Source organism: Labeo rohita, chromosome 13 (assembly GCF_022985175.1).
Source record: "Labeo rohita strain BAU-BD-2019 chromosome 13, IGBB_LRoh.1.0, whole genome shotgun sequence".
Lineage (NCBI taxonomy): Eukaryota > Metazoa > Chordata > Actinopteri > Cypriniformes > Cyprinidae > Labeo > Labeo rohita.
Window position 1 is genome coordinate 9,253,062 of NC_066881.1, and position 288,358 is coordinate 9,541,419.

Consider the following 288,358-nt stretch of genomic DNA (forward strand, 5'->3'; position numbering starts at 1 on the left):
GGTGTAAATGGTGGCTTCCCGTAGTTGTTCTAGAGCCGGGGGTACTAAAGGCAAGGGGTAGCGGAACTTTACCATGACGTTGTTGAGCCCACGGTAGTCTATGCAGGGTCTTAAACCACCATCCTTCTTGCTCATGAAGAATCCTGCTGCAGCAGGGGATGTGGAAGGACGAATGAAACCAGAGTCTAAAGCTTCTTCAGTGTATTCCTCCATAGCCTGATCCTCCATCCTGGACAATGGATAAACTCTACTTTTAGGAGGCATGGCGTTGGGAAGCAAATCAATAGCGCAGTCCCAAGGACGATGTGGAGGGAGTTGCGTGGCCTTGGTTTTGCTGAAAACTTCAGATAAATCTTGATAATGACTGGGGATGGTTATTTTTATCTGTGTTTCTGGGCTCTCAATGCTTGTGGTGAGACGGGGTTGTGGCTGGATGGAAAAACAGTTCCTCATACAGAATTGTGACCAGTGAGTTAATTCCTCTTGAAACCAGGAAATGGCAGGATTGTGGATGGAGAGCCAGGGAAATCCTAGGATGACTTCATATTTGGGTGAATCAACCACATACAAGGTGATATTTTCCTGGTGAAGCAGACCAATTTGAAGTTTCAAAGTTTTTGTCTGGCAGTGGATACCATGATCGATGAGAGTGTCGTTGATAGCTTTAATCTGGATGGGTGGAATGCATGCTTGGGTTGGGATGTTATACTTCTTGACGATGTCCTTATTGATGAGATTCAGTGCGGCTCCAGAGTCAATCATCGCTGTCAGATCAAGAGACAGAGTATCAGTTCTTATGGTGACAGGCAATGTAAGTGACTTGTTTTGAAGAACAGAGAAATTTTGGATATTTACCCCTGAGGAAGACTTGAACTTGAGTGGACATCCAACACTCTGATGGCCTGGTTCACCGCATTAAAAACACAGATGATTTTGTCGACGTCTTGTTCGTTCTTCCTCAGTCAGACGTGAAGTATTAAGTTGCATAGGTTCAACAGATGATTGTTCAATTGCTGGACCGCAGATCGGGGAATTGCGATGACTACTCTTGTTAGTACGTTGCCTGGGTGTCTGCCTCATGAGATTGTCGTAAAAGACTGTTGTAAAAGATGGGTTTAAGAGCAACATCATTCCACCCACTCTGGGCTGCCAGAGTACGAAACTCAATAGCATAATCGGCTGCAGTGCGGTTACCTTGCGTAGCATGAATGATTTGGGTCGAAATATCCCTGCCCCCTGCGGGATATTCGAAGACCTTGTGAATTTGTTGCAAAAAATAATCGACAGATTTCTTGAACTGTGGATCGGTATCCCACACTGCTGAAGCCCAATCGAGAGCTCTTCCCGTAAGCAAAAGTCATGAGGAATGCACATCTCTTTTCTTCGGATTCAAATCGATCCTTTTGATGATCAAAATACAGCTTCACTTGACGAACAAACCCTTTGCATTGCTCAGCAGTTCCGTCAAACTTATTAGGAAGAGCGAAGCTTACCGTTGATGGCATGGGAGGTGGAAGAGATCGCACGTTGTGCGTCAGGTGTTCGTTGACTGATTGTAGCTTTGTGAGCTGTTCTTGATAATTCTTCAATAATTCGCTTTGGTAAGCGAATGATGCTTGTGAGTTGGAAACCTCCGCTGGATTCAAGGTAGGCGAAGTATTCTGTAACGTAGACGCTGAGGCGGCGTTAGAATCCATATGCGGAAGTTTATTACAAACAGCAGCAAACATACACATGTAAACAGGCAGAGGATCAATAACCATAAAGCAGTCCAATCGTTCAACAGTCCAAGGGGTAATCCATAAGGCGAAAGTGAGAAACCAGGCAATGAAGTCAAACCTTGAAATCAGTCCACACAAGCAAACAATCCAGAAAGGGTAATCCGTGAAATCAGTGGCCAGAGAACAAGGCAGAATCATACACGTGCAAACAATCAGAGAAATCATGCTGGCTTGGCATTACAATTGCAGTAGGTTCCAAACCTGTATTACTTTTAATCCCAAACACAGTTAACTAATTTATGTGAATGTGTTCATGATAAAACATTTTGCAACATTTTTTTTTTGTTGTTGTTGTTAAAGCTGCAATTACAGTGAACAAACCCACTCTTCCTGCATCTGGTCCAAGCAAAACACAAACCTTCTTTTGCAGCCTACCTGCATGCTCCAACTATGTACCTTTAAATCATTGTATATTCATTTACAAGAAAATTGTGTTTATTTGTTTTACAATCATTGGTTTTGTTTGTGAAATGGATATTTGCTCAAACATTGGTCTTTGCTAAGCTATAGATAATTATTTTACATTTAAAAAATAAAGTGTTACTTCTGTTCTCAATTTGTTTCGGTTTTTTTTAATTAAAAAACACAACAAAAAGTACAGATAAGAGTACCGTTAAAGTACCGAATCGATAAGTAGTATTGATAGAAGTAGTAATACTATTAAAACCTTAACGATACCCATCCCTAGCTGGGACCAGCCAGTCAATGAGATAATTGAGAATGCAAATGCCCACTTCCCTGAGAGGGGCAAGGGCAGCCTTCGCGACCTTCATGAAGACGTGGGGTGACAGGGATAGGCCGCAGGGGAGAACTTTGTACTGATGAGCCCAACCTCGAAGACAGAGTCTTGGAAGGATTGAGACATGACAGTACGTGTCCTTCAGGTCTAATGCCATAAACCAATCTTGAACTCTGACACATGAGAAAATGTATTTTAAGGGTTAATATTTTGAATGGGAGCTTGTGAAGGGTCCGATTCAAAATCCTCAGATCAGAGAACCTCAGAGTCCACCACCCTTCCTGGGTACAATGAAGTAGGGGCTGACAAACCCCTTCTTCATCTCGGCTGAGGGGGACAGGCTCTATCGCACCCTTTCCCAGGAGGGTTGCGATTGAAGGACCACAGCATTCTTGCCCTGAGCTGACTTTGTAAGAGAATGCCAACTTGGCGGACGCCTCACAACTTGAGTCACGTAGCTGAGTTGGGTAGTCCTGAGAAGCCAACAGGAGGGATTGGGCCCCCAATCATCTGGGGACTCTGCTAGCAGTCTCAGAGGAACTACACCTGACATCCCTGGAGTGGGGATGTTGTGGCTGAATAGAGCGAAAGGCGCTGTGCCTGGAGATGAAAGCCCCAAGGAACACGGGGTGCCTTTGCCAATATGTAGAGACACCAGGTGAGTGCCCAACACATCCTGGTCTGCAGTCTCAGCATCTGGTCATCTCATGGAGGGCTATAGTGCTGTAAGATAACCAAGAGGAGGAATGCTTTTACTGACCATGTAGTGGCTATCTGCCGGATGACAGACGGCCGGAAAGGGGCTGGATCTCTCATCCCCGGGTCAAGAGTGGATCTGGGTAGGTCAGTTAGCCTGCCTCCTCTGGGTTGCTCATCTGAGGAATACTATCAAGGGTTCTAGGTAACCTACTGACGAGCTGACGTTGCCCCCTTCCTGCAAGAACTTTGACCGTTGGGCATGTCTGGCCAGAGGCCCAGCTATTGCGGGCCTCAGCAGTTCTACAGGGGACCATCCGTGGCGATGAGCAGGCGGGGGTTGTCGGGGTATAGGGCCTCTGCCTGCTCTTTTTTTTATATATATTCCCGTGAAGAACTGGCATGCAAATTCCATCATGGTGTTGCCGAATGAACCGACCTGGGAAATGGGGGTTCGAGAAGGGGACTTCTTAACTTCCCGCATTTCTGCAAGGTTAAGCCACAGGTGGCGCTCCTGGGCCAACAAAGTGGACATCGCTCTTCCCAAAGACTGCGCCTACAGGCCCTGGACAGGAGCCTTGAGGGGATCCTGTCAAGCGGTGGCGTTTTGCGGGGAGTGCACCGCAATCACCCTCTCTGCCTGGCTCACGCCCTCCTAGTGATGCTGCCGCTGACAATTCTGCCTGTTTAGGAGCTCCGAATAAGAAATCAGCTGTGCTGAGACTAAGAAACTCATCCGTAAACTCGACCAAGGGATGTGAGGAGTGAGAGGTTTGCGGGGCTCCTTTAGGGAAATTACTCTTTTAGGAGATAGATTTGCTCTTCAAGGTCACCGTTGAAGCACCCAGGGGAACTCTCACAACACTTATCTGTGTTTGAGAAGGGAGAGACCGCTACTTGTGCCATAGATCCAACGACGAAGAGGTGAATGGTGCTGCTTCTCACAGACAGATGCTGCATTTGGCTCTGAAGAATAGAACAAGTTAGCAGATGCCATGCTGGCCTATTAATTCCTGGACGCCCGGGGCATGGCCAGCTATGCAAATTCTGCACATTTAATTTCACTGGCCTTTTTTCAAAGTTGTGAGATGTGTTTGGGCTCCCAAGTGTTGTACATTTGACACAATGTCAGAGTGAATGACAGAGAGGGAACCATGTCCTTGTTACCATAAATATAGTCTATAAAATAAATAAATACTAATAAATGAAAGAATTTAACACATGCAGAAATAATGAAAACAATATGTACAATAACTATATGTACAATGTGTATATAACTCTATGAAAGAGCTGCTAGGGAGCCTCAGCAAACTTAGTGGTTCCAATAGATCTTAAAATGATTTAGATTTTGTTAATCTTATAAAAACATTGATTAAAATGCTAAAAAAAAAAACAAAAAATTTAAATAAATAAATAAAAACAAAAATAATACATTAATAAAGATTTACAACATTAAATTGGAATCATATTTTGAGTTTATTTATTTTTATTACAACGAAAGTTCCAGGAGTACATATCAACTTAGATAGGATGAGCATTTGAGATTAAAAAGTACTTCAATTGTATTTTTTAAATGAAAATAACTGATCGTTTCGCTAGATAAGACCCTTTTTCCTCGGCTGGGATTGTTTACAACCGCATTTGGGATCATTGGAAGCTGCATTTAATCTGCATTTTGGAAGTTCAAACTCGTCCATTATATGGAGAAAAATCCTGAAATGTTTCCTTCAAAAAAACACAATTTTTTTTTTACGACTGAAGAAAGAAAGACATGAACATCTTGGATGACAAGGGGTTGAGTACATTATCTGTAAGTCTTTGTTCTGGAAGTGGACTTCTCCTTTAATTAAACCTTTAAAATTAAAAGAAATGAATCATTTAAAAAAAAAATACTTTAAGTAAATATATTAGGTGAAAGAGGTTAAGATCACATAAAATGTTATAATGTGTTATAAATTAATATGTGTATTTTAATGTGTTTGAAAGACAAAAGCTTTCCAAAGACATAGTAATACATGCTTAACCCACTGAGGTGGTAATTCAAATAAAAATGTATGTGTTCAATAGTTGATGTGTATGTAAGCTGTAGGCTATGTTAGAAAGGAACATTTAACATGAAAATTAGGAAGGAATTAGGAAGAATCAATATATTATGAAGAATTTATTGCTATTGTGTAAATAATATGTTATCATATAATCAACACAAAATAACTGCAGCCCGACTGTAAGTAAAATGTAATTTAATCAAATTACAAGTACTTCATTTTTAAGAATCTGATTATGTAATCCAGATTACATGTAATCAGTTACTACCCAGCTGTGCATATGAGTAACAATTTACAATAAGGTTTAATTTGTTAACAGTAGTTAACTACATTAGAAAACATGAACTAACAATGGCAAACATTTCTTCCAATTTCTAACGCATTTATTAATCTTAGTCAATGCTGATTCCACCATATACCAACAGGCTACATAATTAAAATTAAAAGTGTATATGTTAGGCTAATGTTATTTAATGGGCCTGAGCTAACATGGACTAACAATGAACACATGTATTTTTATTAACTAATGTTAACAAAAATGATTCATGCATTAAATAGTTAACAAACAATGGAACTTCATTGTTAGTGTTTCAAACATGCCATTCAAGGGTTTTTTTTTATCTTTTGTGAATTTAAATTGCATGTGGTGACATAAAACAACATTAATTCTAATTCTACCTCAACATAGAAATTTAAATTTGATTGGGTAATAATTATTTGAGTCACAGTGAAATAAATGTTATAGCTTTAACTCCTTGTATTACATTTATTCAAAATTCTCTTTTAGAGGACACTGCATTTTGTTTGATGCAAAAAGCCTCAACTAGGCTAACTTACATAACATTTAACTCTCCATTACGCAGTATGAGTTGCATTAGAAGAACGTAAACCGAAATAAATAGTGATTATGTGGTACAGTGATGATTGACGTTTAACGGAGCAAATCAGCGTTATGAAATTGAACACAGGAAGTAATTGTAGCCAATGAATGGCTGCGGTGGGCGGGGCGATGTGGATTCCACGCCAGGTACACGCCCAGCGTCAGAGCTAACAACTCATTCTGCCATTGTGTGGTGGACCAAAGAAGGTTCTGGAAAGGTAAGACGTGACCTAAACCAATATTACAACACTACCTGGTGGTAAATTAACACGTTTAAGACATTTCTGTAGCGTCCGAGTCTACCAAATGCCCAAAAAGGCGTTTGAAAAACCGTTTGTTTTCTTATCATGAAGAAGTGGAGCGCTGCTTAGCTTAATAAGTATCATAGCAAGTGTGCTGCCAAGTTACATTTGACAAATCTAGCTCTCTTTTTCTAATCCAGCTTCTCTCCGGAGATCGGATGTCCCTCGACTGATCGGCTGCATCGCTCAGCACTTCCCAGGTCTAATCTGTCTTTACCGTTGTGTCGTGTTACATTCTTTGGATCACGACCCAACATCTCCAGGCTCTCCACTGTCAACCCTTCACTGCGTCGGTGGACGACTAGCGTTGTGTTTATGTCTTTATTTTACGGAAACGGTGAGTATCCAAACGGTCATTTGTATAAACCGATTTGTCAATATCTGTTATACGCATGTAAATATGTTTTGGGGATCTAAAATTCGGAAAGGAGTGTTTTGGATGCTTTTATAGCTAGCTAATGGGTGTGAACTAGCTTGACGGAGGGGAACAAAATGGCGTCACGGTGCTTTTGCGCACTCTGCTGCGCGCTAACCGTGACGCACTCTGCACCACCACGACGATCACACAACTTTACGAATGTGAGGTTTGTTAAAACAAATATACGTATAGTTGTGCTGTGTTTTAATCGTTTAAGGTAATATATTGGTTGTCGTCGGTATTCGACGTGTTTATTTATATGTAAAAATAGCGGAGTGGGTTGAGCTCGAACGGGGAAACATGTGTAACGTATATCGACCTTGGGTGCAATATGGGTGACTTGATACACGCTGTAACTTACATAGATATCATTTCGAATAACAACACTTTTACAACACGGTGACGTATTCCTGAACATTTCCAGTTCCCCTAACGGCTTCTGTAAACAACTCGATCGGCGCACTTTCGGTTTGTCCACTCGATGGACACGCGCTTAATATAACGTGAACTTAATCTTAAATTTGTTTGGGATTGGAAATCCTATTTTGTCACGTAACTCACGGCTCTTAAATATATTACACACCACGTGTTCATTTGGCTTGAGTCATACTTGAACCTGCTGACGCAGTCCGTGACGTGCGTAACTGGGGTCTTGACCAAGGCAACAAGTAATTTTTATTTTAAATTCACGACGAGACGTTTGTTTGTCTCTAGTAACAGATGGAGAGAGAGAGAGAATGTTAAAAATAATTTGTAGTGTTTGTCTGAACTTAAATATTTAGAGGGTTTGCAATTACGTCATGATTTGGTCAATAACCCGGATGCGCAGCCAAACTGGTCATACTTGGATGTAAACAACAGCATTGATTGCACGGTTAATGTACTACTAATACATTGTTTGCCAATTTAATGATGTCTAAACCATGGAGAACACATGTGGAAGCTGCTAAATCATGTAGAGGAGGACTTGGCGAGCAGGAAAGCGTGCAATATTTTGAGAAACTAAAATTAATAGGTGGTAAAGATGCATACGAGCCTAATATTTCACCTACCTGATCATAAGTAAGAGCAAATATGAATGTTGTTAAGATTCTTGCTATGGAAATCCTGGTTCAGTTTGGCCAACCACAAACGCCTTTTATTTCTCAGACAGTTTTTTGTACTCTTCTCCTGGTTTTTTTATAACTTTTGGGAGTCTGTAGTACTCCAAATGTTTTTCCCGGTTTGACCAATTAGTACAGCACAAAACATGACAATAATTGAACATTTTCAGCAGCAATAATCAGCAAAATATGCAAGTTATGTTTGGTTCAGTGGCAGTGTTTATGTTCAGTGTGGCTGATTGATAACGTGTTGTGAAAACACTCGATTGTAGCTCATACAACCATCATAGACATTAAGAGGAACAAGTCCACCCAGCAGTCAGATACAGCTAATTTTGCCCTTAAATTTAATATTCTTTATGCAATTCTTCATTATGCACTGAAATGGCCCATTAAATCAAATAACTTTTATCTTCTTAATGTGTTTTGTCAAATTTTGCTGTTTGAAATCAATAATATAGGCTATAATTTATTTAATGTGATGGGATGCATATACAAATTGGCCAGTTAGTTTGTCACCAAGTGGAACACCACTAAATTATCAAAAGTAAGTGGATTGGAGGAATCTGTTGAATAATAGTGTTTTTCGCTTTGTTTTCAGAGCTGTTGCGCAGCTGTTGGAACGCGAGCGGGGGAAACCTAGTCCACGAGCGAGGAGTTTGCAGCCACTGTGGCAAGATCTTTTTCATGTCAGAGACCGAGCACTCTTGCAGTTGTTTATGTCATCCCCTCTTCTCCAGACAGAAGATACCCAAAAAATCCCATTCAAGATCTTTTTATCTTGCTGATAGTGCCTCAGATCACTCAAAATGTCTGTCAACGTCAACCGCAATGTGTCGGACCAGTTCTACCGCTACAAGATGCCCCGTTTGATTGCCAAGGTACCTAAGAGAATTAATTGGTCCTAAATGCTGAAATGTATATACATTATGAGTGTTTATTTCTGTATACAGTAAAAATATTCTCATATTGCTGATGAAGACAATTACACTGTCAATTACAGGTGGAAGGCAAAGGGAATGGAATCAAGACGGTCATTGTCAACATGGTTGATGTTGCAAAGGCACTGAATAGGCCTCCAACCTGTAAGTTTGTGTTTATAATTGGTTGTATCATAGCTGTTATTTTTTCTGTAGTGTTTTGTTGTGAAACAATGATGTATATATTCTTCCTTTTGCTGTTTCCACAGATCCAACTAAGTATTTTGGCTGTGAGTTGGGGGCGCAGACTCAGTTTGATGCCAAGAATGACCGCTACATCGTAAACGGATCCCATGAAGCCAACAAACTGCAGGACATGCTGGATGGATTTATCCGCAAGTTTGTGCTGTGTTCCGAGTGTGACAATCCTGAGACTGACCTGGTAAGTTGACTATCCGGGTCAACTTGCTGAATAAAGATTGTATTTATTCAGTGTTTTGCTGCCGGTCAGATAATGTTTACAGAACATTTTGAGCCGTATGTAAACTTGTTTTTGTGGTGCAAGTACAAGGTCAGTTGCCATGTGATGTTTAGTACACTTGATTTTGTCCTTTGTCTTTCATAATGCCTACCGAAGTGAAGAAAAAATGGCAATTGTTGTGAAAGCATTGATCTACTTCAGTGTTAATGTATTAGTACTTATGTACTTTTTATTTTCAGTATTCATTTTAACTGAACCTTTAGTGACTGTGTGCTCTCTCTCTTTTCTTTTTTAATATTTTCTTTTCTCTTTATTATTATTTTAGTTTTGTTGTACTTAAACAAATTTATTTTTATTTTAGTTAGTGCCAAAGCAACACTTCTAATTTATTACAAGTTGTTCCCTCTAATATTTATTTATTTACCAATACCGGTTCTAGTGGTCACAATTCAGAGCACAAAGTCTGTTAATGTCTGTTAAATATAGGAGTGATAAAATTAATCCATTGATCCTATACATTTAGCTTAATTAGTACTAATTATAGTTTAATTTACACATTTACGGGTGCGAAAGCTATTTATATGTATTTTTGTAAAGATGCTTTGAAAAAAAAAAAAGTGCTTCTGATTCATTTAATTATTCAAGTGAACACTTGGGCCATTTTGATTTTGCAGTTCCTTTTAAAAGAAGGTTAGTCATAGTTCCACATTTTTAGCTGAACATTAAAACGCAGTTCGATCCTCAGTGGTTTGGGTCCACAGCAATTCAGAAGTCATTTCATTTTCATGTTCCTCATATTATCTGTTGTTCAGTTAGTTTCTTTGTCTTTCAGCATGTTAACCCAAAGAAGCAGACCATCGGAAGCTCTTGCAAGGCTTGTGGTAATCGGGGAATGCTGGACACTCGCCACAAACTGTGCACATTCATCCTCAAAAACCCTCCTGGTGAGTTGTGTGTTGTAGCTGTTCACATTCATCTACTACTGTTATTCGCTACATTTAGCGCCAGATTTGTGCTTCATGTTTCAAATGGATTTAATCCTGCCTGCTATTTACATTTCGGATGTTAGTATTGCATACAAGCTTTATAAACCTTATTAATTGCAAACCTGTTTGAAATGCAGAGGCCGATAGTAGTTGTGTGAAAGAGAAGAAAGAGAAAGAGAAGAAGAACAGAAAGAAGGATAAGGAGAATGGCTCGGGAAGTGGTGAGGCTGGGAACCATAACGACATAGATGCACCAGATGCTGTGGTAAGAGATATTTGGGAATAACTATACGTATACATTTTGAATGTAATTTTTAACTAGTACATTTAAAGTGTATGTTGATGTGTAGGATGGTGAGGAAGACGATGATGACTGGGCAGAGGAAACCACAGAGGAGGCCCAGCGTCGGCGTATGGAGGAAATCAGTGACCATGCTAAGAACCTGACCCTGAGCGAGGACCTGGAGAAAACCCTGGAGGAGAGGGTCAACATGTTCTACAACTTTGTCAAAGTAAAAATTTAGTTTATTCCTGTGATGCAAAGCTGAATTTTCAGCGTCATTACTCCAGTGCACATGATCCTTAAAGAAATCATTCTAATATGCTGATTTGCTGTTTTAGAAATATTTATAAATGTTGAAAACAGCTGAGAATCCCATGTGGTTGTTTTCTGTACTTTGATGAATAGAAAGCTTCAAAAGAACAGGATTTATGTCAAGTAGAAATCTTTTGTAAAATTGTCTTTGCTGTCACCTTTGATCAATTTTAATGACGTGCTGTATAAATAATTTTATGAATAATATATATTTTCCTCTTCAGCAAAAGAAAGAGAGTGGAGCTATAGACTCTGCTGATAAGGAGATTCTGGCTGAAGCAGAAAGGCTGGACGTGAGAGCCATGGGGCCACTTATCTTGAGCGAGCTGCTTTTTGACGAGAACATCAGAGACCAGATCAAGAAATACAAACGTCACTTCCTGCGGGTACGTGGTTGAAACACCAGTTTTAATTTGAAATGTGATAGACCGGTTCTCACAGGATCTGCATGTACAAAACAATGTGAGACATTTTGCTGATTTCCACACAATTGGAACACCCCCGTCACTTGTGTTAATTTATTAAATATATTAGCTAATTTGATTGTGCCTTGAACCAAGTATAGCACTCTCAGCTACACTTAATACATGTAACACCCAAAATTTAGCGGATTTTGCCCGATCTGTATTGAGAATACAAATAAAAGTTGCCATCTGGGCCTAGTGATAGGTGAGTATTTATAGCAGGACACAGAGACCCGCTGACAAGCTATGATGCTAGTGTAAAGCCATGCTAAATATAGTCTTGACTATAAATGAGCAGCTTTGATATCTACCACTTTTTCACTGCTTATATAAATAAAGACATTTAAAAGATAAAGTGCTTTTGATTATTAAATGTACATAGTTTTAAATGCTGAAAATGCCAAATCCTCCTTTTCCTGCAGTTCTGCCACAACGATAAGAAAGCTCAGAAGTATCTTCTGGGAGGCTTTGAGTGTCTGGTGAAGCTTCATCAAGGTCAGCTGCTGCCACGTGTGGCCATCATTCTCAAAGACCTCTATGATGCTGACCTACTGGAGGAGGATGTCATCCTCACATGGGCAGAGAAGGTACAACCTACTCATCAGTTGGACTAATGGAGCATTTTATAACATCAGGGTCATGAACTGTGAACTGTAAATCTTAATATTCCTTTTTTTTGTTTTAAGGTATCCAAGAAATATGTTTCCAAGGAGCTGGCCAAAGAGATCCATGCCAAGGCTGCTCCCTTTGTCAAATGGCTGAAGGAGGCAGAGGAGGAGAGTGAGGGGAGTGAAGCCGAGGAGGAGGAAGATGATGAAAATGTTGAGGTAATTTCTTACACCTTTTTTGTACAGTTGGAAACTCTCGGATTAGCTCAAATTATTCATGAGCAGAATGGACAAAAGTCCCTTTATCCAGCTATAGCTGCATGATTTTATCTTAGAAAGGATTAGCAGTTTCTCAGGCCTCAGCCTTTTCTCCACAGTGTACTTTTTTGTAGCTATTGTATCAACATTTGAACCTGGGGAGAAAATATAAACACACACACCCCTTTTTTAATACTGCACAGGCTCTTACACTACACACAGGGTAATGTAGTAGTTAATTAGAGAAACCGCTTTTTTAACTGTCAGCAGGAGCCCTGGGACTGTAATTGGTGTAATTACATTAGTCTTCTCTGGGCTAGAATTAGAGTGTTTTTAGAGAGACTGTTGTGCTGGCTTGTGATAATGTGATTCTTTCTCATTTGAACTGTTTAGGTTGTGTACTCTTCCTCTGCGCGAGAGCTGAAGGTGGAGACCGTTCAGCCTGAGAAAGCAGAAGAGGATGACGACCTTGATATCGATGCCATTTAAAGAAATGACATGTGAAACAGCAGCTGCCATCTTGGAACCTTGCTACTTCCTGTTCCTCTTGATGAAATGGATCACAGTGGCCTCCTGTTTAGCCCCAGTCTTTTGTCCTACTTTCTCCTTAGTTCTATTTGATTTACAAGAATGGTTTTAATATAGCTCTTTCATTGACTTGCTGCTGATGTATTAAGAACTTTTGAGCTTTATTGTCTGCATTGAGCAATTTTGTTGTATTGTGAGCTTGACTTTGATTTATGGGTTTGCTTATACTGCACATCTGATTCTTTTTTTCTTGAAATCATAAAATAAAGGTTTTTGCTGTACATTATATGGATGATTTTGTTTTCTTAACTAAATAAAGTTGTAACTTGTATTGTAATGGAATACATGAAATAAACAGGAATAACTGAACTATGATGGCATCACTTGATTTCATCACTACCTGTACTTCGTCAAGCTTTAAATAGCCACTAGATGGCACCCATACACCAGTACATCTAACTGATGATTCATTTGTTAACTCTTCACCCCCTCTCTCTTTGATGATTATGAATTTTGGCATTTAACAAGTCAAATGCACCCAGACTGTTTTGAGACAATGAACAATGAAGCCTACGATAAGGATGACTATAGACATTTTGATATTATATTGGAAAGGAATAGCTGTTTATGTCAAGTGGGAAACAATAAATATCTTGTGGGACTTCAGTATGGGACCTAAAAAAGTAATAGCAGTACTTCTCTGCAATACATGCAACATGCAAATTCAATTATATTTGTTAAACTGCAAGTACATGACTGGCACAATTTTATCTCACCTTGCACATATCCGTAAATAATATATTTATTAGTGATGTCAAACTGATTAATTGTGATTAATCGCATCCAAAATAAAAGTTTGTGCTTGCATAATATATATGTGTACTGTATATATTTATATGTATGTATAAATACACACACATGTACATATTTAAGTAATATTAACAATTAATTGCATCCAAAATAAAAGTGTGTTTACATATTAGATGTGTGTACTGTGTATGTTTGTTATGTATAAATACACATATACATGTATATATTAAAGAAAAATATTAGATTTATATATAAAATATTTATATTTATATATAATCTAAATTATATACAAGTATAAATATATGAAGAGTTCATTTGCAAAAACAGATAACTTTTCAAAAATCATGTTTTTTTATTGTGCATTTCAGTTAATCTTAATCATACTGCAGTTAGGTTATTTTTAAGTAAAAATAACTTAAAAACAGCAAACTAACACAATAAAACAATAAAAAACAAAAACACCTTTTTACAAAAAACACCTCTTCATATATACATATACATATTTTTTTACATGTATATATGCATATATATATACACACACAGTACACACACATATAGTAGCCTATGTAAACAAACTTTTATTTTGCGATTAATCGTGATTAATCGTTTGACAGGCTATTACATATATTTCGTAAATATATACATGCATGTGTGTGTACTTATATATACATATAAATATATTTCGGAGACGATTAATCAAGATTAATCGATTTGACAGCACTAATCTGTATATGTTATTTTTGTCTGTGTTTCAGGTATTTATGCATTGGTTTACTTGATTTTATACGTATTTTATGACCCACTATTGTAAACTAAACATTAAGGTGGAAGAACTAAACTTCAAAACACTTCACATAGTATTAATTTTATTCATGTTGATCAATTTAACTTTAATATTTTGTGTTCGTAATTTTTAAAGTCCCTGTCTAAATACATGCAAAATGCAGGGCATTTAACAAAAGAATCACTAATTACGACCCGCTCCATGTAGACCAAAACTGGAAACTGATTTATTTTTCTCTAATGTCACTGTATAATATTTTAAATTATATTTCTCAAAAGTGCACCTTTAAAAAAAGCACACTGACTAGTTAATTGAAAACGTCTTTGTTTGACATAACGCAATCCATATATGGTAAAATTGCACTTCAATTGAACAGGGTGTGTCACAGTTGTTATGGTATGACGAAGTTTTCCTCTTTTTTCCATATGAACACCTACAGATCCCTGAAGGATGCGACACTCTCCAATGAGCACAGGGATCCGTCTGTTTCCTCACTTCCTCTGTCTCTCTCAGGGCTCGGCTCGAAACTCCTGCGCTGTTGGGCAGCCATCTTGGATCTCGCTTTGAACGAGAGGCAACGGACGCGGCTGTTCGGGTGGAATGGAACCGTCAACAAGCACGTCGTCCCCGCGGCTCCGACGCCTGTGATCACCCGCTCTACCCCGCCGCTGCAGTTACCACTGAATGTACCGGACAGTCCGTCTGAAGGATCGTTCGATGAGCAGATTGTATTTGGGGGAGATCGCAGCGGAGGCCCCGTGAAGTGCAATTTTCTTTATTCTTACTTGAACCGGACATCCGAAATATGAAGCAGACAGCGACGCCAGGGCTAAAAGTATTATGTTTTTAACAGCGCACAAGTTAGCCGGTCTCATTCGCTATTTTGGGATCTGTTAGATGGCTTGCGATCGGTGATTAAACGCAGTAACGTCAGCGAGCGTCCGGAATATTTCTCCCAAACTTTTAACAAGTTTGTTACCAGCTTTAGAAGCAAATCAATGCTATTGACCAAGCGTGTAATCTATCAAATAGATATTTCCCCCTTCGTTGCACCGCAGAACCTGCTGCTTAAATCGTAATTCCGGAAAAGCAGCTTTCCATCAACACTATGTCAACAACAAGAGCCCCCCTGCCCACCGTCAACGAGCGGAAGGCTGAAAATGTAAGTACCACATTTGTGCTCTAACATACGGTTAATAATCAGTGCTAACTGTTGTAGACTGACTCAATCCTGTGTTGATTTATCACTTAGGAGTGTGTTATTTTGATCTAGTCGCGTCGCAGTTTATGGCCGTGTCTCAAAACCTAGAGAGCTGCCTACCTAGACAACGATTATGCTGCCGTCTGAAATCATTCAAGCTGATTTTCCTCCGAATTAAGGGCAGTGTCGCATCCCATATCGTGTTTTATGTGCTGACCGTGTGCTTTAAGTGGATTAGCAGTATTGTGCCAGTCTTCGGACAGATGGGGCACCAGGCTGAAGTGACGCATGGGGTCCAGGGCATCGGTAATTTGGCTGCTTTTCTGCTTGTGAGTGCAACATATGCTTGATTAGTTAAAGTCCTGCACGCTGGTGAGTGACCGTGCGTGGGTTTGCATGTTTAATGCGCCGATAGGATGCAGATATTGCGCATTGGCGTCAGTCTGTCCTATAGGTTACTGCTCATACGTCAGCAGTGAGGGAAGGTGACATGAGCACGCGCGCTAATGCAGGTCCCCCTTTTAAAGGTGCCTGTAAATAATGTGGCGTTAGGTTACGCTCTTTGACACTTCATCTGTCTGTCTATCTATCATTATTCAAATGTATCTATCCTCTGTTGTTCTAACGTTCTATTAGTCTATCTGTCATTCCATTTGTCTGTCGTTCTGTCTTGCTATCATTATATCTGTCTGTTTCCTATCAGTCTGTCTGTTTTCTTATTTCTTTCTATCTTCTGTCTTTAGTTGTCAGTAGATTCTGTCTGACCTTCTGTTTCCTCCTGTCTTTCAATCGCTGTCACTGTATCTATCATTCGTTTTTCAGTTTGTCTATCAATCAGTTCAGTCAGTTTTTCTATCGTTGTAAGGTTCTATCAGTCTGTCATTACATCTATCTATCTATCTATCTATCTATCTATCTATCTATCTGTCTATCTGTCTGTTGTTCTCTGTCGTTCTATTTATTGTTTGTTTTGTTTATCGTTCTATATATTTATTGTTCTGTCTTTCTGTCGTTCTATCTATCGTTCTGTCATCCTGTCATTCTGTTGTTCATTCATCTGCCATTCTATTTTCCTCTCCTTCTGTCTATCTGTTCTATCATTCTGTCTGTCGTTCTAGCTATAGTTGTATCATTCTGTCGTTTGTTTTATTGTTCTGTCTTTAGTTCTTTCATTCGTTCCATCCATCTATCATTCTGTCTATCGTTCCATCTATCTATCTCTGTCATTTTATCGTTCTGTTGTTCATTCTATATCTATTTGTCTGTCTATCGATCGTTCTATCATTCTATTGTTCAGTCTATCTGTCATTTTATCATTTTTATGTCATTCTATCATTCTATCTGTCATTCTGTTGTTCTATCTATCTATTATCTATTATTTCGTTCTGTCATTCTAGCTATCGTTTTATTGTTCTATCGTTTGTTTGTTCTATCATTCTATCTTTGTCTATTGTTCTGTCTGTAATTTTTTTTCATTCTGTCATTCTATCGTTCTCTAACGTTCTATCATTCTTTCTATCTGTAGTTAATTCTATCATTCTGTTGTTCCATCTATCTAGCATTCTCTGTCGTTTTATCGTTCTGTTGTTCATTCTATTGTTCATTTGTTCTATTATTCTTTCGTTTTATGTCTATAGTTTTATCATTCTATCTCCTTCTATCATTCTGTTGTTCTGTCTCTCATTCTAAATATGTATAAATTGCTCTTTTTTTAAAAAAAGGAGAACATTGTGTGCTTACTGATATTCTGTATATATTAGGTTAAAGGGCTCTCTAGATGCTTCAGTGTGTGAAGGCTATTCTGTGTGGATTTTCTATTGACATCTATTAATATTTATAATGCCTTACAAGAATCTATATATTGTAATGCACAGTTGTTGCTCACTTTTGAAAAAGTCAAATGAGGTATCAATCACCCATCTACTCTGCCCTACCCATCCCAAAATCTCTCTGCCCCTCTCTCTCTCACACACACACACACACACACACACACACACATACACTGGGTGTCAAAAAGACTCCAGCAGTGATGCAGCTCGTCAGTATCGGTGTTGGTGGATGGGAGAGTATTGATGAGTTCTTCTAACAGAAAAGACAAGGCTGTTTGGTTCAATGCCATTCAGCTTGCCAACACAAAAATGAGAGGATCGCAATCTAATATGAAGCATCGTGCAACGATAAGCGTAAGTGACCTTTAATCAGGACTGCTCTGTGCGTTTTAATGCATTTTGTATGTTTTGTATCAAGCTTGAAGCTCTTGGTGGATTTATAAATCTATTAGGCAGAGCTTTGTGGATAACAGTCAAGTCGGGGCATCAGGGACAATATGCAGGGTTTAGTGGGAACATTGTATAGCGCAGTGTCAGCATAGCCTTACATACAGAGGTGTTAGTAGCACATGAAACTCACCGACGTACTAAACGTCATCCTGTTGCACTCATGACCTCTGAATGGAACAATTCAGTTAGTCTCAGTGTTATTTGTAGCCTGGGGTATGTTGCGCAAAGGTTCTCTCACAAGGTTACAAGAGACCTTGAAAAATGTTAGCATAATTAAATCACAATATATGTGTATATAGTATTATTTTTGATTTTCAGACTTGATTTGCTTAACGTTTGGCAATTGTTAAAGAAAGGGTGAATGCAAATGTGTATGACTCTTGATGCAATATAATTTGTGACAATGGCGCGATAATAAAGATACATTGTAGGGGTGTTGATGGATTTGACTGTGCTAATGGACCTCGCTGGCGCGGTATGGTAGAGTCAATATTAGTGATTTCTAGTGAACTTTCTAGTCTGGTCTTTACATGACTGGGCAGAAATTGGGTAAATTCCTGGAGGGCCAAATCTGGGATAAAATGAGCAAGGCTGAAATTATAAATTGGAAAGTTTTGGGAATTAAGTTTCCATGTGTAGGCAAGATAATGTCTGCTTATTCTAATATGCAGTAACATACGTTTTTGTTTTGTTTTCAATTTAACAGCACACAACGAATGGTCATGGCCGAGGAGAGGTGACCTCTCGATCTGTGAGGTCGAGTGGTCGAAACCGAAATTCTGGCTCGGGATTGGACGATGTGCACCCTCTTATTGGGAATTACCGACTTCTAAAAACCATTGGAAAGGGCAACTTCGCCAAGGTCAAACTGGCTCGCCATATCCTCACAGGAAGCGAGGTGAGGAGTCAGGCTTCATGAGTGTGTTTCCTGACACAGTGGGCTATGGGGGTTTTCCAGAGGCAGATGTATTAGCTTTTCTGCTTTCATGTTTCCTTTTGGAATTTTTTGAATTGCAAAACTTTGTAAAACAGTTGAGCAGTGTGATAAATTTATTTTGGAAAGATCTCATGATTACTTTTTTAAAAACCTGCATGTTGTTTATTTATTTATTTATTTTAAACATAGACAGTCATTCCAAAGTTTGGGGCCAGTAAGATGTTTTTTTTTTTTCTGTGCAAGGATACATTAAAATGATCAAGAGTGACTGTAAAAACACTTACAATGTTACAAAAGATTTATGTTTCAAATTAAAGTTCTTTTGATTTATGCATCAAAGAAACATGAAAAAAAAAATCACACTTTGAACTGATTTATTTATTTATTTTTTTTAACTGATCCGAAAATCAGCATATTAGAATGATTTCTAAAGGATCATGTGACACTGAAGACTGGAGTAATGATGCTGAAAATTCTGCTTTGCCTCACACGAATATTACATATTACAATTACATTTTAAAAGATTTTAAATTAAGAAACAGCTGTATTTTATTTATATATATATATATATATATATATATATATTTTATTTTATTTAGTTATTTATTTTTTTTATCAAATAAATTAAACTTACTAACCCCAAACTTTTGAACAGTAGTGTATATAATTGAATAATATTTTAGGGTGCTAGTTTTTGTCAATTTTTGTAAAATTCCACATTTTTTTGTCTTTCTCAGGTGGCAATAAAAATTATTGATAAAACCCAGTTAAATCCAACAAGTCTTCAAAAGGTGAGATTTACATTTAATACTAAAATGTGACCCTGGACCACAAAACCAATTTTAAGTAGTATGGGTGTATTTGTAGCAATAGCCTACAATACATTGTATGGGTCAAAATTATAGATTTATTTATTTTATTTTATTTTTTTTTTTGTTATGGCAAAAATCATTAGGATATTAAGTAAAGACCATGTTCCATGAAGACATTTTGTAAATTCCCTACCGTAAATGTATCAAAATTATTTTTTGATTAGTAATATGCATTACTAAGAACTTCATTTAGACATTTTTAGATTTCTCAATATTTTTTATTTTTTATTTTTTTGCACCCTCAGATTCCAGATTTTCAAATAGTTGCATCTCAGTCAAATATTGTCCTATCCTAACAAATGTTTAAATCTCAATTTCAATAAACTGACCATTTTGACTGGTTTTGTGGTCCAGGGTCACAAATGTCTATGTGTTATGCATTTGGAAAGTAAAACTGTGTCATGATTCAGGGGTTTTCTTTCTCAGTGCTGCTAGTGTCGTGTCATTTACCTACAGGAAGTTGACATTGTCGTTCTCTGTTAGTTCGTGACTTTGAGACATTGTTTTAGTCTGTGTGGTATTGCGTATTGGCTACTTGGTTAGTTTTGTGTTTGGCAGCGGTGCAGTTCCATACTGATTCATTGGTAATGTTGGCAGTCGGCTCTAATTTTTAAACTGAATGCTGACTGCAGTGCTGATCTTCTGTGCTATGCAGAGCATTTATCAAAAGCTTGTGTAGTAGAAATGGAACATCCTTTCAGCTGGCGTTCTCAGTCACCCATCATTATGAGAAGTCTATTCAAACAGAAGCTCCTCCAGCAGTAACCTTCACACTCTGAGCTCAAATACTGAAGTACACCAGCTGTGCTGCAATACTCTGCCCACCTACTGCAGGCAGCGCCGCCACTCAAGCCGCTCTCCGCTGAGAACAGCTTGCCACACCTGCGCATTTGCAACCTTGTGTTTGGAAGGGTTTATTTCTGAATGTGTTCAAAGCTGTAAGGGAATTTAGAGAGAGCAAATGCTGTAATTTGGTAATGCAGTTGATACGGCACAGACAACTTGCATTCTTGTGACATTTTGTTCACTTAAAGGGATAGTTCAAGCAAAAATTAAAATTCTGTCATTCTGTCACTCTCATGTTGTTCCAAACCCGCAAAACCTTTGTTCATCTTCAGAACACAAATTAAGATATTTTTGAAATCTGAGAGCATTCAAGGCCAAGAAAGCCAGTAAGGACATTCTTAAGACGTCACAACAAAAGTAGTTAAATCGAGCGGTTTAATAAGTCTTCTATGGTGAACAGATTTTATTTAGACTTTTATTCACATAAAAACATTAATCAACAGTTATAGTGCACATCATATGGTAAACAGTATCTCAGTTGTATTTGACTGATGTGAGAACTACCCTCATTGGTTCTCATGCGTGAGAAAGTTTCATTTTTAGTTGAACTATTCTTGTAATATATGCATTCTTCCACTTTTATGACCCAGAAACCATGTTAAACTATAAACCATTCTCTGTGATGCTGTTACCGACTCAGTATTGGTAAATCTATATTTCGACATTGTTGGATTGTTCTTGCCGATTGTACGCAACAGCAGTCATACAGTTGACCAGGGTAGTCTGATTCATAAACTAGTGATTCTTATAAGCGATGTCTTTTTTTAGCAAACCGAAAGGACTTGTGAATGAGTCTCATGAGATATGTTTGACTCAGTTTGAAGTGGCTTTCTACTCTCTCTAAAGCGTAAGTCATTGTCAAACTTTAAATGAGCATATTAAATTTGTTAAATAAAATCTTATTAGTCATTAAAGAACTGGAAATGCTGGAAATTCCCGTTTCTAATATTGCGATCACATTGGCGAAATTGTGAGGAAAGAAACGCAATTGTCTGTTGTCAGTAGTGAAGCGACGTATGAATCACAGCTCACGCACACGTCATTTTCAAACCAAGCAGCTTTCTGTTAGTCAGTACGGTGAATTAAATGTTCAGCTGAATCTAATGTGAAATCTTATAGCATCACATAAAATTTCCATTTGTGTGGATTCCTATTGAAATGACAAGATTTTGCCTGTGAAAATTTGCTGAGCAATGGTAAATATGACCGTACCTTAATTAGGGCCCTTTAAAATCCATTTGATTTTTTTTTTTTTTTTTTTTTTTTTTTTTTTTTTTTTTTTTTTTTTGGTCAGTTTAAATTTTTCTGGCTTCTATTTTAATGGTTAAAGTACATTTTATTAATAAAAAAAACATCTAATTTATTAAAATCATGAAACTTACACATTTTAACAGCAGTTTATTCAAGGTTTATCAAAAATAAATTATGGCCCTATGAAACAAGTTAAATATTTAGTTTTAACCATGTTCTGTTTTCTATTAGATTTCTGGGTTTCATTTTAATGGTTTCATTAAAATAATAATCAAAAGCATCTCTAAATAATTGATTTTATTAAAGTAAAATGAACTTTTTATTACACTCATTATATTCAGTAATATATTTCTGTCACAGTTTCTTTCAGTTGAGCTGAACTTTTATTTTGACAGGTTGCTGTAAAGACCTTTAAGTTTCTGTTCGTATCTGAAGTGACTCCTAGGGCAGTTCTAGAGATTGTGTTTATGTACTTGTATAAAGAGTTTAACCCTGTGTTCAGTTAACTCTTTTTAAAGAGAATTTTAATAGTTAAGCCAAATACAGTTTTAGAGTTTTTAGCGAAAATGAACTAAAAACCTGATATTAGTCTCTTTTTTTTTTTCTCACCATGAAAATAGCCACAGAAGCTGGCGTGGCATTAAAAACAAACAAACAAACAAACTCATATATTGAGCTTGATGCGTCATGCACGCTTCAGTATGTGTGTATTAAAGAAACAGCGTGTCTGCACCATTCATTCACACAGAGACACGCAGAACATGCAGGATTCATATTTAAATAGTATTTTTAAGGGTCATCGGATGCTAAGTTCACTTTTTCATGTTGTTTGAACATTAATGTGTGTTGGCAGTGTATGTACAAATCTACTCTATAGTGATAAAAATCCACGCAGTGGTTTTTAATTAATCTGTAAAAATAATATCCCCTTTTTCAAATCGAGCTGTTCTCAGATGCCTGTCGTTGTGGCGTCACACAGACAGAGGACACTCCCACAATAGTTGATTGACATGAGCGTCTTACCTCAGATCAGATGTAATAGTCCGACCTCTTTGCTTCGATGCTGGAGCAGGGATGTAAGTTAGACAAGAATATCTCCGATTGAGCGATTGAGGTGTTGTGTTGCTGGATGTAATAATGAATGTAGTGGTCGTCATTTACTCCTGACATCTGAGCCGCTGAAGATGCAGTGGATTACGTTTGTTTGTGAAGGGAAAGCGGCTCCCGATCTACATATATCCATCTATGTTCGCGCGAATCATTTGTGATCCAGCTTCACTTACAGTAGACGTGAGTAAAAGGTTTTTTTATGAATCTTTGCGATCACCTTTCCTAATAAAGTGCTAGTTAGCAAGTTTAGTGGCTAAACGCGGCTAAAGTAAACCGGCTCGTCACTCCACAGAGAGAAGAGAGGCGCGGGGTGAGCAGAGCTCATTTGCATTTAAAGCAGCCTCGACCAGAATGAGATGATTATTTGCAGAGCTGATTATGGCAAGGTGAAAAGGGTGTTGTTTTACACAACCATTGAGAATTTTTAACCAAAGTATATTATAGACTTTTCATTAAGACTGTAAAGAATTATATCAACTAGTGGAAAATGGGCATCCGATGACCCCTTTAATATTCATAGACACTAGTCCGTTTCGCATTAGTGTACTGAGTTGCTTTTGATTTATTAATTCAAAATTTGGCAAATTCCGTGACATTCCGCGTTATACAGTAAATTCCATTTTTATGACTGGTTTCCGCATTTTCCGCGTTGCGTAAATCATAGGGCCCTACTTAATGTTGCTGCTCTAGTAGAAACTCTGGGATAGTAGTATGAGTGTGATTACCCAGTCCGATAACAGAGAAATAAAAATCAAGTCAACATTCTGTCCCATCATTTGTTGCTTTTCACGGTTGTGGTTGTTTAGAACAAAAGCCCTTATTTCCACAAACCTTTATTGCTTGTCACTTTATGGCATTGTGCCTGGTTATGACAGTGTTATGCTGAACAGTTTGGATTCACAATTAGTCTTCACAACAGCCAAGATGTAGAGAGGAGGAGGAAGAGGATATGAGGGGGAAGGACAGATGGACATTTGGGTGGGCTGACAGTGAAGTGACAGACTGGAGGGACCTCAAAATGGTATGAGGTGGAAGATAAAGGCCAGAACCGGCAGAGACACAAACAGTCTGATGACAGCCCGTACGAGTGGAGTAGAAGGTGTACATATGAGTGATAAATGTGAAATGAAAGGCCGAGAAAGATGTGGGCATGAGATGATCAGAAGAATTCAAATGATAATGCTAATCAGTACTCGCTCTGAGATATACAAGCCGAGGACGCGTCTCTAATTTTAGCTTGAAGCTGCTCGCCGCAGCCACCATTAGTTTTTCCACAGCGCCATTGATTTGGATTCAGAGTATCTCCTCTCTCTGTGGCCTGCTGGTCGTCAGCCAACACACGGCTGTGACTCACGCACCGCGATAATGAGAGACCAGCCCAATCAGGCCCTTTTCTGGGTTTCTATGTTTTTGCTCTAATTATCAGCATCGCTTTCATTTTCTCTTTCTCATAGCCCTTTATGGTACATGTTATGTTCTAACGATGAAATGATTTTACATCTTTTTAAGGAAAATACACTGTTCAAAGGTTTTGGGAAAGTTGTTTATTTAATTTTTAAATTAGCTCATTGGCTGCTTCTACACAGTGTTTGAGATTGATGACTATTTACTAAAAATGTGACTCAAATAGTCCTGTTTATACAATAGCTTACATTAGTGAATTGAACCAAACAGGTCTTGGTTTTGCTGCCAGGTTGTTTTAAAGCTCTTCTGAAAATATGATGTGACTAATGAACTAGAGCTGAGGAAAATAACATCATGACGACGCTTATTCTTTTCCGTTCTCATGATAGCTGTAAATAACACCTGAAAAGATACAGATGGCAACTTCAAAATGCAGGAAAGTCACAGTTGGTGCAGTGTTATTTAGTATCAAGCCAGTGAAGTTCATTTCTTAATCAAAAGTGGCTTCAAAAACATAAATGATAAAAAAGCAATGCCAAATACAATGATATTACTATAAACACTCAGAATAAATAAATATTTAGTCATATAATTGAAGGAGCTTCATACATGGCCACATTTTGTAGTAGGTTGAAAATTTTGATTATTTCAGTAAAAAATAAACAGTATTATTACAAAATGTATACTGTTACAGTATTTATTAATATTTTGAATTGTTTCAGTTTGTATTTTACTTTTTTTAATATATATATTTTTTTCTGTAGGCTTTTGTCTTTTTTATTTTTATTTTTTATTTAGCATTTCATTTTATTAATTTTATAAACTTAAATTTTAAAATTTTATATATATTTTTTTTTTTAAGTCATTTCAGTAGCATGGGTATTTTGATTGTCATTTAAGTGCATGTTTTTCATCCTTTTTTTTAACCGTTTATTTCAGCTTTGTTTTAAATTATTAAATCAATTTTTACTAGTTTTAGTTAATAACAGCATTGTTTCTGAATAGCGTGAAGGTGGACAAAAATTATTAGCGTTGTCACTAATGATTATTTTAGTAATTGAGTAATTGGTCGATTATTCTGATGATTAATCAAGTAGTCAGATCATTTTAGAGTAATAAAAATAGACTTCAGCGAACCCAGGAGAGCAGAAGTTATTGCCGTTGTCACTAGCGATTATTGTGGTAATCGAGTTATAGGTTGATTTAATTCTGATGATTAATCAAGTAATCGGATAGTTTTCGTGGTAATAAAAATAGACCTCGGCGAACCAAGGTGAGCAGAAATTATTAGCGCTGTCACTAACAATTATTTTGGTAATCGAGTAATTGGCTGATTATTCTGGTGATTAATCATGTATTCATATAATTTTTGTGGTAATAAAAATAGACCAGCAAACCAAGGTGTGCAGAAATTATTAGCCTTGTCACTAATAATTATTTTGGCAATCGAGTTATTGGTCTATTTTATTTATTTTTTATTTTTTTCTGATGATTAACCAAATAATCAGATATTTATTGTGGTAATAAAAAATACACCTAAGTGAACAATAGACTTTAAAATGACTTAACATGCATATATGATATCAATGAGGGAAATAATAATTGGTTCAAATAAAATATCGAAAGCAACTAATCATATGGTTTTATTGAACAAAATTTAAAATACATAATGTAATAAAACAATATAATCATAACTTATGTACATTATCTGTTATATCAAATGACTGCAGTGGGCGCCAGTGGCCTGGTGATTGTTTTTACTCTTTACAGCGCAATTTAATCCTTGTTTAATATTGACTAAACAACATTTAATTCAAATGTCCACTTAATCTTTAGTATTTGGACACTTCTTCATGATGGAAATGGTCCACTTCCAATATTTTGCTGGTTAATCAACACAGGCGAAATGCAATTAAGGATTTTTTTTTTTAAATAGAGTACTCTAATATAACGGAGGAGTCGTGACAGCCTTAGAAATTATATCACCATCTTAAGTATGTGTGCCTTCTGTTTCAGTCTGTTTCTACATCTTCTCTTCTTTTGCTGTTGAAGCAGTGGAGCTTTCACTGATGTTTTTAGGAATTCCAGGTTATGTTACTCTAGCACGTGTCCACATGATTGTGCATGTGTGTTGTTGTGATTTGGAGGTTGTGTAATTACCCGTGGGCGTTTGAGCTCCACACTAGGTCTGGTCCCTCGACTGAAGTGAGATGTTCTGCTGTGGACTGGTGTTTTTTAGTCATCACAGAGGCGTTAAGATGGTGCACTGAAGGGAGAGAGAGAGTGTGAGAGCTGAGAGAGACGGAAGAAAATCTTTAGAAAAACAGACAATTATGTGAAAAATACAAATTGGAAGTTGATTTGCATTCATTTGAAACTGGAATAAAAACATGATGTGAAAGAAAGGTTATCATGTAAAATGAAGCATTTTTGGACTTATTTATGCGTGGCTTTTTAGATATTCTCCTTTTTTTATTTCCTGTGTAATGATTCTGGTAACACTTTACATAAGGTGTATTAGTTAACTACATTAGGTAACATGAACTAAGATTGAGCAATACTTCTACAGCATTTATTATTCTTGGTTAATGTTAATTTCAGCATTTACACATGCATTAGTAAAATCATAAGTTGTGTTTGTTAACCTTAGATAATGCACTGTGAACTAACATGAACAAACAATGAACGACTGTATTTTTATTAACCAACATTAACATGGATTAATAAATAGTGTAATGTATTGTTCATTATTCGTTCATGTTAGTTAATACGTTAACTAATGTTAACAAGTGACACCTTATTATAAAGTGTTGCCATAATTCCTTTATCTTAAATATTTTAAGAAAGCATTGTTTTTGTCTTGATCAACAGATCTGAATGGATTTTAATCAAGCTGTTGATTGATTCAGACATTTTGACAGCACCTCTGTCTAATGACAAACTACAGAGTGAGAACAGAATGGCATCGTGGAGTCATGTGTTATAAATCAATAGACGCAGAGTCTTATCTGGCCTTTCCCAGACCTCTCTGTGCTTCACCAAACTTTTAGGCTGATAGTACAGAGACAATTCATTATTGATTTGCATCTTGGAAAGTTTTCCCCTCCCGTCTTTCTCTCTCCCTTTTATATTTACTTCTCTTATCATGGGGAGTTTGCTGTATTCAGAGAGCTGTGATCATGGGACTTTTGAAATGTTAGTGTTGGGGCTGGATGATATATTGAATATTTATATTTTCAAAATAATTTTGCTGACAGTGTATTTGTAAGCAGTTTTAATGATTAGTTCACTTCCACAATAAAAATTTCCTGATAATTTATTCACCCCCCGTGTTATCCAAGATGTCCATATCTCTTTCTTTAGTCAAAAAGAAATTAAGGAAAACATTACAGTGTTCCTCTCCATATAGGGTGAAGGTCCAAACTGCAGTTTCATTGCAGCTTCAAAGGGCTTTACAAAATCTCAGCCAAGGAATAAGGGTTTTATCTAGCAAAACGATATTTTATTTTCTTAGAAAAATAAAAATGTATATACTTTTTAACCACAAATGTTCATCTTGCACTAGCCACGTCCGTGATTTCACGCATTACCTAATCATGTTGGAAAGGTCATGTGTGGTTAGTTCTTCGTCTGTGTACTTTGGTTAAAAAAGGTAGGGTAGGACGAAAAACTCCATCTCATTTTCTTTTCCAACTGCAAATTTGTCCAATGTCGTTGTTTTACCTTTTCCTGTAAAGCGTGTTTAACTTTCTTTGCACGTTCACTTAGTGAACACTGGGTCGGTACTTCCACCTACGTCACGAGTGACCTTTCCAATGTGTTTACATAATGTGTGAGGTCAAGCTAGTGCGAGATGAGCATTTGTAGTTAAAATGTGTTTTTATTATTTAATTTATTTATTTATTTTAAAGAAAAATGACAGATCGTGTCGCTAGATGAGATGCTTATTCCTCGACTGGGATCGTGTAGAGCCCTTTGAAACAGCATTGAAACTAGGGATGGGCATTTTGTTAAATTTCTCATTTCGATCATCGATAGGTTTCAACAACGATTAATTGAGTAATCGGGGTGGGGCGGGGCATGGTCATAATGGATATAATGAAAAAAAACTCTGAAGACTGTTAAGAAAATGAATGTTAAAAATAAAAATATGACATGAAAACATGAACACATGATTAGGTCACAGTTAGATTATAATTATGATGCAGCAGTGTTATTAATAAAGAAGCATCTAAAAAGTAATGGCTGCCTGAGGTGAAGAGTGACTTTATGCCAATAAACTGAAGCCCATTCTATGACTCATCCTATGATATTAATCAGACAACTTGGTAACATTACAACCTGTATCTGCACAGAAGAATGCAAATGCCAGTAAACTTTAAGTTACGTGCTAGAGAGAGAGTGAGCGAGAGAGCGAGTTCCTGCAGTGATGCGCTTTCATAACAGTGCGCTAAAACATGGGCAAGGACAGAGTTTACTATAGATTTCTATAAAGTTAACAATTATAAATGTTTATGGCAGATTTGTGCTATATTTTCATCTACATCAAGTGATTCTATAAATCGCCTGCATGTTTTCGGAACCATACAAACTGAATTATACCTATTGTTGAACAAATATGACGGGAAAAGCACTGCTGCGTTATTATAACATCAGTATTTAAAAAAAAAAAGAAGAAAGAAATGTCTAAAAGCAATATGACCGTCTCAGATAACTGTCAATATCTGACATTGCATTTGAGCATCCCAACGAATCCCAAGAGTGACAAAAACAGCTGAAATGGAAGTATGCATACTGTTGAACAAATATGGCTAAAAAGCACTGCTGCATTATTTTAACATCAGTATTTTTTTATTATTATTTTTTTAAATCTAAAAGTAATATGACCATCTCAAACTCAGTCAGTATTGGGCTTGTTAAATGTTAATATCCCATCTCATTCTAATGGATTAAGTAGATATGCTTGTTGCTAACCCAGACATCACTATGTGACTTCGAAGCCTTGCATCTCTCTCTTCTCACGTCGATGTTTTGGACTGCATGCTAAACAATTAGAGCTCAGGGTGCTGCACAAAGTGCTGCTACAACCAATTAGGGAAAAAAAAAATTCCACGATAATCATTTCCATGATCGATTATTGCTGTCACGGCAGAGTACTTGATCGCTGTTGCACGTCCCTAATTAAAACTTCAGACCTTTAACACGTTGATCCACATTGAAGTCCACTATATGGAGAAAAATCCTAGAATGTTTAATTTCTTTGCAACTGAAGAAAAAAAAATACATGAAAATGTAGGATGACATGGGGTAAATTATCAGGAAATTTTTATTCTTAAAGTGAACTAATCCTTTATAACCTTAATATTTTCTAAAGACTTTGTCTTATTTAAAATGTAGCCAAAATTGCAAAAATTGTGTTAGTTTTAGTCATTTAAGGTCAGTCAGTGGTTGGTAAAAATTTTTGTAGTACCATATTTTTGAAAGAATCGCATTTATTTAATCAGAAAAAAACAATAATATTATAAAGTATTAATACATTTTATATAGAACAATTGTAAATAATTGTAATATGTTTTGACATGCTAATTTGTCATTTAAATGTATTTATTTGAACATTTATTTGAAATAGAAATCTTTTGTAATATTATAAATATCTTTACTGTCACTTGTAGTCAGTTTAATGCATCCTTGCTGAATAGAAATATGATTTTGTGCCTGAGAAATAATAACAATAATTTTCTTAACTGACCTCGTCTAAGTCCTTGTACAAAAACATGAGCACATGTCTGCTTGGCCATATCTTGTCTGTAGACTTGAAATTGAATTGAAAATGTGTTACTGTATGACATCTGCTTATTTTTTTTTAGAAATTTATGGGTGAGTCCGGATTATTTTCCCTGATATTAAAGATGAACTTGTATTGAACCTGGAACATTTCTTTTACCTGTCACAAGTATTTTCACGGACTTCAGATTAAGGCAAGACACTACAGGCAAAATCATAGTTTTTGTCATGCACTGGTGAATTTGAGATTTTGGCATGTTTTGCCTTCTTTTTGACTAGTGAAAAGAGCGCAACCAGCATACACATTTATATGCATCTGTGGATTTCAATTGCAATACATGAAGGCTGTTTTCTCAAAATGAGTTTTTCCTCATGCACTGAGCCAGAATATATATTCATTATATTCACCAAACTTTTCAGTTTTATTCCAATTGTGAATTTTTTTTTGGTCTGTTCCTATATCATTTCCCTAATTTATATGCACTACCATTCAAAAGTTTGGGGTCAGTACATTTTTATTGTTTCTTTTTCTTTTTTCTTTTTTTTTTTTTTAAGACATTAATACTTTTATTCACCAAGGATGTATTAAGTTAATAATTAAAAGTTAATTAAAAGTTTATTAAAAGTTAATAATAAATAAATAATTTACATTGTTATAAAATATTTATATTTTAAATAAACACTGTACTTTTTAAACTTGTTATTCATGAAAGAATCCTGAAAAAAAAAAAAAAAAAAAATCACAGGTTCCAAAAAATATTTGGCAGCACAACTGTTGATATTATCCAACATTGATCATTCTAATAATAAATCCGCATATTAGAATGATTTCTGAAGGGTCATGTGACACTTAAGACTGGAGTAACAGCTGATTAAAAATTCAGCTTTTCATCACAGGAATAAATTCTATTTTAAGTATGTTAAAATAAAAAACATTATTTTATGTTGTAAAAACATTTTGCAATATTACTGTTTTTTTTCTATATTTTTAATCAAATAAATGCAGCCTTGATGAGCATAAGAGACTTCTTTAAAGACTATTACAAGTCTTACTGACCCCAAACTTTTGAACGGTAGTGTATATACTTCTTTCCTAAAAACACTTTTTATTCTGTCTGTTGACAGTATTTTCTGATTTATAGAGTGGTAAAAAGAGATATTCAAAATCCTATTTGCAAAATCCTCTCATTTGATTCAAACAACAATTCTGTACCTGCCTTTATCCAGTGTTCAGGTTTCTGTTCTGGAAATGTATGCATGTTTGTGCATATCTAATTAATAATGCCTCATTTGCGTATTTAAAATTGTAATATAAAGTAGTTGTCGTGTACAAAGATTATTCAGCTGGGGAAGTAAGGTGATATCTGAGTTTGTATCGAAATGTACATATTGTTCTTGCTTATATAGTTCTGCAGTGGCCTCAGTGTTTCATAGTTACTTGTTACAGAAAGCAGTTATGAGTGTGTATAACTCACAGAATGCAGTGTGGTGAGAATTGGATTGGGTTTATGATGTACTGAAAGTGTTTCCCTGCGGTCCAAAATCGCACCACCGCGTCTTTCGCACTGAAGCTACAGCTAAACTTGTGAGAGCGGGACGTGGAAAGCAGTATGTGCTAACAGCTCAGGAACACAGTCTGCCTACTATAGCGCTATTAAAGATGCATGACTCTTCCATTCCATTGAGATAGGAGGATTCAGCCCTTTTTTTTTTTTTTTTTTAGAGAGAGATCAATAATGAATAGCACTTAACGCTTGTTTCCACTGAAAAGAAAGCACTCTGTTCACTATGACAGTGACACAGTGCAGCTGGACTTAGCTTCCTGTTTCATGTTGATGCTGAAAGATAGTGAAAAGCTTTTGTTTAACAATTCATTGTGACATGTTGATTACATTAAATTATGATCTTCTCTTCAACAGCTTTCCAGAGAAGTCACAATCATGAAGAATTTAAACCACCCGAATATTGGTAAGCATGTTTATATGCAGACACACAAGTGTTAACTAAAATTACAACTAAATACATTTTTGTTAATTGAATTAAAACTAAAATAAAATAATAAAACTGTTAACTAAAACTATAACAAAAAAATAATAGATTGAAGCAAGTTGAAAAAGTTAAGTTGAAAAAGTGACTAAAAATGTTTATTGAATTAAAACTCAAATAAAATTAAAACTTGTTTAGTAAAACTATAACTAAAACAATTTTTGTAAATTGAACATTATATAAAGCCATACAAGTCATTATACCCAGGGTTCCCTTTAAAGCTGAAATAAAATGACTAAAACTGTTGTTAACTAAAACTATAACTAAAAACATTTTTTGCTAGTTGAATTAAAGCTGAAATAAAATAAATAAAACCTGGTAGTTGAAACTATAACTAAAACATTTTTATTAATTGAATTTAAACTGAAATAAAATAATAAAAAAAAACTGTTAACTGAAACTATAACAAAACATTTTTGTTAATTGGATTAAAATTGAAATAAAATGTCTCTGCATATTTTTAGTTGATAACTAAAACTAACTAAAAAAAGTTGAACTGAATTAAAACTAAATTGTAAAAAATAAACTGTTGTTAACTAAAACTATAACTAAAAACATTTTTGGTAATTGAATCAAAACTTAAATAAATAATAAAAAAAAATGTTGTAACTAAAAACATTTTTGTTAATAGAATTAAAAATGAAATGAAATAACGAAAACTGTTGTTAATTAAAACTATAACAGATTACATTTTTGTTAATTGGTTTAAAACTTAAAATAACAAACTGTTGTTAACTAAAAACATTTTTGTTTAATGAATTAAAACTGAAATAAAATAAAGCTTATTTACTAAAACTTTTTACGTTTTTTTTTTATTTCAGTTTTAATTCTGTTAACAATGTTTTTAGTTACAGTTTTAGTTAAGTTTTATTTAAACGTGTTAAGATATAATTAAAAACTTTTTTTATTAACAGAATTAAAACGGAAATAAAATAACTAAAACTGTATCTATAAACATTTTGGTTAATTGCATTAAAAATAAAATGAAATCAAATGAAGTATTAGTTGAAAAACGAATACTTAATATTTAAATTAATATTAATCTAAATTAAAATGAAAAATCATGCATTGGCCACTAACTGAAAAAAAAATGTTTAAGGTGAAGTACTAAAATTATTAATACTAAACTGAAACTAAATAAAAAAAAAAAAAAAAAAAAAAGAAATGAATAAAAATGTCAAACACAAAACACTAATGACTCAAATTTAAAGATGATAACTAAAAATATAAAAATAAAAACAAATTTAATGTATTATTAAAAACATAAAATATGTCAGTAATACCAAAATAACAAGGGCTCACTTGTTTCTGCTTCCCCCTTTTTGAATTGGTACAACAGCCCATAAGTAGTAGCTTGGATAATGTTCCTCTCGTGTAGTTTAATTGATTCTCTCACATTTGTTGTCAGTTCCTGTTTGCAAACAGCATAATGATTATCAGAGGCAGACTCGTCGTCATGTCTTCACACAGAGGGGCTTTATGTATCACCAGCCTATATTTAGACATGTCGGTGGTAGAGCATGAGAGAGCTGCTTGGCGTTTCACGACAGACAGACATTAAACAAAATGGGAAGACCTGGAACACACTTTTAAATGTACAGAGGAAAAAGATTTATAAATAAGAAATGACTTCCAAAAAGATGGAAAAATAAAACTCATGAGAGTGAGACAAGTGATAATCTTTTACAAAAAAATCATTGTGCTCTTATAAAACGGCGATGTAGCAGTTGATATCATCATGGTATTTTAAGGTATACCATGGTATTAAAGGATTGCCATATTCATATGCCTAGTTATTTAGATCAGTGTTTTAGTATAACTTAACTTTTTTACATTTCTTAAAGATCTCAAGATTTTCTCCTCTGATTTCTCACTTCTCTATAATTGCCTGTTTCTCTCTTTATAGTCAAACTGTTTGAGGTGATAGAGACAGAGAAGACACTGTTTCTTGTAATGGAGTATGCCAGTGGAGGTAAGTGTGAGCGATTGTGAGTTTCATTTTGTGTCCTTATCTTCCCTGAGTGTTTATCTTTGACCTCTGTGCTCTGTGTCTCATGCAGGTGAGGTGTTTGACTACCTAGTGGCTCATGGAAGGATGAAAGAGAAAGAGGCCAGAGCTAAATTTAGACAGGTGCAGTTCTCTTACTGTTGTCTTTCAGCATGTTCGGCACACACACACTGTGATTGGTTTTCTAGTCGGTGTGAGTTTACATGAGTTCATCTGCCTCAAGGCTGTTATGTCCAGCAATGACCCCAGTCTATTAAACCCACATGTCTTGACCGTTGTTACATTAAATCTGACAAGAGCCCTTTAACACAAGTAAGCTGTGTGAGGTTACTCAATGTCACTGCACTAATAATGACACTGACATTAAGTAGGAATGCAGTAAAAGTAATGTTGCCATATTATCTGCACTTAGAGCGCATTTGTTGCTCGTAGTGTTACGTCATACTTTAACTGGGGATAGAGCGGTTAGTCATTATCAGCAGGGTTGAGTCTGGGCAATCAATGCAAACTATTGAATTTTGGAAAAAAGCTATTAATGTGAGTCGACAACCCATGAGAAGCTTGGCCTGGACCAATGTCCTTTTCCTGAAATGTATTTAGTAATATATATGCGTCACTACATCTGATTGGATGTGAGCGTCAATACATTTTCCACATTGTTTTTTATTTTATTCTTTAATATTAGGTAATCAATAGCTGAAGTAGTTACAGTTTTGCCAGTACAAAAGGTACGTTTAGGTTAATGTGTAGGTGAAGTGTGTAATTTCTGTGCCCTTATTTTTTTGAATGTTAGCGCTGCAGCTAGTGGCCTAGAAAAACAAAAACAAAAAAGTTTGGGACTGGTTTGATTTTAATTTGAAATAAGTCTTTTGTGCTTACCAATGCTGCATTTATTTCAAAAAGGCAATAAAAACATTATTATTGTAAGATATTTGTACAATTTAAAATGTTTTCTATCGAAGCCCATGTCCACCAATGAATAAAAAATGTAATTGCAATGTTTTATCTTACATTTCTCAGAATTACATGATGCAAACTCACAATTCAGACTTTTTTTTTTCTCAGAATTGCATGATATAAATCTAACAGTTCTGAAAAATAAACTAAACATTGTGAGAACATATAGGTCTTTTTTCCCCCTCTAAATTAGACTTCGTAACTTTTAATCTCGCAATTCTGACTTTATAACTTGCAACTGCGAGTTTATATCACAGTTCTGAGAAAAAAAATCTGAATTGTAAGTAGGGCTGCACGATAAATCGCATGCTATTATCATGCACGTTTAGTCAGTAAAGCCGGTTCTTTTTTTTTTTTTTTTTTTTAATTCTAACTGTATACCTTGCAATTGTGAGTTTATATCACAGTTCTGAGGAAAGAAAGACAGAATTGTGAGATATAAACTCGTACTTGCAAGAAAAATATCAGAATTGCTAAAAAAAAAATCTGAATTGTGAGTTTTTATCTTGCAATTCTGACTTTATGACTTGCAATTATGAGTTTATGTCATGCAATTCTGAGAAAAAAAGTTGTTTCTTTTTTTATTATTCAGTAGTGGAAACAGGCTTTCATTTTTCTCTATGTAAATATTTTTATTCCTGTGATGCAAAACTGAATTTTCAGCATCATTACTCCAGTTTTCAGTGTCACATGATCCTTCAGAAATCATTCTAATATGTCATTCTAATATTTTAATTTTTTTTTTTACATTTTTTTTTTTTTATGTTTGTTGGATTAATAGAAAGTAAAGAAATGACATTTATTTGATATAGAATCTTTATAAATGTCTTTACTGTCACTTTTGATCAATTTATTGATCAATTTAATTTATTATTATTATCCTTGCTGAGTAAAAGTGTTACTTTATTTTACAGTCTTTACTGACCCCAAACTTTTGAACTGTACTTCATAATAAAATAAAATTTCTTATTATAAAAATTGTTCCATTATTCACTCACAGCCACTTTAGGTTGTCTCTGCATATTTAAAGAACAAAAATGGCATCACCTTAAATCCTCTTTTTGACATCTGTGGTTCCTTCTGCAAGACTGTCATCTCAGTGTTCTACCATGCTTATCAAAACAATATTTTAATAATGTTATTAGTTATTTAAATAACATTTAAAGGCAAAAAACTGGTTGAATAGATATATTCAATTATCTCAATCCTTTTGGACTTGTTTTTTTACAGATTGTGTCAGCTGTGCAGTATTGTCACCAAAAACACATAGTTCACCGAGACTTGAAGGTAAGAAGTTACGGTTTTGTTTTCTTTGTGCAAAAACTATGACAACAAGGATATGACATGTATGATTGTATTAAAGTGCACATGTATGGAAAATACTAGGGCTGCCCATAATAGTCGAGTAACTGTAAGTTGATGAGAAGATGCATAGTCGACCAAAATTTTATTAATCGCTTATTTGCATTAAAAAAAAACAAAAAAACAATCCACATGAAGTGGCAAAATCACGCAAAATCACAGATTGTTACTGGCCGGTCTATTTGGTAATACATCGGGCAGGACATTCAAACGCTGACCTATCATTCATCAACCTCAAATATGGGTTATCATCTGAAATATGTAAGTAGTAGCAACTTTACATGGCCGCTCAATCTATTGTTAACCTAGAAAAATGCCGCTATTCAAGTGTGGAAGCTGAGGTGTCGGTGCGGTCACTTGCTCTTAAAATCATTTTTGGTCAAGTCATTTTTGGTCATATAGATAAGAGCAATACATCTTTCGAATCTGTAAAGACTCTACGTTTATTTATGTGCACTCACAATAACAACAAAACATTGTGCTTTTGTAAAATAATGAAAGAAAACAGGATGCGCTTTCTGCAGTCTCGGTCTCTGTGAACTTAAGTGCGTCAAAAAAATTAACTGAAACTGTTACTTGAGTTACAGACATAAAAAATATGTCTATAGAGAGCGAAATGTCTACTTTCAAATTAACCATTTCAAATGGAAAAACAAATATTCTCAGATTATGTAATCCATATGAAACATGCATACAGGCACATCTACAACTGCGAAGATGACGATTCTGTGTCGCCGACTTCGTCTCTTAAGCCGAAAACGAAGAAGGCACTAGTTTACATTCATACGACACATTCATAATCATTACACCTGCCGGTGCACTGTGGCAAACTTTATGCGTACGCTTTAGCGCTTATTAGGCTATGTAGGCAATTAAAGTCTCATTATTATGATTTAAATGGTTTATTGATAAATGAGCGATTAGTCGACTAATTGCTTAAAATGAACAACCAGGAAAATCGTTAGTCGAGGGCAGCCGTAGAAATTACAAACAAGATGAAAAGATCATCAAAGTGATCTGTATGTTTCCCCAGGCTGAAAACCTGCTGCTAGATGCTGATATGAACATTAAGATAGCTGACTTTGGCTTCAGTAACGAGTTCATGGTGGGAAATAAGCTGGACACGTTTTGCGGCAGCCCCCCTTACGCTGCTCCCGAGCTCTTTCAGGGTAAGAAGTACGACGGGCCGGAGGTGGACGTGTGGAGTTTGGGTGTCATACTCTATACGCTGGTCAGCGGCTCCCTGCCCTTCGATGGACAGAATCTCAAGGTTTCACTTCACTTTATCAGTGTTAATATGTGTTTGTGTGTGTCACTGTATACTTACTGGTGTGTGTTTTCCACAGGAACTGCGTGAACGTGTGTTACGTGGTAAATATAGGATCCCTTTTTACATGTCAACTGATTGTGAGAATCTTCTCAAGAGATTCCTGGTCCTGAACCCAGCCAAGAGAGGAACGTTAGAGGTTAGTCTCTCTCTCTCTCTCTCTCTCTGTCATTCATCTATCTGTCTGTCTTCACCCCTTTTTGTCGTTTATTAGAGCATGTCAGGCATTTTTTCATAACACCTGTTTTGTACTAAAGACAGAGCTGAGTGATAAATGCACTATTTATATAATTATACAGACCTAAAATTAAAGGGATAGTTCACCCCGAAATTGAAATTCTATCATTAATTACTCACCCTCACGGAACACAAATTAAATTTTTTTATTTTTTTATTTTGCAATGTGTAAAATTAATACTTTTATTCGGTGTTGTTTTTTTTTGTTTTTTAATTGACGCTTTTATTCTATATGGATGCATTTAATTAAAAAGTGACCATAAACACAAATGATATTATAAATATCAGTAATGTGTAATTAAAATTTAGCTTTCCCTTCACAAGAATACATGTCATTTTTAAAAAGAATTAGTAATTTTTTTTCAAAGTATAACTGGATTTAATCCAATAATAATGCAGCCTTTTGTAGGCCTTAAAAAGGCTTAAAAAAAGGCGTTTTAAAAAAAAACTTAGCGTCCGCAAACTTTTAAATTGTTGTGTAAATGAAATATTATTATCGTAATTATATTCAGTTACTGATTTTTTTTTTTTTTCTAAATTTTTATTTTAAATTATCTAATTAGCTGCAATGTTTAGTTTTGTTTATATTTTTTATGTTTATTTTATTTTGTATTTTTTGCAATAATCCTCTTTTTTTTTTTTTTTAAACCTGTCAAAAGTTTGAGGGATTTTTTTTTTTTTTTTTTTTTTTTTTTTTTATACTTCAGTTATTTTTTTTTAAACATTTTTAACGCAATTTTTATTTTAAACATTTGTTTGTTGTAACATTATTGTAACATTAATTAGCTACAATATTGTTTTGTTTTATTTTTTTATCACAATGTGTTGTATCTGTGATTTTAAAAATTACTGAGAAAGCAAATATATACAGGCTGAAAAAATAGAAACTTTTCAAGCTATATCTCCCAACCCTAGAAGTGATGACTGTTGGCCATTGCGGTGAATCTCAGTCTAGAGATGATTCTTTCTTATCTTTCTTTGTCAGCAAATTATGAAGGAACGCTGGATCAATGCTGGCTTTGAGGATGATGAACTCAAACCCTTCCATGAGCCAGAGGCCGACATCTCTGACCAGAAAAGAATAGGTAAGAGAAAACCTCACTACAGTTCATTTGTCACCATATCAATATTCATTTTCATGCAGTGGAAGCATTTTGCATAGTCAACTTTAAAGCTGCCTTGTATTAGAGCAAACCGTGGGAGATTCATATTTATATCTGCACTCTTATCACAACACTAAGAGAAAGCGTCCAGAGACAATGAAATGAGGGCGTAGAGGGCACATTTGATAGTGTGCGGCGTTGCGTAATACCCAGCAGCTGGCTCCCTCATCTATCGACATCTCTGATGTCTACTCCTCCCTCTCCCGCTCCGTCTCAGCGAGGATCTCCCCGTGTAGCAATGTGATATGATCACATGACTCCCGGTACTTGAGCTTAGCTCGCAGGAGCACGAGGCAGTGCGGTGCACCCCTGCTTTGCACGCTTATCTGCAGTCGATCCGCAGCTCCGCACGTACGCCTGGCAGCATAACCACACGTACGCATGAGCGAACACCTGGTTACTTACTGAGGAAACTGCAGGAACAAGAACACTTGAATGTGGAAGTCAGAGTATGTGGTAACTGTGCTCGTCTAGCCTCCCGCCCCCACTTTGAGAGAAGCCTCACGTTGAGAGGAGCATGCTGGAGCCTGGCAGCCCACAGAGGCCCTTGTGTATAGAGAGGAGGTGAAACGGGGAGCTTTGACTCTTTGAAGGAAAGCACTTAAGTCAACCAACATACGGATTCCCATGAGCCCATTAAAAGTCAGATCTGAGAGAAAGGAGGAGGCTTAATTCAGGCTCATGAAATATATCTTTCCATCTTGTTTCACTCTGGAACATGCATTAATAGAGAGAGCTTTCCATCACAACAGCCGACTGCCTCTTCGTTCACTTTATCCACTGCTTCAACATGAAGATGCCTCTTAAATTCCTAAACATTCTGACAATTTTTTTGCTTATTTAGTTGTTTTGTTTAAGTTTTTCAACTTTTGAGTTTATAAAATACTGGCTCGTTACATTTTACATTTACGTTTATGCATTTGACAGATGCTTTTATTCAAAATGACTTACAGTGCATTGAAGGTGTGCATTTTATCAGTTTAAGCATTCCCTGGGAATCAAACCCATTACCTTTACGTTGCTAGCACTAACTTTTATTATCGAGTTTATAACTGCTTGGTAAACTTTTGTTTCTTGTTGATTATAAATAATATATTATTTTAAAATATATGGTTTTTTTTATTATTATTGTTGAGGTGCCTTAGTATTTAAGATTTGGCTTCCTTTTTGTTAAAATAAATAATTGGCAATTTAAGATTCACTTTAGTTAAAGGGTTACTCCACCCCAGAATGAAAATTTTGTCACTCATCACTTTACCCCCATGTCGTTTCAAACCCGTAAAAGCTTAATTCGTCTTTGGAACACAATTTAAGATATTTTGGATGAAAGCCGGGAGGCTTGTAGACTGTCCCATTTACTGCCAGGTAAATGTCAAGTACTTATATAAATAATTACTCAAGTAAGAGAAAACAATCCTAATCGTTACTAGAGTAGGAGTAAAAAAAAAAAAAAAATTATCCACTGAAAAATCTTCTCAAGTAGTGAGTTAATAGTTACTTTGGATATATATCCGCATCAGAAATTAACTGATTTCCACAGGGGCATTTCTTAATTTCTTACTTGTAATTACCCTAATTCATAAAACTCATTAAAGGTTAAAGCTGCAATCTTATGCAATGGCAGTTTGTTGTTTATGGAAATGAGAGATTCGCGAGAGCATATCAAAGACTATAAAAATACAAAGACGACTTACTCGTTTTTATTGGCGGTTCGCGTTCTTAATTAGAGCATTACCGGCATCTACTGTGGGCGATGAATCTGAGACTTGTGTATCCCTATTCCCAGACTTTTCAGGACTCAGGCTTTCAATGTTGCTGCGTGTTCAAATACAAAGATGGTTCACTCTTATACTTATGAATGGGAGAAACTGCAACGCGCAATATTGCGGAATAGTCCCGCCTTCTAAATGAAAGAGCCAATCACTGATTGGTAAAGTCATTGCATCACTGCAGCGGCCATTAGAAGCGCCGGTTTTCATAGAAATCTGAGGCTACAGCAGCCAGTGTACATGTGAATACGCATTGGCTGGTCTAGCCTAAAAAATAGTCTTTTTAAATACTATTTGAGCCTATGAAACAGCATTCATGAGGCAGTTAATTTCAGATTTTGTTTGTAAATTTTGTTGGTGAAATATGTAATGTAATCTGTTTTTGAGATTTCAGGGTTCCCCCATTCATATAGATAGGACTTGGTCTTGGATGAGCTGCTCAGAGGTGTCGCAGAGTGAACAGACACACAGTGTTCAACTAATAAAGATACTTATTGCAGGCCAGCAATAGAATTTGCAGATTTGGCTTCAATTGACTGTAGATCTTTATGTTCTCTGTGTTCTTAAATTACCCTGAACGAATTAGAAGAGACGATTCAGTACATGCAGGGAACTGTACGAATCATTCAAACACTGTTTTGCAGACTTGTCTGTTCAAGGCCTTGGGTTAGTTCCAGGTATTACCCATTTATTGTAATTATGGTAACACTTTATAAGGTTCATTAGTTAACATTAGTTAACTACATTTGTTATCATAAAATATGAATGAACAATACTTCTACAGCATTTATTAATTTTAATGTTAATTTCAGCATATATTAATGCATAATTAAAGTCAAAAGTTGTGCTTGTTAACATTAGTTAATGCACTTTGATTTAACATGAACTAACAATGAATGACAATTTTCATTAACTTTAACAAAGATTAAAAGAAGTCAGTAACAAAGAAAAACTAATTAATACATTAATGGAATCTTATTGTTAAATGTTTATCATGTACATGCAGTACAGGACTGTAAAGTGCTTCTGCATTAATTAATACATTAGGTATCATGATGACAAAGATTTGTATTAATTTTACAGAATTTATTAATTAAGATTGATGTTAATTAATGAATATGCTATAATTTTCTTGTTTCATTAACTAATGGACTTTTTTTTTTTAATTTAATGTTAGAAAATATTATTAGTTCAAAAGTCATATTGAAAGTTGTATATCAGTATATTTTAAAATGTAATTTATTTCTGTGATGCAAAGCTGAATATTCAGCATTATTACTCCAGACTTTTTTTTCATCATTACTCCAGATTTTTTTTTTTTTTTTTTTTTTTGTAATATGTTAATTTGAAGCTTAACAAACATTAACATGTTAAAACAAGATTTTTTTTTTTTTTTTTCTGTTGAAAATTGATACAATTGTTTTTAGGAGTAGTTAATGAATGTTTTGAGTTTATTTGAAATATAAATTTTTAGATGTCAGTAAAAATACATTTACTGTCACTTTTTTAAGAATTAATTTAAAGCTTCCTTGCTGAATAAAATAATTTCTTTCAAAAATAAAAACCAAAAAATCCAAATGTTTGAATGGTAGTGTATACTCTGTATACTCTGCATGTTATCCATTGAAGTAACTAATGTTAATGTCCAGAACCTTGTTGCAGAGTGTTACCTAATAAATGTATTTGAATTAAAAACAGAAGGAACAGCACATTCTCTTTTAAGTAACAGTGAATGGGTGGCTACAGGATGGATCGGTGTATTGTTAGCATGTGTAGGAGGAACGGATGACTCAGTATCATTCTTACAAATAAACTGGATTTATCTCTGGGTATCGACCTACCGGTTTATAGTGTCTGCTTAACAACTGAGGGGGTGATGTGTGATACGATTATGCTAACAAGTCGAATATTTAATTATACTCGATCTCTAAATGACTTTGATGCGATTAGACTTTTAGTGTTTGATTTGTTAGACAGCAGCCCTCACTGTAGGTATCATCCATGTTCTTAGTATAAATAGTGGGCTCACTTAAAGTATGAGCAATAATAATAGTGATAGTAGCAAAAAAAACTCTAAACTGGATGGAGACTCTAAAATTGATCTGAATTCTTTCTTTCTCCAGATGTGATAGTGGGAATGGGCTTCTCCAGAGAGAAGATCCACGAGTCTTTGTCCAAAATGAATTATGACGAGGTCACAGCCATATACCTACTGCTGGGAAGGAAGACCAATGAGGTGAGCTGTTAATGAAGAGTGGTTGCTTGCAATTGATATTATGGTCTATACTACAAATGTGACTCGCTGTTTTTGTGTTTGTAGGAGGTCAGTGAATCCAGCTCTAATAGTAATCTTTCCGTGGCAAAGACCAGACCCACCAGTGAGATGAACGGCCAGTCGCCATCTCACCTGAAGGTCCAGAGAAGCGTCTCCTCCAGCGAATCCAGAAAATCCAGACGCCATAGTGAACAAGGTGACTTTCTTTATTCATACAGAAACACAGTAGCTTATTGGAATCAAATGGTTCATATAAGTACAGACTATCAATGGAATAAAAATTCTACTTAAATGTACTGAATAAATCTACTTTATTCTAGGTGTCTGCAGGTCCTTAAGTCTTAGAAAGTCTTAAATTCAGATTCGATGGGTCTTAAATATTTTTGGTGACATTACCGCTAAACTATCTTCAGTCTGACGGACCTAATGACTGTTTACAATCATTGTTTTTGATATTATTATTATTATTATTATTATTATTATTTTTTTATTTTTTTTTTACTTGTCCAACCGGACACACTGAGGTAAAAATGAAAAATGTGTTTGTTTATAACGTGATACAGTTCAGTAACATACCAAGGGATCTATGTTGCTAAATATACTCACGATTGCAAATGTTCATTAAACAAGTTGTTAGTGAAGTAGTTAAGTTACTTACATTTTAGACACAGTATTTACTTTTTTGTTCTGTTTTGCCATCGATAATAGTTCCAAACAAGGATCACAACAGGAGTATATTCTCCAAGCTACACTAGACTGTGTTTTGCTACTAAATGATTCAGCATTTTGAATGAATCAATTGAAATAACTCAATAACTCACTCATTAAGTGACTTACCGCCACCTACTGGTAGTTTAGTATGTTTAAAAGTATGCATTTTCCCCCAACATTTCTTATTTGAATATTGATATATGTATGTAATATATACATTCATCTCTAATATTGCAGTTTTAATTTAGCAGTGTAAATTATTGACTGGTAACAGCCCTATAGAATTTATTGATATATTGTAATAATTTGACATGAATGGTGATGCATACATTTCAAAAGTAAATAAAAAAAATAGGCCTTTATAAAGGTAAATACAAATATGCAGATTTAAGTATGTAAAAGTTAATAGAACACTGAGATTATTGCTTCAAAATAAATTGTTTACACCACCAAAAATCTTGGTAATGTGGTACTTTTATGGGGATATTTTGTGTGGAATATTATCTGCTGATATGAAAAGTACACTATATATCATAGTAATAAATATAATATATGTATGTAATATAATGTGTATTTCCATTACAGGTTTACGTCTTAAATTTCATATAAGATGGTATTAAAAAGGTCTTAAAAAGGCTTAAATTTCACTTTTAAATTTCAAATCCTGTTATTACATGATATGCCTCATAACTAATTAAATTTATCATATGGGTATTTGCTGAGAAAATCTCCCAAATGTTTTTTTCACAGTTGGTGTGGTCGCTAACTCAGCGTTGAGTAACTCCAAGAAGACGGTTCCTGTCACAGCCGACGGTGACGTCAAACAGGAAGGTGGTGTCACAGCACGTAAGCCGCCCTCTCACAGTCCCCCCAGCCCACTCCTGGGTAATGCCAACAACCCTAACAAAACAGAAATACCTGACCGGAAGAGAGGAAACTCCATCACGCCTAATGTAAGTTCACCCTTGTGGTTTCTCACATTTTTCTACACTTTAAGCACTGACGTTTATATATGCGTGTGTGTGTGTGTGTGTGTGTGTGTCTATATGTCTATATATATATATATATATATATATATATATATATACATATAGACACGCACACACACACACACACACACGTTACTCCAGTCTTCAGTGTCACATGATCCTTCAGAAAACATTAAAATATGCTTATTTATTACTTAAATTATTAATGTTGGAAACAGTTGTGCTGCTTAATATTTTTTTGGAACCAATGATTCTTTTTTTTTTTTTTTTTTTTTTTTTTCCAAGATTCTTTGAATAAAAAGTTAAAAAAGAATAGCATTTATTAAAAGTAAAAATCTTTTCTAACAATGTCTAAACAAAAGTCTTTGCTAACACTTTTTATCAATTTTATGAACACATCCTTGGTGAATTAATTTCTTTAAAGAAAAAAGAAAGAAGAAAAATTATTATTATTATTATTATTATTATGATTTCTGAAGGATCATGTGACACTGAAGACTGGAGTAATGATACTGAAAATTTAGCTTTGATCATATGAATAAATTAAATTTTACAATATAATCAAATAGTAAACAGTTCTTTTAAATTGTAATAATATTTCACAGTATTACTATTTTTTACTGTATTTTTGATCAAATAAACGTAGCCTTGGTAAACATAAGAGACTTCTTTCAAAAACACCAAAAACTCCACTGACCTTTGAACGGTAGTTCCCATAATGATAGAGCTTCACCCCTGCGTTATTTTCTTGTCACACAGAATAATTCTGGATCAGGAGGCATGTCAAGGAGAAACACGTACGTGTGCACTGAGAGAAACAACACAGACCGCCTTTCTGTCATTCCTAATGGGAAAGAGAACAGGTACAGGTTGCCCTTCCTGTGTCTTGATTGATGTATTAAATATTTGCATTAGGCATTGATGAAGGTCATCTTGTTTTTGAAATGTTTGCTGTTCCTCAGTAAAGGTGTGGTTTTTATGGAAGCCCATTTCCACCACTAAATAAAAAATTTAAAAAAGGTTATTGTGACTTTTTATCTCACAATTCTGAGATAAAAAAAATTCAATTTTTCCTCAGAATTTCATGATAGTAACATGCAATTCTGACTTTTTTTTGAGAGATTAGCTCACAATTGTGAGTTATAAAGTCAGAATTGTGAGAGATAAACTCAAAATTACGAGAAATAAAGTCAGAATGGCAAGTTTGTCTTGCAATTTTGACTTTACAACTCGCTATTGAGTTTATCATGCAATTCTGACTTTATTTCTCAGAACTGCGAGTTTATATCACAGTTCTGAGAAGAAAGATCACAATTGCGAGATGTAAATTCACAATTGTGAGAAATAAAGTCAGAATTGCAAAATTTGTCTTGTTTTGACTTTATAACTCACAGTTTCAAGTTTATCACGCAGTTGAAAAAAAGTTTATATCAATTCTAAAAAAAAAAAGTTTCGAGATGTAAACTCACAATGGTGTGAAAAAAAAAAAAAAAAAAGTCAGAATTGCAAGTTTGTCTTGCAATTTTGACTTTATAGCTGTAAAAGTATTTCTCAGCAATATCACAATTCTGAGAAAAAGTGAAAAAAACTCGAATGGTGTGAAAAAGATCAGAATTGCAAGATGTAAAATCACAATTACGAGAAATAAAGTCAGAATTGCAAAATTTGTCTCGCAAGTTTAACTATATAACTCACAATGGCCAGTTTATGACACAGTTGAGAAAAAAGTCATAATTGTGAGATGTAAACTCGCGATTGTGAGAAAAAAAGGTCAGAATTGTGAGATAAAAAGTTGCAGTTACCTTTAATTATTTTTTTTATTCAGTGGTGGAAACAGGCTTCCATAGGTTTTTACTTGTATTTGCTTATTTTGTTGTCTTTTTTTTTTTTTTCATAGGATACTGGCCTTTTTTTAAAACTTTGTACCCTAATATTTAACATGCACCATGTTAAATTTGCCACTTCACAGCAACTTGCATTTTTTTTTTTTTTTTTTTTCTTTTGCTGTATCTTTTTTTTTTTTTTTTTTGTAAATCAGGCATTGTTTTGCAATACTGTTCAAAAGTTAGGGATCAGTAAGATTTCTTTATATTTATAATATTATATTAATAGTATTTATTATTATTTGAAGATTAATTTTATTCAGAAGGGAGACCTTAAAGGGATAGTTCACCCAAAAATCAGCCTCATGTTGTTCCAAACCCATAAGACCTTTGTTTATCTTCAGAACACAAATTAAGATATTTTTTTAGTAAAATCTCAGAGCTTTCTGACTTTCTGATAGACCGCAACACAATTGACACATTCAAGGCCCAGAAAGGTAGTAAGGATATCGTTAAAGTCCATGTGATATCAGTGGTTTACTTGTAATGTTATAAAGCTACGATAATGTTTTGTTTAGGTACAGGAACACTTATATAGTGAAACCAAGCCTGATTTTGCTGTCTCTGTCTGTAGTGTGACGTTGTCTCCTGGCTCACGGGACCCGGGTGCTTCCACTCACAGCATCAGCACTGCTGCCACTCCTGATAAAACGCGTTTCCCACGAGGCTCCGCGAGCCGCAGCACCTTCCACGGACAGCTGAGAGATCGTCGCACGGCCACCTACAACGGCCCGCCCGCCTCGCCTACGCAACCTCGCAGCCGCGGTAATGCCAACAACCTGCTCACCAAGCTGACCTCCAAACTCACGCGCAGGTAAACGCACATTCACATGCATAAACGCATACAATGACATATGATTTAGGCCTGACTCTTCCTTCCTTTTCCTGACCTTTCTTTTATTTATAATTTTTTTTTTTTTTTCCTAAGGGTTCATTAGAAATGGTTTATTTTGTCCATCTTTGTAATGCCTATCCTTTTTTTCATTCTTGTGTTGTAGAAATATGTCATTCAGGTTTTCCAAAAGGTAGGACATTGAGTTCCTGGGGTGTAAATCTGTCTTTAACGTAATGAGAGGAGTCCAGGGGCTGACGCACTAACCCATAGTGATTTGATTGCAGTGATTTGGAGTTTATTGCTCTCTCAGTGGTTGATTACAGCATGCTTTAAAACACTGCCTGCATTCTAGCGTGACCAGATCAAATCAATCTACCGCTCTTTAACTGATTGCTACTAATCAAAATGTTTGCATGACACAAGCTGATTGTGCAAAACAATATGTATGACTTAATCTGAACATTGTCAAAAACACTTCAGTTGAATCACTCAGCTGATTCCACAAGGGCTTCGGTACATTCACAGCTGTACGGTGTGTAGAGGGATTAGTTTGGCATTCATCTGCAATAGCTGTGTGATTCCTGGAGACAAAATTGCTAATTTACTACTTTTTCCCCCACAGAGATTTTTTTTTTCCTTTGTAAAACATTTACCATTCAAAAGTTTGGGATCAGTAAGATTTTTTTAAAATTATTATTTGAAGAAATTAATACATTTTATTCAGAAAGGAGACTTTAAATTGATCAAAATTGACTGTAAAAGTTTCAAATAAATGTTCATTTTTAACTTTAATCAAATAGTTAAATATATATATATATATATATATATATATATGTTTTCATTGTTACTCAAAGTGTGATTTTAAATAAAGTTCTTCAGCAGCAAATCATCATTTTACTGCATTTTTGATCAAATAAATGAATGAAGAAAAACATTTGAAAAATGAAAAAAAAAGTTGAAAATATTTAAAGATCAATATTGAAAAGTGACTTTAAATAAAGAAATTATGAAGATCTCTGAATATTGAAATAGCAATGGGTGTTTTAGTGGGTGTTTTAGTCATAATGGACCCACACTGCCATCTGGTGGTTAAAAAAAATATTAAAATGATTATTAATTTGGTACAGTTTTTAAAAAGAGCATGAATAGACTGAGACCCAGTCAAAAACAATGTGGACCAAAATTACTTATTTTTAAAGGTTGTAGCAACATATTTAAGTATTTACAAATATTTACTTAGTTTGAGACTAAAGGGAGGCTCAAGTAAGTCACTCAATGCATCATGGGAGCGAGTGTTTTTGTTTCTCTGATTTGGTTCATTCTGATTGGTAAATCTCTCTTCAGATTTATGGGTAGTAATGTTCTTTACTAGATTTATATACACACTAATGTTTAAAGGTTTGGAATAATTCAGATTTGTTAATGTTTTTGAAAAACAACTTTCACAAAGGCTGCATTTATTTGATGAAAATACAGTAAAAATGTTAATAATGCTATTACAATTTTAAATAACTGATGAACATATTTTAAAAAGTAATTCATTGCTGTGATGTAAAGCTGAATTTTCAGCATCATTACTCCAGTTTTCATTGTCACATGATCCTTTTGCTGCTCAAGAAACATTTCTTATTATCAATGCTGAAAACAGTAGTGCTGCTATACTGTATATAATACTTCAGGATTCTTTAAATAGAACGTTCTAAAGAATATCATTTATTTGAAATGGAACTCTTTTGTAACATTGAAGTCTTTACTGTTACTTTCATCAGTGACAGTAACGTAAGTTTTGAATTGCAGTGTAGTATAATATATATAAATATAGTTTGTGCACTCTGGAGGGCTCTGTCGCCGCTATCTTGAGTCTGTAAGAGCATATGGTCACGTCCTAAAGAAGGGTTTTTGGTGGGAGGAGTCTGTTGTGGCTCATAGGGCGGATTTAAAGTAAAGCGCAGTGTAAGCTGCAGCAGGCTCCATGTTGAACGACCTTCAGGAGTCACCTTCACGTCATCAGATTTGTGAACAGATCACACACTTTCTCTAATGAAGCTCTTAACAGTACGAAATGCTCTATTAATGTTGAAACTGTCTCAATCTATCCCTCTCTTCCCCTGTGTTTCCTTCTCTTCCTCCCTCCCTTCCTTCCTTCCCTCCCTTTATCTCTTTCTCTTTCTCTGTCTGCCTTCCTCCCTCAGGGTCACTCTTGACCCGAGCAAACGGCAGTCTGCCGTCAAATCAGGGCCGGCTGCCCCCTCTGTGCCCCCCACCCTCACAGTCCCCTCCAACCCTGCGGCAAAGACTCTTAGTAAGTCTGCGCTCCACTCGTTTACAGTCTTCCTCTTTCTTTATCATCCCCCTCTCCTCCAGCCTCTTCCCTTTCCACCACACTACAGGGTTCCCACAGCCATGGAAAACATGGAAATTGCAGGATGTTTTAAAATTGTTTTTCAAAGCTGGAAATGTAAATGTAATTTTAATTTAAAAATGTATGAGTGAATACATTTGCAGTAAGTTAGGTTTCACTTTATAAGATAACAAGAACTAACAATGAAAAATACTTAAACATTTAGTTGAACTTCACTTCAAAATTTCTTAAAACATTAAAATCAAAGTTGTATCTGTTATAGTATTGAATAGATTTAGTTATTATTTAGATAACCTGATGAACTACCAATGAACGGGTAACAAAGATTTAAAAATGCAGTAACAAATGTATTGCTTGTTGTTAATGTTAGTTAATGAATTACTTAATGTTAATTAATGTGACCTTACTGTTAAAGTGTAAAATATAATAATTATTTAAATAATTTAATTGTGTGAATATGAAAAGTATATAGTTAATATAATGTATATAAATTTATATAGTTATATATACACACACACACACACACACACACACACACACACACACACACGAGTTATTATATTAACTATACCTTGTACTTTTTTATTCAAAAATAAATGTGCATTTATTTTTTAAATTATCAAATAAATTAAAAAATTATATATTAAAAAATATATATATATTTAAAAAAACATATATGTAATTAACATGTATATGTATGTATATTCTGTAAATTTTATATAAAATTATATATAATTATGTGTTTGTGTGTGTGTGTGTGTGTGTGTGTGTGTGTGTATTGCAAAAAATATTAAACTGTTTTTTGCTTTGCCATTGTGGCATATGTAGATTGATGTGAGGAAAAAAAACATTAAAAAAAAAACAATAATTTAAAGCAGTTTAACATAAGTCACAGTAGCAACATAACGAAACGTAAAAAAATAAAATTAATAATAATAATAATAATAATGAAGGGGTATGAATACTTTAGCAAGTATATGTATATGAGTGTATTTTAGTTAACATTTAAACGCTAAAAAATAATTTTATGCCGTACTGAATTGATGTCAACAGATTTGGAACTGTTCTTGCCAATCAATCAGTCCAACTAATTCACAAGTGGTTCTAAATGATTCATTAGCGAATCATTTGAATCAGTCTTCATTAGTGAATTTGAACGATTCCTGTGAATTCATTGGTCAGTAAGAGTGGGAACCCTGTCTCCAAACATGTGGCTCTGTAATGGCTATTTGTTTTATCTGCGTCCACCAGTTTAATTTCTTTCTTTTTGTCGGCTTTGAACTGCTCTTTTCTTCCAGATTCAGCAGCTCTGGCTATAGGCAATTGTAGGAATTCGCAGATGAAGAGTGTCTAGAGTAAGGGCTCGTTTAAACGCACAAACAACAGCTCCAACTTCACATTGTGTTTAATGGAGAGCGAAAGGCTGTATGTGTGAGAGAGAGAACACGAACAACTGTTTTGTCTGTCGAATTTAGTCCGAAATGAAGTATTCATAAACGCACTACGACACGCACCCTCTCGCATGCGAAGAGCACAGTATGTACAGACACGTCCTCTATATCTGTATATGCGTCTGATGTCAGCATCCAGCGCTCAGAATAGGCCTTTACCCATGATGCACTCTTTCAGTCAACTTCTAGATATTGTATATTGTTCTTTGAAGGAAGCAGCATGGCAGTTCAAATGAGTGCATGGTGACCAACTACCGCACATATTCAGGTGTCTGAGTTGAGTCTCATAAGTTGTTTTTGTGTTCGTCTGATCCAACATACTGGTGACACCAAGTCTTTGTGGGGGTTAGCTTTTTGCTTTTTTTTTTTTTTTTTTTTCTTTCTTTCCCCGTTTTTGTCTCTTTTTTTTTTTTTTGCTCTCATCAAGTCTCTATCTCATTGTGTGTGTAGTGATTTGATCTAAAATGACTAAAAATGATTTCCTTTTCCCTTTCTGTCTCTCTCTATCCGTTCCTTTTTGCTCCGTTGTGATCTCTAACCTTTCAACAAATTAACAATAAAAGAGTCTCAACCGAGTTTGAGAGAAGCGGGAGATTTGAGGGCTCAAGGTGAGGTGTCAGTGACTGGGAACCCCTACTTCCTCTCCTGGTTGATTATTTTTGTGTGTTGTGGACATATATTTTCCGTCTCCCACTATATGTGAGATCAGAGTGTGTATTAGTGTAGTGTGTACAGCACAAGAGACATTAGTCTGCTTTATTCATGGTAAATGTTTGGGTGATGTGCTTTTGTTTTTGTTTTTTTTTTTTTTTTTTTTTTCTCTGTTTACATTAGGGCTGGGTGATCAATTATTAACAGTACGTTCATACTGATTTAGCTGGTTATTTGAAATTATGTAACACTGTAAAATGATTTTAATGCACTTTATTTGGCTAGAGAGCATCATTAGACTAGTTTTTCAGACTTGCATCAGAATTCTGAGGCATAAACTTGCAATTCCGAGACATAAACTTGCTGTTCTGAGACAAAAACACAAACTCGCAGTTCTGAGACAAACTCACAATTCCGAGACAAACTCACAAAATTCCGAGACATAAACTCGCAGTTCCGAGACATAAATATAAATTTGCAGTTCCAAGACATAAACAAACTCGGGGTTCCAAGATATAAACTCGCAGTTCCGAGACATAAATATAAATTTGCAGTTCCAAGACATAAACAAACTCGGGGTTCCAAGATATAAACTCGCAGTTCCGAGACATAAATATAAATTTGCAGTTCCAAGACATAAACAAACTCGGGGTTCCAAGATATAAACTCGCTGTTTCGAGACATAAACATAAACTCACAGTTCCGAGACACAAACTCACAATTCCGAGACATAAATATAAACTTGCAGTTCCAAGACATAAACAAACAAACTCACAGTTCTTAGACATAAACTCAGGGTTCCGATACATAAACTCTTAAATAAAAACTTGTGGTTTTGAGACATAAACTCGCTGTTCTTGAGACATAAACTCGCAGTTCTGAGACACAAACTCAGGGTTCCGATACATAAACATAAACTCGCAATTCCGAGACATAAATAAAAACTTGCGGTTTTGAGACATAAACTCGCTGTTCCAAGACATAAACTTGCTGTTCTTGAGACATAAACTTGCAGTTCCGAGACATAAACTCGTAATTACGAGACATAAATGTAAACTTGCGGTTCCAAGACATAAACATAAACTTGCAGTTCTGAGACATAAACTCGGGGTTCCGAGACATAAATATATACTTGCAGTTCCAAGACATAAACAAACAAACTCGCAGTTCTTAGACATAAACTCAGGGTTCCGATACATAAACTCGCAATTCTGAGACCTAAATAAAAACTTGTGGTTTTGAGACATAAACTCGCTGTTCTTGAGACATAAACTCGCAGTTCTGAGACACAAACTCAGGGTTCCGATACATAAACATAAACTCGCAATTCCGAGACATAAATAAAAACTTGCGGTTTTGAAACATAAACTCGCTGTTCCAAGACATAAACTTGCTGTTCTTGAGACATAAACTTGCAGTTCCGAGACATAAACTCGTAATTACGAGACATAAATGTAAACTTGCGGTTCCAAGACATAAACATAAACTTGCAGTTCTGAGACATAAACTCGGGGTTCCGAGACATAAATATATACTTGCAGTTCCAAGACATAAACAAACAAATTCACAGTTCCGAGACATACACTCGTTGTTCCAAAACATAAACGTACAATTCCGAGACATAAATATAAACTTGCAGTTCTGAGTCGTAAACTCGCAGTTCCAAGATATAAACTCACAATTCCGAGACATAAATATATACTTGCAGTTCCAAGACATGAACAAACTCGCAGTTCCGAGACACAAATAAATCGCAATTACATTTCTTTTTTTTTTTTTTTTTTGGTGGAAACGGGCTTCCATAAATAATTGCTTTTTCGAGTGTTAAGTAATATTTGGTAATAGTGTCTCTGAATAAAGTGGCAACGCAACTTTAAAATGTATAAAATATTGTAGCAAATATAATTGTTTATTATTATGTATAATATTTGATCGCATATAACTATAATTCTTTTAGGTGATCAACAGCTTAAATAAATTTTCACAAAAAAAATCAGCTTTACATTATATTTTAAATTATATTTTAATATGTATTAATATTTAACAATATATTAAATAATTTACTGTACATTGTAATAATTTTACTGTGCTTTTAATCAAATAAATGCGAACTTAGTGAGCATAAGAGACGACTTTAAAAAAAAAAGTCAAAATATTATCAAACCAGAACTTTTAGTGTATATTGAAAATATTAACAGGCCAATTTTTTTTTTTTTTTTTTTTTTTTAAACTATCACCGAGCCCCTATGTCATGTTATATGGCTTTAAGAAACAGCTGCTTGTGTGCATGCCCTAGTCTGCTATGCATTTGATTGCCATTAATTCCCATGTGTGATGATAACCCATGCATGCAGCTGCCGCACTGATTCTTCACTACCATTGTGATCAAGTCCTAGTGAATAAATAATAACCTCAATATTTGAAATGTTCTTCTCCATCCATTGGCCTAACCTTACCTCTCTCTCTTTCCATTCCTGTCCCGCTCGGTCTGGCAGTCGCCATGTATCTGGGGATCAGCAGAAAGATGAAGGGAAAGATGGAAAAGACGGGAAACCCCGCTCTCTCCGTTTCACCTGGAGTATGAACACCACCAGCACCATGGAGCCAGCCGACATCATAAATGAGATCCGCAAAGTTCTGGACGCCAACAGCTGCACTTACCAGCAGCGCGAATGCTTTCTGCTTCTCTGTGCCCACGGGGACAGCCGCACCGACAGCCTCGTCCAATGGGAGATGGAGGTGTGCAAACTGCCCCGGCTCTCACTTAATGGTGTCCGTTTTAAGAGGATATCTGGCAACTCCATCGCTTTTAAGAACATTGCTTCCAAAGTTGCAGGCGAACTCAAGCTATGAATATATCTTTAATCTAACCACATAGAGGAATTTATGAAATGGTTCAGTTCAGTATAGACAAACAAATTAAGCTGTACAATCGTAAAGTAGCAGTTTCCGAATGTTGTTTTTTTTTCTTTCCTTTTTTTTTTTTTTTTTTTTTTTTTTTTTTTTTTAAATAAACCACTTACTTACATGTATTTGAAAACTGTATATACTTTAACATTGCTTAAAGCAATAATTTCTTAACATCGGTCACACAATTATCGTATTATCTATCGTGCAAGTCGTTAAATGCTGTAAAAACAACAGGATTGAACCTTTCAGTGTTACGATTGTATGATGCTCTGAGAATGTTCGGAGAGGAACTCATTGCCATCGCCATCGCTTCAGACGGATGAGTTGAGGCTGATCATTCAGGAAATGGACGCTCGATGGAGATTTGTGGGGTTTTGTTTTGCTTTAGCTTTTTAACAGGCACTATTCTGTGGTGGTTTTAAGTATTGCGTGTTTTGGGCGGCTCTTGCGTAAAGGGTTTCGCCCGAATCTTGAGTTGCTTTTTAAAATTTCGCTCCGCTCCTCTATGTATCGAGGGTGCTCGTCTGTGAAAGCGGCTGCAGTAAACCTGATTTGAGCTCAGTTTCACTGTTTGAATGTTATTAAGAGCAACATTTAGATGTTTTATAATTTATTTCACGTTATTGCCCACTCAAATGTATTTTTGTGTAAATAATGTACTTTATGCGGCAAGTACACATTTTCATACCGTTTTGTTGGAGTTTTCTGAAACCAAGAGGGCATCTTGTAATCTCTTTCACTTATAAGACTCACCACAGATTCCATTAAACTATCTGTAACTCGTCACAGTGTTCATTGCAGAGATCTAATACAGCTATAAAAGGATCTCAGCATTTGTATTGCCTCTTTTTCTAACTTCGTATTGCATGAGCTGCAGTTTAACAGCTTGGACAACTTTATACAATCAAAGAAACTGGTAGGAGTTTCAAAGGTTTGATGTCGGTATGATTTGTTTAGTGTTTTTGAAAGAAGTCGCTTATGTTCATCAAGGCTTTTTGATTCAAAGAAAAATACAGTAAAAACAGTATATTAATATATTTAAATAATTAATTAATAAATATATTAATAATTAATTAAATAATTATTATTAATAATGTTGAAAACAGTTTGAATACTTTCTTACTTTTTTTTTAAGATTCTTTGATCAATTCAGAGGAACAGCATTTATAGAGTGTTTTCACTACACTTCATCAATCGGCCATATTGGCAGCACCGAATGAAAACAATTCCACTGAACCGAACGAAACTTAGGGCTGGGAGTCGATTCCAAAAAGAATCGATTCCGAGGTGTTGGGAATCAAAAGTCGATTCCAAAGTTTGGAATCGATCCCATCAAGGGGAATCGACTCTCCATTCATGGCCGTTTTCAGTTCAACAAAGCTTATCTATGGGCTCCTCTCAAACGAAAGGCTGCATATCTCAGCTGTTGTCATCAAACGTCACTGAACATTGATTCACGAAAATAAACTGAATGAAAAGAGTCAGTACTGAATAGCAGCCTTGAGAACCCCACTCCTGAACAAAATCTTAAAACCAGGGGAAAACTTACAAATATTCGCATTTTGCGCTGGTGGATCATAACCAGGTTTGTAAGTACTGCTTCAAAATGGCAAAAGAAGAAACAGGAGCAAGAAGCAAAAAAATAGAGAGCAGGCAATTTATAGAAAACTAAAGAAAACTCGAACAGGCTGTTCATCAGCACATCAAAAGTTTAAGACCATAGCCCAAAAAACCCCACAACAGAGCTAAAAGTATCAAAAAAGGACTTAGTAGTGAATAGCCCCACCATTCTTGTTGATTACTTAAAACATTCATTTTGCCATGCTTGATTCGACTGTTTCCAGGAGGCTGGTGGGAATGTGTGTCCATGTGGTGAAGATGGCCTCACGAAGGGCATCCACAGTCTGGAACTGATGTTTTTTTTTTTTGTAAATTTCCCTTGCTATCCATCCCCAAACATTCTCAATGCAATTTAGATCAGGGGAACACACAGAAAGGTCCAAAAGAGCAGCGTTATGCTCCTTCGTCAGGTGGGCGATGTGAACTGCAGCACTGTCCTGTTGAAAGACCCAGTCATTACCGCACAGATGAGGGCCCTCAGTCAAGAGGGATGCCCACTGCAACATGTCCACATAACCAGCGGCCAGAAACCTGAAGCTTCATTTTCCCATTGAAGGATAAAGCAGATCATGATAGAGACTCCTCCACTGTGCTGTGTAGAAAACATCTTTAGTGGGATCTCCATGTCATGCCAGTAATGTTAGAAGTCATCAGGACCGTCCAGCCTAAATATTTTCTCGTCAGAGAATAAAACTTTTTTCCATCTTTCAGTGTCCCATGTTTGGTGGTCCCTTGCAAATTCCAAATGGACAAGTTTGTTTCATGGGAGGAGATGTTGCCTTTGAAGACTTTTTTTTGTTCTTGAAGCCCTTCTCTTGCAGATGCTGCCTTATGGTTATTGGGCTGCAGTCAGCATCAGTAAGGGCCTTAATTTGGGTCAAGGATCAGTCTGTGTCTTCATGGACAGCCCGTCAGATCCTTTGGCTCTACCACTTGACTTTTTTGTCCCATAACTCCCAGGATCTTTTGAGAAATGTAAAAATGGCTGTCTTACTGCATCCAATCTTGGCAACAATGGCGCGTTGTGTGAGGCGTTGCGCATGCAGCTCAACAATTGTGCCACGTTCAAAGGCAGAAAGACTTTTTTCCTGTGCCGTCAGGAGGTCATGACAGTGTGACTGCCTGATGAACAATGACATGAAAGCCATATTTTGCGCAGATTTTAACTTTTTAAGGCTATGGTCTTAAACTTTTGATCAGCTGATGAACAGCCTGTTTTAAGTTTTCTTCAGTTTTCTATAAATTGCTTACTCTCTATTTTTTGGCGCCTGCTCCTGTTTTTTCTTTTGCCATTTTGAAGCAGTACTTACAACCTGGTTATGATCCACCAGTGCAGAATGTGAATATTTGTAATGTTTCCCCTGGTCTTAAGATTTAGTTCAGGAGTGTATGTTAAAATAAAGAGTACAACGTACCGAAATCTGTATCCCGCCTCATGTAATCGGTCAATCTGTGTTTTAACCGTGGAAAGATGTCAGCATAAAAGCTTGTAAACAGTATCACGTAAAAATAAAAACATTCGGTGACCACAAACTCCTTATTCAGCTAGAAAAATATATTTTAGAGAGGAGCATTTTGCTAAATATATGCAGCATATAACACGTTTATTATATTTTTTGTACAGTTTCTCAATGTTTAAGTTGTTTGAATAAATCCGTCAAGTTATTATATCAATATTATAGGAATGTAGAACCAAATGATTCTCATGTAGCCTATATTTTACAGCATTAGTTGAGAGAAGTTTTCCTTGAAAAATTTGCCATGTACTGTAACTGATATATATCCAAAATAATTGATATCAAATAACTGCCAGCTTTTGAGAATCTTCAGAATCTAACCAAAAAAAATTGTCAAAACCCAGCCCTAGCATTTATATGAAATAGATTTTTGTCATTACTGTCATTTTTGATCAATTTAATGGATCCTTGCTAAAAAAAAAATAAAAAAATAAAAAAAGTATTACATTTTTAATTATATTTCAAATAGATTTCAAATCATAGTTATATATTATTGTAGTTTGTGTGATTTCCATTAAATAATTTATAAAGATGATTGAATTGTTCTCAAAGCTGAATAACTGTAAAACTTAGATAAAACTCATGGAAATCATTTAGTGAAAAGGTGTGGGAATCACTGAAAGCAGTGAAGGAGGACAAAAAGCAAGTCAACACGAGTCAAATTTTATTCTCAGACATTCTCATCCATCTGTTGCTCTGTGACATCTGTGTGTGTAACAAAAACTCGCCAGAGCAGAGACAAAGGACCCTTAAATAAATCATATCTTCCAAGAACAAGTCAACAAACAGTCAGTCAATCAATGAACAAAGGTGGGGGGAAGTGGAGAGAGAAGAATGTTGGAAGTGAGATTTTGAAGTGAGTCTACTTTTGGGCAGGCATGAGGTCCTCAATGGCCTGGCCTTTCTCTAGCCGTTTCTCCATCTCTATCAGCAGTTTGACTCCATCCACCACCATCTGCACCAGCTCCACCTCAGAGAAGCCCAGGCGGTCAGCGTTGGAGATGTCAAAAACACCACCCACAGCCGCAGTGTCCACACCACCTAATGAACAAAGGTACCCCTTACTTATTACCATCAGTTGACGCTCCATTTCTGTTCAGGATACTCAGTGTCGTACTGTTTAGCGCAAGTCTGTTCGTCTCCTACCTGTTCCGCGTTTCTGCAGTCTCAGTCTCTTGAGGATCTCCTCAAACTGGCGGTACTTGCTAAGATTAGGCAGTTTGACGTGCACTCCTGCGCGCAGGCCTGTGCCGAGGTTAGATGGGCAGGTGAGGACGTAGCCAAGATGCTCGTTCCACATGAACGCGTGACCCTTGTTTTTGAACAACTCCTCAATCTGAAATGATTAACAACACTAATAAGTTGCAGCTCTGTTCAAACCCTCTGCGATCTAAAGTGTCTTGCATCCACCAGAAATAAGACCAAGCAAGTTTATGACAAAGAACAATAATGATGACATAGGAATGATATGTGTTATCGTTCCTGGTGTGAATGGGTCTTTAGGATCACAGTGATGTAATACCTTAGTGAGACCTGTGCAGAAACGGTTGAAGACCTCCTTCATGTTGCCACCTTTCTGCATGGAGATGACACGCAGATGGTCCTCCTCATTCACCCACACAAGGAATGTCTTGTTATCATTGTGCCTGGAGACGAGGAGAAAATGAGTGAGGGAATGTCTTCTAAGCCCAGCAAAGAAATGCAATAGCAGTAAATTATACACTAAACCAAACCATATATTAAGTACACAGTAATTAATATTACTCAGTTCTTAAATGTATAATTAGACTCTAAGGACACCTTAAATAAGCTGTAAAGCTAAAATAAATTCTAGGATCAAACATTTAGCTTTTGACAGGAAGTAGGTTCTTTCTCTATTAAAACCAATCTTTAAAAGTAGCAAAAGCAGTGCAGTAAGGACAATCCAGAATACTGACCAGATCCCCCTGGCGTCAGGCCAATCACGAGCCATCCCTGAGGCCAGCAGCAGGGGAGACACAGGCTTGTCAAACAGGAAATGGTCATCGATGAGCTGCTGCTGCTCGGCGTCTGTCATGTTTTTCAGGGCGTAGTATTTTCCTTTGAGATCCCCAGTCAGGGCTCCCAAAGCTAAAGACAGATCAAGCCAGTGTGAGTAAATCCTATATCCTTTTATTAAAAGGAATGTTTTCTTAAATATTAACAGAGTATAAATTAAAATGTCTAAGACAGGAATATTAATGTTGGTTCAGTCACGGCCGATGATATTCATCACCACAAGAGGGAGCCACATGACCAGGCCTACGTTTTAGGAACGTAAATACTGCATCCAAATTTGTCTACTTGCACTATGCCCTACAAAAAAAGCATACTTTTGAGTGTGTAGCATAAGATTAGGCATACTTAGGGACATACTACCACACCATAACAATGTCTTTAATGGATCATAACCAGTCAGACCATTAGTGGCGTCTTTCATGCTGAGAACTCTTCTCATGTTTTTGCATAATAATGCATTTAAATATAAATGGCTAAATGCATCTTTTTAAATATTCACAATGTTGCTGCAGATTAAACATTTTTCATTAGGTTAGATATTATTAATCACATCCTTTATCTAAACCTCTCTACTTAATCATCGGTCTCATACATTCGCCATAGTTTAACATGTTTTATTGTGCATATCCACCTTTTTCCTGAGTAACCAATGAGTGATGCCATGAAGGATTCTAACTTCCCTTTAGGTGCTTTTGTGTTCCGTTCTCCATAGAAATCCACGTTAAAATGGGTTAAAAAGAATGACTAAGGTTAAAAGTTTTTCAATACATCTAAATAGGAAGCATGCAACAATTTAACATTACATTATTGGCTCGGAAAACATGTTAATTTGACTAGAAACAACAGAGACCGGAAATGTAAAGCAGCACGTTCAGAAAAAGGTGAATAGCAGGGATATTTTAGCATTACTGAGATACTTAGAAGTTTTAATAATTTTTGCATTTGTTTGTATTTTTATATTTTCCATTTTTTGTGTTCTTGTCATTTTTAGAAGTTTTTTTAATAGCTGTATAGTTTTTATTACTTTTATTTTAGCTTGACTTATTTTAACACATCAAACTAAATTAAAATAAGAAATGTTGCCTTGGAAACTAGGTGAAATTAAAAATATTTACTTAATTTCAAATAACAAACATTTTTATGTTTTTTTTTTTTTTTTTTTAAAAAAGTCGCTTCTGCTCACCAAGCTTGCATTTAATTGGTCCAAAGTACAGCAAAAACAGTAACATTTTGAAATACTTTTACTATTTAAAATAACTGTTTTCTATTTGAATATATTGTAAAATGTAATGTAATTTCTTTCTGTGATTTAATAGTTGAATTTTTAGTATCATTACTCCAGTCACATGATCCTTCAGAAATCATTATAATATGCTAATTTGCTGCTCAAAAAACATTTATTATTATTATTATTATTATTATTATGTTGATATTTCTTTGATGAATAGAAAGTTCAGAAGAACAGCATTCATCTGAAATATAAATCTTTTGTAACATCATAAATGTCTTTATCACTTTTGATTAATTGAAAGCATCATTGCTAAATAAAAGTATTTATTTCTATAATTTCTATTTAAAAAAAAAAAAATACTGACTCAAAGCTTTTTAATTTTATAGTGTATAATACAACAAAAGCTTCCTCAAATAATAATAATAATAATTTAAAAAAGTACCGTTTTAAATATTGATAATAATAAATGTTTTTTGAACAGCAAATAGCATAATTTCTGAAGGATCACGTGACACTGCAGACTACAGTAATGATGCTAAAAATTCTGCAAAACATTTCAAAATTTTACTGTTTTTGCTGTGCTTTCGATCAAATAAATGTAGACTTAGTGAGCAGAACAGACAAGAAAAACTCTTACTGTCCAAAAACTTTTGACTAGTAGTGCAGTTCTCAACAGTAGGTTATCTGATCTACACTTTGAATTTTCACTTAAACTCATTTCAACGTAGTATGCTTTGGGACACACTAATTCTACTATTTAGGATGGACAGTATGCAAATTGGGAAGCAGCAGACGTGTAATTCCTGTTTCATATAAACTAATGTTTACCGCAGTGCTGCAGCGACATACCTTCCACAGAGAGCTTCTCAACAGCTCTTCTCTCTCCACGACTGCAGTGGGGCGGCAGACAGAATCCACGGATGCTCCTGCCTGTTCTGACGCGAGAGCTCAGCACGTAATTGGCGTCAAGATCATCACCGCCCTGCAGAAACAGAAAGTTTTAGTCTTTAAATAAGCATCATCACTGTACCAAATATTAATGATCAGTGAGATCTCATATTGTTTTGGACCCCACTGACTTTAATTATATGGAAAAAAAACATTTTTTTCAAAATATCTTCCAGAAAAACACTTTTGGAATGACATGAGGGTGAGTAAGTGACAGAATCTTTTTTAGGTGATCTATCCCTTCACTTCATACCTTGAGGTTACTTGGGTTGAGGTCGGTCTTGTGTTTGTCTGTGGGTTTGTATCCTCCATGTCTGTCCTGAATAACAGGGTCCAGCAGCTCCTTGAACACATCATAGGTCTCCTCATCCCCAGCCACACAACCCACAGTCATAATGAATGGGTGGCCTGAGATGGGAAAAAGTCGATGTATACAAATTAAGAGCCATGCACATCAGATGCCAATGCTTACTTCAAAAAAATAAAATAAAAAAGCCGTGTTTAACATCATGCGATTTCTCTTAGGACTATCTAACCCTGGCCCTGATCCTTGACAGACTATGTGTGTTCTTTTACCAGGATTATCTACGCCAGTCTGAATGACGTTATCTATGGTGAAGCCGTTGGGCGTGCAGCGCTGACGAAGGCGCTTGTACATGTCCAGAGTGAGGAACTTGGCCATATGGTTGTTGTGCTGTGTGAGGTCTGGATACTCTTCCTCAGCTGGCCGCTGCTTGATGTTCAACCTGGCTAGTTTAGCATTGCTAAATAAATACAACAACACATGGGGTATAAAAATAGCACGCACTGCTGTCGAAGGATGAAGTCACCTGTTCTTCTGTGTTCTGAATGCGCCATTTGTCTTACCAAATATGCTGTTAAATAGATCATCTTGCTATAAAAGTCTTTTATGTGGCCAGCTAAAATTGGATTTTCCATGTCACTGCATTTTGCACAGGCAGGTTGGTCTTATCTATACAGGAACTGTTTTTATTCAAAGTCCTCTGCACTAAAACAATGAGTCAGCAAGGTCACCGTTTAACGCACAATGATAATCACACTTCTTTCTGCTCGCAATGCACCTATATGTTCTAAAAGCGCACGAGAAGTGGTCTTTTGGAGGACTCGGGGGAGGGGGGGTCTTTACCTGGGTTATCTACCCCGGTCTGGATTACGTCGTCCAGCGTAAACCCGCTGGGTGTCTGTTTGGAGCGCAACTTCTCATACAGCGCCGGTGTGAGGACCTTGGCCATATGGTTGTTGTGCTTGCTGAGGTCGGGATATTCCTGCTCAGAGGAGTTCTTCATCTTCAGCTGGTTGTGACTGTTCCCAAAAGGCATGGCTGTGGTTTTCTGACCGTGGTGGAAATTGGATGGAAAATAATAGTGGTTACACTGAATGCGAAATAAGGCTCAATGCTAACTCAGATCCTGACATTAGAATCAATCTGGAAATAACTTGGTTTTTCGTGCAGAAATATAGATGCAATGAAATAAGTATGGATAGAATATGGAAACAATTCTGTAGTGTTGTATTTCTACAAACGATAAATACAATGAATATGTGCTATGTGCACAAATAGTCATTAGGGTAGAGAATCCTTCATCTACACTACCAGTCAAAAGTCTCTTCTGCACACCAAGCCTGTATTTATTTGATCCAAAGTACAGAAATATAACAGTAACATTTTGAAATATTATTACTATTTAAAATAACTGCTTTCTATTTGAATATATTGAATATTACAAAAGCTTCTTATTTCAGATAAATGCTGATATTTGGATCTTTCCATTCATCAAAGAATACTGAAAAATAAAAAGTACTGTTTTATTGTGTGCGTGTCTGTATATAAATAAACGTATTGGAAAAATATTAAACTAAACTAAAATGATTAGTTTTATAGTATCCATCTAACACAATATACATATTTTTAATAGTAATATTAAACATAAGCATATGATTTCTGAAGGATCATGTGACACTAAAGACTGGAGTAATGATGCTGAAAATTTAGCTTTGATCACAGGAGGAAGATACAAATAGAAAGAAGTTGTTTTAAATAGTACAAATTTCACAGTATTACTGCTTTTGCTGTATTAAACAAATGCAGGTTTGGTGAGCAGAAGAGACTTCTTTAAAAAAAAAACATTATAAATCTTACTGTTCAAAAATTTTTTGATTGGTAGTATACATATCAGCCAACCTTAAATATAGTAAAACTTGTAATAAATAAAATAACTAAAAACACTGTTTTGCACTACTATTTACCCGCAATGACTCTACTGAATCACGTGACGAATGACTCCTACAAACTGGTTCTTTTTAGTGAATCAAACACGTGCAATGAAGTACGATGGCCGAATGAACGACTCTTATGAGCCGATTCTTTATCGTGAATCAAAGACGCATAATTATTCTTACTTATAAATATGAACTTACGTTTTTACTTCCATTATGTCTGACTGGAATTAAACCAAGAAATTTGACTTTTCATGATGAAAAGTGAACCGTTATTTAAAATCTACGTACTTTTAAATATGTTCTTTAATGACTGTATTGCATGATTTTTAAATTTGCTATACCTGTCAAAATCTGAAACGACGTAATCATTTGGTAACAAACTGATGATGGTAGTAAATTTAATATGAAACTATTTATTTACTTACTTATTTTTACAAATGTTTCATACTCAAAAATACTACAACAATCTGGAATCTTTGAGAGGAATCTGAATCGGGAAAAAAAGTTAAATTCCTAACATTTCTCATTCCTGAAGGGTGAAGTAGGGAAGCTCGCCAGATGGTTCAAGTCTATTTCAGCATGGAATATCTGCTCATCGTAGTGCACTGAAATGCTCAAACTTTCGTGCAAAAGTACGGTCGAAGCTATCGATGATTTAAAACTGGGCGTCCACTGGACGGCACCACATCAGCGACAGAGAAAGAGTGAGCTGTCATTAATCATGGTCTGAATATGGGACGCTTTCTTTCACAAGAAGGCTAGAAATGTTCAGAAAAAGCATGATAGAAGACTTAAAATCATAAACGATCACTTGTAACGTATAAGTCTCTAATACATAGCCCATCGTGTCCTTCCCATGCGTCTGTGCCCTTCATAAAAAGATGCACAAAAAACCAAGTCTTACCCAGAATAATTCTGCGCCTTTTTATATAATAGTTATTCTTCTCTTTACACATTGTAAATTGCGATCTCGCTTAAACTCCTACTTTAATGAAAGGTTAAAAAACTTCTCAATGAATCCTTACCGTGGGTTGTGGGGTGCTAGAACTAGAGGAAGACTGAGAGGAGACAAAGATCCCTATTTTTCCGGTAGGAGTATGAACTCTATGTGGCGTCTGTCTGTTCTCCAGCACTAGATCGTGATGGAGCGTTTGTTTTATAGTACAGGAAAGCCGCTCCCATTGGCTGCTATTCGCAGTCCATTCATCCCATTGGAAGAACCTCATATTGGAATACTTTGACTGCTCTTAACAAATATGTAGCATATACAAAACGTGCAAATATATAATTATAAGAAGATGTAAGTTTAATTTAATTAACTTTATATTCTATTCAAGTATATTACGACTTATTGAGACTTCAGATGTAATAATTTTCTTTAAAAAAAAAAAAACAAACAACATGATGTATAAAGTGTGATCGTCTTATACATTTTGTGTGGACATGTGCTGCTTTTTGTCACCCACAATGTTGGTTGTTTTAGCTTAAGGGTGTCTTTAATGTATATTATAATGCTAAGTGATATACAGTATGATATGACTTAACAACACATTTCTGATTTGAAAGAATACTTTAGCCTTACTATTTGGAGGAATGGAAAACACCATCCTAGTGAATCTAAACCACTATGCAAATAGATACTGCTTCTTTAAAATACTCTTACATCATTTTCCTGAGACATATTGAGTCGTGTGAAATTGACGTTTTGCGGCTAGTCGTAGATTTGTAAATGCTCAGCAACACGTTCAACATGCGCTTGAGTCCATCCACATGAGCTGAAGAGCCGCTCCGTAGACCGCATCTACACGTACATGCGGCGGTTTATCAAGCAAACTAGCCGGGCACACGTGCTGAACTGTTTTCTGCTTCTTCCTAAATATAAAACTACAGCTTTGCTGAAGGAGCGGTGAGTTTCTGAGTCTTTCTTTATGTTAAACGTATCTTTATGTCGAGCGATTTACGTTCAAACATGTGACGCGTTTCCATTTCAGCATCGCAAGTGTAGTGTTTACTCACTGAAAATAAATAATTTTGCTCGCGATGTAATGAATGGCACTTTTAAAGGTGTTATTTCATATTCAGTGTAGTCCTCCTGTTTGTAAAAGATTTATATCCGTAAATAATCGAGCATACGAGCATGTCTATGCTCTCAAAATCGCAATAAGCCATTCACTTTCACCTGTTCGACTCGTCATTAAGCACAGTGACCTTGCTGAGTCTTACACACAAAATAATAGAAATGTTCACAAAGATGAGTACATGAATAATTAGCAGGTTAACTTACATCTGACCCATTTGTTTTGCTGTTATGAACCGTCTCAGGATTGCAGGTACACACACACGGGTGCTGGTAATGTTGAGTCTGACAGGCTGCTATTAACGGACACTCTAACGGTTTACAAACATTTAAATCAAAATACACACTGACTGGATTTTGAGTAGTTGACGTATAACATGGTTATTTTTGTTTATGTATTTATTTATTTATTTATTTGTTTGTTTGTCAATATGTAGGTATGTATACCTGTTAACCTATATATACAATGTTCATATTGTACGTCAATAAAAAAAATTATGACAATGTTATACGTCAACTATGTCATTATTTTTTATTGTGTACGTGTCTGTATAAATCAACGCATTGGAAAAATATTAAACTTAATTTTTAAAATGATTAGTTTTATAGTATCCATCTAACACAATATATTTTTTTAAAGAGTAATGTTAAACTTTTTATGTCATTCCACTGGTTTAAGCGTTTTTTTTTTTAATCTTATAAAAAGGGAAATATTTCAATGTGTCTTTATATCATTTTTACCTTTGTGTAATAAAAAAAAAAAAAAAAACAGCTTTCTTGATAATATTGTTTTGATAATCCACCTCGAAGTATTTATTGGTTTGTCTCACTCTAAAATTACAGAAATTGTGACATTATCAGGATTTAAAAAGACGACAGCTTTAATTTGATCTTCTAAATCTAAATGTGCCTCAGCTTTAGCTTTTAATTGGCTTACTTCTTGACATCCTGCTGTTGTGTTGACAATCAACTTAGTATTAATAAACTATCTGAGTTTGACCAGAGAGAACATTTCTAAAAGTCTAAGTTTTATAGAAACACAACAATATTTATTTTTGAAAATTCAATTAGGACTGCCCTTATTTTTCCTGTAAGAGCAGGTGCGGCCATTTGTAAATTTAATGTGTCTGGTTTCCTGTCTCATCCACGTCCAACTATTTTTAGCTGTACAAAACAGCTCGTTTTGCTGCTTGATATTGTGAACTGGTGTGTCTTACCATATTATTTTAATGTATTATCTTAATTATGTAAACAATGGTTTGTAGTGCAAACAGTTTTACTGTTTGCACTTTGTTATTCCACTAGTTATTTCCCTAGTGACCAGAGCTCTCACACATTAACAACACAGCTTACCTCCTCTCTGAAAAAATAAGGTGGATAAAGTAATACGAGTAAATGTAAATATATATGTGTATTATATATATAGAATATAGTGTTCATGTGTTTTCATTTATGGCAGGTCAGTGTTGAATCATCCAAGGCCGCACTCTTTGTTGAAGCCGAACCCCATACCTCATGAGTTTTGTGGAATACTCCGAGTTCATCCAGGAAGGGGATGTTGTCATTATCTTCCTGGGTCATGAGTCCATGATGCCTATCAAAGTTCAGTCGGGAGCTCAGACGCAGACCCGCTATGGGGTCATCCGACACTCCAGCGACCTGATTGGACAGCGGTTTGGTTCCAAAGTGACCTGCAGTAAGGGTGGCTGGGTTTACGTGTTGCACCCCACACCAGAGCTGTGGACCGTTAACCTTCCCCACCGAACACAGATCCTCTACACCACAGACATCGCCAACATCACACTGATGCTGGAGCTCAAACCAGGCTCTGTCGTCTGCGAGTCAGGTAAGAATGAGTCTTTCTTCAGCTATAAACCATCAAAAGGTTTTAATTAGTTTTTTTTAGATATCTTTATTACTCAGGGTTACAGTTTTGAGTTGACAAAACCAAACCAATCCACTCAGTCACACGGTCAACTCAGGGTTTAAAGGGATCATGACATAGGAAACCAAATTTCCCTTGATCTTTTGACATAGAAGAGGTCTTTGTAGGCTTAATACATCCTGCAAGTTTCTTAACTTAAAATGTCCTCGTCATAAATAAAAAGCATTTATGTAATAACTGGTGTAAGGTGATGTCACCTGGGCGCAGTCGTTTGCATAAACACTGCCTCCAGAGCAAGACATCGACAAATAGTCGTCTTCTCACCATAGGCCCCGCTCACTGCCGTTCAGTTGCTTAACGGCTGACACGTTTATGCTTGAATGCGAGTGTTGCGTCGCGTCAAAGGCAAATAGAAACTATAATCACTACTGCTGAATCACTGCAATGAAGTGAAAAACAGCTAATTCGCATCTTTGTACAGATATCAGAAGGATCCCAGTGTAAGGAACAAGGGGATAGTTTATTTTTAATGGTATACCGGATTGTGTCATTTTTTGGGAGTGTTATTTTTTGTAAACGAGGCGCAGTGTCATGGAGTTCACAAAGAAACATTTGTTGAAAGATGCAGTGGTATTAGATCTGACTGCAGCTGCATCACAAACTGTAAGTAAATGATTTCATAATGCTTTGTCTGGAAATGACCGTTTTATTTTGATCATGTTGTCAAAACACTCAATGCAAGAGCGAGGGGGCATTGATACTGTTTCCTATGCAATGACCAAGCATAACAGTGGAGGATTACTGAGAAGCCTTAAATAACCCGCCCCTTAAAAACAGGTCATTTCAGAGAGAGGGGCAGAATGAGGGTTAAATGAATCATTTTTCCATTTTTTTTTTTTTTTTTTTTTGTGTGCAAAAAACTTTATTAAAGGAGAAGTCCGCTTCCAAAACAATGATTCACATATAATGTTACTCACCCCCTTGTCATCCAAGATGTTCATGTCTTTCTTTCTTCAGTCGTAAAGAAATTGTTTTTTGAGGAAAACATTTCTGCATTTTTCTCCATATAATGGACTTCTATGGTGCCTCGAGTTTGAACTTCCAAAATGCAGTTTAAATGCAGCTTCAGACGATCCCAAATGCGATTGTAAACGCAAGGGAGGAAGAAGAGTCTTATCTAGTGAAACGATTAGTTTATTTTCATAAAAAAAATAAAAACAATTTAAATGCTTTTTAATTTCAAACACTCGTCTTGTCTTTCTCTCCCTGAACTCTGTGTATTCTGGCTCAAGACAGTTAGGGTATGTCAAAAACTCCAATCGTATTTTCTCCCTCAACTTCAAAAATAATTTCAAAATCATCCTACATCGCTGCAGAAGTACCAACCCAGTCTATGCAAAGTGAACATGCAAAGAAGATCAAACACCCTTAACAAAAAAAAGTTAAACGGCGATATAGGATGATTTTGAAGTTGAGGGAGAACATGAGATGGGGGTTTTTCGACATACCCTAACTGTCATGAACTGAAACAAAAAAAAAAAAGACAAGACGAGCGTTTGACATTAAAAAGTATATAAATTGTATTATTTTTTATGAAAATAACCAATTGTTATGCTAGATAAGACCCTTCTTTCTTGGCTGGGATCATTTACAACCGTGTTTGGGATCGTTTGAAGCCGCATTTAAACTGGATTTTGGAAGTTCAAAATTGGGGCACCATATCAGTCCATTATATGGAGAAAAATGCAGAAATTTCTTTACGACTGAAGAAAGAAAGACATGAACATCTTGGATGACAAGGGGGTGAGTACATTATATGTGAATCTTTGTTTTGGAAGTGGACTTTAACATTACAAGATTAACATTTACTCCTTTAACATTACAGTAAACCATATTAAAATCATTAAAAAAAATCTGTCATGACCCCTTTAAACATGAGGGCACATTTACACAACAACGACTGTACTAAAAACAATGTTTTTGCATACAGATGAAAATGCAATTGAAAGCAATTCCTGTTTGTACAGATCCAAAAAAACAACTAAAAATGGTGTATTATGCATGCCAGGCCAGTACTTGGCGATGCCACTTTGTAAAGAAACACTTTGCACCTGTGCATGTACACATTTCTACCAACTAAACACATAATACATATGCGTAAGACATCACTGTTTTCACAAATTTACAGTTTCATAGTTTACACAGAGACATTAACGGTATTGTTTTAAAAACTTGCACTTTAAAACCCTTTTTTAATGCATTTTTGGGTTTCCAAATCACTGTTGTCGTTCATGGAGCACATACACATGAATGTATGTCATCAGTAGCAAACAGCAACATGCCTCAACATGTAAATGTGTGCTATTTTCAGTTTTACTTTAAAATCAGTTTAGCTTACTTGTCAAGAAAAAAATCTGAAATTGTGTCGTCATCAATTGAAACCCAAACATTCCATCAAATTATATCTTGTAAAACACTTCTACCATTTACCCTTGTTTTACCCTGTAGTCTATTTCTGTGTGTTTTGGCAAGTTTTTTTTTTTTTTTTTTTTTTTTAAATTTTAGGCACTTATATAACAGATAATTATTTAACAACACGTATGCATGTACTTATCTGAACAATGCCTGCTATATGGTATTATGAGCACTTATAAGTCGTTTTGCCTCTTTAGGACAAATCGCTTGATGTATTCCCCACTTGTAAGTCGCTTTGGATAAAAGCGTCTGCTAAATGCATAAATGTAAATGTAATGTAAATGCATGTTCATGATTCTCTGATGTTAATAATTGGTCACATAGCATGCAAGTAAGCAGAGAAAAATGAATCTTGTCTATTTAGTTTCATCTGCTTTCAAGTAGTTTAATCTGCTACTCCTCTACTGCTAATTGAAATAGTTACTTTCAAGCATGGTCCAGACTTCACACTTTACAAGATGCGTATGCTGTAAACAACTGGCTACAAAAATGTTGACAATTATGTGAATGTGAATATAAATAAATTGAACCTAGGACACATTGCATTCCCAAAATTCACATTAAATTTTCAGAGCTTGCAGCACCTCCTTGTTTGTTTTAATGTGACATTTGATATAAATAATTATTGCCTTTTCATTATATAATGAAACCCCTGTTTGGGGAAACAGATAGGCAGATAAATCTTGATGGAGATGAGACTCTTTGGTTCTCTGGCCCATTTAGTAAGTGTTGGGCCTCTTGTATTCTGAATGAATCAATTAAACTGCTGTTGAGCAAAGACACACACACTCTGCTCTGTCCTCGGTGACCTTCAAACTTATTGAGCTGGATGTGCATTTAACATGTTGATATCCGAGCAGTGTTCAGGTGAGGGTGACTATGCCACAGATTTAGCACGTGTACAATACTGATGTTTGTCTATCATCATTCAAGATACTATTGGACGTTTCTTTTGAAACTTTGATCATTTCTGTGTGCTCTTTCTCCCCTAGTGAACCTCTTGTTCTTACGTCAGTCATTCTGTTCTATCTGAATGCAACGCTGTAGACCGAACATTGACCCTATTGTTGCTATGAGAACAAAAGGCATGCTAATGGGTTCTTGAAGAGGAAGATGGGCCATTAACACCAGAACATGTTCAAATGCACGTGCATCACAATGTACATGCACACATGATTGCTGTGTTTAACTTTAAATGACCACTTCTGTATGCATGGGTTTTTCTGATTAAGGTCGATATTCCACTTAATAAGAGGTTTTCTAGTATTGGAATATTCATGGTAGTGGACTGAATATTAAACGTGTTATTTTGCACAGCAACTTAATCAGCTCATTAATTCTCATTCATCTCATTGACAAAAACACACAACAGTGCAATGAACTGTAAAATGTAGATCATGAGACTGTATGCAAGACAAGTGTTGTCAGGCCCTCTGTAAATGACTTTTCCATAATATTGGCAGAATTACTTTGATTTTTAATGTGAAAATGCTCATTTTGATACTGAACTTTTAATATCAATCTTAAACTCAGATCTCTTATTCCCAGGGCTTGTCATAACAGTAGATTTTGTGTCTGTCTTCTAGGTACAGGCAGTGGCTCTCTGTCTCATGCTATTCTGCGGACCATTGCTCCCACCGGCCACCTGCACACGGTAGAGTTCCACGCTCAGCGAGCCGAGAAAGCCATTGAGGAGTTCAAGGAGCACAAGGTGTCTCACTTGGTGACTGTTAGAAACCAGGATGTGTGTAAGGATGGCTTTGGCATCACAGGAGTAGCTGATGCGGTGTTTTTAGACATCCCCTCTCCTTGGGAGGCAATCACACATGCCAAGAGCGCCATGAAACGCAAAGGTGAGAGCACATAACTGAAATAACTAAAGCGACATTACCATATTAATGCTAAACATCATGTGCTATTCTGTTGCCATGACATATTTTTCACAGATGAAGCCTCTGAAATGCATCTTCAAGTAACTAGATATAAATAATACTAAATACCACAGTGACATTTATGAGTGCACAACTCCACATACATAAAAGCTACAGGCACAAAAATATACAGTTTGCACATACTTACTAAAAATACTGTTGAAGTGTGGTACTTTTATGCAGAGCATACTGTGGTATTTTTGTGGAGCTCCAAGGTACTTCAGAGAATAACATATTGAAACGAGACATTTATAAAAGAAAAAAGCATGATGATCCTATGTTTAAAGTTTCAGTATGTGGTATTTTCCTTAAAGGAGACCTATTATTCCCCTTTTTGCAACATGTAATATAAGTCTCAGGTGTTCTCAGAATGTGTCTGTGCAGTTTCAGCTCAAAATACCACACAGGTCATTTATTATATCGCTCAAAAATGTCTATTTCGAGTGGAAGAAGAAACATTGTGTTTTGTACATGTGTCTGTAAATGCAAATGAGCTGCTGCTCCCCGCCTTCTTTTCCAAAACAGGGCTGTGCCTTTACAGCTCATACCTTAGATACTCTGCCAAAAAACATCTGTTTGGTTTAGATTATGTCTATTGTTCTGAAATCGTGTGTTTTAAAGCCATATCAGTTAAAACTTCTGATACGGTTTTCTGAGCGCACACATCTGAAGCACACAAACAGAAAGTGGCTGTCACATGACGTGAGTACTTAAGTTCTCTTTCATGTCTTATTGCACTTAAATTGTCAAATACACACAAGTTTATATTAGATCTGTGTGGCAGCAGCGTAATAGACAGTAAATAAATCAATAAATCCACTGCTCTCTTGTCTCCTCTGAGGCTGGGACTCGAAATATTGTTCTGTGCTTGTCTGTGCAGCTAAGAACAAAACAGCTAGCATGCTTTGCTTCAACTTTCGACATGGCGCTCGAGCTGGTACGTCAGTGTCCCTTGCCTAAACACAGTGGTGCCTCCATGGATCGAAACATGCAGATTAAGGGTGGTAATAATAAAATAAGATCCCCTTTCAAAATCATGGGGGGAAGCAATATCTGAGCAGCTCAGTTTTTCACAAGCTTGCAGAGAAAGGCTTACCAAAAAAAATTATTGAGTTGTTCTTTTTCACGTTTTCTGGGTTGGTAGACACACAGAGGACCCGATTATAGTGCGTAAACAGATTTAATGGTGAAATATCATGAAAATCTGACTTTTTCTATGTTCTGTGTAGGTTTTCATCTCATTTATGGATGCAACTTCTGTGAAACATTGACAGAGGCCCATTATTCTCCATAATTACATCTTGGTTTTGTGCCAAAATTATGTCACACAAGTAACTTTAATTACTAATGAAGACTTTGCCCAGTTTGAACAGCATTCATAGCTTATGTATGTGCATTGATTTTGTCTGTGCTCTCTCTGATCAGTCTCTTGGAACAACTGTTTGGTTTCATTGAGTGGCCTTGTCAGAACTGGTCTCTTCAGAAGTGACCCGACCACTTGGCAGGAGGCTGTTTCCATGGGAACTGCAACCCACTTTGCCCTACTGGGCAGGCCCAGACTAGTCAGTGTCTCAGTAAGGGGTCAGCAATCTTTACATGATTTATTCCCCTGCGTCAGTAGAATATTGAGGAATGTTCATAAAATGCACAGCCCTTGGCTTTTAACCTCTCACTTTTCTGTCTTGGTAAAGGTTGAAGCTGAGATGTAGTTAAATGATTGGTATACTGGCAACGGGTACTGTGATTTAAAGGAGTAGCTCACCTCCAGAGCAAAAATTTCCTAATAATTTACTCACCCCCATGTCATCCTAGATGTTCATGTCTTTTTTTCTTTAGTCGAAATGAAATTAAGGTTTCTGACCAAAACATTCCAGGGGCCAATTGCACCAGCTGGACGTACACTCGGTTGTAAGACTAGGCTGGACGGAAAATGCGCTATAAGTTGTGCGTAGAATTTATACCCGTTGCACCATCTGCATAGTGCTACGTCTGAGACTACATTTTACGCCTAGTCAAAGGTAGGTGTAAAATGAAAAGTCATGATTTGCTCGAACATGATTCTTTTTTAAAATTAATTATTGCAGACGCCCACTGCAACGTTTATGGTCTTTTCAGGCAGGATAATATGACCTATAAACAACTGATGTGTGGGAGGGGTCAAGCAACGCAAGCAAGCAACGTGCAAACTTTGCGCAAGAGTTATGAAAGTGAAAGTAAAAAAAGACGATAGCTGAAGCTGCAATAATGGCGCATATTATCTCAGAGACAATGAGAGACTGATGTACTTTACCATATCCTGATTACAGTATATAACTCTCTTAAATTTTTCCCTTAATATTTCTATTCGACATCTTGCTTGTACAGTATAAATACTTGGAAATACTTAACGTTTTTTTAATTCCACTCATCATTTGCAGTGTAACTGCCATCCTGTAATCACAGTTTTAAAAGTAAGTTTTGTGCTTACTTTTAATCAGAAATAAAGTATCAGATTTAAAATTCTGTCAATTCTATCACAAAATACAAATTATAAATGTGTTTTTTCAGCCACAGAAAGATGGCAGTAGGCTAAAATGCACAATTGTCACACAAAGTCACATTTATAGTTCTATATTAGTAGTTGTAGCCATTGCAGTGAGGATGTCGTCTCAGCTGTCACTGCGGGAGAATGTGTCAGCGTGGACGTGTCAGCGTCGTCTATGCCGAGCGTAGTTGCGCCTGATTGTAGTTTTAGCTGTTGCAACAGGTGTAAGTAGTTATCGTAAAGTTGGACGTTGCGAAGCCCAGTGTAGGGCTTAGACCCAGCTTTTTTACATCTAGCTGGTGCAACCGGCCCCAGGATTATTCTCCATATAGTGGACTTCAGTTGGAATCAACGGGTTAAAGGTCCAAATTGCAGTTTTAATGCAGCTTCAAAGGGCTCTACACAATTCCAGCCAAAGAGTAAGGGTCTTATCTGGTGAAACAATCGGTCATTTTCTAAAAAAAAAAAAAAAAAAATTAAGTTTATATACTTACGCTCGTCTTGCACTAGCTCGACTTCAAACATTACGTAGTCACGTTGGAAAGGTCACGCATGACGTAGGCACAAGTTACCACCCCAGTGTTTACACAGCGAATGTGAAAATGAGATGGAGTTTTTCGCCCTACCCTACCTTTTTGAACTGAAGCACACAGCCGACAAACTAACCACGCATGATCTTTCCAATGTGAATACGTAATGCGTTTTTTTTTTTTTTTTTAGAAAATGACTGGTTGTTTCGCTAGTTAAAGGGGTCCTCGGATGCAAACTTCACTTTTACGTGTTATTTGAACATTAATGTGTGTTGGCAGTGTATGTACAAATCCACCCTATAATGATAAAAATCCATGCAGTGGTTTTTAATTTGTACAAATAATATCCTTTTTCAAATCGAGCCATTCTCAGATGCCTGTCGTTGTGGCGTCACACCCACAGAAGCCGCTCCCACAATAGTTGATTGACATGAGCGTCTTACCTCAGATCAGCTGTAACAGTCCAACCTCTTTGTTTCAATGCCGGAGCAGGGATGTAAGTTAGACAAGAATATCTCCAATTGAGGTGTTGTGTTGCTGGATGTAATGAACAGAGTGATCATCATTTACTCCCGACATCTGAGCCGCTGTGGATTACGTTTGTTTGTGAGGGGAATTCACCTCCTGATCTACATAAATGCGTCTGTGTTCGCGCAAATCATTCGTGATCCAGCTTCACTTACAGCAGAAGTGAGTATTAAGGTTTTTTTTTTTTTTTTTTTAATGAACCTCTGCAATCACCTTTCCTAATAACGTGCTAGTTAGGAAGTTTAGTGGCTAAACGCGTTAAACGCGGCTAAAGTAAACAGGCTCATCACTCCACAGAGAGAAGAGAGGGGCGGAGCAAGCAGAGTTCATTTGCATTTAAAGGAACAATCCATCAGAATGGGATGATTTTTGCAGAGCTCATTTTGGCAAGGTAAAAAGGGGGGTGTTTTACACAAGCATTGAGAATTTTTAACCAAAGTATATTGGTTATAGACTTAAAAAAAATCCCAAAGACCCTAAAGAATCATATCAACTCGTGGAAAATGGGCATCTGATGACCCCTTTAAGACTGTAATTTCTCGGGTGGGACTGTGCAGAGCCCTTTGAAGCTGCATTGAAACTGCAGTTTGGACCTTCCAAATCTCCTCAATCCTGGAATGTTTTCCTCAAAAACCTTAATTTCTTTTCAACTGAAGAAAGACATGAACATTTTGGATGACATGGGTGGTGAGTAAATTATCAGGAAATTAATGGTACATGCAATTGTTTTATGTGTGCATGCTTGTGAAGATTATAGGACTATAAGATGAGCGAGGATCTCCTGGCTATGTTTTCCTGAGTCTCTCTTTCTCATGCAAGTGGAATTTCTGCCTCACTCTATGTTACACCCCCTCTTGGAGACTCGCAGTCTATCTGATTTGTAATATACACACATGCTGGATGTTTTTGCTGGCAGGGTAATGACCATAAAGGGGTAGGCAGTGAGACTTAAGTGAGCACGGGCAGTGCTCTGTAAAAGTCAAGAGTTCTGCTGTTCCCTTTCTGTGTCTGTTGACAAATTGACTTTAATGTGCACCACCTATCAAGGAGTTTTCAGTTCAGAAAACTTAACACAGCTCTGGCTGTGAAAGATTTGGTTAAGTACAAGCCAGTTGTCCTTGACTGCTAACATCCTTCTCATAACATGTCTTATAACCTTGATGCAACAATCAGAGTTTGTAGCACCTGAACTGATTCTTCATCCTATCTTTATTTCTTCTAATTTTTGGCCTGATATTCGGACTTGTTCTCTGGTTTAAGCACTCGGAGAATCCCAGCTGTTAGTATGACTCTTTTCTTTCCCAGGCCCCTGTTGCCAGGAGACCTGTTGAGCCTGGTTGCCAGGAGACCTGATGTCTCTGTTTATGACTGCGTTTTCATGGAAAGGCCTTATTTGTCAATGGAATGACACGATAAACTTCTCTCTCTCACTCTCTCTCTTGAAATATACTTCTCTTACATAGGCAGGGTTTCAAGGCATCATCAGTGCACTCCAGGCACAAAAACTGTACAAAAAGAATCTAAGATCCCCTTTCTGCCAAATTATACGGCCAAGTTTAAAACACTACGCAGATTTCAAAACACTAGGCATCATACTCTTGACAACTTAAGGAAAAGCTGGGAATCACACACACAAGTCTTTCAGAACACAACACACACACAGATATGTGCCTCATTGCTAGGAGATGTGACAAATAAACATGTTGCATATAATAACATTGGTTCAAAATATTAAACAATGTTTGCTGTCCTCCAATCAATACAATCCCATAATGCATTCCAGTTCAATTACATAAAAAAGGCCATCTTGAGCCTGGAATATTATACACAAGTTTTACAAAGATTTATGCCCAGTTTGTCTGGAAGAGTCAATACTAGTTGCCGGAAGTCAAATGCAGTCTGCAGATTTTGGGCTGTTGGAGTTGACAGAATTCAATAAAAATTGCACAGTTTATGATAGGCACAGACTTCCATTTAATTCATACAAAAAGCTCTGCGTAGTCTGGGGTTGTCTGTTCCTCAGTTATTTAGTGCATGATGCATAGTTTGTTTTCCTCTGTAACCATTTACAAAGTCCTCAGGTGTATGATACCTAGTGTTTTGGTCAGATTTTTAAAATTCATGTAGTGTATTTCAGCCTTAAAGAGATTGTTCACCCAAAAATATGAAAATATGAAAATTTATAATGGCAGTGAATGCAGTTTAAAAGTTTCCTTTTATGACCTTTTTTACAAGATGTAAACTAAGTCCCAGGAGCGTGTATGTGAATATTTAGCTCATAATACCTCACTGGGGGGGTGAATTCACATTCACAAGAGAGTGGTGCTCCAGTGGATGACGTAGGTAAGTGGTGGTGAGAGTTTGCTAGTCTCGTGAGAACCAAGTTTTGTTTACAGCAAAGGAAAACCAGTCTCCTCTTAGCTTATATCAAAATCCTCAGACATTTCTTTACAAATCCATGTTTTGTACTTCTAATACATGTTTTGCTCTCTCAACTGCACTTCTGCTTTTGTGGAGATGACTGTGTCATCTGCTGGAACGCCAATCTCATGTGAATGTGCGTACAACAGGTAACGGAAGCTAGAGATCAGCTAGAGACTTCAGAATCTTAAAACTCATTCACTGCCATTATAAAGACTGAAAGAACCAGGACAATTTTTTTTAAATAACTCCGATTGTATTCGTCTGAAAGAAGAAAAAGTCATATACACCTAGGATGGCCTGAGGGTGAATAAATCATGGGGTAATTTCCATTTTGGATGAACTATCCCTTTAAGTGGATCCCTGATTCATCTCCTCTAAGAATTGTTAGGATCAAGAGAGACTTGGCACTTTCAAGGCAAACTGAGCCAGTGTTGGATTGCTTTTCTACAGTTGTTCCCATTCATTATACTTCTATAGTGAATGTTGAAAGTGAGGGATGGGGTCATGCTGGATTAAATGAATGTGTTGGATTAAATCTAAAAAAAGATCCAAAGAGTAAACTATACCTATTGAGGTGCCTTCCTCTATATACGTTTCTCCTCATAGCACCCTGTCTATCTTCTTACTCTGCAGTGGCTATTCTTGTGCATGTTAGTAATACCACCTTTAGTCCAAATTCCCTCCATTCGTGTTAGTGGAGAAAGATGGCAAAGGAGTGGAAGAATCGCCGTCTCAAACACTTAACCACACGTCCTCCATTTATCTAGTTATTATGAGACTGTTTAACAGTAAGGCAATAATATGCAAACATGAGCATGTAAACTGCACTCTGACCCTTTACAGCCTTGTGAGCTAATGCATATTTCCAGTAATACAGAACCAATATTATGTACAACATCACTTCCTGACTATTCTCAGCAGGCCTGCATGCAATCTGTGGAAATTACAGAAGTTGCTGAAAGCTCTGCAGATTACGGTTTTCACTGTTTTTGTACTTTGAGCAGCCTGACAGACTTTAACATAATTATTGGCTCAACCAATGGTGTGGTTTTAGGGGTGGGGCTTCTTAAAGTGGCATTTAGGGGGTGTGTTTAAGACTTGTTTGAATGCAGTCATCTGTTTTGCAGTTGCTTTTGATGCTCCTAATGACTTGAGAAACAAGGTTATGGTTACATGGTCATTTCCTTAAAAATCACTGAATAAAAAAGTTTTTGTTCCGGGTTGCCTGTTTCAAGTTTCAGGTTTGATTTGACATCAGAAACAATAGTGAACTTCCCTTTTGGGTGTTTGACAAGGTTTTACAAATAGTAACGCTGGTTGCTGTTCAACAGGGAGATGCGTTTATCTACTAATAAACAGATATTCGTGTTTGCACAGAATGTAACACAGGTGATAGAGATTTGTGTATTCATTCAGTGGTTTGATAAAGAACAGATGCAAACTAGAGGCTAAAGTTAGACATGGTCAGAAAGAGATCCAAACATCATTTGTAAAAAAGAGCAGTTTCTGGAAATTTTCTAAACAACAGTTTTACTCTGCTGAGTACGTGAAACTATATGCTGATGTGTAATACTCTTAAGTATTTACTCAAGGTAAGTATGAACTTAAATATCAAAGTATACCTTGGTGTTGTACTCAGCCAAACACACAGCCTTTCAAAATATACTATATAATGTGTGCAGACACAGACGCTCAACATGTGCATTATAGGGATTGATTTTCTCTAAAAACGTTTGCAATATTTTCTAATTGTCAATTAAAAAACTGTTATAACCAATGTTATGCTACCGAAACGTAATTGTTTTTTATTGTGATAATTCATGGATGGTGGTAGGTTAATGTATGTCGCAGCCACTGCACTAGCTATTAATTTTAATCGTAGCAGACATAGGCATCCGTCTTCACAGAAGCAGCGATGACAGCTGCTTCTGGGACGCCTCTGAAACTAAAACAAGCCATGGCACGCCTGGTATAAACATGCATATAAACAAGCAAAAACCACCTCACGCAAGCGCAAATTAGGCGTATTTTCAATTCGCAATTTCATTTCACGCAATTTGAAGGGTAATGAAAACGCAGCTTCTGAAGCAATGGCCCAGGTCAGTCTTGCCACCTTGTGGACAAACGAAATGGTTTTTTACGAGGTGGCAAATTAGTAGGAATTCATACGAATGACCACCCCTAAACCTAACTCTCACAGATATCGTACAAAATTGTACGAGTGAGGTTGTACAAAATGTATACGAATTAGCCACTTTGTAAAATATGTACAAACTGCTCCCTACTATATGCAAATGGTGCGTAAAACATTGTTCTTTTGTTAAACTGATTACACTGAATTTTGATGCACTGAAATTTTTTTTTTCAAGTTTAATTGAGAAGGGGTGCGATGAATGCTACACAGACTAACCATCCTACTTGTGCAACAACCGAACAACAAAGTTAATATTACTGGTTACTGCATTTTTATATTCAGTAATATGCTTCAAAATGAGATACTAGTAATATGTTACTGGCATCGGTTTTCCAAATCATAGAAACAAAAGCCTCTCAGCTAGAAAACATGGGAATTATGCTCATTGTAAATGAGCGTGTACACGCGTCCTACTCGCCAATGATTGGAATACATATCAAACGTAATGTTTACGAACAGTTTGTGAATCCCGAGGAGAGTTTTCAAAAAGGTCTGTTTTATGCACAAATTACTCTGAATTCACGCAAGTTTAATGAATGAGTTCCACTGTGCACATACAGTGCATGTGAAGTAAATATTCATTTTGTACTCCATTTTTCTAACCGCGCATATAGACAGACAGAACAACAAATTGCTATAGATGTAACAACAGGAGATACAGGAGACTTCCTGGAAAAATGGGGCTTTTGACAGGCATGTACTTGCTTGTCTTACTTTTGAACTTTGGATTTTGAGAGTTTGGTTTTGTTTCCAAAGCGCCGACACAGAATGTTTCACATGTATATTTCTTATGAATGTAATGCATAGATTCAGAAGAATGTGGGAGTCACTTTCTGCCGAGGGCAAGAGGAAATGAGATATAAATGCTCTCTGCTTGCAGCGCATCAGTCATGCTTGTCAGGAAAGTGAATGAGAAAACACAAATGCAGTTGTGATTAGGTACAACTGGGTTCACATCCGAAACGAACTGTACTGGAGTTTGCATTAATCATACCCAAGATCTCTCGAGTACAACTTGTGGTTGCCCGTCTGAGTTCACATTATCCAGATGAACCAAACTGTGATGTCTAATGTGAAAGCTCTGAATGAAAGCTGACTACTTCTCTTATTTTCTTGGTTTTGTCTTCAGGAGGTCGTCTCTGTTCCTTCTCGCCATGTATAGAGCAGGTCCAGAGGACTTGTGAGGCATTATTGGACCATGGCTTTGAGGAGATCTGCACGCTAGAGGTTCTGCTCCGGGTGCATGATGTTCGTACTGTCACTCTGCCCTTACCGGACTTCGGACCAGAGGAGGGCTCTGCAGACAGCACCCAGATGGCTTCAGATCTCAGTCAAGAAGAAATCCCAAACACAGGGAACACCTCTGTGATCTGCAAGACTGCCACACCTCCCAGAGAAATGGCAGGACACACAGGATACCTCACTTTTGCTACCAAACCACGTGACTAGAAGCATAACTAAAGCTGATGGAGACTGTTTTAGAGTTGTGTGATGCAGACTCATTAAATGTCTTGAATGCAAGAACGTCACCCCTTTTTTTTCCTTTTTCTTTTTTTAGCTTTATTTAGGTATAAAAGATTGGTAAACAGTTGGATAGGCTTCTACATCTGTGTAACAGTTCATGCCATTTAAAAACTCTAGTTTAATACAGGTTGATGCTACTTTTTATTTGTTTATTTGTTTTTTTTAAAAATGAATGTTTTACTACAATAAATTCTATTGCTATGCAACAAAAACATATTCATAGTTTCTTTCACTTTTGCTATTGAGGTCATGGCAAGTTTGTATGACTGACAGCTGCTAAATGCAACTATTGCACAGACATTTGATCTCTCCGGGAACACAGTTACTTGGAAATGTATGCTCTTCATGACGTGTCTGTCATGATAAAACTTTGTTGACATTATGTAAAGGTTTGTTCATGAGGTTTTCATTTATGTGATAACAGCAGTTTCTCACCACTGGTGCTCTCAATTCAAGGCTGTTACGGCCTGTTCTGTATCTGTTGCGTATGTTACTTTCTTGCATGTGGAATGAAAGATACTGAAGAGCTAGATGTGCCAACATCTGGTAAATGTCATATCTGAAACTATCTGCTGAGAGCTCTTCTATTCATGTGTCCATAAAAGGCCTTCCTTCTGCAATCTGATTCCTTCACGGATGTTGTATAGAGGTGGATTTGTTTATTACTCTCTCACTCTGGCTTGCTCAGTGCGTTATAAACCTTTTGTGCTCTATTTTTGGAAACAGAAGGTCATCAATCATAAATACTGTGTTTGGAATGGTAGTGTGTTGTATATTATGTACTTCATAGTGCCTCCAATTTAAAAAACAAAAACAAAAAAAAAGTATGTTAAACTGGATGCATTAGACCAGGGGTGGCGAACTCCGGTCCTGGAGAGCCGCATCCCTGCAGAGTTCAGCTCCAACCCTAATAAAAACTCACCGGCCTGTAGCTTCCTAGTAACCCTTCAGACCTTGATTAGCTTGTTCAGGTGTGTTTGATTAGGGTTGAAACAAAAGTATGCAGGGCTGCGGCTCTCCAGGACTGACGTTCGCCGCCCCTGCATTAGACAATGATAATCCTTTAAACAGTTGTAAGTTACATTGTCACATGACCATCTCACTGCACATGTAATAGTGTTTTCACGCACGTCATCAATTGGCCATATTGGCGGCATTAAACCGAACGAAACTCGCGTATTTTGCTGATTATTGCTGCTGAAAATGGTCAATTATTGTCATGTTTTGGGCTTTACTAATCAGTCAGACCAGGAAAAACATGGAGTAATATAGACTGTCAAATGTTATAACAAATCAAGGAGAAGAGTGCAAAAACTGTCTGAGGAATAAAAGGCGTTTGTGGTTGGCCAAACTGAACCAGGATTTCCAGGGCAAGAGTCCTGACAACATTTGTTCTTATCATTTCTGGTCAGGTAGGTGAAATGTTCCTTATTAATATTAATATCCTTATTAATACTGCTCGTACATATCTTTACCACCTATTAACTTGAACATTAAACTATTCAGTTTGTCAAAACATTGCACCCTTTCCTGCTAAGTCCTTTACTATATGATATAGGAGCTTCCACCTTTTTTTTTTTTTTTTTTTTTTTTTTTGTGGTTTAGACAGCATAAATTAGCAGAACTTATTCAGTAGTACCTTAACCGTGCAATCCACGCTGTTGTTTACATCCGAGTATCGCCTATATGGCCGTGCATCCAAGTAACTGACCAAACCATGAACTAGGTGCAAACCCTGTATTCAGTGGGGAGAAGCGTTAAAATCAATAGTTTTAAATGCTACATGTGAATTTAGGCATCACATTATATTGTGCATTATTAAAGATTACAAATAAGAATACATTCAACAGTGGTATGGATAATCAGTAGGGCTGTGTGGAAAAGAAAATCGTCGATTAGTCTAGCCTGTTTTCAGCGAATGAACAAAACATTAGAACATTTTGGCGCATCTTCGATTCAGTAAATCACTATTAGCTTTGTGATTTGTTACTTTTGATATGAAACCGTCTCAGATTTAATATTCTGTCCATAAATAAATGCCGTTTTGGCACTGTAGCGCCTCAGTTCGAGAGAAGCAGCAGCGCGACGTGTACGTGAACTGATCATCTCCTCTGCTTTAATACCATTTTCAGGAGGAAATAAACATCCGAAGCTATGTTAAAATACAGTACAACTTGCCGAAATCTGTATCCTGTCTCATGCAATCGTTCAATCAGCGTTTCAACCGCGCAAAGAGGTCAATATAACAGCTGTAATATAACAATGTCAACTTACCTCAGAAAAAACATACTCAGGGAGCACAAACTCGTTAGTCAGCTAGAAAAATGAACTCTAGAGAGGAGTATTTTGCTAAATATATGCACCACATAACATATTCATTATGTTTAAATAAATCCTTCAAGTTTTTATAACAGCCACCATTTATATTTCAAAAAACGAATTGGAGCAGAAATATAGGCTAATTGTGTAGGCCAATGTTAACCATAAGTATTAAAATAATGTACTAACTGACTCTCATGTATATTTTACAGCATTAGCTGAGAGATTGTTTTTTTTTTTTTTTACTCCTTGAGAAAATTTGGCATGTATTGTACCTGATATATATCCAAAATAAATTGAATCGTGAAATTTGTGTCAAAACCAAACCATAATAATTAGTGTTTTTACTGTTTTAGATGTTATCTGTGTGTTTAATTGTGGAAATCTAAATGCAGAAATATGGGCAGTATGGGCACACAGACAAAAGGTGTAAGATTTACTTAGAAACTATTTATACACAGAAATTGGTAGTAGTTTTTTCCGTCGGGAAAACCGACGGGTTTTCCCAGATCTCATCACATATAGTCATATTTCTGCAAAAGAACTGCTGAAATTTTAACCTGTTAAATTATTGTAGTTGGGTTAGGTGGCTTAGGTTTTATTGTTGTTGCGTTTTGCATTGACTTAATAATGTATAGCACTTTTTTTTTTTTTTTTTACTTTTAATACATTGTTCAATTTAAAAAACTTTTTTGTCCAATAAAAATATATTCTTGTGTCATCCACCACTTTGTGGCTTTTTTAAAAGTATCGGTTCAGGCACCGTTTTGGCACCGGTACTAGATAAATTCTAGATTTAGAATTCCAAGATACAAACTCGCAATTGCGTGATATAAAGTCAGAATTGCGAGATATAAAGTCGCAATTGCGAGGAAAAAAGTCGCAATTGCGAGAAAAAGTCAGAATTGCGAGAAAAAAAAAAAGCCCTTTTCCGCCACTAAATTTAAAAAAAAAAAAAATGCGATATTGCGAATATCTCACAATTCTGACTTTTTTTCTCAGAATTTCGAGATACAAACTTGCAATTCTGACTTTTTTTCTCGCAATTGCGAGTTTATATCTCGCAATTCTGACTTTATAACTCGCAATTGCGACTTTATATCTCACAATTCTGAGAAAAAAAAGTCAGAATTGCGAGTTTGTATCTCGGAATTCTGAGAAAAAAAGTCAGAATTGTGAGATATTCGCAATATCGCAAATTTTTTTTTTTTAATTTAGTGGCGGAAACGGGCTTCTATATAGATTCGACAAATAATTACAAAAGAAACAGCAACAGATTTAATTAAATGTGAAATTTTTAAGCAGAAAGATTAAAACTGTATTTTCTTGTAAAGCATTCTCAAATCTTTATTTACGTCCTCAAAAAATGATGTGCCAAGAAAAAGGATTTTTCAAAAGTTCTACGCAAAGATTATTGGACTATATTTTACAAGAAAAAGATTTTCCTATTTCAAACTTTCATGTTTAATTAAATGTTATTTGAATTTTGTAATTGTTTTGAAATATACTAATTATTTTTTGAGAGAAAATAGTTTCTACACCAAATTATTTTAGTGTATAGTAATTTGATTAAAAAATGAGTCAAGAAAGAGATGTTAAATGTGATATCACTTCCAGTTCATTCGTTACCTGTTAGTGCTTAAGTGTGCAGTGCGCTCCACATACTAAACACTGTTTAAATGTATGCCTGCATACAGGAAAAAAAATGCAACTGTGCACAGTATACATACTATGTACTAGAGAAATATTAAAAGTACTGTGCAATTCTGATCATATATATAATCCACATCCTCTCAGGCCTTGCATTAACATGTCATGCTCAGACTCGTCTGATACTCTTACATGTGCTCTTACTGTGTGGGGGATTGTGGGGTTTATGTAATGCTAGAAGTCAAATGCAAAGAAAGGCCCCTCTTCCCATGTCTGTTTATACATTACATCCATCTGTGGGGGTTGGAGAGTTGATGGTGTAGCAGTGGGATTGGTACATTACGCTTAAGCCATCTGCTTTCGATTAACAGTTTAGAGCGAGGAACGTGAACAGAGCGTGGAGAGAGTCCCCCTCACATCTGAACCACAGCACAGGACTCTGGAATAGCAGCTCTTAGTCCCTGCAAATCCTTAAGCAGCTTGTCAGCAAAACCTCGACTGTCACTTCTCGAAAGAGACTCCAGGTAATAATGATAATATAGGTGGAGTGTGCCATAGTTCTCTGATAAAGTGAAAGAATCAAATGGAACCAATCCAAAAATATTACTTAATGACATCCAGATCTACTATGAATCAAATTAGGTCCTAGCAGATAAACCGAGATTTTACATTTATCAAGTTTGAGCTCAGTAGGTTGTCCTTGAGGACTGCAAACTTTTGAATGGTAGTGTACATTATGTGAAAAAAAATGTGAGGCAAATGAGTATCGACCTGTTACCTTCTTACTGTAAACACTTTTATTTTAAAGCACAGTGACTGGCATCTATTCTTGACACACAAAGGTGCTTGTGAGCTATAAATACCCAGACACCCTTTTAGCACATTCTCATTCATTTAAGCACCTCTCTCTCTCTCTGTCCACTCCTTAGTCTCAGATCTTAGAGTTCAGCCCTATTAATGCTGAAAAAAGCAGCACTGATGTGCTAAAGTACAGCAAGCTGAGCACAAAGCCGGCTTGTGCTAGTGATACTTTGGTCTGTTAAAACACTTACACAAGCTCCGTTTAGCAGCTAGAACTTCCCTGCGATGTAGTTTCTTGATACAATATCATTATAGCAATATCAGAGAGATCAGCTTTTGTTTGGAGTTTTTGAACTCAAATTCAAATACGTTTTAGAATGGATCATTAGCTCAAGTATAGAACAATAGATAGGAAAGTCTCCAGCTTGACAGGAAAACAAAGGTGTGTGCGCATTTGATCTTTGAGTCTTAGGTGGGTATCATAAACTCACAGAGTGTATTGTTCTATGAAAGGGAAGCAGGATGATGTTTTTCCGTGACTGGTTATTAATAGAAAATGTGCTTGAGTAGATGTCTCAAAACGTCAGGTTAAAGTACCTACTATGCACTGCATGAGTTTATTGGAGTGCAATAACATGCCTGCAGCTTGTAGCTTTCTTTGATTAAAAATGAAGAGCTAGAAAATAATAAAATGAGATTATCATAAACTTTTTGTTCAGCGTGATGACATTCTGTTTAATAATAAACTCATAAGTGCATAAACAGAGTTGTATCTCTAAGTTAGACCTTAAATCCCTGAGAAAATTATTGTTCAGCTTGCTCTTGGATTCTCTGTTTTTAAAGGCCTCGAGCCAGTTCAGATGTTTGATTGTAATGAAAAATGTGCGTGGTGGGTCTGAGACCACAAAACTCAAATCAGATAGAAAAGCTGAGCGGACAGAATGATTTCCTTTTTAGTTTAATCACAGGTTTAAAGTCTAGCTTGTTTTGGTTCTCTGGGATTGAGACAAATATTTCTTCTCACAAAATATTTTTTTTCTGTCTTATTCTCTTAATTTATTGTGGTGTTTTACCTTAATATGTGCTATAGTGACCAACCTAGCCTGTATTTTGTATTTTTATATTTTCCCTACCAGTTTACGAGGCTGGAGGTTTGATTCAGTCTTTGATTCGATTTTATTGTTTGTTCAAAGTTCGATGTCGTTTTTAAATTTCCAATTGTTTTATATGAATTTTTGATTATAAAAATAAAGGCAAGGCCACACAGATAGAGAGATAAGAGGTCAAGCTATCTAGATCTATCATTTGCCCTGAGAATATCACATTATGACATTCACTCCATACCAGATCTCCAGATTTTTACCTCAGGTGCTCCTCAATTGCTCTTTCGCTCAAAATAATTTTGTTGAGTGCATTTTGGATCTGCCAATTTACAGTTCATTTAGTTTTCTCCCTCTTCTGATTCAGAGATCATTGAGAAATCTGTGCAAATTCCAGTAATATTTCATGCACTGCTCGTTGAGGGAGGATGGACGCTCATTATGTCAATGAAAGGTCAGTCAGTTTGTCTGGGCACTCCCACAGACCCACAGTTTGCTCCCTGATTGTCTGATCTTATTCCATGCAGAAATGGCAAGAGCTGAAGATTGCAGTCAGATATTTAGTTCTACGCAATTATTGGGAGCACACATGGGATTCTTGGTTGATAAAGTAAATGTTTGATAAAAGGTAAATGTATTGTAGCTAAATTGAAAAATAGGTTGTTAATTGAAAATAAAGCTGAAGCGAAGTATCTATTGAAAAACTTAGAAGTGTGCAAATAAATAAATAAAACTGATATATATGTACAGTACATATACACACACACAGTGCCTTGCGAAAGTATTCATGTCCCTTCGTTTTTTCATGTTTTATGTTGCTGCCTTATGTTAAATTTCTTTAAATTACTTTTACATTTCTTTAAATTACACTCCATACACCTTATGTAAAAGCAAAAACAGACTTGTCAAAACTTTGTAAATGTATTAAAAATAAAAACCCTGAAATAAGTACATTGCATAAGAACTCATACCCTTACCTCAGTTCCTAACTGAAGCACCTTTACAGCCTTGAGTCTTTTTTGGTATGATGCAACAAGCTTTGCACATCTGCATTTGGCAGTTATCTGTCATTCTTCTCCTCACCTTTTTACTTCCTAAGCTCTGTCAAGGTTGGATGGGGACAGACACACAGTTTCAGGTTTCTCCAGAAATATCTGATTGTGTTTACTCAAGGACATTCACAGAGTTGTCTATAAGCCACTCTTGTTGTTTGCTTAGGCTCATTGTCCTGTTGGAAGGTTCACCTTTTTTTAGATACACAACAGAATTTCTGAGGGTAAAAAATCTTTCATAAGGCTATTTTAAGAATAAATTTGAATAAATTAATTATGCATTCAAATAATTAGACATGCTAAAACACAGAATTTGATAACAATAAAACATATGGTGAGAAAAAATAAAACATTTCACAGGGCCCTAAACATGTAATTTTTGTTAAACCTTTATTAAATTGATGTGAAATTGTATAAGTTTCATGATTTTAATTAATTAGACATGCTCTTTGATTAATAAAATGTAATTTAACCATTAAAAAGGAGTTGAGAAAAATTAAAACGGGAAAAAACAGAATCCAGACAAATTAAAACGGAATTTTGGGGAAAAAAAAAAAAGAATTTTATAGGGCCCTATTAATGTTGCATGGAATGTAGATTGATGCGGAAAAAAGTAAGGCAGCAACATAAAATGTGAAAAAAAAAAAAAATGAAGGGGTATGAACACTTTTGCAAGGCACAATATATATATATATATATATATATATATATATATATATATTCTAATGTATTTTTATATATGAAGAGTTCAGATGCAAAACCAGCTAAAAGCCATCTCGGTCAAAAATGAGAAAATGGTACTGAGTGAATGCTCCTGACACATAGTATACGTCCATCAAATACTTTTACTTTAAACTCGCTAGATTCCAGCCTCAGCCCAATCAGACGTACCAGTACTTGCATAGAAACCTATACAAAGTAGCCAGAAAGAAATGCTCATTTTAAAGTAAAACGTCAGATGGATTTAGAGGCTTTTGCATCTGAACTCTTCATATACACACACACACTTTCAAAATGAAAATGTGAAAGTTGTAAAAAATGTTCACAAAACATGTATGCTTTTTTCATGCCATTGTAGTATTGTGATACATCATCTAATTTAGATAAACCCACTTTTGGCAGGTTTTTGTGGCTGTCACATATAGGTCAGACTATAGAATCAGACTATAGATTCATATAGGCCTCTTCCTGTCAGTCTCTTCCTGTCTGTGTGAGATTAACAGTGGAACAGTGGAATAGTTTTAGTTCCCCGTTTAGCTCTTCAGTTTTAGTCTGAAGCTCCGGAGTAGTCATGCTCATGAGTCTATGAACCATATGGACTTAAAATAACATATTTTTTTTAAAACATAGTTACATTCATCAAACCCACCAACATGCTGATGACCAAGTAACTCATTTCAGACTGCAGCATGTGACTATACTGCTTCTCTGTTTTACTATCTTGTGGTCAAAAAGTACAGCCGGCACAGATAGCAAGTGTACTTTCACTCTGCCTGTGTTCATTGTCATTTAGTGCATTTGAGCAAACAAGATAAGATACATAAATGTGAGCAAATAAGAAGTGTGTGACATAATCAATGTGACCTTAGACCATGTGATTTAGATATGACCTCATAGTCAAAAGTCTGGTTGAGTTATTAATTTTCAGGTGAACACACACAACGTCCAAAATGTCTGCTGTATAAAGATGTATACATTTAAAAGCCTGCTGCACTGTAGAAAGCACAAGGAGAGGTGCAGTAAAACATATGCTTTTACTTTACGAGAGCAGAATGATGTATGATGGGAGGCATGTGCAGGGGCGCACGTACAGTATACGTGTTCCTTCTGGCCAAAGTCCATGAGAGCTGAAAAACCTGCTGTTCTGGTTTTTTTTAAGAGTCACAATCACCGTAGAATACTACTGCTACTCTTTCTAGTATAGAATATGTAAACTGAACTATCCAGCTGTCCCATGTTGAAGGGGTTTGTAGTAATGTAATCAAGACAGAGTGCAACAGACCATATTAAAATATGCATCTTCAACATGTGTAACACGTGCTCCGCAGCTGCACCCTGGTTTATATTTAATAGGATTACTATTATTATATAGAAAGTGTTCATGCATACCAAAAGGTGCGGTAACATTAGTTTTATTTCATTCAGATTTTGTTGTGCAAAGACATTAGATACACAACAATAAATACTATCTCATCTGCAGACTGCAGACCTTAGTAAAACCAATTTATTAAAATGTAGTCTACGATGTGCTTTCAGTAGTTCACTTCACTAAGAAAGGATAGGTGTACTATTATGTGTTCTTCATGATTTTATTAATATTAATAGCAGTAATAATCTTTTATGGCAGCTTTCTGAAGCTTAGGGTGACTTGGAGTATTGGGATGAATGTCTCAGTGTCCACAGGCACAAATAGGGAGGTGGCTGTACGTCTGGGCTTTGAATCACGGGTCATTTCAGAGTGAGTCATGGGTTAGTGGTTAAAACAGTTTATTACTCCTGCGTCATTTCATAACACTTTTTCTCATGTCGACAGAAATGACTGACTCTGTCAGCGCTGTATGAAGTATTCAATTGTCATACTTAAAAATAAAAAAACCTTTATGGAATTGGACTCGAGTAAAGTTACTAGCTCTTTAGAAAAATTTAAGTAACTGATATTAAAACTACTTGTAAGTATGAAAACCAAGGGACCTAAATGACTGGTATTTTTCCTAAATGATGTTCAAATTTTGTTCACTCTTGAAAAAGTTCACTCTTGTGTCTCTTATTAGTGTAAAATGCATTGTTTGCATAAGGTGGAATTATAATATCATTACTAGGGAAACTGGTACTAATACTCAGCCAAACTTTTCATTAGGATCATAGACCGGCAAATATCACTTTATGACAATATGTACTTAATGGTGACATCTTTATAGTTATGGCACTACACAAATGCACAAAAACAAAGAAATTATTACCCTGCAAATATACACTACTAGTCAAAAGTTTTTGAACAGTAAGATTTTTTAATGGTTTTTTTTTTTTTTTTTTTTAAAAAAGAAGTCTCTTCTGCTCACCAAGCCTGCATTTATTTGATCCAAAGTACAGCAAAAACAGTACAATTTTGAAAATATTTTTACAATTTAAAACACCTGTTCTATTTGAATATATTTTAAAATATAATTTATTCCTGTGATTTCACAGCTACATTTTTAGCAACATTACTCCAGTCACATGATCCTTCAGAAATCATTCTAATATTCTGCAGCTCAAAAAACTTTTTTTATTATGTTGAAAACAGCTGAGTAGAATTTTCTCAAGTTTTCTTGATGAATAGAAAGTTCAGAGGAACAGCATTTATCTGAAATAGAATTTTTTTGTAAAATTACAAATGTCTTTATCATCATTTTTGATTAATTTAAAGCATGCTTGCTAAATAAAAGTATTAAAACATCAATAACTCCAAGCTTTTGAATGATCTTTGGATTTTTCTCTTCATCAAAGAATCCTGAGCAAAATGTGCTCAACTGTTTAAATATTGATGACGATGATAATAATAATAATAATAATAATAATAATAATAATAAATGTTTCTTGTACAGCAAATCAGCATATAATGATTTCTGAAGGATCATGTGACACTGAAGACTGGAGTAATGATGCTAAAAAATTAAGCTTTGATCACAGGAATAAATTATATTTTATAATGTATTCAAATAGAAAACAATTATTTTAAATAGTAAAAATATTTCTAAATTTTACTGTTTTTGCTGTACTTTGAATCAAATAAATGTAGGCTTGGTGAGCAGAAGAGACTTCTTTAAAAAACATTAAAAATCTTACTGTTCAAAAATCTTTGACTGGTCATCTAAATATAAGTTGGAAATATGTAGGGTTAATTCAGATAAATTAGAACGTTTTTTCCCAGTTACCTCAATGTCGAAAAGTGTCGCAGTTTACCTGAATTCACCACATAATGAAAGGCTGTTTTAATTTTTTGTAATTTTATCACAAGAAAGACAATATTACAAGTGATGGTAATGTATCAGATGGACAGTTATACCATTGTACATATAGCATGATACTGAAATTCACGTACTATCATAATTGCTTACTAGAAATGGTGAAAATAATTTTTCCTTGATTTTAATTATATGATGCCATTGCATTGCTGTCTTGGTGCCAGCCAGTCACTGCATTGCTGATCATGGTTTAAGCATCAGTATATCGTCCCGTTCCCAATAAACATGACAACATGAAGTGATCTCAGAAAACTTAATCCAAATATTTGAATCAAATACGCTAACTTGTTTCATATATACCTTCATATATACCTTTATTCACGAGAAGGTCGAATTAAATATTTCTTTTTTTTTTGTGCTGACACTGAACAGATAATCATAATTAAAACACAAGAGGTCATTCACACAGGACATTCCACTGCGCTGCTTTTCCATCAGTATTCAGTGTAAACATGCAATAGCCAGACGCTGTGTTTGGTGTCTTTCGCCTTAACGCTTGTCATATTCTGAAGTCAAGTATAGATTTTATTTGTTGGCTGAGTAAACTTGTTTTAAAACACGTTGTGGTACTGTTGTTCTAATTTGTTATTAAGTTCTTGTGCTTTGTTGTTTCTGCTCTTCAGCTGATGACGGCTAATAAGCAACCGTGTGAAACAGACTTCCTTTTGTAGAACCTGTTTGTACTGGATCACTCCATGGCCTATGTCTGTTTGCCATGTTGTGTGGAGTCTTCTGTGCAAGGTGTTGTTGATGTTTATTTTAGTCATGTTTTCTATGCTGAGCTGAATTAAACTTCAGGGTGTGCCACATTTCACTCTACATTTAGGGTTCAGCTAGACCGCCTCCTGCTCAACGTTCATCGCACACGTACACACTGGAAAAAAACAGTCCTCATGATTTCAAGATGTGCATGCTTGTGTGTTAGATGAAGCTGCACTGCTCTCTAATGGACAAACGAGGTAAATAAACCCATGGGAATATGTTTGAGAAAGTGAAACTGGATGTGAAGACTGTTGTCAAATTGAAATCTAGATTTAGCCTTGTTTTTTAGACAGTTTAGACACTGTTCAAAAGTTTAGGGTCGGTATGATTTGTTTTATTGTAACTTTAAGTCTTTAATCACATGATCCTTCAGTAAGCATTCTAATGTGCTGATTTGCTGCTCAAGAAACATTTCTGATTATTCTTAGGTTGAAAACAGTTGTGCGGCCGATTACTTTTGCTGAAATGGTGATTCATTTTTTTTTTCAGGATTTTTTAAATAAAAAGTTCAAAATAACAGAATTTATTAAAAATATCTCTATATATAGTCACTTCTGATTAAGTTAATGCATCCTTGCTGAATAAAAGTTTTGAATGGTAATGTACATCCTGATCATTTTTATGAATATTTATTCCATATACATGATAAACCCCCCACGGCTTTCCGGCAGTAGTTTTATCATGGGGTTTAGTCTGTTGAGTGTTGCAGGCCATGTGTTGAATGTGTGAATGCACTCAAAGACCTGTGGGTAGGATCCAGCTGTTGTGTGGCTGCTGGCCAGAAAGTCCCTTTCAATGGCTGATTGAGATAACAAATAACAGATGTGCAAATAAATGTTTCATTGGACTGCAACACTTCCTTTAAAGTCCTTACAATAGTTGTGTTTTAAAATCATAACTCATGGAACCAAATCATGGAACAAAACTGCTATGTTTTGGGATTTTGGGACAGACTCATTCTGTGGTTCTATAATGAACATGGGTTTGGAGGGATTTCTCACAGAAAGCATGACACGTGGGAATGGCTTTCGCAGCTGTCTGTGACTGTCAGGCTAAAGCTGCTGTTTAAGTTGTCATAACCTACATTTGTTACATTCCTTATAAAGGCATACTTTTACTTACATTTAGTCAGTGTATAAGGAAGCTTTCAAAACGTGTATTTTTAGAGCAGAGGTTGCGTTAGACTTTAACACTGTCTTTCAATTTGAGGACAAGGTTGTAAAAATTCTGTCATAATATATTATTACCCGTCAGTTTAATTTTAATATTTCATATTATTTTAAGATAGGCCTATGCATTTATTTTAAAGAGAACAGATGAGACTGCGTAACTTTTCATGTTCAATGCCACACCCCACAGTGACAGCGATAATGTATTCTCATTTTTATAAACCTATATCGATTCATAGGGCCAGTTGCATAAAAGGTTAAGACTAGTCTTAAAAGTAAGCCAGCTATTTTTTTTTCTTTAAAGCTGGTCGTCATTATTTAAATTCAGTTACATAAAAATGTAGATTAGTCTAAGTTGAATCCAAAAAATAAGACTGATTACCCTTTGGCTAACTGCTAGCTGGTCAAACTAGCTCTTAAGACACTGTCTTAACATAGAGGCTAAGTTTATGCAACTGGCCCATAAACCCCAATCAATCTTTTGGTCTATGCACTTTTTTTAGTTGATGAATGAACAGTACATAGTGCGCCTCCCATACAATATGCTAAACTTTGTGTTACTTGTGATATAAAACAAAGCCTCAGATTTCAAATTCTGTCAATTTCATTAGAAAATTCCAGCAATAAATACCGTTTTGCCACACTTTAATGTGGCGTGATAGATTGTTGTAGCTTCTGTGTACTCACCTGTGCGTTATCAAACACATAGCAAAACATTCCTGACAGTTTTGTTTTTGTTCTGGATCCAGTGCTCTGCTGCTACACTGGAGCGCACTTATGGGATTATTTTTGTGCCAATAAGAATGAACGTAACTTTATAAAACTGAACGTAACTTTCCAAGAAACGATCAAAAATATGCCACTGCCAAAAGAAGAAAAACACAATGAAAATGAAAAAATGAACTCAGTCGCACGAATTTAACATGCTCTTCAAATATGCTTCATTCTTTGTTAATGATTTTCAAAGAATCGTTTTCGCGAATCATGGATTCTGAATGCGTTGCCACAGCTTTCGCTTACGCTTCGCAAATTTTCGTCTGCTGTTTTGGCACAAACCTCTCGTGGGGGCGGGCTTAACAGCGATCTACTCTGATTGGCTAATGAGCTTTTGATGGACAGTTGCTCTCTGACCTGGAAGCACGGACGGTGACGTCAGTGGCGCACATATTGGAAAGTTGTTGCGGTGTGCAATACGTCGTGCTTTGTTTATATTAAGTATTAATGTTATTAGTATTTCACCTACGGTCGTCTCTTAGTTTCTAAAGATGAGCTCCCAGGAGAGACACGGAGCGGCATCATCTTCCACCTCAGCTTGTCCCTCAGGGCAGCTTGAAGTTCGTGTTGCTAAAGTAACGTTAATCAATAACATCGATAAAAGTTTTATTCATGTACAGTGTGCAACAGTTCTGATAGTTTCTATAAACAAAGCACGACGTATTGCGCCACTGACGTCACCGTCCGTGCTTCCAGGTCAGAGAGCAACTGTCCATCAAAAGCTCATTAGCCAATCAGAGTAGATCGCTGTTAAGCCCGCCCCCACGAGAGGTTTGTGCCAAAACAGCAAACGAAAATTTGCGAAGCGTAAGCGAAAGCTGTGGCAACGCATTCAGAATCCATGATTCGCGAAAACGATTCTTTGAAAATCATTAACAAAGAATGAAGCATATTTGAAGAGCATGTTAAATTCGTGCGACTGAGTTCATTTTTTCATTTTCATTGTGTTTTTCTTCTTTTGCAGTGGCATATTTTTGATCGTTTCTTGGAAAGTTACGTTCAGTTTTATAAAGTTACGTTCATTCTTATTGGCACAAAAATAATCCCATATTAGACGTAGCCTCAGTGTAATCTGTCAAAGTGTTCACCCAAAAATGAAAATTCTGTCTTGTTGTTCCAAACCCATAAGACCTTCGTTCATCTTCAGAACACAAATTAAGATATTTTTGATGAAATCCGAGAGCTTTTTGACCCTGCATAGACAGCAATGAAACTGACCCATTCAAGGCCCAGAAAGGAAGTAAGGACATCATTAAAATAATCCATGTGACATAATTGGTTCAACATTAATTTTATGAAGCTATGAGAATACTTTTGGTGCTTAAAGAAAACAAAAATAACAACATTATTTAACAATTTCTTATCTTCCGTGTCAGTCTTTGCCGTAAGTTCACAAGAGTAGCATGAGGGAATAATGACAGAATTTTCATTTTTGGGTGAACTATCCCACCATCGACCTCAACAGGCCAATAAGAAACCATTTTAGATACTGTAGATAGATAGATAGACAGGTTTAAAGTAACACAGCACACGTACATAATACAGTGATCTCTCTAAGAGAGGACATTGTTGCAAACATACAGTACATGCATGTGTAAGTGTGATCTGAATCAAATGGGAATAGAGTTACATAACATGTTTACAATGGCACACACGTGTGCACATTCAGATCACATGGATTATGCTAGAGCCGCTGAAGTTTTCTGAGTGGGGGGTGGGAGTGAGCACATGTAACCCTGAAAGGTTAAACTGGGCCTCATGATGAACAGCTCAAAGTTTTAAGTCATGTCTGTTATATCCATGAAGTTCAGAAGTATTTATCTTGTTTAACTGATATGTGAAAACAGATCCGTAACAGATGATAGGCAAGAGAAATAATTTACCTACAGTGGTAATACAGTGCAATTACTGTACTGCACATCATTAAGGTGTTAAGCACCTGTCTAATCTTATTTTTCAGTCTCTTCTTAGCCAGTTGGTCAGTGGATTTAGAGCCCCAGTGTTGTTGTACTTTAATCACCTTTCATTGTAAGCAGTGAACTAAAGACACTAGGTCACTGCTAGTTCGTTTAGCATTGGACTCCAGAAACTGACATGTGGACATTGTGCTGTGAAACAGAATTGCCATTCATTAATCACATGCTGCCATCTGGTGGTCACTGTAATAACAAACAAGTTTCATTCCTGTGAGGTGTTGTAATATGATACAGTTATATGCATATGCATTATGTGTCTGTGTGCATTATTGCAAAAGCGACAGTAAAGGCACTTATAATGTTACCAAAAATGTGACACTTAAGACTGGACTAATGACTGCTAAAAGTCTAGCTTTGTCATCACAAGAATATGTGACCCTGGACCACAAAATCAGTCTTAAGTAGCACGGGTATATTTGTAGCAAAAGACAATAATACATTGTTTGGGTCAAAATGATCCATTTTTCTTTTATGCCAAAAGTCATTAGGATATTAATTAAAGATCATGTTCCGTGAAGATATTTTGTAAATTTCCTACCGTAAATATCTCAAAACTTTTGATTAGTATTATGCATTGCTAAGAGCTTCATTTGGACAACTTTAAATGTGGTTTTCTTAATATTTAGATTTTTTCCACCCTCAGATTCCAGTTTGTCAAATAGTTGTATCTCAGCCAAATATTGTCCTAACAAATCATACATCAATGGAAAGTTTATTTATTCAGCTCTCAGATGATGCATAAATCTCAATTTTAAAAATGACCCTTATGACTGGTTTTGTCGTCCAGGGTCACATGTATTAGATTTGTTTTTAAGTTGTAATATTTCACAATTTTACAGTTTTCACTGTTGTTTTGATCAAATCAGTGCCGACTTCATGAGCATTAGAGACTTATGAAACATAAGAGACAAAATCTTACCAATCACAAACTTTTGAACAGTATATAGTGGTTTGTCTCTCTTTTAATAATGGCAGTATTCAAGCATCTTACACTGCTTAATTTTTCTTAATTTCTTGATTTTCAGTGTAGTCTCAGTGTTTTGGGTCCCACAGTGGTTGTGTTTGTGTATGTTTCTCCATCTGTCACACATCCCTCAGGGGCCATGATGTCCTTGCTGTCATGAGGTCATGAGCCTGTGTTGACTTCTCTTCAGTCCCTCATATGCTGCAGTAATGTTGGTGGAATCAGAGGCAGACAGACAATTTTTTGCCAGATCAATACCTGCTTCAGGGTGAGAGTGCCCTGGGGACGAGAAACAGTGACTTTCCTTTTGTCTGTATGAGTGCTAATGCAGAAAATGTGTTGTAGAGGTGGGTCACAAGGTGGATTTTCGTCACAGCTGCACAATATTTTATTATTTTATTATATTTTATATTTTATTTTTGTTTTATTTTATAGCAGGATGAAGGAATATCTAGAACAATGTTATGTAATCCATATACAAAAAAGGTAACTTTAATTAAAGTTACAAACTAAAAGATGTGGTCACATACATTAAAAAAATGTTGTAGATAGATGAATAACATATCTAAGATATCTTAGTTAAAATATTAGTTATATTAATTTATTTACATTTATACACTACAGTTTAAAAGTTTAAACAGTATGGGTTTATACATTTTATACTTTTATTCCACAAATATGCTTTAAATGACACAAAACTGACAGTATATACATTTATAATGTGGAATTATTAATACAGTATCTCACAAAAGTGAGTGCACCCCTCACATTTCAGCAATCATTTTAGTAGATCTTCTCAAGGCACAATACTTTAGAAATGAAACTTGGATATATTTAGAGTAGTCAATGTGCAGCTTGTGTAGCAGTGTATATTTACTGTCCCCTGAAAATAACTCAACATACAGCCATTATTGTCAAAACAGCTGTCCCACATTTTCTTGTCACTACCGAAACAGTGTATGCTTTAGTCCATTGGCTGAGACTGATTTTAACTACACATCTACATTTATGATCAGGAAATATTTGTGGACCCTCTCTCTCATAGCCACATGCTGAGTAGAGAGTCCCATCATTTTGAGGTAAATGTGTTCAAAGTATGAAAATCTGTGTGTGACTTTAAGGAACGTCAATACCAAACACCTTTTTTCTATAATTAAACATACTTTTTTAGGTGTTATCCCATAAAAGTTTGTTTTTATTTGTGTACAGCTGTTCAGAACGGTGTTAGCTAACCATGTGCTGATTGGCATCTTTGAGGTAGGCTCAAAAATACTTAAAATTGTCACTACTGAAACAGTCATGACCAAAACATGTCATCATTTCAGTAGTGACAGAAGGGAACACATTTTTTTTGTGTGTGTGTGTGTAGTTTTGCAATTTTTTTTAAAAATTATTTTAGTATGTTTTAGTAGCGTTTTAGTATGTGGGTTAAAATTCTGTAATGTGATGTGGTCACTACCAAACCATTATTGTCACTACCTAAACATGGGATGTTTTGTGAAAAATAAAGTATACAGAATTATCAACTAAGATGTTATGATAGTATTTGGTTCAATGTATATTCAAACTAATTGAAATCAGTATGAACAACTTTTTGCCTTTTACAAAGAAACATTAGATTAAAAATATAACAAATCTCATAAATCACACTTGAAATATTGTTAAAATTGTAATTGTTATTGATTTACCTCTGAAAATGTTTTAATAAAATAGCAAAAAATATATTTACAAGGTAGACATAAGCAAAACCTTAATAGGTCAATATAATCCTTCTTATTAAATTATACATTACTGTGTTTCGGTAGTGACAAATTTGGGAAGAGGACACATAATCCAATATGAATTAACTGCACAATTACTAGAAATGTGTACCTTGGATATTATACAATTTGCATACATACATAATTTGAGGAAAAGGACAAATTTTTCCAACTGACTTTAAACCAATTCTGTAGAATGGCCCATTTATGTACTACAGAAATATCAATTTTAATGCATGTTTAAATGTAATTAAAAATTTAGATTAATTCATAAGTTACAATAGAGGCAGTAGTGCTACTGCATCATCACACTGCAATACTTTACCAATTAAAATATTTGAATTTGATTGATATTAATATGTACAGTAAGCAATTATAAAGCTCAGTGTAACTAGTCACAGATTTGACTCGTGATGCAGAAATCTGTTGATGGATTGCCGTTGTTGAATCCTATATTTAGCAGACTAAGTGTGCTGGGGTATTTTCTACGCTTTGCATTTCAGGCAAACCCAGTTCCTTTTTTCAAACACCTATTCTGTGAGCACAGCCAGGGGTTGCCATGGAAACAGGTTGAAAGATCCCAGGCCATAATTAATACTTTGCCACAAACATAGGTTATTTTCAGATCACCGTCCTTTATTTAGCAATCTAGACATGTAAAAATCAAACAACCCCGCTGACCAAAGCATTCACACAGCAGTTTGAACTTAATGTGCTTTTTTTTTTTTAAACAAGCATAAACCAGACAATATACACAATGCGTCGAACATCATAAATAGCATGACACATTTAGACAATCTCACAGATCACCACAAAAACACATTCTTCCAGACAGATAGTCAAACCAAAAGCGAGAGTGGGAGGTTTTCGCTTTTCTGCTTTCTAGAGTTTCAGTGATTAAAAAGATAATGGAAGTTAAAAACAACTTTGGTATAAAAAAAGATGGACATTCTTCATTACATTCTCAATCTTGCAAATAGAGTAATGGGTTTCATGTTGTTTGTAGCTTGTGTAATGAGCTTTAGTATGGTGGCATCCACAAAATGAGGAGAACTCCTCCTCTAACAAATCACACTTCTCCGAACATCAATTTTGCCACCTCTCATCTCACATCAGTCATATCGCTACTAATAAAGACTATAACTGGCGTAAACAAAATATAAAAAGACGGGTGCAATGCTCGCTCATTACATTACAGCAGGAATAGAGCCTGAACTTGGTGTCAGTGTTAACGATCTCTGTTTTGAAAGCTCATCCTGTAATACAATCAAGGTAATATTTAGCACATACAAAAGAATCTGTAATATTCCTAGAGTACTCGTTGACCTATAAAGTGCCATAATCTGCTATTGAGTGTCGTTCGACAATCAGAATTTGATTTGCGAATGTAACCATGGAGATAGTTTTGCAGATATCGGCATGACTCAGATCTGACAGACCAATCGTCTGACAGATTATGTTGATCTGTGGAGAGACGAGGGCTCTGGCAGCTAATGGAATCTGGATGTAGATTTACACTGCATGTCAAATGTAAGATCCTAACATTTTAAGAAAAAGAACTTGGACTGTGCCATGTCTAATACCCTTTAAAACACAACATAATGTAATGAATAATTCAAAATATGGATATAACACCTGTAAAAAAAATAAATAAAGGAAAATTCCTTCATATTCCTGCATTGTACATTGTGTGTTAGTACATTGTGCCCTATTTAATGGACTTAGTGGGTATGAAAGTCACATTTAAATGTTGCAGTGGCTATGTAAAAATAGATGCCATATACACAGTGGAAATAGTGGTAGATGCAATTTAGGGGCCTGCTAAGCATAAAAGTTAGTCATGTAATTTTTTTTCTAGACTGGTCATAATTTTTTTAAATCAGTTACAAAAAGCTAGACTGCTCTAATTTGAATTGATAAGTAAGACTGGTAAACCTTTGGCTAACTGGTTGTTGGTCAAACTAGTTTTTAAAGTGGCTTCAGGTTGCCCCAAGTATAAATAGCAACAAACTAGCTTTGCTACTGTATTCACAAGAAGGTTAAAATATGTGGGTATGGTGTACAGAGTTACACCGTGTCTACACCCATTATAATAAGTGATGCTGTCTACACTGGATGTGGCGACAGTAAACTAATGCCGCATTCTGTTTATGACATAATGACACAAAGTTCAAATGATTTGCAACTGTCGCTGTTCACATCCAGTGCAGACAGCCTCAAGCTGTTGTGGCATGGCAGAAAAACATATTCTGTAGTACATTAACTGTGCAATCTATGCTGTTGTGCTCAATATGGTCGTGCATCCGGGCAGCTGACCAAACTTGACATAAGTGCAGGGTTGCCACTCAATTGCAAATCAAAACTATCCCAATAAAATTTGAAGGAGGTCCCCCAGTAAAAATTGTGTTGCGGGAGATAATATACATTATTTTGGAGGGGATCCCCTAGTAAAATTCGTATTCTAGTGGCTAAATATCGTGTTATTGGGGTCGATTCAACCAGCGGACATGAAAAACAGCTTGCGGTGACAGTGTTAAAGTAGCCTAATTCTGTGGGGAAACTGCGGACTTGGTAACACTGTGTAAATGCAACCCCTCTATATAACCCATTTTAATCAATAATGCTGTCTCCACTGGATGCGGCACAGCGCAACGTTACACGACAAATCGCCGACAGTAAACTGCTGCCTCGTTCCATTTATAACATTGTGACGTACGACACAAAGTTCAGATGATTTGCAATGGTCGCTTTGTCGCATGTTGCCAATTAAGCTACTCTAAAACTGTTGTCGCGGATTGTTTCATGTCTGCGGGTTAAAGCGACCCCAATAATGTAATATTTAGCCCCTGAAATACGAATTTTACCAGGGGAACCCCACCAAAAACAATGTGTATTTCACCCCCATAAATGCAATTTTTACTGGTGGACCCCCTGCAAAATGTGATTGGGCTAGTTTTGAGTAGCAACCTTTGCAGGGAGTTTGATTGAAAGGCAATGTGACCAATTATAACAGAGAATCTGCCATTTTTGTCCGACAAACAAACCAGACAGGAGAGTAGATTAATGCCGGTGGACTTACGTCGGTGTATAGAGAAATTTGTTATTTCATCTTATATCTAGTAAAGGGGTCATTCCACAAAATCTGTGCCTTTTGCGTCCCTAAGAAATAATCAAACATAGATTTAATATAACAACAAATGAATGTGCAACTTAAAAACATAAGTCAAATATTATTTTAAATTATTTAAATAGCATTTACGCTGATAAAGGTAAGGTTTTTGGCCTGTCCCTCTCCGATTTTTCTTTTTCAGCAGGACTTTTAATTTGCAAAATGAAGGCAAATGAGATATATATATATATATAAATCACATTTGCATATTGTTTTAAATACAGTCTCATTGCTAAGCAATGTTTTTGGCATAAGTATGCATTTTGTCTATAAATATAAATCATTTTGTTGGTGTTCCCTGATTTAATGTCAGCCCTGTTACCCTCATTAAAAAATCCTTGTAAAGTAATGTACATTCAAGTGACATTACTTCTAGGAGGTTACATCAACTCTCAAACAGGATTCCAACACTTAACACATAAGCATGTTTTACTCACTGGTATATAATGTTCTATTTTTGATGATTTATGAGGCTTGGCTGAGGGGGAGCCATCATGCAATGTCAACCCTGTTACCATTTTTCAAATGTAAATTTAAACATTTCTTACATTTAACAATCAATATCTACAAGTAAAATCCTTTCATGTATACAATCTATACTTTTGTGAACTAGCAATTCGCAAATTTGTTATAAATTGCCAAACCTGTTACTGTCAACCTGTTACTTCTTAGAGTAACAGGTTTTGACGTGTGGGTAACAGGGATGACATTGATTAGGTTTGACCCTGGTATTAAAGATTGTCTGTGTAAAATTCAAACATTTTAAAGGTCACACTCGGTATATTATTGAGCTAATGCCTATTTTAAGGTGTCTTCATTTCATGGGTATTTAAAAATATTGATTAAACTTATTTTATTTTTTAATTTTTCCAAGTGGAAAAAGCACTGATTTCATGGAATGACCCAAAGAGGAAGAGATGATTGATTGACATGCTGTTTGAGCTGAGGCAGCAATCTGTCACAGCACATTAAAAAGCCACAAAACAGCATTTATTGTTTGAATTTCTTAAAAAAAAAAAAAAAAAAAAAGACAAAATTTGAAAGCTGAGACTTTGCTTCATACCTAAAGTAACCTGCTCTGTCTTGCCTGTCGGTATGTTGTCAGTTCACTCTTTGCTCCGTAATGTATTTTTCATTGTGTGAGAAAATGATGTGTGAGAACTGACAGTGCCATGGCTTGTCAAACATAGCAACAGTAAGAAAGGGGGCGATTCTTTGTGAAGGATCAATTGGGCCGGTTTTGTTGTGAAAACCTGGCAACCCTGGTAGACAGCCTAAGGCTGTTGCGCGGTGGACAACTATCACATCCGGTGTAGACACGGTGTCAAATTGAATCTCTGATATGATCATTTTGAGTGTGAACAGAATTTAAGTTGTAATAGTTGACAGCATTTTTGTGGCTGTGAAGAAACACAAATGGCAACCGTTTAACCTGTTTGTTGTTAGCTATTATTGGGAGACTGACTGCAAACATTAACATCTGGGAGATTTTAGTAATCTGTTGTGTTGAGCCAAATTTTTGGGAGAGCTTTCCAACTTTTTTTGGTCAGTGACCCACTCAGCCACTTAAAATGAATACATATTTTCTTTTTAATCGACCTCTTCTTCATATAATTTAATGTGCTTAAACCCTACCGCTTTAAATTTAGCAGATCTGCCTCCAACCAATAAACAAACCATGAATTGAAACAATTCCCCAGCCTAGTTTTTTTCTTTTTTCGATAATCTGTTTCAATTAGATGTACATCACCTAATGGAAGAAAATACTTTTTGCTATTTTCATCACAACTTTAAGAATAACAATATATTTTACATAGTTTTTTTGCATTTTGACAGTTCAGCTTTAAAAAGCCCTGTTTAAGGATCTTGTGTAAACAGCCCGTCATATCTTCAAGTTAATCAAAACCTCTGGCGACCTCAAGGCAGAGATCCTCTGCACTGGGCATAGGTATCAACATTTGCAAATGAGATACATTCCTGTCCTTTTCTAGCACAATCTACATGCATAATTAGCATTTGCACTGCATTAACAAATAGTTACATCACATGGATTTAATGAGGATAGTCAACCTGCAAAATATACCTGCAGTGTGTATGCAGCGTATGCATGTTGTGCTAGAAAAACAGCATAATCCTCGCAAACAGTAAAAATCTGGTTGCGCAGAACTGACATTGCTAATATTAGCTCACATCTTTGCCATCTCTGTGGGTTTAGAAGAGGTGCACAAAACAACGCCAACGCTTAGTGCAAGGTTGCTTTAAAGTGCTGCTGGAGCGTGTATTTCACCTTGACTGATGTAGGATCCTCCTCAGCTGAACTGCCAGCTCTGCCCACCGCAGGGAGTCTGCCAGACAATGGCCGTCTCATGACAGAGTCTGGATTAATCTGTTCTGACCACGACCTATTGCTTTTTCCCTTTTTTTCTGCAGCTCCCTTCTTTTCCAGCACCGCTTATAACTTCCAGACCCTGTGTCTTTATTGTCATTTTTTAACAAGAATGCCCTCCAATAAGAGTGTCTGGGTTTATTCCAAGCACAACCTGATTTCATTGATGATAACTGGGGTGTTGCTGCATGTCTGCTAACAGTTCATTAATCTGCATGTGCCCTTATCTGGAGCAGGACAGAGGGTAGTGTCCACAGCAAATGGGACATGCCTGAAATAAACACCAAACAGAGGTCTGTCACTGTTCTAGTTCAAAACAAGCCATTATAGCCTAATGACAGCACAGATAGCTCAAATGAGCAGAGAGACTCGATAGCACAGCATGATACAGATGACACAATATGTTATTTCCCAAAATTATACTCATCGTTAGAGCTGGCAAAGGTGTACGACCATCACCTGGCCTCTGTGATCAATTTTTAAACAGTGGAACTGGATACTCATGCGTTTTAGCCACAGACAAGCTACTCCTACATCTTTTCTCAACAATCTCTAAGGGGTTTTAACAGACCGTTTCACACTGCAAGCCAAAGTGCCTAATTAATTTTTTAAATGCAGGGTTTTGGGGTTGTTTACATGACCTTTTAAATGTGGCCCATATAAAATTTGTTCTAAACAGGCAATGCTGATTCATTAAAAACACTGATTCATTCAAAAATTAACTTGAGGAGTGAGTCCCTGAATTATTCACTCAAGCGATTTGTTCCAAAATACCACTGCTGTGTGTTATGCATACTGGCGCTGACATGTTCAACAACTTACATAATAAAATACAATGGCGTTTTTATTATATTAAGTTTGAACATTTAACTTATATTCTTAGTTTTTACCATTACTAATTGTTTGATCAATGTAGTGCAATTGTGCTGATATTCGGGCACTAGCTGATAACAGCATCACTTTCGCAAATTTACAAACAGCCTTGGATGGATATCCATTTTCAAGTATGTTATTGAATCAAATAAATAGTGTGCAAATAAATGCCTGTTAAATTTCAGTGTTGTTTTAAAGGAGTGCAACAGTGCACAGCCACTTTTACAGCAGCATTGGTTCCAGAAGTATTTCTTCCATTCGTTTTCCCATAGAGGTTTTTTTTAAGGAAGTCTTCATTTATGAGTTATAAGCCATGAACCGAACCAAACCAACCAGCTACGAGTTTAACTTTGCAGCAAAAGTATTTGAAAATCAGACAAAAAAGGTGCAAGACTTCTTAGTTTTAATGTGGGGAAAACTATAATCCTATGAACACTTAAAAATAAAGGTTCTTTATTGGCATTAATGGTTCTATGAAGAACCCTGAACATCCATGGAACCTTCCAAATGCAGAAAAGGTTCTTTAGTCGAAAAAAGGTTCTTTAAATGGTTCTTTAATGAACTGTTCACTGAAAGGTTCTTTGGGGAACCAAAAATGGTTCTTCCATGGCAGAGGTGGGAAATATTGATTCTGGAGGGCTGGTGTCCTTGCAGAGTTTAACTCCAACCCTAATCAACCACACCTGAACAAGCTAATCAAGGTCTTTAGGATACAGGTTGGCATTTTTCCCAGGGTTGGAGCTAAACTCTGCAGGGACACCGGGCCTCCAGGATCAACGTTCCCCACCCCTGTTCTATGGCATCACCGCAAAAACACCCTTTTGGAACCTTTATTTTCAGTGCGAATGACATGATCGAATCACAAACAATCAAATATAAAAATATTAATTCATATATGTATATTTCAGTCATAAACTGAGCCTACAAGATTTGCTGTGGTTCATGGAAGCAATTATCTAGCTGGTGGAGATTTCTTTTCGGAATCATGGGTAATGTAGTGTTGAACATAACTATTTTTAAACAAGCTGAAGTAATGAAATTAGGGATTGACTGATTGTTGGCCTGGCCACCTGATATTAAGCATTTTTATAGTTATCGGTATCAGTCATTTTCAAAACCGATTTGCCAATAAATATTTAAAGCATTTTAAAGCATTTTTTGTCAGAGCCATTGTTATTCTTAATTTTGACATTAATTTTCATATATATATATATATATTGATCTGTGATAATCGGTATCAGCCCTGAAAAACACATATCGGTCAACTCATAAACTAAATCCATTAAAAAAAAAAAAAAAAAAAAAAAAATATATATATATATATATATATATATTTATTAACCACCATACAGTTCAGAGTAGCAAGTTATTCAAATCAATTCCTCTGTGGAGAAAATGAACATGATTTTTACATCTAGAACCTCACTGTTGCACTCTGTTGCCTTATTATATTATCATATATTGGTATATATTCTGGACCTGTATTCACAAAACATCTTAAGACTAAAGGTAGCTCATAACTTGCCGATTTAGGAGAAAATCTTAAAAACAATGGGTGTGTCAATCCTAAATTTAGGACTCCTAAATTTTTGCTTTAAGAGTATTTCACCAAACGTTTTAAAACTAGCTCCTACATCTGTGAAACGTTAGGAGTAGTGAAAAGGACACCTGAGTCATTATGACCAAATCACTTGCCGGCAATCTGCATTGGAAAGTAAACATTTTAGAAACACGCTGCATTTATTTGCACTCATATGTTTTCCCACACACCTTTTTTGGTTTTGGAGGTTATCCCAACTCCAGATTTTCTTTTGATTATATCCTTGTTTTCATTAACAAGTTGCGTCCAGTTCGGTTTTCTTTTACATTTGCATGTTACTATTAGCCATGATTAATCTATTCTGTTAATAAAAAGGCTGTTTATATGCTAATGCGCTAAAAGCTGACAAATAGCTCAACATATACTTGTTTAATTAGCCTGCATTTTAACATTTTTATTTGAATGTGGCAACATTTTTAATTTTAAAACTTTATTTGAATATGGCAACATAATACTGTGTTCTACAGTAATCTCTGACAGAGAGCCCTCCCTTATCAGCCAACCACTGTGTGCATAGTTAGTAAGCATGCTGACATCATCCATAGCAACAAGCCATAGCTGACATCATTTTCTCAGCAGCTTTGTGAATAGGTTTTAAGAGAAAACTCATAGCTAACAACTTTTACTTGCATTTAGGAGGATTCTTAGTGGTAAGATAAAATGTTTTGTGAATACAGGCCCTGCTCTGTAGATAACTGCCTTCATATCAGCCAATGAAAAATCCACAGCGGTGCCAAATAAGTGTCACAGTTCAAACCAAGCTCCACAATACAACCATTTATACAAGTATACTTTTGCACCTTTACATGTAGTACTTTATAAAGTGTAAATCATACATTTGTTTGATTCAAACCAAGGGTAAATCCATTGTGCAAATATGATGAAAACCCTCCCTGAATTCACAACAAAGATTGCATGGGGGACTCAGTTTATCCAATTTATTCCCACATACGAAAGTGAACCAAATCTATATTTGTTCATACCAACATCCCAAAAACCCCAGATTGGTCATGTGTAATAGAAAAAAAACAGATCTGGGTCACATTGATCTGTGCATGTTGCCACAGTTTTTGAGTTTGTTTGATAGCTTGCTGTCTTTCCCTGCCGCTCCGATGAAAATGTCCTAGAACGCCCCTGTCCACTTTGATCAGTCTCACCACCAAAATAGCACGCACCACTTCTTTTAAACAATCACAGACACACACACTTTCACTTTAGGCTCGATTCCCTAGTCGCTGGCACAGGCACTTTTTGCCTAACAGCGAAAAAACCAATGGAGAAGACAAGAAACCCTGTGAACTAGTTTCTATTCTTTATCCTCTTTATCAACAGTATTAAGAAACGTCTCTAAAGACAATACTTCATTGCAATTTTGGCCACAGTCCCCTATGAAATCTAACAGAACTGCAGTAAGGGTTAGAAACTGGATTGATTGTTTTTTTTAGCTGTCCTTGAGTCGTCTTTAAAGGTGAAGTGTTTAATTTCATATTAAATACCATGAGACTGAGTTCAATTGGTGACACTAATGGTGCAAAAATTACATTTCACCTTTAAACTGATGTCACAAACCAATGTTTATTCACTCTCATCTGTTGCAAGATGATTTTCGTAACATAAACTGGGATATATATGTAGAAAATGCAAGAAAATGCAAAAGTATTGTTCCCTTTGGGTCACTTTAAGTTGTTTATATGTGGCTAATAACTGTAGCGAGAGAAGCTCAGGCTCTAAAAGTGCAATTTAGAGAAGAGATTAAACCTATGAACACTAAGCTTGGGCCACCTTTTCCATTATATGTGATTAACAGGAAATGGCCCGTTGCACAACCTGTTGTGGTCGTAACGGGATAATGCGCTCCTGTATGGCTCTAACTGGGTAGGAATAAAGAGCTGATGTACTCACACCGTGGTAAAGACTGAAATGTGCTCCACCCAGGCATGTGGGAAAAAGCAGGAAGCAGATTTTGGCAGCAGAATAGGGTTTAGCACCACACCACACCAATCAACAGCACAGATTCAACTAAAAAGATCATGGGTTATTGTCATGAAAACCAACGTTTCATGTGCAGTAGAAACCGCGCTTTCTTCTGCCAGAAGAAAGGCAGTTTTCAGGGACCAGTAATGGACCAATAAAGCAGCAGGTGCAGTGCATCACGGGTAACAGTCTCACTGCCCACGGCGATACACAAAGTCTTTTATATACAAATTAAAAATTCCGCCCATGGCCTGTATCCTCGGCACGACCGTGTCCTCATATGTCGCACAAGAGGCAAAAAAGCATTTGCCTTTTTCTTGCAACTCCTTATTCGCAGCCTCTTTTATCGGCCCGCTCAGTACTCCCACTCATCTGTCTTCATATCCAGGTAACTAAGGATATTCTGGGCGTGTTTAACAGCTTGCTTACGGGCATTTTTGGTCCCCTGGTCGCCCTGAGGGTCCACAGCATCAAGTGCAAGAAGCTGTTTGGTCAGTAGCTCCTCCAATACCATGTAGCTTTTGTCAGCCCTCTTGCCGTCAAAGCCCAAAACCTGAGCCTGCAGGTCACACAGGCTGGCTAAGACACGCCACACGGCCGCATGAGGCGGAGGCTCGTCCGGTCCGGGGTTACGCCGTCCTAGGGCTTCCCAAAGGTCTAGAAAGGTGATGAGCGCCTGGACTTCCAACACGGCCCTGCGCCGCGCCTCCCGGATGCAGGGATTTCGCCCCGTGTCCACCTGATCCAGGTGCGTGAGAAGACCTTGCAGTTCCGTCCCCTGTCCCGCAGCACCGTGCCGGAGCACCTCCTCACGCAGCACTGAGACGCGACCCCTGATCGCCTCAATTTCACGAATCGAGTCATTCTGCGCTAGATCATACCTGGAGGTACAATGAGTTAACTGTATTAATATAGGTTAAAAATGAGTAACGATTGTCAAACAATTAACTGCGATAAAATAAGTTTATGTTTACATAATATGTGTGTGTGTACGGTGTATATTTATTACACATACATGCTTCTATATATTTAAGAAAAATTATATATATGTATTATATACATAGTACACACACACACACATTTTTTACTTTCTCAAAAAAACTCATTCTGTGTGATTTATAAGCTTTTGTACCCATGGGGACCTCAATTTAGGTCCCCACGGTGACACTAGTCCCCATGAGTCTGTGTGTATTCAGGTTTAGGTCCCCACAAGGATATAAAAACAAGTCCACATACACACACACAAACACACACACACACACGCATATGAATTAAAAATGTAAAAAAACGTATTGTTACAAAAGATTTCTATTATTTCAAATAAATTCTGTTTATTTTAAGGTTCATGAATCCTGAAAAACAACATGAAAAAAAATAACATAAATTCTAAAAAAAAATAGTCGTTTTCAGTATCAGTTTTTACCAAAAATATTAAGCAGCAAATGTTTTTAACATTCATAACAATAATGTTTTCTTAATATTTAAAATGTTTCTCAACAATTGATGTTCAAGAAACATTTTTATTATATTAATGTTGAAAAAACTTGCAGCTTAATATTTTTGTGGAAACTGTGATACCCCAGACTTTTGAATGCTAATGTATGTAAAATTTTAATAATTTATTTTAAATGTAACTTTTAATAATAGAAATTAAGAGTTTTGTTTAATCGTTTAAGAGTTTATGTTTTCTCGACAATTTAAAATATATTAAATGAAAAAAAAAAAACTTAAACTGCAATCATATTTCACAGTATTACAGTTTTACTTTATTTCTGATCAAATAAACATCCTTAGTGAGCGTAACGCACATTTCTTTCCAAAAAAAATTAATTATTCAAAACTTTCATATATATAAAACCTAAACTTTTAAAAGCATATTTAAAAAAAAAAAAAAAAATACTCATTCAAATTTCCATTTTAAAATTTCACCTAATGTAAGACTAATTAAATGTAGCAAAAGTAAACAAAAAACTGCATTTCACTCGTTGCATATTGTAGTTAGTGTGTTATTGGCGTTACCTGCGCGTGTCCTCTCCTTCCCCCTCTAGGTCGAGATGTTTTAACAGACCATTGATCTCCTCCACCACTTGTTTTCTGTAGTTCCTCACCGCAGCATTACTAGACACATCCAGGGCGTCCAGTTCAACCAATAGCTCTGTAAGGATTCTCGCCAGGTGGGCACAGCTATCACGCCCACTGAGACCCATCAGCAGAGCCACTTCCTGGCAGCGAGCACCACTCACCTACACAAGATGAGTTCATTTCAGGTTGTCATTATTTTACTGTCAACACTGTTTAAGTTGCTTCATGGCTAAAATCAAAACATTCTTTAAAAAATGAGGTCATTCAAAGTGAGGTCATACACACTGCCATTCAAAAGTGAGCTCAGTACGATTTTTAATGTACACTGGCATTCAAAAGTTTGAGATCAGTGTGATTTTTAATGTTTTTTAAAGAAGTCTTGTGTTCATCATGACTGCATTTATTTGATCAAAAATACAGAAAAAACAATAATATTGCGAAATACTGTTGCATTTTAAAATAATGGTTTTAGATTTTAATATACTTTTAAAATGTATTTTATTCCTGTGATGCAAAGCTGAATTTTTCAGCATCATAATCCCAGTCTTCAGTGTCACATGATCCTTCAGAAATCATTCTAATATGCTGATTTATTATCAATGTTGGAAACAGATGTGCTGCTTAATACTTTTTTTTTTGGAAGCTGTAGTAGGTTTTAGGATTCTTTGATGAATAAAAAAGTACAGAACAGCATTAATTTAAAGGTAAGAACAGCATTTATTTAAAATAGAAACATAAGTCTTTACTTTGATCACATTTTTTTAAACAATTTAATACATCCTTGCTAGATAAAACTATAAAAAAAAAAAATTAAAAAAAGGACTTTTGAACTATAGTGTTAGAAAAGATTTCTGTTTAAATAAACGCTGTTCCTTTTAACATTAATCATAAAATAATCCTGAAAAAAGTATCAGTTTCCAAACAAATATTAAGCAGCAAAACTCTTTTCAATAATAAATTTGATAATAAATCAGCATATTAGCATGATTTCTGAAGGATCATGTGACAATAAAGAATGGAGTAATGTTTCTGAAAATTCAGTTTTGCATCACATAAATAAATTATATTTTAATGTAGATTAAAATAGAAAACCATTCTTTTAAATTGCAATAATGTTTCACAATATTACAGTTTTCTTCTATATTTGTGATCAAATAAACGCAGCCTTCATGAGTATTAGAAACTTAAAAAAAAAAAAAAAAATCTAACTGATCTCGATTTTTTGAATGGCAGTGCATTTCAAAGAAGTCTTTTATGCTCACCAAGGCTGCATTTATTTGATCAAAAATACAGAAAAATTGTGAAATATTACTACAATTTAAAATAACTGTTTTCTATTTAAATATATTTTAAAATGTAATTTATTCCTGTGATATAATGCTGAATTTTCAGCAACCATTACTTAAGTTTTCAGTGTCAACTTTTGCACGGTAGTGTACATTTTGATTTTTTTTTTGCTGGTTAGGATGTAAGTTGCAATTTCTCAGTCTCACCTGCGCCATGACTTGATTAATTCGCTGCACAGCCTCGTGTGTCTCATCGGACAACGGCAGCGCCAACATATGAGTGCGTACACGACCCTCCAGTATTTCCTGTACGGCACAGATCCGTGTCAACGCTTTGTAACGGGCCTTCCTTAGCGGTACGCTCCCACCCGTCTTAACCTGAGCCATCCGCATGGCCACGTCCTGCACAGCCTCCACCAACTCCTCACTGATCTCAAAGGCATCTTGAGCCTGGCCCTGCCGGAACGGCCCCACAACCCCTTCATTCAGCAAGTTCTGCGCCTCCTGGGTCAGCTCCTCAATGGCCAGTCGAGACGGATGCGTAGCATTACCCTCCAGGTAGCGAAGCAGACCCTCGACCTCTCCTGCCGCACGCTTTCGAGCCTGCTGAAGCTCCGGCCGGCCCTCCGTCTCCACCTGGGTTGGGAAAGAAAACATGATCAGGAAGAATGAAATTCATTTTTCACAAAAAAACGTTTTTTTGGAGTTGATGGTTTGTCCTGACCTTATCGACCTCCAGCAGTAATCGGGTCAGGTCTCGCTCCAGTCGTTTGTACTCTCTGTCGCTTTGCAGGCCGCTGTAAGTGCACACCTGTGGGCCCAGGGTGGCAATCTCCCTCTGCACCTCATCCAGCCGTAACAGGGATGGGTGCTGCCCTGGGTACGAGCCCTGGGGTCCTGCAAAACCTGGGAAGGGTCCTGGCATTTGTTGAGTCTGTGGCTGCTGACTGCCATGATCCATTGTCCTCTTCCCACCATCAAAGGGTTTCCTAAACAGGCTGAAAGAGAAGAGAGAGTTGAGAGCTGGACAGGATATGGAAATAGTGAGAGGGTGATGTTGGGATAATACAGAGAGTGAAATGGAATACAAGTAAAAGAGAAGCGGTTACTTTTATGGGTAAACGTTTATGGGCAGCTGACATTAAATACTTTGCAGGAAAAACTACTTTAAACAGCATTTTGCTAATTCTTTTTATTGTCTGTGTACAATTAACAGACTATATAGAATATTGTGAAAAAGAATTGTTTTTTTTTTTTCCTTTCACCACATACACATTTTTTACACTGCAAAAAAATTTAACTATATGGCAAAAGCAGCTAACACACTTTTCTTTAAATATCCACTGTTTCTTTTTTTGTTTGTTTGTTTTTGAAGGAAGTCTTAAACTAACCCACTTAAAAATGTATGAATAATTACCAAATGACATCAGGCAAACATATGGTGACAAACAAATGTTTCTTTTCTTAAATTATTTTAGCCAGCGTGTAATTTTTAGTGGATTATGGAAGCCTGTTTCCGCCACTGAATGTTTTTTTTAAACAAGGTATTGCGACTTTTTCTCTCTCAATTTTGACTATTTTTTTCTCAGAACTTATATGATATAAACTTGCAATTGCAAGTTACAGTATAAAGTCAGAATTTCAAGATATAAAGTCAGATTTGGGGGATATAAACTCACAATGAATTTTTTTCTCAATTGCGAGATTATATCTTGCAATTCTCTTTTTTTTTTCTCATAATTCAGACTTTTTTCTTAAAATTGTGAGTTATCTCACAATTGTCACTCGCACTTATTAACTTGCAATTTTATGTTATAAAGTCAGAGTAATTGCTTAAAGGTAACTGCGACTTTTTAATCTCACAATTCAGAATTTTTCCTCAGAAATGCGTGATATAAACTAGAAAATGCGATATACAATATAAAGTCAGAATTACGGGATATAAACTCACAATGACTTTTTCCTTGCAATTGTGAGTTTAGTTCTGACTTTTTTTCTTAGAACTGTGAGACAGTAACTCGCAATTTTGAGTTAGAAAGTCCAGTTCTGAGTGGGAAAAAAATAGGGCTGGCGATATGGGCACAAGAATTATCACAATAATTTTTTTTTCATATCAGTCGATATCGATAATTATCACGATAAATGTCAAAACTTTATTTCTTTAAAGTTTAAAGTCAGATTTTTGCTCCAAAGTGAAAGGTGTAGAAACCAGACCATTCATTTTCCTTAAAATAAATATCTAAATAGAAAAATTAATTTCTGCATGTTCTAATGAGTTATATTGTTTCAAATCAAGAAACAGATTTGGGTTGTCTGATAATGATTATGATAATAATAATATCACTTTTTTTGTCTCTTAAAAATGCACATTTGATAGTAGCTTGATGTAATTTTTACAGTTAAACAGTTAAAACCACACATAATGGTACCTCAATACCATGGTAAAAATATAACTACATGGTTTTTTAGGTAGCCTATTTGTATGAAAAACGGCAGTCTAAAAACTTTCAATATAAATGCACACATGCTATAGCTTAATCACAAATACATACATACTATAATTATATACCATTACTCCTGTAATAAACTTCAATGTGAATATCCCACATTGCTGCCACAATACCATGGTACGGTGAGTGTTACTACAGTAAATGATGGCGATATGTAGATTGAAAAGCCTTCTGACTGACTCGTTGCACACAGCTTTAAACTAGTTTGAATCAGAGTCATTTGTGTTCATCACCGAATTCAAGCGTTTCACACTAGATCTCACAGCGCTGTTTAGTACTCGCGTGATAGAGCCGTTCACATATCGCGTCTTTTGCGCAATCAAGTTCGTTATTTCAAATGTCGGCGCGCGCCAGCTGCGCTCATAACGGAAGTGACGCATTATTAACTCGCAATTTTATGTTATAAAGTCAGAGTAATTGCGCAAAGGTAATTGCGACTTTTTATCTCACAATTCAGACATTTTTTACTCAGAATTCACAATTGTGACCCTGGACCACAAAACCAGTCATAAGGTTCAATTTTTTGAAATGGGGATTTATACATCATATGAAAACTGGATAAATAAACTTTTCATTGAGGTATGGTTTGTTAGGATGGGACAATATTTGGCCGAGATAAAACTACTGGAAAATCTGGAATCTGAGGGTGCAAAAATATCAAAATATTGAGAAAATCGCCTTTAATGTTGTCCAAATGAAGTTCTTAGCAATGCATACTACTAACCAAAAATTTTTGGTTTTATATTTTTACGGTAGGAAATTTACAAAATATCTTCATGGAACATGATCTTTAATATCCTAATGATTTTTGGCATAAAAGAAAAATCAATAATTTTGACCCATACAATGTATTTTTGGCTATTACTACAAATGTGCTCGTGCTACTTAAGACTGGTTTTGTGGTCCAGGGTCACAATTGCGAGTTACAGTATAAAGTCAGAATTGCAAGACATAAAGTCAATTGCGAGTTTATTTCTTGCAATTCTGACTTTTTTTAAGAATTGTGTGATAGGAACTCACAATTGCGAGTTCTAAAGTCCAATTCTGAGGGGAAAAAAAGAGCTGATATTTTCCCCCAGTTGCGATTTTTTTTTATATATCTTACAATTGTCACTTAATAACTCACAATTTTATGTTGTAAAGTCAGTAATTGCATAAAGTTAATTGGGACTTATCTCACAATTCAGATTTTTTGTCCCTCAGAATTGCATGATATAAATTCGAAAATGTGAGAGAAAAAAACTGACTATTGTGAGATTTAAACTTAAACTCTATAAAAAGTCTAAACTTTAAAAAAAGTACAAAAAAAAATTTAAATCTTACAATTCTTAGTTTTTTTTTCTCTCAAAATTCAGAGAGAAAAAAAGTCATAATTGTGTGATAAAAAGTCGCAATAACTTTTTTTTTTAGTGGCAGAAATGAGCTTCCATAGTGGATATCTAATGAAAAATAATAAAAAAATAAATAAATAAAGATAGGATATAATTGTGTGGTGGAATAAACTAGGGTTAATGCTTCTAACCCAGGTAAACTTCTACGATGAAAAATACAGGAGAGAAGTTCTGTGCACAGGTTGTACGTGTTATACAGATGTGATGACTAAGGCTGACTCAGCCAGATGTTTCCAACTACACCCATCATAAACAAAACAGTAACCAAACAGGCAAGCCACCGCAGAAACACGAGCTGTCTGAATGCATGACACAGGACTAAAACAAACCTCCATTTGTTAGGTGGACACCTTTGAGAACAAACAAAAAGTTTCCAAGAATCAGAAGGCTCATATAACTGGCTTAATCTTCCCAATATTAAAGGCAACCATTCATGCTTAGCAAGTCTGACTTACTGTAATGAACCCATTCATCTGATTTTGACAACTACAGGCAGGTTGTGACAACCCAACTTACTGGAAGGTCTAAGAAAGATTACTTCCTACCTGCCAGCGTTGTGATATCATATAGTCCTATTCGTTTCCACAAAAAGATGGCAAATTCTGGCTAGCACATGTTATATAAGTGTACCCAAAAGCACCAACACGCCTGAACTGCAGCAATGTTTTAAGAAATTAAGTATGCCTAAGTGCAGATGCCCTTCAAGAACACAGTCCATTCAGTGCTGTCGTACCTCAAAGTCCTAGACAATATTTTATTGGCAGCAGACTGCCGCTGCTATCCCCTAGGGAAGTGTCTGTGATGTCACAGACAGATCATATTCATGGTCCTTAAAGAGACAGCGTCTATTAGCACCCAAACTGTAGTGCTCATGAAATACATTTAATAGCAGACATGGAAGAGATTGCAGAAAGCTTTAAATATAATGCAGAGCTACCGAGCACTTACATTTAAGTTCCTGGTAGATGCTTTCTGATCAATGTAACTACAAGAAGTGCACAAATATTTTCTATGTGGCCATTTCCAGAGCAGGAAGTTAAGGATACAATAACAGGATGTGTGTAATTTCTTATTATTGTATTATTTATACAACGATCAACATTACATTTGCTTTTTCTTAGGAAACAGCAGTGCTTGCAAGGCAGCAAAAGAATAAGGTTAAAGTTTTAAATTTAAATGTTAGGTTTGACTCTGCAGAGCTGCATTGTAGTTGTCATTATACTCAGCATGTCTTGTTTTTAGTCGACTGCACACATAAATCAACACAGTCAATATGCTGTGTCTGTATGCAATGGAGACGAGACACATTTAGTATGTAAATAAATGCAATAATGAACCAATTGCAGTTCGAATGCAAATATTGCAATGGCACCATCAGTTACATTGAACATTCTATGAATGCACATCAACTTTTTTTTTCCCAAAAAGTTATCAAAAAGAGACTGAAGTGATCTAATATAACAGTTTGAATGGAGGTTTTATGATTTTTGGGTTTGAAGTTTGATTACCACAGTAAATAATTTTTCTTATGCTCAGCAAAACTGCATTTATTTGAACAGAAATACAGTAATATTGTGAAATATTACAAGAACTGTTATCTAATGTAATATTTTCAGCATCATTACTCCAGTCTTTCATTAATCATTGTAATATACTGATTTGCTCAGGAAACATTTCGTATTTTTATCAGTATGAAAACAGTTGTGTTGCTTAATATTTTTTGTAGAACAAAATATGATGTGACGTTATGATGTGATGGCATATTTTATTTAGGATTCTTGAATGAACAGCATTTAAAATATAAAACTTTTGTAATATTATAAATGTCAATACTGAATTAATTAATTTAACGTTTCCTTGCTGAATAAAAGTATCAATTTCTTTAAAGTCTCAGGCGTCTCCAGAATGTGCCTGTGAAGTTTCAGCTCAAAATATCCCACAGATCATTTATTATATATTTTTGAAAATGCCTATTTTGAGTGGAAGCAGAAACATAGTGTTTTTGTGCGTGTCTCTTTAAATGCAAATGAGCTGCTGCTCCCCGCCCACTTTTCCAGCTCATATCTCAGATACTCTGCCAAAAACAACATCTTGTCTTTTGCGCTAAAGTCATCCGTTTTAAAGCCATATCAGTTTAAACTTCTGATATTTTCTGAGCAAACACATCAGAAGCGAATGCACAGAAAGCAGCTGTCACACGCCATGTGAGTACTAAACTAAGCTCTCTTTCATGTCTTATTGCGCTTAAACTGTCAAATACACACAAGTATATGTTAAAAACACAGGAGTTACAAAAACAGTTGGTTATGTCTGTGAAGGTAAACAGCTGGGAAAGAAATCGCATGTTTATAGATGTGTGTGGCGGCAGTAAATAAATTAATAAATCCACTGCTCTCTTGTCTCCTCTGAGGCTGGGACTCTAAATAGTGTTCGGTGCTTGTCTGTGCAGCCAAAGACAGGACAGTTAGCATGCTTTGCTCAAACTTTTGCCATGGCGTTAGAACTAGGACACCGTTGTCGCTTGCGAAACATGCAGATTAAGGGGCGGTAATTTTCTAATAAGATCCCCTTTCTACATCACATCGTTCACTTAAACATGGAAAAAATCTGATTTTCATGATATGTCCCCTTTAAAAAAAATTACAGACCCCAAACTTATATGTAAATATGAAAATATATATAAAATGCAAAAGTAGTCCCACCACAGCAGCACAATTTAGACAAACTGGAGCTTTAGTGTAAATTATTTTCTGTGGTAATCAAGATGCTGGTGAAATATTAAACTGTGTTTAATCCTCAATATTACTTTAATGCACAATTGTGTCAGAATGTAGTCCTTGTATACCTCAGAATCGGAGATGTTAGGCTTGCTCTCAATAGCTTTTTTCTCTCCAAAAGTACGCCTTGAGTGCTCTATCCTTTTATATAACCAGGTAAACAGCCAGAACGTTGTCAAGAAGAAAACACAAAGCAGCGTCAATAAAATGATTACAGTAGTCAAAAGTAAAAATAATCATCATATCGAAAAGAATCAACTGCTCCAATCTAACAAAACCAGTTAGACCCATCGCGTTCAGAAATCTCAAATACATACTTCTTCTCCTAAGAAACACCTAACAGCTTATGAACAAATCACCTAGCTTGTTAAATGTCTGCTCCCATAGTTGAGCAACAGTATGATGTTAAAGTGATGTCATGCTGTGACTGTAGGAGTGGAGGGAAGGGTCAGATAAGGATGAGTCAGAAGAACATCATCTGTCCAGATGCTCCACCTGCTACCCAGCTTCCTGTCTCCCCCTCCTTTAGCATTCTCCGCTATCCAGTAATTTAAGCAACAAAAGACCTCTTATTATAGGTTGCAACTTCTCGCAAGTAAACATGGGGACAATCACTTTGGACAAGGAAATCTGGGTGGAGCCAAAGAGCCAACATGCCAGAGCTTATCAGTGGGCATTGCTAAATACTTCCCTGCTTCTTTCACCATTCATGGAATTCTGCCACATCAGACTCAATTAATTATTCTACCGCTAATATTCACATGGCCTAGAACAATATTTGTATGGGTGGCCTTTCTATTACCAAGCCCAATAAGTAAGCCGTAAGTCTTTTCTACATTTTTTGACATCTGTATACCCTTAACACTATCAGTAAGGCTCAAGAACCACTTAACTCATTCCAAATCAAACACCTAAAGCCACTGTTACACAACAAACAATCAATAATGTGAATTCCAAATCACACACGTGACCCTGGACCATAATGGTCAAATTGTTTTACGTTGATAAATAAGCGTTATGATAGGATAGGTCAATATTTGGCTGAGATACAACTGAAAATCTGGAATCTAAGGGTGCAAAATCTAAAAATTGAGAAAATCACCTTTAAAGTTGTCCAAATAAACTTCTTATCAAAGCGTAATACTAATTAAAAATTATATTGCTGCAAATATAGCTATGCTACTTAAAGGAGAAGTCCACTTCCAAAAAAAGAATTACATCTAATGTACTCACCTCCTTGTCATCCAAGATGTTCATGTCTTTCATTCTTCAGTCGTTAAGAAATTACGTTTTTTGAGGAAAACATTTCAGCATTTTTCTCCATATACTGATATGTTGCCCCAATTTTGAACTTCCAAAATACCGTGTAAATGCGGCTTCAAACGATCCCAAATGTGGTTGTAAATGATCCCAGCCGAGAAAGAAGGGTCTTATCTAGCATAATGATTGGGTATTTTAATAAAAATAATACAATTTATATACTTTTTAATGTCAAACGCTCGTCTTGTCATACTCTGCCTGGACTGTTTTTGTTCTGGTTCATGACAGTTAGAGTCGAAAAACTCCCATCTCATGTTCTCCCTCAACTTTAAAATCGTCCTATATCGCTGTTTTATCTTTTTTGTTAAGGGTGTTTGATCTTCTTTGCATGTTCACTTTGCAAAGACTGTGTCAGTACTTCTGCAGCGATGTAGGATGATTTTAAAATGATTTTTGTAGTTGAGGGAGAAAATACGATTGGAGTTTTTCGACATAGCCTAACTGTCTTGAACCAGAATATACAGAGTTCAGGGAGAGCAAGACAAGACAAGCATTTGAGAAAATAAAAAAGTATTTAAATTATATCCCTCGGCTGGGATCGATACAACCGCATTTGGGATTGTTTGAAGCCGCATTTAAACTGCATTTTGGAAGTTCAAAATCAGGGCACCATATCGGAAAAATGCAGAAATGTTTTCCTCAAAAAAACAATTTGTTCTGGAAGTGGACTTCTCCTTTAATTATATTCTACCACTCATATTCACATGGCCTAGGACAATATTTGTATGGCTGGCCCTTTCCTTACTAGGCCCAATGAGTAAGCCGTAGGTGTTTTCTACAATTTTTTTTTTTTTTTTTTTGCTTTCTGTATTCCCTTAACACTATCAGTAAGAACCACTTCACTGATTCTAAATCAAACACCTAAAGCCACTGTTACACAAAAAACAATCAATAATGTGAATATACAAACTTGATTCCACATCACACACATTAGTGACCCTGGATCACAAAACCAATCATAAGGGACGTTTTACATCATCTGAAAGCTGAATAAATAAGCTTTCCGTTGATGTATGGTTTGTTAGGATAGGATAGACAATATTTGGCCAAGATACAACTATCTGAAAATCTGGAATCTGAGGGAGCAAAAAAAAAAAATTGAAATAATAATCACCTTTAAAGTTGTCCAAATTAAATTCTTAGCAATGCATATTACTAATCAAAAATTAAGTTTTACTATATTTATGGTAGGAAATTTACAAAATATCTTCATGGAACATGATCTTTACTTAATATCCTTATGATTATTGGCATAAAATAAAAATCGATAATTTGACCCATACAATGTAGTGTTGGCTATTGCTGCAAATATACCTATGCTACTAAAGACTGGTTTTGTGGTCCAGGGTCACATATTGCCTTACCAGTTAGATGCCATACTGAATTTAATGCATATGGAAACAGGACTGTTAAAGATCGCCTTACATTTTTTACAATAGCACAAACTCTATAAAGGTCTTAGACCATGTCATTTTCACAACTCACAACTTTCAAGACTGTTTTATGGAGGGTTTTTTTTTTTTTTCAGAAACACATTTTGAACAGCTTGTATGTTAGAAATCAACCGTTTAATCCATTAAACAAACTGTACTTCTATCCCTCAACCTGATTTTAAATAATAATGAAAACCAAATTTTAAATCACAGTATTATTTACAACTAGGCCCTACTGAAACTGACAGAGGTCTAAACTAACTAGACTAAACTTAATGGAGTAGGGGCCAATATTAATAAAATGTAATTTAATTATTAAAACAGAGTCTAGAAATATTCAAACGGAAAAACTGAATCCAGAACATTTAAAAAGGAAAAATCTAAGTCGGAAAATGAAAAAGGGAACAAAAATAAAAAGGATTACGTAGGGCCCTAATGGAGGCTGAAAGCAATGCAATATCTCATCATCATCACAGTGATCATAAAGTGTTTTAATTTTTTTAAGTACACTCTAAACAACATCCTGTTAAATTTACGGTAAAAACTGGCAGCTGTGGTTGCCAGAATACAACAAACACTAACGTAACAAATAATAAACAAACTACACTTTGGAAAAGTCCGTAAAAATATGTCCTAAGGTACTGCATACTATGTATATGAAGGAATTAATCTCATATACATTTTTCAGGTGTTTTACCTGTTTTTAATTAAATATTGTGAGATTGTGTTGTTTTAAAGTTAAAGGAAATGTTATTAATCGAATAGATAATCTCCTGGAAGAATTAAAAATGACCAAACTTCTTTTCTTTTTTCAGTTACTGAGACTAATACAGGGGTCTTCAAACTTGATCATTAATATTATAGGGAGGGAGTCGAGATTCTGGAACTGTCCACACAGCTCTGATGCTGATGTTACCGGTGAGATCAACTAAAACTGTCATCTGTTCGTGGAGGCTGAATGCAACACACGTCTCATCATCATCATCATCATCTGTGCCATCATGAAGAGTGTCTTACAGCTGCACCCTCATACATGAACCAAGAGCATGTCCCCCCGATATAGGTTTTGCAATGGCTGATTCTTAAATTCCTACATTTGTTCGTCCCTCGGTAGTCTACATCCTTGACATGAACTATAAAATCAATAAGGCAGAGTTAGAACGTAGCACAAACCTGAGCGTGCCTCACAAATAATCTGACAACGCTGACTGGATTTACATGAATGAACCCATCGCAGAACGACATTTTTATTGCTTCTGAACACCAGCCAACCCTATCCGACACAATCCTAAAATGCGCAGCATATTTCTCACCTTTTCAACGCGCCGAAAACGTTCGCGCACATGTCTACCGGACGCCGTTTCCATCAGCTACGCTACTGAAATGTTTTGCGCGGTGCAACAGTCCAGTAATTTCTGGATCGTAGACTTGCAGTTACACTGGCAGAGACTGGCATTTAGAGCAGCAGCGGCGGCATCACATCGGTATGGACTGCATTCCTACCCCTCCCCTTCCCTCCCACTATAAGCGCTAGTGATTCACCTCAGTGACTCTTTTGAATCAGTTCAATGAAAGAATCATTCAGTGACTCTATATGCAGTAACATCACTACGCCGGTAGGGGCGAGTGATTAAATCATTCATTTTGAGTGGTTCATGACTAAAATAAGGCTTATTACCCTTTTTATTTTTTTTGCCTGCTTACAAATCTTTTAAGAAATCATCATAATTGTTTCCCCCCCAAATTACAACGAAGCATATCCTCATTCTCATTTTAACCAATAAGAACTGGATTGCAGCTTGTACGACTTTATTCTGGTTTTCATAGTTCATTTAAGACATTATAATTGGCATAATTTTAATGGCAAATGTCAAGAGATTTTCGGTTCATTAGTCGCTATAGGGAAAAAATTAGGAATATAAAAATGTGCAGTAAACGGTAAACCTGTTTGCACTTCAAACCAGTGTGTTTATAATTAAGATAATACATTAAAATAATATGGCAAGACACACCAATTTGTAATATCAAGCAACGAAACAAACTGTTTTGTACAGCTAAAAATAGCTGGACGTGGATGAGACCGGAAGCCAGACCCATTACATTTACAAATGGCCACTCTTACAGGAAAAATAAGGTGGATGGCATTGACACCAAAATTAAGAAATATATTAACTTCTATTATGTAAATATATCCAGCTTTAAATTCTCTAGTATAATGGTAGCATATGAAAATATAGATATAGAGCGTTTTCACTATGTTTCATTAGTCGGCCATATTGGTGGCACAGAATGTAAGTAATACCACTGAACAGAACAGAACTCGCAAATTTAGCTGATTATTGCCGCTGAAAATGGTTAATTGTTGTCATGTTTTGGGCTGTACTAATAGGTTAGACCGGGAAAACATTTCCCTGCTGAAAAAACAAACAAAAAAAAAACACTAAAACCATCTTAAGCTAGTTGGCTGGTTTTAGCTGGTCATCCAGGCTGGTCTAGGAGATCAGCTAAAACCAGCTATTTCCAGCTTAAACCAGCTAAGACCAGCCAACCAGCCTAGGCTGGTTTTAGCTGTTTTTTTTTTTCAGCAAGGTTGCAGTACTATAGACTGCCAGAAGTTGTAACAAATCAAGCAGAAGAGTGTAAAAATTTGAGGAACAAAAAGCATTTGTGGTTGGCCAAACTGAACCAGGATTTTCAGGGCAAGAATCTTGACAAAAAAAAAATTCTCATCATTTCCAGTCAGATGGGTGAAATAATAGGCTAATATCTTATAAGATAATACTGCTCATATGTATCTTTACCACCGAACTTCAGTTTGTCAAAATATCATGCACTTTCCTGCTTACTAAGTCCTTCTCTATATGATTTAGCAGCTTCCAAATGTTTTCCGTGGTTTAGACAGAATAAATTAGCAGAACAACATATTCATCAGCATATTAACTGTGCAATATGCTGTTGTTTACATCCGAGTATCGCCAATATGGCCGCGCATCCGGGTACCTGACCAAACCGTAACCGGACATAAGAGATTTAAAACATTTCCATTTTGCCAAGATACTGGCATTGCTAAATCCAATCAATCAAATGCTTGCTCGTGCTACACTCAGTATCTGAAGACAGGTGTGCAGTCAAAAGGGAGAGACTTCAGTAAGCGAAAACTATCAATGGAGCCACAGGCGGTGTGTGTAAGGTGACGAGAATGATTCGTTCACTTAAAAGATTCGTTCAAAAACAACGATTCGTTCACTACCGAAACACCTCACTGGGGAGACCATTCCTCACATCAGGAGGGATCCCTCATAATGTACGATTTACAGCATGACCACATTTGCCCGATCTGTACATAAAATCATCTCTCCGCAGCCCAAACCATGTCATATCGATACAACACGTAATGTACTGACTCTGCTCCCTTCGTATTTTTAATAAACACATCCTAGCTATGAAGTCAAAAGTGAACTCCCTTCCACACCACAAAGTGGTTTCATCTTTTATGCACAACAACGTCAACGGATCTGCTGTAAACGTAACAGCTGAGCTGTGTAAAGCAATTTAAAACGACACATTCGACTTGAAATAATCCGGCTGTTTAGCTTGCTGCTATTACGTCCATTTAAAGCGCACAAAGACACTGATCAGTTCTCATTAAGAGCTTCACCGCAGTGCAAGGTGAGGTGTTGTATAAATTAAAGACACAATCATATGAATACATTTCTTATTAAACATGATGTTTAACGGGCTGTCCATCCTACCTGCATAACCAGCGGACAGCCATTGATGCGCCTGTGTTTACAGATTAAACACAACGCAATTTTCGTTTACAACCACCAGGCATACATGTCTAATGACATAAACCTGCTGGCCAAGCGAAAACGAACGAGTTACGAGGAGTTTTAATTTAGTAAACGTCAGTAACACGTGTCCAGAAAAAATACCTAATAGGCTAAGTGGCGTTTTAAATAGGCGGGGAATATACAAAATAATGTACTCACTATTTAAAAAAAAAAAAAAAAAAAATATATATATATATATATATATTTTTTTTTTTTTTTTGACAGAATAAGCCTTTTTATGATTTATATATATATATATATATATATATATATATATATATATATATATATACTGACAGAATAAGCCTTTTTATGCTCACCAAGGCTGCATTTATTTACCCAAAATAATATTATTGCAAATATTATTGCAATTTTATAAAGTTTTTCATTTATTCCTCTGATGCAAAGCTGATTTTTCAGCATCATTACTCCAGTCTTCAGTGCCACATGATCCATCGGACGTCATTCTAAAATGCTGATTTTCTATGATATATATTTACAGTGATACATCACAATGACACATTTTTCAGAATTCTTTAATGAATAGAATTTTAATTAAAATATTCAAAAAACGTGTCTAACGTTGACAATGTACAGTACGTTGTCGTTTCGTGACTCATTGAATGTTTTGGTCGTCCAGTTTGATTAAATCCAGAAGTACAGGAAGTGGAACCCGCAAGAGAGTTACAAAAATCCTTATTTTTGTTGAAAATATAAATCACATACAACACAAAGCATTTTGTTATAGAACGCGACGTTACGTTTTTTTATTTTCTCACAAAATTATATATCCTGATGCAGTACTGATGCATGGGTGAAGGAAAGGACTTTTATTTTAAAATAATCCACCATGTTAAAAATGTAATGCTGAGGGTTCATGCTGTAACGGAGGCCGGTGAAGAAATTGTATTTATTATTTTTGGTCAAGGTCAATGACTTATTAACGATGAATGTAAAAACAGGTAGTTATTTAATATTTAGGTCTGTGCGTCCGTGTTACACACGCGCTCTTCTGTCATTAAGGAGCCCCTGTCGAGGTCATCGACAAAGCTCAAGTCAACCACCAAAACATGCCAAACGAGCAGAGGTTTGTCGTTTAACTTTAACTTTTTTTTTTAATTAACATCATTGCAACTACATTAGCATCTACACATCTGACACTTCAGAAAAACATCCAAAAATGCTGTTTTATTATTATTTAATTTAGAACTGCACAATCTTTACATTTCCTTTTAGGTTTCTTAATGATTATTGATATTTAATTTTTATGTATACTTTTCTTTTTTAAAAAGTTGCTACTGTAGATACAGTTGCCTGTAGTTGCCTACTTTATCCATATTTATAGCTGGCTTTTGTTTTTGGAATTTTTATGCTGCCTTGTTTTAATCTTTTTTGATTGTAGAGGACTGGATTCAGTCCAGCAGCCTCATCAAAATATGACTGGATCGGTCCACCAGACAGACTGTCAAACCTGAGGCCGATCATCTATCACATCCCAGAGAATGAGACCCCACTGGAAAGGAAGTTGAGGCATCTGAGACAGGAGACCGAAGACTGGAACCACGAGTTCTGGACCAAACAGAACTTTACATTTACCAAGGTGTGAACCACAGATTTGATGCAGGAAACACATTTAACATGTTGAAAAGTTACTGTGACTGTTGAAATCCTCCATGAAGTGCTTCTTTTACCATTATCACCACTAGGGTGCAGTATTGTGTTGTAAATGCATATTTTATAGCCGCTTGCAGAAAATGCTTAATATGCTGCAGAGACTTTGAAAATGTACTTTCTTTATAGAACCACATAGCAAAGTTCATATGGATTAATTTATTTTTTTCTAACAGGAAAAAGAAGAATATGTGCAATCACAACTGACCACAAAAGGGTTGTCAGAGAGAGATGATGATGGTGAGCTGTCTAAATATGAACAATGCATACAGTATATTTATCACATTAACTGGCAAAGATTTAACCAGATGTACAGGTTAAAGAATCGGTGATTGGAAAAACACGTATTGATCAACCTGGTATTTGTTTGGGACATGCCTTTTGTATAATGTCTCATTTATTTTGGTTCCAGGAAGGAAAAGGACTTTAAGCAGTGAGGAAATGGCAGTATTTTACAAACACTTTTTGGACAAAAACATCACAAGGCATGCCAGTTATAACAGGTGAGATAAATACTTTATATTTATTTAAAAAATAAATAATATCTACAATTTTCCACATCTGCACTGTCATTGATAATTCATGCTTTCTGAGCAAGTAAAATGTCTTATAACTGTACAATTCTTTGCTTAAACCTTTGTATTGTTAGTAATATTGCAAAGTACTAACAATATCACTTTAAGAACACTTACTGTACTAGATAATCGGCTTTACTTGATTTATCCATACATATTTTTTATGTAAATGCAAAAACTACAAAGATCAAAAACTAAGCATTTAAATATCAACTATTAAGACATATTATTGGGAGATATAGAGTGATTATGGCCAGCTTCCCAGAGAAATATTCCCAGGGTTACTTGTCGTAATTGCATTTTTACTAGTAACAATTATAATTAGAGAGCTCTTTAATTCAAGTAGAGAGGCCTCTTATCCAGTTTTTACTGGTAAGAATTTCAATTAGAGAGCTCTAATCAGTTTTTACTATTAAGAATTCTATTTAGAGAGCTTTCTAATTCAATTGCTACTAGTAAGAACTGAATTAGAGCTCTTTAATTCAATTACAGCGCTCTGCAATTAAATATATCTTTTATGTGATTTTTTTTTTTTTTTACTAGTAAAAATTGAATATAGAGCTCTGTAATTGCATTTTTACTAGTACTTGTAATTCTTACTAGTAAAAATTCAATTGTAGAGCTCTGTAATTAAAAATTAATGGAAGTCAATGGAGACGTGACTAGTAAAAATTAATTTGTAGAGATTCATTTAATCGGAATTGTTACTAGTCAGAATTGAATTGAGGAGCTCTGTAACTGGAATTTTTAGTAGTAATAATTTAATTAGAAAGCTATCTAATTATAAATGTTACTAGTTAAAATGCAATTACGACAAGCAACACTGGAAATATTTTAAGCTAATAAGCTTGCCACAGTGATATTTATATGCGTTTTAGTTTTGACTTACACTAAAAGCTACCAGAATTCATCTTATTTTCTGCATATTTTTGCTTGGTTTGGGCCATTGAATAAAACTTATTTACTTGAGTATGAGCTCCATATTCTTCTATATCATACCATTATTCAGTATCATACTATATGGACCATAAAAGCCTAATGTATCAAATGTGATTTTCAAAAAATTAAAAGATGTCATGCTTTACAGGGTTAATTCCCTGTTATTCATTTTTTTCAAACCTTTTGCGTTTCAGGGAATGGTACAGACGCAATTTCACCATTACACTTATGATGGCGAGAGTCACTCTACATAACACATGGAGGATACTGACTGGACAGACGAGGGGAACCGGACGAGAGAAAGGCAGAACTACATGAAATGCAAATAAAGACTGTAAATCAATCACTGGTTTTGTCTTAATGTGGAAGTGAAAGCATAGTATAGAGGAAAGATTGCTGCAAAATCTTGAACCGTTGTGAAATACTGAACATGCTCGTCTGGCTGTGTTTGTATATATGAGCGTGTAATCAGCTTATCAAGCTAGATTTTCCATTATCAGTGTTCAGCAGTGAGAAGAAATCAAATTTTACAATCTCAGTCTGATAACCCTTCAAAACCTGATGATTAACGCAACTGCAGTTACACATTGATTGAAAAGATGCATGGTTCTGTAGAATCCTTTAGAAATCTACAGGAATAGTTCACCCGCAATTGAAACTTTTATTTACATTTACTTACCCTCATGCTATTCCAATGCTTTTTTTAGTCTTACTTTCTTCTGTGGAACATAAAAGAAGATATTTTGACCCAGGGTTGAAATGACAAGAGGGTGAGTAAATCATGACATTCGGTTTTGGTTTTTATAATTTTTGTTTGTTTGGTTGGTTGGTTAACTACATAATCTACATTTTTTTTTTATTGAATATTACGCTTAAAAGATATTCATGATAGAGTAAAGATATTCAGTGACAGAGTAAATACTTCTCTGTGAGAAGTATCTGTGAATCGTGAAGTATCTCTTGAATCAAACATGATTTTGGAAAATATTTGGTAAAAAAAAAAAAAAAACTAAAAATAAATTCAAAGCTAAATTATTTGCCACTTTGTCAATATTATTATGTATTAATCACAGTCGGATAATAACAAATTGAAATCCATTAATTGCAATATCGAGGTACATAAAATACAGTTTAAGATATACTTTAATAATTCACAAAATTTTGAATAAAAGGGCGAAAAGATTTCTGCAGGTCCTTAAAAAGGTAAAAGAAAGTCTTACGGTTTCAAGAAGTCTTAAATTTATAGATGAAACTGCTATATTTCTGCCGTTCCAAAAGCACCACCTGCTGGCAGAGAATGGATGTGCATTTTCAATGAGCCCTTTTGCTGTTTTTATTCAGATCAAAGTAAAATTTGACCCATATGCAGCAAGCACGCAGTTGCAATTGTAAACTAGTGGCTTGACAGCTAATGCTAAAGCATTTTAAAAATCTAAAATGGTAAAACTGTTTGCTCTACAAACCAGTGTGCTCATAATTAAAATATTACATGCAAATAATGTGGTAGGACACACCAATTTACAATATCAAGCAGCAAAACGAGCCGTTTTTGTACAGCTAAAAATAGCTGGACGTGGATGAGATCGAAAGCCAGACTCATAAAATTTACAAAGCTTTGCCCGCTCTTACAGGAAGAGAAGGTGGATATGTTATTTAATTAATATAATATTTTATTAATCATAATAAATATAATAATTGAATTGTGAAGTTTTGAAATTTATAAAACTGTGTTTTTGTGAAAACTGTGAAATTTGACAGTTTAATATGTTACCACTGGCATTGCCCTTGCCCTCAAAAAGTCTTAAAAAGTCTTTAATTTGATTTTAAAAATCCTGCTGATACCCTGAGTGTGGACATGTAAAACCAGGAGTGGAAATGGAGTTCAGTGATTACCAAATGCTTTGAGCACAGAAGTGAAATTAACAGAAACAGTTAATTCAGCTAATATAAGTAACGTTAGTTATCATAGCGCAGAATTTTCTCAAATTTCTCCTCAAAATCTATGAGAGCAGATTGTCAAACCTCCTTTAATCCTGGGATGACATCATAATGAGGAGGAGGGAACCTGCCGGGAGAAATACAACGCCATTTTCACCCAGAGCAGCTTCAGACAGATGCGTCTGAGCTGAGATCCGAGTGTTTTCGCCAACACCGCCTGTGCACATTATGACTATGAAATTATGAGTCTGTTGTTTCTGTGCCACTCTGTGATTTGAGCTCGTGTAGGAGGAATCGGACTGTCACTGGCAGGAACTTCCCCCGTCGAGCTCCGGAAGACTGGAGAGAGGACACACACACAACTGCTCCGGCTGCCCGATTTCTGCTCCAAACCCTCACAGTCAGGCTGCGGAGCGTTGTATTGCCTTGAGGTTTGTGGTGGGACGAAGAGGAACAAACCCTGTTACGGTTGTGGATGATCTGGATGTTCCGCAGAACGGTAAGATTTTGATTATGCTAACGAGCTAACTCACGCGTTCGAGGCTCGCTGGGAGTGTCGGACTACCTGTCAAATGACTGTTTACATCGCTTTTAAACAACTCAGAGATTGCTTTCTCGTTATTAAGCCTGGTAAATCGTTAGATGAATGATATTAAAAGCCAGACGTGTGATATTAAGTCAGGGGAGAGAGTAAGGAAGGCAAAAGCCCAGTCAGGCCATGACACACAGCAGATGAGTGTTAGTCACTGCACCAGAGAGCTGTCTGATACAGCCCTAAACCATGCAGAAGATCAGTGTTAGATTAGTTTTAAACCAGTAACAGATCTATGTTAATTAATAAGTGTTAGTCAGTGCACTAGAGATGTGTTTGTGATAGAGCCCTAAAACAGTGGAGCTCAAACTTGGTCCTTGACATTTTAGAGCCCTTATTGAAAATACCTGATTTATATCTATATCTATCTATCTATATCTATCTATCTATCTATCTATATATATATATATATATATATATATATATATATATATGTAATATGTATGTGTATATGTAAATGTATGTATGTGTGTGTGTGTGTGTGTATATATATATGTATGTGTGTGTATATATATATATATATATATATATATATATATATATATATATATTAGTATATTATGCTCATCAAGCCTTGACGTATTGAACCAAATCATATAAATTTGATACTTTTATTCAACAAGGGCACGTTACATTTTTCAAAAGTGTCAGTAAAGACTTTTATGTTACAAAAGATCAAAAGATTTCTATTTTAAATATAAACAGTAAGTGTTTTAATGGTTTTTAAAGATGTTGCTTCTGTTCACCAAATACAGCAAGAACAGTACAATTTTGAAATATTTGTACTAATTAAAATAACTGTTTTCTTTTTGAATATATTTTAAAATGTAATTTATTCCTGTGATCAAAGCTACATTTTCAGCATCATTACTCCAGTCTTCAATGTCACATGATCCTTCAGAAATCATTCTGATATGCTGATTTGCTGTTTAAGAAACATTATTATTATCATTATTATTATCAACATGCAAAACAGTTGAGTACAATTTTTATTCAGGGTTCTCTGATGAATAGAAGATTCAAAGATCAGCATTTATCTGAAATAATAAGCTTTTGTAACATTATACTCTGTACCATTCAAAAGCTTGGAGTCAGTATTTTTTGTTGTTGTTTTTTTTTTTTTTTTTTTTTTTTGAGGGGGAATTTAAAGCAGGGATGCTTTAAATTGATCAAAAGTGATGATAAAGACATTTATATTGTTACAAAAGGTTTCTGTTTCAGAAAAATGCTGTTCTGCTGAACTTTCTATTCATCAGAGAAACCTGAAAAAAATCCTGCTCAGCTGTTTTAAACGTAAAAACGGTAATAATAATAATAATAAATTGTTTTTGAGCAGCAAATCAGAATATTAATGATTTCTGAAGGATCATGTGACTGGATTAATGATGCTAAAAATTCAGCTTTGAAATCAATTAGATTTTAAAATATATTCAAATAGAATATATAAATAGCCAAAATACTTCAAAATTGTACTGTTTTTACTGTTCAGATACCTTGACTGGTAGTATATGTCATGTTTCCACAAAAATATTAAGCACCAAAATCTTTTCAGCTCTGATTATAATAAGAACCAGTATTAAAAACTGATCACCAAAGGAGCATATTAAAATTATTTCTGAAGAATCATGTGAAACTGAATCTGAAGTAAGAATGCTGAAAATTCAGCTTTGCATCACAGGAATAAATTACATTTATAATATATTAACATAGAATGGTAATAATGTTTCCAGGTATTACTGTTTTTACTGCATTTTTGATCAAATAAATACAGCCTTGGTGAGCATTTAAAATATATATATATCTTACCAATCACAAACTTTTTAATGGTAGTGTATCTCAGCTTGTATGTCTGAGATGCACTCAGATTTATTCGTAACCATTTGAAATCATTTTGCTGATCCTGACTTAGCTCTCTAGTTAGGGTTCTCTCTAATAAGAGCTGCCTAATTCTCTAATAAATGTCTTATTGAACTGGTTCTGCTGGTCTTAGATGATGCCTTTAAATAGGAGCTTGTTAGACCAGTTGTCTGAGTGATGAATAGTGTCAAATTAAATTGTTTGCTGCTAGGAATTTGATGTAATTGTTTTAAATGAGACGTATCATTTTTGTCACTGTAACCCTCGTCACTCAAATATAAAAAAAAAAAAAAAGATTGCGTGACAACAAGCACAAGGTGCTTGATCTTGCCGCGTGACGTGCATCTTTTTTCGTTAGTATGCAGATGGCTTGCTCTGCTCGGTTGACATACAGTCCGTCTTTGCTCAGTGAAAGCATTTGTGCTTTGGTGAAGGAGACGCAGTCTCTGAGCGGTGTGAATGTGTGGCCAGCTGCGAGCTCGGGCTCTGCTGCAGTGGCTTCTCAATGAGAAGGTGGCTGGTTCTCCTCTGATGAATCAATGGGATAGTTATAAATTTGACTTCACAGGAACACAAGCAGAATTTATAGCCACTCATACTCGTGCTGCTGCAGATGCTTGATTATACTGAACGTGTTCATCTATGGGATATGACGTCTGTGTGATGGAAATGTGACAGTTTTTTGTTTTATGGGCTGTTTTAAGGTTGCTTTACTATTGTGGTGCTAGTGGTTTTATGGCTCATATTCATACCAGGAATGCAGGTGGCCATTTGCCAGTATGAAGCCAGTATATATGGTTCTACAAAGTGCATTTTGTTTTTGACAACAGGTGAGATTTACACCTGACTTTCTACATTTCTGAAATGAAAATTACACATTTACTCAAAATTCTCTCACACACACACAAACTAAAAACGTTCATTGTGCATTGATTGACTATGCTGTCTGTAGATTTTAAAACTTGCACAAGGGAACTGAAAAGTTAATAATTAATATTTTAAAAGTATATAAATTATAATTAATGATTAAAATCAAATGATATCATTTCATTAATAATTGAATTAATTACATATAACATTTTAATAATAATCATAAAATATGAAATTAAAAATAAATAATATTAAAATAAAAACAAAATAATTACTTATACTTATTTTAAGGTGTCCTTGTTACATATGTTACAATTACTTGTACTGTACTTACTTGTACTTATTATGTACTATTATAATAACAATAAAATATGCATAATTACAGGTAACGCAAAGTCAAACCCTAATCCAAAACCTAACCTTATAGTAAGTACATGTAGTTATTATTACTCAGGACTTAAATGTATAATTACACTGTAACAAGGACACCTTAAAATACAGTGTAACCAACACTTTATATTAAATATAATAGTAAAATATTAAAAAATAATTTTAGGTCAAAGAGGTTCGGCTCAATAATAATAATAATAATAATAATAATAAAATTATTTTTGAACAAACAAGTAATGTCTGAACTTTGTATTTGTTAGGCTAGTAGGTTTTGCTGTGATATCGAAATTGGAATCGAGAATTGTACAATTTAATTATGTAAAATGTTGATGTCATATAAGCTTATTTATTAAAATAAAAGATAACATGGGTCAAAACAATGATAAAAGCAATTATTGTTTTTTTTTTTTTTTTTTTATTTATTTTTTTTTTTTTTGTAGCAGGGCCAGTGAAAATTTTGACCGGGCAAGTAAAAATTTGAACCACTGTAGAAAAAATCCTTAGCATTGAGCCCTGCTTATATTTTTACTATATAATTATTAAATAGTAAAAGATATTTAAAAAATGTACAATTTTGGCTGTACTTTGGAGCAAATAAATGCAGGCTTGGTAAGAAGAAGAGACACCTTTAAAAAAACATTAAAAATTTTACTGTTTAAAAACTTTTGACTGGTTGTGTATGCCATGGTATTTGCATAAACGTCAAACAGTAAATTATATTACAATGATATATGTACTAAAACAAACTCACATTGCTACTTTTGTTGTGTTTTTGTTTGTTTTAGAATTAGTATAGGTCCTAGTCTTCACATTAAGATGGTTTTGAATGAATTAATTCTGCTAACAGTGTTTCTCTTCCTCTTTGCTCATCCACAGCTGATACTTAAAATGCAGACAGTATCAAGATACTTCCCAAAAGTAACACAGAAATAAGGTGAAGTCTGAGTATAACACAGTGTTCTATCATTCACACAGTGTGTTTGAGAAATCCGAGGTGCTGGCGTCTGTGAAGCTGAGTGGGTTGGACTGAAGTGTCAGGGCAATCACATTCTGATGCAGAGTTCATTTAAATGAAGCACCACACTGCACTTTCTCATGGTGGTCTCTAGCTCAAGGCAAAACAAGGCAACTGAGGACACAAGACACCAGCCTAGATACTCAGTGTTAATGTTACCTCTCGCCAACAACGTTATCCCTTAGATTGATACTTCACATTGACAATATATACAGGTTTGGGTAGATTTTTTTCAAATGAAATGAATGCTTTCATTCAGCAAGGATGCATTAAATTAATCAAAAGTGACAGAAAAGACATTTATAATGATACAGAAGGTATTTTATTATTTCAAATAATCATGCAATATGATCATTAACATGGAATTTACTGTATAATGCGGAATGTCACAGAATTTTAAAATTTTGGATGAATAAATCAAAAGTAGGTCAGTACACTTAAATTAAAACGTGATATGGACTAGTGTCTGTGAATATTAAGCTGCAAAAATACCATTTAAAAATGAATCCGGCATATTCTGTATGTTTCTGCATTGATGAATGGCGCAGACGCACGGTTTTGTTTACTACACACATACTAAAGTGCGTGACGCTTGTGGTGATTTCAGTGTCTCTTGTCTTACTAAATGAGGACATAAATACATGAACAACATTTCCAGAACTGCTCTGAAGTTCCATTATGAGCATCTGACCCTTCCATTTGAGTAAAACTAGCGTCATATCACATACACACAGAACTGTAAAGGTATTCACGGCAACCCGTCTAAAATTTAAAAGTCTGGTTTAATTTGAAGGCATTGTGCCAGAAATATATTACTATTGTTCAGTAGAGTTAACATAGCCTACTACTACTATTACTACTAAAATGAAAAACAAAAAAAAAACATTATTTTTAGGGTATAATCAAACAACATTTCTTCCATGTTTTAATTTTTATAGTAACCTAAATCCCCTTTATTTGCCAAAAAATAATGTTAGCTTAATTTTCAGTAATTAAAAGATAACTGAAATGAATGTTTTATACCTTCATTTGATAACCAGAACATTTTAAATACACAACACAGAATTTCTGATGGGAAAAAACATTTCATGAGACTTTTAAAAATAAAATTGAATCAATTAAGTATGCATTCAAATTATTAGACATGCTAAAACAGAATTTGATAACAATAAAACATGTGGTGAGGAAAAAAAAAACATTTCATAGGGCCCTAAACATGCAATTTTTGTTAAACTTTTAATAAGTTGATGTAAAATTGTATACGTTTCATGATTTCAATTAGTTAGACATGCTTTTTGATTCATAAAATTTAATGTAACCATTAAAAAGGAGTCAAGAATGTAAATGGAAAAAAATGGAATCCAGAACAATTAAAATGGAAAAAATGGAATTTGGAAAAAAATAAAATGGAATTTGGGAAAAATTAAAAATGATTTCATAGGGCCCTAGATGTGCTGTTTCGTTTACTGCACACATACTGAAGCGTGCCTGACGTGCTCTGTGTTTTTAGTCTCTGCCGCCTATGAGCACATGATCACATAAACAATTTTTAGAACTGCTCTAAGAGTCACTTCATGAGAATTTTACTGTTTCTTTTGAGAAAAACTATCCTTATGTCATATACAAGCAGAAACTTAAAGGTCTGCACAACAACCCGTCAAAAAAGTTCGTTTTAACTTGAAAAAACTGTGACAGGAAAAATGACTTAATGTAGGCCTAATGATCATTATTAATTTATTAAAACATAATTTTTTATATAAAATCAGTTAATCAGAGAAAATTAAATGAAACCATTAAAATGCAATCTAGAAAAAAATAAAAAATAAAATAAATCTCAATTTAAAAAATGAATTTCATACAGATTTAAAAAGGTTAATTTTGTCTAGCTTATAATAAATTGCTGTTAAATTGTGTACGTTTCGTGATTTCAATTAATTAGACATGCTTTTTGAGTGTTTTTTTTTTTTAACCGTTAGAACAGAGTCTAGAAAAATAAAACACATTTCACAGCGCCCTACTGATAATTATCAGAAATGTTTCTTGAGCATCAAATCCGCATATTAGAATGATTTCTGAAGGATCATGTGACACTTAAGACTGGGCTGAAATAATGACCAGGGTAGTCTTTAAAATGTTGTTTTTCACAGAAGAGGAGATTTTTAATGCGTAATTTTTGGGAACTATTTCTTTAATCTCGGTCCTGTTTTTTTCCCTTGGTGTGTGGCCTTCCTGTAACGTCAGCAATATCTCTTCCTGTGACTCGACAGCATGCATGTTGTTATAGTTACAGGCATTAAGGTTTCGACCCCTCTCTCCCTTCCTCTTGAGGTCACAGGAGAGTATTTCCCAATGGACAGCTAGGGTTGTGAGTCATGCTAGAGTACTTCTATCGGCTTAACAGCTCTAAGTAATGAGCCTTTCACTAACCTGCTCAATCTCTTCAGCTCTCTGCTCTCAAACCGTAACTTCCTCTATTTATTACTGCATCGCTTCCTCTGTTTTAGCCTATCCAGATTGAGCAATAAAAGACTGATCGTTGTCATTTGTAATTGCGTAGGAGGTGTTCAGGCCTGTTTTTCATTTAACTGTCTTCATATGATCTCATACTGTTAGGATTTGTGCACACTGCTCTTTTGTATTTGGGAAAAGTGTAAATGTTCCTTGTACTCTTGTCTTTCATGATATCTTGCCACGGTGCTGCACAACTGACGCAGACAATAGAACATAAACACAGGCAGCATTGCTGAATTTGACAAGTTTATGCATGTGTTCTGTTCAAAATATTTCCAGTTCACTGTTCTATACAACATAGTTTACAGCTGTGAATTGTGTGCAATTGAAGAAAACCCATTTGTACCCATTGTAAAAAAAAAAACCTTACTTGAAGTCCCATCTGACAGTCTTAAATACAATTGTAATTTTTTAAAACCATGTACAGATGGATTTAATGTTTTTGCTGAACATTCAGACTACAAACTACTAAACGGATTTGAGTCAGATTTTCACACTTTGGCTGCCACATTTCTGCTGCCTCTCAAAAAAACTTAAATTTCTCTGTGCTTCAAAATCTGTCCTGCTTCATAAATGTTCTAACTTCTAAATCCAGTCCAAGGTACTTGGAAACATTCAGATTTTGTATTTTTAAATCATAATGACTTAAAATATCAGGGCTGTCAGAAGATTAAAATAATCACAACTAATGTCTTATTTTTAGTTAAAGGAGAAGTCCACTTCCAGAACAGCAATTTACAAATAATTTACTCACCCTCTTGTCATCCAAGATGTTCATGTCTTTCTGTCTTCAGTCGTAAAGAAATCATGGTTTTTGAGGAAAACATTTCAGGATTTTTCTTCATATAATGGACTTCAATTGTGCCCCCGATTTTGAACTTCCAAAATGTAGTTTAAATGCGGCTTCAAAAGGCTCTAAATGATCCCAGCTGAGGAAGAAGGGTCTTATCTAGCGAAACAATCTGTCATTTTTTTTTTTTTCCAAAAAATAAGTTATATACTTTTTCAGCACAAAAACTCGTGTAGCACAGGCTCTGGGATGCGCGTTCTTGAATGATTCGTTAATTTTGAACGGATTTTTAATGTGACTCGGGAAGAACGAGTCGTCTCGGGGAGTGATTCGTTCAGCCGCGCATACGCAACGTCCTATTAGGTTCTGTACTGTTCACTTGTTTCGAGTCTTTGGGTTTTTCGAGTCGTTCGTTCATCTTATGGGGCTGTCACGTGATGAACGAATGACTCAAACCCGAAAACTTGTCAGATAAGAGGTGAGGTGAGCTAATCATAGACTGAAGACCCAGGTAAACAATTAATTAATCTTTTCTGTTTCTTACAGCATTATAGTTTTGTCTTGTTTGTAGTGTGATCAACGTTTGTGTAAGCAGTAGATGTGTTAGGGAAGTAACACGTAACATTTTAATTATATTTTGCTAAAATGAACAAAATGACTCAAAAAAGATGTGTCCATTTTGCTGAGCAAGACTCAAAGGTCCGAGTCAGTAAAATGATCCGAACTTCCCATCACTACTACGAATCACGTCTAAGTTCATTGTCTGTGTATTCCAGCTAAAAAAGGTAGAGTATGGCGAAAAACTCCATCTTATTTTCTCCCACAACTTCAGAATTGTCTGACATCGTTGTACCTTTTTGTTTGTGAACCGCGTTTGACTTGCACTTTCTTAGTCTTTGCGTGTTTGCTTTGTAAACACTGGGTCTGTAGATCCGCCTATGTTCAGCGTGACCTTTCTACATGATTCAATAGTACGTGAACGTGCATCCCAGAACCTGTGCTACACAAGCTTTTGTGCTTAAAAATAAACGCATTTTATTTTTTTGAAAAAAATGACAGATCGTTTCACTAGATAAGACCCTTACTCCTCGGCTGGAGTTTAGAGCCCTTTGAAGCTGCATTTAAACTACATTTTGGAAGTTCAAAATCGGGGCACCAATCAAGTTCATTATATGAGGAAATATCCTAAAAAGGTTTTCCTCAAAAAACATAATTTCTTTGCGACTGAGGACAGAATGACATGAACATCTTGGATGGCAAGGGGGTGAGTAAGTTATTTGTAAATTGTTGTTCTGGAAGTGGACTTCTCCTTTAATGTGGATGTTAACACATGCAGCTCCTTTTTTAAGGAAAGAATGAGTTTGGATTAAACCTGTAATAAAATATCTGTTTTTAAATATAAATGAAGAAACAGGACAGATGTAGATTTCTGCCACAATCTTGACTCATTCGCACTTCTCTTTTCTTTACAACAGTGCAACTAATGCCAGATGAACTGTCAAAACCTGTGAAACACAAACTGTGCCTCATTAAAGGGAGAGTCTTGTTTCTTACCCACAGTATCAGTGGTTTAATTTAAAAATGAATCATTGTAAGAATAATTGCCATCCAGTGTAATATGATTTTAACAGAACGTGTTTCTGTTAGGGTGTTGATAAAAAGGTACTTGAACAGATGGGGCTGTGGAAGTACCTAATTAAATACCAATTAAAACTCCTGGAATGTGTGCTTATATTGTGCGCACTTAAAAAACAAACTTGCCTTTTTACCTAAAGTTGCAATAGCAGTTTTAAATGTTTTTACTTACTTGGTTTTTGGATGTGAAAGCAAGAGGAACTTCTAGAATCACTACCTCCTTTTTTTTTTTATCAACTTTGTTGCTTCTCTTTGTCTTTTATATACCCGTTAAGTATTACTTAAAGTGGATTAAATGATCTATTACCTTAAGACATATAGTTATATTTAGTGCATCCTGTGTGCTTTGAAGAACAGAAATTGCATAACCCCTGCACAAAGCACTGAAGCACACATTTACACTTCAGACAGCAACATGAAATCTGCATCTCCATCTCTACCGTGCATTTGCTCATCTTTCCTGTGTCCTTTCTCTGTCCCCCTGCTACCTTTGTTCTTTAATTCATCTGAAAACATGTCATCATTATGCAGAATAGGTTCAAAACAAGGAGAGTGTTATTTTGTCACTTTTTTGCGTGTAAACGATAATATAATGAGTCAGTTTTCATGTTAGGTTACATAACCCCATCTGAACGTTAGAAAACGGGATAAAAGTCGGTTAAGTTTAAATTTCTTACTCTGAAAAGCAGAGATACATTATAGCACATTATAGTATGAAGCGCTTGAATTCAGTGACAAACACAAATGACTCTGTTTAAAGCCAGATCAAATAGCACTGACAAACAGGAGAAACACTGTGCGCAACAACACAGTCAGAAGGCTTTTTAATCTACAAATCGTCTTCGCTTACCATAGATTTGCTGTAGTAGCACTAACTGCACAGTGGTATTGTGTCAGAAATGTGGGTATATTTGTGTCAAATTTTATTACGTTATTAATGTAGACATGTATTAAATGTATTGAAGGAGGAGTAATGGAATATAATTACAATATTTTTTTTGTGATTTAAGCTATAGCGTTTATGCATTTATACTAAATGTATTTAGACTACTGTTTGTCATACAAATACATAGGAAGCATGACATTTTTACCATGTTATTGAGGTGCTATATTTGTGGTTTTAACTGTTATTATCATGATCTATGGATGATACTATGAAAGAGCAATGGTTAATTAAAAAAATAAATTAAAAAAAGTCCCTCAAACAGTCAATGAAAATGAGGTTGCTATAATTTTTACAGATATTACTGATTTTGATAATGAACATAAATCTACATATGCATCCTAGCTCAAGTTACTATCAAAAATGTATTTACAAGAGACAAAAATATATTATTATTGTTATTAATGTTATCAGGTAACAAACATGTTTCTTGATTTGAAACAATATTACTCAATAACACAAGCAAAACTAAGAAATGATTTTGTTGTGACTGGAAAAGTGTGAAGAATTTAAAAAACATGAAGTGTAAACTTAGAAACTTTAAATTTGACATTTAACGTGATAATTATCGATATCGACTGATCGACTGATAATTTTTTTGGCCATATCGCCCAGCCCTAGCATATCAGTACCATATCAGTTATATCTGCCAGTATTTGAGTTTTTTACGTTTAGATTACATTTGCCTAGGGCTGCAAAACGATTAGTCGACTTAAAAAAAATAAGTTTGTTTACATACTATATCCATGTGTGTACTGTGTATATTTATTATGTATATGTAAATACACATATATGTAAGTATTTTAAAAAAATATTTGTTTGTATTGTGTGTATTTGTATGTAAACACTTAATTTACATACAAATCTAACATTTTTCCTTAATATAAGCATGTGTGTATTTCTATAGACATAATAAATAAACGCAGTACACACACATAATATGTAAACAAACTTTCATTTTGAATCAATTAATCGTGACTAATCGTTTTGCAGCTCTACTTTTGCCACACACAATATGGTCACAATTAGGGCTGTAAAACCAATTAATTGCATGCAAAATAAAAATCTGTTTACATAATGTTTGTGTGTGTGTGTGTGTGTGTACTCTGTATATTTATATATATATATTAATACATATTTGCACATGTATATATCTAAGATATGTATGCATATATATTTAATTTATTATATAATATTTAGGACTGTCACATTGCCGCTTTGTGTAACCGGCAAAATACCGAAAGTGGTGCATTTCATGGGTGAGAATCCATGAAGCACATGATTAGATCGTTTTTCAAGACTGCATGATATATTAAACCCATTAAAAAAAATCATAATAAAGCATAATGCTGTTGTGCATTCATAAATGCTACTATTCAGTTAAATAAATATGTCCAATTCAGGATTAATATGTGGACTTTAATTATTTACATGTATGTAGATTGTGTATGGTCATTTCAGAGAGGCTCTGTTTACAGAAAATGCTGCTCTATTTATATAGGTAAATAATTATAAACCTATGCAATCACAGGATAGTACATCATTATATGATACATCATAATATACATCATTGAATATACTAACTGTACATTGTGATTTTAAAATAACTTTGTGTTTTAATGTCCACATATTCAAGAAATTATAGTGGCTGTAGGATTTCTTTCGTAAAGAAATGGCCAAATATTTAAGATTAAGTGGACATTTGAATGAAATATTATTTCGTCAATATTAAAGAAGGATTAGATCGCCCAGTAAAGTGTAAAAACAATCAGGCTGTTGGCGCCGCTGCAGTCATTTGTTGTAACATTATGTAACAGTTTTCATCAATAAAACCATACGATTACTTGCTCATTATTGCCTCATTGCTATTATATATGTATTTTAGGTCATTTTAAAGGCTGTTGTTTGCTTAGGTCTACTTTTATTTCAACAAAAAAATTATTATAATCATCCGATTACTCGATTAATCATCAGAATAATTGAAAGATTACTCGATTACTGAAATAATCGTTAGTTACAGCTCTAAATCATATATAAATATTGATTTTAAAGGCCTAGTCACAGTCTTTAAAAACACTAATAATTTAATTAACACTCTTAAACATAATATTTAGCAAACTAAATATCCATTTTCATACTGTACATAGGCAAATGTAACATGTTTGTTAATGTTAGAAAGGTAAATTAATATATACTGTTGCCAAGAATAGCTAATGTTGTTGTTGTTAACATTGTTGGGGGTTTCTAGGTTAAATGAGAGTCTGAGTTGGTGGTCCTTGTTGGAAGAGAGCTATGAAGATTGGTCTGTTCTCAACAATCTGTGCAGCAGATTTATCAGTACTTTGATTCCCATCATGCACTGGTGTTTCCTGCCCTGTGGTTGTCACATGCCAGACGACGAGCCTCTTTATGGGTCACATGAATCTCTGCCGTCTCACTTCCCATTTCCCTTCCCGCAGGAATACAGCACAGGCCCAAAGCTCAGGAGCAGCACGTAGACCCACCTCTTCTTTACATCAGCATTGCAAGGAGGGGACTGTACGCTTGTTTTCACAAGAGAAAAGAAAGCTGAGGAGACGTGTTTATTTCAAATGAATGGGTTTTCCCAACATCTTCACTGTAGTCTGGATGTATTGTGTTTAAAAGGGCAACAATCTCAGGTTTACTCTTCCTGCTCTTTGGGTTTTTGCAACTCCCAGTGCGCTTGCACTAGCGTGCCTCACCCACTGCCTTAGCAACCGTGATCTGCCTTTCCAGGTGAGTTGTGTCTTGGAAACAACAAAGACAGCTACTTTGTGTACCTGTGCCAGACTGGAAAGATTAAGGAGCCTCTTAAATTGTTGCGTTGTTGTCACACCTCTGAGTGAAAGCAAACATCGCTACTGTTGCTTATACTTACAACACTAAGTATTAAATGTTGATGTGTAACTCTGCACTGTTTGTGCTACGAACTTGAATGATCCTTAAATGATGTAGTCCGCTGTTAGTTTCCTTAGAGATAACCTAACACTTTCAATTTAAATTGGTGGATGATAAAGGTCCAGATAAACCATACCAACATAGAACTAGCAGAAATGGGCGCCTACTATGGTGTCACCTCAAGTCACCTGCATTCGGGCTGAAATGTTGTGCTTGAACACCCCCAAAGACACGGCCGACTAGCATGTGTGTTCTGCACCCATGTAAGCGGAAATAACTTTCCATACCAGAAGGTGGCAGTAGTCTGTATTGTATTTGTCATTCAGAAAAGGTCAATTTTGGGTTAATTTCCACAAGTAATACAGTGGAGATCAAAATTAGAGAACGATCTATAAATACTTGATTTTTTTTAATGAAATATCTAATAATCTTCATCGCTCAAAATTTGACGGATTATTAGCTGTGGGTATTCCACTGTACTACTAACATGTTTGACAAAATATCCAAGCATTTCAACAAAAACCTTAATTTTGTAAAAACCCCAGTGATCAAAATTAGAGAACAGTAACCACTGTAGCATGAAAGAAGATTACAACTAAATTTTTGGAGGGGTACAGCTGTCAGAAATAAGTAGGAAGTGCTTTGAATCACTAGTTTCTCAGACTGCGATGTTGTGATCTTGGTCCGCTCTTCTTCCTGTCTCTTCCATAGTTTGGTAACTGTAGTAGGTTTCTTAGCCATATTTTTTTTGGCAAAAGATTTTCCAGAGATTTTCAGTCTTGTTAAAGGGGTCATCGGATGCTAAGTTCACTTTTTCATGTTGTTTGAACATTAATGTGTGTTAGCAGTGTATGTACAAATCTACCCTATAATGATAAAAATACATGCAGTGGTTTTTAATTAATCTGTAAAAATAATATCCCCTTTTTCAAATTGAGCCATTCTCAGATGCCTGTCAGTGTGCTGTCACACCCACAGAGGCCGCTCCCATGATAGCTGATTGACATGAGCGTCTTACCTCAGATCAGCTGCAACAGTCCGCCCTCTTTGTTTTGGGATGTAAGTTAGACAAGAATATCTCAGATTGAGCGATTGAGGTATTGTTGGATGTAATAATGAACATAGTGGTCATTTAGCTGGTTTACGCTGGTCATGTGCTGGTCCTGAGCAGGAGGGACCAGCTTAGGACCAGCACATGACCAGCTTAAGCCAGCATAAACCAGCATTAATGCTTCAAAACCTACCTAACCAGTATATGCTGCTTTTTTCAACAGGAAGGAACTGCTTTACCTGTTATGCAGTGTGACAGGGAGCATTGTCTTCCATGAAATTTGCAGGCTGATTGGGAGATGCTTGCAGGGAAGTAACTGCATGTTGCAGAAGGAGGTTCTGATGAACATTTGCATTCACCTGCGATGTATCTGTTCAAAAGGCCCAACTCCTGCTGCAGAAAACATCTCCCAAACCATGACACTTCTTCCTCCACCTTTCACTGACTTCTTTCCTCAGTTTGATGCCAAACCAAAATGGTTTCCATCAGACCCCAAATAAATTAAACTTGCTCTCATCACTAAAGTGAACTATGGAGCCTTTTGATTCTTTCTGCTGATGAAAGGCTTGGTCATTGCAGAGTGTGCTTTTAGTCCGACTTCTCTTAAAAACCCTGAGACAGATCCCTGAGAGCACTGAACTGGCAAGCAATTCCAGCTGCAGTGTTGAACCAATTCCCCATTGAGAGTCTGTGCATTATGCTGTCTTTTTAAAGGACTTAAATGAATTAGTTTCATTGTAAACCTGCAGTATTTGGGAAATCATAGATTTGGAATGACCAACGTCTCTTGCAGTTGTTGAAAGTGTCATCTATTTGTCCCTCATCTAAACAACCTCTTGTCGCAGGCCTTTAATTACCTTAGAGCGGCCCACCATCTTACAATCTCCGTGAAAATTGGAGGAATGCTGCTAGCTAAATTGGGTGTGTCATATAATTAAGAAAATTAACCTAGGCAAACATTTTTGGTGTGATTTCAAAGTACAAAATTTAAATTCAATTCCATCTCCTTGCTCCCATTTGATGTATTTTCACATTATATTATTTGCCTCAAAATCATAGTACACATCAAATCAATGCTCTACATGAGTATGTATTACAGTTTACTACTTCAGATAGGTAAGCACTCAGGAAGAGAATATGTGTCAAAAATGGGAAGTGTTGTCCATTTCACATACCGCATTTATGGCTCTCAACAGAATAAATCGGTAGAGCACGAACAGTCAGGGTTAAGAAATAAACATCAACAAATCAATGTGATTTTTAATCTAATTTTTGAAAAAATATAGTTCATTGCACACCCGAATCTGTAGTAGGACTCCGCTGCCAATGCAACACACTCAGAAGCCACAACGGTTGGTCCATCTGGTACCAACAGTGCAGAACACACTTATTTTCCACATTACTCTCTATTGGCGATAGGCATACGCTAAGCATTCACATTAAAATGAAGTATACTTTGGGTTTAATGTGCACAAGTATCCTTGAGGCTTTAAAACAAGCAAAAATCCCATAGACTTCCGATGAAGAAGAGATCTGAGCCTAGGTATCTAGAGACCACAGTATCATAGAGGCTAATGTTAGACCATTAAGCAACCATTTATAAACTACCCAAAATGCTTTAATAGCCACATAGCACATGCTAAAAATGTCTTACCCAGCCCCTAGAGCCTCATAGCATTGTATCAGTGTGTTTTGCCCAAGGAAGCACCACTCTCTGAAAAATCTGATTATCTGTATAGTGCACCGACTAATTTGTTTAAATCTGAGATAACATCTTGCTCTCACTGATGTTTGTTGGCTGCGCTTGAATTCTGTTAAGTGAAACTGTAATTGTTTAAAGCTTTGCAAGTGTGCCAAGCAGATTTACTCCACATAAGCTGTTCTATAGGTTCCTAGTCCTGTTATATAAGTTCTTGAAGGCAATGTGGATGTTTAACTCGGTGACTGCAGCCAAATCTGGATTAAAAGCAAATAAAACTAAGTTGCTTGGTTCAGTGGCCATGTAACCTCTACAGTGCATTCTGGGTCCAGTTCCCAAGGTGTTTTATGTGTGTTGGTAAGGAATTCAATCTTTTGCCTAGAGATGTTTGTGGAATTTTCTTTGGCACTTCACATTTACACTGACTTGAGTTATTCGTTAAGGGCGTAAGAGCAAGAAAGAGACGACCTCTCATTTAATTGCCTTCAGTGTCTGATCAATTATACAAGCACGCTCATCAATAGGAAAAGTTCCCAGACTTGTGTTCACATCCTTGTATTTCTCTGCAGGATGCGTGAGGACATGTCGAGCGTGGTTTGCGTGAAGGAGACGGATGGGCAGGGGGACCCTGGAGAGAAGCTGTCCCAGGATGAGCTGCTATGCCGGACACGGGAGGTCATGCAGGGGCTGGAGGCGCTCCGTGCAGAACATCAGGCCATCCTGGAGGGGCTGATGGGGACCTTGCGCTGCCTCAAACAGAGCCAGGAGGGACGTGCTGTCGAAGAGAAGACAGCCATGATCCAACGCTCTATGGAGATGCTGGAGCTGGGCCTCAGCGAAGCACAGGTGCTGCGAAAATGCTTACATAGTGGAATGGAACAGTGATTGTTTTTTGAATATATTTTCTTGTCACTATGGTAACACAGTGAATGCTCTCTCTCTTTTTTTCTTTTATTGATCCGTGCAGGTGATGATGGCTCTTTCAGGGCACCTGAGTGCAGTGGAGGCAGAGAAACAGAAGCTTCGAGCACAGGTAAACACACACACTGCACCACATCAAAAATTAAACCATGCTCTCAGGTTCATTGGTGTATAGGTGCACAGGTTGGTTTGATTGCAAAGTTCAAACTCAAATTCGGTTCCATCCTCCTGCTCCAATTTGATATATTTTCACATGGTATTCCATATTATATTATTTGGCATTGGACATTTATTTAATCAAAGTGAGTACTATCATAAGGCAGTTTATCACTTCAGATGGGTAACCACTCAGGAAGAGAAGGTGCCAAAAATAAGTGCCAAAAATAGCCACTTACATATAATGGCACTTGTGTCTATCAAAACAATCAATCAGCACAGCACAAACTGTTATAAGCCACAAGTACATTTAAAAAATATTGTTTAATCAAATTCTTGGCTAATTACTAAATTACCTACAATTACCAAGAAATATCATACACTGTAAACAAGAATCCTAATAAATTTATGGTGAAAGCTGGCTGTTGTTGCTAAAAATTCACTGTAAAGATTTTACAGGATTGCATAGTAATGCCTGTATTGCTTAATACAGATATATTGTTAGTATACCAATCTGTATGATCTGCTTATCTGTATACCAAAATCTGCTTTTTACTTTAGAAAAAAGTGATGCTGTAAGTCAAGTCACTTTTGTTTCTGTAGCACTTTGTATACAATACAGTTCATGTACAGGAACAGGAAAATAGCTGAATCAGTTATGGAAACTTTACTAAAGAGACAATTCACCATAATAATACAGGTGGTGAAATAGAAAGATGAATTAATTATAAGTGGCCTGTCCATAAAACATGTCATACACAAAAAGACAAAACACCATCAATAACAACCCTATAGGATAATAAGATAATGCATTAAACACTTAACAGTAATGTAACACAAAACATCTTATTGTATGTTAATGCTAAAAAAAAAAACAAAAAAAAAGTTAGAAATATCTGTTTGAATAAAGTATGCTTGAATAAAGTAGACTTCCAAAAACATACAGTTGTTTTACAGTAAAATTTGCAAGTTTTCAGTGCATATGGTTCAACTTACAGTTGACCAATTAACAGGTTTTTGCTCAAGCATTTTACTGTTTGTTTTTGTTTTTTTGTTTTGTTTTTTTGCAGTGTATGCATATATTTTTAAATATATTTTGTATGACTTATTGTAAATAGTTTTGTATTTTATTGTTTCTGTCAATTATGTGATTCAGTTATAATGTTGTTGTTCACCTCTGGACTGATTGGTTTGGTTTAAGGATTTATTGAGGATTTTTCTTTTACTGACTATGGGTGAAATAAAGGGCAAAATACCGTTCACCCAAAAATGTAAATTAGCCTGTGATTTATTCACCCTCAAGCCATCTTAGGTGTATATCCCTTTCTTTTTTTTTTCAGACAAATGCAATCAGAGTTATTTTTAAAAATGTCCTGGCTCTTCTAAGCTTTATATTGGCAGTGAATGGATGTTTAGATTGTGAAGCAAAATAAAGTGCATCCATCCATCATAAAAAGTACTCCACATGGCTCCAGGGAGTTAATAAAGGCCTTCTGAAGTGAATCGATGCATTTGTATAAGAAAAATATCAGTATTTTTGTATGCTATCTGTAGCATACGATCCGATGAGAAGTGACGAACGTGGAAGTGTAGAGGAGGTTTTCGATATAAGCCAAGCGGAGACTGGTTTTCCTTTTTTGTAAACAAAATTTGGTTTTTACAAGACTAGCATCACCGAGGCTTACGCTACGCCTATGTCCTACATCATCTGCTGGAACGCCACTCTCTCGTGAATGTGTGTACAACAGTTAGCAGAAACTAGAGATAACAATTTATAAAGTTACAGGATATTTTTCAGGATATTGATTCACTTTAGAAGGCCTTTATTAACCCCTGGAGCTTTGTGGAGTGCTTTTTATGATGGATGCACTTGATTGGACTTCAAAATCTCAACACCCATTCACTGCCATTATAAAGCTAGGAAGAGACAGGACATTTTTAAATATAACTCTGATTGTATTCATCTGAAAGAAGAAATGAACCATGGCTGCTGAAAAAGTGGGCTGCCACTGTTGCTTTTCGCTTCCACAAATTAGTCTAAAAGCTCTAGTGTGAAAATGCCCTGAGGCTGCTTTTCTTGTCATCCAGGTGCGGAGGCTGTGTCAGGAGAACCAGTGGCTGAGAGACGAGCTGGCAGGAACACAGCAGCGCCTGCAGAAGAGTGAGCAGAGCGTGGCCCAGCTGGAGGAGGAGAAGAAACATCTGGAGTTCATGAACCAGCTCAAGAAATATGACCAGGACCTCAGCCCATCAGTGAGACTCAATCTTATTTAATCCTCCTGATGTTTATCGCAGAGCCTTTATCTCTGTGTCTTTTTTCTCAAGTCTCACCTCCTTCCACCTCTATCTCATCAGGATGACAAGGACTCTGATTCCAGTAGGGAGACACTGGATGATCTTTTCCCAGATGAGCAGGATGAACCGGGACCTGGCAGTAAGTACCCCAGTAGCACTTTTCTCTAGACCTCATACCGGGCAAAACACAGGACAAAGAAAAAATAGTCAAATTTAAAATATCACATTTCAGTGACCTTAAAATGTAATTTGCTTAAGAGGGCAAAAATGTTACATTTATGCTCGGCTTACTCTGTTTGAATCAATATGTTTTACCACAGTGTTTTTTTTGTTTGTTTGTTTTTTTTTTTTTTTTTTTTTGTTTTTTAGTAAAATAAAGAGTGGAAAAGATGGCAAAATTTAAAATTAATTAAAATGTGCAGTGGGTTGATGGGGCAAGGAAAACAAACAACAGTTCCTTCCTTTATTTTCTTCTAGAAAGAGTTTCCTGTCTTGTATTTCCTTTCCTCCCCTTCACTTTCTGTTCTCCTGCCTGATAATTGGCTCATTGACTGTGAAGCAGGATCAAAGGGCAGCGCGGGTTATGTTGTGTCAGAGAGCGCTCCAGTGCACGGGAGTTTACGGGATCATATGTCGCAGGCTGACGCTGCCGAGTTCTGAGCGTGCTCAGATTAGCTCTCATTCTGACACATGAATGCCAGACGGCTGTTTCTCTCAATGATGCATCCCTGCAGCAAATGATCTCCAGCAGGGGTTTTCAGAGAGGCTGACATTAATCTGCTCTAAGAAAGATTGCATTAATCTCTTTTTCTTCTTATTCCTGAAGTTCTGGCAATGTAATCCTCTCACTGTCGTTTTGCCATGTTTTTGATAATTCATAGTTTATTTGTGTCAGCTAATTTCAAGTTTGTTTTGGTCTTTAAAGTCTGAGGCAATTTCAATTTGGGAACTGCACGCTTTTAGATCTTGTGCCTATAAATGACGGTGTTGGTAAGAAGTGCTTAGAAAGATGCTACTTATTGATTTTTGCTAATTGACCATCTTAACTCAAACGCATAGCTATACATAGCTACAGTTGAGGTCAAAAGTTTGCATACACCTTGTTTGTCCTGAACAGTTAAACTACTTGCTGTTCTTCAGAAAAATCCTTCAGGTCCCACAAATTTTTTCGTTTTTCAGCATTTTTGTGTATTTGAGCCCTTTCCAATAATGACTGTATGATTTTGAGATCCATCTTTTCACACTGAGGACAACTGAGGGGCTTATATGCAGGTATTACACAAGGTTCAAACAATCGCTGTTGCTCCAGAAGGAAAAATGATGGATTAAGAGCCGGGGGTGAAAACTTGTTGAATTTGAAGATCAGGGTAAATTTCACTTTTGTTTTCTGGGAAACGTGCAAGTAGCTTCTGTAGCTTCTGAAGGGCAGTACTAAATGGAAAAAATATGATATTTAGGCAAAATAAGAAAAATGTACAGATCTTCATTCTGTTCAAAAGTTTTCACCCCCGGCTCTAAATGCATCGCTTTTCCTTCTGGAGCATCAGTGAGTGTTTGAACCTTCTGTAATAGTTGCATATGAGTCTTTCAGTTGTCCTCAGTGTGAAAAGATGGATCTCAAAATCAAACAGTCATTGTTGAAAAGGGTTCAAATACACAAAAATACTGAAAAACCGAAGAATTTGTGGGACCTGAAGGATTTTTCTGAAGAACAGCAGACTCATGAACAACTATCACTTAACAAAAAAAACACAGCTGTGGGTCATTCAGGTAACAGCACTGTATTAATAATTAAGTGTATGTAAACTTTTGAACGGGTTCATTAATATAAATCCAAATATTATTTTCTCTTGTGGATTATGTGTAAATGTTCTTTATGTGAAATATCTTATTCAGTTCATTACTAAATAAAAAATAACATGCATTCTGTATGATCCCTCTTGTTTTGGTAAAATAATTATCATTTTGCAGATTCTGCAAGGTGTATGTAAACTTTTGATCATAACTTCACTGTGTTCGCGTATTTCCTTATGCACAAAGACAAAAGTGATGCACCTTTAAAGGCATTATAATATTGCTGCCTACTGTATGGAACATCATACAGTTTAGTTGTTTTTAACATGTATTATACAGTTTGTTTTACAAAGAAAAACATATCTCATTCTCTCCTGTCTTTCCAGTCCAGCCTCCTCACAGCAGTGCAGTGGCAGCAGCACAGCAGGGCGGTTATGAGATCCCTGCTCGTCTCAGGACCCTCCACAACTTGGTGATCCAGTACGCCTCACAGGGCCGCTATGAGGTGGCCGTTCCTCTCTGCAAACAGGCTCTGGAAGATCTGGAGAAAACATCTGGGCACGATCATCCTGATGTAGCCACCATGCTTAACATTCTCGCCCTTGTCTACAGGTCAGCAAAAAAACTTCAGATTTTTAATATGTATTTGTTTACTGTCCAATAAGCTGACTTTACTGTATGGTTTTAAGCATGTTAGTCATAAATACTGCTCACTTCTGTGGACTACCATTCAAAAGTTTTTATTTTTGAAAAAAATTAATACTTTTATTCAGCAAGGACACATTAAATTGATCAAAAGTGACAGTAAAGACATTTTAAAATGCTAAAAAAGATTTCTTTTTCAAATAAGTGCTGTTCTTTGCACTTGAACTTTCTATTTATCACATAACCCTAAAAAAAGTTTAATAATTAATTAATTAATAATAATAATAATAATAGGAATTGTTTCTTGAGCATCAAATCAGCATATTAGAATGATTTCTGAGGGATGATGTTACACTGAAGACTACAGTAATGTTGCTGAAATTTTAGCTTTGCATCACAGCAGTAAATTACATTTTAAAATATATGACATTTTACATTTTTAAAAAGATATCAAATGGCTGTTCAAAACTGTAGTGATATTTCACAGTGTTACTGTTTTTACTCATTTTTATTCTTGGGTGATTATATAAGAGACTTCTTTCAAAAACATTTAAAAACCCTGAACTTTTGAGCAATGGTGTAAGTATCATTTGAAGGTGTTGTAGTTCGTTTCATGATAAAATACTTTCTTCTATAACATCTTAATATGCAGAGTCAATATTTTTGTAAAAAACTTACTTAGTGCACCTCTATTATATCTTAAACCCCACTAGATATCAGCAAGTGCTTAAAACAAATGGGCTGAGAACCTCATCCTTCATAGCTTTTGTTAAACTATGGTAATATCCTGTTTGCAAGCCGTTTGGGACATTAGGCTATTGTGCCATCACCCTGTTGCCATGGAAACATTTTTTCTGAAAGACCTTAGCAACAGCCCTTTGTTGCAAACGAGTAGCGGTAGATTGATTTGAAAGTGTTTTCTGTTCTCCAGGGACCAGAATAAATACAAAGAGGCAGCCAACCTCCTTAACGATGCACTGGCCATCAGAGAGAAGACCCTGGGCAAAGACCACCCTGCGGTAAGAGCCCATCCTGCCCTCATCAGTGTTTCTGGCTCTGTGTGCTCCCCACATTACGGGAAAAACAGCATAAACAGCCTATCTCTGTCTGCTCTGTGTGTGTGTGTGTGTGTGTGTGTATTGAAATAAGCACCCCAGGCTGCTGACGTTTGAGTTTGTCATGTAAAGCTTATGTCTTGCCCTCTCATCAGGACCAGCGTCCAACAATTCTCTGCAGAGGTTAGATATTTTAACGCCTCTTAAAGATCTGTCTTCTTAAAGATCTGTTTCATACTTTATCTTCTGCTTGGCTATTTCCTAAAGCTGGATGATATAATGATTTTTCGCAAAATGTATTGATGATGACTTTGGCGATATGAAATTGAGCAACATTGTGAATTACATAATGATTTTAATGCACTTTTCAGACAGGTATCACAACCCTACAGATTAGAGGTTAACTGATATTAGGGGTGTGCGATATATATTGTCTGCGACAATTTTGTAATTGCTGTTTTAAAGGGGTCATCGGATGCTAAGTTCACTTTTTCATGTTGTTTTAACTTTAATGTGTGTTGGCAGTGTATGTACAAATCTACCCTATAATGATAAAAATCCATGCAGTGGTATTAAATTAATCTGAAAAATAATATCCCCTTTTTTAAATCGAGCCATTCTCACACTGACAGAGGCCGCTCCAATGATAGTTGATTGACATGAGCGTCTTACCTCAGATCAGCTGTAACAGTCCAGTAACTTTCCTTGTTTCGATGCCGAAGCAGGGATGTAAGTTACACAAGAATATCTCTGATTGAGCGATTGAGGTGTTGTGTTGCTGGATGTAATAATGAACATAGTGGTCGTCATTTACTCCCGACGTCTGAGCTGCTGAAGATGCAGTGGATTACGTTTGTTTGTGAAGGGAATGTGCCTCCCGATCTACATATATCCGTCTATGTTCATGCGAATCAGTCGTGATCCAGCTTCACTTACAGCAGAAGTGTGTATAAGCGCTTTTTTTAATGAGTCTTTGCGATCGCCTTTCCTTATAACGTGGTAGTTAGGAAGTTTAGTGGCTAAACGCGGCTAAATGTGGCTAAAGTAAACAAGATCGTCTTTCCACAGAGAGAAGAGAGGGGCGGGGTGAGCAGAGCTCATTTGCATTTAAAGGAACAACCCCTTAGAATGAGATGATTTTTACAGAGCTCATTTTGACAAGGTAAAAAGGTGTTGTTTTACAAAACCATTGAGAATTTTTAATCAAAGTATTTTAGAGACCTTTCATTAAGACCCTAAAGAGTCAAATCAACTTGTGGAAAATGGGCATCCGATGACCCCTTTAACAACGTGCGATTTGACATTGAATATATTGCAAAAACCAAACAAAACATACCTACAGAGTGCACGCATATACTACTACTATATTAAGTCTGGTTAGATTAGCTTAGTGCGTATACGGATTTAGAGAGCGTTTCTTTCACTGCATGATTCAGTCTATTAAAATACATTTAGATAAGAATGATCACAAATTTCACTGTATGGGGCAGAAAATGTATATGTTTATATTATTTCATATAGTTAATCAAAATCACATGATGAGTGACGATTTTTCTATTGTTTCTATTGATTTTTTTTTTGTTTTGTTTTTTGTTTTGTTTTGTTTTGTTTTCTATTGTTGACTATTTTATGAAATTATGATTCTGCTGATTGAAGAAATCACCCTTTTTAACACCATTTCAGAATAAATGCACATATATAGTATCATGAATATAATATAAATATCAAATAACATTTAAAGGAGATGTCCTCTTCCAAAACAAAGATTTACATATAATGTACTCACCCCCTTGTCATCCAAGATGTTCATGTCTTTCTTTCTTCAGTCGTAAAGAAATTGTTTTTTGAGGAAAACATTTCTGCATTTTTCTCCATATAATGGACTTCTATGGTGCCTCGAGTTTGAACTTCCAAAATGCAGTTTAAATGCAGCTTCAGACGATCCCAAATGCGATTGTAAACGCAAGGGAGGAAGAAGAGTCTTATCTAGTGAAACGATTAGTTTATTTTCATAAAAAAAAATAAAAACAATTTAAATGCTTTTTAATCTCAAACGCTCGTCTTGCCTTTCTCTCCCTGAACTCTGTGTATTCTGGCTCAAGACAGTTAGGGTATGTCAAAAACTCCAATCGTATTTTCTCCCTCAACTTCAAAAATCATTTCAAAATCATCCTACATCGCTGCAGAAGTACCGACCCAGTCTTTGCAAAGTGAACATGCAAAGAAGATCAAACACCCTTAACAAAAAAAAGTAAAACGTTTTTCGACATACCCTAACTGTCATGAACTGAAACAAAAAAAAAAGACAAGACGAGCGTTTGACATTAAAAAGTATATAAATTGTATTATTTTTATTAAAATAATAGTACGTTACACTACATAAGACCCTTCTTTCTCAGCTGGGATGATTTACAACCACATTTGGCATCGTTTGAAGCCGCATTTAAACTGTATTTTGGAAGTTCAAAATCAGGGCACCATATCAGTCCATTATATGGAGAAAAATGCTGAAATGTTTTCCTCAAAAAACGACTGAAAAAAAGAAAGACATGAACATCTTGGATGACAAGGGGGCGAGTAAATTACTTGTAAATTGTTGTTCTGGAAGTGGAATTTTTCTTTAAAAGTGCAAAATACAAATGAAGAAAATGTATATACATTTGTTTTGGCTATATCTCCCAGCCCTACTGTTTCCTTTTTCCTTTTTCTCACTCTTGCCGTCTGTCACACACATAAAGTATGTGTCTCACGTTTGCACTGAGGTATGTGAATCAAAGGTTGATCAGAACACATCTGTAAACCAGCACAGGGTGTTTGTGTATGCATGTTAAACAGCCCACAATGGGAACCTTTCATCTTGAACAGATTTCCAACAGGAAGTAATTTTCAATAAAATGAAATGACTGATTGCATATGAATGATTGCACCAATTCAGAATTGTTGATTTGTTTATTTGATTGTTTTGTTAACTTTTGTAGCTGTATGACTGTATACCTATGTATATAAATATATACTTATGTTTTCCTGTGTATGCAGGTGGCTGCCACATTGAACAACCTGGCTGTTCTTTATGGCAAACGGGGGAAGTACAAGGAAGCAGAGCCTCTGTGTAAAAGAGCACTGGAGATCAGAGAGAAGGTAGGTCAAAGGTCAACCTGATGAACCATGCGTGTGACTTTGCAATAACTTTAGTCTTTATTCCCAATCGGTTTTCAAAGCATAACTCACAATCTGAGTTCTGAACATTGCCTTTCTCTCTCTCTGTCTACCTTTTATCCCTTTCATTCAAAGACTAAAGAATAAAGCATCCATCTTCAGAAGCTCTAACTTATTTTAGTCCCAGGAGAGATGTGAAAAGAGTCTTGAAAAATGTTTATCTAAACAGTGAAGCTGAAAAAACCCTATCTCTTTTTTTTTTTTAAGGGTTATTACTATTCTGCAGTGACTTTTAAAATGCTAAAACTTTGTGAACTTAAAAGACTTAAAATGACACTCAACATCTCTTTTTTTTTTTAAGTTTGTTTTTAAGTTGTTTTCATAGAGATCAGGAAGACTGACACCTATATTTCCAAAATAGGACATCCGTATTTTTCCCTTGGACGTGTTAAGAAGGATTTACTATATCAGTTTGCTATTTAAGACTATTTTCTGCTCCTCTGAGTTTTATTGTGGTCTCCCCCTTCCATAGTTCTCTCTCCAACTTTTTTTCTTTCATCCAAAAATACCACATTACAGAATAGCACACCTGGAGCAGTCGCACATCCTCGGTGCAGATGAGGATAGTGTGTATTCCTGCTCTCTCCCGCTGTGTCGCAGATTTATTTCGATCTCTTTATGTAGAGAGTTCTTCTAAGCCTGTGTGATAAAGCTCTTACTGGAAGTCTTGAGAGTCTTACTGTGAGTGCTGTGTCTCACACATGCAGAGCTGAGAGAAAGAGCTTAGACAACCTGCTGAATCCAAACTCTTATTGCTTAACTTCTGCAGACGTTTCATATTGTCTTTTCTTGGGCAGTATTAACTAAAATGCACACTACCGTTTCACTATTCCTACTAAGCAAATTAGGAGTTTGTTGAAGCAAACGTTCTGATTAATAGTTAATAAAATAATGAGAATTGGTCTCCAAATTAAAGTGTGACCCTTTTTTAATAATACTTCTGATGCCAGAATTTTATTAAAGTCTTTTAGGCATGATAAAATCATTTTGACACTGTCCAAACCTTGTGTTTTCTTAATGAAACTAAAAATGATGATGGTTTAGATAAATAGTGATGGTGAAAATAGTTGTCTTGCAACTTCAAAAAAACATTGATTCACAGCTCTAGTACACAGACAGTTGCAGAGCCCCTGCCTGTGAACAGTCAACAGCTCTCAACACACACATGGACACCCACAGAGAGGAAGAGACAAAGAGATGCTCACTGCAGTTGCTCTGTAAAAGCACCCTCAAGGCATGTCTGTTATAAACCAAGAGAGACAGCTTAGGAATGAATTCATGAGTCATTTAACTTCAAACATATTTCAGATCACTATTAAAATCTTACAACTCTAGTATCATAAATGCTGCTGTTGTTAAACAAAAAAAAATCTGTGTTTAGAGATGAGATGTATTTTTTTTTTTTTTTTTTTTTTTTTTTTTAATTGAACAAATTTTTACTTGAGTACCGCTGTTTTAGAACAACAGCATTGCAAAAGACATGAGACAAAAAATGCATTGATCAAACACGTTCTATCTCATTCTTACATAGAAAAACTATAGAAAAGCAGCAGTTTAATGCAAAAACACAAGTGCTTTAATTTGAGCATTGCATTTTTAAAATGCTGTGTCATGCACAAGGTGCTGCAAAAGATGCAAGATGTTAGTACAGTGGTCAGATGTGTCCATCTAGTGCATATTTACATAGAATAACAATGCAAAAGTGGTATAGTAAAATGCAAACGTGAGATACAAGGCAGTAAGATGAAAAATGCAAGGTCTCGAGATGCATTTTTTTTTTTTAATTGAACTACTTTTAACTTGAGCACCACTATTTTAGAACAATATCATTGCAAAAGACATAAGACACAAATGCATTGAGCAAACACGTCCATCTATTTTATTTTTACATAGAAAAACTATAGAAAAGCAGCATAGTTTATTGCAAAATCACAAGTGTTTTAATTTGAACATTGCATTTTTAAAATGCTGTGTCATGCACAAGGTGCTGCGAAAGATGCAAGATGCTAGTGCAGCGGTCAAATGTGTCCATGTAGTGCATATTTACATAGAATAACAATGCAAAAGTAGTACAGTGAAATGCAAACATGTGAACCAGGGCAGTGAGATGAAAAAAATGCAAGGTCTAGAGATGTTTTTGTTACAATTTGAACTACTTTTAACTTGAGCACCACTTTTTTAGAACAGTATCATTGCAAAAGACGTAAGACACAAATGCATTGATCAAACGTCCGTCTGTCTCATTTTTACATCAGTGAACTATAGAAAAGCAGCACAGTTTAATGCAAAAATACAAGTGCTTTGACTTGAGCATTGCGTTTTTAAAACGCTGTCGTGCATAAGATGTTGCAAAAGATGCAAGCTGTCAGACATGTCCATCTAGTGCATATTTAATAGAATTATAATGCAAAAGTAGTTCAGTTTTTAATTTGAACTAGTCTACTTTTAACTTGAGCACCAGTATTTTAGAACAATGTCATGCACAAGACGTTGCAATAGACTGGAGATACGAATGCAATGATCAAACACGTCCATATATCTCATTTTTACATCGAAAAACTATAGAAAAACAGCACAGGTTAATGCAAAAACACAAGTGCTTTGATTTGAGCATTGCTTTTTTAAAATGCTTTGTCATGCACAAGATGCTGCAAAAGATGCAAGATGTGAGTGCAGCTGTCAAAGGTCCGTCTAGTGCATATTTACATAGAATAACAATGCAAAAGTAGTATAGTGAAATGCAAACGTGAGATGCAGGGCAGTGAAATGGAAAAAAATACAAGGTCTAGAGATGTTTTTTTTTTTTTTTTTTAATTTGAACTACTTTTAACTTGAGCACCACTATTTTAGAACAATATCGCTGCAAAAGACATGAGACAAATGCAATGATCAAACATGTCCATCTATGTCATTTTTACATAGAAAAACTATAGAAAAGCAGCACAGTTTAATGCAAAAACATAAGTGTTTTAGTTTGAGCATTGCATATTTTAAATGCTGTGTCTTGCACAAGGTGCTGCCAAAGATGCAGGATGCGAGTGCAGCGGTCAAATGTGTCCATCTAGTGCATATCTACATAGAAAAACAATGCAAAAGTACTACAGTGAAATGCAAACATGTGAGACGCAGGGCAGTGAGATGAAAAAAATTCAAGGTCTAGAGATGTGTTTTTTAAAATTTGAACTACTTTTAACTTGAGAACCACTATTTTAGAACAATATCATTGCAGAAGACATGAGGCACAAATGCATTGATCCAACACATCCATTTATGTAAGTTTTACATAGAAAAACTAGAAAAGCAGCACTGTTTAATGCAAAACCACAAGTGCTTTAATTTACACATTGCATTTTTAAAATGCCGTGTCATGCACAAGATGCTGCACAAGATGCGAGACGCGGGTGCAGTGGTCAAACATCCATCTAGTGCATATTTACATAGAATTGTAACACAAAAGTAGTACAGTGGAATGCAAACAAGTGAGACGCAGGGCTGTGAGATGAAGAAATGCTAGGACAAAGGTCTAGAAATGTGTGTTTTTTTTTTTTTTTTTTTTTGAAGTACTTTTAACTTGAGCACCACTATTGTAGAATAATATTGCAAAAGACAATGCAAAAGACATGTGACAAATGCACTGATCAAACATGTCTTTCTATCTCATTTTTACATAAAAATTATAGAAGAGCAGCACAGATTAATGCAAAAACACAAGTGTTTTAATTTGAACATTTCATTTTTAAAATGCTGTGACATGCACAAGATGCTGCCAAAGATGCGAGTACAGCTGTCAAACATGTCCATTTAGTGCATATTTACATAGAATTATAATGCAAAAGTAGTACAGTGAAATGCAAACACGTGATAGGCAGGACAGTAAGATTTAAAAAAGAGATGCAATTTTTAAAATTTGAGCTACTTTTAACTTGATCACCTCTATTTTAGAACAATATCATTGCAAAAGACATGAGACAAATGCAATGATTAAACATGTCCATCTATGTCATTTTTACATAGAAAAACTATAGAAAAGCAGCGCAGTTTTAATGCAAAAACACAAGTGCTTTAATTTGAGCATTACATTTTTAAAATGCTGTGTCATGCACAAGATGTTGCCCAAGATGTGAGTGCAGCTGTCAAACATGTTCATCTAGTGCATGTTTACATAGAATTATAATGCGAAAGTAGTACAGTGAAATGCGAACATGTGAGATGCAGGGCAGTGAAATTAAAAGGAGATTTTTAGCACTTGGAACACACTGTCATGTGCAAGACCCTGCAAAAGATGTGGTTAAACATCCAACTAGTGCATAGAAAAACAATGGAAAAGCAGCACAGTAGAATGCAAAAACTCGTTCTGTGTGAATGACCCTTCAAAGTGGCTGTTTTAACTAATAGGTGGGACTTCATAAGACCTAACCTCTCCAAACAGCTGACTAACCTGGTAATCCCTCATCTGTGGGTGGTAAAACTGCTAGAATCAGTGTAAGACTGATAATGTCTCCAGCAGCTGAATAACTTGGGGTGTGTTTGTTTTTGTGTGTCAGGTGCTGGGGAAGGACCACCCTGATGTTGCCAAGCAGCTGAATAATCTGGCCTTGCTGTGTCAGAACCAAGGCAAGTATGAAGAGGTGGAGTACTACTACCAGAGGGCCCTGGAGATCTACCAGACCAAACTGGGCCCTGACGACCCCAACGTGGCCAAGACCAAAAACAACCTGGTACAACCACAGTCACACTTCACACTCTGCATTTGCATTTAAACAAACAGACATCCATTTGTGGACAGATGCTACATTTCTGAGTATGTTTAGAGAAAACAAAACCTCCTACAGACTTTCAGATATTAATAATGCATTAGCTCAGAAATCAAATATCCTGTTACAATACCGCAGGTTGATTTCAAAATGATCTGACTGGTCAGCTTTTGTTTAACTTTAAGAAATGTATTCATATTATTGTGGTGTCTGTGGTGTTATTTACTGCGGGATTTCTGTCGTCTCAGCAGATTGTACACATCAGATATGGATCATTCAGCTTTTAGTGTAATGGAAGAAGCTTTTAGAGTAAATACTTCTGCTCGGACACAGACATCTTTCAGCAGACCGAGTTTTAGGCTTTTTGCCAGTTATGATTAGATGTGCCAGTGTATCAGCCACTGATATTCATCAGTTATTGATCAAATTAACACCAACCGCAATTAAGAACAAGCACTGGTTTATCTCTAGTTAATTAGGTGCATTTATTGCAGTGCATCAACTTGTTTTCTTAAGCGACTTGAATCTGAAAAATGTGATTTTTATCATCTACTAAAAATATTTATGTAAGTCGATCCTTATTAATGACCCATTTGTTCTCTTTCTCAGGCGTCATGCTATCTGAAGCAAGGGAAGTTTAAGCAGGCAGAGACTCTGTATAAAGAGATCCTCACCAGAGCCCATGAGAGAGAGTTTGGCTCTGTGGATGGTACGTGTGCATTTTCTCCTGACCCAAGCATTTTCAGAAAATCTTTTTCCGTTGTTCTCTATAGGGTATTTAAATTTGCTCTATAATATTCTTCTCAAAACTAAAGCTCACGAACTTTCTAAGCAGGGTTTATGCCGTCAGCAGCAGCTCAGTTAAACACACTGGAATTCATGCACAATTCAATGTGAAGCTTAGCATGCTCTGTAGAGCTGGGAGATCTGTTTTTATACATTATATATGTGTATAATGTTGCTGGTTATATAAAGTTAATCATCATTGTGAAAATGGCAATATTTGGCCATTATGTTTCCTAAAGATTGCTTCATTTGATTAATTTCGTAATCATGAGATCGCTTGAGAGAGCTCATACAGAAATGGTTTAATATAATTTTATTATAAATGTTTTAATATTGTCTCTGTCGGTATCTGTTGGCAAGTGTGATTCGTTTTCATGAGTCATTTCAAGCTATTCTCCGTAGTTTGTGAATTTTTAAAACTGTTTAACTTAATTAGTTTTAAATTTATTTGTCATCACTCAAAAATGCTCACTAAAACTCACCTATAATATTTTAGTAAGAAATATATGTAAATATTGCTGTTTATTAGGAACTGTTCATTGTTATATTAGTGTCTGTAGTAATTAAAATATAAAACTATATAACTGTTGACACAAATTTGATTTGATTTTGTTCAATATTGATTCTTTTGATTATTAAGCTGTTATACTGACAGGATACAGATTTCAATAAGTTGTACTCTTTCTTTCAACATACCTTTGGATGTTTATTAATTTTATTTTGTGCTATAACTAGTAATAAAAAGGAGGAGATAATCAGATCACGTGCGGTTTGCGCTGCTGCTCTTGAACAGTGATCTGTCACTCCCCATTTTACAGCACCAAAATGGCATTTATTGTTTGAATAATGTAATAAAATGGACAGAATTGGACATCTGAGACATGTTTCATATCAAAAGTAACAAAGAACAAAGCTTATTGCAATTTATTGGATGGGAGGTGTGAACTGAAAACAGGCTGGACTAATCGATTCTTGCGATTTAAGAATCAATATCATTAAAACATCAGTAACATCAGTGAAATTGAGAATCGATTAAAATCGAGAAATTTATATATTTTTGTACTTAGCCCTAATAACTGTGAACATTATATAAAAAAAACTGATTGATTTATTTATTTGTAATCTAATTAGCTACGTTTGTTTAGGAAAATATATCTAATTCTTTTAATCCATTTCAAAGACTGTTGATTAATATTGAGATGTACTGATTCATGTCAGAAGGCTGAAAAATATCAAGATAGTATTTCTATCACCCGGCCCTAATGCTTGCACACTTTGAGTCACTAATGCACCAACTTTTAAACTCCTTTTTGACTACTAGTATTTCTCTTACATGATCACACACACACACACACACACATTGACGGGTAAAGAGGTTGATCAGTTGTCAAGCACTAACAGAGAGCTCAGTTGTGAGCTAAAAGCTCCCACTGTTTCTGTCAGTGAACACACTGATCACCTCAGGCACTAGAACACAATCACTCATTATATTGAATTTAATGGCTTGGCACGTGTGTGTCTGTTTGGGCTTGAAGTGATGCAGTTTTTATGTCCTTGGTTTTCCCCCTGCAGATGAAAATAAACCCATCTGGATGCATGCAGAGGAGAGAGAAGAACAGAGCAAGGTGAGGGCAGGTCGAGCATCTCAAGAGAGGAGTAATTTTATACTCTACCCTGGTAATCTGTTAATGTCAGACACACATGTTAAGATAATTGTGGTGATGATGATGGAAATGAGAGCTTTTTAACATTTCAGCATTGGCCAGATGGTACTTTCAGTGTTTCTGAGATTTCGAGAGTTAAGAGCTTTCTGTGTTTCAGGGCAAGCAGAAGGATGGTTCTCCATTTGGAGAGTATGGTGGCTGGTACAAGGCCTGTAAAGTAGACAGGTCAGTTATTGATTCATCATTGATACAAATATACGCATTTGTTTGTTCAGTGTTATTGCTGCAGCATCACAATGAAGTGTTTTCTTGTCTGACCTTTATTGCCTGCAGCCCTACTGTGACGACCACGCTGAAAAATCTCGGAGCTCTTTACAGGAGACAGGGCAAGTTTGAGGCAGCAGAGACTCTGGAGGAGGCGGCTCTGCGCTCCAGAAAACAGGTGTGTGTGTGGTCTGTTGGTCAGATGTAAGCAGGTCAACCATTGAAACATTCATTCAGGATTCAATAGGGTTTTACTAAGGCATCATAAAGGTTTAGCTAGGCATGTAGCCAGGTGTTTAAAGCTTTCTGTAATGCTTTCACAGTTACAGAGCTCATTTGGTTGCAAGTATGTTAATCAGTTTTTTGCTAATAAGAGTCTTCTGGGGTTATCATGATTTATTTTTTTATTTATTTTTTTCATACATTTAAAAATGTAATTTATTCCTATGATGATGATTATTATTGGTGCTCAGTTATTAATAATATTTCTTATTACTGTGTCAGGATTCTTTGATGAATAGAAAGTTCAATTAACTTCTTTTTAAATGTAATTTTTTTTATAACATTATAAAGCTCTTTACAGCCCCTTTTGATCAGTTGAATGCATCCTTCCTAAAAGTGTGTGTGTGTGTGTGTGTTTTTACCCCAGGTGTTTGAATGGTGGTGTGTCAGTGTTTTCACAAAAAATCTGAAGGAGCGCAACTCTTTTCAACATTGATAATAATAATAAATGTTTCTTGCATAAAATCGGCATATTAGATTGATTTCTGAAGGGTCATATGACACTGAAGACTGAAAATCCAGCTTTACTATAACAGGAATGAATGACATTTAAAAGAGAAAACTTGTCTTTTTATTTATATATATAATATATATAATATATAATTTATTTTATTTTATTTTTTTTTTCACAATATTATAACATTTGTAATTTCCTTTTTTTTTTAAATAAATAAATGCAGCCTTGGTGGGTAAAACTTTTCTTTTTTTTCTTAATTATTCTAAACTTTTGCCTCGCAATATAATATTTTATTATTACGATTTAATTAATTTATTTATTTATTTATTATAAAATAAAATGTAAAATATCACTTTATTCTAAATGCTCATAATGGCTTTTCTATACAACAAACGCTGATGTATAGCTTCAAAAAGGGACAAAAAAGTGCCATAAATGTCATAAAAGTACTCTGTACAACTTTTAAGATTTACTAGAATATAGAGTCACTGTAATTTTCTATAGTTAGGTCATTAGATATATACAGTGTCATTCAAAAGTTTGGGATCCGTATGATTTTTAATTTTTTTTTTTTTTTTTTAAAGAAGTTTCTTTTGCTTATCAAGGCTGCGTTTATTCGATCAAAAAGACTGTAATTTTGTGAAATATTATTGGAATTTAAAATAACAGTTTTCTATTTTAATATACTTTAAAATATATTTTATTTCTTTGAAGCAAAGCTGAATTTTCAGCATCGTTACTCCAGTATTCAGTGTCAGAAAACATTCTGATATGCTGATTTATTATCAGTGTTCGAAACAGTTGTGCTGTTTAATATTTTTAGGATATGTGATACTTTTTTCAGGATTTTTTGATAAATAAAAAGTTAAAAAGAACACTGCTTATTTAAAATAGATTTTTTTTTTTAAATAAATTAATACTTTTATTCAGTAAGGATATGTAAAACAGATAAAAAGTGATAGTAAAGACTTCTATTGTTAGGAAAGATTTCTATTTTGAAAAAATGCTGTTCTTTTTAACTTTTTTTATTCATCAAAGAATCAAATTAAAAAAAAGTATCACAGGTTCCAAAAAAAATTTAAGCAGCACAACACTGATAATAAATCAGCATATTAGAATGATTTCTAAAGGATCATGTGACACTGAAGACTGAAGGATGCTGAAATTTCAGTGCTGCGTCACAGAAATAAATGCTATTTTAAAGTATATTCAAATTCAATATTAGAAATTGCAATAATATTTTACAATATTGCAGATTTTTCTAAATAAAAAAAATGTTACTGATTTGGAAAAAGATTTACTTCAGGTCATATTTGTTCATTTTCAGTGTGTTGTCTCTCTTCCTGCAGGGTCTGGACACGGCACATAAGCAGCGTGTGGCTGAGGTGCTGGGAGACCCTGAAGTACGAGAGAAGCAGCGAAGCCGTGAGAGCCTGACCTCTGACACGGTGAAGTACGAAAGCGGCCCTGACGGAGGAGAGGAAGTGAGTATGAGCGTCGAATGGAATGGGGTAAGTACAGTACACACCGCCCAGCCCCACACACATCACATACAGTGAAAGGATAGTGACTTAGGGCAGCAGACAAGACACAATGAAGCCCCTCATGGGCCTCTGAATATCCACCCCACCTCACATCCAGAATTAGATTACATGAAGAATAATGCATTTGCATCTGTGCCAGTGCATTGATCAAACGCTTTATTTAAAACAGGAACATGAATCACTAGAAGCAGATCAAACATGATATTAGATGCAGATAATTATATTGTCTCATGATTAGAGGACTATTGATTAGCAACAGTGGCTTGTATGGGATTCAGTATCAAAAGTATAAAAGTAAACACAGTCAATTCAGCACTGTTGCTCCCACAAACCTAAGAATTTCATGTGAAAAGACCCTCAAGATGCCTGTGTTTCTGAGTAGATTAGAGTTACATACATTGTTGCAGTCATAGTCCTCATGCTGCTCTATTTGCCTGTAGTGCTTAATAGTGGCCTGATTTGAAACCCTATTAACCCTTTCAACTCTGAATTAACTCCGTAAAAATAATTCCATTCACCAATGAGATAGTATTGTACATAATGTTACATTTAGTACATATGTTTTATACATATTCATTTATATTTAATACACTACCAGTTAAACATTTGGAGACACTTGCCTGAACTGATGTATTATTTTAAAAAAATTTTGATTCAAAGTCTTATGCAGAAATGCTTTATATTAGTTTTGTATACTGATTTTATATATATATATTTTATGTATAATATTAGCAATAATAATAACAATAATAACAATAACAATAATAATAAAGATGATTTATATATTTATAGTAATTTAGTAGTTTAATACACTTTCAAATCGATGAATTGCATCCAAAATAATTGACTGCGTTTACATAATGTATGTGTGTGTACTGTGTATATTTATATGTATATGTGTGATTTATATTTATTTCTGATTATATTTTAATAGTATTACATTTAATACATTCTGTCAAAATGATTAATTGCGATTAATTGCGTCCAAAATAAAAGTTTGTGTTTACTTACTATGGTTGTGTACTATGTATGTTTATGTGTGTGTTATATAAATTGCATATATTTATAACTATATATATATAGTTATAGTACACACAGATATATTTTGTAAACACAAACTTTTATTTTGGATGCGATTAATCATTTTGACAATCCTATATTATATATAACAGTAGCAATAATAATAATTATAATTAAATTGATTATATTTTTAATAGTATTATTACATTTAATACATTCTGTTCGTACATTTGATAATTAGTAATTCTAATAAAATGTTATTATTATTATAAGAGGTGTGTCCAAACTTTTAAGTGGTAGTGTATTCATAAACAAACTTTATATATTAAAGTGTATCAATGTTTTGATAACATTTAATTTGTATAATTTAATATATTCATGTATTTATATGAAATGTGTATATGTGAAAAATGTCTTTAAAGAAGAGTAAAAGCCTTTAATTATTGATAATACCTGCCATTTCTAAACAAAAAAGCATTATTGATATGATTCTCATGCAATTTCAATATAAATTTTTTTTTTTTTTTTTTTTTTTTTTTTTTAAAAAAGCACCTCAAACCTTGTATTAACAATTAATTCTGTGCCACTTGCAATGAATTTGAAAGTTTAATGAACACTGATTGATGTGAATCATCATTATCTAAACAGAATTCATTCATTCACCTTTTCTTTGTAGCAGTTCATTAGATGAGTATTAGCTCATTCTCCTCTGTAAGGCAGATGTTTTGTAGCTGCTGTTTTGATCATCACACCTCTGCTGTAGTCTCTCTGCAATTCTGAGTCACAACTTTTATGCTGCCGTAGCAACAGTAACCATAGTGCCAAAACAACCAATCAGCATCCCCCCTGGTGAGAACCCACCCCGATTCAGACTGTGGGAGGCTCCCATCGAGCTGGTTTGGCTGTGACCTCGTTCACCTGAATTTCCCTTTTCTGTCTTTCTTGCTTATATGTCCTTGTCTCATTTTCTCACACACATCTGGCTCAGGACTTATATTGTCTATATTGTCTAAATCCCTTTCTCAAATATGCATTTGTTTTTATTACATTTATACTGTACAGGTACTCACTCACATAGCATATAATCAACAAATCTCACATTGACGTACATGTTGGGGTCACTCACAGATGTTGGCGTGGGCTGTGTGTTCTGTACTCCTGGTGTGTGTTTTTCTGATTTGTCTCATTTGATGCCTGCTCTAATCCTATTTGAGACTGTCTGTTTGTGTGCATTCCTCTTGATTTCTACCTTTGCCTGCCCGTTTTCATGCTATTGTCCTCATCTATTCGTTTCCCTCTCCCAATCAAATCTGAGGTCCATAATGTATCAGCTTGCACAATCAATGCGTCCTCAGGGTTGATAATGTGCCATTTTTAGTGGCCAAGTTTGATGGAATAGACTCATGGAAAACAGCCTGTGGCTTTGGCCTCTAAATAAAACTAGTATGCTGTATTTATTTCGGTCAGCCATTTTCCTCAAAACAAGCACATGATCCCATGTGTGATCAGAGCGGAACAAGATTGTTCTCTTTTGGATCTTTTTGTTGCAGCTTTCAGCTGTTTAGCATGGGTTCTTCTGAGGAGTATATTAGGATGAGCTAATTTTAATACCCATTTACATGTTCCCTCCTGAGTTAATAACATACTATACACAAATGCAAATGAGAATGCAGCAAACTGCAAATATATGGTCCCATGTTTTGGCAGTAACAGCTGAATAAAGACTAATGCTAAAAAACTGCTCAAAGGCACATTAATAGAATTTTTTTTTGCAATTGTTTTTTGGATTTTTGCGAAAAATAAGATCTGTGGCAGACAAATGTTTGTGATTCATACATGTGTTCTTTAAGATAATCTTGACAAATAAACAAAACTTTTATACATTTTAAAGCTTAAAGGGATAGTTCACCCAAGAATGAAAATTCTGTTATTAATTACTCACCCTCATGTCATTCCAAATCAGTAAGACCTTTGTTCATCTTCAGAAAACAATTTAAGATATTATTTATGAAATCCGAGAGCTTTCTGACCCTGCATAGACAGCAACACAACTGACATGTTCAAGGCCCAGAAAGGTAGTAAGGAGGACATTTATTAAATAGTCCATGTGACATCAATGGTTAAACCGTAATTTTATGAAGCTACGAGAATAGAAACAAAGAAAACAAAAATAACGACATGTACAGTTACAGTCAAAAGTTTACATACACCTTGCAGAATCTGCAAAATGTTAACTATTTTAAATAAGAGGGATCATACAAAATGCATGTTATTTTTTGTTTAGTACTGACCTGCATAAGATATTTCACATAAAAGACGTTTACAAATAGTCCACAAGAGAAAATAATAGTTGAATTTATAAAAATGACCCTGTTCAAAAGTTTACATACACTTGATTCTTAACACTGTGTTGTTGCCTGAATGATCCACAGCTGTGTTTTTTTGTGTGTGTGTTAGTGATAGTTGATGAGTTACTTGTTTTTCTTGAACAGTTAAACTGCCCCTTGTTCTTCAGAAAAATCCTTCAGGTCCCACAAATTCTTTGGTTTTTAGCATTTTTGTGTATTTGAACCCTTTCCAACAATGACTGAGGACAACTAAGGGGCCCATATGCAACTACTATAGAAGGTTCAAACACTCACTGATGCTTCAGAAGAAAAAAAAATGCATTGAGGGGGTTGAAAACGTTTTGAATTTGATTGAAGATCAGAGTAAATTTCACTTATTTTGTCTTGTGGGGAACATGCACGTATCTTCTGCAGTACTAAATGAAGAAAAAATATGATATTTAGGCAAAATAAGAAAAATGTACACATCCTCATTCAGTTCAAAAGTTTACACCCCCGGCACTTAATGAATCGTTTTGCCTTCTGAAGCATCAGTGAGTGTTTGAACCGTCTGTAATAGTTACATAGTCCCTCAGTGTGAAAAGATGGATCTCAAAATCATACATTGTTGGAAAGGGTTCAAATACACAAAAATGTTGAAAAACCAAAGAATTTGTGGGCCCTCAAGAATTTTTCTGAAAAATGACATTCAGGTAACAGCACAGTATTAAGAATCAAGTGTATGTAAACTTTTGAATTTTTATAAGTTATTAATTTTATATAAACTATTATTTTCTGTTGTGGACTATATGTGAACATCTTTTGTGAATTATCTTATTCAGGTCAGTACTAAATAAAAATAACATGCATTTTGTGTGATCCTCTTATTTTGGTAAAATAACATTATGCAGATTCTGCACGTTGTATGTAAACTTTTGACTGCTACTGTACTCTCAGTGATTGCCTGTCGAAGACTGACACGGAAGAGAAGAAATTGTTGAATAAAGTCATTATTTTTGTTTTCTTTGCACACAAAAAGTATTCTCATAGCTACATAAAATTACAGTTGAACCATTAATGTCACATGAACTATTTTTAAGTCCTTACTACCTTTTTGTCTTGAACATGTCAGTTACGTTCCTCTCTATGCAGGGTCAGAAAGTTCTCGGATTTCATCAAAAATATAATTGTGTTACGACAAACAAAGGTCCTACAGGTTTAGAATGACATGAGGGTGAGAAATTAATGACAGAATTTTCTTTTTGGATGAACTATCCCTTTAAATATAATCACCTGACGTAAAAAGCTAAAGTTTAGCTATAAATGAACCATGACCACTTCCCCAGCAGGATTCTACTCAAACTGTTACAGTAATTGATCTAAAAGTGTAAACTAATTATTTGAAGAAGACAACTTGCTCTCATGCTATAGCACCCCCTGTGACATTTGCGCATTTGCATTCATTTGCATTTGCTTCCATCCCATCTTTTGTGTTTCCCTTTCTATGTCTCTCTTTTTTTTTTTTCTCTCTCTCTCTTTTCATTGTCTGGACTTTCAATTTCATTCTCCCTAATAATATAACATTTTGTCTCTGTTCCTCTTTCTCTATAACCTCTCTCTCCTCTTCATGTACTTACTCTGCCTCCTCTTGCATTGCTCTTTCTTTCTCTTTCTCTCGTGTGGTTGGCAGGTGTAACTCCAGATGCCTTGTTGTGGTTGTTGAACTTACCTTCTGCATGACGGACGCCCTCCTCACCCCCCTCTCCAGCTTTGCTGTTTTTCGTCTCCTCTCTCCGAACGGCACCTTTCCTTCTCCTCCTACTCCTCCTCCTCCTCCTGTGGGCATAAGCGGGCTAAAACAAGCCCGACCGGCCAAGATCCTTGGCCTTTCCTTCTTGTCAAAGCTGAACTAAGTCTCTCTTCTATCTCGCATCACTATAATAATCTGTCAGTCTGTAATATGTCAGTAGAAAGATCTCTTCTTGTCTGTCAGTCTCTTTAACTGTTCGTCTGTTCATCTGGGATGTAAGCTGCCACTATGTCTTTGTGTCTCTAATTAACTTCCCGTAGAGCTCCTGCTGTATAAAGCCCTCTCTCCTAGTAAACACTCCTGCTCAAATACTCCAGAGGGACTATCCTCCATTTTCCTTCCCATCTCTAACACTGACTGGAATTTTCATCTCAGCTATATTGTCTTAAAACAGCTGCTTTGGTGTTTAAGCAATAGTTCATCCAAGAATGAAAATTCCGTCATTTTTTGCTCACCCTCATGTTGTTCCAAACGGAGTAGATGTCAAATTTAATTGTCAGATTTAATAAAGCAAAATTTACTCTGATTAATGCCTGTGCTGTACATTTAAAGGGGCAGTTCACCCAAAAATGAAAATTCTATCATTAATTACTCACCCTAATATTGTTCCAAACCCATAAGACCTTTGTTTATTTTTGGAACACAAATTAAGGTATTTTTGATGAAATCCGAGAGCTTTCTGACACAGCAATGCAACTGACATGTTCAAGACCCATAAGAGGGTAATGACATCCTTAAAATAGTCCATGTGACATCAGTGGTTCAGCCGTAATTTTAGGGTCAGAAAAAATCTGGATTTCATCAAAAATATCTTCATTTGTGTTTTGAAGATGAACCAAGGTCTTACTGGTTTGAAACTACATGAGGGTGAGTAATTAATGACAGAATTTCATTTTTGGATGCACTATCTCTTTAACATTGGTTTACGCTTCAGGGCCTGTGACACCTGTAATGCTGTCTCTCTCACACACGTGTACAGTGCATTAATGTGGCATGGTTGTGTTGTTCAGCTTCTATATAGACCAAATCTTGGTTTCCACACACTTTTTCAAACATTTCATATTGACCATTATTGTGAGACCACTGTATATAGTAGAACACTAGAGAGGGAGCTGTGTAGATGAGAAGAAAGAGAGGGATGAGATGGGACGAATAGAAGCATGTCTGTAGAACCTGATGCTCTTGTTTTCTTTCTCCTACTAACATGTTCTCTGGTGTGTTGCTGCATCTTGTCTTTCATAACTTCTAATAAAACTGACTTTGCTCACCACAGCCTCTGCCTGTGTGCTCTTTCTCTTCATCTGTTTTTGAATGCATATGTGTGTGTTTTTTCTGGTGAAATATTGAAGCCTGATGTTGGTGTGTGTTTGTGAGTTGGATGTGATGTGATGTGGCTGACTGCTGTAACAGCTTGTCTTTTTAATGGAGGTGTTGGATGTGATTTTTCTGGGTCAGTGTGCATCTTCTTGAGCCCTCTCCTTCCTTCCCCCTTCATCAACCCCTCCTCGCTTTTCCAAGCCCCTGGATGAATAGCCAGGCTCAGGGGTCAAAGGTGAGAGGTCGCAGCAGAAGAGACTGCAGCAGAGCAGACTGTGGTAAAGATCGGAGTGTCGGGGACCTACAGGATATTACAGGGTTCTTATGAACACAGGAAATTGTAAAATCTTGGAATTGCAGTGTTTTTTTTGTTTTTTGTTTTTTTAGTGGGGATTTTCATTTCTTTAGTGAATATAAATCTTTCTAATTATGCTCCGCTCATTAAATGTTTTACTAGCTTGAAATTGTAAGTGCAGTCTCTGTATATTTTTAATATTAGAAATAGTGCTGTCAAACAATTAATTGCATCTAAAATTTTTTTTTTTTTTTTTTTTTTTAAACATAATATGTGTGTACTGCGTATATGTAATCCTGGACCACAAAAATACATTGTATGGGTCAAAATTATTGATTTTTCTTTTATGCCAAAAATTATTAGGATATTAGGTAAAGATTTTGTTCCATGAAGATATTTTGTAAATTTCCTACTGTAAATATGTCAAAACTTAATATTTGATTAGTAATATGCATTGCTAAGAACTTCATTTGGACAACTTTAAAGGTGATTTTCTCAGTTATTTGATGATGATTTGATTTATTTATTTATTTATTTTTTTGCACCCTCAGATCCCAGATTTGTCCCTATCCTAACAAACCATACATCAAACGAAAACATATTTATTCAGATGATGTATAAATCTTAAATTCTGAAAATTGACCCTTATGACTAGTTTTGTGGTCCAGGGTCCACATATTTATTATGAATATAAAAATACACACGCATGTAAATATTTAAGAAAAATATATACATATAAAAACGAAAATATTTTCTATCTATCTATCTCTCTCTCTCTCTCTCTCTCTCTCTCTCTCTCTCTCTCTCTCTCTCTCTCTCTCTCTCTCTCTCTCTCTCTCTCTCTCTCTCTCTCTCTATATATATATATATATATATATATATATATATATATATATATAAAAAAACTATAAACTTTTTTTTATAGTTTTAATTTTTTTTTTTTTTTATAGTTTTTATATATATATATATATATATAAATATAAATTTATTTTGGATGTGGTTAATTGTTTGATAGCACTAATTAGTAAACATTTTTATGCAGTAATCAAGAATGACTGGAAAAGTAATAAAGTGTCATTAAGAAATGACGATACATTTTTTTATTAAATATGTTTGTAATCATTTTTGAACTAGCTTTAAATTCAGACTAAATCTCATTTTTGTTCTACATTTTAATTTGTTAAAAGAGAATTTCCTTAAGTTGTGAATGAAGATAAATAAGGACTATTCTTTCTTGAAAGAGTAAAATAGCAAAATAAAAAGAGTAAAATAGCAAATAGCTGTGGTCATGTGTGAGCCATTTGCTTAAATTAATTAACTTTTTACTTGAATTAATTTGGTTAAATCTAGGTTCGGTTAAATTTTGTTAGGCTTTGGAATTTAGGTCCTGACTAGATAATATAATCTTATTTGTGATGAAAGGTTAAATGGTTTATAATATTGCTGTTGAAATGTCAAAGGGATAGTTCACCCAAAAATGAAAACTGCCATCATTTGCTACTTAAAATGAATGGCGTCCCCTGTAAAATAGTGGCAGGGTTCCTGCATTCCAGGAGGTAAAATACATGTATTTTGGTGGGGTTCTCCTGGTAATCGCATTTCGGAAGCTAAATGTGTCCGCTTTAACCCGCGGACATGAAAAACAACCCACGACAACGGTTTTGGCAACACTGGCTCACCCTAATATTGTTTCAATCCTATACGACTTTTGGGAATTTTTGGGACACAAATGAAAATACAGTTCAAGTCAAAAGTTTACAAACACCTTGTAGAGTCTGCAAAATGTTAATTATTTTAACAAAATAAGAGGTATCATACAAAATGCATGTTTTTCTTTTGTTTTTTTTTTTAAGTAATGACCTGATTAAGATATTTCTCATAAAAGACATTTACATATAGTCCATAAGAGAAAATAATAGTTGAATTTATAAAAATTATCCTGTTCAAAAGTTTACATACACTTGATTCTTAATACTGTATTGTTACATGAATGATCCACAGCTGCGCTTTCTTGTATATTTGTTTGCAACTAAATATGCAACTATTGCAGGAGGTTCAAGCGCTCACTGATGCTCCAGAAAGAAAACGCTGCATTAAGAACCGGGGGTAAAACTTTTTGAATTTGAAGTAAGAGTATATTTAACTTATTTTGTCTTCCGGAAAACATGTAAGTATCTTTTGTAGCCTCTGATGGACAGTACTAAATGGAAAAAAAAAAGAAAAGAAAAAGATATTTAGGCAAAATAAGAAAAATCTTCATTCTGTTCAAAAGTTTTCACCCCAGGCTCTAAATGCATCGTATTTCCTTCTGAAGTATCAGTGAGTGTTTGAACCTTCTGTAATAGTTGCGTATGAGTCCCTCAGTTGTCCTTGGTGTGAAAAGATGGATCTCAAAATCATACAGTCATTGTTGGAAAGTATTTAAATACACAAAAATGCTGAAAAACTAAAGAATTTATGGGACCTGAAGGATTTTTCTGAAGAAGAGCAGGCAGTTTAACTGTTCAGGACAAACAAGAGACTCATGAATAACTGTCGCTAAACAAAAAAACACAGCTGTGGATCATTCAGGTAACAACACGGTATTAGGAATCGAGTGTATGTAAACTTTTGAACAGGGTTACTTTAATAAATTTAACAATTATTTTCTTTTGTGGAGTATATGTAAACATCCTTTATATGAAAGATCTTATTCAGGTCAGTACTAGATAAATAACATGCATTTTGTATGATCCCTCTTATTTTGGTAAAATAACATTTTGCAGATTCTGCAAGGTGTACGTAAACTTTTGACTTCTCTTACTATTTTTGTCTATCCATTAAAAGTCCATGCAATCAAAAAGATTTCTAAATTAATCCAAATAACTCAAGTCTCAACTCTAATCCAAGTCGTCTGAATTGCATATAACGTGTCCTATGGGTTATATTAAATCTAATAGTTTGGAATCAAAGAATTTGCAGGATTTTCATTTTTGCGTGAACTATCCCCTCAAATCTAACACCCCTGAGGACCATATTTACAGATCCAGGTAAGTGGTCACTGAGCCTGAGTGTGCTTATGATGAGCATGTGTCAATGGACGGTGCAATCTTTCACTAACGTGCAGTATGTAAATGAGCACGCATGGTTTTGACGCTGTAGCTTTTCTTTTCACAGGACGGCTCGGGCTCGCTGAAGCGCAGCGGTTCCTTTAGTAAACTGCGGGCCTCTATCCGGCGCAGCAGTGAGAAACTGGTCCGCAAGCTCAAAGGAGGTGGCTTACGAGAAAACGAACCCAAAAACCCTGGGTAACTATCACCACTTCCCTCCCTATTCTCAGACCAAACCTCCCCTTTCCAATATCCCAAAACCTTCCCACTACGGACTAAACAATGACTGGTAGGCGTGTGACACTATGACCTTTAAACCTCAAACACAAAATACACTGGAATACCAGATTGACTTGAGGTTTAAAAACTGGGAAAGAGAACTGCTCAGTCAGGCTTTTGGGAAATCAGTATTAAATATATTCGATTAGAGTTTCAACTAAAATCTGCAGTGAAGTAGATCTGAAGGAGCAGGATTGAGCACCTGTGTTTAGGATCCCAGAGGGACAGAATTACAAAATCTGTATTGCCAGATATCTGAGGTCATTAGACTTTCTAAAAATAATTTAAAGGCTAACTGGGAGTCACAGACTGTAAATATGGAAAGGCTGAAGTGAATTAAGGTGAATGTCCCAATCTGAACACTGGATGACACCAAAAAAAAAAAAAAACAGCTTTTCCCCCTCCATAAACCAATTTTAAAAGGGATTATGGGACAAGCTTCATAGAATTATCTCTTTAATATAAGGGAGGCAGGGGAGATGGGATTTTGCACACTGTGATGACGTTATACTGAAGGAAACTCCTCTGCTGGTATATGCAAAGTCTCTTTCTCTTTAACCCAATTTTAAGTGGATGAAGAGATTTGCTTGCTTTATTAACTGGACTGTATTTTTTGCACATGTACAAACATGCTTAACCCTGAATTGACATCTAACGTGACGGGTGACATTATGATGCAGTGTGTTGAGGTCAACTCACTTGTGTCTGTTACTGGGGTTCCTGTAGCATCTGATTTGCCAGATGTGACTAACTTTCTCTCCTTACCCTGTAAAATGCAATTTATGTTTTTATTTATTCCTTGCATTTTAACTTTATTTTCTGGCGAGTGTTATTATGATTACTTTGTTGATCTTTTATGCTTTTTTGCTTGGTGACTTTTCTTGATGCCTTTTCATGTCTGCTTGGATCTGTTTTTTATTTGAGGACTTTTATTTCTGTGTGCTGTGTTGTACATTTTAATTTGAATAAACATTTCCATGCAAACTTGCTGTCTGCTGCATGCCTGTTTCCTCCATTTTCTTGTCTTGTGGTCTCATTTGCCGTGTTACCCAATTTTATTTTAACCTTTCTTCTCATCTTCTTATACCTTCTGTCTACCAACTCCCTGGCAAACGTTTCTTTATTGTTTAAAATTCCCTTTACAAGTGACCATTTTCACAGACTGTGACACATTTCCACAGTTAGGTAATAAATGCAGCTTTTTTATATTGTCATTTTTAAAAAAGGAATGTGCATTTGTATCAATATACTTTGGGTAGTATTACCTTGGCAGCAAATCTGACACCTTTTTTTTCTACTGACCACCATAATGTCTTTTCCCCTTCATTTGGAAAGTCATAGGATGCTATCATGATTTTTTTTTTTTTTTTTTTTTTTTTTTGCTATTTGAGCAAAAAGAAAGGCAAAATATTAATATTTATTTTAGTCTCCAGTTTACTGTACATACAGAAATTTAGCCAATTATGACAACTACTGCATCTGAAAACCCTGGAAATGTGAAAACGGTCCATTGCAGATCCTTTTTGGTGTCTGTTTAGTGTATAAATTTGTGCAGTGTTATAAAAATTAGTCTTTTCAGTCCTAAAGTCTACCCAGAAATGAACGGTCTGTCATATACTCACCCTCATGTCTTTTTAAACATTAATGATATAACACCTTCGAAGAACAAGAAAACAGCATTAAATATTAAAAAAAAAAAAAAAAAAACGGTACAAGTGGTCTAATCATCTAGTTTTGTGGAACAGACTGATTTTGAGGTCTTTATATCTAGAGTTTTTGTAAATAATTTTGCATCTATCATATTCAAACTAGCATGTCATGTTTGGCTACGCTACACAGTTTTTTTTGGTTTTTTTTTTTAAGTTTTGAAATTTTTTTAAATGTTTTTTAAATAAGTCTCTTCTGCTCACCAAGCCTGTATTTATTTAATCTAAAATACCGCAAAAACAGTGAACATTTTAAATATTTTTACTATTTAAAATAACTGCTTTCTATTTGAATATATTTTAAAATGTAATTTATTCCTGTGAATTTTGAGCATCATTACTCCAGCCACATGATCTTTCAGAAGTCATTCTAATATTTTGTTTTGTTGCTCAAAAAATATTTATTATTATTCTTATGTTGAAAACAGCTGAGTACAATTTTTTAACGGTTCCTTAATGAATAGAAAGTTCAGAAGAACAGCATTTATCTTTTTGTAACATTATAAATGTCTTTATCATCACTTTTGATCAATTTGAAGCATCCTTGCTAAATAACAGAAAAAAAAAAATACTGACTCCAAGCTTTTGAAGTCGTATAGTGTATAATGTTACAAAAGTTTTTTTTAGATAAATGCTGATCTTTCGATCTGCCTATTCATAATAGAATAGAAATTAATAATAATAATGATAAAAAATGTTTCTTGAGCAGCAAGTCAGCATATTAGATTTCTGAAGGATCATGTGATACTGAAGACTGGAGTAATGATGCTGAAAATTTAGCTTTGGAATAAATTACATTTTAAAAAATATTCAAATAAAAAGCAGTTATTTTAAATAGTAAAAATATTTCAAAATTGTACTGTTTTGCTCTATTTTGGATCAAATAAATGCAGGCTTGGTGAGCAGAAGAGACTTAATTAAACTTAATTTAAATCCAAAACTTTTGACTGGTAGTGTATATCAGAAAAACCAATGGCATTTTCACCAATATTAAACTTGGTGTAATGCATTTACATGCTATTTATAAATTTCTTTATGAAAAATAGACGCTTACAGGCTTGAAACAACGTGTGGGTGAGTAAAAAAAGATGATTTTGTTCTGAGCAGATTTTGTTCTGTTTTAAAATATTTATCTGAGTAATGAGGGAAGTGTGAAAAACTAAATGGCGGGTGACTAACATAACGCAGTATGTCATTGCATGTGTTTCCACCGTGGCATTTTGATCTCAATTCACATTGTAAGGTAACATCATTGAGTGAAAGTTGCATTAACATGTTTTAACCTACACATCCCCATCCCACAAACCCCACCTTTCCCCCACCGTGACCCCTCACCCCTGACCTTTGACCTAACTGACGTGCTTGCATGTGGCTCTCTCGGATGCAGCATGAAGAGGGCCAGCTCCCTTGGAGTTCTCAACGATCCGGATAAAGCTGTGGGTGAACTCAAAGTAAGACAACATCCTTCACTGAAATCATTCTTTGTCTCTCCTGACAGCTTTCTCTTCAGTTTTTCCGTCAATCTGTTCTTGCTATGGTTCTCCATCTTTAATATATTTGTTCCTTTCTGTCTCTCAGTACCTCCTGCTCTCTTTATTATCTTTTTTTGTCCTGCTCCATCTGTCAGGCACTTTACTGTCTTTCAGTTTCATACTCTTTGTTTTTGGGGGCATCTATTATCAATACACCCACAGCTCCATCATTACCATATTAACACACGCTAATAAAATGAATGTGTGAGATCTCACAGAAGTCACAGACTAACACATTTGATTTTGTTTGCTAAAATCCTTCATAACCACTGATGGTCTTGGGTTATAAAATAAACACTTTGTTAGGAACCAATCCTAAAAGTTGAGCTAGTGCATTATTCAGTGCATTTATAATATCTAAAGAGAAATACAGGCATGTATAGGGTTTGCTCTTATGTCACGATTTAGTCAGTTACCGGATGCGCGGCCATATACTGGCGATACTCAGATGTAAACAACAGCATGAATTGCATGGTTAATGTACTGTTGAATGTACGCTGTTGTGCTAACTTATGCTGTCTAAACCACAGAAAAAACATGTTGAAGCTGCCAAATCAGTCCACTTCCAAAACAAAGATTCACATATAATGTACTCACCCCCTTGTCATCCAAGATGTTCATGTTTTTCTTTCTTCAGCTGTAAAAAATTGTTTTTTGAGGAAAACATTTCAGCAGTTTTCTCCATATAATGGACTGATATGGTGCCCCGATTTTGAACTTCCAAAATGCAGTTTAAATGCGGCGTCAAACGATCCCAAATTTGGTTGTAAACGATCCTAGCCAAGAAAGAAGGGTCTTATCTCGTGAAACGATTAGTTATTTTTATAAAAATAATACAATTTATATTCTTGTTAATGTCATCTTCTCTTACTCTGCCTGGACTGTTCTTGTTCCTATTCATGACAGTTAGGGTATGTTGAAAAACTCCCATCTCATGTTCTCCCTCAACTTAAAAATCATCCTACATCAATGTTTTACCTTTTTTGTTAAGGGTGTTTGATCCTCTTTTCATGTTCACTTTGCAAAGACTGGATCGATACTTTTGCAGCGATGTAGGATGATTTTGAAATGATTTTTGAAGTTGAGGGAAAAAATACGATTGGAGTTTTTCGACATACCCTAACTGTCTTGAGCCAGAATACACAGAGTTCAACGAGAACAAGGCAAGACGAGCATTTGAGAATAAAAAGTATTTAAATAGTATTTTTTTAAATGAAAATAACCGATCGTTTCACTAGATAAGACCCTTCCTCCTCGGCTGGGATCGTTTGAAGCTGCATTTAAACTACATTTTAGAAAAGTTCGAAATCAGGGCACCATAGAAGTCCACTATATGGAGAAAAATGCTGAAATGTTTTCTTCAAAAACATAACTTCTTTACAACTGATGAAAGAAAGACATGAACATCTTGGGTGACAAGGGGGTGAGTACATTATATGTGAATCTTTGTTTTGGAAGTGGACTTCTCTTTTAAGGTGGTAAAGATAGGTACAAGCATGTAATATTTCACCTACCTGACTGGAAATGATATGATCAAACATTAGTGTTGTCATGATTCTTGCCCTGGAAATCCTGGTTCAGTTTGGCCAACCACAAACGCCTTTTGTTCTTTAGACAGTTTTTTTGAACTCTTCTCCTTGATTTGATATAACTATGGTACTCCAAATGTTTTAGTACAGCCAAAAACATGACAATAAGTGACCATTTTCAGCAGCAATAATCAGCAAAATTTGCGAGTACGGTTCAGTGGCGCCAATATGGCAGACTGAAAACACGTTTCACATGAGATTTTTTTTTTAATTGTTCAGTTCTTTGGTCTAAATCTTTGACATTATGTAATGAAAATGTAATTTTAATGAATTTTTATGAGTCCGTGTGTGTTAGCTTTGCAGCTATGTTAATGCTAACATACTCTTAAATGTTTTATCCACTTTAAGAGGGTGCGGCCAATTGTAATTTTTTTGTTTGATTGTTTTGCTGCTTGATATTGCAAATTGGTGTCTTAGCATATTATTTTAATGTATAATCTCAATTATGAGCATAGTGGTTTGTAGTGCAGTTTTACCGTTTACACCACGTTGTTATTCTCCTTATTTCCCTAACGGCTAATGAACCGGAAGTCACGCCCATACACTTACTTCCTTGTTGAAAAATAAGGTGGATAACATTTTAATTAACATTTAAAAAGTTAAACAGTTATTCCCCCTAAAACCTGTAGCCAGGTAGCATTTGCAAATAGCAAATTGTGGTTTACAGTTGTGTCTTAAACAAAACCTAAGGTCTGAAATGAGGAACAAAATTTACGACTGTTAAAAAATGTAGTATGAATGAAATCCGGACGTACTACATTCTGCATATTGTCATGTGCCTTATGGAAATCAATTTGGAACGTGTTAAGTGATAATGCGATTATGGTATAAACTGTAAAATAGACTGCAAAAGCTACAGTGTGTGTGACTCGTACTGATCAGTTAACAAAAAGGTGTTTGTATAACATAACTTGAAAAGTCTCAAAGTGACTTTACCTTGAACAGTCGCTTGCTTCTATCAGAATCTCGCAAAGTACATTTATTATCCTTTCTTTTAATTTCCATCAGGAACGAAATAATAGTCTGAGGAAGTCGCGGGACCTGAGTTCCAGTCATACTGACCTGGCGCATTGAAGGTCCGCTGATAAACGTCCTGGTAAAGAGAGGTACTAAGGAGGACTCACCATCGAGCTGAGGAGAACTGTCTTCGACAGGACTACCTTTCTTCGGAGGTTACTTTTGCTCTCATGTCTCTGTATATGTATTTAATTTCTGGTAAGTTAGCTATAGAAATGACAACTGATGTAAAAACTCAACCAGAACCAAAGTGCACAATAAATTTGAGATTTATGTTCTGCAAAGATGAAAAATTGTCGGAAAACATACAAATAGATAATGCTATTTAGGCTCAGGTTGAGACTTGACACTCTAATGGCATTTTTGCTGCTTTGATGTGGTTTTTCCTTCGTTTTATTTTATTTTTTTAAAACCAGCAACTATAGGACTGCTTTTATTAATGAAGGATTATAGTGACTTAAATTACAGGTGTGCATATTTGAGTCTTCACAGACATAAAATAGTTTTACAGTTTTTGTACCGTTTTCCCTCTTTGTGACTTTAATGTTGTTTAAATACCTTGAGTTACACTAGAGGACCATGATGCTAAAGTACTGATTCAGTCAAACTTATTCCCTTGATAAAGAGAGAACTGCACCGTGTTTATGAAGGTCTATGTTTACATGAGTGATGGTTCAGTGATGCACATTTTCGTATTGCTTTTGAGCAGTCGGTTCATAACAAAAGAAATAGGAAAATTCCTCATAGTAAAAGATAATAATTTAAAATGTGTTACGCTGCCTTGGAGATCTGTGTTCAAAATGTAGATTAAATCTCAGGACTGAAAGAACAGATTCATTATGCAAAGTAACACAGCACTTTGATCTCATAGGATAATGTTACACTATTAATCCTTTGCATGTTACAGAACTAAACTGAGATGTTTACCTCAGTATTGGTTGCGTTTGGTTTATAGATGCTTATAGATCTGGTTTCACCTCTCACACCAGCACCAAAATGTTTGCTAATTAGATCTATAAACCGAATATGACAAGTTTTCATGAACAATAACAACAGGAAGCCTTTGTCTTTCTGATATTTGAGAGGTAAAACAATGCTTTCATCTCACATGGAGTTGTAAGTACTGTTACTCCACATAGAAATGCACTGGAATATGAATTCAGCCCCCAGATGCTTTAACTACAGTACCTGTTTGAAAGCGGTGTGCCTTGTGAGTGCCTCGGGCAGGTTCTTACTAATGAATGTGGAAGTTATTGATTTTTGAGTGTGATAGCAGAACAGTTTGAACTCTGTAAGGTCAAATGTTGGTCACGATCGCAAAGTAATTATGAATTTTTAATACTGTGGTCAAATAAAAGCCCAATGTATATCTGTGTATCATGTCATGGATTTATGCTAATATAGTGCACTGCTCAGCTGGCCTTCTTGACTTTGTTTCTACTTTCTTTGTTCTCTATATCCATGTGAAACGTTCTATGGGTGTGATATATGACTGCCTTCATTCATCTTGTATGTATAAGTGTGTTTTCTCTGTAAAACGCATGTTAATGCTCTGCATTGTGACAATGTGCAATAGGGTAGCCGCTGTGTGTTGGCTGGTTTTAATCTCACATGCAATGTTTTACTGACAAAAGCTGGAATATCTGCTTGGCTTGTGTGTTTTGGTTATCTTTGTACTCTAAACGAATAAATATATCATTTACATTTTTATATAAGAGTATCCAATTACTAATTTTAGCTTTGTTACACATTTGTGGAACTAAATGTGCCCTTCACATGTTTGAATTTTATTCTCAAACAGTTTATATTCTGTGTTTTTTGACTGTTGATCAGTTTGTGTTAAATTTAGTCGTCATTGCTGTTTTTTTTTTTTGTTTTTGTTTTTTAATGGGGTTACTGATGTGTCACTCGCTCCCTTATGTCCATACGCAGTTGCATTGTTTTTGTTTATTTTGAAGTGCAAAATATACACTCAAAGGTTCCGATTAAAATTACTAAAAGGAAATACAGCATTAAAAATAAAGTTCAAAACCTGTGTGTAGTGTGTAACAGCAGGGACTGTTGTGACCTGTATGATATAACCCTGACATATTTATTTTTGTGGTTGTCGATGTTGCATTTCTACTGTCTGTCTCTGTGTTCTACCATAATGTTTTGTATTATGTTGTTGTATGTGTGTATATTTGTGTGTGTGTGTTCTGAATTTCGCACTGGACTCATGTATCTTCCACTTTCTCAGGCTGCCGCTGTGCTGGCTAAACTTCATTTACTGCCATGTTTGTGGTGATGTGTGTTGCTCTGAATATCCTATGGTAAAGTGTACATACTTGAATAAAGACAACAGATGTACTCTACTATACTGTAAGATTTTCTGGGTTCTGGTTCCCCCTGTTGGCAAGTCGAAATGTTTCTTTTTTTTCTGTCATTCTATGTATTTTGTGTTCTGTGTACTTTTGGGGGGGGTTAAATAGCTGATGAAGTAAATAGATATAAGTGTGGTGAAATTTATTGGTTATTCTTTATAATTTTACCTGGACGACAACGAGGAAGAGAAAAGCATTTTATTTATTATGGTACTATTAACATGTATAGCACATGGCAGCAGCTACAGATACTTCTAGGAATAGTTCACCCAAAAATGAAAATTAGTTACTTGCTCTCAGCCCATCCAAGATGTAGATGCAGATTTTGGGAAATTTAGCATTACATCACTTGCTCACCAATGGGTGCTGTCAAAATGAGAGTCCAAACAGCTGATAAAAACATCACAAATATCCACAAGTAGTCCACACAACTACAAACCATCAATTCTTGTCCATCAACATCTTGTAAAGTTGAAAGTAACAAACCCATCATTAAGCCATAATTTAAACTATTGCGTCTGGCTAAAATACAAGTCTTTAGTCCATAATATGGCTTTTCCAGTGGAAAGGTTGTCTCGTGAATCAGAAAATAAATATGCACAGCAGGGTCAGAAATTAGCTTTTCCATTAAGAGGCAATATTTGATTTCCTGGGGCATTTTTGTTGGCTTTATGTTGGCTTTAATGTCAAATACTTAAACATACCACTTTAATCAATATATCAATATTTTTAAACTGTTTTCAATAGCAACTGTTTAAAATTGTATCCAAATTATACATGTAAAAAAGAAAAACAGGAGCTCATAGCGTTGCAATATTATGACAAAAATCATTATTGTAGATTTTTGCTCTTTCAGTTGTAATAAATATTATTAATATCAATATAGAGAACAATATCAAATGTTTTAGTTTTATTTGGTACGTCACATTCTGGCTTCACAGACAAACATTGTTTGTTTGTTTACATTGTATCTGCACTTTGTTGTTATTGACGCTCTGGTGACTAATCTAAGCGCCCCTGATTGGCCAATGCATTTCTAAGTTCAACAGAAACGCGTTTGATTGGTTAAAAAGCTCAACCTGCACAAAACAGCGTGTAAAAGCAATCTGACGCAGTTTATCTCAGATTTTGAAAATAAATGAAAGCAAAGATGTACGTTAAAACTGTGAACTCAATGTTCCATATTCCATAACAAATGACATCAGTCACTCAATATGTACATTTGATAATGCTAAAAAGGTTTAATATTTATGAATTAGATTCTAAATTTATCAATGTCATTGCCAGTGCAGTGCATTTCCAGATAGAGTCCGCCACTGGAGGAAGCGTTATTACGGATTGTGGAGTGGTGTTTTGAAGGTTTAAAAGTTAAAATGCCTCAGTGATGGATTTGTTTCCTACGAACAAGCAGATTTTTACTTCACAAGACATTAGATGGACTTGAGCTGTGTGGAGTATTGTTTTTATCAACTGTTTGGACTCTCATTTTGACAGCACCCATTCACTGCTGAGGATCCATAGGTGAGCAAGTGATGCTAAATTTTTCCAAATTTGTTCCAATGAAGAAACAAACTCATCTACATCTTGGATAGCCTGAGGGTGAGTGCATTTTCAGGTAATTTTCATTTTTTGGCATGAACTATGTCTTGTGCAGAGATGTGGAGTATAACAGTAAGGTATAAACACAGGCTTTATGTAAATATGATAAGGTTAACAGATAGATATTGCTTCATTAAAGTTCATAACACATACTTGCTTTTCAAGACCAAATGACAAGCATATAGAAATCAAATTTATTGCACACGATGGATGCTTTTATTTGAATAACTTAAATACTTTTAGGCTTTTACTCATTTAACATAGTAAAAGTGTATTTTGTTATTTTCAGATGGTCTGAACAACAGTAACAAATACAGCAAACTAGACTAATAATAACACACATTGCATTGATTTTTCTTCAAACAGATACAGAGAAAAACAATATTAGAACAGCATTCCCATGTTTCACACCTTCAAACCAGAAATCAAACCAGTAATTAGACAGCAGTGAGGATATCACACTCATCTTTGGCTAGATGGACATGTTTTCCCTTATTCAGGCTACATACAACTGTCTTCAGTTTTCTCTTTTTACAAAACAGCCAATGCAAAGACTGTACAGCAAAGTCTTTAAGTAAAAATGTGACAGATAATAAAAGATGCATAAAACTGGATAACTGATCTCCTTTTAATCTTACTGTTGATGAACCTCTCAATACGTGTCAAACAGGCAGACCTTTCCTTCAATAGATTTATAAAAAAAAAAATAAAAAGTAATACTGCTTAAACCCAAACAACAATACTGATACCAGCATATCTCTTTTAATATCATCTAACTGCTGCTTTCTTCTTCTTCTTCATCCACCGGCCTGTGAGCCATTTGCATCACAGTCATCATAACAGTGTACAGGTCAACCATTTAGAGCTTAGTGTCAACGAACCACACCAAACACATTACTCAGTCATATCTGCAAGCACACAAAGCTGAATCAGGTCATAAACCTGTGCAGATTATGCCTGGAGAAATGATATTCAGTGACTCACATTCCCATTCCCATATTGGCTACTAAAAAAAAATGTGAGAAATCTTTATGCATAAACAAATTTAACAATATAAACAAGTTGATGCATACATCTTAACAAAAAAACGCTACCTTTCTCTAAGTATGTATAAAGAGCCTTGCTTTTATCATGCTCTGACATGCAACATTTCAGTCCACCAAAGGTTTTTTCATTCAAAAAATAAATCAACACTTGACATGGTTGGGAACGAATGAAATAACTACTGTGAATTAAACTGAAAGACAAATATGGGTATTTCAATATATCATTTGTCTACTGGATAATAAGTGATGAGTCGTGAATGCTAATGCGTGTCTCCTGACAATACAAGCAGAAAGAAGAGCGTCCCCAATTCCCAGATGTTCTTGATTGCATGTCACAAAGTAATCATGAACCAGACTTAAAACGTGTCTGTATTAACAGCGACACAATCAGTGGGAAGACTAAATGTGGTCTCACTAGACAGAAAAGTGACAATACAACAATGCAAAAAACAAAAATAAATATGCAAACATACTATCTTCTGCTACTTCTATCCAATACTGTTTTGTAGACATCACAACCATGTACACTACACTGCAACTCATACATATATGCATCTTAAAAGGATTCTTTTGTAATTTCAAAACTATATAGTACACAGCACAAAACACGGAAGTATCTGATAGGTAATAGGGTTGATGGGACACGTACAGACATACAAAAGGCCAGATTAGCTTGTTGGGAGTTAGTGTTAGTGAGAAAGTGAATATGTAAGGCACTAAAGTCTCAAATCTATTCTCCGTTTCATCAAGGTGCCTGGGAATGTCCTGAGGAGTCTTGACCTAGGACGTAAAGTAGCTACTGTAAACCCTCCTCTTTGGTGGCAACACCTTCTCATTCAAATGTGTGCTTGCAAAATCATTTTTTGAGCATTAAAGCCCCAAACAACTGTAGCCTCAATTATAATAACTGTACATGCTTGGCTTTTCTAGGTACTGCAACACCAGCATGTGGAGGATTTTCCTCACCTTCCAGTCTTCCTTTGCTCCTTCCGTGAACTCTTCTGGGTTTGCTTTAGAGATGATGGATTGAAACAAGAAGAGGAGTTTACAGAGGTGACCTCATTTCCCTTCTATCCTCTTCAGACAGTGATGAATCCCCTGTATGCTCAGCCCCAAGATCAAGTGTAGACCCTTATGCCTCCTAGGCTGGTTGATGTTTTCGGGCAGGACTATGGGGAGGGGGTTATACGGCAACAGTAGCATCTAGCAGTTTATAGTTTGATGAATGGGCCGAAATGATGGGGCGCTCTGATCTTGGGTGAGGAGCAGGAGTTGGTGGATAGAGATGGAGAAGTGGAGAACGGAGGCGAGGATGAGAGGGCATCTGCGCTCAGAGAGAACACTGTGGAAATGGCCACATCCACAATGCCTTGACACAGCTCAGGGTAGAGTTTCCTACAACAGAGAAAAATTTTATATCAATATTATAACTTAAAGAGATAGTTCACCCAAAAATGAAAATTCTCATTAAGTCATTAATTACTCACCTTCATGTCGTTCCAAATCGGAAAGACCTTCCTTCATCTTCCTTCATCAAATTAAGTTTTGATTGAATTTAAGAGCTTTCTGACCCTGCATGGACAGCAATGCAACTACCACGTTCAAGACCCAGAAAGGCAGTAAGGACATCATTAAAATAGTCCATGTGGTATCAGTGGTTCATTCTTAATTACTCCTCTTCTGTGTCAGACTTCGACATGCGTTCACGACAGTACCGCAATGCATGCATGTGGTGCTGCTGATGCAGGAGCCAGCTTTCTGATGTAGAAACTTTGTGCACAAACAGTATTCTCGTAGATTTATAAAACTGAGGTTAAACCACTGATGTCACATGGACCATTTTAACAATGTCCTTACTACCGTTCTGGGCCTTGATATTAGTACTGTTGCTGTCTATGTAGGGTCAGAAAGCTCTCGGATTTTAACAAAAATATCTTTATTTGTACTCTGAAGATGAACGACGGTCTTACAGTTTTGTAACGACATGAGGATGAGTAATTAATAACAGAATTTTCATTTTTGAGTTAAGCAATTGTAGGAAAAGAATCAGAAACTGGTCCAAAAATTCATAATTTATTTTATTTTTTATTTTTACTAGTGCCGTCAATTTATTTAAAAAAAAAAAAAAAAAAAAAAATTAATCGCACATTTTTTCCCCCTAATATTTAACCGTTGACTATAGACATTTAACATTACAGTACAATTGAGATTAATCAATTTTATTGTTTATTAGACTTTAAAAAATAACTTCTTCAGTAATCTTAAAACAATCTTCACATAAACCCATTACTAAATGTTATATTTCGCTTCCGGTGCCCTTCAGCAAGTAGGAAATATACAGAAACTGAATAAAGTTATTAAACACTAAATTCTAAATTAAATACAGATGAATCCTTAAAGCTATAAAAGTTACTGATTTCCTATTTTTAATTTTGTTCTTTGATTAACAGAAATCACAGCATCTGGGTTATTAGCTTATTTGGCTGCTATTACTTTAAGAACTGCCACTGCTGAACATAACATGGATCTGACATGCATTTCTCACAACTCTCTTCACCTTTTTTTGACCCACTTCAGGTCTTAAAGTCTCTACTAATGAGCCGATGAGTTGAATCAGGTGTGTAAGATGAGGGAGACAATGCTGGGCTGCCTCAGGAAAACCATTTCAGAGACATGTATGTGACTTATATAAAAAAATATTACATGCATGCACAGTTTTAAGGCAGCTTTAATCACCTTTTTGGTGACAACACTGCATGCACGTAGTTTCTTTCATGCTTTGATATGAAATGACACGGTACACGTCTGAAAAAGTCTTGCATTTGATGTTCTGCGTCGAAATAAATGCACTTCTTGTCAAGAAAAAAAGGCAGCAGTTGTGAGTGGGGTGGCCAACCCTAGCCCTGCCCCAGCATTAAATATTTTTAACGCATTAAACTGAAAAAATTAATTGCCTGCGTTAACACGCTAATTTTGATAGCACTAATTTTTTATGTTACACTTTTGCATAAAATGTTTTCTCCCAAAACTACTTGCGAAAGTTCGTACCATATGTGGAATACCTAATGCATTGAGCTACTAGATATTAGAATAAGGGACAAAATCATGATTAATTTTCACATTTTTGGGACAGCTGCCAGAATATTATACAATCTGTCAGAATAAATACATTCTAGACATAATATATGAGAAGTGTACTGACTGTGCACAGGCAGGTGCCCCATTGATCTCAATTAGCCAGACTTTAAAGCTCTCGTCCAGCATGAAGTCAAAGCCGAAGAGCTGGAAGCTCTGATAGGACAAGTGTTTCGTGCTGATGGCTGGCTCGATGCATGTAAGACAGCTCCTGTTGAGACAAAATACAGGATTTCAGATGAACACCACAGGTAGTTAGACATACGCAAATGCATTGACTGATCTCTGTTCTAAAGGAACTGTCCAAAATGTTCGTTTGGTTACTAAAGGTCACTGAGAGCCTGTTGGTGCCATTTTCAGTATATAGTAGGATGCAAAAATCTCTGTGAAAATGTTTTATATTATTTTCCATTAGAGATTTTGAAACTCTAAAGCTTTTTTATTTATTTTTTTAGCTCAAACAGAGTGCGGTGCTAGAAACGCCAAGGTCATAGGTTTGATTCCCAGGTTAAACAGTAACTGATTATAAACTGATGACGAAAAATTATTTAGAAATGTCCAAGTTTCTGCACTAATACTAGATCATGAAATATTTTTACAAAGTCAGATTTTTAGACAAACTGAATTTCATGTTAGTTTTTTAAACTTATTCTCAAAGAAATTCATCTAAATTTGTGAGCTGTAATTTAATTAGGAACAGTGTACTTAACTATTAAAAATTGTTTTTGTTAATTGAGATACAGCTGAAATGAAATATACATATTAACTAAAAATACAGATCCTAAATACAGCAAAAGCAGTAATATTGTGAAATATTTTTTTATTTAAATATTTAAATAATTTCTAAAATGTAATTTATTCCTGTGATCAAAGCTAAATTTTCAGCATCATTACTCAGTGTCACGTGATCCTTCAGAAATCATTCTAATATGCTTATTTGCTGTCAAAGAAACATCTATTATTATTATTATCATTATCAATATTTTAAAAAGTTTAAAACAGAGGATATTTTGATGAATATAAAGATCCAAAGGTCAGCATTTATTTGAAATAAAAAGCTTTACCATTCAAAAGGTTGGAGTCTGTATAATTTTTTTCCCTTATTTAGCAAGGATGCTTTAAATTGATCAAAAGTGATGATAAAGACATTTATAATGTTACAAAAAAAATTCTATTTCAGATAAATGCTGTTCTTCTAAACTTTCTATTCAAAGAAACCTGATAATAATAATAATTAATAATAATAATAAATGTTTTTGAGCAGCAAAACAGAACATTAGAATGATTTCTGAAGGATCATGTGACTGGAGTAATGGTGCTAAAAATTCAGCTTTGAAATCACATGAATAAATTACATTTTAAAAATATATTCAAATAGAAAACAGTTATTTTAAATAGTAAAAAATATTTAAAAATGTTACTGTTTTTGGATCAAATAAATGCAGGGACATCTTCAAAAAAAACATTAAAACTTAAAAACTACTTGCTCATACTTAAATGTAAATGAAAACAGAAAATACAGAATAAAAGCCAATTCAAAATAGTAATAAATACTACAATAATATGCAATGTAATACTAAAATACCGATTTTGGGGATCCTACTTTTGGACACAAAAATAGTTTTCTACCTATATAACTCATTTACAGGCACACATGCAAGCAGATTTGGGAAAACAAAACAAAAAAACTAAAAACTTTTTCTGTGAAGGAGCACCTGATGATATGCTTGATCTGAGGTAAAATAGATGTTTCCATGGCAACATTGTGTGTGGTCAGCAGGTACTGTCTGAACTCATCAAAGAACATCTCGTTCCCCTCCTCATAGCGGCCGTAGTTCTGCGAATGCTCTTTCTGGATGCAGTGATTGGTCAGGTGACTGGTCATGTTCTGCAGATCTGAGCTGTTGTAGGGCTCAGAAGACGTCCTCAACACTCCCTCACGGTACAGGTAGATATTATACTGATGGTCTACAAGCACCCAACTCCTACACACAAGACAAGCAGAGAGAATATCCACTGACTTTATGAGTACTTTGATGTAGTTAGGATGGAACATTGCAATTCTATGCTTTTCCGTAATCAAATCAAAAACATTATACGCCTCATCTTACCTTATATCAAATTTGCGATGTCCCGGTTCCAACAGCAGTGGTTTTTCCAGATACTTCTGAATGACATGCACTTGGCCTTGATTATCGATGAACTCAAGCAACTCGTTTGCATCATGAGATATCAATATACCTGCACCTGAACAAATCTCACATTGTTAAATCACGTAGCAAGATTAGACTTTTTTTGAACTTGACATTTTGGATCAATAGAGATTCGTACCTTTTGCGCCTGCTGATGATTTGGCGATCCACACCGTTCCCTCTCCGCTTTCCTTTCTGGAGTTATATGAAGCCAAGAAGACCTCCCGCTCATCTGTCTTTGGGTTGCTCTTCATGTGGCTGATGCCATTGGTGGCTGGAGCCACTGGGGTGTTGAGGTTGGTTGGGTATATGATGTAAGACTCAGGGAGCCAGTTACAGGAGTCCTTTAACTCTGGACTGGTCTTGATAATCCTAAACATCAAGCACGCTTATGTAAATAGAATTCAAAACTTATGAACTGCAGAGTTTCTAACTCAATGGCCATGGAATAAAAAAAACAAGTGTGATTTGAAGTCATTAATCATTTAAGCAAACAGTATCTTTTATAAGATAATTTTAAAGAACTCATTAAAATCACTTGTGGTTATACAGTAAATTCACTGACTGTTAATTTAATTCATCTGATGTGTTTAAATAAACCACTTACTTGACCAGTGATGCTTTGCGGCACAGTTTATCAGCTCCTCTGTAATAATTCACCAGCTGCATCAGTCCCGGTTCATGACCTGTAGAGGACACAGCAGGGTATCTGACATTGAAATATCGAAATATTGAGCAGTGATGGCAGCGCCCTGCAGCTAAAAGACTTAAATCAACAATTTTGCAATCAGTCAATTTTGTTATTTTTGAAAGAAGACTCTTATGCTTACCATGTATTTGATTAACAAAATGGTAAAACATTAATATTGTGAAATATTATTTTTGACCATCCTTCAGAAATCATTCTAACATGCTGATTGGGTGCTCAGTTATTAAAATGAAACTGAAGACTGGAGTAATGACGCTGAAAATGTAGCTTTGCATCACAGAAATAAATTACATTTTAAAACAAATTAAAATAGAAAACACTTCTTTTTAATTGTAATGACATTTCACAATATTACTGCTTTACATGTTTTTGATCAAATAAATACAAGCCTTGGTGATAATAAGAGGCTATCAAAAACATTAAAAATAAATAAATAGTAGTTCCTGGTAAGTGTACACTACCAGTCAAATGTAAGTTTTTTTACTTACATTTACCATTTTTTTTTTAAATGTTTTTTTAAAGAAGTCTCCTCTTCTCACCAAGTCTGCATTTATTTGATCCAAAGTACAGCAAAATCAATACAATTTTGAAATATTTTTACTATTTAAAATAACTGTTTTCTATTTGAATGTGTTTTAAAATGTAATTTATTCCTTTGATTTCAAAGCTGAATTTTTAGCCTCATTACTCCAGTCACATGATCCTTTAGAAATCATTGTAACATTCTAATTTGCTGCTCAAAATACATTTATTATTATTATTATTATTATTATTATTATGTTGAAAACAGATGATTAGTTTTTTCAGGTCCCTTTGATTAATAAAAAGTTCAGAAAGAAATATCTGAAATGTACATTTTTATATGAAATAGAAAACATTATAAATGTCTTAATCATCACTTTTGATCAATTTAAAGCATCCTTGCTAACTGAAAGTATTCATTTCTATAAAATTATACTGACTCCAAGCTTTTGAATGGTATAGGTATAATGTTACAAAAGCTTTTTATTTCAGATCTTTCTATTAACCAAAGAATCCTGAAAAAATGTACTTAACTGTTTCAAATATTGATAATAATAATAATAATAAAAATGTTTTGTGAACAGCAAATCAGCATATCTGAATGATTTCTAAATGATCATGTGACACTGAAGACTGGAGTAATGATGCTGAAAATTTAGCTGTAAAAATTGTACTGTTTTTGCTGTACTTTGGAATAAAACCAAATCAAATAAATGCAGGCATGATGAGAAGAAGACTTCTTTAAAAAAAAAAAAAAAAAAAAAAACATTACAAATCTTACTGTTCAAAAACATTTGACTGGTAGTGTATGTGTATGTGTGCATGTATGTTTATATTTTAGTTACACAAGCTTTTACATAATATTAACAAAAAACTTTATATATATATATATATATATATAATAAAACTTAACATTTTCAACGTAATGTCAATGTAATTAAATGTTACTACACAGTTATACAGATACAGCTCTGCATGAATTTTAGTGCTACGTTTTTATGATCAGCATTGCTGTGTCATGTTTCCAGTGCTCAATTATTAATAATCAGCATTCATCATTTATTATAATAAGTTTAACAGCCTGTACTGTCCATATTCAAAACCCATGGTGTACTAAAAATGAGCCTAGGTTACATGTATTATAACAACTTGCTGAAACTCCTAACTTTCAATGCACATTACAACATGCAAACAATTTGATTATAAAACATATCATTATTACGAGCTGTTATGAGTATGTTTAATATGCAGCTCTTAAAATGATTTACCCAGCCGTCCAAAAGGCAGCCGATTTCTCTCTCCCAGCATTAAATTAAACCGAGGATTGTCCTTCTTCAGTCGTTTCCATTTTCCAGTAGAGGCGAGGATCTTGGCGACCTCAGCATATACAGTACTGTTGTCATCTCTCAAAACAAACGTGTACATCGGTGAACTCATATTCCTCGGTCTTCCACCAAAAGCCCAGAGGAGTGATGATAATCACACACTAGCTAGCCGACTAACGTTATCTGTCTCCCAACAAAGTAGACTGAAACCGGACATACATGACTTTCTTGCTGCTTCTTAGTTGGTTTTGCAAAGAGATCTTTACAGGAAATAGTCCCGCTGTAATCCAGACCGAAAAGCAGGGCTGGGCATCTGTACCCGCAGTCGCGTGGCCGGTGCGAGGACAGTGAATATTAGGGTGTGACTCTTGAAGGATTTGGTTTCTGAATTCTCGCTGCTAACAGTCTACGCTAGCTTCCTCTGTTCCCATGATTGTCTATGAACAGCGGGTATTAAAAACACAGTCCAGTAATAGGCTAACGCAGTACAGAGTCCAAGAATAGAGGTCGACTATATAACTATGCATTTAATTCTTCGCTTCCTGTGTAGTCGTCTAGACAGTGGACATCAGTTTAAATCCCCAGTTGAAGCCTCTTTATCCCAACACACTCATGATGTGACGTACCGCTGGGAGTAAACGCACGCACGCCGCGCAGGCTTGTGGGTACTGTAGTTTTATGCTACGTATGGACGTACAGTACAGTATCACAGCCTTGCAGATATTCAACAGCACGACAGATGTTGCGCATGATAAACGCAGCATTGTCTGTGTTAGCTAAAAAATATGTAAATTATATAGGGAAAAAAATAATATTTTGGTAAATAATAATTATGAGAAAATATCGAAATTATGAGATGACTTTTTATGTTATAAATGTGACCCTGGAACACAAAACCAGTCGTAAGGGTCAATTTTTTTTTAAATTGAGATTTATACATAATCTAAAAGAAGAATAAATAAGCTTTCCATCGATGTATGGTTTGTTAGGACAATATTTGGCCGAGACAACTATTAAAAAAAAAAAAAAAAAAGTGCAAAAAAATCGAAATATTGAGAAAATCACCTTTATATTTGTCCAAATGAAGTTCTTAGCCATGCATATTACTAATCAAAAATGAAGTTTTGATATATTTACAAAATATCTCAATGGAACATGATATTTAATACTTAATGTCCTAATGATTTTTTGGCATAAAAGAAAAATGAATAATTTTGACCCATACAATGTATTTTTGGCTATTGCTACAAATATGCTACTTAAGACTGGTTTTGTGGTCCAGGGTCATATTTTTGACTTACTATGTAATAATTTGGACTTTTTTTTGCCATGTCAGAGATTATTTTTTTCCTTAATTTTGACTTTTTGTGTAATATTTTCTACTTTTCATCTCATAAACATGGCTTTTTTGCTACGCCATCATTTATTTCATACTTACCACAGTTTATGTGGTAAATGTGACATGTATTTTTATGTCTTAAGTCCATTGTGGTTAATATGATTAATTATGATTTAGCAACAAACTTTATTACTATGTAATAATCGACTTTTTGACATTTTTGAGTTTTTGACGTCATAGATATGAATATATCCTTGATTTTTCCCCTCATAGAAATGGCTTTTATGTCATAATTTATTCTATACCTCCATATCTTTAATAATTTACGTGGTAAATATGACTTATCTCCTTTTAAGTCTATCATAATTAATATGGTTAATTACGACGTCAAAACTATAATTTAGAAACTGTTTCTTTTCTTATGTGGCAGAGATATAAAACATTGAGAACTCTATTTTAAGAACAATGTTATGATAAAGTCTGATAAAGTTTATTTTTTAGTGCTATTAAGGTCTCTAGAATAAGACTAAAGAATATAGGCAAAAATCATACTTTATTGGGAGGGTCCCGTCACAGTCAAAATGTCAAAACATAGGCTAAATAGGCTAAATTAATATGTTAACAGAACTAATATTGCCATTTATTCATTTACTGGGACATCAGTGTTATACGAATGACAGATCAATATAATCAAACGAACACTTAAACGAACAATTAAACATACAATTAAATGACTTCTTTAATAAGCTATATCATAAAAAAAAGAAAAATATGAATCTGTGGTACATGCAGTAAGTGTGTAACGCCAGGCGATGGCGCTCGCGATCTTAGCATGGCGCGACCGGAAGCTGCGTAGATCGGCGTAGATCATGCAGGAGGCGCGGGCTTTGGTCAAAGTTATGGTTGTTTTGTTTTACATCGCTGTATAGACTTTCAGCTATTTCTAAACTTTACAGCGTTAACGCAAGAAGTACGTTTAACCCAGAGGTAGGTTTTTACTTTCCGCACCCGAAACAAAACGAACACGGGAGTGTGTTTAAAGATATATTTGTGATTTGTGTTCCTGCTGTCAACTCACCTTATGAGTTTGGATATTGTCCTGTTTTTCTGAATGTCATACACACACAATTCATACAGGCTCAGTGTTAATACCCCTTCAGACATTGTAAAATCGTTTAGTGAAATAATATGGTTCATGTGAAAGTTTGCTTTCCTGTATTACTTTTGTCAACAAATAACATTTGTATGGGTTTGCTTGATTATAGTAAGAAAAGTACAAGTCAAGTTTTTGTACACACATGCTTATTCCTTATTAACACCACATTTCATAATTTAAAATAAGTCATTAAAACAATTAAATAACAGAGGTACAAGACCCGTGTACAGATCAACAAATGAAATCTAACGTTATCTTATATTTGACCTCTACTCTTTATTCTTTTATCCAAATTCATCAGGTGCATGCAGTGGGATGCTTTTTAAACACTGTTGAAGAAGTTTACATCTATGGTTTACGTTTTGACTTTTTTTTTCACTTCATTATCAAGTCCCGTCTATGCTCTGCTCTTGACTGTTTTTGCTTTTACTGTCCAACCCATTCAATTAAAACCGTAATTGTTTTTGAAAAAATAACAGTTTTGCAAAGACATCAGTTTTGTAAACAAATATCATGCTTATATGTGAATATACAAGCATTTTTTATTTGTCTACAAAACTAGTTTAAACGTTTTGATAAATCTTTTGAATGAAACCTCTTTCGGATCATGAGAAAAAAATTTAGAGTATATTAAAATTTTCACTGGTACTGCACTTACCCTCTCTCTTTATATATATGTATATATATATATATATAGTAGGTCCGAGCTATATATATATATATTTATATATTTCAGCCTTTTGATGACATTTGATACTTACCTTTTGTGACAGTTATTGTAGCCTTGTGAAAAAATGTTTAAAAAAATGATTTAATGCAAAACGTAGTATACCATTAAAAATGATCAAGACATTTTGTTCACACTGTTAATCGTGTACTTGAACACAGGGAAGAGTGATACTTTCATTTACATGCAAACGTGTGTGTGTTTGTGTGTGTGTGTGTACTTGTTCTTGCTACATTGTGGGGCCTGCGGTCCCCACCATGTAAAAAGATGATTAAAAATATTAAATGATGTTTATCTGAAAATGTAACAATGCAAACATGTTTTCTGTAAGGGGTAGGGGTAGGGTTAGGGTTGGGTTAGGGGATGGACAATATTGTTTGGTCAGTATAAAAACTATAAAAGTCTATGGAAAGTCCCCACAATTCACAGAAACAAACATGTGTGTTTGTTTGTGTGTGTGTGTGTGTGTGTGTGTGTGTGTATACATATACACTGCTGCTCAAACGTTTGGGATCCATAAGACTTTTAATGTTTTTTAATTAAGTCTCTTATACTCAAGGATGTATTTATTTGATCAAAAATACAGAAAATCAACAGTAATATTGCAAAATTATTTTACAAAATTATTTTTTTGTTTTAATATACTTTATTAATATAATTTATAAATATAATTTATTCCTGTGATGCAAAGCTGAATTTTCATCAGCTGTTACTCCAGTCTTAAGTGTTACATGATCCTTCAGAAATCATTCTAATATGCTGATTGATTATCAATGTTGGAAACAGTTGTGCTGCTTAATATTATTTTGGGACCTGTGATACTTTTCAGGATTTTTTGATTAATAAAGGTTAAAAAACAGCATTTATTTAAAGTAGAAAGGGTTTCTAACAATATACACTATTGTTCAAAAGTTTGGGATCAGTACATTTTTATTCTTTCTTTTTTTGAAATAAATTAATATGTTTATTCACCAAGTATGTTAAATTAATAAAAAGTGATAGCACAGATTTACATAGTTAGAAAAGATTTATATTTTGAATAAATCTGTTCTTTTTAGCTTGTTATTCATCAAAGAATCCTGTTAAAAAGAATCACAAGTTCCAAAAAAATATTTGTGTTTCTAATAATATATCAGCATATTAAAATGATTTCTGAAGGATCATGTGACACTTAAGACTGGAGTAACAGCTGATGAAAATTCAGCTTTGCATAATAGGAATTTTATTAATATATATTTTTTAAAGTATATTAAAATAAAAACCATTATTTTATATTGTAATAACATTTTGCAGTATTACGCTGTTACTTTTATTTTAGTCATAATGCAAATTAATCAGTTTTGAGTTGATTCACACTAGAACAGTTTAAACGGATTTCACAGAACTTAATCAGATGAATCAAACTGACTGTAACACTTTTGGTAACTGCAGTTTAAATTAGAGACGCTATCAAAACATTTCTGCCTTAGTGTTCTCAAAAGTCTCACTTTAGGAAAATGTGCTACCTCAATGCATTCAATTTAATGATGATATTCAAAATGTTGCTTATTTTTTTATATCACCTTTTATATCATTCTAAAATTTTCATAAATATTTGTTATAATGCTCAGCCCTACAAGAACTTCCATGCTACTGTTGTGTGGCACTTCTCTACTTTTATCCATTATTAATTGATCCTGTGCCCATTTCTTGTGCAGGCTGGAGCAGGCCAGGCATGAGCAGAGCACACCTGGACGAGTGGCAGAGGAGGTCCTTTGACATTTCGTCTGGCTCCTGTACACCTGAACAGACGGCCGATGCTTATCGGGCACACGTCCTGTCCATTCAGTATGCATGGGCGAGTGCTGAGCTCTCTCCGGCCGGAGCTGCCAGCCTGCTCAGGACCTACTCCGAGCGCTATGCTGCGGTCCTGGACTCAGACGACCCAAGTACAGGGCTAAACAACTATGCAGACAGTGCCCTACACCTGGCCCGCAATCAAAAAAACCATAGCGACAAATGGGAGTCGTCCCTAACGCTCGAGAATGTGTTCAACCTGCCGTGCGTGCAAAGGATGATGCGGGCCGGGTCTAAAGAAGACACTCTCCCGGTAGATCCGGCAGATGTTAACATCACTGTCGGGGGTGAAGTCAGCAAGGGAGGGGAGAAAGGCAACGCTCTCTCTGGTCCTCCTTCCGGATTAAAACGAGAGCCACTGGCTCTTGGGCCCGCACCTAGAGCTGAGATGGGAAGGGGGGTCAGTAACCCACTTAGCGGTGCTGCAGAGTGGGCCAGAGGACTTGAAGAAGCCTCACCGCGTATAACCCTGGCACAAAGTGCTCCAAAAGCTCCAACAGGATCTACGCCTATGTTTGGCCATAACAATTTCAGTTCCACAGGCAATGCTAGTGTGTCTCTCTCTAGCGTGGGTTGCATAAGTGGATCCAATGTGCATAATCAGCCTGTGTTCTTTTCCTCCACAAACCCCTCCAAGAGGAAGAACTTCTACAGCTCAGGAACTGAAAGCAACAGAAGCTCATTCCCATCACAAGGCGAGCAGGAACCACGAGGGAGGGGACGGAGAGGAGAGGATGGTGTCAGCACTAATTTTAGATCAGCACGAGAGCAGTTCATCGTTGACCAGCAAAAAAAGCATTCCCAGCAGGGTCAGCGAGGCTCCGCGGCCAGCGTTGCTGCAATCACCAAGAAATGCCTTGGGGCAAACCGGTCTCGTGGGGCATCCTCCAAATTCGTCTCTCCCATGCCAAAGCAAGAGGAAGAGGGCAGCTCGAAGGAAAACGCACCACAAGATATGCAACCTGTTGATGAGCGACTAAAGAACTTTGAGCCTAAAATCGTTGAACTCATCATGAGTGAGATCATGGACCATGGCCCCCCAGTAGCTTGGGATGATATTGCCGGCCTTGAGTTTGCCAAAGCCACAATCAAAGAGATTGTAGTGTGGCCCATGTTGAGACCTGATATATTTACTGGTCTAAGAGGTCCACCTAAAGGCATTCTTCTATTTGGTCCTCCAGGCACCGGTAAAACCCTCATAGGGAAGTGCATAGCGTGCCAGTCGGGAGCCACTTTTTTCAGCATCAGCGCTTCGTCGCTTACTTCGAAGTGGGTTGGAGAGGGAGAGAAGATGGTACGGGCGCTCTTTGCCATTGCTCGGTGCCACCAACCTGCCGTCATCTTCATCGACGAGATCGATTCCCTTCTTTCTCAGCGCACAGACGGAGAGCACGACTCTTCCCGTCGGATCAAGACCGAATTTCTTGTCCAGCTGGATGGAGCTGCCACCTCAGCAGAAGATCGCATCCTTGTGGTTGGTGCCACCAACAGGCCACAAGAGATTGATGAAGCAGCTCGTCGTCGCTTGGCCAAGCGACTGTACATCCCTCTCCCAGAGGCTGAGGCTCGCCGGCAGATAGTGACTAACCTCATGTCCCGTGAAAAAAGCCAGTTGGGAGCTGATGAGATGGAGAAAGTGGTGCAGGGCACAGAGGGGTTTTCAGGGGCAGATATGACACAGCTGTGTCGCGAAGCAGCCTTAGGCCCCATCCGAAGCATTCGTCTTAGTGACATTGCTACCATTTCGGCAGAACAGGTTCGGCCGATACTCTACGGTGACTTCCAGGAGGCTCTCAAAACAGTTCGGCCAAGCGTCTCCTCTAAAGATTTGGAGCTGTATGAAGAGTGGAACAAGACGTTTGGCTGCGGTCGCTGACCGTATGTGTTCTGATTGTATTAATTGAGTTTTATGTTAACGTGACTATGATGTTGGGTTCATTTCTTGAAATAAATTGTTGATTTGTTTTGGGTCTTCTTTCTTCATCTTTTTCATGAACATCCCTTTCAGAGAGCTGTGAAACGATTGCGGGAAAACAGTGACATTTCTGCAAGGTTTCATATTAAGATATCCATGCAAGTCAGAGAGGGTTGACTCAAAACACCACTTAAGATTTTGTAAAACAGAGCTTTTTACTCTATGCCTTGCCTCAAAATTAGCATACCGCAGTAGTGTCTTCCTGAAAACAGTTGCATCACAGAGTGGAGCTGCAACTCTTTTCCTTGTAATACAGAGGAAATGTGCCAAGTTTGCACTAAAAAGGAACATGGGGTCTTGAGTCGTTGTTTTGTTGAGGTTGTTGCCTTCTGAATGCACTTATCCAAAAGGGAACTGTCAGCTAGTACAATGCTCAGCCCGCCCTACCTTCAGTGTGCGCTGAATGAATTCAACAGCTCTCCATGTTTACCTGCTCTCGCTCCTGTATAGACAGAGCGTTAGACACCTTAGGGCCAACTCTCCCATTGTGTTGTGCCTTGGTGAATGGATTTGGAGGGGAAGTTGGGCAACACTGCAGGCATTCTGGTCTCATGATAAGAGTTACCCACAGATCAACTCTTGCAGTGCTCTTCCTGTTGCTAAGCCAGTGTGGTCTCGGACCACATCTGGTAAACCAGAGGAATTGTTTCGTGCCTTGGAAGGGGTTTTAAAGATGGGCTCCTCATCGTCCTGCTAGAGGACAGTATGGTTGGTTTAGTTTTTTCAGTTGCACATTGTGCCTGTGGAGAACTGTGCATCCGATCAGTGTTCAGTCTTTTTTTTTCTTTTCAGAACAGCAGAATCTATTTTTATGTTGTTTTCTTTTTTCAAAGTTGAAGGGAAACCATCAGAATTGCTGTTTTCATAAACCAGAGGAGTTCCAGGTCTTAGAACGAGCCTTTGATGATGACAACAGCCATAAAAAATTATGCATTATAGAAGCAGATAACAACTGTGGTTTGATGCGTTTACTGTTGATGGATGGAGAGGAGCATTGTGGAGCTCTAAATGAGTGGCCGCAGATGGCATGAGGAATAAAAGTTACTGGTCCAGTGATGAGGAAACTCACCCAGGCCAAATCACAAAGTAATGAATGAATGAATTTGAACATGAATGGTTTTGGTCAAGTTACAAAATATAAATCATTTTTTTGTAAAGCTCAGAATGATGCAGTTTGTTTGAATTTTAGATGCATTTTTAGTCCGGTGAGACTAGCTTCCCTGAAATTTCTTTCTGTTTGTTGTTTTTATGCCTATGCATTAGCATAACATCTTCATTGTCAAAGTACGAGTGATTTGTGTTGGAGTGAAACGCAAGCTCTGTGTTACGTGAAAGCTGATGACTGCAGTCTGGGAAAATTGAAAGAGAGATGGCTGATTGATTTTGGTTGCTGCTTTCAACTGCAAAACCATTCTTACAGGAAGTCAGGCTGAACTGTTAATACACCTCAGAAGGCGAGTGGGATTTAACAGTCTAATTCAATTCTAGACTCTGACTCTTGGGTTGTCTCTGCATCCGATTATAGATTGTGCTCACATGAAATGAATCAGTCATGTAATTTTCATGAAACAATCTTAGAAAAACTGGAAGCCCATGAAAAAAGGGTGTCATTTATTTTTCATCTTTTTGTCAAGCGGCTTAATGAATATTTTAGGGTTGTGTTGTTGGCTGGAGTGTTGAAACTTTGTAAAATTAGCCAGCAGTGCAAGTAGTAAGTCCATCCCTGAGGAGCGGTGGAAGGCTGTCAGAACAGCAGGGTAGCCTGCAGCTGGACTACAGGAGGACAGGCACACACAATTCCTCCACAGCCTTTTTATCGACACTATATCTACACCTAACACTAACCTTTGCATTTACATTTTTAGATAATTAGTTATTTTATAGTAGTGAAATGTGTTTAAATGTCAGGAAAAAACACTAAAACATCTGAAAAAAATCTTATAAAAATAACCATTGGTGCATTCTTTCATTCGTTTTGTTTTCTTTCTTTTTCTTTCTTTCTTTCTTTCTTTCTTTCTTTCTTTCTTTCTTTCTTTCTTTCTTTCCTTTCACTCTGGCAAGAAAATAGCCTTTCTTTCTTTCTTTCTTTCTTTCTTTCTTTCTTTCTTTCTTTCCTCCTTTTGCTTTGCCATGAAAGTAAACTTTGGTGGTTCATTCATTCATTCGTTTATTCATTCATTCATTCACTCACTCTCTTTCGCTTTGCCATAAAAATAGCCATTGATGCGGCCTTTCTTTCTTTCTTTCTTTCTTTCCCTTAGCCATAAAAGTAGCCTTTGGTGTGTTCTTTTATTTGTTTGTTTGTTCGTTTTTTATTTCTTACTTTCTTTCCTCCTTTCACTGTGACAGTAAAATAGCCTTTGGTTGTTTCTTTCTTTCTTTCTTTCCCTTTGCCATAAAAATAGCCTTTGGTGCATTCTTTCATTTTTTTTGTTCATTCTTTCTTTCTTACTTTCATTCCTTCTTTCACTGTCATAGTAAAATAGCCTTTGGTGCGTTCAGTTTTTCTTTCTTTCTTTCTTTTTTTCCCTTTTCCATAAAAGTAGCCTTTGGTGCGTTCTTTCATTTGTTTGTTTGTTTGTTCTTTCTTCCTTTCTTTCTTTCTTTCTTTCTTTCTTTCTTTCTTTCTTTCTTTCTTTCTTTCTTTCCCTTTGCCATAAAAGTAGCCTTTGGTGCATTCTTTGTTTGTTCTTTCTTTCTTTCTTTCTTTCTTTCTTTCCTTCCCTTTGCCATAAAAATAGCCTTTGGTGTGTTCTTTCATTTGTTTGTTTGTTCGTTCTTTCTTTCTTTCTTTCTTTCTTTCTTTCCTTCCCTTTGCCATAAAAATAGCCTTTGGTGTGTTCTTTCATTTGTTTGTTTGTTCGTTCTTTCTTACTTTCTTTCACTCTGACAAGAAAATAGCCTTTGGTGCGTATGTTCTTTCTTTCTTTCTTTCTTTCTTTCTTTCTTTCCTTCCCTTCTTTCCTTCCCTTTGCCATAAAAATAGCCTTTGGTGCATTCTTTCATTTTTTTTTGTTCATTCTTTCTTTCTTACTTTCATTCCTTCTTTGACTGTGACAGTAATATAGCCTTTGGTGCGTTCTTTCATTTGTTTGTTTGTTCGTTCTTTCTTTCTTACTTTATTTCCTTCTTTCACTCGGACAGTAAAATAGCCTTTAGTGCATTCATTCTATGTTTCTTTCACTCTGACAAGAAAATAGCCTTTGGTGCGTTCTTTAATTTATTTGTTTGTTTGTTCGTTCTTTCTTTCTTTCTTTCCTCCTTTCACTGCGACAGTAAAATAGCCTGTGGTGCATCCTTTTTTCTTTCTTTCTTTCTTTCTTTCTTTCTTTCTTTCTTTCTTTCCCTTTGCCTTAAAAGTAGCCTTTGGTGCATTCTTTCATTTGTTTGTTCGTTCGTTCTTTCTTACTTTCCTCCTTTCACTGTGACAATAAAATAGCCTTTGATGCGTTCTTTCTTTCTTTCTTTCTTTCTTACTTTCACTCTGACAAGAAATAGCCTCTGGTGTGTTCTTTTTTTTTTCTTTCTTTTTCCTTTTCTTTTCCTTTTTTCTTCTTTTTCATAATAAGTATATTTACTCCCAGTGTTAAATGTAGCAGCAGATTTTGAAACACAAGTGGCACTGATTTATCTGTCTGACCAGTTTATTTTTGTCTTTGATTACTTGGTTTTGTCATGTTTAAAGTTTCTCTGAATGGGTGGGGTCTATTTGCGCTGTACTATCATAAGTCGAAGCGGAAAAGAGAAGTGAGATTCGGGATTAAGGCTGATGGGGATGGGGTGGTGTGAGGGGGTGCTGGCCAGATTATCCCTCTCATGCAAATGCGCTCTCTCCACGGTTAGGTCCCACTGAAGCGTGGGGGCTCTGCGTTGGCCACAGCTGCTTCCCGTTTCTACCCAATCACACAACAGCCATCTGGACACGCATGTTGTTGTGAAGAGCTGGTGAGCTCTTGGGTCGGGCTCACTCATGCTCTCTTGACAGATCTGATCTCTTCAGTTTACTCCGTCTCCCTTTGACCGTTGCACACTCTTACAAATGTCCATTACTGCCTGACTGCAAATACTTTAAAATCATTTTAAGTCAATTGTTGTCAACACCTTAGAAATGATGATTAGTTAGCTCAGCTGTTTATAAAAAGTGATTATCTGCAAGTGTGATGCTCTAACTTCCGTTCTGCATAATGTTAGGATTAATAATTAGTTCTGAACTAATTATTTCACTATGTTTGTGATGTATGAATATAAACTTAATTCTATAAATTCATTTACATGTTAAACAATATTACCTTTACAAAACTTGACACATTATCAGCGGTTGAACAAATGTAAAATCTTTTATTTTTTTGCAAGCATATATATTGTAGGATGTTGATGTAAATATGTACGAGCTTTCAAACTGTATTTTTAAATACAATATAAAACAAGCAGAAAAAAGCTGTAAAATAAAAACATAAAAAACAGGCACAATATGTACTGCCATATATTTGGTACAATATACAGGGGAGCATTTTAAAAGAGTCATATTACATGTAAAATGGACAAATCGTGACAATCTCATTGTAATAAATTATAAAATGATATGAACTTTAGGCTGCTTAATATAAAAAATAGAATATATATTTAAAATGAAAAGTGAACAGTTGGAACACAGGAAAGTGAGATATATATGAATTTACATCACTTATATTGCAAATAATATTCTATAACTAGCATTTTTGTTCATTTTAGTAACTTTAGGGCAGCAAAAATGTCACTTTTACACAGGATGACTTAAAAATGTACTTTCACTTAATTTCTATTTTCAGTTACAGTTCTTTTTTTAAAGTCTACATATAGGTCACAACATTGTAGAAAAATAAACAAGACAGTGAAATATATAGGCAACTCTATGTACAAGAAAAGTCAATGTTACATGAAACTTCCAGTGTTCGGACAGTGTCTAAAAAAATCTGAAATGTTGAATATGTCGTGTACTTGTGTGAAAATGTATCAAGTCAAGTGTATGTGGAACGTCTCTGTGTGTTCACTCAGTAGCGGTGCTCTCCACGTGTGATGTGCGATGAGAACTCATAGCGGTCCTGACTGCGGTAACCACACAGGTTGCACTCGAAGGGGTCTCGGAAGCCATGGCATCCCATGTGGATGGTGTACATGACGTGGTCCAGGAACAAAACTCTGCAATGGACGCAGCGGTACGCCCTCAATTCTTCTCCCTCTGCACTCAGCACCTTAAAGCCCTCTGACGAAGCCATACTCAGCTCCATCCCTGCTGCCCGCAAGGCCTCAAAATGCCGTTGCTGCTCTTCTTTTACCACTGGCAGACCTCCGTTCCGCATACCTGGAGCCATGTGATTGGTCAGGTAGATGAGACCACCTGCGGACGCCGCACTGCCTCCCCCGGCTGCCCGCTCTTCATTGTTGCTCTCGGTGTCAGTGGAGTCCTGGCCGCTGGGGCTGGGTGAGCCGTCCTTCTCCACGGAGGCCGATTTAGACTTGGACAGCAGAAGGAGATGCTCCGCGGCACTGTCTTTAGCAGACACGCCATTGCCTTCAGCTGATTGTGTCTTGTGGAGGTTGTAAATAGGGCTGACCACCATGTCGGAGGAGCCAGGGGAGGTCTGAACCAGAGGCCGCAAGGACTCTGCTCCCAAATAGCTAATCGCACTGTTGATGGCCTGGTCAATGACATGAGGCTGCATGAGCTCACCTGAGCCACCCTCGAAAGACAGCTCCGACAAACGATTCTCTCCTGTGGAAGAAAGCCGAAAGAGAAAAGCTTTAACTCATCTGAAATGTGTGAAATGTAAAATGAAAACTGGTGCATCAGTACACTTTACTGAACCATTAGTGGTAGGCACAAATCTCTGATGTTTTTCTTGTCTTTATAATATTGTAAACTATTACTGTGGAAATGAAAAGACAATGCAACCCTTTGGAGAACTTATAGGTACTAGGCTTGGGCGATGGATGATGACATCAGGAGGTGTTAGGGATGTGCCAGAAGTGTGAATCCATATTCGGAAAGGCACCGAAAATGAATAAAACATTCTATTGAGCCACTAAATGGATGTGGTTTGCCGCTTGCTTGCTGTTTACTTATTTGCCACATAAAAAAAGTAAGGAGAGATGACAGATAGGTTGATGGTGAATGATTTGCAGATCCTGAGCACCAGTGACAAACATCTAATCTTGTAAAATGTGTGGTAAGTACTGCCACTCCGTAGTATACACAGAGTATGTGTGATATTACAAATCTTGAAGGTGAAAGTAAAAAGTGTGAGTGCATTCAAAAGCAATTTCAGTGTTTAACAGTGACTCCCTGATGCCTGCAATTTATATACAGTATAATTACCCAACAATATAATTGTGAGAGAAAGTATTGGAATTTTTTTCTCCCATCTCGTATTTATTCCCTTTGTTCTGTAGTACACGTAATTTCCTTTTCGAAAAGGGGATTCTGATTCATATTCGGATTCGGCTACGAATTCAGATTCGGAACGTCACATGAAACATACTATATGTACGTTCATCTGTTCCAGGGAAAAAATCAAATTCTTTTACCGCCACACAGTGGACATTTCACATCGAATATGTCACGAAACGTACTTGATGGTATGTATTTCGCATCTTGCGAAAAAGTTCCCTCAGGTACGTGTTCGTCATTAGATCAGGTTTAAATTTGAACAGTTGGAGAACATTCAGAAAAGACGCAAACTTAATGTTAACATTAACATATTTTTGTTAACAGCTCCCTGATGCCCGCAATTTTTTTACTGTACAATTCCGCAACGATATAATTGCAAGAGAAAGTATAGATTTTTTTTCTCCAATCTCGTATTTATTTCCTTTAGGGGTTCCATAGTAAACGTCATTTCCTTTCCGAAAAGGAGATTTGATTTCATATTCGGATTCAGCGGGTTACAGGGAGGAATCACGATGACGGCTCAACGTCATGATGTCTGTCAGCCATCAGAGACGGACAATGGCATCGTCTGTTGGCACAACCCTACAAGGTACCATTTCAAAACAGACAGTTCACTGAGAAACTAAATGGAGTTAGTTACATGAAATCTTTAAAAATGTTCCCAAAATGTTAGCACAAAAACATTATTTCTACATCGTTCATAGTTCAACTTTTTTCTGAAACAATGTTCGTCTAGCATTTTTTAACTGTAACTACTTGTTTCTGAATATTCACAGAACATTCAAAAATAACATTAAAATGTAACATTCCATGTTTCCAAAATAATAAAATAGAATGTTCCAGTGACCAAGAGAAAACATTTTAAAAACATGACATTTTGACTACCTGATCTCATGACGAAAACGTGTCTGTTGGAACTTTTTCACAAGACAAAATATGTACCAATAAGTACATTTCACTGCAGTTTCCAACAGAATTTAACACTAGAGGTGGTAAAACAGCAAGCACTTGTAATTGTTTTCACACGCAGTTATGATTACAGCTTCATATATTTCGCCTTTAGCTCAGTCTGCATAAAATTGGATTTAGGATGCGGAATCCTTGGAAATGAATCCCGTGAAAAACATGACTCACTATGAAAGAACTGAAAGATGACAGATCAAAAAACAAGCTTAAATGGCATATTTATGATTGCATTTTTACGTCAAACTCGCTTTTCTGTAGTGCAGATGTTACGTTATTTTAAAACGTCAGAGCATTAGAGTTATAGCACCACTCAAAAGTGACATGTACAAAAACAACGTCACATAAAACATACTATATGTACGTTCATCTGTTCCAGGGAAAAAATCTAACACTCTTTTAGTGCCACACAGTGAACATTTCACATCAAATATGTCATGAAACGTACATGGCGGTACGTATTTCGGGTCTTGTGAAAAAGTTCCCAAAGGTACGTTTTCGCCATGAGATCAGGTTCCATTTTGTACGGTCGGAGAAAACATTCAGAAAAGATGCAAACTTAATGTAAACATCAAGATATTTTTGTTAGCTGGTATAATGGTTTCTAAAAGTTTTGAGATACTGGAAAAAGATACTCTCTTAAAAAGTACTCTCCTAAAAATGCCGCTTCCAAATGGGGGCTTTCGCAGTGATCTTATAGAAGAAGCATTTTGGGTTACCCTAAGAACCTTTGAGCAAACAGTCCTTAAAAAAAAAACAATTTTTTTATAGTGTAATTAACATTTTCCACTATAGAGAGCCTTTTCAGTGAAAAGGTTCTATGGTTGTTAAAGGTTCTTAAAGGAAACATAGATGCCAAAAGTGCCTACAAGTCCTCCAGAGGGTTCTTCCAGTGTAGCAGTCTGAGAAACCTAAAATGGTGCCTCAAATATCTTTTCATTTTTACAATAATCTTCAGTAAAATGCCAACATGAAAAGCAGAGATATTGGCTTAGCAACAGATCAAGTTAATCTAATAGCACTCCATGAGCTATTTCTATAAAAGATGCAAATGCAATTATATAAGAATGTATAAAAATAAATGTTACATGCCATTATCGTGTTTCCTTTCCTGATTTTGTAATGTCAACTTGTTAAAAAGAAAACAAAAAGGGAGCTGCCTGTTATTGTTTCTGCAGTGTCTTATTTCTTTTAGTCAGAAGCATAAATCCATTTTGACAGTGATATCTGGATGATCTACGAGATATACTGTATAATGAAAGCAAACTTCAACTCTTACCCACAAACCTCTGTGGCATAGAGCTCTTACGCTTAGCTACATTGTTAGCTATCCTGTCTAGCACCAAGGCTCTCTCAGATGCAGGCATGTCCTCCCTCTGCTCATTCTGGCTGTTCTCTTCCTTCACTATGGAAAGCAAGACAAAGAAACCACGGATAAGATTCAAATGTCCGTACCTAACCTGAACTCATCCTCTGACATGATGCTAACTATAATAATGGATGATGTTCCTTCAATCATGCAGTTAAGATGTGGCACACATCCCTATCCCTTACTCTAAGCTTTTTAAGACACTTTTTTAAGCTTTGGGAGTTATGCACATGTTGCTGAACTTTGTGGCAATTTATGGGCAGTGTCACCATTAAGTACCACCAGAACGTCAGTGGTAGTTGAGCTTCCACTAATACTTATTTTACATTCATTATAGTGAAATAAACCACATTTAGGCCGTGATACTAGATTAGTAGCATTTCCATCTACATAAACATAGACAAAACTTTGAGAGAAAGCTCTGGTGTTCTGTAATTCACAAACCTGTATAAATGCTATTCTGAAGACCCATGCACTGCAGGTAGTTGTGACATCTCTCCTTATGTTCCTCCAGCGAGCTCCGCTGCTTGTAACTGCGCCCACAGTATGCACATTTATGAGGTTTTCCAACTGTAAATCCAAAATAAAAACATTTAGTTTTCACTACAGTATAGTCTCACTTGATAACATTTGTTTTCTGTACTGGCACACGTGAATGAATCAGTGCATGTTTGAGTTAATGAAGAAATTAAAGGCATGTTTGAATCATTTAGGTGACAGAGGCATTTACCCGAGTGTGTGCGCAGGTGTCCGGTGAGGGCATCTCTGCGGCGGCAAGCGTAGTTGCACAGGTGACATTTAAAAGGTTTCTCGCCGGAGTGCAGTTTGATGTGTCGGAGCAGGTTACCCTTCTGAGTGAAGGAAGCACCACACTGGCTGCACTGGAACGGCCTTTCCCCTAGAAGAAAGAAAGATAACGTATAACTCATGTATTGGAATTAAGACATTTTCATGTTAAATTACTACATGCTGCAAGTCATGCATAATGATTAAGGAACTAGATTTTTCAGCGTGCTCTTCTTTCTAGTGGTCCCAAAATGTATTTGGACACTTAAACCACACTTTAAAAAGGATGAGTTTCATTGCAGTCGGTAACAGTATATTAAACCAGAGGATTTTTTAGGTTGTAAATGATCAAACAGTAAATGTACTGTTCAAAATTAAGACATTTGCACACATCAAATGCTAGCAGAATATGTAGCACACCTGTGTGAAAGTTTTTTTAAAATGACAAATAATATTCAGGATTATCAGATGAGAGCAAAAATTAACTGAAATTAGATGGATAATGACACTAACTTTGTAACATCGACTGAACTGAATAAAAACACTATTGCCTTAATTAGAGATGCAGAGAGAGTTTTTTCACGACACGTTATCAGTTGGCCACTGAACCAAACGAAACTAGCAATTTTTTTTATTATTGCTGCTGAAATTAGTCAGTTATTGTCATGTTTTGGGCTGTAACTATAGACTGCCAAAAGTAATAACAAATGTACTAAATGAGTGCAAAAAACTAGGAACAAAAGGCGTTTGTGATTGGCTAAACTGAACCAGGATTTCCAGGGCAAGAATCTTGACCATATTCGTGTTTTTCTTTTAATTTCCGGTCAGGCAGGTGAAATATTACACTAATATCTTAATTAATTCTGCTTGTATGTATCTTTACTGTTAAGTATGTCAAAATATTGCGCCCTTTCCTGCTTACTAAGTCATTCTCTATATTTTTCCATGATTTAGACAGCATAAATTAGCAGAACAGTGTATTCAGTAGTACATTTAATTGTGCAATCCATGCTGTTGTTTACATCTATCGCCAATATGGCCGTGCATCTGTGTAAAAGACCAAAAACCCTGGACCACAAAACTGTAAAAGTCATAAGCAGCATGGGTATATTTGTAGCAATAGCCAAAAATACATTGTGTGGGTCAAAATTATCAATTTTTCTTTTATGCCAAACATCATTAAGATATTAAGTAAAGATCATGTTCCATGAAGATATTTTGTAAATTTCCTACTGTAAATGTATCAAAACTTTATTTTTATTTATTTATTTTTTTTGCAATATTTTCCTATCCTAATAACATACATTCAGCTTTCAGATGCTGTATAATTCTCAATTTAAAGAAAAATGACCTTTTTGACTGGTTTTGTGGTCCAGGGTCACAAAACTAGCTTTAGCTGAATTCATATTGTCTTCTGTAGAGCTGCTTTATGGCTGAAATGTTTCATAATTATCGAATTCTGCAACATTTCCTTTTATTCCTGCAAAGCTGCTTACACAATCTGTATTGTATAAAGCCTTATATAAGTAAATGTCACTTGAGTTTAAACGTGACTTAAAATGGACTTCATCCACTGAAGCTGCTTCGGAACCTATCGGTTAAAAGTAATTGCATAAAGTGCGGCTTAAAAGTTCAAATACTACCTTTTGGGCCCGTTGTGTGATAAGGTAACTTGCATTCGGAACGACTCGTTGTGCTTTAACCTGTATAGCAGTATTGTATATACACCTGTAGTTCTGTCAAAGCGTCTTTCTTTTGAACATAGAACGGCAGCGACAAATGGCCATGTAAATGGCGAGCGTCTGAGACACTATACGGGCCCTGGGAAAGCAAAGCATCCGCCGCTGTAGCGCTATTACGCTGTGAATGCGGGGTCAGTGTCCTACACGGCTCCACCGCGCTGTTACATCTGCAACAACGCGGCGCCTCGCGCCAAAGCTCAATCAAACACGCGGGCGGAATCTCGCACGTGAGCGCCGCTCTCCGCTTTGCGCGCGCTGCCTGGCTCGGCGCGCCGACTGGCGCCCTGATCGAACAAGAGGCTTTCAGACGCTGCCTGCCAGTTTCGTAATGCACCACTGCCTGGGTCAATTTGATCTGAAAATCTCATTTTTTCCTCTTCTTCAGCTCTAAAATAAGAGCGGCCCATCACAATGCAAATGCAGAGCTCATTTAAATAAAGTGAAGGAAACACTTTGTGTTTGAGAGCCAGTCTTCCTGATCAGCGCCCCTGGAATAAACCAATATCCAGCTCCTCCGAATGTTGTGGCATTCTCCGAGAACGCTATTAATACAGCGCTCTCTTCAAAAGCCCTATAAAATAAGAGTCACCAGTGAAGCAGCAAAAAGACGGAAAAAGAAACTCATTAAAAAGGCATTTCAGGAGCACGGTACCTCCTGCGAATATTTCGATTTAAATAGGAAGCACTTCATTATATCTTTTATTATACGTTCTTTTCTGAATTTACATTAGCCCACTGTTCCTTTCTTCCATTTTGAGTTTCATTAGTTTGTCAAGTGAGGAAGTTAAGTGCCTTTTTGAGAAATGTTCTCACCCACTGGTTTGGCTTCATCACAGTGGAATATCAATTTGACAAAGGGAGAAAATAACTAATACTGAAGTAATTGTCATTTGAGAGAGACTTTTGCTCGGTTAGTTGATACATTTGGGCTCTTATAAAGAAATCTAAACAAAATGTCACATTTTCAAACCTCTTTTAAAAGACAAAAACATATACACACATCATTATAATTAGAAAATAGGTAGTTCACCCAAAAGGGGAAAATTCTGTCATCATTTACTCACCCTTACTGTTTGTCAATCCAAACCTGTATGACTTTCTTTCGTCTGTGGAACACAAAAGAAGATATTTTGAGAAATGTCTCAGGTTTTTAGTCAATGGAAGTCAATGGTAACCAAAAGTGTGTGATTCTTTAAAATATCTTCTTTTGTGTTCCGTATAAGAAACCAAGTCATACGTGTTTGGAACGACATGAAAGTAAGCAAACAATGACTGAATTTACATTTTGGATGCACATAATTGTGCAAGTAATAAATGCTGTAATTGTAATTTTATTAGTCATTTACATCAAGTTAACATCATCCATTCAAGTCAAGCCATACACAGTTTGTTTGCTCTACTCTAGCTTCTGCTAAAAGGATGGTTATGTTTAAAACACATCCAGCATCCAGTGTCTCTGTCTATGTGCGGATTAACCTACCCAGCCCTGCGCCCTGTGAGCTGTGAGTGATAGCATAAGGAGGGAAGAGTAGATGGCAGGTGTGCTTACCAGTGTGACTTCGCTTGTGCACCATTAACACATTGGGCCCAATGCAAACCATCCCACAGATATCGCACTTCAGCTTCCCGTTGGGGAGGCGGATGCCCCCGGCCGTGGGGTAGGCGGCCGGCTTGCTGTCAGGGCCTGCGTGGGAGCCGTTCACTTTGGCCCCTGAGCCATCGAGCACACGCAAGTCCTCGGCTGCACATTCCTCCTCCTCTCCATTCATCTCACAGGCCAGCCCGTTTTCCTCGTCACTCCGAGCCTCAACTTTTATATTACAGGCTGGAAAAGAGGGTAGTGGGCCTGTTAAGTACAGTGGCAGGCTGGGTGGTTATTTTCTCTGACTAACTAACACCGCCATCTTTTACCATGATAATGTTCTACAGCAAAAAGTGCACCTGCAAAGCAACTGCTTTCTTTCTTTCAGCCTTTGATTAGCAGTTTGTGTGTGTGTGTGTATGTGCAAAACATCAACTTTATTTGCATTAAACACATTTTTGAAACATTCACTTGACATACAGAACATTAACTGCATTTGTTGAACAGAAATGTAAGCAGCTAGTTACTACTTTTTTTTTTTTTTTTTGCAGCCGAGTAAACTTAGACAGAAGTTCACATACACTTGATTCCACAGCTGTTTTTCTCTTGTTTGTTCTGAACAGTTAAACTGCCTGCAGGTTCCACAGATTCTTTGGTTTTTCAGCGTTTTTATGTATTTAAACCCTTTCCAGTGATGACTGTATGATTTTGAGATTCATCTTTTTACACCGAGGACAACCGAGGGACTCATATGCAACTGTTACAGAAGGTTCAAATGCTCACTGATGCTCCAGAAGGAAAAAAAAATGCATTAAGATTGGGGGGGGGGCGGGGGGGGGACTTTTGAAAAGAATGAAGCTGTGTACATTTTTCTTATTTTGCATAAATATCTTTTTTTTTATGTAGTACTGCCCTTTAGAAGATACTTAAATGCTTCCCAGAAATAAAAAAAGTTAAATTTACCCTGATCTTCAAATTTGAAAAGTTTTCACCCCCGGCTCTAAATGCATTGTGTTTCCTTCGGGAGCATCAGTGAGCGTTTGAACCTTCTGTAATAGCTGCATATGAGTCCCTCAGTTGTCCTCAGTGTAAGAAGATGGATCTCAAAAACATACAGTCATTGTTGGAAAGTGTTCAAATACACAAAAATGTTGAAAAACCAAAGAATTTGTGTGACCTAAAGGATTTTTCTGAAGAATAGTTTAACTGTTCAGGACAAACAAGGAACTTGTGAACAACTATCACTTCACATAAAAAAAACACACAGCTGTGGATCATTCAGGTAAGAACACAGTATTAAGAATCAAGTGTATGTAAACTTTTGAACAGGGTATTTTTTTTATAAATTCACCTATTATTTTCTCCTGTGGACTATATGTGAACACCCTTTATGTGAAATCTCTTATTCAGGTCAGTACTAAATAAAAAATAACATGCATTTTGTATTATCCCTCTTATTTTGGTAAAATTATTAACATTTTGCAGATTCTGCAAGGTGTATGTAAACTTGACTTCAACTGTAAATATAATTTACTAATATGTAATATAGAGATAAGACATTTACATAAGATGTGTGTTTATTTAATGACTGGGTAAAAGCTTCCAACTTGCTTTAAGTAAAAAAGCACTACTGGATTAATATTCCACTTTATAAATGATCCAGTCTTCTTCTATGAAATTGCCTGCTCTCAAACATCTTACCATCTCATTCACCATCACACTTCTCTGAAACAAATGACTGATAAACAGGAAACAGAGACACAGGAAGCACTGTGAAACTGAGGACTCTCAGCGGTGTAAACCAGACCAACAAACCGTGGTAAACACATGCACACACACACATAGACTCACAAGCCTACAGAAGCATGCAAAAAGGAGCACACAATCAAGTAAAAAAGAAACTCTGTTAAGTATTTAGATTAAACTCTGTAATGTCTAATTATAAGCTAGATCACTGTTCAGATGCCCATGTTCAGCCTAATTAAGTAAACAGTCTTTTGAACAGTCTTTTAAGGCAGTTAGAACTCAGGGTAAAGGTCCTGTGGTTAACACACTGTGGTGCCAGGCTGATTTCCCCATGCTTCAGCCTCTGTTTGTACAGACTCAAGAGGAACAAGCAGAAATAATGAAATATGGGAATCCAAGGGAAAAGGGGAAGCTTCAGCGCCCGAGCCGGCCCAACCGAAAAAAAGGACAAGAGTTATGGAGAAGTGACAGAAAGGGAAGCACAGACAGGGAATTGTTAAGCACAACAAGTGAAACAGTTTTTCTTTTTCATTTTATGCATTCACACTACAGGGATCAGCAACCGAAGCACGTGATTGAACTGGAGAGTACCGGCAGACAAAACAGTTTTTTGTGTTCAGGTTACTCTATGACAGTTAGAAGAGCACAGACACACTTGTTACTGTGTTTCCAAAATAGATGGGAAATAATTGTCTTGAGTTTTACAGCAAGTGATCAAGTTTCCAGTATAATCGTATGTAATGACTAAGAAGAGGACTGAAGATTAATCAAATAGCTAAATAGAAAAGAACATCATCACATGATGAAGTCAAAGCAGTTTTCATTTTTAATGTGTGGTCCTGGTCTTTAAGTGCGCTATTCATTGGTGGACATAATTCTACGTAAGACTCTTATTAAAATATAAGTATAACTTTGTGACAACTTTCCTTTTCAGCTACGTCATAAATCCTTCATACACTCTCAGAAAAAAGGTACAAAAGTAATTTAGCTTTAAAGTATTCAGATTAGTACCTTAATGTACATTTTATTACCCAAAGTGTGCCTAAATGATACACATACATGCTTTTTGGAAAAGGGAACTGTCCCAGTGACAGCTTTTGTACTTTGGTGTATTAGTATTTTCTCAATCCAGTTAATTCCCAGTAGGCCAGCCTATATTTTTTCCTTTTGAATATTCTGTTTCACTTTCATTAAGTAAAACAATTTGTAAACTGCACTTCACATTGACTTTTTATGGATTTCAGTGTCAACGTGGGCATGAATTACGGTAGTTAATAACGTACAGTCAATACAGGAATGCAATCTCCCATTAACACCCATAAAAGGATGTATCTCTTCCTCTCTGTCACACACACACACACACACACAGATCCACTGACAGGCTTTCTTGCTTATATGATATGATGATTTAACCAGTGTGATGTGACCTGAGTTTGGCAGAGGGAACTAGGCTTGTTGTCATGATTCGGTCTCTCATGGATCTTTTGGGGAAGTTGTGACTAAACTGGGGATGGGAAGAGGAGCTTTTACTTTGTATAACGTTTGTCACACATCCTAATTTACCCATTTTGGGAAGCAAGTGTCAAAAGCCACAGACAAGGACAAACAAAAGAGCTCTACATAGAACAGAGCGACGTAACAGGCAAACCTCACAAACATCAATGGCTAATTCTAAATGGGATTAAATTCGATTTTTTTCCATTTCCAAAGCAACTCTCTGGAAGTGCCGATTGTTTAGTGCCTCGATAGTGATACTTTTAGTGATAAGGGAGTGTCTTTTATGCAGTTTGCACTTCAATTACAACTTATCACAACATTGCACTTTAGCAAGGGATTGCATTAATGGTGAGGACACTATAAATGAACATAACGCTTTGCTAGTACAATTATTTTTCGTTTATGCTCCATTCGAGGTGCTGAAAACGCCTATGAATAGCTTATGCGGTGCGGGAGAGCTACATGCGCATTAACCACTTTCCACAGCGGGTGGGTGAGAGCATATGTTTGTGCATGCATATGTGTGTCAGATGTGATAAAAAGAACCCTGCTTTCGCTCGCATTTTTAGGAACTTGCTAGTGAAATGTTTGCATCTGATATAGCAACAGGTTTAGGCGCAGGCTGTCACCCTCATACATTCAAAAAGAGGAATTACGTGATAAAATCAACCTTGCACCATGAAAACCTTCCTGCACTTCACTGGACAGAGTATTTTTCCATGCAGTGCTAATAAGCACTTATGCTCAAGGCATGTTTTAAATAAAAAAGGCCTCTGTTTTCTATAAATTTAAGTCGGTGTGAAATTAAAATCGGCTATGTTCTCTGTGTCTTCATATGAATGATTGATCGTGCATGTGTTTTAATTGAATTAAATAATTCCATAATAAGCAAAATCTAAAATGACTCCTTTTCTGCTGCCACTTAGCTATTTTTTTAGGTTAATTAATATTCAAATGGCTATTTATGCATTATATTAGTATTCAGTTTGGCTTTATTCTGGTAAGTAACGCCTAACTAACAATCCAAACAATTCCTGCACAGTTTTTCCTAGTTGAATAAAATTATTATTAATTGTGAATTAAATTATAATATAAACACATTATAGTTTAAATTCATATCGAATTCAGTTAGCTGAAGTTTAGAGTGTCATTGTTATGTGTTACATGCACTAAAAATGCTAGGTTGAAAAACCAACCCAGCACTGGGTGAAATATGGACAAACCCAGTGACTGGGTTGTTTTTACCCAGCGGTTGTGTTAAATGTTTAACCCTGCCTTCTGAGTAGTTTTATTTAACTCAACTATTGCTTAAAAATGACTACATTTCTTACTTAAAATCAACCCAAAATAAGTTGGAAATTAACATTTATGGTAACACTTTATTTTAAGGTGTCACTGGTACACCTTACATGTACTTACTATTATAATAACAATTAATTATGCTTAATTACATGCAAGCAACCCTTCGCCAAACCCTAATCCAAACTCTAACCATGTAGTAAGTACATGTAGTTAACTATTACCATTGAGTACTTAAATATATAGTTACACTGTAACAACGACACCTTGAAATAACGTGTAACCGCATTTCTTAATATGTACAATAAATGAACAGTAACTTTTTACATTAAGGTGTCATTTGTTAGCATTAGTTAATGTATTAACTAACATAAACGAACAATGAACAATACATCACGCTATCTTTGTTAATGTTAGTTGTTAAAAATACAGTCGTTCATTGTTAGTTAGTTTACAGTGCATTAACTAATGTTAACAAACACAACTTTTGGTTTTAATAAAGCGTTAGTAAATACTGAAATTAACATGAACTATGATTAATAAATGCTGTAGAAGTATTGTTCATTCTTAGTTCATGTTAACTAATGTTAACTATTGAACCTTATTGTAAAAGTGTTACCAATTGAACGTTTATTAATAAGTTGAATAAATAATAATTAAATAATACATTTAAAAAAGAATAGTTTATTAATAAATGTTAATTAATGAATTGTATTGTAAAGTGTTGCCAAATGATCATTTATTAGTAAGTTGAATAAATAATATATACATTTTAATCATTTAACCCAACTGCTGGGTCAAAACAACTCAGTCGCTGGGAGTGTAATAATAACGATACAATATGCATAATTACATGCAATAATTCAAACCAAAACCTAAACATATAGTAAGTACATGCAGTTAATTCATATTACTCAGTACTTAAATGTGTAATTACACAGTAATAAGACCACTATAAAACACAGTATAACCCCCTTTTTTAACCCACTTAAGTAGCACTTACCGTAAGTACATCTTTATATGTAATTTCATAATTACTTCTATTATCTTTGAAATAAGGTTGAAGTGTACTGCTGAATGTGCTGACAAGCAAATATGGCAAACTAAAATACACTTAAATGTTATTTCTATTGGAACTTGTATATACGTGCATACTTAAAATTGTAATGATAAAGTTAGTACATTTGAAATCTATTAACGTTAAATGTAATATTAAAACACTACACTTTAAAAAATAAAATGATTTATAATGTACTTAAAAGTATAACTTTTATTTTAACATTATTACAAAATGCACTTTTTAAAGTGTACTTAAGTGTATTAAGACGGTCATGAAAGCGCACTTTAAGTACTCTTAAGTGGGCTTTTATTTCATTAAAAATATGTGACCCTGGACCACAAAACCAGTCATAAGGGTTTTTTAAAAAAAAAAAAAATAAGCTTCATATTGATGTATGGTTTGTTGGTTTGTAGGATAGTACAATATTTGGCAGAGATACAACTGTTTGAAAATCTAGGATCTGAGGGTGCAAAAAATCCAAATATTGAGAAAATCACCTTTAAAGTAGTCCAAATGAAGTTCTTGGCAATGCATATTACTTATCAAAAATTAATTTTTGATATATTTATAGTAGAAAATTTACAAAATATCATCATGGAACATGATCTTTTTAGCATAAACGAAAAATTGATCATAGTGCCCCATACAATGTATTATTGGTTATTGCTACAAATATACCCGTGCTATCTAAGATATGTTATCTGTTATCGAACAGTTTTAAAATATATAAAATAAATGTTTAGTTTGTAAAGACAAATCTAATTTAAATTTCAATCCTCAACTGTTTTCAGGCCTTTCTAGGCCTTTCATAACAGGAAAGCAAAGAAACAGCACTCTGTAAGAGCCATCTCTATATGTTTTGATTTCCTGATATTCTGCGTCCGTTGCTATGCGTCAATTCGAGCCGCATACTGCACCGTCTGCACAGATACTCCCTTGATACACTTAATCAGAGAAGCAATGATGCACTGTGAAGATACTGTCTTCACATCCTCTTGCACACTGGCTGATTATATCTTCAGGGACAACATGCAGACAGACAGATGCACGCACATGCACACACACACATATTCGCACAAACTATTGCTAATGAGTTCAGAGCGTTTGAAGTTTAGTTCCCTGTTTCTCTCAAACAATCCACAACATTTTTTCTATGTCTAAATCCTAAACAGCCTTATTATTCTTCCAAATACACTCTCATCTCAATCAGAAAAGAATTTTTGATCAACGCAAACACTTTTAAAGTTGTGAACTGTGTCAGTCAAATGTTGTTTTAATACTCTTTAATACTCAGATGACTAACAAGGGGTCTCTTTTTAAAAGTCACATTATGAGAACGAGCTGTCAGTATCTATGCTCTCTTATTACTCTATCGATATGACTTTGCTCTTTATGAACAGTACACATGAGTGAGATATGAAAGTGCTGTTTTGCTGAGAGTGAAGCATGTCTTTTGGACTTGCATTTGAATGTGGGTGGGTGTGTGGAAGTGTGTGAATATCGTGGCAGTTGAAGTGAAAGCATGGCATAAGTGCAGGTGCAGAGCTTAAGAGAGCGTACGCTCGCGTTTGTTGCGATACTGCGCCTATCTGCTGTTGCTCCTGAACATTTTATCTCCCTGAGTGAGTGTTGAAACTGAGTTCTGGCAAGTTCTTCTTAGGAAACTCTTGCACATCCTATTTCAGTTTCCTCTCACATCTTTTTTTTCTCTCTCTCTCTCTCTCTCTCTCTCTCTCTCTTGCTCTCTCTCTCTCAGTCTGTTTTTTACTTTCAGTATAGCTTCAAAGTGAGCGGGTCACACATTAAGTCCAAGTTAATCTGGAACTTCTGGAGGGGAAAATTCCAAACTAAAATACATCAAGATATTAAACAGGCCATCTGTTAACTTCTGGTTAGCCAAATTTATTCCCACCCATTTTCGCCTTAAGTTAACCCACTTTCTATTTACACTGCTAACACTGTATTTATTACTACCTGTCGATCTAACGTTTTTCAATGAAAAATTCTATTGTTGTGTTCACTTTGTCAAAACAGAAGAGTGTTAAATTCTTATATACACTATCGCTCAAAAAATTGGGGTTATTAAAAGTTTTTTTTTAAAAAATGAATACTTTTATTCAGCAAGGATGCATTGAATTGTTTAAAAATAATGGTAAAGACATTAATAATCTTACTTAAGTTTCCTATTGTAAATAAATGCTGTTCTTTTAACTTTCTATTCACAGATTCCTAAAAAAAACTACAGTTTCAATTACAGTTTAAGCAGCACAATTGTTTTCAACATTGATAATAATAAGTGTTTCTTAAGCAGCAAAATCAGAATATTAGAATGATTCCTGAAGAATCATGTGACACTGAAGATTAGAGTAACAATGCCGAAACTGAAAATTCAGCTTTGCATCATAGAAATAAATTACATTTTAAAATATATTAAAATAGTAAAAAGTCATTTTAAATTATAATTATATTTCACATTATTACTGTACCTATTTTACTGTGTTTTGATTAAATAAATGCAGTCTTGGTGAGCATAAGACACTTTCAGAAACATAAAGAAATGTCACTGATCTCACACTTTTTAACTTTTTGTTTTTGGAAAACAAATTGCTTTAACAATGTTTGTAAAAAAAAATTGAACTTACATGTAAATCTTTAGACATTTTATCTTATATTTCTATCTTACAAATGATGAAAACAAAAGAATTTTTATATAGAATTTCAAGAGTAAACCAGAGAAGTACAAAGGAAGAGCAGAAGTGTAAAAAAAAAAAAAAAAAAAAAAAAAGAGAAAAATTTCCTAATAAGTGGGTTAAAGAGTTCATGGCACAACTGAGCATGTTATGTGTAGGCTCAGTCAGTGAGTAAACGCTGTTTCAGTGTATTAAATTAGCAGTCTGCTGTTTAAATGTCCCACGGTTTCAGGAACCAGTAGGTATGAACTATCAGTCTGACGAGAGGAAAATAATTCATTTGTTATACTTAAAGTTCTTACAGCGGTTCCTGTTTGATTTGATATTTGAATCCTTTCTATGTGTGCCAGTAGAAAAAGAGACCGTTACAAAAGTAGAAGATGCGCATCATGAGCTAAATTGAAAGCTTCGGACCCTGCAATTGTGATTGAACAATCTGGTGCACTTGCTCTGTGATCCTGTAGGCAGGACAAGAGCCGTTACATGCACTCGTTTCATACATAGCATTACATTTTATAGTTTTCTGTGTTAGGCTGACCTCAAAAGTGGGCTGCAGTACAAACTATATCAGACTTAGTATTGCATGAATGTGTAAATTAGGTAGTTTTGTGGCTGCGTCCCAGCTTAGGCTGGTCTGACTCACCAAGTGGTTTGTCTGTGCGGTTGTTGTTGTGTTGGAGGCCAGTGCTGGCTGATAAGTCTTCAGGAACAGGCATAGCCTCATCTTGGTCCTCTCCCCCCTCGTTTGCAGTCGGGCTGTCCCTTCCTGAGAAGAGAGTAAAGAAGTTACCAATATAGATGCAGTTCCATTGTTTTTACACAGTTTAAAATTGAAAATTAATGCAGTTTAATAGGCACCTGTTCTGTACACACAGAGTTTAGTAATTTTTGGGAGTGACAACTGGATTCTACATCCGAATTGCCTCCAAATAAAATTCAGGTAGCAACAACCGCAATTGCAGAAATTTTACACAATGTGAATAGAGCCAAACTGAACACCTGGTTGTTAATCACATAGTTAAATGCATAGCAGAGTTTTGTCTTTACTGTATGTGAGGTGCTAAAAATCACAGGGTATGTTTTGACTCATTAGTGATGCCAGATCTTGTTAGAAACAACAACAAATAAGAACATCGGCAGACTATCTTGGAAAAGAGCCACGTGCCAAAACATATGCCTACTTTATTTACTCCATAAACTAGATCACTTTACGAGCCCAAATAACCAGCTCAAAAGAAAATTAATAAGCATTGGTTATAAAGAGTGAACATGGCAACCCTTCAAGAGTGCACTCTGTAAAGTAGCCTTCTGAACTTAGTAAAACATGATGGCTCTGTTGACGGTGTTTTAGTTAAAACTGCTGAAAATAAATAAGTCTTTGGTCACTGTAATATTGCTTTGGTTAACATTAGCTGATACCAAACCACATAATGTTGCTAACGTTGGCTCAACCAATGGCATGTGTTGGGGGCGGGACTATCTGTGTCTGACTAATGACGGGTGGTGGGGGTGTTCAGAACTGTTTTTATGACAGCAAAATTCAGGTAGTGACAACCACATTTTACACAACAAATTTACACAACAACTAGTTGTTAATCATGTATTTAAATGTGTACCAGAGTTTTGTCTTTCACAAAAAACCACAGGGTATGTTTTGACTTATTAGTGTTGCCAGATTGTGCTAGAATAAAAAAACACCAATAAGAACAAGCCCATAATAAACTCTAATCGAAACGTGGTATCTTGGAAATAAGCCACATGCCAAAATATCATGACCTGCATCTACCTACTTTATTAAGTCCATAAACTAGATCGCTTTACAAGCCCAAAAAACACTTAATAAGCAATGCTTATAATAAGCGGACATGGCAACCCTTCAAGAGTGCACTCTGTAAAGTAGCCTTCTGAACTTAATAAAACATGGTGGCTTTGTTGATGGTGCTTTAGTTAAAACTGCTGAAATTAATTCATCTTTGGTCACTGTATTATTGCTTTGGTTAAAATTAGCTGATACCAAATCACATAATGTTGCTATGGTTACCATGGTGTCAAACATTGCCGATTCGAAAGTAACACCAGAAACGATAATTTAGGGGATTTACTCGCGTATTTAAATATGGTTGTCACTCCTGAAATTTTGCAGTGGCTGAACCAATGGCATAAGTTGTGGGGCCGGGACTCTGTGTGTCTGACCAATGGGATGTAGGAGTTTTCAGAAGTACTGTTTTTATGACAGTAAAATTCAGGTAGTGACAACCGCATTTGCAGAAAATGTACACAACAGCTAGTTGTTAATCATGTATTTAAATGCATATCAGAGTTTTGTCTTTCACTGTATGTGAGGTGCAAAAAATCACAGGGTACATTTTGACTCATTAGTGTTGCCAGATCTTGCTAGAAAAAGAAAAAAAATAAATAAATAAGAACAAGCCCATAATAAACTCTAAGCAAATTGTGATATCTTGGAAATAAGCCACATGCCAAAATATCACAACCTACATCTACCTACTTTATTAAGTTAATAAACTAGATCGCTTAACGAGCCCAAATAACAAGCCCAAAAGACACTTAATAAGCATTGCTTATAATAAGCGGACATGGCAACCTTTTAAGATTGCACTCTGTAAAGCAGCCTTCTGAACTTAAAAAAAAAACACAACGGCTCTGTTGGTGGTGTTTTAGTTAAAACTGCTAAAAATAATTCACCTTTGATCACAGTAATACTGCTTTGGTTAAAAATAGCTGATACCAAACCACAGAATGTTGCTATGGTTGCCATGGTGTCAATCATTGCCATTTCGAAAGTAACACAGAATCATAATTTAGGGGATTTACTCCCTTATTTAAATATGGTTGTCACTCCAGAAATTTTGCAGTGGGTTTTCGGTTAATTACAATTAAATCATTTGTAGGCTGATTCATCATCATTGCCTCAACCAATGGCATGAGTTGGGGTCGGGACTATCTGTGTGTTTAAAAATAGCACTCCCACTTGTAAGCTAATGATGAATTAGCTTACAAGTAAACTATTTGCAGGCTGATTCATCCTCATTGACTCAACCAATGGCATGAGTTGAGGGCAGGGCTATCTGTGCGTCTGACCAATGACGGGTTGTGGGAGTGTTCAGAAGAACTGTTTTTATTAAAGTAAATGCTACTTTCTTGTAATCTTGATGTTATATTGTTTCATACTTATCAAATAAAAAAAACAAAGTATGCAAAAATTGCTCAAGTGACTTTACGGGAAGCAGACAGTGTCCGATTTCACATCTCTGGTTTCATCTCCTCTCCTGATTCCAAGCAGCAAAACTGACCAAATGGGTAAAACCGAACAAACCACAAACAAACCTTTTTTTTTTTTTTTTAATCTGTTTGATGACATTAGTAATTTGCACACTTCCCCTTAAAGAAAAAGAGTTGTATTGTGGTTGCTCCAGAATATATTGCATCCCAGTTTTGAAAGTCAGGACATTAAATATAACATTCTCGCTAATGGAGCTCGCTATAATGAGTCTTGTGTAAGTTTTGTAACTTTATTTAGATATGAAAATGTTGACTGAGCACAAATGCTGACCCACTGCCTTCAGACTGTGTTCCCTTTTCCATTTATCTGTTTTCCTGGAAAAGTGTTTGCATTAACGCCTAGCCAATTCAAGATGTCGTCCTTGAGTTGTCGTGCCACCGACAAACATTTCTTGCTTCACGTGCAAGAGTTCACAAGTTTAAATCTTGCTGAATATATGATTTAAAACTGAATCGGTTTGTCAGTAGATGTATATCAGTAATGGGGCCACATTTGGATGTACTTGATTTGGTATTTTACTGAAAAAGAGAGCTTTCTATTGAGAGATAGACACCATTCACGTCATTCCAAACCAGTATGACTTACGTTTGTTCATTAATTGATAAAGTCACGAAGTCATAGGCGTGGAATGACATTAGGGTGAATGACTGATTTTCATTTTTGGGTGAACTTTTTGTTCCTTTAAACTGGCAAGAGTAATATGAGATTTTATTTATTTTTTTCAGAAATCATATATATCATGTTTTTAAGAGTAAATCAGACATTTTAGTGACTGGAAGTCTCCCAAAACCAATCTAGAATCGCCTGTGCATTAACATATATCTGCTGAGACAGACCTTATATAGCCTGTCGTTGAACAGTCAAAAACGGTTATCTTTGCTCGACTGTTTTGATCGTCCAGACCTCACTGTGGCTTTGAACGTATGAGAGGCGTCTCTTACCTGTTATCTGGGACATTTCCTGTGCCTCCTCGGTCTCCATCCTGTGCAGGTATTCTAACAGGAGCAAAAGCAAGAGAGAAAGAGTATCATCAGCGCTCGCTGCCTCAAAAATAAGCCTGTATAGGAGAAGTGGTTGGTGATTAAAGGAGAATGGCCTTTCTTTGTGTATCTCCATCACCCTGGCAAGAACAGCGCTATTCCAGCCTCACACAGCACTGTCTTCCACATTACATTACAATGAACTACAGACATTTTCATTACCGCTCTGACAGACGGGGTTGAACTAAGAGAATAGGTTTGGTGGACTACAAGGCTGGCGATGAGGTGGGGAGTCTCGAAAGGAACAGGCTTTCAGACCACATTTGTTATTTATTGTTAATTTCCCACCACATAATCATCCAAAAATGCAAACTGACTGCCGCAAAATTAAGCAGAAAATTAGATGGCCCGGGGTCATGGAGGATGCGGGTGTTTGGCATCGCCAGCTGATTGGCGCTCGTGTTCACTCTAATTTACTGAGCATGCATGGGTGAGCCCGGCAGCCTGACTCTTTCTCTGCTTCTCTTTAACACACACACACATAGGAACACACGGTTGTACGAACACAGACGGAAATGTAGACAAGAGAGTGCAATGAGTAAGGTGACAGAAAGAAGAAGACACTGAAGGTACAAATTAAACAAAGCAGGTTTATCGGAGACAAGAAATGAATAGATCAAGAAATAAGGGAAAGGTTAGACGAAAATAACTTGCTGAGAGAACAATATTAGTTTGCAATGCAAAAGTTAGCTATTTGACTTCTGCTTCATTAGCCACTATAGGATAATAACTGGAAGATTCCCGGGTAACAAATTTAGGTTATAAAAACATGGTGGGAACATTGTTTAGAAATGTTTCTAAAATGTTGAAATGACACAAAAAGGTTTCTTAAGAATGTTCAACCAACTTTATTTTTATCCAAAATATGATGTTATTTGTAGATTTTTTTTTTAAAAAAGTGACACCCAATCAGAATCAATCCTGATATACCGAGCTCGAGAATTTAAAGCGACGAGCATGCGCTTTGAATAAACAGAATAAAGGCCCGTTCACACCAAGAACGATAACTAAATTAGCGTCCACACCAGCGAACGATATTGTCCGTTTATTCTAAACGCATGTTTGTCTGCCACTTTAAATTCTCAATCTGGTTATATCAGGATTGATTCTGATTGGCTGTCAATAGCTGCGTTTCCATTACCCTTCAAGATGCGCAAACTTAAATTGCGAATTGAAAATACGCGTCAATTTCGCAAAAACTCCCATATATCGCAAAACCGTTTTTACGCCTGCATGAGGTGGTTTTGCAGGCAATTCGAAAAAAGAATATTTCTCAAAATATTCTCATCGGTTAATGGAAACATTGTCATTTCGCTATACTTTTTTTATCAGCATTTATATAATATCGCCAACTTTTTGCGCAAATCTGTAATGGAACCGTGCCTACTGTTTTTATCATTCATCAGCTAGAAAAAATCGTTCTAATCTTTACCAGATGGAATTGCCAAACTACCATAATATTGTTATGAAAAATTATGCTTGGAGAAACATTTCATTCGCGATGTGTCTGCCATATTACTAAAGTGTATTTCATATCGTAGCAACCACAGCTTCTCAATGGAAAAATATGCTGTGCTCTCAAGCGCTCACAGCTGGCCATTTTCAGCTGGCTAAAAACGATAACTATAAATATAGCTATATTAGCGTCCACACCAGCGGACTAAAACGTCAGTTTATTCTTAACGCACACTGATGGTTTAAATTCTCCAGTTCATCATATAAGTGTTGCCAAGTCTGCTTTTTTCCTGTGGAATTGGGCTACTTTAAAGATCCACTAAAGTGCTTTGTAACACGCAGGCATATTCTATGTGTTGATGTAATTTAAACTGAAACAGGAAGACAGACTTTAAAAAACAAAAAGCCAATAGCATTTAGTTTATATCACAGATTGGGCCAGAGCCGTTGAGCTCGGTAAAGCCACATTTGACAGTTTATGACAACCACAATCCTATCCATATTGCATTATCTATAAATAAAATAGCATTCTGTGTAGAATTCAGATGTGGCCGATACATTTTGTGGTCTGCGCCACTTGCGCAAATGAGCCGCTCCATGCTATCATCTCTCTGGACTGGAGCAGGGTATGTGAACACTGCAGCGGTTTGTGTGACACAAAGTGAAACCAGACCTCATTTGCCCCAACGGAATGCACATTTGCACTGACTGAATCACTCCTTATCCCCTTTTCCATTTTCCATGCAGAAAATACAAATTCCGTGAACAAGTGACCGATTTCATTTAAAGTGAAGGGGGCAGGATGCATTGCATACTAGAGAGCATTTGACTGGACAGAAAATTTGATGAGGCTAAAGTGCAGGGTGATGTCATCAAAATCGTTGATTCATACTGGCGGAGGTTAGAGAGCATTATGTTTTGAATGCTAATATATTGTAAATGCGAATTTTGTCATTGTTTCAGAGCACACTAGCTTATAGATAAGGCAAACATATTCATACTAAAAGCCAAAAAACTTTAATGTTGGTTTCATGGGGACTTTAACGCAGCTGTTGTCCTGGGTTGTTTTTCATGTTTGCAGGTTAAAGCGACAACAATAATGTAATATTTAATGATTGAAATACAAATTTTACCAGGGAAACCACACCAAAAATGTGTATTTTACCCCCAGAACACATTTTTACTGGGAGACCCCTTCTAAACACGATCGGGCTATTTTGGAGTAGCAGTTTTTTGTTGTGAAAACCTGGCAACCCAGGATTGATTCTGATTGGTTGTCAATGTTTTTTATCGTCCTTGGTGTGAACAGGCCTTAAGAATGTTAAAATGTCCAGTTTTCTCGCCGTGATTATAAGGCTATTTAAAAGCTGCAAAAACATGTCTTAGAACGGTTATCAAGTAAAATATCATCATAAGGACATTCCTAGAATGTTGATCTCAAAACGTTTATAAGAATGTTCGGTAACACTTTATGATAAAGGTGTCATTGTTTGTTCATGTTCGTTTATAGTGCATTAGCTAATGTTAACAAACATAACTTGTGATTTTAATAATGCATTAGTGAATGCTGAAAGGAACATTAAGATTAATAAATGCTGTAGAAGTATTGTTCATTCTTAGTTCATGTTAACTAATGTAGCTAACTAATGTTAACTAACGAACCTTATTGTGAAGTGTTACTGAATGTTCTATTATTTAAACATTACTTTAAGAATATGATAATACATTAAAATAACAAACACCAGTTTGCCATATCAAGCAATGTAAAACTGTTTTTGTACAATCATAAATAGCTGGAAACCGGAAGCAACCCACTCGTTTGTTCAAAATAAGATGGACAGGACAAGAAAAAAATGGATTAAAGAACAAGAGTGGATGGTCAAAATGTGGGTTTTCTAACTCCTCAGAAGGAGTCAGTGGTGAGCACTTCCTCAGGCCAGGCCTGCATATCTGAGAAGTCACCAGCGCTCGTGGCCCCATTAATAATGTAGCGGCCACTTGGGTCCACAGCAGATGGGCACAACAGCCTCGGCCTCGCTGCCACTTCAAGACGCTCCCGCTAGGGCCCCACGCCCGGCCCCACCAGCCACACAGGGAGAAGTGAAGTTCCTGAAAATAGCCAAGCAAGCTGAAGAGAGCTCCTGGGAGAAGGGGGACGTAGGCCTTCCTGTTTTTAATGACAGATGGCTCCACGCACTTGGAACAAATAGTGGGAAACCAGCGGCCTCCCGTCTGTCGCAATGTCCCAGCCTTCCTGGGGAACGGGCATCTCGGAAGACTTACGACTGGCTCGCACGCCCAAAACCCTGGTGAGGGCTTGTTGCGACTGCTGTGAGATACGAATGTGCATGTGCCTGGGTGGCATTGGTCACTGTGTGTGTGAAACGGAAAGGCTTGAAATGTCAATAGTTCATAAAGGTTTGCAGGTGGGCATGAAAAGCTAGCTATTTGGCAGTATATCTGATGATGCAACACTTTAAACTGCTATTCAGGCCACTTTTTAGACGTTTGTGCACTTATGACAAATAAAAACCAATATTTTATTTTGTTATTGAGCTATTTAGCTGGCTAAAATTCCTTCAGAAATGATTCACTCACTGCATTGATTGATTCTCATTCTTTTTGCATCACTAAATAAATGTAATGTGTATTTATTTATTTAAATGGTATTTTCCACAAATATGCAGATGCTGTTTTTCTTGTTTAGACAATATTACTAGCAAGTAATACTGATATTATACAAGCAAATTGCAGATCAGATCAGCTGTTATGAAGACCAAGGAGCTGCTCATGGATCTTCACAGACCTTTTTGACTGTCTAAATGGGACATCAACAATCTTTTCAGCACTTCACAGATTTGGCCACTGTAAGATGGCAAGAAGGAAGGCATTTGGCTTCTTTGCCATGTTTCTTGCCACTGGTCTGGCTTTGATTTCACCAGGAGGTTCTTTTTGCCATCAAAAGCAACATGGGATGGGTAAAAGAGTAAATTCTTGATTAGAATTAGAAAGTTTTATTCTTAAATGGCCCAGCAATGCTTAATTTTGATTGAAAATCTGTGACAGGACTGGAGAAATACTGCATTTACACTGACATCTTAAGGTGGAAAAAAAAAAACAAAGTAAAAGTTTGATTCATGGATGAATATTTTTATTTTTTATTTATTTATTTTTTTATTTAAGTTTCTTCCGTTCAAAATCTGTTAAATAAAGTGTCCCATTTAAGAAAAAATGCAGTTGTTGTATTATTAATATGATTTTTTACTATACTATAAACTACAAAAAAAAAATAAATAAATAAAAAAAAAAAATAGCAATAATGAAAAAAAAAAAAGCTTTCTCGGTTTGTGCAAATCCCATGGGGCTCAGAGTATTTCTTCCACCTTAATTTCATAAATATGTACAAATATGTGGTCTTGTTTCATTAAAAAAAGTGTGCACTTTCTTTATTTACACCGAAAGAATAGAAATAAAATGGGACAACATCCCCCATAGGTGGGCACACTGTAGCATGACCATATAACAGCTTAAAATGTACAACTAAAACATTTTGTCAATAAGATACAATAATACAGTCTCCTTCTTAAATGTAATGCCATTTTTTAAATAATTAAAAATATACTCATTTTGAAGTTTGACAATGAACACACTACAAAACGCAACTATACGACAGCTCATACAAAGTGGGTGAACAGATAAAGAAACACATTCGGAAAAACACAGAGATGAACACAGTGCTCCCCACGCTCCACACAGTTCTCACAACACAAAGCAAATATGTGAGCCAAAAAGTGCTTTAAATTTCTTTAAAATATTTTTTTTCTTTCCATTATTTAAGATTATTTAGAATTATTATGACTTTTACATGTGTTTTTATGAGTTTTACATGAGTTTTTACATAATTCTAATAGAGGCAAACTATTATTAATTAAATATGAATTAACAGATTGCAGATTAAAATAATAGCAACTATGTCTCATTTCAAAAGCATTAAATTGCAAGAAACTGAGATGAAAAGCTAACGTCAGTAAGAAATGTACTTATATATTGTTAAATGTAATATCTTTTGGCACATTTTTTTGTGTCGATATGGCGACTAGTAAATGCACTAGTTTTGCCATTCTGTGAAAACTTTTAAACCATGGGTTAAAACTCATGCATGAGTGTTACAACTACTCTCCTCTACATTAAACTGTCAGTTTTTCAAAAGATGTTGATTGAGGTTATAGTGAGGTCAGGTTTAGCTTTGGGTTAGCTGCAATAAAAATGCATCATATGTGACGCATTCCTCATACCACAAACTAACCATCATCTTAAAGTTTCATGCACCTTTTTTGCGTAGATGCGACAGATCAACCAGCTCTATGGAGCGGAGAAGTAGAGTGTATGTGTGTGTTGGGTGTGTGGCGGTGCACGGTATTCCCCTGCGCCCCCTTTTCTGAGCAGATGTGAGAGGGGAAATAGTGATGGTGTAGACAAAGAGGGGGAAGAAATGTAAAAATACTTCTCACTAATGAGCTTTAGTCTCCCACTCCCACAGAGATCAACTTCTCTGGACTTTTTACCTGCTCTGAGCTGATGACTATTTATATTTATATACAAGTAGTAAAAATAAATTGTTATCTCAATCCGCACATTCAGTTACCTCTTTTTTCTGCAGCTTTTGCTTATGTTGTCAAACCTTGGTATGCTTGTAGGACACTGGTCACAGTCAAGACAGGAGATTAGCATAGTCAAGCACATTATCATAGCGACAGGAACTCTGTGGGTTTTAAGACACACTTAGTGCGTCTGTGTTTGTGACTATGTGTGTGTGAAAAGAAAGGGAGTGTAAAGGGTAGGAAAACAGATCTAAGTGTGAAAAAAAAAGTTGAAAAGATGGGTGGAGACTCAGCGCTGCAAAACCGTTAAACAGACAAAATGCCATTGCTGCGTTTCGAGCCATTCAAAGGTGAGTATGACTTAACTAAAGAACTAGCAAGTGCAATTTCATCATTTCACTCAGGGATGGTTACATAAATGACATCTAGATGTAATGAGTCAAGAAGGGTTAATGGTGGAATTTTTTCCTTTGCATAAAACAGCAATCTCTCAGAAGGATGCAAAACAATTCTGGGAATTTTTCTTAGTTTCAGCAGGAACAATACTGACTTAAGTCATAACAGAAATATTGGTTCCACTCTAAATATGGTCAGATTGAAGTCAAACACATGCTAAGTTCAAATAAACATTTTGATGTTAACACAAATCCAGTCTTTTATGTATAGAATAAATAAACTATTCATTATTCAAGTGATAAAGTGAAATATAATATATAGATAAAATATAAAGAGATAAAGTGCAATAGTGTTACTTGTGGACACCTGAAGAATATTTAAGATATTTTGTTTCATACAGGTAAAACTAATTCAGCAAGCATCTTCACCACTGATCATAAGCAAAATTAATTCTCTTCTATAGTTTAGAAATAATGTGAATAATCTGAAAATCATGACCTTCTTAATAAAAATATTAGTTGTATCTTGTGTGTGTGTGTGTGTGTGTGTGTGTATAATTATATATATATATATATATTATACATACATTATATATAATATATACACAATTATATTATACTATATCATATATATATATATATATATATAATAGATATGTCTTCCAACATTAAAATTATGACTGTTTTGGATAGATGAATAACCTTAATAAAAGTAACATTAATGATAAATACCAGTTGAACACTATAAAAATTATGATTTCTAATTAGGAGAGCTGAACTTCTAAACACTATTTAGCTATCTCGGTAACTTTTGTCAAATGGGATATCCATTAACTGGCCTGTCTTGCATCAGTGAGGATTTCATCACATTTGAGGGCGTAGGATAAAGTGATTGCTATCTGTCAAAGATGATATGCAGGAACTGCTTTCTGAGAAATAAAAGAAGCTCACTTTAGTAGCCTCTTTTAGAATGGCCACACTTCACTACACTGCCACTGAAAGCACTCATTTTATTCACTTCATCATTTCGTCTTTTTCTTTCTCTGCGAACTTTTTTTAATGTGCCACATTAACGTGTACAATATGCTGTATATATTAAAAGTGCCTGAAACAAAGTGCAATAAATTTTGCAGTGTATTACGCGGAAAAGTTACAAACATACACTATGAAACGGAGCACGGATGTGAAAACCATTCTTTGTATTCTTTAAAAGACAGAACAAATTTATTAAACGCAGGAACAAACTGTGCTGAAATTTAAAGCGGCTATTATTTATAAGTATCTTGCCTACAGTTGAAGGCCTATTGCTAATTAAATGTTTAATTGTTAGTTATTCAAATCTTAGTAAAACAAACTTTTATGTCTAGGAAGTTGCGTTTATACATTTCTGAGAAAGTTCGATAAAACAGTTCTGTCAAATAAATGTGAGAAGTGTGTTTTTGTCTGTCGCACGCAGTGTATTTTTACACAATCGCTCAATAGTTTCTCTTGTGTTGCACATATGACCTGTGCCGTGAGCACTAACGAGTGTACATGAAACCAAACAAGGGCACAAAAGAGAAGCTCAAGACACACATGCATCACCGGAGAAAAAATGACCAAAGAATTCGTGTAAGTCATTTTCACCTGTCTTACCTTCACCGGTAAAAAGCGGGAAGAACTCACACAAAAATATTTGTGATGTTTTTAAGGATTATTAAGTAAACCAACTTGCTGATATCATTTTTTAACCTCTTTGAATTCATTACAAATGAAGGAAATACAGTAGAAATGAAAGTGAAATAAATGGAAGCAAAGATTCGGTTCTAAAAATCATTCTTCCTAAAAACTATTTTTGAAGAATACATCCAGAGTTGGATGGGGGAAACGAACTTTTCGATTTCATACATTTCCTTAAACGTATTACTGATAAAAAAATCTACGTGTTATTAAAAGAGTTTTTATTTTTCGTAAAAAAGGGGTTTTCAAAAGTCCACTTTGCTAAAAATAGAGAGGAATTTTTTATGCTGAGCAACAGGTGCGTATCGGAAGATAATGAAAGTAACGTTCAAAGTTGTATTTAAACAAAACATTAACAACCTACCTAATTAAATAATATATAACGTATATATAAATGTCGTTATCAATGAAATGATTGGAAAAATTCCACCCTGTTCCACGTTTGGGACATCGGGAAACTTTTTCCATATGGAAAACTGGAAAAAAGACACGAGTTGAAAACGAAAAGAAAAGAGAAGGAAAAGAAAAACATATGAACTACAAATAAAACTTATGATGAAGAAGCCCTGGCGCAAATAAAGTAATTACGCATACGCGCTCAACGAACACGCCTTTCGCCATGTCAAGAGGATTGAAGCGCTTGCACCTGCTACAGAGTTCAGGACGAAAACTTCCATTACGCCAGTTCTCCTCGCTCTCGCTTAGTTGAACTGTCAATTATGATCAACTCCTTAATACTAAGTCTGTGATATGTGTCACTTGGACCGGCCTGTGAGAGTTATTTACCTGCTATTCCTTGAGTTTGCAGTATGAAGCTCTTCCAGCTGTCCCCCGCCGCTCCATGCGCACAAGTTCTCAGCGCCGCGGCAGCAGTCTGGAACTCTGTGCGCGGTCCCTCCCCTCTCCACTGCACTTCCTCCTTCCAGCCCAGCATTGCTATGTCTCTGTGCTCGTGTGAGACATTTTGCAAGCTTTTATTCCAGAGGCCGAGTCTGCTCGGGGAATCGAGGCAGCAGAGCTTGGCACTTCGCTTTGTATCGTGCCAATAAAAGCTGACACCCAGTAGACCATCACTGGCAGCCATGCATGAGATGGGATGAGGCGGGCTAGGACAGTGGACTGATCAGTTCTTATTTATTTATTTCGCGCAGAGGGACAGGGGTCTCTTGATCTCACGTCACCTGTTTTAGTGATTTTGGAAGTATACTTTTTTTTTTTTAATGAGAAGTGGAGTGATGTCTATGTAATTGAGAAACAGAAACAGTTTCATTAATTAATTGCTGTAGGGCAGGGGCTGGAGCCCACTAGGGGGCCTTATCAAACTCACACGGGGCCCCAAATGATTTCAAATATGTTCTTTAAGAAATAGCGAGTGTTTATGGACAAATCCCAATTATGCTCATTAGCAATGTCTGAATTGCGAACGAATCATTCTTTTGAACCGATTCTTTTTGTGAACTGGATGAACCAGTTGACCAAATCGGACTGAAATTCATCATGATTATTAAAAAAAAAACTTCACTCCCTGTTACATTTCTTCTCCCGTTTGGAACACTGTGAATGGATAAGTGCAATAACACACACTCTTAAAAATAAAGGTGGTTTACAATATCATAGAAGAACCTTTTCTTGTCTAAATGGTTCCATAAAGAACCTTTAACATCTGAAGAACCTTTCTGTTTCACAAAAGATTCTTATGGCGAAAGAAGGTTCTTCGGATTATAAAAAGTGAAGAAAGAGATGGTTCTTTAAAGAATCTTTGATTGAATAGTTCTTTGTGGAACCAAAAATGGTTCTTCTATGGAATCGATGTGAAGAACCTTTTAAGCATCTTTATTTTTAAAAATGTGCGAACAATGAAAAGTCCCAGTGCTGTTATACTAAATATAAGCACTCTTGGAAACCCACATGACCAGTTGGATTATAGGACCAGAATTAACTGTTATATAGATAAAGTGCATAAAGTTGCTTATTCTTAATTAAAGTCAGGTCATCTTCTATATTACATGCATTTTTTTCTTTTTAAGAGCCATAAATTAATGTAAAAGTTGATAGAGATCAAACATCAATAAAGAAGGATTGTGGTTGTGGGGGGTTTCGATTATTGTTTGCGGGGAGATTTGAAGTTAAAAAGGTGGCGATCCATATGCATACAGTTCGTTTAAACATAACACCTATACTGGCAATAAAGGGCACTTGACAGATTAGAATTTTTTAGGATTTTAATTAGGTTTTAAAAAACACTTCATGGCATTAACGGATGTTGTTTCAGATGAAAGCTGTACATCCTGTCAGTTTCGAGTGTGTAGTTATGTATGAAGGGTACTTCATGTTCAGAAGAACAGCAGCAGCTCAGACTGTGTGTATTACTTGCTAGTTCCTGTCCCAAGATTATTAATTGCATTTTTGGTGCATAGAGTTTGTTTTTACTCTTAACAGAATTGTTGTTTTATTTTGTTTTTTCATATTTTATTATTTATTTATTTCATTTTTTTTTTAATTAACAATAAAATTTTCCCTGCGACTCTACAAAGGATAAGCAGTTGCAGAATGTATGGATGGGTGAAATTAAAATTTTCGTTTGACATACAGTAAGATTGTGACAGTGCTGTCACAATCTGACCTGCTGAGTATTACTTTATTAAACTATATCATTAGACTCAGAATGGATGTACTAACAATGCTTCTACCAATCATCCAAAAAGTATAATTTTTGCATTAATATTTATAGAAATATTCAATAAATAATGAGTTAGAAAGCAATTGTGGCTTAAACAAATAGGGTCATTTAATTCCCATGTTATATTTTAAATGACATTTCCGGTACATTGCCCCCATGGCTGTGGTATTGGCGTAATAAATGAGAGTCTTTTTGGCTCCCAGTGATCCAAATGTTTGACCGTTCCAGGTAGCCATATCTCAGGAGCTGCTGGTGCTGAGTCATGTTCTGAAGGAGGCCACTCTTATCTCCTGTCTCCAGGAGGACTTTTTCAGGCAGTTGGGTGTGGGTTGAAACGGGAACCCTGGATGGTGTTGGCTTGTTTTTTTTTTCAGGACAACCTGTTGTTTGCGTAATTTAGTGACCTTTTGGAGAGTCTGAAAGTTTTCTGGTTTTGATATCATAATAAATGGGGTAAAAACTGGCTGTGACATTACAGTGGGACAGTCTAATCTCCAGAGACGGCATTGAGGGAATGCTTTCGGTGTAGAGTGACTCAGCAAACTGTGCGCTAACTCCAGTCATTAGAGCTGAGAGGAGACTTGCAGAGCCACTGAGGTGCACAATGACTCTGCACAAACTGGGGGAAAATAATTAAGAATGTGTTCTTTTCAGTTTAATAAAGTTGGACAGACTGCTATGTATTAAACATTAATTAGAGAAACTAACATTTTCCATTAACAATTAAAAATTAACAATTCAAGTATGACTAATAATTTAAATTCTGTCTAATATTCTATATTCTTTTTGAAATGTTTTGTTGAAAGCTTTTTAAAGAAAAGTTCTAATTGTTAATGTTTTACAAATAATTGGTTTAGAAACAATTTTCATACAGAAATCACTAGCAAATTTCACAATTACATAGCTAGTAAAAATGAATTTTAATTAAATATGAAATTTTGAAGTAGATAAACTGGAATAGTTTTATTTCTTATAAAACAATGCAATAATCTGTACATTAAACTATATTTATAATTTCAGTAACACTTTACAATACGGTTCATTAGTTATCTACATTAGTTTATATGAACTAAGAATGAACTTCACTTCTACAGCATTTATTGATATTAGTTAATGTTAATTTCATTTTCATTATTAAATAGTGTAGCAAATATATATATATATATATATATATATGTATGAAGAGTTCAGATGCAAAACCAGCTAAATCCATCTGACGTCTTTCTTTAAAAAATGCATTTTTATCATGCTCAGATGTATAGGTTTCTATGTAAATACCGGTACTTCTGATTGGGCTGAGGCTGGTATTTTAGCGAGTTTGAAGAAGCAGTATTTGATGGACGTATAATATGTGTCGAGAGCATTCACTTAGTATCATTATCTCATTTTTAGCTGGTATCATTTTTGGCTTTTAGCTGGTTTTGCATCTGAACTCTTCATATTTGTTTCGTGCAGTGTTAGTGCACCCTGAAGTAATTCAGAATTCAGAAATTGGGTTACAGGGGAAAATTGTAACTTGGGAATCTAATATATATGATTGATTCTAATGGATTTGACACTCAGAATAAAATATTTGCTGTGTTAAAATGTTTTGCATGGAAGCTAAAGTTATATCTTGAACCAAAAAAAAAAAAAAAAAAAAAAAAACATGGTAAAAGTACTCAGTAACAGTAGTCAAATATATGAGAAATTGCAATAATAGTTTATGTTAGCATTACCTTATACAACCGCTAATACAAAACAACAATGAATAATGTAAATGTCAGTTTTTACATTACGCATTTTAATTTCTACATATACACATTTTAATATTTAAAATTTTGTTATTAACAAATATAAATTAACAATGAACAATAGTACGTTTATAAATTATCATTAACCTATATTAATAAATGCTGTAAATAAAATGTAGTTTATTTGTTAATTCATGCAATCTAGGCCTAATGCTGAATATTTCTATGCAGTTTAGATTTGATAACACGAACATTCGCCAGCTAACAACCAGTGTTGTGTAGTTACTAATTAACATGCCACTGAGTTATGTAATTTAATTACAAAATAAAGGTAGCTGTATTCTATTACAGTTACTGAGAAAAAATGTGTAATTAAATTACAGTTACTTATGAAAATGTTAATGGCTACAAAGGGGGTTACATCTGACTATTTTCACACACACACACACACACACACACACAAATTGCACTGACTGCTCAAAAAGATGAGACACCGATGTTTCAGGTGTTTAGGATACAGAACAGCACACATGCTTATTTTAAAACTGTTTTATTTCTTATTTGGATTTATGTATATGCTTTATTTATTTATTTATGTTTTTTCCAAGGCATTGTTTGATGTCAGTGTTTCCTGTTATAGCTTTGCAAAGATTTGATTTCAAAAACAGTATGATAGCTATTAAACTATATTTAATGATTTAAAATCAGTATTTAACCTCAGAATGATTCTCAAACTAAAAAGAGGTGCTAAAGTCTGCTTTTGTGGTGGCTTTGCTGTAAAATTAAATGATTATAATCTTCAAGTGGTGAAGGATTTTAAAAGTCTGACAGTAATCAGTGTTGAGCACTACTGTAAAGTTCATCCTGCCTGCTTTAAATGTTTCAAAATGAATATCAGTTAAAAAAAAAAAACAGTTGAAATTTAGAAAAGTAATCAAAAAGTAATCATATATATTCAGTTACAGTACTTTACTAAAGTAACAAATTATTACATTTTAAATTAAATGTAAAACCTGTAATCCTTAACCTATCACATTTTCAAAGTAACCTTCCCAACACTGCTATCAACAGTTAATAAACATATATTAAGTTATCCAGTGGCAAAGTACTGGAGCAAAGAACAGAGACGTCCTCTTATTGCTTATTTCATGGATCTTTAAGCAGCTTTCACACCCTCTAATTTATAACTTTAACAACATGTAATCCATAATTGGTTTAACTGCCTAAATAAGTCGGAGATGTTCGAGATTGGTAATCACGTTAATAGTCTGCTGTATTTAAATTCTTAATCTGGGGTTGAAAAATCTCACTTTCTTTGGGAATGCATTATGCAGGGGGATGTCAGAGTAAATTAAATTCCCCTCTGCACACTAAAGCATCAATTTCCTTATGGTAATTATCTGCGGGAATGGATGTGTCACTGGAGGGAGTCAGGCATGCTTGACATTTAGCCTCTTTATGTGGAAATGACACAAAAAAAACTAAGCGGCGGGAGGGAAATTAATCTCTCGGCCGAGCGAGTATGGTGAAGACCCTAAAGGACTGTCGCTGAATCAGTCATTATGTTTGTGACCCCATCTTGAAAATTGAGCCAATGATACGATGTAGACAAGAAAAAGACTAAGCGTAAGGAACGGAGTGGAGCGGAGAAAAGTATGGTTTAAAATGATCATGCATCTAAATTTTGGAGAAGCTTTTTGAATGGTGCCATGAGTTTGGCTAAAAAAGAGTGATGCTAATACTTAGACTGGACAGAGGTTAAATGTCACAAGAGTGACACGCTGTGCTGAGGTCAAAATGACTTTATAGCCCTTAAGTGTGATTTTGTGCTCTCTCTCCTTATGTTTACTGCAAACAGCTATCTTATGTTTCTAAATCCATTATAACATTACTCATTGGAAAACGTGTCTCTACATTTATCCAAAATTCCAGGTGCAGTTATTACCAGGTGAAATAAACACTAGTGGCAGAAAAGCACCGACAACATTTATTTGTTTTTAAGCAAATTATGATTTCAGGGAAGGATTATTGATTAATAAAAATAATTGCATGGTTCCTTGCACAATACTGAGTTATGATTTTAAAACACTTTAACCATAGTAAACATTTTAGTATTTGCATTGCATAACCAGCTCCATATGTATGGCTTTTCCGACATAAACTTGCTTGGGAACTCACCTGGTAAAGCATTGGACTTGCGATGCAAAATGCTTGGATACAAGTCACAACACTAAAATTACTCAAATACATCTGGAGGCAAGCTAAAATGGTAGGCTATGGTAGTTGATCTCACACTTGTAAGACAGTTTGTGTAAAGGCAATTTAGAGAGTTGTTTCTAAACACAATATAAATGTTAGAAATGTATTGCTGAAAACACGTTATAAAAACTGTAAACTATGTAGTACTGAATTGTGGAGTTAGACTGTTAAACGGTTTCCCAGATAGCACATGTACGCAAGATGTCTGTTAAAGATCACTTGATCTGGAAAGCATCATCTGTGTACAAATATCTGAAATACGTCTGTAAGATGTCAGTTTTACATACATTTTTAAATCTTAAAGACATCTAATAGACGTCTGCTTGACATCTGATAGGAAACGTCCTATAGACGTATTGCAGATGAGCAAACACTCTAATAAATACATCTTTCAGATGTAAATGCAGATGTCAAATACACATCTCTGTGATGTATGTGTGTGCTATCAGGGATTTTATCATTTTTGTGTGCAGGATTTTTTGAAAAACATGTCTCAATGACGCCCTGGAGCCACTGCCCAGATAGCACACATACGTCTGCAAGTTGTCTGTTAAAGGTCACTTGATCTGGAAAGCATCTACTGTGTACAAACATCTGACAGACGTCTGTTAGATGTCAGTTTTACATACAGTCTAAATCACAAACATCTATTAGATGTCTATTTGACATCTGATAGGAAACAGGTATGGCTGTGTAAATCCAACTAGAGGGAGCATCCATTCAGGTTGTATAGCTGTGTTTGACAGTTAAAAAAGGTGGCAGCTTTCCCATGAGTGGATGTGGTTTCAGCGCCAACAACAAACACACCCATAAAGTTCGAGAGTTTTTCAAGATTTTCAAAACTGCCATGTATTTCTGTACCAAATACACGCCTTCCAGGTTGGTACAAGTTTCGGAACATTTTTTTATCGATCATGTCTCTTCATGACGTCATAAAGCTCGGCTGTTTTCGATGACAATCATAAACCTGTACCATTCTTTTATAAATCTGATAAAACTAAAGACTTTTTGGAGATATGTAGGATGAAATAGTACTCTATAGGTACTCAAGATAAACATGAGATGAAACTGTCAGTTTAACGCATTAATTAATTAGTTATGAATAAAATAACACGATTAAAATATTTTAACACAATTAACACACTGACCCCATCACCTTTTATTTCATATAGTTGACTTGACAAATATGATGCAGGGAAACAACTCCACAAATGCAGTTATGCCCTAAAATTCAAGATATTGGTGCAAAAAATGCCCTTGTATGTATTTTTTTCTCATTTATAAATATCACATATCACTCGATATCATACAGGCAGCAAGAGCAATATGACACGAGTGCTGATTTTGTCCCGATCTATCGCAAGCTTAAATGTGATTTTATACAACAGTTCAGTAAAAAAGAAGTTGTTGTTGCTATGATTTAAACACATTATTATGTGTTTTTGCTCAATTTTGCAGAGAACATATTACCTTTGAGGCTATTACAGAATTGTTGCACATCTCCAAGCAACACTTCTGAATGAATCTGCATTTTGAACGAATACTGTGAACCAATGATTCAAAACCCCATTCATAATGAGAGCCATTTGAATGAATTAAATGAATAAATGACTCATGAAGACATTCACCACCACCTGCTGGTAGATTTAGTTTCTTATTTAGAGTATAATTTTGTTAAAAAAAAAGAAAGAAGAAGAATAAAAATACAAACATTGAAGGGATAGTTCACAAAAATATATAAACTCTGTCATTATTTACTCACTCTCATGTCGTTTCAAACCTTTCTTTTCTGGAACATGAGTATATATAGAACACAGAACAAGTGGGCCAGATTAAGCAGGACACTTGTAGTGGCCTTGAGAGAATCGACAAGTCCTTGCTTCCTGGCAGATTAAAGCTCTGGTGCTTACAGCTTGGTCTCGTACCACGTTTTTTTGCCTCTGACCATCTATGAGATCCCAATCTCAAAAGTGGAAAAATTGTAAAGGCTGATTAACTTTTTTTTTAAGAAGTGGTTGGGTCTCCTTAGGTGCATGAGCAATGTAGGGTTGTATGGAAAAGTTGTCCTGGAGTTTGCAGTGTGTCCAGCCTGGTAGAGGAGTACAAGTGCTCAAAAGTAAGGCTGGAAATGACACTGGCTCCAACCCTTTAGCAGTACAACAGGCTAAGTCAGCTCTAAGGCATCGAGATAGCATTGGTCATATACAGCAAGGGAGAGGAGGTTTTGGGCTTGGGGAGAGTAGAATAGCAAGAGCAAGCAATGAAATGTGCAAAAGCAATCTCACAGGTAAAGCAAGGGCAATAGAAGAGTTGGGAAGGAGTTGAGATGCAAAAACTCTCTTGGAAGGACTTGTAGGGCATGGACGCATTTCAAATCAGCTTTCTTTTACGAGCCACTTACGATGTCCTGCCTTCCCCAGTGAACCTTAACTAATGGTTTGGAGAAGATCCTACATGCCCCTTGTGTTCATCTTTAGCAAACATAAAACATATCTTGGTTGGCTGTAGGGTAAGCCTAATGTAAGGCTGGTATACGTGGAGGCATAATCAGGTGTTGAAGTGTCTTGCGTCGTTACTGTAGAACAGGCGGATAGTCGTCAACTTCTTACCTCCTCTGTTGTGTCATCGTGCACAAATTAAGGAGTTTGTGGGAAAAGGGGCAAGTGGGGTCAAGGTGAAGACTCCAAACACCGACCAGCTGAGAGGAGCTTGCGTCTGGAAGCTGTCCGTCGATTTAAATCAAAGACTCTGCTTCCCCGTGAAATTGCAGCCACCAACCTCAGACTAGACCTTGTGTTTTGGTCCTCTTCACTATGTACTGTGTACATCATAGAACTCACTGTGCCCTGGGAAGATGCCCTGGAGGAGGCCTATGAACGCAAGAGCCTTAAGTATTCTGAGCTGGCAGTTGACACGAAGCAACGTGGCTGGAAAACAAAGGTTTGTCCAGTCGAAGTTGGCTGCAGGGGCTTCGTTGAGAGATCTGTTATTAATTTGTTTAAGGAACTAGGGGTCTAAGGCCAACTCCAACGGCAAGCTGTCAAGGCCCTTTCCAGTGCTGCTGAACAAGTGAGTCGATGGCTCTGGATTAAGAGGAGGGAGTCAATCTGGGCCCCATAGCAGAGGTGAAAGCAGAGGGGGGCACAACTGGGACGCCAGTTAGTGCCGATGAGCCCTCTGGAGGTGTAGTGGGCTGATATCATTGAAACACCAAAGAAGGGGGGTGCCCACCTGATGACCCAGATGAAGCTGAGACCTCTTTCTTTCTATACCCTCTCCCCTCTACTCCTGGTACTACCACTCAAGATGCTCTACATTGTTTCTCATTTATCTCAGGCAGGTGTAATAATATTATGGGATAGTACCACCTAGTCCTAAAATGCAACTATATATATATGTTCTGGATCATGCATTTTTTTAAGGTTTAATGTTTGTAATGATTATAATTCTCATACCCAATCATGCAGCTTCCTTTAAAATATAGTTACCATAGTAACATTCTAAGACTTTTTTTAAGTAGAACTTTACTCATCAAGTTTGCAGCAGCTATTCAACTTGTGATCATCTGTAGAAAGCATTGTCTATAAGCTTTTATGGTTAATTTATATTTAATTTGTTGAATGTATTGTTTGTAAAGCTGTGAAAGAACTGTACACCATAAATGACACTAGGAGAAACTGTTGTATTCTTAGAGTTAACTATAGCTTTACTATACTTCTCTTTTCTGTAGTTTCACTCTGATTCAACATACTCAACGTGGTGTGGAATAAAGTGGCATTCTTCCACAAGGCTAGGTGTTGGAAAGAGTTTATCTATCTGCAGGGGCGATTCTAGGATTTTCATTATATATATATATATATATATAAAAATTAAATGAAATAAAATGTTTGCTTAATAGAGATGGTATCCTAAACTTATTGTAGTATTCCACTGTATTGCATAGATAGGTATAATATTTGAGTACTGAATAAGCCAAGTACTCAAGTCTTCATGATCACACACATACAGACACACACGCATTGTGTTTACATGTTTTTTGGGGACATTCCATCAACGTAATGGTTTTTATACTGTACAAACCGAATTTTCTATTGCCTTACACCTATACCCTACACCTAAACCTACCCATCACAGGAGACCTTGTACACTTTTACTTTCTCAAAAAAAAAAAAAAAAAAAAAACCCTCATCATGCAAAAAAAATAATTCTGCATGATTTATAAGCCTGTTTCCTCATGGGGACCTAAAAAACAACCCCACAAGGTCAAAATTTACTGGTATTACTATCCTTGTGGGGACATTTGGTCCCCATAACATGATAAATGCCAGGTACACACACACACAGACACCTGTTTACTGTACAAATACAAAATTTTACTGTTTGCATTTCTAGTACAACCCTCTTGACTCAAGTATGCAAACCTTTGCCACGTGCACTAGAATATGTGTTATACTGAAACTTACATTTTCAAAATGAAAATGGCAAAATGATCATTTTATAAAGTCTGCGTTTATATGTGCTTCATTTTCGCTGGAGGGCTATAGCCCCCCTGAAAATAGCCTAGCCATGCCCATGTCTATAAATCTAACTTCGGGAAGAGAGACACCAAAGTGAGGGCAGCATTATATATATATCAGAGGTACAGCACATTAACCTTTTAGCACCACTCATGTGACATTTCATTTCAGAAGTATTGTGATAGGCTACATATGAACAGTTTTGGGGAAAGTTACTTATAAAAGTAATACATTACAATATTACAATATTATGCATTACGTTAATGGAAAGTTCTGGAAAGTAATGCGTTACAAGGCTTGCTTGTTTGTTTTTAATATAAAAAGTTCTATTTTTGGCAAATGTAAAAGTCCTTTTACAACAAAAGCCTCAGGCTGAAGGAAAAGTAAATTCACGTCTGTACAGTTGAATGCAGAAGAAGAAAGTTCTCTTCAGCAATAAAAAAAGAAGAAGAAAAAAATGTTAGTTTATCTTGAGTCATTTTAGTTTATTATTATGGTTGAATTGGATCATCAAGGGTCAGCAGCAAAGACACTGATTATTAAAATGGGATTAAATGCATAAAGGATATGTGTATTATTTAACATATTTAATTATTGCAGGTGTGCATCATATTCTGATTTGCATTTCACTGCTTTTATTCATTTTTAAGGAATACTGAATCTGTATTTTTGTAAGTGAGATGAATTAAGCATGTTCATATTTATTCTAGAACTAAAGTAACATCTTACTCCCAATTTCTTTCAAACATGGGGACAGAAAAGCTTTCAACTAATAAATGAGGGAAGAAAAAAAATCTTGTAAATGAAAAAGTAATGCATTTCTTTACTAGTTACTTGAAAAAAGTAATATGATTACATAACTTTTGCATTACTTGTAATGCCCCAACGCTGCCTATGAAAACAAATGTAATAAAGTCTTGCCAGATTCATGTTCACCTGTTTCAGAAAAAACTGAACACATTTCACTTTGAACATTTCATGAAAGGAAATACGTGCAGAAATGTCACTACAGTCATTTCTTTTCCAATTATGTTGAGTTACCATGGGTTATCAAAAAGTCAACAGGAAATTAAAATGAACTTTAGTTTTCAAATACACATTTCTTGTGACTCTATTCAACGGAAGCCCGTTACCACCCAAGAATCAACAATAAAAAAAGTAACTGCAACGCCTTATCACAATGCAGACTTTTTTCTTTTTGACAATTTAGAAAGTTTATATCTGACAATTCTGTTATTTTTCTCCGAGTTGCAAGATATGAATATAGAAGTCTGAGGTAAAAGTTACAATTATCTTTTTCTTTATTCTGTGGCAGAAATGGGCTTCGATACTATTCTGACTCTGGTACTTCTGTATAAATGCTAAATCAATACCACAACAAATAAACACCTGATGGATACGATGGCTTAAATGAAACCACAGCTATAGATTTCATGATTCAAAGTCATTTGAACTTTTTAAATACTTTTAGATCCTTTTCACATATTTTTCAGTGAATTTTCATGTGAAATTCAGTCATTTTAATAGGAATCCACATGATTCAAACCTTTGTGTGTGGGTGATGATTTTCTAATGCAGATTTCGCAACAGGTTCAAGCGGGCTACATGGGTTTGTAACTTCTGTGTTAACTATGCTTCAGTAGACAATGGACTGCAAAAACTGTTAACTTTTATGCTCCACGTCACACTGCTTTACTGCTGAACAGCAGGAATAGCTCTAAATCAAATTCACAGATGAGGTGACCCCTAAAATCCTCAGACATTACATGTGCCTTTTTGAAGATGTTACTATGAAAAGATAATTAGGAATATCTCAGTAGCACAAGAGACTGTTTCGGCAACTTACATCTGTTGTGTTGAGTCTGTCTCATCTCATTGTCTTACATGGGCTCATAGTGATGGGCTGAAGGTCACCTTTGAGAAAGCACGTCACAGCCTGAAACAGCAGACTAGTCTGATCCCTTTCACTGACCTCAAGATGGACGTTAGTTATCAGTTAACCACATCTCCATCTCTGGAAATACCACAGAGTGGGTTTTATTCCCACCATGGCTCAGCTGTCAAACTAACTGAAAACAGAAAGCTTAATGCAAAGCATAACTAAGTATAACATCTCATTTCCTCAACTCCATGCGTTTAACGTGAGGATTATAAATTGAGCGCTGTTGAGCATTTCTGTAAATTAATTTGAGCACTTTTTCAGTTGTAAGTTGATTTTTCTAGTTGGTGTTTTCTAGGTGTTTTCTCTAATTGGTGGATTCGACTGAGCTGCTTCCAGAGCGGACTGTTTTCAACACAGAAGCGAAAAGACGACAAAGGGGGAAACAGGAAACCAGCATGTTCCTATTTCCTGTAAGCAGGTGAAGCTGCACTGGTATTCTTTCTTTTATTCTCCAAACCACAGTTCTTGGGGTGCAAATCTAGAGCATTTCAGAAACGCATGTCTTTTGTTTTCTTTTAAGATAACAGGCAAAGTTTTATTTGCATTGCTATTGCTGCACAACCACAATGTGAGTTCCACAAGCAGTTTGTAAGTGCTGTTTGGATGAACCAAAGTAATAAAGGCATGCAAAAGAGGATCTGTGAGTAAAATGATTCACTCATTTATCCGCATGGACACACATATAGTCAAATACGTAAGCCCACACACACCCACAGCGAACGTTTAAGACAATGGCTTAACCTCCACATTTTCAGAAGCACTCATCTAAATCAAGGGAAATTATGCTAATAAAGCATCTCATTATTCAGAGCTCAGAGAATCAGTCATTGACATTGCATCATTATAGATCTATTCACAAACACAGATTGGATTTCGTGAAAAGGGAGACTTTCATTTCCCACACTTCTTCATCATTTATTTTTCTCTTTAAGGAACATGCCGCACTTTTAGAGTTATTTCATGGAAAGTACCGGGGCTTTGGGATGAAGGTAAGGGTTTCCCGGTGGGACAGTAGTGATCATTCCTGATAGAGGAGCCTTGTGTCCGTAGTCTGGGGTGCTCTGGGTACCAGGATGGTTTCTGGAAATGGAACCATTGGTCAAACAAGGAATGTAAAAATTAAAGGAACATTCTGGATTCCGTCAACAGCACTTGTGGCATAATCCTGATTACCAGCAAAAATTGTTGACTACCACAAAATGCAACATTTGAATCTGAAAATGTTAAAATACTCAGTTTTAGTCAAAAAGCCACAAGACATAATCAATATGCATGTTAACATGTTTTTACTAACTTAACTAAACTAAATTACTTACTAAGCCTTTATATCCAAAACATAACCGTAAAAATGACTGTAACAACTTTATATAAAAAATAATACTCAAATTTTACCAGAAAAAACTAATGTTTGTGCTTTTTTTTTTTTAATTCTAAGGGTTTTTTTACGTAAAGGAAATATGCATTTAAATAACTTATAAAACAACTAATATATATACATATAGGGTACGACGGGGCTAAAGATACCAAATACCAAAAGAATATGTAAAAGTATGGTATTCGGGGTAAAAAGCACCCCTGCTGTTGGGGCTAAAAGGCACAATAATAACATGATAATTAATAGAAGGCTGACTTTTCCATTTGTTGACATGACATTGTTAGATTCAGATGGTGAATATCATATATCATGTTGGGTGTCCATCTTAGAGATAATCACCATGTTTAGAATGAAACCATCATATTTAAAAACATGATGTTAATTATATAATAAAATATAATTTGTTGTTACTACTGTAAATCTATATAAAACTCTTATGGGATCTCCTCAATGCTTTCAGAATCTTTACATTTTGAAATGATTCTGTTTCTGTATTTTAAAATATATGTTTTATATTAACATATGTTAGTGACAGTATATTTATTGAACAAAAAATAATTATTTTATTTATCAAAATAAGTAGAAAATAGTACAGACTTTGCTAGAGTGATTGTTTTGAACAAGTATTAACTTAAACATTATTAAAAAAAAACATTATTTTAGTTAAAGTATTTGTATCAATACTGTGTGCTTTTTACCCCATGCTGGTGGGCCTTTAACCCTGTGTGTGGGGTAAAAGGCCCCCCTTGCCATCTCATACATTTATGAAATGTTTTAACAAAATAAACAACTTGTATGATTTATTTTCACACAAAATGTGTTGCTCCATAAATGTTCAACACAAACGTATGTATTTTTCTGCAATCATATTCTTCGGGCACAGTGAAAAGCACATTTTTTTCTTAGAGGGTGCCTTTAGCCCCGTTGTACCTTATGCACACACTACCAGGCAAAAAAGTTTTTGAACAGTAAGATTGTTTATGTTTTTTTAAAGAATTCTCTTCTGTTCACCAAGCCTGCATTTATTTGATCCAAAGTACAGCAAAAGCAGTAATATTGTAAAATATTTCTACTATTTAAAATAACTGTTTTCTATTTGAATATATTTTAAAATGTAATTTATTCCTGTAATGCAAAGCTGAATTTTCAGCATCATTAGTCTAGTCTCCAGTGTCACATGATCCTTCAGTAAACATTCAAGAAATATTTCTGATTATTATTATTATCAATATTTAAAACAGTTGAATACATTTTTTCAGAATTCTTTGATGAATAGAAAGATCTAAAGATCAGCATTTATCTGAAATAAAAAGCTATTATAACATTATACACTATACCATTCAAAAGCTTGGAGTCAGTACAATTTTATTTATAATGAACTGAAGATTGTGAATAATCTAAAAGAACTGGCAAACAGTCACATGACCTAAAATATACACTTTTCCTTATGCAAATATATGCAAATACATTTTAACCTAAAATCTTGATGTTCATGGAAAAAGTCTGTAGACTCATTATGTGTCAACTACTGTGTCTATTAATTCTTTAAAAAGGGAGTTTCATTCATGTGTGTCTGATTTTCCATAAAGCAAACAATGTCAGAGTCTGCGTCTTACGACAGTCTCAAGTGATTGAGTGTTGCTGAAACTGCGGAGGAATGAAAACAGTTTGGAGACATTTGAGTTATCACCAAATAAGGAGGAGAGAGTTAGAGGAAGTTGTAAAGGTGCTGACTTTCTGCTGTAAGGAAAAGAGATGGGAGGCCTGTTTTATCGGCAAAGGAAACAGATTTCAGAGCACCGGTGACTCCAGGAAAATGGATCTGGGTTGAGTAAAAACCACGATTACCACCGGCAACAAGAGCAGCTCAGCTTTGGATAGGGCCATCTGGAGAGGTCTGCTCCAAAAAGACGGTAAACCAGCTCTTCTGGGGCCCAGCTAGGAAACACGTTTTCAAAAAAACCACCCCGTCCCTGGGTGAGGAGTTTGGTTTTCCTCCAGTGCTTCTCTCAAACACCTCCTCCTCCTTCTTCCTCTTTACTCAAGCTGCAGATGCCTCATTCCTACTCATTCTGAAAGCCGAGGACGTTTTGCCGTTGCAGGCGGATGGTGGAAGAGCGCTGCTAGGCTGGTTTTGTTCCCGGTAGTGTCTGTCTGATTTTGACTCTTCAGAAACCCACAGAAAATATCAATGCCTTATGATTTTAACTTCAAAAATGGAGATTTGAAGTACATTCTTCCACTTTCTGTTCTATATTCATTCTATCTGCTTTAAAAAGATGACCGAAACTTTGTTCAACCATACACGTCATGTTGGGGTCTACTATGTGATGCTGTAAGACACAGTTCACACACCTCCAGCCAGAGCCACATGCTGCAGAGTGCTGAAGAGCAGTAAATCTAGGGCAGACACTGACAGAAGGGGAACATGCGGGAGCTTGAAAAAAATAAGTTTGACATTGCACATACTAAGGCAGAAACGAAGAAAGAGATCAGAAGATAAATTAATGCAATGGTTGTGGGAAACGCCTCTTCAGAGTGATCCTATGATGTGTTTACTGCTACAGGCGGGGCATGTTTACTACTGCACTATAAAAAAAAAAAAAAAACCCCGGCACAAATGTATGCATTAGATCATTATATGATCAACATTATGTTTTTAGTGTGTGTGTGTATATATTTATAGAGAGAGAGAGAGCATAGTATAGTATGTATTATACGGTATATTAATATAAAAATGAAAGAGATCTGACTCATCCAAATTCATTTATTGCAATAAGTGCAAAATGTGCAAAAGTGCATAACGTTTGCGGAAACGTTACCTGAAAATGTTCTGCACTTTTGCACATTTTGCACTTTTTTGCACATATTTTTGTGACCTCTGAGCAATAAATGCAATAAGCCTTTTTGGCTGAATTAGGATGAGTGCGGATCTCCTTCATTTTTATATTAATATACTGTATAATACATACTATACTATGCTCTCTCTCTCTCTCTCTCTCTCTCTAAATATATACACACACACTAAATAATTACATTTTTTGATCTATGCACCTCATATTTGCATCTACTGGATTGTTGGATGAGTATTTAATTTAGTGTTTAGTGTTCTATGGCCATTTTCCATTTGTGGATTATACAGTATATTCTAGTATATGTTATAAAACTAAGTAACTTATTTCAGGGAATTTGTGTAGTTCTGTGGTGTTGACCACAAAAAGTTAACTTACAGAAGGACTTTCTAAATACAAAGCACTGCTGCCACCTACTGAGACAAAGTGGTCTTACAGTGAGGTGTAACGTTAGCAATAATACACTCCCTAAGAAAATGTATTCTTTTTACTGTGCCCAGAAGTGTATGATTGCAGATACAAATGTTTGTATTGAATATTTATAGAGCAACAGATTTTGTGTGAAAATAAATCATACAAGTCGTTTATTTTGTTCAGTATTGATACAAATACTTTAGCTAAAATAATGTTTATTTGTTTAAATAATGTCCAAGTTAATACTTGTTCAAAACAATCACTTAAGCAAAGTTTGTAATGTTTTCTGCTTATTTTGATAAATAAAATAATTATTTTTTGTTCAATAAATATGCTGTCATTAAAATAAGTTAACAAAATTATTATAAAATGTAAAGATTCTGAAAGCATCGAGGAGATCCCATAATAATTTAATATAGATTTACAGTAGTAACAACAAATGATATTTTATTGTATGATATGATTAATATGTTTTTAAATATGATGGTTTCATTCTAAACATGGTGATTATCTCTAAGATGGACACTCAGCATAATATATGATATTTACCATCTGAATCGAACAATGTCATGTCAACAAATGGAAATGTCAGCTTTTTTCTTATTGTGACAATAATTACTTGCAAAATAAGCACATTTCTCTTTCGAATTCCCCAATTGCCATATCACAAGCATTTTACTATTGACCTATTGACCTATTTTTTTCCATGATTATAATTGTTTTGTCATTATAATTGTCATTAGGTTCTGATATACTAAAGTATTTTTTTTTAATTAATAAATTGGTAACAGTGATTGTTAAGATATATATATATCCATTCATTTCCAAAATCACTTGTCTTATGTAAGGTCAAAGAGATGCTGGAGTCGATCACAGTGTCTCAGTCCATAGCAAAACAGCCAAATATCTTAATCTGAACTGTTGTAATGACTTACCCTGCTGTTTGTGGAGCATCTGTTAAAGAGGGCAGACTGACACCTGAGGTCTGTGGTCTGTCAAACCGGGCTTTTCCAGTGTAACCAGGTATAGTAGTTCGGCTACAGAGAAAACAAAACTTTCCTTATAAAGAGTTCTGTAGAATAGTTATGATGTATATACAGATACACAGATCAGGGTCATACTAGCTGGCAGGGGTGGGTGGAGGTATTGTGGTCCGTAGAACAGTCAGAGGGATGAATTCCTCTCCTGGGACGTCCACACTATCCATGTGTTTAGAGCCCACCGTACCACTGTACAGTACAGCGAGATCACAAATATCATTCAAAGCCTTAATGAACGTACTGAAAAATGACTGTAAGGAACAACACACTGGAACGTATGCAACTGATTTGATTTAAGTAATTTATAACATATATATGTGTATTTAGGAATGTTCATTAATTTGCTTACCAGTATAAAGGTATATGGCCTGATTTTGGACATGGACTGGTGCTGTTATGTCAAAACAATCAGAAACAACACAATTTTTAAATCTGTAAATATACAGTAAAAGCTAAGATTCTTTAAATTTTTAATTTAAAATTAAAAAAATGAAAGGTTATTTGAATCACATACAAGCTGATGGGTTTTCTTGCATTAAATGTGGCACACAACTGATGTTTGTTCCAATGGGATCCAATGGCCTAAAAAACAAGGAATTCTCATTATAGGGAAATATGTTCATACAAAAATGCTGAAATTTCACTCACTCACTCCATCCAAACATTTTGACCATCCAAAATGTAAATGAGTTTGTTTCTTCATAGCAACAGATTTGAAGAAATTTAACATTGCATCACTTCACCAATGGGTCCTCTGCCATCAGAATGAGAGTCCAAACAGCTGATAAAAACATCACAATAATCCATAAGTAATCCATACGACTCCAATCCTTTAAAATAACATCTTGTGAAGAGAAAAGAATATTTGTTAAGAACTGTTTTCGCTTATATTTCTTTCATGATTCAGACAAGACGTCTTCATAAGACGTTAATTAATGGGCTGGAGTCGTGTGGATTACTTGTGGATATTTGTGATGTTTATATCAGCTGTTTGGACTCTTATTCTGACGGCACCCATTCACTGCAGAGGATCCATTGATGAGCAAGTGATGTAATGCTAAATTTCTCCAAATCCTTTCCCATAAAGAAAAAAAATCATCGACATCAGGATAGCCTGAGGGTGACTAAATTGTCAGCAAACTTTAATTTTTTCCTTTAATATCTTAGATCATTCATGCAGCAGACTCACCTGCCATAGCTCAGGTCTGCTGTGGTATCGCTTCAACACAAAACGCTGACTCACAGGGTCAGACATTTTCTCCAGAGTAGTTGTGGGTGGTTTGTGGCGAGGAGGTAACTTTGAGTCCCAGTCTACATCTTCATAAGCTCTATAGCAGAGCATATTTACACAATCACATGTATAAGGGATATAAATACTCTACAAACTTTTGGTTATTTAACAAATCAATAAATACACAGACATAAAATATTGATTTCAGTTAAAATTGCCATTGCACCAGCTTGTGTTACTATGGCTCTAACAATGACAAGGTCAAGGGTTTTATTCCCGGGGAACACATAAACTGACAAAATGTATACCCTTTAGTAAACCTTGAATGCACTGTAAATTTTGGATAAAAGTGCCTGTCAAATGTATAAAGAGACAAATGGTACAGAAATCTTTTGAAAAGTACCAGTTGGTCAAGGTGAAAGAGTCTTGGAAAGTAAAATATGGTGGTTGTGCTGTTAAGAGAGCTTTTAAAGAAACTAATCGGACCTTTGGGCTGCAGAGGTGTAGATGTATTGTCGAGCTGCTGTTGCTGCGCTATCAGAAAGAACAGATGGTTCTGCACCCTATAATGGGATAGTACAAACACACAGTGGGAAGATGGCAATATTTTAGCAAATGTTCCATAGTCTAAAATGGTTACAAAATAGGGAAATATATGTTTAGTTTGTTCTTTTTCAATCCTTTCTTCCAAAGAACACAAAAGGGGAAATTTTGAAGAATGTACTAGTTTTAGCTCTTGTGACAATGAATGCTGACTGGATCCTTTATGTTTAAAAACAGATACAAAAGCACCATAAAAAGTAAGCTCTCATAGAAACAGGTGATGACTCATGTATGCACTTTATTCCAGATGAAGCCATAAGGGGGATAGTTCATCCAAAAATGAAAATTTTGTCATAAATTAGGTAGTAAGGACATTGTTAAAATAGTCCATGTGACATCAGTGCTTTAACCGTTATATTATGAAGCTACGAGAATACTTTTTGTGTGCAAAGACAACAAAAATAATGACTTTATTTAACAATTTCTTCTCTTCCGACTCAGTCTTTGACCATGTTCACAACAATACCACGCATGCGTGTGGTGCTGCTGAAGCAGAAGCCAGCATTCTGACGTAGAACCCACATACACTGCACCTTATTTTCAAACGGAGGAATGCACACATATGCATCATGGTTTTCTTGTGAACGTAAGGCTGCACGATTAATCGAACACAATTTCCAAGCGCATTTTGTCAATAAAGCCGGTTCTGTAATCAGCAGTAAATCTCGTAGACGATACTATTGTGTGATTATGAAATCGAAATAAATTTTTCGCGATAATGACAGCTGTTTGCGTAGCTTCTCAGTAAACTACTACGGCTCTGTGTAGGTAGTACATCTGAAAGCATGTGAAGATACCACATTTAATAACATGTTTTTACTCCAAACTCACTTCATAATGTCAGTTGAGTGTTTGAAATAAATCCTTCTGTGAGATGATGTGGCTTCTTACACAGAATAAGGCACACAACATATTTCATAGTATTCTAAGCAGTGATAAAGGCATTGTATTATAAATATAATTTATTATAATGAAAATTATAATAATAAGACCTCAGATAAACCATATATTGTCGTAGTGGTGTGTTTATTAGGTGTTTATTAGTCACACTGAATCAATGAATACAGTTAAAACTTTTGTTTATTCAGTTGCAGCGATCGTGATTTCATGTGTGTCTTCTTTGTGTGTATTTGGCGTTTCCGCGCCTATGGCCTATGGATAAAGATTTACTGCTGATCACAGAACCATGCTTCACTGAAAGATATGCATGACAATCACAGCTTCTGCCTAATCATTATTTCATTACGATTTATCGTGCAGCCCTATGTGAACGCATGTCGAAGACTGACACGGAAGAGAAGAAATTGTTGAATAAAGTCATAATTTTTGTTTTCTGTGGTCACAAGAAGTATTCTCGTAGCTTCATAACATTACAGTTGAACCACTGATGTCGCATGGACTATTTTTAATAATGTCCTTACAACTTTACAGCCGGCCATAAAACGTTTCAGTTGCACTGCTGTGTATGCAGGGTCAGAAAGCTCTCAGATTTTATCAAATAAAAATTGTGTTCCGAAGATGAACGAAGGTCTTACGGATTTGGAACGACATGATGGTGAGTAATTACCCTGGTGAAAAAACCAGCATATGCTGGGATGCTGGTTAGGTATGTTTTGATGCTGGTTTAAGCTGGTCCTTTGCTGGTTTATGCTGGTCCTTGGCTGGTTTATGCTGGTCCTTGACCAGCAAAGGACCAGCTTAAACCAGCATCAAAACATACCTACCAGCATATGCTGTTTTTTTTCACCAGGGTAATGACAGAATTTTGATTTTTGGGTGAACTATTCTTTTAAGTAGGCTAAGTTTTCACTGATAATCTTGTCCAGTAAGCTGTAAGTTTAGAGCTGCTGCAGTGGCGTTTTGAGAACCAGTCTACCAAACGTCCCGTAAGTTTTGTGATCGTCCAGTATTTAAAGATGAGTTTTGTTCCGTATTTATACTAGTACAGGTATTTTACACTTTGAAAGCGACACCAACTGCATGCACGTGTAGTTTTCATTCAAATAAGAGTGCCACTTATGTGTCCACGCAGTCACATTAAAGTAGTTCTGTGGGAGAAACCTATTCAACATTCTTTGAATGTTCAAAACTTCAGATTAATTAGAAGGTTTTCACAACGCGTCATCAATTGGACATATAGTGCCCTCCACTAATATTGGCACCCTTGGTAAATATGAGCAAAGGTGGCTGTAAGAATAAATCTGCATTGTTTATCCTTTTAATCTTTTATTCTAACCTATCATTTAAGTAAAACCATGGAAAGCAGGGGGAAAATCTCTTTATGAAATAAATGTTTTTCTGTAGTTCATGTTGACCACAATTATTGGCACCCAATTATTGCAACGTCCTTTATTCAGGATGGCAGCTCTGTGTTGTCTTCTTTAATGCCTGAAGAGTTTGGAGAACACCTGACAAGAGATCAGAGACCATTCCTTCATACAGAAACTCTTCAGATCCTTTAGTTTCCCAGCTCCATGCTGGTGCTTCTTCTCTTCAGTTCACCTCACGCATTTTCTATAGGGTTCAGGTCAGGCAACTGGGACGGCCATGGCAGAAGCTTCATTTTATGCTCAGTGACACATTTTTGTGTTGATTTTGATGTTTGATTTGGATCACTGTCCTGATGGAAGATCCAACCACAGCTCATTATAGAACTTCTAACAGATGCAGTCAGGTTTACATTTTTTATCTGTTGGTATTTGCTAGAATCCATGATGCCATGTATCTGAACAAGATGTCCAGGACCTCTGGCAGGAAAATAAGCCCACAACATTAAAGATCCAGCAGTATATTTAACCGTGGGCATGGGGTACTTTTTGTACCAAACCTATCTTGAGTGTTTGCTGCCAGAAAGCTCTTTTTTTAGTTTCATCTGACCACAGAAGCCATTCCCATTTGAAATTCAAGTTGTGTCTGACAACTGAATATGCTGGAGTTTGTTTTTGAATGAGCAAGGAGGATTTTTCTTAAAACCCTCCTGAACAACATGTGGTGACGTAGGGGCTGTTTGATTTTTTTTTTTTTTTTTTTAGTCTTTAGTCAAGACTCAACTAATCTCTGCAACTCTCCTACTGTGATCCTTGGACACTTTGGCCTTTGGATCCTTTGGACACTTAAACTCTCCTCCTCACCATGCATTAGGACGATACAGACACACATCCTTTTCCATGCAGATTTGTAACATCTTTAGTTGATTGGAATTCTTAATTATTGTCCTAATGATGGAAATTGGGATTTTCAATGCTTTAGCTCTATTCTTACAGCCACTTTCTATTTTGTGAAGCTCAACAATCTTGTTCTGCACATCAGAACTATATTATTTGGTTTTATTCCTTGTGATGGATGATTAAGGAAATTTGGCCTTTGTGCTCCTCATATTTATAATCCTGTGAAACAGGAAGTTATTGCTGGACAATATCATACTCCTAGTCATTCTAGTGTGCTAAATAAATGCAAATATGAATGGGAATATACTTCAGAGATATTTTACTCATTATAATTTCTTAGGGTGCCAATAATTGTGCCCAACATGCATATGAGAAAAACATTTATTTCATAACGTAAGTTCCCCCCCACTTTTAATTGTTTTACTTCAATGAAAGGTTAGCATTTTGTGATTTTTTTGAATGTAAGATCATAAAGATAAACAAAGCAGATTTATTTTAATAGCCATCTTTGCTCATATTTACCAAGGGTGCCAATATTAGTGGAGGGCACTGTATTGGCGGCAAAGAATGTAAACAGTGCCACTGAACCGAACGAAACTCGCATATTTAGCTGATTATTGCTGCTGAAAATGGTCAATTATTGTCATGTTTTGGCCTGTACTAATCAGTCAGACCTGGAAAATCATTTGGAGTACTAACATTTGGAGACTGCCAAAAGTTATAACAAATCAAGGAGAAGAGTGCAAAAAACTGAGGAACAAAAGGCGTTTGTGATTGGCCGAACTGTACCAGGATTTCCAGGGCAAGAATCTTGACAACATTCGTGTTTGTTCTGGTCATTTCCGGTCAGGTAGATGAAAAAATTAGGCTAATACCTTAACACTGCTCGTATGTATCTTTACCACCTATTAATTTAAGCTTGCCAAAATAGTGCACCCTGCTTACTAAGTCTTTCTCTGTATGATTTAGCAGCTTCCACACGTTTTTTTTTCTGTGGTTCAGACAGCATAGATTAGCAGAACAATGTATTCAGTAATCATGCTGTTGTTTACATCCGAGTATCGCCAGTATGGCCACACATGACCAAACCGTGACATAAGCGCAAACCCTCTATTGTTAAATAATCTTCATGTAAACAGGGTCATCAGGTCACTAAGTTAAACTTCAGAGACAGATCAGTTCAATTCATTAACAAATTTTTAAGATTCCATTTTCAGAATAGCAGATCAAATCGAGCATAGCTACTTCTCTCATAGATTTACCTAGTAGAGGTCAGAATTCTTCAGATTCTTAGAATATAGAAACAACTTTAATACCTTTGCAGTGCTTTTATTTTTGAAGATTAAAAGCTCCATCCACATTCAAAGTACCTGCGCACAAAAGCGACCAGTGCAATTCTTCTACTTTTCTCCTTTTATGTTTCAAGGAAGACAGAAAAGTCATATGGGTTTAGAGCAGCATGAGTAAATAATGACAGAATGCTTATTTATGAGTGATTTAAAGCTCATTTCATATAAATACTTAATGTATAGTGCTGTAAAAGCGCTAAAGCTTCAAACAAACAGCATACAGGAGTATTATTACAGTAGCAGGGATGAATAATTGAGCATATCTATGACTGACCGCATTCATTTCATGGTTGTCCTGAGAGGGGTGTTTAATACTTTGTGCACTTGTCCAACCTGATAACAAAGTAGATGAAATTTGTTAATAAATATGTAAGAGTCTAATACTGTTAAATTGCTTTTTGTTACACACTGCTGCAGTCAGAACAAAAAAAAAGTTGTAGAACAAAAAAAGATTGCATTTACCACTGAGGTTTGCCTTCAGTGCTGCCTCTGATTGCATCCTGGAGTTCCACCTCCTGTGCTCAGACATGTCATATATCAGAGCCGAAGGTCTGGTTGGAGGAGTCTGAGGCCTGTCTCGCACTCCTGCCGGAACCCACAGATTGGACACAGTGTAAACCGTATTGATGAATGGGGTTCTGCTCTTTGCCTCCAGGTGCACCTGTGACCCTACACTCAGTTGACCGGAGCACGGATCTATTAGAGACGCATCCCCACGCAGCGGTGCCAGAGGAGCTCTTTCATCAGGCGGCAGGGCTCCACGATTGAATTTGGAGAACGCACGTCTGTCTGTCTCAACCATGCTTTCAAAGTCATACCTTCCCTTTGGACCCTTCCCACAGGGCAGATTCATACGTCTGCACAGCCACCTGCTCACTTCTTCTGAACTCTCACAGGGCGCCTTGAGAAGTCTTACACGATATGGTTCCTCCATTAATGATTTATAAAAGCAAACAATTAACCAATAAATAGAATATATGTCCACAAACTCTGCATCCCTCTTCTAGATGTGTTGGGGAATTTGAGATTATGCAGATGGAAGCCACAGGTGTATTCATCAGCGTCCGTTGTTGCCAGGAGACTGTGTCATTAGTTTGTCATTAGATTGCCTCCTGTGTCACTGCAGTCAGCAGGAGGTCAAATTACTGGCATGTGTCTGTAAATTGACGCTGGGACTCCAAGCGACGCTAAAACTCATTATTGTGTAGAATTACAGGGAGTTTTAGTTTTTAATCTAATTTAAACATTAAAATGTGAATTAGTAGAAGGAATGATGATTAGTAGAAATTAGTAGATTTCAGTGCTATTGCATATAGGAGGTATGTAAAATAACTAACCGCAATATCATGTAAGGATCACTAGATGGAGACCTAGATCAGACAATTTGAGCTATGACGTTGGTTGACGCTGTGATGGTGGTTGTTAAAGAAAGTCAAACATCATTACTAGGTTATTCTGCAGAACTGGTGCAAAGTCAGAGTTGGAAGATGTCTCTTTTTCCACAAATTTAGTATGTGTGCAAATTGAATGATATCCAAGGTACACAATTTTAGTAATTGTGCAGGTAAGTCTCATATAGCATTTTTTTAAATTTTTGGAATTGTTTTTGGAATATTTGGAGTTTTGGAATATTTGTCCTCTTCCCAAATTTGTCACTTCCGAAACACAGTAATATATAATTTAATATAAAGGGTTATATTGACCTATTAAGATTTTGCTTACATCTTCCTTGTAAATATATATGTATTTTCCTTTTTTATTAAAGTTTTCACAGGTAGATCAGTAACAATTACAATTTTAACAGTATATCAAGTGTAATTTATGAGATTTGTTGTATTTTGAATCCAAGGCAAAAAAAAAAAAGAATGATTAAAAAGATCATGCTGATTTCAAAGTTAAGGATTCATTAAAACACTATCATAACATCTTGGTTTATAATTAAGTATACTTTATTTTTGACAAAACATCCCATGTTTCGGTTGTGACTGCACATTTTCAGTAGTGACAGTTTTGGTAGCGACACATTACAGAATTTTAACCCACATTCTAAAACACTATTAAAACATACTAAAATACTAAAAGTGTGCATAAGTGTTCTACAATTTTGTTTATTTCCCACAAATAGAGGATTATATGTTGAAACAATGATGACATGTTACGGAAGTGACAATTTTAGATATTTTTGAGCCTAGCTTGAAGATGCTAATCAGCACATGGTTAGCTAACACAGTTCAGAATCAGAATCAGAATTAGCTTCATTCGCCAGGTGTGCGCAAACACACAAGGAATTTGTTGTGGTTTTGAACAGTTCTGAACAGTATTACACATATAAAAACTAAATTTTATATAATAACACCAAAAAACAATGATGTCACTACCGAAACTTCACCAAATGTTTCAGTCGTGACTGTTTCGGTAGTGGCAATTTTAGATAATTTTGAACCTAGCTTGAAGATGCTAATCACCCTGGTAAAAAAAAAAAACAGCATATGCTGGTAGGTATGTTTTGATGCTGGGATGCTGGTTAGGTATGTTTTGATGCTGGTTTAAGCTGGTCCTTTGCTGGTTTATGCTGGTCATGTTGCTGGTCAAGGACCAGCATAAACCAGCAAAGGACCATCTTAAACCAGCAAAGGACCAGCATAAACCAGCAAAGGACCAGCATAAACCAGCAAAGGACCAGCTTAAACCAGCAAAGGACCATCTTAAACCAGCAAAGGACCAGCATAAACCAGCGAAGGACCAGCTTAAACCAGCAAAGGACCATCTTAAACCAGCAAAGGACCAGCATAAACCAGCAAAGGACCAGCATAAACCAGCAAAGGACCAGCTTAAACCAGCAAAGGACCATCTTAAACCAGCAAAGGACCAGCATAAACCAGCGAAGGACCAGCTTAAACCAGCAAAGGACCAGCATAAACCAGCAAAGGACCATTTTAAACCAGCAAAGGACCATCTTAAACCAGCAAAGGACCAGCATAAACCAGCAAAGGACCAGCTTAAACCAGCATCAAAACATACCTACCAGCATATGCTGTTTTTATCACCAGGGCAGCACATGGTTAGCTAAAGTTCTGAACAGTTGTACACACATAAAAACTAAATTTTATGGATTTAACACCCCAAAAACAATGGTCACTACCAAAACTTCACCAAATGTTTCGGTCGTGACTGTTTCGATAGTGGCAGTTTTAGATACTTTTGAACCTAGCTCGAAGATGCTAATCAGCACATGGTTAGCTAACACAGTTCTGAACAGTATTACACATATAAAAACTAGATTTTATAGAATAACACCCAAAAAAAGTGTTTAATTACAGAAAAAAGGTGTTTGGTAGTGACGTTCCTTAAACTTACACAGATCACAAATTTTTCAGACTTTTGAACACATTTACCTCAAAATGATGGGCCTGTCTACTCAGCATGTAGCTATGACAGAGAGTGACATGAATATTTCCTGATCATAAATGTAGATGTGTAGTTAAACTCGGCCTTAGCCAATGGACTTAACCCATACACTGTTTCGGTAGTGACAGGAAAATGTGGGACACGTTTTTATAGTTTCATAATTTACAAAAGAAAATATAATGTTTAAAAAAAGATATCTATCCACTGATCTATCTATCTATACACTTTAACTTTGGCAATGTAGAACAAGTACATGTTGTTTATTAGTATTTTATTAATGCTGTTTGTTATGTGCTGTTAGCAGTGAGAAATCATGAAGTATGCAGAAGCAACACAGCAAAAGAAGGTGCTTTATTTGGCTGTGATTAAAAATCAAAAGCTCTAATGCATGATTAAAAATGAACTCATGGTAAATCAAACAGATATATGTTACATTTTAATATGCACAACGCTTACAAATTTTAATACAGCATTTCAGTCATGCAACCTTCCTCAGGGATTGTTTAAACATGAATAAAATTAGCACTGTGTGGGATTCATAATTTTTGTTAGATCTTTTGCTTTTATTTCTCCTATGCACCTGCTTATATAATTTATCATGAGTTTCAGTGGCTTTAATTAATATATTAAAATAAAAATATAAAAAAATAAAGCTAGCTTTGGACTACAATCAGCATGCCAAAAATATTTTCTTGACTCGCCTGTGTTTTGGTCTCTATGGTCTGTGTGTTCACTGAAGCAAAATGTATCTCATACAGTCTGCATCAGTGGCCAAAGATTAGTAGATGGTTGGCTTGATAAAAATGGTCAAAAGCAATATTCTTCCTTACACTGGTTTATAAAAACAGCTCCGTCATTAATATGGCTGTGTGTGCTTTCGCTCTTGATGAGAATGCCCTTGCATATCTGGGTGTCACAACATGGTACTGATGACGGTGATAAGCGCTGATAGCTGATGTTAAACTCGGGCCTTCGTTAACATAAACACCCAACAAACACGCAGGAAGCTGTATGCACTGGAAACGGCGGGTTAAAAATAGTCCAATTAGAATTATTTGACAATGTTGCTCTGCATGTATAACACCCCCGCCCTCCCGTTTAATTATGCCGAAAAAATATCTCAGTTCCGGTTCAAGAGAGAGAGAGAGGAAAATTCAAAAACAGTAAGTCAGCACAGTTTTCAGTGGAGGTTCAAATGCAGACTCTCCCTTTAATAATTTACACCCTTTTATAGTGCTTGCTTTGTTTCAAAAGAAATGAAAGTTGGATACTGTATCTCAGACTTTATGTTCAGTACCGCAGAAAACAGCGTAGGTCCTGCTCGACTCAATGCAATCTTAAATATAAAGCTTCAAGGCTGAATATTAATCATTCCTTTACAAGCTTTCTTAAAAAAAGCCAAAAAGCATAGCTGTTTTATGACATTGTATGAGACACAATCAAAGGCTTTCCAGCTACAGTAAATGTTGCCCAGTAAAACTTGACACTCACGCTTACCAGTGTGAAAATACACGAGATGGTGCTCATTAAGATGTGAAAACAGATCAAAAGGTTTCTAGTGGTTAATTGAATTAATCAAGGCCATTTGACAGTCATTTAACAGTCATTTATGTTATTTATGCTTCAATTTGCATTTTCGTTCAGTAATGCACCGCCTGTGTGTTTGAAGGCACACAAACAACTGCAGTGGTGTTTGCAGAGACGTAAACAAATTCCTCTGTAAACAATTAAGAATTAATGTTTCACTCCAAGTCTAGAAATGCCATAGAGTGCTGCTCGCTTCTATAAAATATTGCAGTCCTGAATGAACTCCATCCAAAACACAACCTGCGATTCGAGTCTTTTGATCTTCCCGGGTCTGTGCTCACACTAATTGGCCATATTATCCCTGACAAAAACAGTGTGATGACATTTTTGCAACACCATTGGTAAAAGACTCCTTAGGCAGTTTGATAAACCAGTGTTACACGATCCATGAGAGCGGCGCCCCGGGCAAAACGAGAGTTCACCAGAAATGTGCAATATAGATGCCCCTTCACATTTCGAAATAACACGCTGAAAACATGTGACATGCTTTGTGTTAACGTCAGCGTGGCTATTCGGTTTAATTAATGCTCGATCCTTAATTTATTTGTTCTCGCGCTCTCTTTCGCTTGAGGTTCATTCAGTGGGGGAGCTCTTAATGAATTAGAACATCTATGGTGCTTGGAGATGAAAGTATTTTTGGCAGGGATAGGGGTATTTTTAGTCCAAGAAATAATTTTCTTCAGAGAGAGAGAGAGGGAAAGGGGGAGAGAAAGACAGAGTGAGAGTGCCATGTTGCTGAAATCTGGTTATTAGTCTGCTTGTCTGCTCCCTCCTTCCCTCTGCAGGCCCAGACATTATTTAAATAGCCGCACACCCATCCCATGGTGCCCAGCCGTGCACCAGAGTGGCTAATTTGGGTAAGCCTCATTCATCTAGAAAAAGAAATGCAACTGTATATTTTAGAAGATGACACGGGAGAAGGGAAAATAAAGGGTAAAAGGAAGGGATGAAAAAGGAGAGATAGTGTGAGCAGCGGCTGTGGAGTTTGTTAGTCAAGCCTACATACTGTCAGTGTATAAACCTGGGGTATGGTTTCTTCAAAATTATAATTGGTTTTAGAGCTTGCAAGCCCCATCCACCACACTCAGCACAGGCCTTCAGCCTATTTCGACTTAATTCACTTTATTCCACTGTTCTCTAAAGTACTTGATTTTTATTCATCAGTTATGCCGCTGAGAGGTCAAATACAGACCCTTTTCACAAACTAAATGAAATCTTTTTGTATTTTCGTTTTATGTACATTTATAACACTATACTTTATGGTACTGCCTTGGCATTGAATTACAGACAACTGGCTAATGCTGCTGCTGTTACAGTGGCTGAGGGCAAATTTGGCATCTTTCTCTTTTTCTGTTCTTACTTCTGACTTAAGCACTTTTAAAAAGTCATTTTTTTTTTCCTTTGACTTTTGGGGCAAATAGGAACACAAAAATTGTATTTGTAGTATTTGAAGTTACTTAACTATAATGACTTTTGCTTCTGAGAACATGGAAATGTGAAAAGAGTTTATTTGAGTATGACTGCTAAGTTTATTCAACTGTGCTAAAGGGATAGTTCAGCAAAAAATGAAAATTACCCCATGATTTATTCACCCTTAAGCCATCCTAGGTGAATATGACTTTCTTCTTTCAGATGAATACAATCAGTTTTATATTAAAAAAATGTCCTGCTCTTCCAAGCTTTATAATGGCAGTGAATGGCTGTTGAGATTTTGAAGCCCAAAAAAGTGTATCTATCCATCATAAAAAGTACTTCACAGTAGGGCTGCAATGATTTCTCGATTCTATTCAAGTATTCGATTTTAAAAAATGTGACGAGTAATCAGCAAAATACCGGAAGTGGCGCATTCCACATATTAAACCCATTTAAAAATTACATTTATGTACGTGCATTTCCTTTCATAGTAAATGCTGATACACAAAAAACTTATCATTTACATGTGTGGAGCGTCTCAAACTCCATCTCTGCATGTTTGTTGTGAGTTTAAGTTTATTATAACGTTCACCTGGAAAATCAATGTGCACTATTTCATCAGATTTGTAAGGTAAATCATTTATAAACCTACGCAAACACAGGAGAATACATCAATAGCTTCCTCAAAATGCTAACTGTTTATTGTGATTTCAAAATAAAAGTTTAAACCCTCACTGATGTCCGCATATTCAAGAAATTACAGAGACTGTAGCTTTTCTATTGCAAATAAATTGGCAAATATTAAAGATTAAGTGGACATTTGAATTAAATATTGCTGAATCAATATTAAACATGGATTAGATCGCCCAGTAAAGTGTAAAAACAACTGTCAGGGCATTGGCGCCCTCTGCAGGCATTTGTTATAATGCGTAATGTTTATAATACATTATGTATTTAACAGTTTTGTTTAATAAAACCATGAGATTACTTGCTTTTGATACTTTATTTGAACTAATTATTATTGCCTCATTGCTATTATATGTGTATTTTAAGTCATTTTTAAGGCTATTGTTCACTTAGGTCTATTTTTATTACAAAAAAAATAATTTTAATTATCCGATTACTTGATTAATCATCAGAATAATCATCAGATTACTCGATTACCAAAATAATTGGTAGTGACACCCCCTACTCCACACAAGGTTTTATAAAGACCTTCTGAAGTGAATTAATGCGTTTCTGTAAGAAAAAATCCCAATTTATCATCCACTAACCATTGATTTATATCCACTCTCCTCTTGGTTTATATTGAAATCCTCAGCCATTTTTCCTTAAATCCTCATTTTGTACTTCTAATTCGTGACCGGTGTTTTGTTTTGCCCTATACTCTGTGCTTCTGCGTTCACCTGCATCCCACATGGGACGCCACTCTCTCGGTGAAAGCATGTTCAACAGTTATCGGAAGCTAGAGTGTTTATAAAGGTTTAAACATGGATATGTTTTTTTAAACACATTGATTCACTTCAGAAGGCCTTTGTTAAACCCCTGGAGCTGTGTATTACATTTTCCATTTTTGATGATATTTATTTTTGGGCTATGTGTTTTTGTTTTCATTTTGGCCAAGGTTCTTTTTGGCTTTGTCTTGTTAATTAGACAACAGACCCAGGATGGACGCTGACCTGTAATGACACCTGGGACTGTGAAAAAGAAAGTGAGAGACTGTGAGTGCAAATGTGAGAAAGAAAAAGAGAAACAGAAAGAGGGAGAGACAGGAATGATTGCTCAGATGATGCTTATTTATTTCCTCTCTAATAAGGTGGCCACTTAAAGGCCTTAAAAAGCCTTTTACTGTCTGCTACATTAACGTATTACAGGGTTTAAAAATCAAGATTGAATTTCATTTGTTTTGTAAACAAAATGCACTGGCATTTATCTTGATGTCTCTCAGCAGTGCACCAGCATTATTAAAGGTTGTCAAAAGAAAGTTCTGGAATGTCAAACCTTTCCTTCTGTAATGCAGATTACTTCTACAGACTGAGAATTTTACATTTTCAATGCTATAGAAAATCCATTTTAGGTTCCCCAAAGAACATTTAAGTGAACAGTTTCTAAAGCCCTATTCGGACGGAACTAGTTTTCCAGGGGGATGTTAAAGAATTTTGTGTTTCACAGACATACTTTGCCATTTTAATTCTTGTGAGAATCTGCCAAGTCTGTGTTTCTCTCACACAACCTCGATAAAATTCAACAACAAATTACCTACTGTTTTTCAACAAACTCATCGGTCCTCTGAGAAATCTAATCCCATCCAAATGCAAATGTGATTGCTGATACTATATTATCCCAGCGCTTTTCCTCATGCTGCACCATTTACTATGTATAGGACAAAAAAATAAAATAATACAATTAATAAGCAGAGCCAAATAACGGAAACTGCTAAAACTGGCCATTTTAACATCAGTGTCAGGTAAGATACTTGTCTAGACTTCTCTGCTCACTTACATAGGTTTATTATAAGCAGCCACTTTTATAAACTCATGTGAAGTTTATTTAAATAATGTTTTACATTAATACATATTTCATTAGACATATGCACACATATATCTACATGGAGATGTTAGTCCCGTCCGAAGTAGTAGGCTGGGTGATAAGGATAGAGGGTTTGCACTTACGTCATGGTTTGGTCAGTTACCTGGATGTCGCCAAATTGGAGATAACCAGATGTAAACAACAGCATTGATTGCATGGTCAATGTACTACTGAATACATTGTTCTTACAATTTATGCTGTCTAAACCACGGAAAACGTGTGGAAGTTGGATTTAGTAAGCAAGAAAGGGTGCAATATTTTGACAAACTAAAGTTAATAGGTGGTAAAAATATGTATGAGCAGTATTAATTAAAATAGAAGACTAATATTTCACCTACCTGAGAAGAACAATTACAAATCTGTCAAGATTCTTGACCTGGAAATCCTGGTTCAGTTTGGCCAACCACAAACTCCTTTTGCTCCACAGACAGTTTTTTTGTTTGTTTGTTTGTTTTTGCACTCTTCTCCTTGATTTATAACTTTTGGCAGTCTATAGAACTCTAAATGTTTTTCCCAGTCAGACAGATTAGTACAGCCAAACACATGACAATATTTTCAGCAGCAATAATCAGCAAAATATGCGAGTTTCGTTCAGTAGCATTGTTTACATTGAGTGCCGCAAATATCTCCGATTGGTGACGCGTTGTGAAAACAGGGCTTAAAGGGGTCATCGGATGCCCATTTTCCACAAGTTGATATGATTCTTTAGGGTCTTAATGAAAAGTCTCTAATATACTTTGATTAAAAATTCTCAATGGTTTTGTAAAACAACACCCATTTTACCTTGCCAAAATCAGCTCTGCAAAAATCATCTCATTCTAAGGGGTTGTTCCTTTAAATGCAAATGAGCTCTGCTCACCCCGCCCCTCTTTTCTCTCTGTGGAAAGACGGTCTTGTTTACATTAGCCACATTTAGCCGCTAAACTTCCTAACTACCACGTTATAAGGAAAGGTGATCGCAAAGATTCATAAAAAAACGCTTCTACTCACTTCTGCTGTAAGTGAAGCTGGATCATGAATGATTCGCGCGAACATAGATGGATATATGTAGATCGGGAGGCGCATTCCCTTCACAAACAAACGTAATCTACTGCATCCTCAGGGCTCAGATTTCGGTCGTAAATGACGACCACTATGTTCATTATTACATCCAGCAACACAACACCTCAATCACTCAATCAGAGATATTCTTGTCTAACTTACATCCCTGCTCCAGCATCAAAACAAGGAAAGTTACTAGACTGTTACAGCTGATCTGAGGTAAGACGCTCATGTCAATCAACTATCGTGGGAGCGGCCTCTGTGGGTGTGACGGCACACCGACAGGCATCTGAGAACGGCTCGATTTGAAAAAGGGGATATTATTTTTAAAGATTAATTAAAAACCACTGCATGGATTTTTATCATTATAGGGTAGATTTGTACATACACTGCCAACACACATTAATGTTCAAACAACGTGAAAAAGTGAACTTAGCATCCGATGACCCCTTTAAGAGAACGATTTTTTAATGTAAAGAATATTTTAATAGCCTAATCTAAAGAACTCTTTCCACTATAAAGAAACTTTTATGCAATGGTTTCATGGATGTTAAATGCTCTCCATGAAATCATTAACGCCAATAAAGAACCTTTATTTTTAATAGTGTAATGCCACACTGTTCTCATTTTTATGTTGTTAGCGACACCTATGGTCATTAAGTGAACTGCAGCCAGCAATTTGCTTGTGCTTATGCTCACACTCGTTGGCACGTAACATACAACAACAGGCTGAAGGTGATTCAAGGCCCAGGTATACTCACAGTTATCACAGTTTTCTTTTCCTTCCTTTGCTTAAAAGTAAAAATAAGTTGGAAATACTTATAGTTAACGAACATCCCAACGCCGCCCACGCGGCTGAGAGCGACATTTGATGAGAAATATGTAACTTAAATACGCTGCATGCTTTCCACTCAGTAACTAATAAACACATAAAGATGACAGCAGTGAGAAGCAGTTAGGGCAGCATCTGATCATAGCAATGTGGATACAGTATGTGTGCACCAGCTCTGCAATTCACCTTCATCATGTCTTTTCTTTGCAAAGCACATTACAGTACAGAATATCTTTTTCGGCATTAACCTGAGCATTTTATAAGGATTCTTTTAATGTGTCTGAACAGAGGCTCTCGGGAGCACGCATAAACGCCACATCCTTTTGATTTTCCCGGCAAAAACGTCCTTCACATAAAATAGACTATCAGTATAGAAAACCTAGGAAGTTAAAGAAGGTCTCGTCTTTTAAGATTCATTGCAAGCTGTTCACAAAATGAATGGCAATAAAAAAGAAACCTCATTGTTGTTCTAGCCTTAGCTCACTGTCAGTATAAATTGTCATTTTATGGTAAATGTCTGTATGAAGATTCTACAGAAATTCTATTATTGTGACAAATAATAATAACAGCACTTCTAAATTTCATTTTTGGCTAAACTATTTAAAGAGCATGTCATATGGTATTTTAAAGTGTCCTAATATTGTTTTGGAGTCCCCTACAGCGGGTTTAAATTCATCTATGGTCAGAAAACATTTTTCTCTCAGAAAATATTTTCTCAGAATATACATTTAATATTAGAGTTCGTTCGAAGCAGTTCTGTCTGTAAACCCTCCCTTCCACAAGCCCACTCTGCTCTGATTGGTCAGCTGGTCTGTTGTGATTGGTCTTTTTGTTTACAATGCAACCGAATCGTGCCCACAGCTAACGTTTAGCTGCTAAACTGTAAACACTTCAGAAAAGAATAATGGTGGATAAGTTAACCGGGTGCTAATGTGACTAACTGATGAAAGAATACAGTTTTATAAACCAAAATATGTCTACTGTAATGTCTGAAAAATGACAGACAAAAGATGCTCTATGTCTTAACTTTTAATTAGAATGCAGAACGGCTGTATCACAGGCGCACCAGTCTTTTACTCCTCGCATTAACCCCATAACTGCTTGTGCAACAAAAATAAGCAACAATCTTATAATGATTATAAAGTCTGTGTGCTACACTACATTCTTTATTATTAAACAAAGTAATTAGAACATCAACAGTCTACATTAATTGACACATTCTTATGAAATAGTGGCAAAAAAATCAAAATATGGAGAAAATCACCTTTAAAAGTTGTCCAAATGAAGTTCTTAGCAATGCATATTAGTAATCAAAAATTAAGTTTTAATATATTTACAGTAGGAATTTTACTAAATATCTTCATGATCTTTACTTAATTTCCTAATGATTTTTGTCATAAAAGAAAAATCAATAATTTTGACCCATACAATGTATTTTTGGCTATTTCTACAAATATACTCCAGTGACTTAAGACTGGTTTTGTGGTCCAGGGTCACATATTAGCCCAAAAAACATAATATTTTGAGCACTCCATTGAAAATGTACACATAACGTATTAATCATACTTACAAGTTGTGGTTCAGAAATGCTTGTTGGTTCAAATAAAGAAGGTACGGATTTATCTTTCACGGACAAGCGTTTAGTGAATCCTGCATTGAACTCTCCAACATTGCAGAAGCAGTCCTCTGTAAAATGACGAGCACAACAAAAGGTTTGAATTGTATTGCTGTGGTATTGTGGGGGAAAAAAACAAAACATTTTGACTACTGTTTCTTCATTTCATCATTTTTCAGCAATAAAAACAAAACAAACTTGCATTCAGAACACAGAACACAGTGTCTTTTCAACATTATGTAAACACACTATTATGTAAACTACTGGAAGTCAGGGATTATGCTAATATATTACCTAGTGACGTAAATTGGTAACAGGCAGAAGATTCGTTAAGGCGATTCTGAATCAACTCCTTCTTTTGAGAGACAATAACTTATATATTTATTATGCACTTTTTTTGATTACTAACTTTGCCAAATGTTTACATTTAAGGATAGCAATGTTACAAACTGCAAAACCCATATGGCCTGCTCTTTAATATTTGCCTAACAATCTGATTTTTTTAGTACTAGGATGTATGCTGTTCTAAAAGCATGGTAAGTCAATGAAAGCGAATATTTAGCCATGGTGATGTCACATTGCCCTGGGTTTCGGCCCCAAGCGGTGGCCTCGCCAGGGCTCGTAAGTTTGAGTGATCATTGGCCTTTCTTCATCTTCGGTCTCCCGTCTTCCCATGCCCTGCTGGCTTCAGCAGCATCACTGCTCATCCAAACACTAGTCATCCTATGAAACCCCCAAGAGCACCTGGGGTGAGCTTGTCCTGCCAGTGTGGCCTTTGGCAGCTTCTGTGTGCTGCTTTATCACCCTCCCTCTTCCTTGCTCTTTGCCTGTCACACTCAATTAGCCCAATGAAGTAACAAATCTGCCGCTCTATATTTTTCATTAGGGACTGAGGGAGCGGACAGATATCTGTGAGCCGTCATTTCCCTCAGTACAGAGAAGTTTATAATCAGCGTATGTATTTCCTCAGATGAGTGTTTACTCAGCTCTCTCATTAGAAATCAATGCTGTGTTGGGAGTAGACAGCTCAAATGAAAATCAGTCAGGGCCAATTGACATTTCTGAGATAGAATGGTTGGGCTTGTCACACGCACATAATCAGAAACAACAATTTAAAAGGATCCGAACCAACAGCTGAGAAGCTGTCACAAAACGTGGGAATAGGAAATGGAAAACAAAAGGGCTCAGAAACGCTGAATGAAACGTGCGGGGGTTCGTATTCACAGACCTTTTTTTACTGGAAGTGGTTTGTACAGGCAAAAAATCAGACAATAGCAGTAGCCTGTCAGGAAGCTGAAGGGTCTCTTAGAGATTACAGCCAAATGATGTTCCCACCTTGAGGCGAATGCATAATAGACATTAATCTGATTTGTGAATTAGTCAGCTCTGTCGTGATGGGGGAAAAAATGAACCTGATGTATTGTTAAACACCATCACTGCACTTACACATTGAACAACATAAGATTTGATTAATCGGCAGAGAGATGTTAGGCTGCGGAGCACTTAAAATGCACAGCAGCGGCAAACTTATGAATAAATAAAATGGACAAAACAATAAAACAAGGAGGAATAAACTCAACAGACAAAAACACAACTGGATATCAATGAAAATAAAATGTATTTTAAACAGCCTATTGAGCTTGTAAAACATAGAGTGAGTCAATCTCAACAAACACATTTGTATTCTCCTCATAAATACTGTATTTGTAAACAAAAACTTTAACTTTAAATTAATTACTGATACCCATTTTTAACCACAAAAAATGTAATAAAAATAATTCAAAACATATGAGCAAATATCCAGTAACAAATGACCTTATTTGCTTCTTTTTACTCATGTTTGTCTAGCTTTAAGCAAATAGGCACATTTCATATACGTGCGTATTCATCATATTTTCTTCCCATTTGAAAGTGATACAGTTTCATAAATGAAAGCTCATTTAGTGGCATTATCATCCTTTCAATAAATTAAGTTTTCAAGGATAAGTTTTCATCTTTTAAAGATGGGTGTTATGAATCTTATTTGATCCGGTTTGTAGGTTTTCCATGATTTTCACCTTGCCGTTTCATGACTTTACGCACAGCAGGGTTAGTTAGTGTAAAATTAAATGGCTATTTTTCTGAAGGCATAACTGTGCCCTGACATTCAATAAAATGAATTCATTTAGATTCACGTCTCAAATGCAATTATTAAAAGCTTCTTTAAAAACAAAAATCGCCTAATCAAATATGAAAAATGACCCGTTTCAGAGTATGATGACCCCTGCATTAATGGCTCTGTGAAGCTGCTGCTCATTAAAATTCAATATCATGGTGCATCTTAAACCTCAGCCTACGGACTGTTTGGGCACTATAACAAGCATCACATTATCACAGTATGTTTACTCATCAATGATTGATCCGTCGTACCTATTAACAGTTTGACAATTTGCAAATAATTTGACTGTTTGCATTGGAGTCACTGGTTATTAGTTCCCTCGCAGCTGTGAGATGAGTGGGGATGGTGATAGTGTCCTCGCTGGAAAGATCATGCTCATTGAAGCTTGTAGATATTTTTAGACCCGTCATTGCCGAAGGTGGCAAAGAAGAGAGGGCTTCTGGATCTGGCTGTCTGCTGTCTCTCCCCTCTTCAACTGCCTGTGTTTCTGTCTGTGCTATAACACAGCCAAGAGTTTCAATTAAGAAATAAAAGGCACCATAAGGTAGGCAACACAGAGGGTAATGGACTTTCTCTGTTGCTTTGTAAAAATGAGCCTGTCCCTTGTGACTTACGAGATTCCATTATTAGACTGGCACACAATTGCAGAGCCAACCTGTTTTCATTCCCTAAGACTGGTTCGAAATTACCTGGGCCGGAGAAACCGACTGCAACAGAAAGAGACGATTGAGTAAATGCCTTTCTCTAAGCACCTTAATTGCTGTCAACTGTCTCGACATTTAATAGAGTCTCGTTTAAAAATGGGCCAACATTGAGCCTTAACTGCTGCTCGGTGCTGCTTGTGTCCTCTCAGGTACAGGCAACAACTGCTGCCTTTTAAGATATAATTTGGAGTCATGTCAAAGATAAATGAAAGGCATATTTCATCCAAAAAAGAAAATTATTTACCCACCTTCATTTTACTCCAGTCCCCTATGACTCTGTTTCACAGAAAACAAAAAGAAAAATTTGAAGAATATCCTGGCCACTCTTTTCATTATAATTGTAAATAAGGACTAGGTCTGTCAACCTCCAAAATGACAAAAAAGAATCATACAAATCTCATAATACACATCTGTACAGTCTTCTCAAGTCATATGAATTATGAATGAGTGAATTCTTTTGCGTCAGTTTTTTTAAATGAATCTATTGATCTGGAAATTCCCAGTTGGGTGGATTGCTATTGAAAAGACAGGAATTTGTCCACAAAAAAATTACTGAACAACAATAAATGTAACTGCACCTTAATGATTTGTTCACCTATCTGACTGATTTGTTCACCTATATTTGACTGATCCTGTAGTTGAGTTAATATCATTGACTTGATGATCTGGTTGCAATAGGTGAGCTTGTGAGAAAAGAGAAAGTGGCACTGCTCAGTTATTTAGTTATTGAATGAGTAATTCTTTTGAAGTGCATCTTTAATAGATTCACATATTTGTTCCTCTGAAAAACAATGCTACAGCCATTTATTTTACATTGAAATGTACATTCAGTGTCAGAATGACATGAAAAAAAAAGTGCCAAAAATGTGCCTTCTGGTGGAAAACAAAAACTTTTAAGATGATGAAAACATGAAGTTAACCTTATAACCAGTAGATGGCAGCAGAGGATCACTCATTAACTCAGTTGCCATCAGTGTGTCCAAATGAAGCTACTTTAACACTGTTGTCGCAGGTTGTTTTTCCTGTCTGTGGGTTAAAGCGACTCTAATAAGATAATATTTAGCCATCAAAATGCTAATTTTACCAAGGGGAACCCCCCCCCAGAACATGATATTTTATATCGCGATTGGGCTAGTTTTGAGTAGCAATTGGGCTGGTTTAGTTGTGAAAACCTGGCAACCCTGGTTGCCATTTCCTCTCGCTAGTTTTTTTCATGTCCTGTTTTTGGATTTATTATAAAATAAGAATTGTAACACATTTTAGTACTTTCTCATCTCTCAAAATCTCATGTCATTTAAAAAAATAAATGAATAACTAAGCACAGACCCCAACAGCTTGTAAAGTTAATTATTTGAATACTCGTTTCCCAAGTCCAGTCAAGTTACAGCTGTTCTTCCCGAATCCAGACAAGTCACAGCTGTCGTTCCTGAGTCAAGTCAAGTCACAGCTGTTGTTCTAGAGTCAAGTCAAGTCAAAGCTGTTGTTCCCGAGTCAAGTCAAGGTATAGCTGTTGTTTTCAAGTCCAACCAAGTTACAGCTGTATTTCCCGAGTCAAGTCAACTTACAGCTGTTGTTCCCAAGTCCAGTCAAGTTTCCGAGTCAAGTCAAGTTAAAGTCTGCTCCAGTCTGTTCACAAGTCTGCTCCGTCTGTTCACAAGTCTGCTCCAGAGGTCCCGTCTGTTCACAAGTCTGCTCCAGAGGTCTGGTCTGACCATGCGTCTGCGCCAGTGCCCCCTGAGGAGATGGTGCTGGCTGCAGATCCTCCTAAAGGGGCCACGGATACCACCATCAAGTCTCCAGAGGTGGCAGCTTACACTGCAGAACCTCTGGAGGTGGCAGCGTCAACTGCGACTTCCCCAGTGGCTGTGATGCCCGCTGCAGTTTCCCTGGAGGTGGAGGCTGAGGCTGCGGAACCTCATGAAACGGGGACGTCTGTCCTAGCTCCTTGCACGGTGGTAGCGCCCAACAATCCTCACCCAGTCAGTGTACTCATGCCTGCTCCCCCTGTCACGGCCCCGAAGGCTGCCAATGAACTCTCTGCCTCTCTCCTTGTTATTCTGTCTGCCTCCTCTGTCCATGCTCTCCCCAGGTCCCAGTCCATGACGCGGGTGCCTGCTCCGCCCCGGAGGGCTTCTGTACCTCCTGCTGGACTGTTGGTCGATTGGAGCATCTGGAAGCCGCTCTTTGGGGGGGAATCTGGTCTCATTTTCTGAATCTGGTCGTGACCTTCGGTCCACTCACCACCAGATGTCGCTCTTGCCCTGTCACATCACACAGACTGTTGCACTGCACCCCGGACTACTTCTCCCATCACCCATCACGCTGATTGCGCCAACACCTGTGGCCAATCAGGCGCTCTGTTTAAGCCCCAGACTTTCCCTCTGTATCTCACTGAGTAGTGTGGAGTTGTAAAGTGGAGAACTGTGTTTGTTGCTCCTAGTGCTAGCAACCTTTACATAGTTGTCCCTAAGTTTCTTAGTTCCTGAGTTTCCTAGTTCCCTTAGTTTAGCTTTCTTGCCTGGCCATCTCGTTTTGTGTGTCTTGCCGCCTGCCTCTTGGACTTTTCACTCGTTGTACGGATTACCCCTCTGCTTCGCTCTATGGAAAATGTTCGCCGCTGATCGACCCACTTCTGCTTCACGGACTATTCTTGTGTCTCGCCCCCACATACCTGTTTACTGCTGTTTGACTCTGCCTGTTCGACCATGTCTTTGTCTCGCCTTATAAATAAAGCTTTGCGTTTGGATCCGCTTGCCTCTCGTCTCCCTCTCCACGTTACAACTACAAATTAAATAAGTGAATTATTAATTTTTTGAAGGTTTTATATTTAACTGTAGCTGCAAATATATATTCAGCCAACACAGACTTGTTGCTGTAGTTTTGTTACTGTGAATTTACTCTGAATCATTTAATGCATAGTTCTATTTTGACATTAGCTAGTCAGATATTTTGTTCCGTCCGTTGCTACAGTTATCACTGTCAATCATAGCAATGACCTGCAAAACAGTTTAGTGGATTCACGTGCGTAATGTTTGTTATTCCTGAAACAGCATACGTAGATGTGTTCTTAGACAAACAAAACTTTTTTTCAAATTGTGAACGGATTATGTAGATTATGAATCCCCTTATGGCACTGCTGATTTTGACAGTGTACCAGAAATGACTGAGCTGGCTTATCTAAAACCAAGAAGTAAGCGTGCATATAGTCTATTCACCCCTTTCAACAGCCTGGGTTGCCAGTTGGCGGAAAACACAGTGTATTGCAGCCATGGAAGCCAGCAAACAAGCTGGGCTTAGACGTTGCAGACTCTCCAGACTTAAAAAGCCTCAGCTCACCAAGTTACAGTGCAAGACTCTTCACCATCGAGTCTGAGGAGAAGGGGGTGGGAGAAACAATTAACTCTCCAATTCACCTTATTCTTCAATTCAGTTGTAGGGAAATAATGAGAAGAATAACAATGTGCAGTAAACGGTGAAACTGTTTGAACTACAAATCAGTACGTTCATATTTAAGATTAGGGCTGCACAATTAATCAAAGGCGATGCGCATTTTGTCAGTAAAGCCGGTTGTGTAATCAGTAGTAAATATCCAGCACGTGCTTTCAGATGGAGCAGCATTTACTACACAGAGCCGTAGTTCACTGAAAAGCTACACTATATCACGTTCATTATCGCAGACAATTTAATCATGTGATTTTGAAATTAAAAGAAATCGTTCTGCGATAATGACGGCTGTTTCCGTAGCTTCTCAGTGAACTACGGCTCTGTGTAGTAAATGGTGCTACATCTGAAAGCAAGTGAAAATACCACATTTACTAACATGTTTAACTCACTTCATAATGTGAGAACTCAGATAAACCATACATTGTCGAAGTCGTGTCTTCTTTGGGTGCATTTTGGTGCGCAAGAGCGCCCTCTGGCCTTTGGATAGAGATTTACTACTGATCACAGAACCATGCTTCCCTGACAAGATGCGCAAGACAATCACAGCCTTTGCTTAATCACAATTGCAGTTTCATTTAGATTTATTGTGCAGCCCTAATTAAGATAATACATTAAAGGATTAGTTGACTTCCAGAGCAAAAATTTACAGATAATGTACTCACCCCCTTGTCATCCAAGATGTTCATGTCTTTCTTTCTTCAGTCTTAAAGAAATTCTGTTTTTTAAAGGAAAACATTTCCTCCATGTAATGGACTTCTATGGTGCCCCCAAAACTTCCAAAATGCAGTTTAAATGCAACTTCGAAGGGCTGTAAATGATCCCAGCTGAGGAAGAAGGTTATGGTTATTTTTTCTAAAACAAAATTACAATTTATTTACTTTTTACCCTTAAGCACTCGTCTTGTCTAGCTCTGTGTGAACTGTTTTTTTTCCGGTCATGACAGTTAGGGCATGTCGAAAAACTCCCATCTCATTTTCTCCTCCAACTCTGAAATCATCCTGCATCGCTGCAGAAGTACCAACCCAGAGTTTACAAAGTGAATATGCAAAAAAGATCAATCACCTTTTTACAAAAAAGGTAAAACAGCAATGTAGGATGATTTTGAAGTTGAAGGCGAAAATGAGACAGAAGTTTTTAAACGTACCCTAACCAGCTAGACAAGACAAGCTTGGGAGGTTAAAAAGTATATAAATTGTAAATTTAAAAAATAAATAAATAAAATAACCGATCGTTTCGTTAGATAAGACCCTTATTCCTCATCTGGGACCATTTAGAGCCCTTTGAAGCTGCATTTAAACTGCATTTTGGAAGTTCAAAGTTGGGAGCACCATAGAAGCCTATTACATAGAGAGAAATCCTGAAATGTTTTCCTCGAAAAACATAATTTCTTCACAACTAAAGAAAGAAAGACATAAATATATTGGATGACAAGGGGGTGAGTACATTATCTGTAAATGTTTGTTCTGGAAGTGAACTAATCGTTTAAAATAACAACCCATTTGCAATATCAAGCAGCAAAACAAGCTGTTTTGTACAGTTAAAAATAGCTGGATGCAGATGAGAGAGGAATCCAGACCCATAAAATGTACAAATAAATCTCCACTCTTAAGGGAAAAATAAAGTAGATATTTAGACTGCAGAACTCATTACAACCGCTGTCAATATTACATACAGCACCTTTAATGCATTAGACTGATGCATTAACATCCTCAAAGTTCTCTGGAGGGAAGATAATTAGTGAATAATGAAATTTTTCACCCTCATGTGAAATGTTGATTCCTATTAAAATGACTGCACCTTAAATGATTTGTTCAGTAATAAGAGAAGTGTTGCCAAATTTGTGAATGGATCATTCTTTTGTATTGAATCTTTTCCATAAATTCTTCTCACAAAACCACTCTAAATGATTCATTCATGAATTGGACCGATTCATTTACAACTTCACCTCACTCATAGCCATTATATGGCTTCAGAAGACATGGAATACAGCACACAAGCCTTATGAACCGTTTTTATGAAATGCTTTTTGAACCTTGAATGCTTTGGTCCTTATTATTTGTATTAGAAAAGAGCAACCAGTACGATACTAAAAATTCTGCACAGATAAAAGTAAGTCGTACGACTTTGGAAAGACATGAGGGTGAGTAAATGATGACTGAATGATTATTTTGGAGCGAGTTAATCCCTTAAGTTTCCCAATGAGAACAGAATGTCTCTGTTTTCAGAAGCTTGCATCAGATAACCTTACAGAGTCCCTGTTAGCAAGAATTTGCCAATCCTAAGGATGAAAAAAGACACTCAAATACCTGGATTTTAACATTCCTTGAAGCAAAGAGAACAGAGTGGTTTTTCTTAATGTTAACATGACCTCACGCTCCGACAGCTTGACATCTAGTTATGCAGACATCCGTATCAAAACAATGCTCTTCCAGGCTGAACCAAGACACGCTCTGTATTCAGGTCACAGCGGTGAAGAGAGGAGACGAGGCATCTCCCCCAGCACGCTAACTCCGGCGAAAAAGAGGATGAGCAGGATTAGCCTTCTCCCCCAATCACTCGCTTCCCCTCCAACCACACGCGAGCCAATCAATAACACACTCACAGGGAGACGCAACAGGTGGTTGGCACAACTTACGAAAACAGATAGCCAATATTCATCTGTTTCCCCCCTCTGCTTTTAATTGAGGGACTGGCATGTCTTCTCTTGTACTATCTCTTCAGACGTGAGCTGTGAAGTGGAGGATGATTGAGGTAGAGGTGTTTTTGGGAGGGTGTTAGGCATATCACCTCGTCTCGGACCACATCACACCTTCTTAATGCAGCGTTTCCATCTGCCGCTTGTGCTGCGGGCTGCTGACAACAGTCTGACGACAAGCACAGACACACAGCTGGCGCTACTGGACCAGAGAAAATCGGATTCTCTGTTGAAATCAGGCATATCGATTTCACTGGTGACTTTCCAGTACAGTATAACGTCTTTGTTTTTTTCTTTTTGGCTGCCTGTTCCCAGCTGTAGCTGTCCACAGAAATGGCCGTGTTTTTTTTCCACTGTGTGAAGTGAAATAATACCTCTTGTGTCAAGACGGACCAGCAGGTCGTAGCCTCAATCGTGTGGTGTTTGTTTTGACAAACAGAAGGGGCTGCTCGCTATTCTTGTTTTATCGTTCATCTTCCTCTGCTAATTACTTGCTTGCACTAGTTTTGCTGTCGAAAACTGGACCAGAGTAAACAAGCCTGAGGAGGGACCGCAAGAGCAGCAGCATCGTGTCATCACAGATGAGCTTTAGTTTGAGGGGAACGAGGGTGCCGTGACTTAATCTGATGACTAAATGTAGAGTAGTGTGACAGAATGTTATACAATAGCTCGTCACATGGTTACCACGGTCAAAATACACAGAACTGGAAATGACCTGGAATTTATTTGACCTGGAATATTAGAAATATAAAGCGGCCACTGAGCTAGAAATGTACTTACTATACCGTTAAATGGGATTCAAGTTGAACAAATAATAAAAATACATCAGGTTAGGTTATCAGGTGCAGTGGTGCACTTTACTTGTTGGTCTTCTAAGGGGGTTTAGAGAAAAATAGTGTAATGTCAAAAATAAATAATTATTATTCGTGCTGTCAAACATAATAATAAAAAAAAACATGTTTCCATAATATATGTGTGTATACTGTGTATATTTATTGTGAATATATAAATAAACACATACAGTAAATATTTAAAAAATATTTATATTCATATAATTGATATTATATATAAACATTTATATAAACATAACATATTTTTCTTAAAGATATACATGCATATGTGTATATTTATATTTACATAAATATACACAGTTCACACATATTAATTATGGAAACAAAAACTTTTATTTTGGATGCGATTAATTGCTTAATAATCGTTTGACAGCACTAATAGTTATATAATTAGTATTTAAGTTGTATTTATTCACAATAAACATTAATAATAATAATATATAAATAACATAAATATTAGAATATGCCATTCTACTTTCCAAAGACTGGTCAGAAATCATTTTTATTGTTTAACCACCATTTATTTTTATAGATCTTATTTATTTATGTGTTGCTTTCAATGATCAGTACTTGTCTTGGGGTCTTAGGGGATTTAGAGAAAAAAATATAAAAAATAAAACAAATACACGTGTAAATATGAGCAAAGGCGGCTGTGAAAATAAATATGCAGCATTTATCTTTTTGATCTTTCAATAAAAAAAACTTCTAACCTATCATTAAAGTAAAACAATTGAAAGTGGAGGGAAACTTGCATTAGTAAATGAATGTTTTTCTCTATTTCACGTTGACTACAATTATTGGAACCCAATTATTGCAACATCTGTTTCCCAAGATAACAGCTCAGAGTTTACTTATATAATGCCTGAAGAGTTTGAAAAACACCTGACAAGAGATCAGAGACCATTCTTTCAGAATCTCTCCAGATCCTTCAGATTTACAGCTCCATGTTGGTGGTGCTTCTCTTCAGTTCACCCCACTCATTTTTTTGTAGGTTTCAGGTCAGGGAAGTGTCCTGATGGAAGATCCAGCCACGGCCCATTATAAGATTTCTAACAGAGGCAGTCAGGTTTAGATTTTTTATCTGTTGCTATCTAATAGAATCCATGATGCCATGTATCTGAACAAGACGTCTAGGACCTCCGGCAGAAAAATAGGCCCACAACATTAAAGATCCAGCAGCATATTTAACTGTGGACATGGGGGACTTTTTTTATCCCTGTTTGCACCAAACCCTATCTGCTGGGTTTGCTGCCAAAAAGCAGTTTTTTGTTTGTTTAGTTTTGTTTTATCTGACCACAGAAGATAGTCCTGTTTGAAGTTCCAGTCATGTCTGACATCTGAATATGCTGGAGTTTGTTTTTGGATGAGCAAAGGGGATTTTTTTCTTGAAACCCTCCCAAACTATATGTGATGTTGTAGGGGCTGTTTGTTTGTTTGTTTTTTTTTAGGCTTTCTGACCACAAGACTCAACTAATCTCTGCAGTTCTCCAGATGTGATTACTAGAGAGTCAATCTCTGCTCCTCATCGTGTATTAGGACGATATAGACACACGTCCTCTTCCAGGCATGTAACATCTTTAGTCGATTGGAACTTATTAATTATTGCCCAGATGGTGGAAATGGGGATTTTCAATGCTTTAGCTCTATTCTTACAGCCACTTTCTATTTTGTGAAGCTCAACAGTCTTGTTCTGCACATCAGAAATAAATTCTTTGGTTTTACTCATTGTGATGGATGATTAAGGGAGTTTGACTGTTGTGTTCCTCATATTTATAATCCTCTGGAACAGGAAGTCATGGCTAGACAATTTCACGCTCCTAGTCACCCTGGTGTGCAAAAAATATGTAAATAGGTAGTTGACAAATAGACAGTAAAAATGCTTTGTTTGTAAAAGACCATTTTTTAAGAAGAAATGCATATATTCATGTAGTGTGATGTTCGATGTTTTGGAAAATATAAAGGCTCAGTAACTTCGTCAATTCTTTGACGTTTTTTTTTTTTTTTTTTTTTTTTTTGAAAAAAACTGAACTGTGCCCTAAATTTGTCCTGTGGTGTGACATAGCAAAAATGTTTATCTTTAATTTTTATCTTCATTGTTAGACACACATCTACATATAGTGTTATTTATTTAATGTGACATTATGAATAACATTTTAAGGTGAGTGATTATTGTATCTCCCCTACTGCAATACTCTTTTTTGAGTATTGCATTTTGCAATTTTCTCGTTTTTTAAGATATTTTGAGATGGTAATAAATCTTGGGTTCTTTTATGTGTGTCATACCAGAGGACATTACGTCACACCACAGGACAGAAATGGTAGTTCTTGCTTTAAAGAGAAGGTGAGAAGTATTACATTTAAAGATTTAAATTGAACTTTGAA

At 35.9% G+C, this 288,358-nt stretch overlaps 11 protein-coding genes across 36 annotated transcripts; 6 read left to right on the top strand and 5 right to left on the bottom strand.

Annotated features, from left to right (window-relative positions):
- Nucleotides 1–6,272: 6,272 nt before the first annotated feature.
- Nucleotides 6,273–13,173, top strand: LOC127175224 (eukaryotic translation initiation factor 5-like). Of its 3 annotated transcripts, XM_051126164.1 has the most exons (12): nt 6,273–6,359; nt 6,584–6,780; nt 8,566–8,845; nt 8,968–9,049; nt 9,154–9,326; nt 10,198–10,309; nt 10,489–10,616; nt 10,702–10,863; nt 11,171–11,332; nt 11,833–11,997; nt 12,097–12,237; nt 12,670–13,173. In XM_051126164.1, the coding sequence occupies exons 3-12, from the start codon at nt 8,774–8,776 to the stop codon at nt 12,763–12,765; spliced, it is 1,293 nt and encodes a 430-aa protein (XP_050982121.1). In that variant the 5' UTR covers nt 6,273–6,359; nt 6,584–6,780; nt 8,566–8,773; the 3' UTR covers nt 12,766–13,173. The 3 variants fall into 3 exon arrangements, with proteins under 3 accessions (XP_050982121.1, XP_050982122.1, XP_050982123.1); XM_051126165.1 differs by lacking the exons at nt 6,273–6,359; nt 6,584–6,780 and adding an exon at nt 6,896–7,022; XM_051126166.1 differs by lacking the exons at nt 6,273–6,359; nt 6,584–6,780 and adding an exon at nt 7,009–7,027.
- Nucleotides 13,174–14,913: 1,740 nt separating this feature from the next.
- On the top strand, nt 14,914–55,106 carry mark3a (MAP/microtubule affinity-regulating kinase 3a). 11 transcript variants are annotated; one of them, XM_051125773.1, is made up of 19 exons: nt 17,548–17,782; nt 18,585–18,776; nt 19,553–19,606; nt 32,002–32,050; nt 34,035–34,100; nt 34,189–34,259; nt 36,324–36,380; nt 37,489–37,725; nt 37,802–37,921; nt 39,005–39,104; nt 43,075–43,187; nt 43,272–43,422; nt 44,688–44,890; nt 45,686–45,789; nt 47,384–47,623; nt 47,808–47,834; nt 49,837–49,946; nt 52,021–52,065; nt 54,604–54,827. In XM_051125773.1, exons 1-19 carry the CDS (start codon nt 17,672–17,674, stop codon nt 54,690–54,692), a joined length of 2,139 nt encoding a protein of 712 aa, XP_050981730.1. In that variant the 5' UTR covers nt 17,548–17,671; the 3' UTR covers nt 54,693–54,827. The 11 variants fall into 11 exon arrangements, with proteins under 11 accessions (XP_050981726.1, XP_050981728.1, XP_050981733.1 ...); XM_051125769.1 differs by lacking the exons at nt 17,548–17,782; nt 49,837–49,946 and adding an exon at nt 14,914–15,560 and having other exon boundaries at nt 54,604–55,106; XM_051125775.1 differs by lacking the exon at nt 52,021–52,065 and having other exon boundaries at nt 17,551–17,782.
- Nucleotides 55,107–58,802: 3,696 nt separating this feature from the next.
- ckba (creatine kinase, brain a) lies at nt 58,803–65,853 on the bottom strand. The gene is made up of 8 exons (XM_051126308.1): nt 65,638–65,853; nt 63,519–63,723; nt 62,625–62,779; nt 62,273–62,405; nt 60,093–60,264; nt 59,678–59,801; nt 59,302–59,491; nt 58,803–59,196 (listed from the first exon to the last, which is right to left on the bottom strand). Exons 1-8 carry the CDS (start codon nt 65,836–65,838, stop codon nt 59,018–59,020), a joined length of 1,359 nt encoding a protein of 452 aa, XP_050982265.1. The 5' UTR covers nt 65,839–65,853; the 3' UTR covers nt 58,803–59,017.
- Nucleotides 65,854–66,359: 506 nt separating this feature from the next.
- trmt61a (tRNA methyltransferase 61A) lies at nt 66,360–83,341 on the top strand. Its single transcript, XM_051126309.1, has 4 exons — nt 66,360–66,518; nt 68,149–68,535; nt 72,636–72,902; nt 82,310–83,341. Exons 2-4 carry the CDS (start codon nt 68,205–68,207, stop codon nt 82,627–82,629), a joined length of 918 nt encoding a protein of 305 aa, XP_050982266.1. The 5' UTR covers nt 66,360–66,518; nt 68,149–68,204; the 3' UTR covers nt 82,630–83,341.
- Nucleotides 83,342–102,720: 19,379 nt separating this feature from the next.
- bag5 (BCL2 associated athanogene 5) lies at nt 102,721–127,729 on the bottom strand. 4 transcript variants are annotated; one of them, XM_051126012.1, is made up of 5 exons: nt 127,589–127,729; nt 115,130–115,403; nt 114,613–115,041; nt 113,057–113,280; nt 102,721–111,918 (listed from the first exon to the last, which is right to left on the bottom strand). In XM_051126012.1, exons 1-5 carry the CDS (start codon nt 127,609–127,611, stop codon nt 111,393–111,395), a joined length of 1,476 nt encoding a protein of 491 aa, XP_050981969.1. In that variant the 5' UTR covers nt 127,612–127,729; the 3' UTR covers nt 102,721–111,392. The 4 variants fall into 4 exon arrangements, with proteins under 4 accessions (XP_050981969.1, XP_050981968.1, XP_050981971.1 ...); XM_051126011.1 differs by lacking the exon at nt 127,589–127,729 and adding an exon at nt 125,150–125,322; XM_051126014.1 differs by lacking the exon at nt 127,589–127,729 and adding an exon at nt 121,152–121,365.
- A 747-nt stretch (nt 127,730–128,476) lies between these two features.
- On the top strand, nt 128,477–131,197 carry LOC127174758 (cytochrome c oxidase assembly factor 8). Its single transcript, XM_051125337.1, has 5 exons — nt 128,477–128,756; nt 129,072–129,269; nt 129,517–129,580; nt 129,753–129,843; nt 131,049–131,197. The coding sequence occupies exons 1-5, from the start codon at nt 128,616–128,618 to the stop codon at nt 131,170–131,172; spliced, it is 618 nt and encodes a 205-aa protein (XP_050981294.1). The 5' UTR covers nt 128,477–128,615; the 3' UTR covers nt 131,173–131,197.
- A 1,712-nt stretch (nt 131,198–132,909) lies between these two features.
- On the top strand, nt 132,910–186,959 carry klc1a (kinesin light chain 1a). Of its 6 annotated transcripts, none has more exons than XM_051125193.1 (17): nt 132,910–133,291; nt 149,634–149,910; nt 150,032–150,097; nt 152,230–152,394; nt 152,497–152,575; nt 154,617–154,842; nt 155,807–155,894; nt 158,967–159,068; nt 163,691–163,864; nt 164,510–164,609; nt 166,259–166,311; nt 166,508–166,575; nt 166,684–166,792; nt 168,703–168,837; nt 178,823–178,953; nt 182,128–182,191; nt 184,870–186,959. In XM_051125193.1, the coding sequence occupies exons 2-17, from the start codon at nt 149,635–149,637 to the stop codon at nt 184,933–184,935; spliced, it is 1,902 nt and encodes a 633-aa protein (XP_050981150.1). In that variant the 5' UTR covers nt 132,910–133,291; nt 149,634; the 3' UTR covers nt 184,936–186,959. The 6 variants fall into 6 exon arrangements, with proteins under 6 accessions (XP_050981150.1, XP_050981149.1, XP_050981151.1 ...); XM_051125192.1 differs by having other exon boundaries at nt 132,911–133,291; nt 168,703–168,864; XM_051125194.1 differs by lacking the exon at nt 182,128–182,191 and having other exon boundaries at nt 132,911–133,291; nt 168,703–168,864.
- Nucleotides 186,960–190,573: 3,614 nt separating this feature from the next.
- On the bottom strand, nt 190,574–198,396 carry ttl (tubulin tyrosine ligase). The gene is made up of 7 exons (XM_051125199.1): nt 197,713–198,396; nt 195,821–195,899; nt 195,353–195,585; nt 195,133–195,268; nt 194,737–195,006; nt 193,089–193,232; nt 190,574–191,281 (listed from the first exon to the last, which is right to left on the bottom strand). The coding sequence occupies exons 1-7, from the start codon at nt 197,879–197,881 to the stop codon at nt 191,098–191,100; spliced, it is 1,215 nt and encodes a 404-aa protein (XP_050981156.1). The 5' UTR covers nt 197,882–198,396; the 3' UTR covers nt 190,574–191,097.
- A 1,571-nt stretch (nt 198,397–199,967) lies between these two features.
- On the top strand, nt 199,968–204,791 carry fignl1 (fidgetin-like 1). The gene is made up of 2 exons (XM_051125181.1): nt 199,968–200,095; nt 202,689–204,791. Exon 2 carries the CDS (start codon nt 202,706–202,708, stop codon nt 204,701–204,703), a length of 1,998 nt encoding a protein of 665 aa, XP_050981138.1. The 5' UTR covers nt 199,968–200,095; nt 202,689–202,705; the 3' UTR covers nt 204,704–204,791.
- Nucleotides 204,792–209,390: 4,599 nt separating this feature from the next.
- On the bottom strand, nt 209,391–239,561 carry ikzf1 (IKAROS family zinc finger 1 (Ikaros)). 6 transcript variants are annotated; one of them, XM_051125745.1, is made up of 9 exons: nt 239,264–239,507; nt 230,209–230,262; nt 226,607–226,729; nt 217,639–217,914; nt 217,154–217,195; nt 214,292–214,459; nt 214,006–214,131; nt 213,472–213,597; nt 209,391–210,554 (listed from the first exon to the last, which is right to left on the bottom strand). In XM_051125745.1, exons 1-9 carry the CDS (start codon nt 239,409–239,411, stop codon nt 209,833–209,835), a joined length of 1,785 nt encoding a protein of 594 aa, XP_050981702.1. In that variant the 5' UTR covers nt 239,412–239,507; the 3' UTR covers nt 209,391–209,832. The 6 variants fall into 6 exon arrangements, with proteins under 6 accessions (XP_050981702.1, XP_050981704.1, XP_050981703.1 ...); XM_051125747.1 differs by lacking the exon at nt 213,472–213,597 and having other exon boundaries at nt 239,264–239,509; XM_051125746.1 differs by lacking the exon at nt 217,154–217,195 and having other exon boundaries at nt 239,264–239,506.
- A 13,000-nt stretch (nt 239,562–252,561) lies between these two features.
- LOC127175163 (spermatogenesis-associated protein 48) lies at nt 252,562–271,372 on the bottom strand. The gene is made up of 10 exons (XM_051126076.1): nt 271,322–271,372; nt 264,102–264,642; nt 263,914–263,972; nt 259,007–259,083; nt 258,479–258,617; nt 257,804–257,871; nt 257,639–257,680; nt 257,371–257,478; nt 257,185–257,286; nt 252,562–252,688 (listed from the first exon to the last, which is right to left on the bottom strand). Exons 1-10 carry the CDS (start codon nt 271,370–271,372, stop codon nt 252,562–252,564), a joined length of 1,314 nt encoding a protein of 437 aa, XP_050982033.1.
- Between the last annotated feature and the right edge of the window lie 16,986 nt (nt 271,373–288,358).

Bases quoted from the DNA above. Each gene is read 5' to 3' on its own strand.
- ckba (XM_051126308.1), bottom strand. From the start codon at position 65,838: ATGAGGTTCTTCCAATGGGATGAATGGACTGCGAATAGCAGCCAATGG. The intron at 60,265-62,272 runs GTATGTCGCTGC...ATCTGTCTTTAG, and splicing joins TGAGAAGCTCTCTGTGGAAG to CTTTGGGAGCCCTGACTGGG. The intron at 59,197-59,301 runs GTAGGAGACGAA...TTTGTTCATTAG, and splicing joins ACTGCAGAAACGCGGAACAG to GTGGTGTGGACACTGCGGCT.
- ttl (XM_051125199.1), bottom strand. From the start codon at position 197,881: ATGAGTTCACCGATGTACACGTTTGTTTTGAGAGATGACAACAGTACT. The intron at 195,269-195,352 runs GTACGAATCTCT...AGATTTGTTCAG, and splicing joins ATCATCAGCAGGCGCAAAAG to GTGCAGGTATATTGATATCT. The intron at 191,282-193,088 runs GTCAGTACACTT...TCTCTGTTGTAG, and splicing joins GGGGCACCTGCCTGTGCACA to GAAACTCTACCCTGAGCTGT.
- LOC127175224 (XM_051126164.1), top strand. From the start codon at position 8,774: ATGTCTGTCAACGTCAACCGCAATGTGTCGGACCAGTTCTACCGCTAC. The intron at 11,333-11,832 runs GTACGTGGTTGA...CTTTTCCTGCAG, and splicing joins ACAAACGTCACTTCCTGCGG to TTCTGCCACAACGATAAGAA. The intron at 11,998-12,096 runs GTACAACCTACT...TTTTGTTTTAAG, and splicing joins TCCTCACATGGGCAGAGAAG to GTATCCAAGAAATATGTTTC.
- bag5 (XM_051126011.1), bottom strand. From the start codon at position 125,181: ATGTGCGCGAACGTTTTCGGCGCGTTGAAAAG. The intron at 115,042-115,129 runs GTCAGGACAAAC...TTCCCAACCCAG, and splicing joins TACTGCTGGAGGTCGATAAG to GTGGAGACGGAGGGCCGGCC. The intron at 113,281-114,612 runs GTGAGACTGAGA...CATCTTGTGTAG, and splicing joins TTAATCAAGTCATGGCGCAG to GTGAGTGGTGCTCGCTGCCA.
- mark3a (XM_051125766.1), top strand. From the start codon at position 17,672: ATGAGTTCTTCTAACAGAAAAGACAAGGCTGTTTGGTTCAATGCCATT. The intron at 43,423-44,687 runs GTGACTTTCTTT...TTTTTTTCACAG, and splicing joins CAGACGCCATAGTGAACAAG to TTGGTGTGGTCGCTAACTCA. The intron at 47,624-47,807 runs GTAAACGCACAT...CTTGTGTTGTAG, and splicing joins ACCTCCAAACTCACGCGCAG to AAATATGTCATTCAGGTTTT.
- klc1a (XM_051125192.1), top strand. From the start codon at position 149,635: ATGCGTGAGGACATGTCGAGCGTGGTTTGCGTGAAGGAGACGGATGGG. The intron at 166,793-168,702 runs GTGTGTGTGTGG...CTCTTCCTGCAG, and splicing joins CTCTGCGCTCCAGAAAACAG to GGTCTGGACACGGCACATAA. The intron at 182,192-184,869 runs GTAAGACAACAT...AATTTCCATCAG, and splicing joins AAGCTGTGGGTGAACTCAAA to GAACGAAATAATAGTCTGAG.
- LOC127175163 (XM_051126076.1), bottom strand. From the start codon at position 271,372: ATGGCTGAGGATTTCAATATAAACCAAGAGGAGAGTGGATATAAATCA. The intron at 258,618-259,006 runs GTCCGATTAGTT...GCTCTGCTATAG, and splicing joins TACACCTCTGCAGCCCAAAG to AGCTTATGAAGATGTAGACT. The intron at 257,872-258,478 runs GTGAGTCTGCTG...CTTGTTTTTTAG, and splicing joins GCAGACCTGAGCTATGGCAG to GCCATTGGATCCCATTGGAA.
- ikzf1 (XM_051125745.1), bottom strand. From the start codon at position 239,411: ATGCTGGGCTGGAAGGAGGAAGTGCAGTGGAGAGGGGAGGGACCGCGC. The intron at 217,915-226,606 runs GTGAGTCAGACC...CCTCTTTTCCAG, and splicing joins CCGCACAGACAAACCACTTG to CCTGTAATATAAAAGTTGAG. The intron at 214,460-217,153 runs GTGAGTAAATGA...TCTTTCTTCTAG, and splicing joins TGGATTGACAAACAGTAAGG to GGGAAAGGCCGTTCCAGTGC.
- LOC127174758 (XM_051125337.1), top strand. From the start codon at position 128,616: ATGAATGTAAAAACAGGTAGTTATTTAATATTTAGGTCTGTGCGTCCG. The intron at 128,757-129,071 runs GTTTGTCGTTTA...TTTTGATTGTAG, and splicing joins AACATGCCAAACGAGCAGAG to AGGACTGGATTCAGTCCAGC. The intron at 129,270-129,516 runs GTGTGAACCACA...TTTTTCTAACAG, and splicing joins AGAACTTTACATTTACCAAG to GAAAAAGAAGAATATGTGCA.
- trmt61a (XM_051126309.1), top strand. From the start codon at position 68,205: ATGAGTTTTGTGGAATACTCCGAGTTCATCCAGGAAGGGGATGTTGTC. The intron at 68,536-72,635 runs GTAAGAATGAGT...TCTGTCTTCTAG, and splicing joins CTCTGTCGTCTGCGAGTCAG to GTACAGGCAGTGGCTCTCTG. The intron at 72,903-82,309 runs GTGAGAGCACAT...TTTTGTCTTCAG, and splicing joins GAGCGCCATGAAACGCAAAG to GAGGTCGTCTCTGTTCCTTC.
- fignl1 (XM_051125181.1), top strand. From the start codon at position 202,706: ATGAGCAGAGCACACCTGGACGAGTGGCAGAGGAGGTCCTTTGACATT.